Raw genomic sequence first — 279,702 nt, 5'->3', positions numbered from 1 at the left:
GGCTGTGTCAGTTCTGTGAGAAGCTTCTCCCTGTACATATGTGGGTTTTCACTGCCTTTGGTTTCTTTCCACTGTCCAAAGATATGCTTCTTAGGTTGATTGGTGACTTCAGAGTGAATGAGAGTGTGTCTGCTTCTGTGTGGGCGCAGGACTGGTGAACTTCCAGGGTGTACCCTGACGCTGCTAAGGCAGGCTACAGCAATCCCCCTAACCTGCATAGAACTAAGTCAGAGTAGAAGATGGATGGAAAGATGGATGGTGAATAAATATTAGAGAATTTATGGATTCAATTCCATTTTAATTCTGTTTAGCCCAATATTACAACATAGTTGTCGCAACAGGCTTCATTAATTGCACAAAACCTAAAATCAGTTCTAAAATACAACAGCTGACAGCTAAACTAAACAGACTAAACTAAACTGGCCATCCCTGACCCTCCGTCTCGGAGGATAAATGATGGATGGATGGATGGTGAAGTTTTGAACTATTTTATCGCCACACATTTGTATTTTCTTTTCCTGTTTTACCTACTTTGTTGCAACAAATTATTATCTTGTGTGGATGGATGGATATATGATGAATGGATGGATTGATAATGGATAGGTGCACCTCGTTTGCACCCCCAGACAAAGAGCCTTTACATATCACCCCTCCCTCTTTGGATCTGTGGATGACGTGGTTAGAGTTCATCAACACACCTGATTCCTGTGTGTCAGATTGTAGTCCAGCTCTCATTAAAAAAGCATGACCCCTCTGGTCCAGTGATGGAGGATGTGTCGCCATGGCTACCCCAGGGATCTGTTTAAAAGTGGCAACAGGAAAGAAAAAGAAATGATGGCAGAAAAATGGACGAGGGAAGAAAGGCTGCAATAAGAAAACTGATCTGAAGTCAAAGAAAAAGTGAAGATGCTCCCGGAGGAGAAGGTAACTAACTGCTGCTCTAGTTTCTTGTGAAGACCTAATTGATGGTGGCCAATTAAAGCAGTTTGAGATTTTACGAGGTTAGGAAGAGAAGTGCAGTGAGAAACCACAAGGGTACCTTTAGCTGAACACTAATAGTAGATGCGTGTCTGGGGATGGGGGGATAGCAGGGATTGTCACCTATAATGAAAGGGTTTTTGAAGGGTTACTTGAACGGTTACCCTATATCGATGGCAACAAATAAGCATTTTATTTAGATATTATGGGCCTCGTTTGTGGAACAGCCAGCCTGAGGATGTGAGGGCCTCATCCACTGTCAAGGATTTTAATAAGAAACTAAAAACACATCTTTTTATTTCAGCTTTCAAGTAGATCTTGTATGTGGAATCTATAATTTTACTCTATGTTTTATATTATATTTTATCACATAATTATTTATTTAATGCTTTTTAGTCAAGTTGTACTTTTTTATGTCTTAACTTATCTAATTTATATTCTAGGTGTTTTAGACTTTTTTATGCACTTTTTATGCATTCACTTATTTTAGTTTATTCATTCATCATCATTAATTCATTCATTCATCATTCATTTCATGAATGAATTATTATTTTAATTTATATTTTCATATATTGATAGTTTTTATATTTTAACTCTACTATTTATTACTTCTACATTTTCGACAGTTTACGAGTGTCTTTTCACCCTTGGCTGGGATGTTTGTGTTTGGGCTCCCAGAGTTTTGGCCCTGCTTGTCCTCTGGCATCTCTTGTTCTTGGTCCTCCGAGCTGCCTGGGCTGGTGTGCCCACGTCAGGGGCATTGGATCTGGGGGTTTGGGGGGACTGTGGGGCGGGAGGTGCTGGGGTTGAGCGGGTGTTGTGCTTCTGCTGCTTGGATGCTGACACTCTAGCCAACAGGTGGACAGGGCGGATGGTGCCTTCTGGGTTCTCTTCTTTAGTTTTTAAAATAATTTCTCTTTTATTTGTGCTTGGTTTTGAGTGTTTTAATATGACGGGCCTATTTTATTGCATGTGTGGGGAATGGTGTTTTTGTGTTCTTGTTTGTTTTTAATACAGCACCTTGAGCTGTTCTTTTTTCATGAAAGGGTTTATAGAAATAGAATTAATTTGAATATTTGTACGCTATAAATATTTTGTGGCCATTAAATTGATATTTTTGTTCAGATGCTTTCACTATTTCTTTGCTACGACGTACCGGTAGTAGTTTGTTTTTTTCAGCTTTTAACTATTTTACAAATCAATATTAAGTTTGCTTGTTTTACTGTTTTGTGCTAACAAATGAACATTTCTTTTTCATATTTTAAATGTTATGTGGCACAAAAGGAAATTTTTGTTTGCGTGTTTTCAGGTTTCCGTTGCTACAAATTAGTAGTTTGTTCGAAGGTTTCGACTATTTTGCAGGTATGAATTTTCTTCACACATTTTAACTGCGTCGTGGATACAATTTATTCATTTTTTGTGCCGTGTCATCAGACAGGTTTTGTAAGGAAGGACAGAGCAGCTGCTGGATTTTAGCACAACTCTAAACAGAGCGTCTTAGATTAGCTACAGCAACAGACTGGCGTAAACAAAGAAAAATCTGGGAATTCTAAACTTGTCTTCCCTTCTGAGTCATATTATCATATTAGGCAGTTAAAACTCTAATGTTTGCTGTTGTGACAGTCAATGAAGCAGCCGAAACTTGACGTCTTTTGTTTCTTGAATTGTCATTATAAAATTATTTTTGCTTTGCAGTGTGTGTTTAAAAGAAACTCTCTTGACACAACACTTTCTAACAGATCGCATCTGTTGTTTACCGGCTCCCATTTCTGAGCTGAACTCAGAGTTTTGTTGTTGATGAATGTTCACACTGTTACGCTGTGAATCTTCGCTCCCTTCCCACGCGCTGTCATCTCCTCTGAAAGGACGTCGTTTCTTTTATTCTTTGTGTCTGACTCAGACTCTGAACTCCGAAAAATCTGTTCTTGTTGGGGCTGAATTTAGCGGCGTCACGGACTGGAGCCAATGCAGACAGTTAAACTCATGATCTCTCCAGTCTTCAGACTCTGAACTATGAGATTTGTTCGGCTGTTTGGTCATCGGTCTGATATTTTTAGTCGGTGATCTCTTGACCTGACGAACAGCTCCCTTTTAAGAACCAAATGCCAATTTTACAAAGAGCTAAATGCTCCAGACTTATACTGTAGTCAAACTCAGGAGAAAAAAATAGTTTGGGATCGTCATGAGTCGACCAGCAGGTGACGTATAAATTTATCATTTAATCCCAGAAATTAGTTTAGAAAGTTGAGCTATTTGGGTGAAGAAATATTCCAACTTACCCCCTTCCTCATATAACCTCATATTAGGGTGAGGGGGTGGGGGGTCTAGCCTGCGATGCGCCTTGGGGGGGGGCTACTTGGGAGTGGCCCCCCTCCTATGGTTGCCGTATGGAGTGGGCCCCCCTCTTTCGGTTTTATTTGCACCTCAGACATGTAGGGCCCTCGGTAGGGGGGGTGCTTGGACATCACTGCCAGCAAGCAGCGGATGTCCTCCTGGCACCCTACCCGCCAATTTTAACCTCACCTTAGACATTTAGGGCCCCTTGGTGTGGAGGGTGAGGGGACATCACTGTGAGTAATCAGGAGATGTCCCCTTAGTGCCCTACTCGCCAATTTTAACTGCACCCCCCTTAGTACACACACCCCTCCCCCTTCAATATATACATTCAAACATAAACACACACACATGCACACAAACACCCTCTCAAACACCCATACACGCACACACATTTTACAAGGAAGGTGGGACCTGGGTCCATCTGTCCCCTACCCCTTCCCTGGTGGGGGGTGTGGGCCCCTTGGCGATGGCGGCCGTGTCCCTTGGGTGCCGGCTCCCTGGGCCCGGCGGTGCTCTCTCCGCACGGTGGGGGGGTTCATATTACACCTGAGCCGGGGGTGTTCGTGTCCCTTGGGGGTGGGTCCTGGTCCTTGCCCCTGGGAGCTGGGCCCCGCCAAACTTCCAACATGGCCGAGCCTGGTCGGGCCATATTTATAACACCCCTTGTGGGCCGCCCTTTTTTCCCCGGGGTTCCCCCCTCCTGGGCGGGGGCGGCGGGCCCCTGCCTTGCTCCTACCTGGACCAACCGTGGGCCGGGTGGGTGGCTACCTGGAGTGCGGAGCGGGTCTCCCTTGGGGGGTCCTGGCTCGTACCTGGGGTCGAGGCAGGGGGATGCCCGGAACTCCTGGGTGGTGGTGGGGTGCTCGTCTGGGGCTGTGGGCGTCCCTCTCCGGTGGGGCCCTGCGTTGGGCGCTCCCGGCGCGGCGGGGGGGCTGCTCTCCTGGTTGGGCTGGGGCGGCGCTCTCTTTCCCTCTGCGCCTCCCTGCTCTCTGGCTCTGGGGGCCTCGCGGCGGTCCTGCTGGCCCTGGCCTGGGTGGCGGTCTTGGTCGCCCGGGGGGCGGTTGTTCCCTGCCTGTTCCCGTGTGGCGTTGGGGGAATTCCGGCTGCCGCTGCTGCTGCGGCGGGGGTCTGGGTGTGGGAGTGGCTGGGCCCTCCTCCTCCTTCTTTTCACATTCCACCGTCCATTTTAGAAGAACATAAACACTCACTTGAGCACAGGTGTTAGCTGTTCTTGTTAAAATAAAATATGTCCAACACAAGAGGCCCTCAGCTCTCATCTGTTTGCCTAGCTGTTGGACAGGACAAGTTAAAAAAAAAAAAAAAAAAAAAAAAAAAATATTCCAATGTTTTATACTGAAATTAGACTGATATAAAAACACACAACTGATATTTTGAGAACACACAGATGCTTTCTTCTACAGCATTAGTCCAAACACCTTGTTACGGCTGTGGCCGTATTTTGTTTTGTTCTTTCTTTTTGTTCAGTGTTTTGTGTGTCTTGTTTGTATCAGATTGGGACTTTGTTGTGTTTGTGAATCTTTGTCTGTGTCTGTCTGATTATTTTCAGAGGGGGTGCTTGAAAGGGTGTGGCTCCCAGTGAACCCAAACTGATGGTAGGAGCCTTAAAAGCACCACTATTCTATCATTTAAGACAAAATAGAAGACATTTATATGTAGAAAATAAGGTTTACGAGCCTAACTTTAAACAATATTGTTAGATTTCTATTTCAAAAATCCCAATTGCTTGCTAAATAATAGCTCAAAATGGATAAAAATTATTTAGAGGAATGTAAAATGAATGGGTAATCATAAATGAAGAAATGTTTGGATTGACAAATTAAATGTAAAGATTTTGTGACCCATTTTTTTTTTCATTTGAAGTCAGTTTGACAACTTTCCCAATCAAAAAAGACATGCCTCCAATAAAAACCAAAATTGAATATAAAGATTGAGAAAAAGAAAATTACAAATAAATCAAAAACAAAGATTTTGAAGCAAAGTTTAAACAATTACAATACATCAAATTCCAATGTGATGTAATTTAATCTAACAAATCACTCATTCCCTTTTGGGGTCACAGGGATGCCGGAGCTTATCCCGGCCACTCGTAGGCGAAGGCAAGGGACATCCTGGACGGGTCTCCAGTCTGTCACAGGGCCACAATCACACACCCATGCACACTCACACGCACACCTAGGGTCAGTTTAGAGTAACCATTGAACCTATGAAACATGTTTATGGATGGTGGGAGGAGGCCGCAGTCCCAAGAGAAAATCCACGCATGCATGGGGAGAAGACTCCCCGTGCAGACTTCACACGGAAAGGTCCCCCACTGACCTGACCTGTTTCAGGTCCCCCAGTCGCAACTTGAACTGTGGGCCTTCTTGTTGTGAGGCAAGAGCGCTAACCACAAATCAATTTATTTCCTTTTTTTTCCTTTTCTTTTTAACAAATCATTCTTTTTTTTGTAATACAAATCATACTTTTTTGGTAATGATCATAAAACAAAATCTGACTTTTTAACATAGGAGTCAATGGGAAATTGCTCCCTTGTGTAACCTGCCTCTAGTGGTCTTTTGAGAGACTGCATGATTTCTGATTAGCTTTGAACCAGGAAAAAAAAAAGTGGGGGGGCTTGTTAGGAACACACCTGTGAAGATGGAGTGTATTGCAATAAAATAAAGAGTAATCGGTTTAAGTATAACAAGGTGATAAAACTTCCATCATCTGCATAGAATTATTTAAAATAAAGTCATAATAGAGTCTGACTTGTTTTTGGTACAATCCAACTAATGGCTGTTTTGTGAACTGATCCGGCTCCACTTAGTTTAGTTTTCAAACCAGCTTCAAAGAGTATGTGATAGTGATGTCCTTCAGGGGTCAACATTTCTTTATTCATGCAAAAAGTAACAATAAAAGCTTTCGAGTCATTGAGATTCACCTTATCCAGGTGAAGCATCTTCCAAATAACCTCCTGGAAGCCAAAGAAAATATTCTGTCATCAGGAGAAAGTTGCTGAAGGTGCCGGACAGTAATGAGATGACATTTTTGCTGATGTAGAGAAACTCTTCGGTCCAATTAATAATAAAACTTCTCCCCAAAGTCCACCTTCCTGTTTCTCTGAACTTCTGCTTAATTTATGCTCAGAGGGCGCCAAGTTCCCATGATAATGCTGCTCCAACAACCGCCCAATAAAAAGAAAATGGGGTCAGCGAGAGTTGAGAGGCCACCGCTTCCAGCTCGCTTTCTCTCACAGGTGATGGGGCGGCTGTGCTTGCGTGTCAGCTCAACTCCAAAGATCAAACCAGGACAAAAAGGAGCAAAGTCAGGTCAGCGGTTTCTGAAATAATGAGCGAGCTGGGATCTTTGGAAAGGACGGGGATGGATCCGACAGTTTTGGTTGGACAGCATTCATGTTCATGTGTATCTGCATGAAAGCAGAAGTGTGGAGAGGTTACAGATGGTTTGAATCCATACAGACTTGCAAAGACAACATTTTTATGACTTTAGAGCTCTGCAGCTGGAAAAAATATCTGAAATTGAAAACTATTTCACCAATCAAAGTAACTGATAAGGCAGGCTGATGTGCTTTGATACTGAAGCTGTAGATCATCTACTGATAGATCAATTTATTATTTCTCAATAAAAGTCAATGGGATTTTGGTTTCTTGAAGCCAGCGGGTACTTCCTATTTAGAATGTGAAGGGGGAGGGGTCACTCATTTTACTCGTCTTATACAGTCAATGTGTTCAACAGTTAAATAAAGTCAAAGTCCTTTTCTGCTTACAATATATGAGATTGTCTATATTCAGTTGGTAATGATCTCAAGTGTGAAGATGCATAATTTATGGTTCTTCTGTGGGGGGCCCTTTTGGAGCAGCTGCTGATCTGGTAGGGGTTCTTGAGGACAGATGTTGCCTCAGTACTGGGGTGCATGAGGCCTGGAGGGGAGGATTCAGTGGAATAAGGTGGATGACACTCTCGGAAGTACACCGTCAAAGACAGAAGATACTTGTGAGGCTCTGAGTGACGGACGACATTGCGGTTGGAGCCGACTGACCTCCGTCCTGCTCCTTGCTTGGGAAAAATGGCCTCCTGACAAACTGCTGAACAGAGTCAGGCGATGATGGATGGAGCGGCGGTGGAAGGTGGATGCCACCTGGGAGAGTGCGATTCAGGGGGAGTTATCGACGGGCTGAAAGGGACTGACAGGCAGGCTGGTTTCTGCAAAAGGTGGGGGCTGCACGCTGCCAGGACCGACCTGTAGATGCATGTAGAAGTTTTCAATGAATTGGCTGCTGTTTTCCCTTTATTTTTTATTTATTTTTGTTATTTGACTGAATCTGTAAATTATGGGACTTCAATGCAGTTACACCTCTGCATTCTGTCGGTTTCTCCAGTGTAACATATCTGTAAAGACATGAATGAATGAGCTTAATAAATGATCAGATTAAGTTGTTTGACATGGCGTGTGTGTTGTTACAGCTACACTCTTTAGGTGGATTTATATGAACTGTGAGGAGGCCTGCCATAATTTTTCATAATCTAAACAAAATGCTCTATGCAGATGATGGAGGTTTTTTCACCCTGACATGCCTTAATTGATGGTTTCCATCTTCCTCCTACATCAGACTGAGATAATTGCTTGTTTGGGTCTTTGATCAGAATCCTTGATATTTCTACAGCAAAGTTTTGTACAGTTTATAACTGTGATTAGTGGCAGGCAAGGCTGCAAATTACAAAACTTTGCTGGGCCAAACTGGGTTATCACAAAAAATAACTCTTTTAGACATAATTACGTAGAAGAAAAAGGAAGATTTAGGGTTTACTGAATGAAGATGTGTCCACAAACAATGGGTTGAAAACCACTTGCAGAGTAACGCCTAGGATTTTTAACAGCAGGTTACACTGTGATCATAATATGATGCTACCAGCAGATTTTATTATTGTTCTCAACAGTTGAAATGGGCTTAAGTCACGCAAAGCTGGGGTCAAATATTTGGAAATTATCTTGAAATAATTTAATGAAAACACATTACAGTTATGTTTTAACCAAATGACAGCTATCAACTACACTTGGGTGAAACTCTAAAGAAAATTCTGTCACCTTTTCAAATTTTTATATTTAACATTTTCACTTTTAAGATGATTCCCAACAACAATAAATGAGGCATGAAAGTTAAATTTTTTCAACATTCAAATGCCTTCAAATTTTCACAAATTCGCATGGAAATGCAAACCAATATATCTCTAATGTAAATAAACTTTACTCTTTTGTCTAAAAATTGTTTGTTCAAAGGTGTACTGAAGGCCTGCAGAACACCAATATTTGTCATAACAGCTGAAAACATAATAACTCACTGGATTCTGGTAGCTGAAGTGCCCAGGTATGTTTGTGTGCCGCTTTTATTTCAAGGATTCAAGAAAGAAGTACCTTCCTTATGTTCCATATCTTAGGATTCTATCCAAAGACATCCCTCTCATAATACTAGTTTTTAAAATTTTGAAAAGGTCAGATTTCTGTTTGTTGGTCTTATGAGTCGGTTTAATCACAAATTCAAGAAAAATTAGAAAGTTTAACAGATATGGTTTTATTTAATTTCTTTACAGTATAAGTGGAAAAGACTGGAATTGAGAAAGTTATGGGGTTTAAAATGGAAGTAGGTAAGGCTACTGAAGGTGAACAAGTGTATTATGTACGTTTAATCTTCATTTCCTTTACAAATTCTTTTCGCAGGTTTCTCATTTCCTATGCCTCATTTCCACTGAGCAGCATGGTCTGGTCTGGCCCACTCAGGTCCAATTTAGAATGGTTTAGGCAATTCAAGTGAGCGTTTCCCCTTAAAGTTGGATTGTCACAGCTCTTGTGAGGTGTAGACCGATATCGTAGCTTTGGGTCATAGTTGTGCGACTACAGAAAAGCTAAGCTATCAACAACAGCAATGGAGGTCATCCAGCAGCTCTCTTTTTTTTGTTTGTTTAGATTTTGGTACTTTGTATCTAAAAAGCATTTAATGTTGTTTGAGAGAAGATTGTGGGGGGCGATGAAGAATACAGCTGAAAATGTCGGTGCTGGTTTGCCGTTTTCTATCGTAACGACCTTCTGCCAATCCATTCCATTCCACCTCTCTATGGACCTACAACCAATGGGGGCCCTAAAGTGGTACGCTTCGGACCGGCTTAATGGGTCCTTAATGGTTTTTTAATGGAAACGCTCAAAATACTGTACCAGTCCGGATTGGACCGGACCGTGCAGCTCAGTGGAAACGAGGCTCTAGTCTCCATAAATCTCCTGCTGAGGGTAGGTCCCCTCTAGGAGTGTCTGGACTTGAGGCTCAGAGTTAGTGATTTTTTTTATATGTAAAGTACTCGGGTCATCCTGGTTGACAAAGATAAGAAAGAACTGATCCAGAAAAAAAACACAACACTGACGTGTTTTGCAGGCAGAAGGTTACCGTTCGTTGTGAAACATCAAAACGCTCTACATCACTGCCTCCTCCGTGACAAGAGACCGCTTTAGCCCCCGTTTCTCAAAGCAATCAGAGCAGCTCATGACCTTCATTCTGCACTCAGCGGGCCCAGTCTCTGTAAAATCCAACAAGCTGGGAGATGCTAGCACCATCCATCACACCTCACAGGAACCGAGGCGACGGCTGTCACGCAGGTCCACGCTCACACTTCATTTTATGTGTTTATCTATGAGCTGAACACCAAATTCAGCAAGGTCACCTCACATCATCCCCGTCTGCCAACAGTTCCTTCTGTCACGCTCAAAGCTACAGGTGGGAAATGCGCCAGGAGCAGTTTAACACCAGACTTCTCACCTTGTTGTAAGCAAGTAAAAACCCTGGGCTCTCCAGGAAGTAGCCAGGTGTTGCACTTTACCGCCTACTGGAACAGCAGGTTTTCTTCAATTTCTGTAAACTTTTCTGTTAGCATCCATGTAGATTTTTAGCACCAACCTTTAAAAGAACGAAAGTAGTCAGAGCTCAAGCACAAAGCTCAATGCTAGAAAGGCTAAGTAAAAGCTAATGATGCTAATGAGAAAAGCAGGTGAAAGAAATGTGGAAAATTAGCACAGCTCGGCTATAAATTATGCCAGGTGTGCTCAATTTTATGCTCAAGTAGCATCAGAACACGTAAAGAAACTACAAAAAATGCACCTGGGAAACCCAAACTTTGCGCCTTTAAAGACCCACTCACAACAAACCAATAATCCAGTCAAACTAGGACCAAGTATATAACTACAACACCTTTCTCTTGACCAAGGAACAGTACAGTTGTGCTGTTAGTGCAAAACTGTTCTAATGGTTCTATGAATAATGAAAATACAGACTTTGAGAACATTCACACATCAACAAATACCTTTAAGACATGATAACAAAAGGGCTCTGTTGGGTATGCAGGAGAATTCACACAAAAACTAATTGAAATAATCCAGAAAATGAGATTAAATCTTCAGATTTAAGATGATGGTAACAATAACAATTGAATCGGTTAGTTAAAAAGGGGCCCAAGTCCACAATTTTTCAAAATAGATATATTATATGTTCTATGGTCTTCAAGGGCATAGCTATCTGATTATGAGCAAAAAAAGTCCCAAGTTTCTTTGTAATGTATTGACTATGCTTGAAATTTAAAATGAATTAAGTGCAAAATTCCTGGACTTGGGCCTCTCTTGCATGTGTTTTGCTTTATTCCATAGATGGCAGTACTAGTTATCCAATATGGCAGCCCCCCTGTTTAATTCAAGAAGGGCCCAAGTCCAGAGACTTTAGTTTGCCAGTCCTCTGAAATGATAAAAGTGAGGTGCTTCATATTATAGCATTTGTAAGATATGAACTGGTGCTAAATCTGGGTAAAGTATTGATCATTTGGTGTAGCCTCCCTTTAAGCTATACAATTAAAATCATTTCCTGGTAGAAACAACCCTCTTGGACTTGGGCCCCTTTTTAACTAACCGATTCAATTGTTTACTGATGTTAAAGACACCATGAAGTGACAAAACGGCTTAGCTTTGCATAAGTGGAGCCAGGGATGTCAATCAACCCCCATCAGGAACAAATAGCCAGCTGTTAATAAACCTTAAAATGTTGCTGATGTTGACTTGTTTGTGTCCAACCTGGCAACATGTATGAAAAACTACAACAGCTTTCCAATAGATTCAGAATCTTCTGTGAATTATTTAGCCTTTAATTGTCGCTCCTACTCCAGAAATCTCCTTCCCTTGTCATCCCAGCACCTCCTGAGAGACCCGGCCTCCTGAGGAACCCGCTGTAATAATCTAAGCACACACGAGAAATACCACTTTTTAATAATCAAAAATAAGAGCAGAACCCTTCCAGGAGAGAAAGCTGTTTCACTCTTCTAGATCTGTCATTCTGTTCTGTAGCAGATATCAGTAAATACAGTTTTTATTGGCTTCAAAGACACTCAATTGTATTTTATAGCCACCAGAACACTGAGTCTGATGAATAAAATCACAAATATACTGATCTGGAAGACAGATACACCTTTAATGGTTTATTTTCCCAGACATTTAAAAGTTTGGGATTAAACCAAACTATTTGTTAAACCCTTAGACTCATTTACTGTGCCCAGTGCTGCCAAACCCAAGGCCGCTTGAATCCTATGGCACCATTTCAGCAAATTACAACTGTATTACAGAGACACAAAAAACTTCTAACGAGGAAAAATAATTGAAATTACAAAAAAAATTTCGAAAAAAGGACCATAAGCCCACACAACAAAAAACCTCATTCACACCTCAGGACAATTTAGAGTCACCAATTATCCTATGATGCATGTTTTTGAACTGCGGGAGGAAACCAGAGTGCCTGGAGAAAACCCACACATGCACGAGGAGAACAAGCAAACATAGAACACAGAAAGGATCCGGTTGGAATTCAAACCAGGACCTTCTCTCTGTGAGTTTAGAGTGCTAACCACTACCCCACCATGCAGCCATTTCAATAGAAAATAGACACATATTTGGTAAGATGTTTCGTTTTTTTAGAAATAAACCATCAAATGTGTTTTTTCAAACGTGTAAAACTTTTAATTCTAATGACTACAAAACCAGAGTTCTCCTGCTCAGGAACCCCCTTTCTTTAAAGAGAAGTGTCCTGGTTCCCGTGACAGCATCATCTCCTCATGAGAACGCCTTTTTTGGGGCATTAAGAGCCTGGATGGAGCCTTATCTGCTGACCTGCAGACAGGTTGACTTGAGCAAACTTTGCTCCGTAATAAGGTCGTATCTGACAGCAGCCGGTTTCCTCTCATTACCTTCGTCTGTCACCTGGTGTTTGTGTGTGTGTGTCTATGTGTGTGTGTGTGGCTCTGACATGTATCGACCAAGAATTAAAAGGGTTTCAGGACTCAGCCTCAGATCAATACACAAATACTTCAGCAGCTTGCGGATAATTCCCGCTCTGAAGCGTCTGGTCCTCCAGTGGTTTCAATCATTCCTGCCGGCACAGCCGAATGCGCCTCTAAATTACTTTTTTATTTGAGTTTTATTAGCAGTTATGTGATAATATGGCTGTGATTTATTTCTCCACTTGGCCTTTTTCTGTCTTTTTTTCTTTCTTTTTTTAAAGAGCGCGCTGTCAGTCAGTGGCAGGGCACCACGTTTGCATGTCAGAAGGTTTCGACTTTCTTTCAAGGACTTGATTTCCTTTTTTCTTGAATCCTCAAAGACAAAACTTTCCAAAAAGCTTGCTCATCATTTTCAGTTCGATTCACATTTTCTTTCGTTTGAGTTCTGCAGACTGTCAGAGTTTGAGGAACCCTCCATGAGCAGAAGATCGTCAGCAGGAGCTTCGAAAACACCAAAAACTGATCTAAAATTTATTTTAAAAAAATGAAAAATGACCTCCACAACTCAAACATTTTAAGTTTTTTATTTTTCTAATGACTTATTCATCAATTTGGTTTTTGTCTGTTTTTAATATGTTTAGCTTTAATATAAAGCATGTTGCTTCTATTTTAATTGTGTTAAAGTGCTTTATAATGAAGATGATGAAACAGAGAGAGACTCAGACGGCAGATCAGCTGTTGGGGAGTTTTTGATGACAAATTATCAATTTCATGTAAATATTATAAACATCAACGAAAATTTGCCAAATATTTTGGACTCCAGATACAGGAATTTTCACAAATCAATCTATGTGTCCAGTAGATGTTGCACAGATATTTTGGAAATGTTTGTAGCATTTTGGAGAAAAATAACAAATAGATCACTTTCCCTTTAAGAGTTTTTTTTTTTTTTTTTTTTTTTTTTTTTCTAACTTGTCCTGTCCAACAGCTAGGCAGACAGATGAGAGCTGAGGGCCTCTTGGGTTGGACATATTTTACTTTAACAAGAGGGGTTATTAATCTTCAGACAAACCAAAGGTATGTTTGAATAAACCCCTTTTGTAATTGAGGCCAAACTTTATTAATTTCAAACATGTCTGAAAATCTTTGGTGTTGGACCGGACGGAAAAGGAAAGAGGGGAAGAAGAGAGAGGGACGTTAGAGAGACGGGGGGTAGGGGGTGATAATAGGAGGGGAAGGGGGATAAGACCATGAAGCAGCATAAAGCAGCAAGTTTACTGGTTGTTAATCATTATGGTAAGGTTCAAATGTAAAAAAAAACAAAAAAAAAGGGCGGAGCCTGTCCACACACACACTCAAATGTTATAAACACACCTGTTAGTTGCAAAAATGTCCACCTGTCGACATGTACACAAAACAGATAGTGTTCACACGCATACTTATGCCTTAAAACCAACTAGTGTGAAATATTTCAGTCATTCAGTCTGTTGAGCTAACACCTGTGCTCAGGTGAGTGTTTATGTTCTTCTAAAATGGATGGTGGAACGTGAAAAGAAGGAGGGAGAGTGCCCAGCCATCCCCACCCCAAGACCCCCACCGCACCAGCAGCGGCAGCCGGAATCCCCCCAACGCCACACGGGAACCGGCAGGGAACAACCGCCGCCCGGGCGACCAAGCCCGCCACCCAGGCCAGGGCCAGCAGGGCCGCCGCAAGGCCCCCAGAGCCAGAGAGCAGGGAGGCACAGAGGGAAAGAGGGCGCCGCCCCAGCCCAACCAGGAGAGCAGCCCCCCCGCCGCGCCGGGAGAACCCAACGCAGGGCCCCACCGGAGAAGGACGCCCACAGCCCCAGACGAGCACCCCACCACCACCCAGGAGTTCCGGGCATCCCCCCGCCCCAACCCCAGGTACGAGCCAGGACCCCCCAAGGGAGACCCACTCCGCACTCCAGGCAGCCATCCGCCCGGCCCACGGTTGGTCCAGGGAGGAGCGAGGCAGGGGCCCGCCGCCCCCGCCCAGAAGGGGGGAACCCCGGGGAAAAAAGTGGGCCCACAAGGGGTGTTGTAAATATGGCCCGACCAGGCTCGGCCACAGTTGGAAATTTGGCGGGGCCCAGCACTCAGGAGCAAGGACCAGAACCCACCCCCCAGGGACACGAACACCCCTGGCTCAGATGTAATGTGAACCCCCCCACCGCGCGGAGAGAGCACCGCCGGGCCCAGGAAGCCGGCACCCCGGGGACACAGCCGCCATTGCAAAGGGGCCCGTACCCCCCACCAGGGAAGAGGCAGGGGACAGATGGTCCTAGGTCCCACCTTCCTTGCAAAATGTGTGTGCGTGTATGTGTGTTTGAGAGAGTGTGTGTGTGCATGTGTGTGTGTTTATGTTCGGATGTATATATTGAGGGGGGAGGGGTGTGTGTACTAAGGGGGGTGCGGTTAAAATTGGCGGGTAGGGCACTAAGGGGACGTCTCCTGATTACTCACAGTGACGTCCCCTCACCCTCCCCACCAAGGGGCCCTAAATGTCTAAGGTGCGGTTAAAATTGGCGGGTAGGGTGCTAGGAGGACATCCGCTGCTTGCTGGCAGTGATGTCCAAGCACCCCCCCTACCAAGGGCCCTACATGTCTAAGGTGCAAATAAAACCGAAAGAGGGGGGGCCCACTCCATACGGCAACCACAGGAGGGGGGTCACTGCCTAGTAAACCCCCCCCCCCAAGGCTCATCGCAGGCTAAGCCCCCCACCCCCTCACCCTATTATGAGGTTATATGAGGAAGGGGGTAAGTTTAAGTCCCTTTAAGAGTTTTTAAAGGACGCGTGAAAAGTCATCACATGGTGTTGCGTAAAAGGAGGCTTTCTGTAATGTGGATTGAAAGATTCTACGACATACTTCCATGCCATACTGCCACCTCCTATAGGATTTGCTTTGTACTTTATTTTTATTTTTTTATTTATCCTGGATGAAATGTAGCAAAGCGCTGCTCAGTAGCACAGTGGTTAACGCCCTCGCCATAAGTTATTTATGCTCCCTCAGAGCAGGAATTTTAAATGGCCACTATAACCGCAGAATAAATGCGTGTTTTGGAATTAAGCGTCTAAAACTCTGCGCACGTTTCTACCACAGTTTGCAGACTCTGTACAAAGCATGCGGTGGCTGAACACTAGTTAAACGTTAAAATAGGTCCAACTTTAACCAATTGGGGCCTTTAATTTGGTAGTGATGTATGGATGGCGTCCCTTTCAACTCACAGAAGGGCCAACCGTTTAAAAATTGATCAAGGAGGAGTAATTAACAATTGTCAGAATTATATGACACCAAGTCTTTCATATATGGGAACAGAGCTGTGAAGGGAAACCTGTAACAAGATTCATGAGATTCGCACCACTTCGACATTCTGCACCAAACCTCTTCCAACTGAGTACATGCGCTAGTATTGGGGAGCGACAGACCTGTGTGAACACTTGGCTAAATGCACATTCGAGAATGCACTACAGCTGCATTCACACCGGCCACACGTGGTTTCACGACTGCGCATTCAGCCGGTGGGGTTCGCACAGCCACATGAGACTTGATGCAAATCCCGCAAATCTTGCTCCAGGCTTTTACTTTCTCAGCTCCATTCCAATATGTGAACGACTTGGTTTCGTAGTAATCCGGCCAGGCAGAAAAAGCGGCATTATTCATTTCTATCTGTCATTTTTACAACGGTTAGCACGTCCCTCTTTCGGAAAGGACTCTACACACACACGTCACTACCAAATCTGAGTCCCTGATTGCTCAAGATTCAGCGTTGTCGCATTTTAGCAGCCAAGAAGTTCAACCAGAAGCGAGAAGGTTTTGGTTCAAATCCGAGCATGGAACTTTCTGTGTGGAGTTGCATGTTCTCCTGTCGCATACGCGGGTTTTCTCCGGGCTCTCTGGCTTCCTCCCACAGTACAAAACCATGCTTAATAGGCTCATTAATTATTCTAAAATAGTCCCTAGGTGTGCACGTTGAGTGTGTGGCCCAATAACAGATTGGTGACCTGTTCAGGCTGTACCCCGCCTCCAGCAACCCTGTGACCCTAAAAGGGATTCACCAGGTTCTAAAAATGAATGGATGGAAGAATCAGCTCCTAGATCATCGTATATTTCATGCAGTGCAAAACTGCATATTTATATATAAAAAGAATGGCTGCACGGTGGTGCAGTGGTTAGCGCTCTTGCTCAGAACCTTTCTGTGTGGAGTTTGCATGTTCTCTCTGTGCATGCATGAGTTCTCTCCGGGGTCTCCGGCTTCCTCCCACTGTCCAAAAGCATGCTTTGTAGTTCAATAGGCGACTAAATTGTCTGAGTGTGAATGGGTGTGTGATTGTGGCCCTGTGACAGACTGGTGACCTGTCCAGGGTGTACCCCGCCACAAGTGGTGATAAAACGGCAGAAGATGAAAATATATAAAAAGACGGCATGTTTTTCTATATACATTTAGGAAAAAAAATAACATTTACAAACCCTCTCTTGGTTTTCTCTCCTTTTTGTGTTTAAACAAATTGGCTTTCATTTACCTCATGTAGTCCAGTCTGTTTCCTCCCTGTAATGGCGTCCCCATGGCCAAGTACACGAACCATGCAGACCACGCATCGTCTGCCCTTTATACGTTTAGAAATAAAGTTATCCCGGCGAGTGAACCTCAAGAAGTAATTGATCAGTTTGACTCTCAACAGCTGGGATTTCTACATTTAGCACAACCTGCTGGTTTTAATGACTTTAGTTGAGTGTGTGAAAGGTCAAGGGGTGAAAAGAAAAAATGCTTTGTATCTGCAGCATTAATGTTTAACCTAAAGGTGATGGCCTTCAAAAAAGTGGAATCTGATTTCAGCAGTGGAATATTGTCTTGATCTGAGGAACACATGCAATCATTTTCTTCAAAGATTCAACAATACTTTTCATCATAACTTGATTCATCCATCTAAATTTACACAGTTGCTATGGCGATTTCAAGTGACTTGGGAGGGAGAAACCAAGTTTCCAGAGGTTTATGCCAATTTTGGGATAAATTAGGATAGATTTTCCTGATTTCGTTCTAGTGGATAGAGTTCTTTGAAATCGATTTTTGGCTCTGCGCCCCCTCCCCTCACTGGAATGTTCACTACAAAACACACAGATAGACGTGCGGGGATGTGGGAGCTGCTGCAGAGCCTTTGAGAGCTGAGCCTATTTACAGCACAAACCCATATGTGCTGCACACTCTGAACCTCACCCCCCACCCCAAAGCCTCCCCAGCTAATTTAAGCCACATAAGCACTCTGCAAAACAGCTCAATTGAAACAGCATTGCTGCAGCTCTTCTCTGCAAGTGCCTGTTCTACTGGCTGTTGCAGGACGGTGACACTTGTTCTACACAAAGCCGAGCATGTCGACTGCCACTTCTCGTGAAGAGAGAACGAGGAAGGCAAAGCGGGAGACCTCGTCAGCAGGATCCCGGCTGCTCAGCTGAAGTGTTTCTGTGGCGCCACCAGCAGGTGAGATCCCGCCGTAGACCCTCAGGCATTTTGGATGGAGCCGGATCGGATTCATCTCTACTGCTGCTGCTGAAAGGAAAGTCAGTGATTTTTCTTTACATCAAAAAAAAATAAAATAAAAAGCAGGGGTTTTTTTTTCCCCCTCTACAAAAACACACGTTAAATCTGACTAAAAATGTGTCCAGTTTCTATTTAAATCAACTCATTTGTCATAATAATAGCCACAGTAACTTACCATGTAACAATCTGGTGAAAAATTGGGACTTAATTCAAGAAATTATAACTTACTGCCATGGTGGGGGGGTTGAGGGAGTACCCAAATGCAGAGAGGAGGAGGCAGGAGGTTCCAGGTGAGACAGAGTCTTTAATAAACCAAAACTAGAATCACTCAAACTAAAATCCACTGCTGAGCAGGCTAGAGAAACCTGAAACCACTTGAATGGGGAAATAGCAAGCTATGGACCAGCACACGAGGAAGGGAAAGACAGGACTGAAATAGACACAGAACAGACGAGACACAGGTGGAAACAATCAGGACAGATGGGGACCAAAAGTAAAACTTGAAACCATGATACAACAACAGGAAGCCTTACAAAATAAAACAGGAAACAGAACTAAAATAGAACTAAAACCAAAAGCAAAGAACTCAATCCGTAACACTTACTGCATTTTCTGCACTATAAGGAGCACCTAAAAGAACATTTAAAAAAAGACAGAGCGCCTTACATTTGGATCCAATTCTTAGAACACGCCGGTCTGCCAAAATGTCAGGGGTTTTTTTTTACGAGTTCCTAACAAAGTTGGGTATAATTGTGAGTACACTAGCATGGCTAATGTGTTGTGGTTGTTGCGGTTTACTTACAAGGTTGGGAGTTAGCATGGTCACAGTAACGTCTACTTTAGTGGGATCAGTCTGTTTTTGTGTGTGTTAATAACATGGTTAAGGTTCACTAAGTCACAATAACATTTGTTTTAGCGATATCAGTTTGTTTTGACTCCACTCTGAGATTCTCGTTGATGCAATAATTAGTTCAGACACCAGGCGAAGCTTCTATCATCTAAACAGGCATTTTCTGATGTCCTGGCTAAAAATGCAGTTATCTAAAGAGTTCAAAAAGCACCACTTTGCAAAATAACATAAAAACAACAACTGGACTCATTTTATTTATCAAGTCAAAAATAAAGTTTATAAGAGTCCAAAGTGTGTGAAGTGGAGCATCTTCATTTGTACTCAATCTTTGTTGTGGTTGAGTTTTAATGTAAAACATTTTAATCATTTTTAAAAAGCTCAAAACCTCCCACAGTAAATCTTCACACAACTTTTATGCAGAAATATCAGTAAAAGTACAGACTTATGGTGTTATTGCAACACTCAAGCATTTACAAATACTAAATAAAACCAGCAGATTTAAAGTAATGTGGGTACATTTCCACCTGCTTATCAAGGCTCTGAGGATCTCCTGCTACATCTATTTGTGTAGCACACGTTCTATAGCATAAAATAAATCCTGGTCAGAGTTGAGAAGCGGAGCGGGCCCAGGCCAGTGCAGGCAGTCCCCCGCCACGAGGAACAGCGACCCAAACCGGATGCTGACTCCCTGTCGGCCGTGCTCGGAGCCGGCCTTGCGTCTTTCCTGTCTTTAACATCAGCTGCTCCAGTGGCGACATAGAGAACGTGAAGCCGACAGATGAGAGCGCCCCACAACAAGGTGAACAACGACAGCGTCTGAACTCCTAGTGAAAATCTTCTGCTGGAGGACACAAGCGGACCCTCCTAATGAATTGCTTTGAGTCTGTTTCAGAGCAAATTATCCATCCCTCTCTCCACCCCAATTTTGCAATTTGCTGTGTCATTTAGAGCTAATTGAGGGCCGCATTGGGCTGCATCACACTCACAAACAGGGCGAAGCAGTTTATTGAGGGTCTGCGTGATGCAGAGGGGCTGTAAAGCAAACATCAATTGGATGCCGCACAGGCGGCGGCCACTTCTCCTGGAGGCTGGGATCTCCGCAAACAACCTCTAATTATTTCTCAAAGGCGAACAGGGCTGGCGCTCATTTGAGGACCGATTTTCTCCTCTTTGCTCTGATGGAGTTAATGAATGAGGTGAGGATTCACTTTGTTCTGTTACAATGGCTGCATTTGCATGTCTAATGTGAGCAGAGCCTGATATCAGGGTGCCCTGGACAAAACGGCGGGACGGTGCTCCATGTTCAAACCTTGGTGGCGTAGGGCCCCAGGGGAAGGGCTGCAAAAAGTCCTGAGCCAAAATACAGCCATGGTCGGGTTTGCTGTAAAACATAGTAAGACTGTAGGATCTAATATATATTTATCTGTGTTCATATCCAAACTAAATCTCTACCACACACTTCTAAACCCCGTGTCACACAGCCACTACGTACATTTTACACATACATGGATGGAAATTGGTCACACAGGAACATACTTGGAAAAAGTGAGAAAAGTTAAATTTTCACAGACGTTTCTATGAGGCCAGACGATGTTAAAACGAATAAGTACGAATAAACTACGCAAAGAACACCTAATCAACATAAAGCCAAATCTGGCAGAAATTTGTGCGCCAATTACGTCATTTTAACATGATATGTGCGTAGAATGAATGATATAAAAGTTATACATCAGTGGTACGTGTGTGAAATGTCCATTAGACATACGTGGGATGGTCCTGGAAAGCCATAAATTTTCCAAAGAAAACCCCACACACAATTGTGTAAGATTTACATAATAATTTGGAATGTACTATGTAAAATAAGCGTAAACTGCTTAATTCTTAATCGACCAAAATCTTTGAAGAGTTCAAAACCAAATTTACGTAAAGACCCATCGGCCGAAACCCTCGACGGACATCTGCCCACATCGTCGGATGACGAATGCAAGAAACAGGCATGAACTATGTCTATCACGCATGTATCACGAAAGACAGAAATTTCATACATGGAAAATGTACAAAAAGTACATATTGGCTGAGTGACACAGTTTTTAGGGATAGCTTCTGGCAACACTGGTTAATGATGCCTGCAGAGATTTGGTTAACCAAGAACTGTGGTTAGAAAACCAAGAATCCAGCTTTCAGCTTCTGAAAATGAGTCTAAAGGCCCGTTCACACCGGGACGAATTTCGCTGGCGATTTTCGCCGACGTTTAACGCCTCGTGACTAAACAAAGGGCACCAATGAGAGTGTGCACACCGACGCGAAAAAACGCCACGCGTCAAAGCGTCAAAAAAAAAAACGCCTCGGGTTTTTTTTTTCGACGCATTGCGTCGAAATCTATTCAACCAATGAGAATGGCGCTTTTGCTCACGTGTCAGGAGCTTCTGAAGTTACAGTAAAACACAACTTGGGGGCGCTCAAACACAAAACTGCCTTGCTGAGCACACATACCAGCGAAGAAGATAGACGCCAAGTAGCGTCTACACTGCCGCGAAGAAATAATGACGGACATTCTAAAACATCCCCGAACCAAGCACCAGTTGGAGCTACTGATGCTTGAAATATTCATGTTTTCTTTGTATGATTCTGACAAGCGTGTAAATACTTGCTCTCTTTTTCTGAGTGAAAAGCGACTTTAAGAAGCGTAAAGTTGCGCAGCGCCACCTTGTGTACAGGAGTATTTCTGTTTACATTAAGCGCCATCTAATGTCAGGGAATGAAATTGCATGTTCGCTCGGCTCATCGTCAGCGAAAATCGCCTGGGTGTGAACACAAAAGACGTGGCGAAAAACGCTGGCGAATAACGCCTGGCGAATATTCGTCCCGGTGTGTACAGGCCTTAAGTTGTTCCAACACTCAAAGACGGCATTATTTTTACCAATAACCACACAGTAACATGACTTATTAACCACCTAACAGCAACAAACACCGGTCTATAGCAAAAACCGTTTGCTACAGTGATTCAAACATATTTATATATTTTTGTTTTTATTAAATTTAAAGCAATTCTAATGAGGATATAATGACATTGCCACTCAGTTAGCACTTTAAAACACTGACTAACATTCATAAAATAGCATAAATGCAAGCTAATACAATATAGACTACAATACAGACTGACTGTCCTTCTGCTAAGGTGGTCGAGTTAAAGTTGTGCATAAAACAGCAGGTTAGCAGAAATGCGCTCAATATAATATATATACATATAAACAGGCAATCATTTGATTTGGGGTAATGAAAGTATTTTTAGCTGATATTTTTACTATATTTTGTGTGCAAATCAGACAAAATATTTTTTGTGCACCATTTGTGCTGCACAAATGATTCCTCTCGGATGAAGCAGAAGAGTAACACACAAGCAACAACTTTGTGTTTGGTTGCACAACTCGTTGCAGTTTCTTAAAAAACCACTGGGGGCTGGTATCAGAGGAGTCAGATTTTCTATCAATCCTATGTTAAGGTTAAAGTTCCATAAGTTATCACACAACTGGGTGTACAAAATTTGTTTGGCACATTTGACTCATCCACTGGGGGAGCGTTGAGGTGCGACACAGCTCGGGAACCATTTAGGGATTGATCCCCCCAATTCAAACCCATTTGTAGAGTCTTTGAACTCACAACCTTCCAGTTACAAGGCACACTCTGTACCTCAAGACTACGGAGTTGGTGTTTATCTGTGCTGCAGGATAGGAGGAAAACTCACGATATGCAATATTAGTGATCAATATTGCGATGGCGATATAACTTGGGATAAATGAACAAAAAGCAAAAACAACAAAAACATTTGAAGCCGAGTCAAAGTACCTTAAATTATACTCCAAATGACCCTTGTCTAATTAGGAGGGCAACATCTAACATATAAGCTCATTCTGATTGGTCAAATGCATTAGGGGATTTATTTAATTCAGCCACTTTTGGCACATTGCTGTAAACTCCTGTCCCACTTCAGGTTTCATAGAAATCCTATGAGTTACGTCAGAGATCATCTGTCCATTATTTTCATGTCTACAGTACTAATACCCTTTCATCTCATTGGCCGACTTGTTTAACGACTCGCCCCTTTTGGACATTTGTACCAGCAGCAATATGGAAAATAAAAGGCCTTCAAACATTTGCAGCTTTTCTAGCTGCCGTCTGAGTAAAGTTTCAGCACAGAGAGGTCGTCTTTAGTCAGATGAAACTGGCAGAATGTAGTTGGCAACATCATGTGAAGCCTGTTGAAACAACTGTGTTGTGACATTGGGCTACATAAATAAAACTGAACTGAATCATGGTGTGACTGTTTATAACTGCTTTAACCTTTGATTTTTAGGAAAGTTTTTCAAAATCTGCTGCACATTTGTACTGAAGAAAATATGATTTTTTGCTACTATAAAGTCTTTCTTATTCAGGATTTGCTCTAGCAAAAGTGCCTTAGACCCAATGAGAAACACCTTGCAGAACTTTATATACATCATATCAAATGTAACCCAATAGAAAACCTTGATCTAAGTGGTTTAGAATAGCAAATAATCCCAGATATTTAAACATCCTGCAATGGTTTCACGTGTTGTGACCATCAGGAATGTCTGGTCGACTCCGTCTCTGTCCATTAAAACGCCATCAGGACCCTGCGGGACACCAGACGACCGCGGCTGCCTCGCCCTCAGTCCCGGCACTGGCAGGTGCTGCTGCACGTGGCACAGGTGGCGCTCTCTTTACGCGCCAGCAGCTCCGTCGGCTGCTGGCGCGTAAAGAAATCGATTAGCGGCGGGGTTTGACGGATTAGATTTACAGGAGGCCTCGACGCGCCAGAGAATGAATTTCCGGGCGAGCGTTCTTCGGCCGCCTTCATTCATCTTGGCAGGGGGGGGGGGGGGGGGGGGGGGGGGGGGACTTGGCAGCCTCTCGATGTCTGGGGGCTCAATTAAGCACCGACTCCAGCGGTTCTGGGGAGGAAACGCTTCAGCATCAGACGGACTTTAATGACAGCAGGCTGCACAAGATGGAGAGGATGGTGGTGGGTGGTGCAGCAACAGCACAAAAGAAAATGAGGCTCATTTATCAAAACTCTTACTTTACATAAATATTGAGGCAATGTACAAGATTTAGCATCAAAACTGCATCTGTGAGCTTAATAGACTTAGCCAGCTCCAAACTTTGGCCCAAATCCATTTTAGTTCTGGCTCTGCCCTGATGTTCATGATGTCATACACTGCATCGTGGGGTTCATTGTGATGCAATTCTTAGTTTAGACACTAGGTGGAGCTTCAAACATTTAAACAGGCATTTTCTATTGATTTAGTGATTGATCTGCATTCTTTGGCGTAACCCTTTAATACTGGAGTTGTCACCAGTGACAGCAATTAAAGCATTCTCTTTGAACTAACATACGTCTTCTAACTTTATAAAATGACACTCCAAAACACTAAAGCCAAGAAAACCGGCTTTGCACAAGCTGTTTCTTCATGTCAGAATTACTTGGTTTACATTACTTAAGTAAACACTTTGCCGCTTTTCTCAGCTTCAGAAGACGCTGGGATTACACTAATTGTGTTAACAGTCAAAGACTTATGGTCAAAGGCTGTCAATACATAAACTAAAGCTCTGACGTTGAAAGTTTAAAACTGCTTTAAGATGAAAATATATCTCTGCAACTGATTTCAGAGGTTTTTTGTAATCTTCAAAAATTTTAGCACTTTCCTCAAATGTTTTAACTTCTTGTGCGATTTCTTTTTTGGCTGGTTTGTCACCTAAAGTCAGAAGTACCGTATTTTCACGACTAAAAGTCTTACATTTATTCCAAACTGTAGGGGGCGCCCAATGAGACGGCGCGCCTAACGTGTAGTTGTGGGACTTCGGCAGAGGAGTTGTAGAAGACGGCATGAGAACCAACGCAGTTTTTCTCCCGCTGCTTTTTTCTACAGTGAGCGTGTATGTGTGTGTGCTGAAATGTGTGTGTGCTGAGTTGCCGCGTGTCGCGCTCCCCCGTTTGCAAAAGGAGGAGGCAGACACTCAGCCAAGTGAGTGTGTGAGCGCTCATTCAGTTTGTGTTTCTCAGGGAGAACAGTCATTTAAAAAAAGAGTTTTTCCTCCAAAAAACAGAGACTGGTTCTATTATTAACCCGTTCCAGAGGCTCTGAAGGTCCAAACGGGGAAGTGAACCCTGAAGGAAGTTCCGCTGTCGGCCCTGGAGAGGATCTCACCTGCGATCAGAAACGTAATTGCAGGAAAGGTTCAACACTAGCATGCATGTTTTGTATTCTGGGGCTGCACTGTGGCGCAGTGGTTTGCGCTCTTACCTCACTGCAAGAGGGCCCCTGGTTCAAGTCCCAACTTGGGGACCTGAAACAGAACACCATTGGGGGTCCTTTCTGTGTGGAGTTTGCATGTTCTCCCTGTGCATGCATGGGTTTTCTCCGGGGTCTTCAGCTTCCTCCCACCATCCAAAAACATGCTTCATAGGTTAATTGGCAACTCTAAATTGTAAATGGGTGTGTGATTGCAACTTGCAAAGACTGGCGACCTCCTCAGGGTGTCCTCTGCCTTCGCCTATAAGTAAGTAGTAGCCCAGTGAGCCCAAAAGGGAACAAACGGAGGAAGATGAATGAATGAGTATTCTAAATAAAACATTTTATGCTCAGAGGTCTCGACCAAGCTGGCATTTCTTAATTAGAAAGTGACAGGAACAAAGCCCCTTTTTCTGCTTTTCCTGTAGGTTTTAGTGTGTCAAAAACAGTACGTCTGGACAGAAAAGTATCCATACAATAAAGATCAGTGTCTATTGTTAAATCAAAAAGGCTCTTTCATCTTAAGATTACTTTTTCTTTGAATAAATGGATTATTTCTGGTTCAGGTTTGTAGATCGGAGCGCTTTTTCAACCCAAAATGTTAACTTTTATTTTCCTAGAAATGTCTACATAAGATGGTAAAATATCACTGTTGGCTTTCCATACAATCAGGTCATTTCAACAAAACCTGCGTTTTTGGTGTTTTTAACATGTTCTTGTGACATTTTTTTAATGATGATGTTCATTTTTTAGGGGGAAAAAAAGGGTTAATATTCTTAATTTTTTAATGCAAATAGTTGTGAATCGGAAGCAGACGAAAAAAAATGCAGATTGTACAGATTCTACATTAAACGGCGAAATGTTATTGTTGGCTTTCCATACAAGATCGTTTCATCAGTGAAACCTGAAATAATTTCTGACGTTGCTCCGTTACGTCAACCCCCACACGCCGCACACACACCCAAACACACACACACAGTACCTTGCAGACTTGATGCCTTTTTGCAAGCAACTCATGCAAAAAAAGACAATTTTTCAGCTGCTCATGGAAAAAAAAGTCAGACTCCTGCAGACAAAATCCACGCAAGTCGTCTCATGCGTCCAGCAGGTGTTCAGCCCCCGTTAACGAGGGGCTAAGCTGCATGCTCCACCGCCCGCAACATCTGCCCCTCTCTGTGCAATTATCCCTGAAGCAATTTGCACCGAGAGTAAAAATACTCCAGATAAATCCTTACAAAAAGTTAACCTCCATCTCAAATGGGGGGGGGGGGGGGGGGTCCCTCTAATCTGTGTCCAGGTTGCATCTAGCGCTTAAAAACCCAGGAGCAGCTAAAGGGCCCCTCTCACCCCCAAAATATGGACGCTTTAATGAGCTCTTGAGACCTAATAACCCTGATAGCCACGTGAAGCCCCTCCCTTAAAGAATCTGTACGCCAACAAGGTCTCCCGTCACGTGTCAGAGACGCAATATTGATCAAAGAATCAGGACAGGAGACAATATTCAGGTCAGAGGTTTAAAGTTGAAATGGAAGCATTTTCAGGGGAATGCTGCCACCTGGTGTTTGGTTTTTTAATAAACACCGGGAATACTAATGGAAGATGTACAATACTAATTTGTGGCCACAAACTACTAACTTATGCCCACAATTTGCTAATTTGTGGCAACCAAATGCTTAATTCTGTCCACAAAGAACTAATTTGTGTGGACACAATGCACAATTTTTTCAGCAAAAATGCTAACTTGTGCCCACAAATTGCTATTTTGTGGCAACGAAATATTAAATTGTGTCAATCACTTATTTGTGCCCATCCCCCCACTAGGTTACTCAGATCACAAGCTGGTTCACATTTTGCCTGTCTACAAACCTGTGGTCAAACAACAACCTCCAACTACAAGATCTGTGAGAAGACGGACAGAAGAAGCCAGTGAGGAGCTGAGGGACCGTTTTGAGACCACAGACTGGGAGGGGCTGTGTGGATCGCACGAGGACATCGACAGCCTGACACTGCATTACAGACAACATAAACTTTTGTGTGGAGAACGCTGTGCCCTCCAGGACGGTGCGGTGATTCCCCAAAAATAAACCATGGGTGACCCTAAAAAAACCCTAAAAAAAGAGGGCTTTTAGGTCAGGGGACAAAGAGGAACTGAGGAAGGTGCAGAAGGAACTTAAAGTAAAGATTAAGGAAGGCAAGGAGAGCTACAGAAGAAAGGTAGAGAATCAACTACAAGAAAAGAATGTGATAAAGGTCTGGAGAGGCCTGAAAACCATCTCTGGACATAACACAGACAAGAGGTGTAATCTGGGTGATCAAGAGTGGCAAAACAAGATTTGATCCAGGGCCCACTCCCCCCACAACTACCCAGACAACATCGGACCATTCCAAGTCCCCAACATGTTGGTCTCAGCTGCCACCCCCCCACTTACTTATCAACGTCCGTGCTATCATCTTCACACATCCCAATGACAACACTAAGACATCCCCACAAACCCCCTCTACAATCCCCTACATAACTGCCAGCACCCAAAACCCCCCACCCAGCCTCAACATAACAAAGGAGCAGGTGAGAAGAGAGCTTCGGAGGATCAAGACCAGGAAAGCCACAGGTCCAGATGGCAACTGCTCCAGACTGCGCAGACCAGCTCTGCCTGGTTGTAGCGTACATGTTCAACCTGAGCCTCAAAATGAGGGTCCCTGTGCTGTGGAAAACCTCCTCCGGGGTCCCAGTACCAAAGACCGCACAGGCAAGGGAGCCCAACAACTTCAGACCTGTGGCTTTAACGTCTCACCTAATGAAGACCTTAGAGAGGCTGATCCTGAATCACCTCCAGCCCCTGGTGAGCCCAGTGCTCGACCCTCTGCAGTTTGCGTGTCAACCGGGCATTGGAGCAGATGACGCTGTAATCTACTTGATGCACAGAACTCTGCTACACCTGGAGGAAGCTGGAGGTACTGTGAGAGTCACGTTCTTCGACTTCTCCAGTGCTTTCAACACCATCCAACTATCACTGCTCAGGGGAAAGCTGGAAGGAGCTGCGGTTGATAACCAGCTGACCGCATGGATCATTGACTACCTCACCAACACACCACAGTATGAGGCTCCAAGACTGCGTTTCTGCTCATGTGGTCTGCAGCACGGGGGCTGCAGACTACGGGGGCACCCCCAGTGCAAAAGGTACGATACCAGAGGTCCTTCGTCCCAACAGCAGTCAGGGTATACAACAACACGGTCTAAGACTGCTGAAACTGCTGCTGTTATTTCACTACTTAACTTGTTATTTTTGACGTTTACTTTCACTTCCACTTTCTATTATTACAATTTATTCTTACTCAATGCTACTTTGTTTTTTCTAACTGCGATATTTTCTTGTTTTGGCTGCCGTGACAACTTAATTTCCCTCCGGGGTTCAATAAAGTTCAATCTTATCTTATCTTAAAATGATAAATAAAAAAGCTAATTAGTGCTCACAAAATTCAAATGTGTAGTCACAAATCATTATTTTAAGGGAATCTTTTTTTTTTATGTCATGACCAGGGCTCCATATATGTGGGGTCGGAGAACAAAAAATTATAAATAAAACAAAGAAAATTAAGCAAAACAAAAAAAGGTCACATCCACACATCACTCGTATCAAAGCTGCAGTCAGAATGTTTTATGTTTGTGCAAATGAATGGTTCATGTACTTTAACCACTGATGCATTTATGGAAAACGTCAACAACGAGAAAAGAATAAAAAATAAGAATAAGAACATTTCAGAATGAAAAGCTTTGAACAGATCCACATTCAGAGCACTGAGAACACGTGAGACTTTGCTGTGGGGGGGTCCGTCCTTAAAAATGAAAGATGTGGTCTTCAATAAACCACGCGGATGCATACGGTCCGCATCACGGCGCTGTCCCGCACAGGTTGGTGAGGCGGTTCTGCCAGGAGGACAGACAAGGGTGAGGTGGATGTGGGGATGATGAAGAAGCTGGTGGGTGGGGGTGGGGGGTACCTGCAGCAGGCGGATGCTCCTCAGCGCCGTGTCGTCCAGCAGAGACAGATCCACCGAGTCCATCTGACTGGCGAGCAGCTGGATGCTCTGCAGAAGCAGCAGTTCAGGCATCAAACCTCATCTGGATTCCTTCTGGAAGGAGGGGGGAGGGTGGAAGCAGGGGGGCTTACCTCGCCGTTGCCGATGGGAACGTTAATGACGATGTCCTCGTTTCCAGCCGCGATGGGGGAGCCGTTAACGGAAATGCTGTAGACTCTCTCCTTGTGGCGAGGAACTCTAACTGCAGGAGTCTGGGGGAGTCTGAGAAAACAATGCATCATGGGATATGGAGTTTAACCCCAAAGATAGCTTCCTTAAATAGGCCGCCAAGTTTCTGTTAGTGTAATTCTGTTATTTTGTCTTCAAACTTGAAATGATAAATCACTGAAAAACAGATTATCTTTTCTTTTTGTGAGAGACAAAATGTAATTTGATTACAACAAACTCACCTTGGGTCAAAGCTGGGGGTGATGAGGGGCGTGGCTCCCATCAGGAGCGATGAGTCCAGCATGCTCCTAGCGGGAGTGACCAAAGGCTTCCTGCTGGACCTGAGCGATCCAAACAAAGGCCGTCAGCCTCCACAGAGAGGAGGAGGAGCTTCAGAGCAGGGATCTGGGACTCACCGCCGGATGGTGGTGCTCTGCTTGCTGACAGTCAGCGCCTTTGCCCTCTTTGACGTGGTCGGGGGCTTCTTCGCGGCTCTCCCCTAAATCACACAGGAGGAGTGTGAACTTCCCGTGTCGAGCAGCAGCGTTCTCTTGGCGTTAAAAGTGACAGCAGACTTTACCTTCCTGGTTGTGCTTGGCGTGTTTTCGTCCTCAAAGCTGGACTTGGCTCCGCCTTTCTTTCTCGTGGCTAGCGTGAACCAAACACAGACAAATCAGTGAGGAAGGTTTCGGTTTGGCTTTTGTTTTGAAAATGCTGCTCTCTACGTACTTTTCTTCACAGACTTCGGTAGATTGGCGTGGTCCTTGGCCACCACGCTCTCGACCACGGCGGCTTCCTCTTCTCTCTGCTGCGAAGGAGGCAGAGTTCCAGTGAGCGACAGAAAGGAGCTGATTGACAGCAGAAGGAGAAGAGACTCACCCTGACGCTGTCCACCTCTGGAGTCTTGGGTTTCTCCATTTCTGCAGAGACACAGTATAACAGGTGAGAAGATCTGAAACTCGCATCACTTTTCGCTTAGAGGTCAAAGGGCGTGGACCTACTGTAGAAGTCCATCCACTTCATCTGCCGCACGGCCATGGGCAGCTTGATCAGAGCCATGTTGTAGCTGTTGTCGATGTCCTTCAGAAGGTGGTTGATCTTTTCCTTCATCTGAACGACTCTGGTATTCACTGAGACAGAAACAACCAAGTTTATGTTTTCATTCTTGGCTTTTGATTCAAACTCCTGCAGGGTTTGATTCGCTGGGTTTAAGAGCTCAGGCGAGCTCCATCCTGCTAACCAATCAAATCAATTCAGCTGACAAAAGCAACCATTGTTTCTCGATGCCCGCCATTTCCAAATAAGGAAGTGCTCTGAGCAAGGTGGTGGCAGAGTCATGATATGGGCCTGAATCAATGAAGGAGCAGGAAAAAGGCCAAAGAAAAGCTAAAATCCATCTTTAAATTGTATATTAATTAATGTGTACTGTAATGCAAGCCTAATCTGTGATAATTATGAGAAATAAATGAAAAACTGTTTAATAAATGGACTAACATTGATAAGTTTAACATTTTAATGTTACGTGATACGAGTATATATTGATAGTTTTCATTTGCCTCAAGTGTTATATAAGTGGAATTTGTTGATGTTTTTGACAAATGAAATTTTACTAGAAAAAAAATTATATGTGGAAGATCCATTCTGATGAAAAGGGCGTATTTAACATGTTCATTTTTCTGATGATGGAGGACATAAGTAAAGAAATAAGGCTTAAATAGCATTTCTTCGTATTTAATTTTTTCAAGCTATTAAAAAATGCTAAGCTTTAAAAGATGCATATTTAATGAGTTTTGATATCAAAATTTAGATTGTTTTTTTATAGCACTTTTTCCATCCACTTCTTTATGATCCGGTTTATTGCATCATTTCGAAGGAGCAGAACTTCCTTTTTTACGTATAATTATCTTTTTAGCAACAAAACAAAAAACACAAACAGGAAATAAGCGATCAGTAAATTTACAAACAAATTCTAACTAGTTTTTGAGCACATTTTTTTATTAGTGCATGAAATTGCACATATAAGGAGAGGAACTCTTGTAGGGTCTTTCATGAAAAAAAACCTGCAATTTCCAAATGATAATAACAAATTATAACAGCTAAATGAAGTTATTTTTTGTTTTCTTTGGATTGTCTTGAAGACTCATTCATCCAGGTTGATTCCATCATAGTAGTAGGTTTAGGGGCTGTCATCTAGACTTAGTTTTTAAAGTTAGAAGATGTTTCACCCCTTATCCAAGAGGCTTTGTCAATTCTGAATTAGCTGGTAAGAGCTGGCATATATATATATATATATATATATATATATATATATATATATATATATATATATATATATATATATATATATATATATATATATCCCCAACCTGGTCAGCTCTTTCAGCTGTTACTGACAAAGGTTGAACAGGTTCGGTTTGTTGGGTTTCAGAACACTTTATTTCAGACAACAAACTGTAGGCCGAGCCTTTACTTAAGCCGAACTAGCATTGTCGTTTACCTTCGCTGTCGAAATCCTCCAAAAAAACTTCCAGTTTTTCAATTTTCTGGTTGTTCTTTCGCTGCTTCGTGGTCCTTTTCCTGGGCGCCATGTCCGCTCAGAACTTCACAAACAGGAGAAAACTGTGAAACGTTGTTTTCGAGATGGAAAAAAATAAGCCGCCGAGGACGTTAGCAGCTATGTTGTTAGCTTTGGAATCGGCAGGAGTTTATCCGGCAGATTAATTTACTCCCGTTTTCATTCTTTGGTCTCACTTATGATATAAATGTTTTTAGATTCAATTCGTCTGAGTTTGAAGCGGGTTTTCTTACAAAGGTAACAGTTGTGTGGGTTTCCCTCTGGCCTGCCTTCTTCGCGAAGTCGTTTTCAAATGTCCGCGCGAGGCGGAGCCAAGACACAAATCCAGCCAATCAGGACGTGGATTGAGCCCCGTCATCAGGGTTCGGCACTGCGAATGTTCAATGCTGCGTTCGAAGACAACTCGGGAAAAAATGAATCGTCCCCTGATGGAAAGCGTTTCAGTAAGAATCAAAAAAAGCATTTTTGTAAAACAGCTGAAGGGCAGGAAATACTAAAAATAGTCACCAAGTAAAAAGTTTTTTTAACTCACAATTACAATTTACCCAATTTAACCAAGATAAATAGCAACTTCCTACAGACATGCCTGTGATTATAAATATAAAAAAAAGTTCTCAAAAAGTCCAGAAGCATTAACAAAACCAGTGGGAAAATATATCAATAAAATGTATGTATGTGTGTATGTAGATTTAAAAAGGAGAGCACGAAAAAATACAATTTTCCGAAATCAAGTGCCTTTTTTGAGGAGCTACTGTATTTATGGGGCACCGTATCTCCAAGGATCAGTAAAGGCAGCATATGTCACTACTTGACACCGGAAGCGCTTTCTGGTTCTGCGCAGAAAAGTAGTGCAGAATTTTGCTGAGGCTTTCAGACTTGGTCAGAACTATATTTACAGTCCCATCCAAGCCAGAGCGGAGGCCGAGGGCATGTCTGACATCTCCCGACCGACGCTCAGCGCCCTCCACCAGGCGTTCAGGAACAGCTTCGCCGCGCTGGAGAGCAACCAGCGGCTGTGGGGGAGCGAGCTAGCGGAGTGCAGCCCTCTCCTGGGGTCTCTGGGGAACCTAGCGGAGCAGATGAGAGCTCTCTCTAACGTGCGGGTCTCCAGCACGCCGCTCGGAACCTTCCCGAAGCTGGAGGAGCGGCTGCGCTTCAAACTGCAGGAGGCCGCGGACACGGTGCTGGAGAAACTCAACGAGAAGATGTGAGACACGCGACAACTCCACACACACGCGCCTCTCGGATGACGTCATCACAGGGACTCCTGTGACGTTGAAAAGACTATTAGCTCTGTTTTTTGTGACAGCATAAAAAAAGTTTGTTTCAAAATAAGAGCTCCTGTAGTACAGATACTAGCACCAAACCATATATTACAATTTCCGTTTAAAGAAAATATTAAAGATAAAACCCCAAATCAAAATAAGCCACATAAGACCTTTACCAGAAACTAGAACCATCATTAAGCTACGTTCACACCGCCCTCAGCGATGCGCGTTCAAGAAACCACCAATAAAAAAAATGTAAATTTGCATTTTGGTTTAAACTCTTGAAGTTTCTACGATAATTTCTGAGCTCTGTATGTACAAAAAGTGCATCTATTAAATGTACCTTAAAAGTTAAACCAGGTCGAACTTTGACCAATTAGGGACTCAGATTTGGTAGTGACGCATGGATGGCACCCCTTTAAATTTACGGAAACACCAACCGTTTGAAAGTTGACCATGGAGGACAAATTAATGATTTTGATTTGATTCCAGTCGGAATATATGACACTAAATCTTTCATATATTGGACTAGAGATGCGAAAAGAAAAAGCCTGGAGTCAGATATACAAGAGATTTGCACCACTTTGACATTTCGCACCAAGACTCTGCCAACTGTAGGTGGAAGACAAGTCATGGTCAATTGTAGAAGAAGGAGAAGCCCCAACCCACTAGCACTGTGTGAACACTATGGGTTAACATGTTCTGGAACGCGTGTCTTTTTTTTTCTTTTTTTTTTTAAATGGTTTATTTCAACCAATCAAATAAGAACAATACACAACAACAATACAATCATCAGTTATACATTCATACAATGACGAATCAAACTTAGGATATTTAGACATATTAATAAATATTGCTTGAAAGGGAGTGGAAGGAAGCGAACGTATATAATCCCACCCCGTTATACCGTGTCATATGCCAGGTGTGTCCATAGCAGAGACAGTGCTGATGCATTCAGGGACATCATGGTTTTTTCTTCTGCTCCTCATTCACAGCAATTTGAATAAAGACATTTTCAGATTGCCAATTTTAAGCATACTTTTCTTTATGTATGTCCTCGATCATCAGAAAAAGGCCGCAAAAACTTGTCAAAACAGATAAAAACATGATTTTTATCAGTCTTCAAGGGCTTCCTTGTCCGAGGACTAAGACAGACTCCTTTCCTTCTCAGGTGTCGTCTGCAGTCTGCCAGAGACGCCATCAGTAACCAGGTGAGGTCCGTCATGCAGCTGTATGAGCAGAACGCCACCAGTTTGGACCTGCAGGCCGTCACAGAGCGCTCCGCCGTCACCCCGTCAGTCGCAGACATGCTGGAGTGGCTTCAGGACGCCGAGCGCCACTACAGGCAGCAGTATCCTTCCTGTCTGTGCTGTTGGTACGGTCCGCAGCATTCATGGACGGCAAGGACCGGATTGTTTTTGCAATTCTTTTTTTCTGAGAGCGAAACGGCAAATGCTAAAATATTTACCAAGATCTGCACAGACCCGGTACCCGCTGCATAGGAAGGCTTGACATAGTCCACCCCCTACACACACAAACAAACAAACTAACAAATAAAATAAAATAAACATTCCAGTGGGAGAAACCATCACAAAAATGAATGGGGCAAAGATCTCTAATGGGGTTCAAAAAATATATTTCAAATCCTTCAATCAAAGCCAAAACGGAGGATATCCATAGAAAACTTTAAAATTATGATTATGATCATGCCCTCCAGGGCAAAACAAAAGTTGGCGGCGAGGGCGGGGAATGGTAGAGCCAGCAGTCTGTTTTTTTGTTTCTGTCTTCTGCTCTCCTGAGCTCATGTTCAGATTCCTGCAGAGGAAAGTTCTGCTGCAAACGCTCAGACCCAACGACCTCGCTCTGCTGGAATCCCTTCCTGAGAGGTGGAAGTCCCTGGAGTCTCCTGACGGCGAGCAGCGAATCACAGGTAACATTAACTGTCCGAAGCTTGAAACGCGAGCTCCGCCAACTCTGAGATGTGGGACTCTTGTCTCCTGCAGAAACACTTTGCAGAGTGTCATTTTTCCTGGAGCTGGAGTGAAGACGGAGGAGCAGAACTGGAACCAGAACCTTCTGAGCAGGACAGAAGTCAATGATGCAGACACGGAGAGGAAGACGAGGGATTTGAAGACACTTCATCAAATCGTCTTTATTGTCTACTGAACACAGTCGGGTTCACTGCAGTTGCAACACCACACACGTCAGAGAGGACAACTGCAGCCAATCACAGCGCAGCGGCGCCCAAAGTCACACCTGGCGGGGATCCTCCTGCTACACGTACTCCCTCATGGGGAGGCTGCTGGAGGTGATGGGTTTGGGAGGATCGGGAGCGGAGGCGGGGGAGTTGGCAAAGCTCCGTCCCATGTAGCCCCTGCGGTACCGACCGCCCCGCTCCATAAGTGGGCAGGTGCTGCTCAGCACGGCGCCGCTGATTATCAGGATGACGGCGGCGGCCCAGCCCAGGTAGATGGCCTGGCCCAGCTCTCGCTTGTGCATGATGGGGACATTGGGGTTGTAGAAATCCCGCACCACCGTGTTGGCAGTCCAGGAAATGGGGATCAGAACGCAAAGGCCTGTGACGATGAAGAGGATGCCGCCCGCCAGCGCAATGCCTGCCTTGGCACGGCGGTCATCGCCGGCGCAGGTGGTGCACTTCATGCCGCAGCAGGACACTGTGCAAGACAGCCAGCCCATGAAGATGGCGAGGCACATGAGGGCCCGCGCCGCCTGGATGTCTGGCGGCAGCGCCAGCATGGAGTCGTATGTTTTGCATTGCATGTGACCCGTGGTCTGGTAGATGCAGTTCATCCAGATGCCCTCCCACTTGATCTCCGAGGTCAGGATGTTGTTGCCGATGAAGGCCGACACCTTCCACTGTGGCAGCGCTGTGACGGCGATCGCCATGATCCATCCGGTCACGGCGCAGGTGAAGCTGATCAGTTGCATGCCCGTGTTCACCATGGTGAGGGCGCCGCCTGGATCTTCTCCTTTGAAGTTCTCCTACCTGAAGCTTGTGGGTTTATCGCTGTATTTTTCTCGGCGCCGTTTGTGTCCTACAAACTCGTGGCGTTAGCGTTCATCTCGTCTTTTTCTTCTACTCGGCATCCGTCGCTCTGTCCACCGTTCAGCACTTTCAAAAGAACGTTAAAGGAACTTTCTCCTCGTGATGCATTATTGAGAGGCTGAGCAGCCGCTGCGGGGGTCTCATAGGAAGGCCCGTGGCTCTGATCTGGACCGCTGTGGCGCTGCTCGGCTCTGTCACTCTGCAGTTTTGGTGTTTTCTTTCTAGATCAGGCTGGCAGAACCTGATATAGAAGGCTGCCACCGTATCCCGTCACAGTCCAGCGTTTTGAGTAGCATCCAGTGGCGCCAATCCCAACCAAACCAATGAAGTGCCCCCCCCACCTCCCCTCACGGTAGCGAAGCCACCTCAGATGTTTGAAGAGGGTCGGTTCTGGTGGTGGAGTCGGCAGCGGGTCAGAGCCATGAGGTCGGAGCTGGGAACAGAGAGAATCTGCATCAATGCCGTCTGCAGCAGCCGCTGGTGAACCTGTGAAAACAAAGGATGGAGGGGGCAGTGTGCGTGTGCATTTATGTGTGTGTGTGTGTGTGTGTGTGTGTGTGTGAATGGATCAGCTAACACAAAGATGAGCCAGGAGGCCTCTTCACTGGGATTACACTCCAAAACACAAACCTGCGTTTTTAACGGAGCGCTCACAAGAAGTCAGCAGGCGCTTTTTTTTCGCAGCTGCAGTCAACAACACGGCCTCACAGCCAGGCGCCACGCAAACCTTTTTTATTTTATTATATTTATTTTTTTACTTCAAATGCTGAGGTCAGGCGGCACAAGGAGCGACGTTCTGCGAGCCCGCTCAATCCCTGGAACTACAATGAATTAAACATCGTGACCTCGAGATCCGAGGCTCGTGTTTCCCCGTCTTCTGTTGCCGCCCGTGTCCTTGGTAACGGTGGTCATGGCAACCGCTGCAGGACGCGGGAGTTCAGACAAAGGGTGGAAGGTGAAGGTGACTGTCACAGATCGCTTTGTGACTTCCTGGAGTAAACAATGCAGTTGAAATATGAGGAAAAAATCAGACACACAGTCTCAGACTAACAGAGCCAAAAATAATTCAAACTTGTATTAGTTTTTCCTTACAAGATAGTTTACAAGGACTGGACGTTCTGGGCATCTCAGCCCAACTTCATGCAAAAAAACTCCAAAGCTGCATCTCATACTCTAAAAGCCTCAGCAGGTCAGATGACCTAAGAGCAGAATCTGAAGAAAATCATGAAACAACCCAATTTATTTGAAAGAAACTAAGCTACTGTTGTATTAAACATAATTAAGCGTGTGTAGCTCTGAGCTTCATTTGTGTCAACAATCCAATGTGTCATAATGTTGGCCTATCGTGCAGCATTTTTAACTATTAACCCTTGTAGTAGGTTTAGGGGATGTCATCTGGACTTGGTTTTAAAGTTGGAAGACGTTTCACCTCTTATCCAAGAGGCCTTGTCAATTCTGAAATAGCTGGTCTAAGAGCTGGTATATATGCGCTCATGGGGGAGGAGTTAGACCTGAAACTGGAGGTGTTGTCCACTTAGCCTATGTGGTTTCGGGTCGTTAATAGTCCTTTGTCCTCAGCTGGGGGTTGGGGAGTCAGTGACTCCCTCTCCAAATTGGTCGTCTCTTTCAGCGGTTAACGACTCAGGTGGAACTGGTTTGGTTTGTTTAGGTTTCAAAACACTGCCGTAGATGGATGGAAGAATAAACCTGAGACCACCATTCTTATAAAGAGAAGGTTTATCCTTCTTGACAAAGATGGCTTCTTTCACTCCTCGCTCAAACCATCCTTTCTCTCTGGCTAGAATTCGGACTTCACTGTCCTTGAAAGAGTGGTTGTTTGGTTTCTCCTATATACTGTTCATTGCAGTTCTCTTTGCAGTGGATAGAGTACACAACATTACTCTGTTTGTAGCTGGGAATTTTGTCCTTTGGATGAACCAGTTTCTGTCTGAGGGTATTGACTGGTTTGAGATGAACTGGGATGTTATGTTGTTTGAAAGTCCTTTTAAGTTTTTCAGACAGGCCTGAGATATATGGAATTGAAATACCCCAACCCCCAGCTGAGGACAAAGGACTATTAACGACCCGAAACCACATAGGCTAAGTGGACAACACCTCCAGTTTCAGGTCTAACTCCTCCCCCATGAGCGCATATATACCAGCTCTTAGATCAGCTATTTCAGAATTGACAAAGCCTCTTGGATAAGAGGTGAAACGTCTTCCAACTTTAAAACCAAGTCCAGATGACATCCCCTAAACCTACTACAATGGAACCAACCTGGATGAATGAGAGTCTTCATAGACATATTAACCCTTGTGCTATCCTAGGCACTTTAACATTGGGAGTGGGGTCATCTAGACCCACTAGACAGTGCTCTGAACCTTTTTTCTTCAATGATTTGTGATCTTCACTGGTGTCCATGGATTACATGAAATCTTTCCACCTTTATCCACCTTTGTCATGGTAGGGAGAACACATCAGTGTGAGGGTGGGGTCATCTAAGATAGCACAAGGGTTACGCCTAATTGGTTGCCATACATTTGTTAGCCGACGGCCATGTTTTGCATTGTTTGCATTTTACACTTTTTTTTTTTAATCAGAGTTGATTAGTTTTTTTGCAAGCTGTTTCGTCTCATAGCCCATAAGCAAAGTTTCACCATAACTGAACAACTGTTGTTGCTGGTTTTGCAATTAAATGCCAAATTTTCGCTCTGCAACCAGCTTTTTTCCACTTTGTTGTATATGTAAAATACTGTAAAGTTTGTATAGAAACTTTGACTACTGAAATATTTGTGCTGTCATTTTTTTAAATAAAGCTCTTGAGGGGAAAAAGCATGTTGATTTTCTTTTTGCAATTTTGTCCATCAGAGGAAGTCAACATCACTTCTTGTGCTATGCTTTAAAGTTTTTCATATATTGGCCTTCTGTTAGCATATCCTCCATAATTCTTATTTTATTTAGCATTTTCAAAGTACTTGATGCATGTTTGGACATGCTTGATCTCAGAACCGGAGCAGGGTTGGGCTTGGCTAGTTCTTCATTGGATGGACGACGAGTTACTGCAGCCACATGGAGGCTCTGACTGTTTCCATTTCCCTGAAATCGGACACAACCCAGATTGGTAAATATAGACCACAATGCTTAGCGGGCCAAAAATCTATTTTTTTTTATAAACCATCTAGGTTTTTATTATCAGAACACTGTGGACTCATAAAGTCTTTGTACAATGCTTGTATGTAATAGATTTTAACTTGTGAAAATTGGTCTCGTCATATTTGCTATTTAATTCTAAAAAGTAAGCATGGCATCTGAATCGCTTTTAAAATCCAGGGCAATAGATTTCCCCACACTAAAGTTTTTTAGTGATGGAGTAGAGGGGGAATTCGGACATAGCGATGATCTTCAGAAAGTATTAACTTTATTAGATTATATATATTTTTAGCTTTTTTTTCCAACACTTATAGCTCTTTGACTAATTTTGAGCAACTGGATCAAGAATTGTTGAACTTTTTCTTTAACCATTTGAGCTAATGTTAAATGTAAATGCAGCATTTGACATTTGATTTAGCTCAAAATAAAGATCTAAACTTATTTTACAATGAATGTGAAGTTGTTAAATAATGTCAAAAACATGAGTTATGGGCATAGAATACCAGTTTATTACTTTGCACATTAACACAAGATTTCCCTGCAGGCTAAAAAAAAAAAAAAAAACATCTGAGCATGTCACATAATAACAGTGAATTAAAAGTCTGCTATCCCGAAGGACAAGCAGAAAACGCATCATATAGGAGCCATGGGAAGAAAAAGGGGGAGTGAAAAGAAAAAAGACCCCAAACAGGAACCCATGATGAAGAAAAATAATAAAATGCATACAATTACAAATTCATTGAGATACGACAAGATATCAAAGTGAAGGACTTCAAAATGATTGGTGCTCTCTTTTGAAACGGTACAGAAACAGTCTGGGAGCTTTTTTGTTTTTAAAAAAGGTTAAAAGCAGCTTGTTCCCCTACTTTAAAGGAGTCAGAGTTGCCATGGAAACAGGTGCGGCACACAGGAGAGGGGGTGGGGGCGCTCTTTGGCCAGTCCACATAAGAACAAAGTACCTCGTTTAGATTGAGAATAGCACAAAGAGCTACGCCTACCCCCCCAATGTGACAACCGCCTGCACCTCCCCCACCCAGAAATTCATGTTTGAGACCAAAAACGGGACGTTATTCCTGAACTACGACATTCCAACTAAATCCCCCCCCCCCTTGAAAAGTTTTAGATTTTTTTTTTTGATAATTATAAATATGACTCAAAAGGTTTTTATTTTTAAAACAGACAATACTCCGGCATGCAGGCGAGCAAAGTCTACACAGAAAGAAAAAGCTCTAAAGCCTAAAACTATTCCACCAAAATGCACGTTCCCACTGATTGATACGAGCAAATGAAAACAACCCAGATAAAAACAGAAAATATAAAAATACAGTCACATTGAAGAGTAATAACATCGACAACGAGGAGAATTATAGCTTCATTTGTCAGAAATCTTCAGCTGGGATAATATTGCTTCGTGACGTTACAAACAGGAAGTGACCATTTATCCGAGTGGCGACGACCTGTCGGCTCTGCTTCCTGCATGTGGCGTCAGCGCGCACGCCGTCGACAGGAAAGTGCTCAAACTCATTCATAGTAAACCTGCTGCTTTACGGGTGGTTTATTACAAAAGGGTTTTAACTGAGCTGCCCCTCCCCCGAGGAGGCGTGCACGCTGACCGTTTCCCCTCCCCGTTCCCGCAGCATCCAAGTCTGCGGGGGCCGCCACTGGTCGCCAAGCTTAAATCAGTTCAATCCAGTGTTAAAAAGGGCGTTAGAATACCAAAGAAGCGTCGTTTAAATACAGATGCATGATGGGTATACGTCAAATACGCACGCTGATTTTTAAAAAGTCTAAAAACCCAACAAACCGCTCCTGGCCTGATTGTCTCCATCCATCTGCGGCGAATGCTGCGTGTCTGCTACACAACCCCGCTGCGCTTACAATGCTACAAAATTAAAAAAGAAAAGTAAAAACACAACCCAGATGCTCCGCCCACTACACCTGCAGCTAAAGCCCAAGTCTGTTCCTGAACTCACAACTGTACAACCCTAACATCACAACAGTAACATGGACAACGACGACAACAGTAAAGTTCTACTTTTAAACGAGTCTTAAGATAAGCACAAAACGTCTTATATTAAACTTTTACAAATCTGCTTTGTTGAATGTATAAATGCATAAAGGTACGAGAGATCGACAGTGCCCTCTGTTGGTTGCCAAGCGTCCCCGGTCAGTGCAATGAGCAAAAAAATAAAAACGAAAACAAGATCGATAAGAAAACCGTGCAGCAGTGTCTTTCTCCGCTCAGGTCCTGCTTCGGGCTGGGCCCAGGGTTTGAAATGACCCGGGGTCTGAAATGACCCAAGTACCCAAAATGACCCGGGACCTGAGCGCGGTCCACACTGCTGCACGTCAGAACCTGGCTTTATCTGCTGCTTCATATGGATCCTCATCTTCAGACTCACTGAAGACATTCTTAACCAACGCACGAGTCAGGACCGCCAACATGTCTCCACCAGCCTGCAGGAGGCGCTGTCCCCTTCCCACACTGCTCCACAGGTGTACATATATGCTTTCTGTCCTGTATGTGTGAATATAAAACAATTCATCTGAGGCATTTACAGCAGTCAGCTCCTTGATTTCCCTTTACAGTTCAGTGGCCGGCCATAACACACACAGACATACACGTGCACGCACCCAGACACACACACACATACATACAAACAAACCGCCTCGCTGGGATAGGAGGAAAATAGCGATGGGCGTGGTCACCTCGCTTGTAAAAGACCAAAAAGGAGTTCAAACACTCGCTCATAGGAAGGAAAATATATATAATAATCATAATATATCATTCTGAAAAGGTCGCCTTCCCTCCCCACCACCCAACAAACCCAAGACCTTGTGACAGATTTGACCCCCGGGGGGAGGGGGGCTTTGAGGTAAAGTAGATAAGAGTCCTGCTTCGCCGGAAGAGCCTCGGAGCCGGCGCTCCGTAAATCCGATAAACGCGCGAGTGCAGACATTCAAGGAAGAAAAAACAAAAACAAACTCAAAACAATGGCTCAACTGTGTGTCTGTGGGGGGGTCGGAGGGAGGGAGGTGTTTGTTTTTGTTTTTTCATTTGTGCATTGGAGCCCCACCCCCACGGAGTGGGACTCGCAGTGCTAGATTGCTGGTTGAGAACAGGCGGCTGGATCGGGAACGCTGGTTGGAGATCGTTCCGTGACTCTTCCTCCCGCTCCTCTTCCTCGCGCGAGCCGCTTTGGTGAAGGATCCGAACCGAGAGCGAACAGAAAGACGACAGAGACAGACGAGGAAGAGACGAGTATCAGAGGACGGGTGGTCCTCAGGCGAAGTACATGGTGTGCTGTGTGTCGTAGTGGATCTGAACCGCCTTTGCCAAAGCCTGCGGGTCGCGGCCGTTGCTCTGACCCGACACGTGGCTCCCCTCGGCGCTGGAAGAAAAGAAGCCGACACACAGCGAGTCAGAACCGACTTCACGCTCAAGAGGCTCCTCTGCTTTCTGATCACATGCAACTGGACTCATCATGGTGCCTCCACATCTTCTAATAGCCCAGACTCGTGGTTCTTCTGGAACCTGATGTGCTCTCGCACAGAGCGATAGTCTCACCTGTCGTGGTCTTTGTCCACCAGGTGGTAGCGAGCGCGAAAAGCAACCAGCCTGGCGTAGTAGGCAGGCGCCGGGATGGAGACTGAGCGCGTGCAGCGCACATAGGTGTGGCACAGCTGGTAGGTGAGGAGCTGCAGCTCGTCGGCCGTGAAGCAATTATCATCCCACAGGACGTGGTAGTGGGAGGGGCGACTGGTTCCCTGAGGATGAGAAATTGTTTGATTTTATTTTTAAAAAAAAATCTGATTATTGTATATATCCAACACCTTAATTGTCCACTCAGATCTTCAACATACTTCAACCAGTTTCATTATTTTCAGTATCTTTCAAACAGATTCCTAAACATTTATGCAAGAAAAGCAATTTATCTTAGGATCAGTAGTCTAGCTTTTTAGCAACTTTTGGTGAGATGAGCATAAAGCTAGCTTTGTGGTGGTAGTAAGTTTAGTGCTAAGCTTTGTCATGATATTGTTGTCACTAGGCTAGCTTAATTAACTACTTCTGTTGTTATTAGCATGAAGTTAAGCTTCTTACAGTTATTTCTTTGTTTTTTAAGCTAATTTGACAGTGTTAAATGTTTTTTTTCCCAGTTTTTAAATAATGACAGCTTTTTCAGATAACAGTTAACCAATAACATCAACAAAGCAATCACAGTCATTTCAACAGGAATTACATTTAGCAAAGGCATCATTTAAACTCTCTTATCCACTCAAAAAAGCTTTTGTTAGCACCCTAACCCCCCACCTGAATTCCAGCATGGCTGCACAAGTAGAAGTCAAACTCAGACGGATGCGTGATGGTGCTGTCCACAGTGGTGCCGGCTGGAACATTTCCGCTCTTCCCCACCTGCAGAGCAAAACAAAAGCCCGTGAGACTAAACAGAAGTACAGTGTGTGCCGCGGCGGGGGCGGGTCCACCTACCCTCTCAGCTTTGTCGGAGCAGAACAGACGCGTGTGATGGCGCTTCTGCACCACGATGTAGGTGATGCCAGGCCTGTAGTCCTCTTCCAAACTGATGCACGCCTTCCTTATGGCGATCAGCTCCGGCCAGGCCACCTGAAACACGGCGGGAGCGTCAGTACGGCCAGACTCGGGACCCGTCCCGCTCTGGACGGCTTCAACTGTGCACTTCACCTGTTTCATCTGTCCCTCGGAAACGCCGCCGCGATAATAAATGATGCGTGTGGGCTTGAATCGTGTGGACTTGTAGAACTGGATGAGAAGCTCGCGCACCATGTTGGTCAGGTCCTGGATCACCTCCTGGCTGAAAAGCTGCTCCTGTAGAGACCATTTCAGTCATTCCCTGCCCAAAACTACAGCCCCTCTTCCACTCGCCCTGACACAAGTCATGCAGTCCAACAGGCACCTGGGACATGTCCTGCCGAGATGTCTGAACCCGCACCGTCGCACAGTACCGGCTGGGATGGCCGTCCATGCTGCCCACCACGGCTGCGATGGACGGCTTCTTGCCGTCCCCGGCAGGAGGATGAGTGACATCGGCACCGAGGAAGATGACCGGCTGCTGGAAGACTGACGGCCTAAATGGAGCGCAAGAGAGATAATGTTGGCAACTGCATTTGTAGAAGTGTCTATGCTGGGGCTACTTTTGTTACTTCAGATCTAAAAACAAACTGGCTTAATGTTCCAGGACATTAAGAACTTCAAGTCATCTCCTAACGTGTGCTAACGAGGATTTCTCTAAATGAATATTTCACCATGACACAGGTACTGAGCTCAATGATGAACCCAGTGGAATACAGCTAACTGAAATCTGAACAAGATGGACGACCCAACTACCTAAGCACATTCCTATAGACTTCTCCAGGCTGCAGATTAAGTCATTATTATTTTTTCCTGAGAAACGCAGTTGGTAGGAACTTCCTGTATCAGTAAACTGACCTCTGATGAGGCACCAGCACATTGTTGATGCCTCCCAGCTTGGCGTTGATCTTCAGGCAGAGGTTGGACAGAGTCTGAGGAGACGTCTTCACCACATTCTTCACTTGCACACACTGAGTCGCCATGCCAAGGAGGGTGTCCCCCACCCGCTTCACTTCGGCTGCAGATCCAAAGGACGCAGAGGTCAGCATCACTGGAAGGTAGAGGGACCCGAGCAGGGCGACTGACTCGTACCGTAGACAGGGGTTTTTCCCGGCAGGATGACCACGATCAGCTGGAGACCCACGTACGACATCTTGAGGTGTTTGAACATGGGCTCCACGCTGTCAGCTCCCTGGGCATATTTACAGAAACACGGCTGACCCTGGATGGGCATTCCAGCATCCTTTGAGATCTTCCTCAGCTGGTCCGTGAAGCTCCTGCAAGGAGAACATCAGTCTGATGAAACCTCTCCATACCTGGGCTTCTTCGTCACTTGAAGAGCTCAGAGGGACTACTCACTTGAGCAGGTCCTCCCGGCACTGCTTCTGCGGGGCAAAGCAGGCCACGGCCCACACCTTGATCTCAATTCCAGCATAGAACTGCTTCCCTCTCATGTCCCACACGCCTTGATTGGGCGTGGCCACGGTTTTATTCTGCGGAGAGAGTCCCTGCACTCTTAGTCAACCCCACAGCTGGAGGAGCCTTCAGCAATGTTAGTAAACTTCAATCAGAATAAAGAAAAGAATCATTCTGAGTTTATTCTGAGCACTGCTGACTTGTTTGGAGGAGGAAAGCTCGGTTTCGTGAATGAAATGAAAACTGCAGCTCAGAGTCTGAAAGAAGCGTAAACGTCAGAAGCTAAAACGGTTATTCTGAAATGGTTTGAACAATTTGAGTAGAAGAAAGCATAAAATTACAAAAGGAGTTTAGAAAATTATTTTAAGCAAAAATGTAAAAAAACAAACAAAAACACAGATGTGTTGATTCAGCGAGAAAAACTGCCGGTTAGTTAGAGCAACACTACTGAAGTGCAAATCACATTAACAAATCACTTAACGCAAAAACTGATAAAAGATGACAACGACAATTAAACTAGAAAAAGAAAACGACTTTTTAGATATCAATTCAAAACAAAATGCCAAAAAACAAAACATTCAACAACAAAATAAACCCTCAAAAAGCAACAGTCATTTCCAGAAATAAAAATGAAATGTTAAAAGTAAAAAAAAATAAACCGGAAAATGTTATGGAATATCGCAAATTAGAATTTTGAAGCTGAGGGAAAACTATGGAGTTAATTCAGTCTCAATAATCAGAAATGCACACAAAGTGTTTCACAAATACACACGCTCTGATTCACAAATATATATTTATGCAAACATGTAATATAAATTCAAAAATACACGCAAACCATTTCGCAAACATAATTTTGAGGTTCACTTGTAATATAAACTCACAGATCATACGAATTACAGCATTTATGAATCCCCTCTCATTTGTGAGAGAAATGGTGAATATTGAGAATCTTCTACCGTGCCAGCTCAACAAATGTCATCATTGGTTTTAGTTTGAAAAACGGATGAAAATTGCATTTAGAAAAAAACGGTTACGTAGAAAATACGCTGGGCGGGGCCACTAGCTCCCTACTCAGCTCCATTCTGATGGATCCACAGATCCATGAACGTCTTTGTTTTCCACGTCTGAGCTGGATCCTGGATCAAAACTGTACAGCTGGACAGCTATAATATTGCTCGCCATTTTTGATGCACCTGTAATGTTGTGAGTGTGAGGGGCTGTGAGGGAGCAAAAGAAATGGAGAGCTGGCGGGGGGCTGTTCTGCACGAAACGTCCTGTCCACAACTCGGAGTCAATTTTTTTTAAACGCCTGTCGCTCTGCAGGACCCATGTCCTAAAAAGATTTAACTGTTTTTTTTTTGGGGTTTTTAATTTAGGCTAAAAACAGCATAATCATAATTAAAAGACCCTGGGAACATTTAAAATAGATCAAAGATGATTAGAGTGGACTTAAGAAACTTCTATTGGTATCATTTTAAAATCAAAGGGGATCTTTAAGAGCAGAGAACAAGTCAAAGGGTTTAAAATCTGTTGAACTGCAAAAAAGTTTGATCCGTTAAAAAAGGACGAGCAGGAATCTCTTGCATGTTTGACACCAGATTGGTTAAAATTGCTGAAAATATGCTGAAGATTTCATGTTCCCCTAAAGAGCTCAAAGATCTCACCAATACTGCTAAACTGAGAGCTTCACTCTGCAAAACAAGTCACCACGGCTCAGGAAGGCTTCTTGAAGAAGCTTCACCCTCTTCTCCTCCACATCATCATCATCATCATCATCACAGGAAACAGACTGCAGTTTTTCTCGTTACTGAGCGTGCTCAAATGCAGCTGCACGGAGCTCCTCGCCCAAACAGGAAAAACGTTCAGTCCACATTTGAGGATATTTCAGAGGAAAACGATGAGACTCATCAACTCAGCAGGGAGGTGGACAAACCTCACAGAACTATTTATCTCTGGAGGTTCAAGAACCATTAGTCTTTAAGACTTTGTCTCATCCCAGCAGAATCACTGGTGCCATCTCTTGATGGGATGCAGGTTTCACCGGACTCCCGTTTGTTAAAAATGGAGCAGACTTGGACTAATGTCCCATCACTGCAGCGAGGCTCCGAGTCCCATCGTCTTCGGTTCAGAAACACATCCATTCCCCCTCTCCTTCCATGCTTCTGAATCCCAAATCAGCTTCTGAAGTCTGCAGACTGAGCAGCAGCAGATCAGAACTTCTGCTCCTGAACTTTCCCATAGAGTTTGGGTTTGGTTTTTTTTCCACAGTTTCCAACAGCTGACTTAGAATTCAGAGGGTGAATCTCAGCTTCTCCTGAACGGGACGCGTCTATAAATGGAGTCAGAGCCTTAAAAATAGTTTTGAAAATGTAAACACTTCAAATCTGAAGTGTAAAGAAATGACCAGCAGAGGGCAGCATTTATGCCTGTTAAAGCAAAGAGGCAGAGCCTCTGCCTGACAGACTGCTTCTGAACCCCAGAGCCCCCAACCTACTTATTTGACATGATGAGAGCCTCTAAACTGTAATTTAGGCAGAACCTGAGGACTGAATTAGAACATGTTGGACCAGGGGGTTCCATAAGCTCTGAGACCACCTGGAAGCTTCTCAACATTTCTGATTAGATTGATGTTCGGAATTCGGATGCCTCCCTACCCATGATTCATGCAGGTCTGAGTGCTGTTAGTGAACTGGACCAATCAGACGCCGTTTAACAAGCCCCCGGCCTCAAAGAACCAGGAAATTTTAGGTTGCAGTCACACTTGGGACGGTCCTTTCTGAACTCTTTGAATAGCTGGGAATACTGATAAGAGCAGAGCCCCTTTTTATCTGGCTTAGTTTGCTTTCACACGCTACTCTAAGGGAAGACTAAAGCATACCAAAGTCATGCAGCTCCATTAGTTGCTCACTTGAGGGCGATATTGTCCAAATCAAAGTACTCCTACAAGCTGAACTATGGCAGGTTTTCCTGCAGGCTCCTTCCAAACGCTGCAGCTAGAGTTTGAATCAGAACCAGAAACACTAGAACCTTTGGTCTGTCAATAGTCTGTTTGCACCCGAGTTGTAAACAGACTCTCATCCTAAACAGGATTAGAGTTCGAGTCCCACTAGCCCAAACCAAAAGGACCATGCGAGTGTGAACGCCCCCTTAAACTTGCTGCTTCCAGATCATTTTTTGGGCGTTGTTGTTATTGTACCCTCACTTGTTTTTCAACACAAATTGGGACATTGTTTAAAGATTGTTGTTGTTGATTTAAAGAAGATTCAGGATTACTGAGATGCACCCCATGATCATGAGCTGGGGGGCGGGGGTCCAGGTCTGAAATTGTTGGCCTCACTTCCAGAATCAAATCAGTTGCTTTTTATTTCTAGTTGGAATGTAAATCTTGGTGAGTAAAATCTTGGTGGACCTGGATCCCCCCCCCCACCATCGTCTCAACAGTCACTCTGTGTCCCCCCCACCCAGTGAAGCCCCAGCCCATTACTCACCCTGCCACAGTCCCTCCCTGTGTCTGTACTCACCCGGCCCCCATACTGCAGCATGGGCGCAGGGAGGACACGCCCCGTCACCTCCGTCATGTCATTGTGCACCACTATGCCGAACTCTTTCAGGTAGGGGTCCGGGCCCCCGACCATGCTGTTGCTCTTCACCTGAGGTGGAGGGAAGAGCGTGAGTACGAGGCTCCTCTCAGAGTTTGGGGTTCAGCAGCTCGAGTGCCTCACCAGCCGGCTGATCTCCTCCTGCCGGTCGGGGGCGGAGCGCGCCGTGGCTTTGATCATGGTGGACGTCTGGTTGTCTGTCAGCTTCTTGATGCAGCGCTGACCGGCCACAATGTTGCAGACCTTCAGAGCACAAACGGATGGGTTCAAACTTCACCGCGGGACACGTTACCTTTAGGGGGGGTTGGGAAGATAACGCTTCGACGATGTGTCGTGATATTTGTATCGATTCACAATGCGGTCAGGAAGATATTTGTTTAATTATTTATGAGCGTCTGACTCTTGTTTTACACTTAAACCTCTGACCGCTAGTTGGCAGCACCGCCCAGTGAGCCTCTTTGAGCAGTTCAACGCCACACAAAACAACTAAATCGCAGCAAGAAGCAGCTTGTTAAGAGACTTGCACTGCTTCGTTTCTACTTAGGATGAGCACTGAACCAAAACTCTGTTCCATGTTGCTGCCAGTATCCTATAAAAACACGGATCGCTGTACTTTTTAGCAGCTCAGACAAAAACGAGTGAAGCACAGCGGCTAATGCACGGAGAATCGGCCAAAATGCTGTCGGCAAAGCGGGCCAAAGACCTGCAGAACCTTACATCATATTTCAGCAACCTGATGGGTCAGAGTGATACGTACAACGCACTGAAAAAAGGCCAACGTCATGGCGATGACCGTTACTAGTTTACCTCCACGTGTGAGAAAGCAGAGCTGCAGCTGCAGTGCAGACTGTAAACAAAGCATCTTAGCCACATTAAAGCGCTCTCCTTCATCCTGTCAGGCTGCCTCTTCATCATACTTTTATGTTCCTGGAAAGAATTTGTTTTTTGTTTTTTTCCCTTAATTTTTGAAGCACCGTTCAGGCTCCTGAACCGTTTAAAAATACTGGAGAAGCTACAATAAGCAATGTTGAAAATAAACAGCAATCATACTTTTAAAACCTTATTGGTTAAGGCACATTCATTATTCTTATACTGAAATATATTTTGTTGTGGAAATCAGACAATGTTGGCTGTTCCCTTTAAGAACAAATGTATTTTAAGTTACCAAAATAAAAGCACTATGAATTTGTTGGGTAAAAGCAACTTATGTATTGGATACAGTTGCAGTGCTTAACATTGTGAACATTAATTAAACTGAATATTACAATTTTATTTCAATGAAAGACGTATTGATATTCAGGAAGAATTTTTTCTAAGTCATACTTTTAAAAAAAAGAAAAGAAAATGTGTTCCGGTACAATATCAGGATACGTATCGCATCACCAGACTCCTGCCAATACACACCCCTAGTTACCATAGACTCAAAGGCCGGTCTTTTCTCACCTCCAGGGGGAGATAGGTGTGCTTCTGCTCCTGCCCCACCTGCAGGCAGGGCAGGTGTGGATACTTGAGTTGGAGGTTGTATTTCTGCTTGAAGTACTGAGCCACCGTGCACTCCATGGCCTGCCCGTTCTCCAGCTGCAGAGGGAACCTGGATGGAAGCGCGTCAGCGTGAGGAACACCTCCCTACGAGCATAACTGAACAAGGCGTGGCGAGGGCGGCAGCACTCACGTTTGATGGCTGGCAGGCCGGCGTGTTACGTTGCAAACGCGGTACTTCCTCTTCATCTGACCACAGTGAGTGACCTCCACCTTCAAACCTGCTCACACACAGACGGTAGACCAACAACACTGCTGAGGGCGGGGCCTCCACCATATTTAGGTCGTCAGAACATCAAACATTTCTCCAGTAGTCGTAACATCTGACCTCCCCCTCTTTATTCATATTTCTGATCTTCCCGCCATACTGATAACAATTTCCACAAACTAAAATGTGGTGAAACTAAGGTTAACCTTTGAACGTGATTATAGGAATTTTATTATTTCTGACCGTGTTTGACTTATACGCCACATTCCTAATGAAGAATTTAAAAGATAATTTGTGAATTTTTTGTTTGTGTTTCTAAAAATATTTAGGATAAAAAATCATTAAAGATGTAACAAAATCCAAATTTCTATCCATAACTCTCAAACTGCCAAAAGGAAACCACTGCAGTTTTTCGCACATTTTAAATATTGAATAAAGATTTTTTTAAGGTACAGTAAACCCTCGTATTTCGCGGGGGTTACGTTCCAAACAACCTTTACTTTTTTTACAATTATTTTACAATTAAATACTCTATTGTACATTGAAAAGAAAGAACAAACCATTTTACAGGCTCTATATTTGTTTCACAAATAAAAGTACTTTAGAAACGTTTTTTTCAACAAATAACTTCTGTAATGTACTGTCAAATAATAATTTTAATCATCGATGTGAACAGAAGACTTCAAATCGCGGAGATTAGCCCCGCCCACCGCGACCCGAGTAATTGGATTAAACGGGAGAAAATTTTAAATGATTATGAAAAAAATACAAAGTACAGTGGGACAAATAGTGACTCAGATGTATTTCACTGCTCTTCAGACTGAGCCGCTGCATCCTGACTCCGCTCTGCAGTGTTTTCTTCTTTTGAAGCCTGCGGTGTAGGTGTGTTTGTTCGGGAGAAGAACGTAGTGATTGACAGTTGTTGTCGCTCTTTTTTCTGCTTTGCAAAAAGATCCTTATACACCGACATGCCACCAACGAGAGAATTTGCACGTACGTGATGTAAATTTGGCGAGCTGTTTTACGTACGTGTACATTTTAAACCGCAACGTTATTGACACACAGGTAGAGAAGAAGCGGACTGACTTTTTAGCCAATCAGAATGCAGAACACAATGCACAATGCAAATCCATGAAGTAGCTAAACCGTGAAAAGTAAACCGCGTTATAGCAAGGGATCACTGTAATCAGAAATACAAAGCAGGGGTCCCCTAACCCCTAACCCCAGCTTGGCACCGGGTCGCAGAAAAACTAAAAATCGATCTATGATTGATTTGTGAAGCGGGGCAAATCGTTCTTCTTGATCACGTCTTAAAATAATTCCATTACATCTTAAAACCGCCGCTGACTGCTAAATTGAAACCTTAAGGCTAGCAAAGTTAATAAAAACAAACAAACTTCTTTGGGAAAGTTTCTGGTTTAGCCAGGAAACCAATTTGAACCAAATGAACTTGCATTTTAGGACAAGAACCAGGAGTTTCTCCTCGAAATATGGATTTATGTGTTTGCACCCCCCAAACCTGCTTTAAATAATATGCGTCAAACCAAATCTTAGATGTTACAAGGACTTTGATACTAAAGTCTCAAACATGGTGGATTCATGCTTATTATCATTAGAAAATACTAATTTTTGTGGCTGTTTTATTGTTTTATTTTTTAGAATTTAGCTGTTATACCTTAAAAGTCAGATGGGGCTGAAGTTGGCATCTGGTGTTTAGCTTCCACCTTGATGGTTAAGGGTGAAGTTAAGGGAAAACTAACATTTAAATGCCTCAAACACTGAATCTAGTTTACAAAAAGTTTAAACCAAGTGCAGATATTTTACAGAGGATGAAGATAAACTTCCTTCAAAAATTAAGAGAAACCAGAAGCTAAAAAAAAAAAACCACGCATAAAAAAAAAAAAAAAAAAAAAAATCTGATGCCATCTTCAGGCATTGTACAGGCTAAGCTGTGAAAATATTTTCTGACGTTAAACCAATCAAGGTTGGAGACCTCTGTAAAATTATATTCCGGTAAATAAAAACTAACAGATCAGTGGGAGTTTGGGGATTTTTTTACTTTCTCAGACACCTCCATAGAACAGCTGCAGATGCATGTTTCTGCTTACCTCTAATCTCCTTGGTGAATTTGACCCTCTGGGAGTCGGTGAGCGGTTTGGTTTGCTCGTTGATGTTCTGGATGTCCAGCACCTCGCACATGAACTCGATGACGGGCTGAGCGCGGTAGAAAGCAGTCGCAGACACTGAGAAGAACAGACACTTCAGTCATGAGGAAAAGCACAGAAAACAACCCTCAAGTCCAGAGAAGACGCTTCAGAAACCTCTTTACTGTCCAATAGTTTGTACAAACTTTCCCTTTCACAGTTCTGAAGTGTTTCAATGAGAGTAAAGATATAATCTGCAGTAGATTACAGATCAACCATTGGTCATGAAAACAGAGGCTGAATGAAGACGCCTCACCGTCGATGTTCAGCATCATGTTCCACATGGCGGGACGGACAGACTGATGGAAGCCGAACCACACCTCCCGCCCCCCACCCAGAGGATGGTAGTAACCTTCAGGAGGGGAAAAGAAGGAGCGACCCACAGGAGTATACCTGGAGGGGGGTTAAAGCCATAAGCGCCATCAGAAGAGTCACTAAGCAAAATGCAATTTTTACTGAATACAGCAGAAGTTCAAAGCAGAAACTTAACGCAGTGGCCCACTTTTCCAAGCTGGCAACGCTAACGCCATTCACTGTCAAAAATGTGTTTTCAGTGGGAGCTAGGTGCAGACAAACTGCAAAAACATTATGATTGCTGCAGGCCATAGAAGACATGGCCGACTTATAAATATTAGAAATAATTCCCAGTTTTACCATTTGGGTAGATACATTGTTAGGGGGAGGAGCCACGCAGTTTTTCAAAATAAGAGCCGTTAGAACCCTCCTTAAAACAAAATACCTATACAAAATGAAGGTTTTAGGAGAAATTGCATAGATTTTTACTATTGGATGTCTGGGAATCAAGACTCTCAGTTTCTCGTTTTTCCTTTTTTGCTGTTGTTGCAGAGCTTTATAAGACGTAGCTGTGGTTTTTTATTTTCAAATTCTACATTTGCAAATGAATTCTGAGTAATGAGTGAAAGCCGGCAAGAGGACAGGAATACCTCATAGAGGGCAGGTGCCGTGTGATGACGTCCAGGGCCTGAACCGAGTCCTCAGGGACCTCGTTTAGGTGACCCGACAGCGCCTCCAGCAGCATCTGAAGGCTGACGACAGACACCCACTGCAGGGACACCTTAAAGGTCTGGTCCTTCCCCTCGCCTGGAAGAGTCACCTCCAGATCCACCTGGGGGGGATGCAGAAACACTCATTTAGGGTCAAAGATAAAAGCCAAAGTTCACAAACAAGTGAACAGAAGGTCTGAGGCATCGGATTGAGAAGCTCAGAAATGATCTTACAGATCACAGAAACTCCCTGATAGGCTTTTCTGACCACAGAGGAGCTGCTGATAGCTCAGTGCTGCAGTCAGTTTAAGTGTTTATTGATTAAGATCCAGAACTTCTACAGAACTCGCGTGTGTTCACCAGTGATGTGACGTTCCATATCAAGGCTTGGAAGTGTGTGGAGAGTAGACATAAAATCAATTAATTTTATGCCACAAATTCTCCAAATGTCTCTACATCTTGGCAGACTTTGGTAAAATCCAGTTAAAAGTAAAAGTTAGGGGCGTTTTACCGACCCGGTCTCTCCCGATGGGCAGTGGGTGGGCCGTGTACATGTTCCTCTTCCCGTCGTAACCCGGCTGCCGGTCTCCAAAGATCTGCATCTTGAAGTGCCGCACCATGGTGTCCACCACCTCCCTGACGGACAGACAGACGGACAGACAGACAGGACCAGCGTTTAAACTCTTTCTGGACTCTTCGAAAGAGTAAAATCAGGATCAGCCTAAAGTATTACAACACAGACAGTAAATTTGAAAAAAATTGTTTTCAATTTGAAGAAATACAGAGAACTTGAAAAAAAACTATTAAGTGGTCCCTTGCTATATTGCAGTTCACCTTTCACAGTCTCGCAGATGTTTTGCAGTGCAGTTTTGTACTGGTGTGAGTGCGCCTGCAGACATGGACGGCACTCGGGTTTTACCTGTTGACCCTTCGAGGCCGTTTCTCAGGCTTGATGTCGATGTCATAGTGATAGACGTCAATCTTGGGAATCTGCACCTGGAAGTGGTTGGCAAGGAGCCGGATGGGTTTCCCCACCGTGCCGAGGCCGGGACGCCTTGGAGGCTGAAACAGAGAGGTGGGAGCAGGCGGGCCTGGGGAGAGCAGAGGAGGAAGAGGGAGGCAGTCATCATCACGACAATCACAAAAGCTGGAGTAAAAAAGGTTCTGAACAGAAACAAAGGGGCGGGTGGGTGGAGCCGCGCAAACGTTGGTCTTAGGCCTGTGAGGGCCGCTCTGACCTCTGACCCAGGAGGTCAAGAAGAAGCTTGTCAAACAAGGACCTCCAATTACCCACCAACAATCCCCCACCCCACCCAAACACAAGGGTGGGCCCCTCCAGCTAAGACAAAGACGCTTCGCTCACAAACGGACTGCGGACGGGCCATATGGAGCGCCCTCCATGCTGCTGTGATTACCGTTACACACCATATGATTACACAAGCAGCCAACATATAGACAGTGAACAAGCTATGGGGGGTAGGGAGTGGGGGGGGGGGGCACTAGAATATGGCTGAGGATCTGTAGATGGATAATTTAACCCAAACTACCGATATCAAAAAATTAGAAGAGGTTGATCAAAAAATGAGCTACAGACCTCCCCCCCCCCCCACCACCACCAACTTCAATACACATGGGGAGGGGGTCCTGATGAAGCTGCTGAAAGCTTCTGTCCGTCCCCCCAACAGTGAAAGGACCGCAGGGGTCCCGCTGAACCCCGTGAACCGGCACGCTCCAGTTACCCACTGAAGCGCGAGATCATGGACAATCGGGACCCTCCCCATCGGTTTGTGAGAACCCGCCAGCCCCGTCTCACCGCCCCACCAATCAAACCCCCCAACCCCCCAGTCTGCGGAAAAACTTCTGATGAGACCGTTTGCTGCACGCCTGCTTCTGTCACGACTTCAGCCTAAATCCATCTCATGATTCATTTCATCCTACGAGCCTGGTAACCAACGGCAACGTTCTGCCCCAAGCCAAACACGCATCGCGCACACCTTCACCCACGTCCATTTATATGAAAACAATCTCAACAGTATTTTTCCCAGAATGATGTTGGCTTTGATTCTTCAAATGTTCACACCTGTGATGTTGGTTGAAACTAAACAGCTTGAACTCCCTCTTCAGAGGTCACGGTGGTGCACCTGCACACCGCTACATCAACACAGAAGGAGCAAACCAAAGTCCAGGTCTTCATTAGGACTTTTTCACCATCGACACACGTTGTTTAAGGGACATTTACAAACCAAATATTTGTTCACAAGCTATAAGTCACAGCTCCACCTTTCTTTGAACGCCCCAAGCTAAGCTGGCGGACATTAGGGTGGAACGTGTGTGCAATAGTATCTCAAGAGGATGGGACTTTATATTCATAAAGGCTACAACTGTATTCTGGTCACATGACACACAAATACAAGAGTGTTGAGCTCCATAGTTCAAGACTATTTACGTAGCTAACTATTACTTTGAGTCATTATCATCTTATGTGTTCAACCTTTGACTGTATATGAGAACCAGACCCAGCGAGTGTGACAATCAGGAGTGAGCTTGCTGGTAGTCCACATCACTAACACTTGAAAGCGAGCTCAAGAGAATCTGTCAAACGTTTTGAAGGTTTGATGTGAGAAATTAGGATTATCAAGAACATGCTAAAAAAAAAAAGGTAGCAGAGGAAGAATGGTTATTTTGACAAATGAGTAACAGCTGTTTATTTCTCAATAGAAGTCTAAGGTGTTTTGGCTTCTTGGAGGAGCGGGTACTTCCTGTTTGGAACCCCAGGAGGGAGGGGTCACTCAGTCTAGTTCTGATATACAGTAATTGGTTCAACATCAACAGCAGAACACGAGAGACCCATCTGCTTAAATGTGCTCACAAATGTTACATTTTTACTCTAAAAATACATCAACAGGAAATACTTCCGGCTAAAAGCCGTTTCTGAATTCTATATGGAAGCTTGAACTCACTTTCTCTAGCAAATAGGAGATAGAATGTTGTGAAGCTGCAGACAGCGAGTCAAACAGCTGCTGGTCTGTGTTGGCAGAATACAGGCGAGTTTGCTGGGAATGGTCAGAGTCAGTGAAGATGCAGAACAGGACAGGACAGGAAGGTAACACAAACAAAGGGGGGCATCTCCAGGAAAAGCAGCTCCTCTCTGAATTGCTCACCAGAGAAACCTGCTTGTTGGTTTTACAAGCATAAGAAACACTACATTTCCACTGCAGATGCACCGTTTCCACTTTCCCTTGTCAATGACAATAGAGATATTTTGGGTAAATATTACAGACTTCAGAGCTAAAAACCACTCCACCACCACCACAGCATGCACACATTTCAACTGTTTAAAAGAAAAACAAAGTTGTGATTTCCTAATAAAAGCTTTAAATGCTGATCAATACATGAAAATTAAGTGGTTTGAAATGAATTATGTTTTTTTGCTCACAGGAAAACCACTGTAGATAAAAAACACAAGTAAAAACACCAACTAGAAATTAATTTTAATCTTTTTTTTGCTATTCCTTTTGTTTCAAGGACACCAAGCAGTGAACACTTTATACTCACAAAGTATAAACTAGTCCAGTGATCCAGAGTTAACGTCAAAGTCACCAAAAGACTACAAAAAAGACCAACAACAGTCTTTAGACTGGGCCTAAAAAGCTGCTGAATGTTAAGCTAGCTGCAGGCACATAGCACTCACGTCTGTCACAGCGTCTCACGTACAATTTTATTCAACTTCATTCATCTTTTTGCAAAGAAAAAACTCTGGTGTCACACTTGAAAACAAAACGCCAGCCATCTTAAAGGCAAGTTCACATTACAGCGGTCCTTTACTATTATACATGGTTATTTTTTGGAGCAATTTTGCACATTTTTCACTTTTTCCCCATGGCAGTGTTCTGCGTCCTGATTGACTGAGGACCAACAGCATCCTTGCCATGTCTCCTGTTTAGCATTGGATATGTTCAGCTTGCCAAATTTATCGCTAGCGGATCTTTGTTTTCATTCTATAATGAAACTTATTTTACTGCATCGGTTTAAACTTTAACAGTTTAAACAAGAGAGAAATTTGTGAAAAAGTAAATGTCAGACAAAATGTAGAAAGTGTGTAATGAGGGGTTTTAGCATCAGCGACAGCTAAATAAAAAACACACTTTGAACTAGCGTAATTATTTGACCATTTATACAATTAACGCAATTCCAATGGATTCGTAAGCTTTCCTCCGCATCAGAATCAACTGGTTTATGCTTCATTATGTTGCATAACAGCGCACAGCTACTTTTCTTAGCTTCAGGATTTGCTGGATTTACGTTAATTACGTTAATGGCTGGAAAGTTACAGTAACTCAAAGGACATGGAGGTAAACTTTGGTGTTAAAGGGTAAAACAGTTTAAAACTGTAAAACCAAATACTTAGCTGATTTTGCATATTGCTGGTAATTTTTAAGAAGGCAACTCCCTCAATAAACAAAGGACCACTGTAGTTGGAGTTTTGCAGAGCCTATGGAAGCATCACAATTCATTAATTTTTTTTGACTCCACAAAAAAAAAAAAGCTTGGTGGCCTGGTGGGGGAGCGTCTGGCCTAAAACAGAAATCACAGGTTCACGTCCACAGGTGGTCCACACCAATAGCTTTTTAAAATATGAGGCCCAATGCCTACCTGCTTGACAATCATTATTAGGGTTGGATTTGGAGGGGGTCACTCCCCCAGGAGAGGGGTCAAATGTGGAGAACAAGTTTCAACAAAGCTTTGTTCTACAATAGGCAAACTTTTACTTTATTTCTTCTCTAAAACTCAAGTGAACGCCCTGATGTCCGGTAATGGACAGAACTAAAGCAGCGTACAAGTTAAAAGATTTTTTTTTAACTGGTTTGCTCTGTTTGCTCACCCTTTGAGAAGTCGAATTAGACTTTTTGGAGAACCCCACATGAAATTCCTTCCGTTCAGCAATGGAATCAACAGTTAATCAAACAAACCCACCGAAAGTTAAAGTTAACCGACATCCTGCAAGCAGCTGCAAAAACCAACATCTCGCGCACCTCAAAGGAGAGAACCAGGTCTCCTACTTATGACCTAGAAAAATTTCGGCTTCCTCAACCACCAATAACTGAGAGGCAGCTAATTTTAGCGTCTTCAGCTATCATTTCACGGTGCAGTCTTCTTTTGCTCGACCTATGGCCATCAGATCAGACACGATTCTGAATCCAGAAACAAAGCCAGAGATTATCAAATTAAAGCCATGGAGAATAAGGTCACAACGTATTACAAACAAAACATGCAAACAAATCTGCTGGGGGGAAAGATTTATCAGGTAAAAATGCCACAAATTTAATAGTATTTTTCTGTAAAACACCTGAGCTTTTTAACTTTGCTTATGAAAGAAAAGATGGAACTCTTTTCTACAGACATGTTTTAAAGTGAAGAATTAAAAACTAAAATATCGACACAACAAATGTCCTCACAACTACATCTTTTATGATTAAATAACGAGTGCATGAGCAGATCCAGATCAGTGAAAGGTTCTGCACAGAAGCTCCAAAGCACCTCAGATGTCGGGGCTCCAGCCTTTAGAAAAAAAAGGAAACTCACGGAGTAAAGACAAGATTTGGTGAGGATTTGTTTAGGCAAAAAAAAAAACATCAAAAGTAAACAATGCTTTATGTTTGCCAAGAGGTAACGATATTTTAGTATCCTCACATTCTCATGCTTCCATGCAGCCAACAGTCTGGACTGTCCATGTAGGATCAATAATTATTGATAATTTTGCCTCATGTTTATCAAACCTGCTCCATCTTGTCAAGCTTTAAACAGCTCAGGAAGCGTGAGAGATTTTCCTGAAGCAGGACAGTCCTGAGAGCACGCTTCCAACTGCAAAGATCCATCAACTCCACTGCAGCCTGACATGCGGCATCATCTCCCTCAGCCACTTACTGGCTGCAGAGCTGACTAACGCCATGCGTGTGTCCATGGCAACAGAGGGGTGATGGAGCGGAGAGACAGCTGGTCTTAAAGGTAACTAGGATAACGGCCCGACTCGATGAGTCAGAGCCTGGGAGAACTGACGCCCACACCTCCGAATCACCTGCATTCAGGTCTTTATCGCAGCTTCTGGTCTGCAAGAGTTAGACATGTTCCTCCACAGGGATGATGGAGGAGTAAACACCAGTGCTACAATCAATGTAAACATTTCAGAGAATTTCCAGCAGTTCACTCCACCACCAAAGGGGGCAGTGTGGCAGAACAGCCATAGTCATCTCAAACCTTTTCAACACAAATATCCTTCAGTGCTTCACCTGAAGGTATGCTCTTCATCTTGATAACAGCATCAACAGGTTACATCAAACTTTTATTAGGTTTTTTTAATCCACATCAACCTTTGATCCAAAAGGCCACTAATAGAAATAAACGAAATAAGCAAACAAGGCCCAATCCTCAACAAAACAAGGTATATGAACAAGTAGACTTTAGCAGAAGATCATCAGGAGGAAGCCACAGAAACAGGTTCACCCGCTTATACAATGGGCACTTACAAAACAAATAAATATTAACCAGATTTTAGTCCTTCATTCTTTTGGGGTTTTTTTCCGATTTGGATCGTTTTTTTTCACGAAAAGCGGATTATTTGTTACGTGGTGCGGCGCCTTGTCACATTATTCGGCGATATAAAGCGATATATATATATATATATATATATATATATGCTGATTGTCCCGAGGGGTTAAATAAAGCATCAGTTCAGAGAAAAAGTTCACCTCTTACCGGTTGTTTTTGTCCAGATGATGAAGCTAAAGGTTGTTTTAAAGAAGATCCATGTTGATAGATCGGTGACCGGAACTTCTTTTTGGGGCGTGCGGTTATCGCACACCCAGCAGCCAATCAGAATTAAGTATTCACCCGGACCATGGCATAACAGGAATGAATGGGCTTCACGAAAAGAACCGCCTGACAAGAAGCTGTCCATTCATTTCTGAATATAGACAACTCGTCGGGAATCAGCTCCTACAGTTACAGAAATTAAAACAGATGCAGGTCAGATTGATCTACACTGACCAAAATAAAAACAAATGTTTACCACAAACTTAAATCAATTGATGCACTTAAAAATCCCACTTCAATCATCTTTTAAGTTGTTTTAATAGACTTTCCAGTGATCTTTTAAAAATGATTTGGCCAAATAACTACTAACTCCAGCTAGCTGACAACCCCTCACGTCCCCCAAAGTAACTTTACCGATGTAACAAAAATATTGGAGCTATTCCGTCGTACAGTTTTGAGCCAGCTACCAGTTCGGACGAGGAAAACACAGACCTACATGGATTTATCTGTCCAAAAAGCATCAGAATGGACCGGAGCAGGGAACTTGTGCTTTGCCCAGCGTATTTTCTACGTCACAAATACAATCTTGTTCAAACTGATTTTTTTGGTCTGTTTCTGACTCACAACAATTTGAAAAAAGAAAAAGGGAAAACTACACAGAAATGCAATTTTGAGCTTAATTTACTTAATATATGTCTGTCATCAGAAAAATGCCACAAAAACACAATTTATATCCAAGTCGTCAAAAATTTTCCACAAATTCCTTTGTGGAAAATTAGAAGATTTCACAACTTCAGTGGGCAATATAAATCCACTCCATTTTTAAACCAGGATTGATCCGAAATTATAAAACAGCCTGCTGAGTTTACGTGAGTTCTAGATGTAATGAGAACCCTTCAATTGTGACTTATCTAACATAAAAGGTACAACTCAAACTGTGCAACAAATCAATACCAGGACTTCCTCTAAACATTATTAGGTTCTTCACTTGGAGAGTGGGAGAGATCATTGATCATCTGAAAGCAGCTCAGACACTGAACCTTCCCCTCAGCCCATCAATCCAACTGGACATGTCCAGAAGAAGGACACGTGTTAATCTGACAGTCCGGTGTTGCTGAATCAGAAACGCAAGCTGGACCCAAACCGCTCACATCCCCTCCAAAGCAGCATATAATCAAGCCCGCGCGTGGATCAACCCCCCCAAAAAAGCGCTTTTGAGGAACAAAAACATCTCACAGGTGGCGACGGTGAGCGCGCGCCACTGCACCCGCGTGCTCTCTGCGGGTCTTTGTTGTCATGCGGGAGCCGCATCCTCTGCGTTTCACCCAGCTGGGCTCGGTCGATCCTAGCGCACCGCTGAGACGGCTCAGGGCTCGCGTGAACCGATAACAGTGAAACCCACGAGACAGGAAAAAAAATGCGCGCGCGTGTGTGTGTGTTTTGCTGGCATTCATTTTGTTTTCGCAGCCTCCGCTGTCATCGAGTCGAGTGAGGGAGCCGCGGCCGACGGTGAAAAACGTGGGGTGTTTTAACCAAAGAAAAACACGATACTGTATTGCATTTCGACAGAGTTGTGAGTCTATCGTGAGCAAATTGTGTTGTTGTTGTGAAAGCAGACAGGCACAAGCGACAGGCGCCGACATAAACACCGCACGACGCGCAGCCAGGAGGAAGAAGGAAGCTGCCAGTTAAATCCCCCTCACACACAAAGCCTGCTCCAAATGACGCGGCTGCGGGCGCTCCGCCTGAACCCACGCGGACCTCTGGCGAAAACACCCACCGACCCCCGCTCGATCGGTCGGTGGAGCTCCACGGTCCGACTGCGACGGGCTGGGCCTCGGTTTGTTTCCCCCCGCAAGCTTGCTGAGGCCTCGCTCCGGCCTCGGCCCCCAGTGAGTCCGCGCGTCCGTGCTCACGCGCCCCAAACACGGCTAGCGCCTCCACTCCTCGCCGCTTCTGTTTTTCTGACATTTCTTACCGGGTCCGAGTGCTTCCATGGCCGAGGCCTCTCTCTCCGTCTCTGTCCCGGCCTGGCGGCTCCGTACCGACGCTGAAATTGGGGGCGGTATTGCGAAGCTTAAAGGGGCTAATCTAAAAAACGGAAATATAAATGGACGCGCGGCGGACTGTACTCTGACTGGAGCTGCCGCGACTGCTTGTGGGGATTTGTATCTGCGCCTGCGCTTCTCAGAAGACGTGGGACGCGCACTGCGCATGCGTAATTTGCTGTCGCGTACCTTCAATTTGAAATAGATGCAAGTCGGTCACAGTTTTGGTGCATTTCAATGTTTTTCTTAAATAAATTGGACTGGTTTAATTCTTTGAGATAAAAAATCTTAAAATATACATTAATGAAGGAGTTCTTATATTTCAAACACGAGAATGTAAGCTTACCTTGTAAAAAATCTCATATATGTACATATATATGGATGTGGCAGTATATGTATAGTATATGTGATGGGAACATCAGGAATAAGGAACATGAGAAACTGGAGAAATGCCAAGGACTCTGAGAAGAACTGGAGAAAGCATGGAAAGTGAAGGTGCCAGTGGTGTCCTTAGACAGCTCTTTGGTCTTGGTCTTAGTGGATTTGGAGTGTGACTGTTTGTGGTTGTGGACAGGTGTCTTTTGTACATATAACCAGTTCATACAGATGCCAATAATACAGAATGAGTGGAGGACAGAGGATCTTCTTACAGAAGAAGTTACAGGTCTGTGACAGACAGAAATCGTTTTTAGGTGACCAAATACTTACTTTCCACCATATTTTAAAAATAAATTCTTTAGAAATCAGACAGTGTGATTTTTCCTGATTTTCTTTTTCTCATTTAGTCTGTCATAGTTGAGGTAGACCTATGATGAAAATTACAGGCCTCTCTCGTCTTTTTAAGTGGAAGATTTTGCACAACTGGTGACTGAATAAATACTTTTTTGCCCCAATTCAATTCAATTTTATTGATATAGCCCAAATTCACAACAACAGTCGTCTCGATGGGCTTCGTATCGGTAATTGAAAAAGTGAAACATAAAGTCAAAAGGATCATGAATACATAGAATTCAATAGGAAAATACTAAAATGAACTAACAATCTGACTAAGCTAAACTGGCATCCCTGCCCTTAAACCCCCCTTCGACCCCCCACTGTCTGATTGTAGTAGGAGCTAGGTTTTTTGTGTTTTCACATTTTCAAAATAGTTTTATAATTAAGATTAAAATGTTTATGTCTTACGTTATACAAACATTGAAAGAGCAATGGGGTGTTCAAAAATCAAAGAAGGGTGTCAAGGCGTCAAGCAGTAAATTTGAAGGGGGTCAAAAGAGGGGCACCAGACGTGAAACTGATACTCAAACTGCATCCGGTGTGAATGCAATATTAGACAAAAGTTCACTACTCTGGTTAAAAACCAGAGAACATTAAACTGTAGTAACTTTCATCCATTTTCTTAACCCGCTAAATTCCTTCTAGGGTCATGGGGTTGTCCTGGCTACTGTCGGGCAAAGGTAGGGTACATCCCAGACAGGTCGCCAGTCTGTTGCAGGGCCACACAATCACTTCCAGAGACGCACTCACAACTAGGGACAATTTAAAGTAACCAATCAACATATGTTGAAGTGTGGGAGGAGGCCAGAGAGCCTGGAAAAAAAAACCACACATGACCAGGGAGGACTTGTAAACTCCATACAAGAAGCTCTCAGCTGGAATTTGAACCAGGGCCTTTTCGCTGTGAGGAGAGAGCACAAAGCACTGCACCGCCGTGTAGCCCACGGTTTAATTTATTTACGTTTTTTTAAAAACATTATATTGTGAGAAGAAAGCCAAGACTGATTGGAGTTTATGAAACACAATCAATAGTTATGAATAGAAGAATAGAATAGAATAAACTGGCTTTATTGTCATTGTGCATAGTACAATGAGATTTAAGCATCACCATCAGTGCAAGAACAGTAAGGAAGGGAAAAGTAGTAAAGATAACATTGTAATATAATAAAATCAAACAAGCATGTATGTATCCTATAGTATATCCTGGCTTTTTTGCATTGGATTATTTTGTCTTAATTCAACTAAACTTTTTAATTCTGTTTATGTTATTTCACTTGTAGAATTCAGATTAAATCTATTTGTTTAAACAGTTTTAAAATGTAGAACCTTATTTTGAGAGTCTCTCTTGTATTGGGGAAGCTTTAAGACGAAAGTGTTGTTTGTTTGTTAGTCGTGTCATTCTAGTAACCAAAGTACTTTGGTCAAATGAGGTTGTTTTCAAGCGTGCTGTATGAATATATATGTTTGCAGTGATACCGCAGACTGAATGTTTTATTTTTATTTTTTTCAATGTAAATTTAAAGCGTAAATTACAGGAAAAAGCGCCAAGCTCCGCCTTTGTACCCATACGCGGTGTATAAAACATACAAACTCTTGAATGATTACGTCATAGTGGTTGGATCCAACTGTCCCAAACCCACCAATCACAACACGAGAAAGGACAGATTGACACCTCGCGATAAAACCCAAGCGAACCAGCTGTCACGGCGCGCGAAAGCTCAAACCTTCGTGTTGGTTGTTGGAACAAGCGGGAGGAGAAGAACGGAGACACCGTCTGTGGTTGTGAATGTTCCCTGAAAGATTAAAATAGTGGTTGTTGCTCGGAACTGCTTTTATCCCGCGTCTGTAACGCGCGTAGCAGATCGAAGCAGCCGAGTCCGAGCAGGTTTTTTTCGGTGAGAGGAGGCAGAGACTCAGACACTGACTGACCGGAGACAAAGATGAGCCTGGTTCTGTCCCAACAACAAGTGAGGAAGTTAAAATCAACAAATCCTTGTGTTAGTTACCTGATTATTGACAGTAGTGGTGTTTATAGACTAACCATATAAACGTTACTAATAGATTAGTATGAATATTTTAAATTATTCGCTTCTTTTCTTAGCCTTAGCATCAAGCGCGCTAGTTGGCTTGGCTAGCTTAGCTGTCGGGTGGTTTGAGTACTGTTTCAGTTGATTAATTCAAAATAAATGATTATTTCAACCTGCTGGACAGTTGTAAGGATTTAAAGCAAACATTTTCAGGCTTTTGAGGTTTTAAATATTAGTATAAATCCTGTTTTAAGTTGTTAAAGTCTAGTTTGCAACAGTTCGCGGCCGTTTCATTGTTGTTTTGCTAGGGGCGCCATCTACTTTTTTTGTGAAGAATTCGTCTGTTCTCTGTCACACAAAACACTTGATTGTTTATGCTTGTAGTTTACGTTTTAAATATTCAATTTTGGTCAAAGAACATAAAAAAAAGATTAATGGGGGGGTTATTACATTTTGGGAACAGAGTGTAACCGACCGCTGCTCGGACCGTGAACGCACCATCCACAGGATGTAGTTAAGGTGCGTCAGGCACGTGCACGCTGTCACAGCTGCGGCTCTCGTCTCCTTTGCAGGCAGAGGAGCCAGCAGCAGCTGCTCCGGAGAGCGACTCGGACAGCGGGATGGGTTCTCCGGCAGATGAAGGGGAGGCAAAGACGGAAAGGAGGACGGACGACCCCCCAGGTACTGAAGCAGAACGAGGACATCACTTGCCTTCACTCTGTCTGTGCTGTTTGGTTATGTTGCTAACAAAAAAACAAAGGATTAGTTTTTTTCTAGAGGTCCTGTGTATCTTTAATCTTTAAACGCACCCTTATCATCTGTTCTAGCCTGGCCTCACATCTGCAGCGTAACTTCAGTTTTTCTTCTACAACATGGATGATCTGTTGTGAAACGTATAAAATAAGTCAGTGAATGCAACAGTAGCATTTATATTCATGCACATGTGAGGAAAACGTTCATCCCAGCTACGTGCATTAACCCACACTGGACAGGCAGGAAGGGGTTCTTCAACTACAGTTGGAAGAGGCTTGGTGCGAAATGTTGAAGTGGTGCAGATCTCATAAATCTGCCTTTTTTCCCCCCCACATCTCTATTCCGATATATGAAAGACTTGGTCTCATGTAATTCTGTCCGGAAACAAACCGCAATTAATCATTTATCCTCCACGACCCATTTTCAAATGGCGGGCACTAGGCCTGCACAATATACCGCAAATTTATCGTTATCGGGACATCAAGCTGTGCAATATGCATACAGCAAAAGACGGCGAAAATCACAATAAATGGTTACCTTAAATGTGCTAAAACAAACTCACGGCAGCTTGAAGTATTTAATGAGTCAAATAAATCCATTTATGCGTTTAACCAATCGGAAGGACCCGTTAACGTTGTTGATCAATCAGATGAGCCCTTTTATGTTTGATGTTTGCCTCCTATGTCGACAAGGGTCATTTGGAGTATGATTTTTAAACTGTTGCAGTGAAATGGAAATGATGTTTTTGGTTGTTTTGCTATTTGTTTATATACCGCAAATTATATCGTTATCGCAATATTAACCACCAATATCGCATATCGCGAGTTTTCCTCATATCGCGCAGCCCTAGCTGGCACTTAAATGAGAAGGGAGGCCATCCGTGTGTCACTACCAAATCAGAGCCCCCGATTGGTCAAGGTTTGACCTGGTTTTATATTTTAGAGCACGTTCAATGGATGTGAATTTCATATGTAGAGCCCGAAAACTTGTAATCTTGTGTAGCTACACGTGAACGCTAGAGATCCGAACCTAGAAGCCTGAACAGCATGTTTTTTGCGCGTTTCCATAGCCTTTTATCGGAAGTGGCCGCTTGAACGCGCGGTGTAAACGTAGCTTTAGAGATTATTCATAGCTCATCGGTTTGGCCATTCTTCAAACTACTGGAACTCATCAACCATTCACACAGTTAACATAAGTCCAACAGGTTCTGAGGCGGAGAAAAGCTACTTTGCGCTGATCTGTTAGCTTAACCAGGAAGGCTCCACCCCCCATGATTCTGTTTTAGAATATTCTTGGAAGATCTTGCAGACTGATAGTGAAAATTCTCATGGACCGGTCAGATTCCGTTTCTCTTATCTTCATCCTATGTAAAACATCAGCAACTGTTAAAACATTATTTGTTCTCTACATTTTGTGTAAACTGGCTGCATGTTCTCCCCGTGCATGCGTGGGTTTTCTCCGGCTTCCTCCCACCGTCCAAAAACATGCTTCACAGGTTATTGGTTACTCTAAATTGTCCATAGGTGTGAATGTGAGAGTGCATGGGTCTGAGATTTGTGGCCCTGCGACAGACTGGCGACCTGTTCAGGATGTCCCAAGCCTTCGTCCACGAGCGGTCGGGATAGGCTCCCGCAGCCCCGTGACCCCGAAAGGGAATAAACAGATTTAGAAGATGAATGAACCATTAAAATGTGAATTAGATTTTCCCTCAACTCAGAAATGTTAAAAAAAAACTTTGGTGCGACGGATAAAAAAAGAAGAAGAAAACACTCACTAAAACTGGCATTTTCTAAATAAAATAATAAACAAAAATCCACCTTGACATGCATATTTAAATAAAACTTCCCTCAGAATCAAATTCTATGTGTTTTTGTCTCTCTTTGTACTAACTGTCCCACGAACCAGTACCGGCCCGCATTCGCTGGGAACCACTGATCTAGAATGATCGGGATGTTGGAAAAACGTGCAGTGCTTCTCTGGGTCACTCTGATACGGGATGCCTAGAGAAACACGAGGAAACTCTAAAAAAAACAGTTTTTAGATAAAACATAAAAAAATGAATTTTACATGAAGCTTTGTCGCAAATTATTATTTATGTTAAAAAAGAAAAAAAGCTGCACTGTTTTACAAACCAGACTCATGACTGCTCCTCCACAACCTCCTCCTCCTCCTCCTCCTGTTGGAGGCAGATAAAGACAAAACAGGAAAGGGCCGAGAATAGAGCCCTGAGGTTCTGTGTCTAATGTGAACACCTTCTTCAGGATTAAGTCTTCATTCTCGGTTCATGTTTATTTTTTTTACAGATTCTCTTTTTTGTTGTTGTTTTTGCAGACTCTGATGATGACATCACGGCTCACAGAAAGCCTCGCCGTGTCGCCATCAGAGACAGTGACAGCGAGGAGGAGGAAGCGGCAGAAAACGGCTTCCCTGTGGCAGAAGCTCAGCAGCTATCCAGCGGCGAGGAGGAGCAGAGCAGCAGGAAAGGAGCGCAGAGGAGAGTTGCCCACCGGCTCACCGACAGCGAGGACGGCGAGTCGGATGGAAGGGAGGAGTCGCAGCAGGCAGAGGCGAAGAACAGAGAGAAGAGCCGGAGGCGGCGTGAGAAACAGGAGAGGCGAAGTAACGCGGTGGAGAAGCTGAAGAGGAGGAGGTTTGGCGATGAAAATGAGGTAAGTTCTGCTTGCTCAAACGGATCGGAACAGAGAGATGGTGAGGTAAAAACCCGTCTTGTCTCGTTAGGGTGGTGCTTTGCCGCGATCGCTGAACGACAGCGGGTGTCCGTTGGGCGACACGGACCTGTTCGACACAGGGCTAAACGACGAAGAAGAGGAGGAGGAGGAATCTTTGGACGCCATCCGAGCTGCAGTCAAGCAGAAGATGAAAAAGCAGGAGGTTAAGATAAATATCCGAGTCAGCCGTCTGCTGGGGCTCCACGATGAAGCCTTGCTCAAAGGTTCTGTTTCTTTAGGAACGCCTTCTAAGTGAGGGGGATGACGATGACGAGGCAGCGGAGAAGCCCCACCGCGCGGTAGGCGGAGCCAGAGTCTCCCCCCAAGCCAGGGAAGTGTCAGTCATGTGATCAACTTGTTGTTCTCCTGTCCACAGGAGAGGAAGGCGGCGAGGGCGAGCCGAGAGGCCATGAAGCAGCTGCACAGCGAGTCGCAGCGCCTGATCCGAGGTGAGCGCTCCTCCGCCCATCTGCGGCGCCCCCACCCGCTCCACCTGAGCTAACATCCCCTCCTGCCCCCACAGAGTCCTCTTTGGGTCTGCCATACCACATCCCAGAGCCCAAAAGCATCCACGACTTCTACAGGAGAAAAGCCCGCCCCCAGGGTCCCGCAATGGCACTGCTCAAGTAAGACCCTCCCCACGACAAACGTAGTTTGTTCTGTTTGGGAGTTTGACTCTGAGATATAGGCGTTTAAGTCGTTGAGCAGAAGAATTGCAGTGCAAAAAAGGCAGGAAGTTGGTTTGCTTTTTCAAAATAAAAGCCCCTTCATGTAAAGGCACTAGGAAGTCGCGCTGAGTTTCTCTCCAACCCTGGAGTTGAACCTGCGAACAAATCAAAGATCTTTGCTCTGAAAACAATATTTCATCTTTCTCCCATCAGATCTTCAAAATACTCTCAGATGATGTTGGAGACGCCGCCCGACGCTCCTCCCGTGAAGGAGTCCAGCCAACCAACTACAGAGCAGGAAACCCCTGCTTCCCTGGAGCCCTCAACCAATCAGATTGAGTCTTTGCCTGTGCCCTCAGCGACCTCGTCCCCGCAGCAAGAGAGAGAGAGAGCCCACGGAGAGAGTCTCTGTGGGCCAGACGGAGCTTCTGGAGGTTCTGATCCGGAGCTGGAATCGGGCCCGATGCTTTATCTGTCGGAGAGTCTGCAGGAGTCAGACGCAACGGAGAAACCTGTTTCTGACTGCGAGCGGGGAAGCCTGGCCCCGCCTCCAGAGGAAACCAGAACTGCTGCAGAGTCGGGCTCTGAGGTCCAGCAGCAAGAGGAGGCGGAGCCTCCTGCTCCTCTGCTCGTCAAAACCAGGAAGCTGAAAAGACTGAAGGAGCTGGGCCTGGACCCCCCGCCTGTGGCAAAGCTGTGCGCGGACGAGGGCGCTTTCGTTCAGCTGGAGCCCCCCCAACTCAACCCAGGTGAGTTTGATTCCGCTGCATCTTTGACCTGCCCCTCCGTTTTGCTCATGGCCGCCAACCCCCCACAGGCGTAGCGGCCCTGAAAGAACGCTACCTTCGTCACATTCAACCCCCGGCGCACCCCCCCGGAGAGCGCACGCTCCAGCTCAACATCGTGCGCAAAGACAGCGCCCCCTCAGGGCAGGAGGAACTGCGGTCCGAGACGCTCACGATCACTGTCAAAGATGGCGCCGAAGAGCCGGTCCCCGCCAAACCAGGTGAGGAAGAGCAGCAGGCGTGGGCGGAGCTACAGGGTAGTAGTGGGGGTGTGGTTAACTGGCGCGTCTCTGAAGGAGAGAAGCTGCTGAGTCTAAAGCAGCGCCTGCAGCTCGCCATGGCACAGCGGCGCAGGGAGGAGCGGGCCCGCAGGGCTGAGCTGCACCGCCTGGACAACGAAGACTGTGAGGAGGAGGAAGAGGAGGAGGACATGACAGATGAGTCGGAGGAAGAGGAGGTGAGAACTTTAAGGGTTTTATCTGAAAGATTTAAAAAAACAAAAACCACCAGACTCAGCGAAAGGAAAACCATTTAGGTTTCCCTGATGGATTTGAGCCTCAGTGCTTCCCCCTGCTGGTGTAATCCAGAAAAATCATAAATCATGGAAACCTTCAGAGGGTCTTCAGATGGTTCTTAAAAATTCCAAAACAATTGTGTTTCAGGGGTTGGATGACTTGTTGGGCGGCGCTGAAGAAGAAGGCGAGGTGGCGCCTGTGTCCGACCTTGTCCACGCCGACGGCACCCTCATGCTGTTTCCCGGCAGCTCGTGCTCTCGTACCGGGTTCGTTCCCCCGCAAAAAAACTGTTTAAAAAAAAAAACTTTTTAAGACTTTAACGCGTTACGTTCTTCTTCAGCGACGGCGTCAGGAGAGCGCCGCCACCTGGGCCCGACAGCAGCAACAAGACTGGTGAGTGCTTGCTGGTCTTGCCACTTCCTGTTGACGAGCATGTTGGGTTGAAAAGGGCGCCATCTGTCTGTGCCCCGCCCACAGAGGAGGAGGACTCCCTGTCCCTGGTGAAGGACATGAGCCACAACAGCAGCTTCGAGCTGGCAGGATCCATGCTCACCTCCTACCAGCCCGTCAACAACCAGCGCGCCACCGGGAGAGCGGCATTCGGCTCCGCCGCCTTCCGGTCGCCATCGCCATGCTTCTTCAGGCCCAACTTCCTTGGCTCGGCCTCGAAGGTAGACAACTTCAGAAAAGTTTATGAATTTTCATTTTTAAGTTATTTTAAGTGTTTTAATTTTGCGACAGAAGTCTGAGTAAATAAACTTAAATAAAGTCTTAGAAAAAGTTCTTAAATCATTTTTTTCTTTCCTGACAGAGTTCTGGAAAACTCTCGGAGCCGTCCCTCTGCCTCCCGGTGGAGGACTCTCAGGACCTGTATGCCCCCCCATCCCCCGGCGCAGACTCAGGCCAGCTGGCGGGGCCCTCCTCCAGTCGTGGAGTGGGCGGAGACTCGCAGGGGCGCTTCTCCCTGGAGGACGACGCCCAGTCCCAGCTTCTGGACGCAGACGGTTTCCTGAATGTGGGGCCGAGGCCCGGGGTGGCCCCCTCCCTCAAGAGGTCGCTGGTGCTGGACAATCTGGACGAGAACGCCATGGACGGGAACATGGGGGAGCTGCTGGGGCTGTGCTCAGGGGGGTTCGGCACGGGGGAGGAGAGCGCCTCAGGGCCGAGCGGCGGCCTCGGAGCCACGCAGGAGGACGAGCTGCTGGGGCTGTGCTCTGGGGCGTTCCCGCCAACACAGCAGGCGTCGGAGAACACCATGAGCGAGCTCCTGGGGCTCTGCTCAGGAAAATTCTCCAGTCCTGGTGAGTCTGCGATGGATCCAAACACCAGACCGGAGATCCGTCCAGCTGCTTTCACTCCAGAGGTGAAAGCATCAGAGGTGAAGATGCAGGAGGAAGAGCAGGAGGAAGAGGAGGACTGCGAGTTCCACCTTCTATCAGACATCGACAGCGCTCAGGTGAGTTCTCCTGCAGAACCAGAAATCCAGAAGCTGAAACGGGTCATGGAAAACCTCTATGTACAGGAGGAAGAGGACAGAGAAGAAGACAAGGAGGAAGAGGACGGAGACTCAAGCGACGCAGAGAACAACGAGGTGGAAGAGGAGGAGCTGCAGGGTTTGTTTGCTCCTCTGCGTGTCAAGAGGAGGAAGAAGAAGAAAATGTGAGTCTCTAGAAAACAGACAACTACTCTGTAGCGAGCGCCTCGGTAACTCCCGCCGCTCTTTCCAGGACTTTGATGGACTACGTGGAGTCGGAGGCGGAGCTTTCGGGGAGCGACGTTGGTAGCGAAGACGAGGACGACGAGCGAGGAAGCGAGTATGAGGAGGAGGAGTCCCTGGAGGAGCTGCCGTCTGACGAAGAGCTGCAGGACCAAGTCAACAAGATCCACATGTGAGTGATGGACACACGGCAACAGTCGCCCCACTCTGTTGCTTAGCAGCGATGCTTCAAAAGCTCTGAGTCTGCAGGTGGCCCTGCAGGTTCTGACCGGCTCTAAATCCTGTTGATGGTTACAGGAAGCAGGTTCTGGATGATGACAAGCGCCGCCTCAGGCTCTACCAGGAGCGGTACCTGGCTGATGGGGACCTGCACTCTGACGGGCCGGGTCGGGCCCGCCGGTTCCGCTGGAAGAACATGGGTGAGCCGCTGGGCAATGAAGGAAAGCTAAAGTTTAAATCTACGGGTCTTTAAAAATTTTTTCTTTTTGTTTTTTTCTTTTCTGGACCAGATGAAGGTTTTAACACAGAGAGGGGGGGACATGATGGCGAGGAAGGCGGTGAGGAAGATGACGTGGACCCCGCCGAAGTCCAGAGGAGGAAGGAGCGACTGGAAAGGGAGCAGTGGCTCAGGGAGCAGGTACAGAACTGCCTGCCCCTTTTCCCATCTGTCCCGACTCCAGCTTGACCTGTTTCCTCTCAGTCCGAACAGAAGAAAGGCGGTCTGGATGCCGACGACGAGAAGATGGGAGACGAGGACAGTCGATTCATGAAGCTGGCCCGGAAGCTGACGGTCAGGACGCTGCAGAACAAAGGTCGGCACCGTTTCCATGACAGCAGATGGCTCGTTCATTTTTCACACTGGCATCAGATGATGAGAGTTAAACTTGAGAAATAAAACAGTGTCAAATCCAGATAGTTTATAATCTTTTCTTAATATTAATTTTTGTTATTTACCTCTTACCAAAAAAATGCATTTATTTAAATATAAACGTGTTTAAAAAATCAAAGCTGGCACTAAAGCAACAAAACATTTAAATTTGTTTAGTTCTGGTTGAAGTTGCGTTCTCTGGACACTAGGGTGTGCTAAACTCCTAGTTGTAAAGGTCAGCTCTGCCGCTTTGGTTTCCCTTTTTCTGGACCTAAACGCCTGTTCTGCTTTTTGTTCAGCAGAACAGTCTGCGGCTCCTCTACCAGAGAAGAAGAGGAGCTCTGCTCTAAACCCGTTCCAAAACTCCCAGCAACCTCGGCAGGTGAGTGGTCTTTCCACAGCGAGCATCTGCTTCTCCTCTGCGACCGCCACTTTAAAGGTTTTGGGCACCCCCCTGTAGGTGAGGAGGGGCTCGCTGCTCAGCCAGCCACAGTCCGTCCTGCAGAAACTGGCCTCCATCTCGGAGACGAACCCCCTGGCTCCCAGAAACAGCCGCGGGTTCCTGTTTCAGACTCTGTCTCCCGAAAAGACCGCAGCAGCAGGCGACCCTCAGAAAAAGGTGAGTAATTTTCCTGCTCCTTTCCTCTTGCAAAAGTATTTTTAGAAGGTCCAGTAGATGTTCCGATCCTCCTCCTGCTCTGTAGTCATCAAAAAAAAGAGACACTGAAGCAGTTTTGTGCGCTGACCAGCAAGGGGCACCAAAGTCCACGCTGCCACTGCATCTGCGATCTCTCATGAACTGCATCTTTGGTCCTCAGATGGTGAAGAAGAGGAGCCAGGTGGAGGCCGTGAAGCCATCTGCGAAGAGGCCGCGCACAGATGAAAACGTCCTGAAAACAAAGAACTCTCAGAGGAGTATTTTCAGCTTTCTGGACCACTGAAGTAGAGCGTGTCGGTCACATGATCAGTCACATGATCTGACTGTTCAGCTCCTCTACATGAACTTAACCAATGCATTTCTAATCCTGTAAATAAACTAGATTTTATGATCCTGTATGATGCTTATGTTGTTTTACTGTGTAAATAAAAGTGTATTTTAACCCGTCATCAGCTGTGTCGGCTCCCATAATGCATTGCAGCAAGACAAGACATTAGTACATTGTGAGTGCTGAAAGCTGAGCAGCTTCTCGCTCCAGAATTTGCTCGGTTCCACCGTTTCCTCTTTCTGGTAATAAACATAATTGCAGTTTAGAAGCTAATGAGTCTATAAGTGGCTATTAATAGCCCAGCGTTAACGAGCCCCGTTCATGTTTCTTCATCTCATTAGAAGACACGGTGATTAAGGGAGGGCCCCTGTTGTGCGTCATTAGGGGCCAGACGCCGGCGGGAACCTGCCCCGCAGCGAGCTGCCATGTCCTTGGCATTCCAGCTCCTTCTTCCTGTATGACCGTAAAAAACTTTTAGTTAGATTTCAGCATCAAAGCTACAGCCATCTTGGGGCCATTATGGTGTAGATGATGGGTCCTGGGGGCGGTGGGGGCGGTCTCGGGGTCATAAGTCCGGATCTCATTAGAAATTAATGGGAATATTTCTCCACCAGCTATTTTGATGCAGCATCACAACTCTGTTTAGCCACCTCCCCCCCAAGAGAGAGATAATGAGGGGGGTCAACCCCCACCAGGTCTCCTGAGGACCAGAATGTGGAGGAGGGTTACACACTCTGGCTCATAAACATCCAGAGGACACGGACGGGTTCATTCAGACTGTCTCGTTGGATCCTTTTGTGAGCTGGAGGTCCGGCGAGCCCCGCCTTGGAGCTTGGATCTGACAGTGCGGCCGCACTGTCATATCCAGTGTTGCTGCCGCAGCAGACAGGGGTGCTGCGGAAGTGGGTCACGCTGCTGCGGGCTGGGTTCAGTCCAACAAGGCCTCATTATGCACAAGGTAAGTCATCCAGCCGGAGCAGCGGGGTTGTTGTAAAAATCTCTGCTCCCCCAGGAGGGAGCAGACCCCGGCCTCTGCCTCTCCATCCATATCCTTCTGTTTTGTAATTCCTCCCCTCCTTATTTTGTGTGTGGATGGGGCGGGGGGGGGGGGGGCAGAACTGACTGCAGTGTGGCGGAGCTGCCGGCTCTTACTGGTGTTTGATGTATTTTTTATGCACTCCGGCTACTGGTGGGAGAAAAGGGAGGAGGAGGAGCAGGAGAAAGGCCGCCTGCAGCTTGAATTGGAATGTGAAAGGAGTGTGTGTGTGTGGGAGGGGGGGATCCTGTGCCAGCAGCAACAACATGTCAGAGCTGCCATGAACCTAAGTTTGGTCTGACTGATGTCGCCCTGACACTCAGCTGCTGCACCTCTGCACAAACCCAGCGCAACCCGACAGGCAGTGATGCATTGTGGGTAGCGCACACTTGAGACCGCTCCTGCAGACGTGTGGGTGAGTGTCATTTAGAAAGGCATTCACTGAAAATCAGAGTTCTCCAGTACCAGGGTGAGGGGCTTGTTGCCAAGGAACAGCTGACAAGATGACATCACATGCAGAGTCAGCAAGAAAAGCAGAAGAGGTCTTTCTCTAGATGACATGGAGGAGACCTGCAGAGTGTAATTCATAATGTTAGGCCAAACCTCTTGTCAGGGAAGATGTCAGAGGTTTTGATCTTCTCAAAGTCCCACTCAGATCATCTTCTGATCTTCTGCAAAAGCCTTCCCAGTGTTTTTTTTTAACTATGATTATGGTGTTTTTGGACAAAAATCTAGGACATGGTTTCTGCAGAGCGGCAGTATTCATCAGAAGCTTTCCTTTGAACTGTGGGTGGGATTGTATGTGTGGAGCCACTACGCCCCCCTTCCTTTCGCCTGTTAAGCTACATACACACTGGACATGTGATGGGCATTTAAGATTGTACTAAACGAGTTTTTACATGGACTTTTTGTTGGAAGTGGTCGCTTGAACGCAGAGGCCAACAGGAAGGAATCAGCGCTCTCTGTTTCCCGGTAGCTTACAGCCCCTTACACCCCCAACCTAACATTAGGAGGGCAACAAAAATGGCGGCAATATTGGAGCTACAGTTTAGAGCCAGATGCCAGCTCGGACGAGGAAAACAAAGACGTACATGGATCTGTTTGTGTACTAGTGGACGTATCAGAATGGAGCAGAGCAGGGAACTTGTGGCTCCACCAAGTGTATTTTCCACATCACAAATACAATCTCCTTCCAACAGCACATTTTCGTCTGCTCCTGATTCACAACAACTTCAAAAAAGAAATAAAAAATGCAAGTTTAAGCTTCATTTTCAGAAAAATGCTACAAGAACATGTTAAAAACACCAAAGTGTGATTTTTATTGGAGTGTTTAAAGTCATTTTGAACTTACAGCCTTACAGCCTTGACAGACCATTTTAATCAGACGGGGATAAAATGTGCTGATGCTGATAATGTTGTTTTGAGTCCTCCTAATGAGCTTCTATTCAGTTTTGTTTTGCAGTATTTGCATCATTTCATTTGCAGATTTTCTATGGAGGCAAAAAAGTTCAAAGGCTTTACTTTTTCATGGCTTTGTTTCTGTCCATGATGTTTTGTCAAGACTTGAATCTATTCTTTCTTCTCTTCAATCTGTCTATCTTCAATAATCTGTCTATCTTCAATCAGAGTTTAGGTGAGATCAGGTTTGATCCTCTACATCCAGCAGAGACCCTGTGAAGGCACCGAGGAGAATCCGCTGGATGAGCGTGTATTCCTGTTGGATAACCAGTCAGTCACGTGGTACCAGAACCCATCAGCAATAAAAAAAAAAAAACTACAGAACATCTGAACAGAACAGAGCTTCAGTGTTCAACAGGAGCTGCTTGCACCAAATGCATGTTTTCAGAGGGATTTGGTTTTTTTGCGGCTGTTGGAGCGTGGAACCACGGAAAAGTGGACCGCCATAAAACTGCTGCAATGCTGTGAACCAGACGGCCCCAGAAGTAAAATCCTGTTTAAAAGGCAAACAAACAACAACAACACAAATCATTGTCAGGTCAAGAGACGGATTGAGTTTCTAAAAACTGTTCTCGAGTAAAAGTAACCCAATTTCTGAAGACTAAAAGGGTGTGAAACTGAATGTATTATTGTAGTAGGTTTAGGGGATGTCATCTGGACTTGGTGTTAAAGTTGGAAGACGTTTCACCTCTTATCTAAGAGGCTTTGTCAATTCTGAAATAGCTGGTCTAAGAGCTGGTATATATGCGCTCATGGGGGAGGAGTCAGACCTGAAACTGGAGGTGTTGTCCACTTAGCCTACGTGGTTTCGGGTCGTTAATAGTTGGATAAGAGGTGAAACGTCTTCCAACTTTAAAACCAAGTCCAGATGACATCCCCTAAACCTACTACAATGGAACCAACCTGGATGAATGAGAGTCTTTGTGTGATTTACAGTCACATGGAGAACATTTTGTTTTTCTTTCATTTTATGAGGTTTCATAGATTGGGATCTGATGAAGACAACAGTCCCTTTTCTTCATCATGTCCTAAACTGGGCTAAACATAACCTGAGTGGAGCAGTGAAATGTTTCACAGAGTTACTGAGTAAAAGTGCTCACAAATCACAACAACGGGCTTAAAAAACAAACCAATATTGAATAACCTTGCTTTAAATGCTGAATTAAGGGTAAAAAAAATACAAAAATATATGCTCAACTGAATAACAGAAAGTGGGGACTAATTAAAAAAAATGAATCGTTTTGTACATTTCTCATCTACTAGCAAAAGACATGTTCTAAAAGTTTTTGATAGGTAATAATAGCTTATTCAGACCAGTGCCAAGTTGTTTTGGTGGTGTGTGCAGCTCTGCTGCTTTAACCCAGCTGGGGAGGAAGTGCCACACAGTAAAGACTTTTCAATTGCATAAAAGCGAATGGTTTTGAGCCGTATAATATAAAGAATATAAAGATGTTGTTTGATTGAGCTCCTGATTTACAACAATTTGCATAAAGAAATACGCAGAAATGTAAAATTGATCTTAATATTCTTCATATCTGTCCTCCATCATCACAAAATGAAAATCATTTTTTTGTGTTTTTAAACAAGTAAGTTTGAAAGAGCTCTTCTTTGTGAAGCAGCAAGGGAAATAGGTGGGACAAAGTCTCTCTGCTCTGCTCCATTCTGATGCATCCACTTGCAGACAAATAGATACAATAACGTCTTAATTTTCCTCGTCTGAGCTGGAATCTGGCTGTAAACCGGACAGCTGGATAGCTCCAATATTGCTCCCCACTTTAGTTTCACTGCTAATGTTAGCTTGAAGTTTTAGGGCTGTAAGATAGCAGGAGACAGTGTAGACCTCAAACTAGGGGTTCCCAAACTATGGGTGGGCGGGCCCCTGAATAAAAATGGCCCAATATTTGCCCCAGTCAGAAAACTTGAATGTGACCCCCCCACCACCACCACATCAAAACGGAAAAATGAATGGTTTGGTAAGGGAAACATTGATCCAGAATGCAAGGTATTTAACCTAGGAAGTTAATCAGAGAAAACAAACAGTGGAGTCTACTAAGCCAGCCTCCTGGAACCTCAAAAACTGGATTATAAGGAAAGAACACAAAAACCTAAAGAGACTGCTCATACGAGTTATTGAAGAGATTCTTCACATTCTGCACATTTACCGAAGAACAACCCACAGAGATTTATTTGTTTATTATCGATTTTATATCTAAAATACTTTTACAATATATTTCCTGACTTTTTATGTGAAGAACCCAGAGAGGGTTATTTGCTTTTAATGATTTCATAAAGAATCTTTTATATATCTGCTGATTATTACTTTTTTTTTTTTTGTTGTGAAGAACCCAGAGAGGGTTTTTTTATATCAGATTGGGTTTTTAATATTTGGTTATGTGAAGCTTTCAGTTTACATTTAGGCACCCCTGCCACTGTCACACTTTTTCTGTTTTAAACTGACCCTGGCCCCCGATCAGAGAATGGAAACGTCATGTGGCCCTCCCTGGAAAAAGTTTGGGGACCCCTGGTGTAGACAAAGGGATGATAGGATATCAGTGGAGGCTTACTTCCGGGTCAACATTTCCACCCACAACTCAGACATGAATTACTAATAAACACCTGCTGCTGTGCAGATAATATGTCCTAGAAAACGACATTTTTTTTTTTTTTTATGTTTTTTTTGCCTAAAAACCACATATCAGTAACAAACAGTGACAGCTCTTCCTGACATTGTTTTCTCTTTTTGCGCTCAACCCAATTTCGGAAATTGCTCTGAGTCGCTGCTTGGCTTTTCCCAGAATCAGAAAGGGAGGAGGAGGAGGAGAAAGGAAGAGGAAGAACATCACAGAGGAGTGTCAGAGGAGGGACACTGGGAGGGCGCAGCGTCCAGCAGCGTCTGTGGAGGAGAGAAAAGCAGTCAGAAAAGGTAAGAATCGAGACTCTTTCGGCATACATGACTGCGTGTAGGTGCAGGAGCGGCGGGAGGCGCGCGGGCTGTAGATGAGAGGGGATTTTAGAGGCGCGCGCGGACATGGGGTGAGCGTTACGCAACGCGCCGGATGCTGCACTCATCTCACTGCATTCAGCGAAAATATGCTTCTATTGTCATTTTTGGACGCCTTTATTGATCTTCGCTGACAATGTGACGGCATCCATGGAGCCTCCGCGCGCTCCCTGCGCGCCCCCGCGTCTCCTGTCTCATTTACAGCTGGAACGGAACCGATACCGTTTCTCTCCGAAGAGTGATTTTATTGTCCGCGTGACCTGCAAGCATCCGCGCGTGCACTGTACCGCGCGCGCACTGGATAATGGGAGCTTTAATGCTGGAACGAGTGACCTGGATTAGGAGCTGCCATACGGCTGCATTTGCATCGTTCATGTTTGCGAACATTTATGGAGATTTTGTAAATGCGAAGAAAAATTGGTGCGTGCTTAAGACAATGTTCCTCACCAAAAATATGAAAAACATCAATAATTTAACGATCTGCATGATTTAAATTACCTCTGACCTTTGTGATCAGGAATATTCAGATGAAAATCTTTGGGAACTCATTGGATGGGATTACAGCTGCAGACTTTGGTCATGCAGGTCAGATCATTGACTGTATATGAAAACTGGACTGAGGGACGTCACCCATAGAAAATGGCTTATTTCTGGCTCCAACAAAATGAAGTCAGTTCATTCGGGATACAGTCGTCGACCAGTTTTATTCAGTGTTTCTATGGCAACCACTCTTGCCAATCGGGAGTGAGCTTGTTGGAAGGCCTCACCTTCCAACAAGCAAAGGTGCTGGTCCCCACCTACTTTTATAGCATCCGATTGGTCATTTTCTAACCTGAATAACTTGCGATGAAGAAAAAAAGTTATTAAAAAAAATTGTAAAGCTATCAAGATCATCTTGAGCGTTTCAGAGTAAACTATATCCATATATATGATAATGTATTACGCTCATTAAGGACTGAAATATGAGTTATTTTCACAGTTCATTTTCCTACTCGAAAGTAAGACGACTCGATCCCCGAGGCACCGCCTTTCGCTCCTTGATGGGCGGCACCCACCCATCCACCTACCTAGAGGCGGCCTTGGCAGCGTGTCTGGGTCTTGCCATGACAACAAACAACATCCGAACTTTTGTAAAGATAGATGTGCCTATTGTGCATAGAAAAGGCGACATGTTTGATTCACAGTGAGAATAAAGAAAAACTCTGAAACACATATTCAAGCTTAATTTTCTTCATATATGTCCTTCATTATGAGAAAGACAGCACAAGAACATGTTACAGAATTTTCATCAGAGTGGGTCTTTGAGGAGATCCCCTTCAATTCACAGCAGCATTTGTTTCTGTTGCTTGAGGCTACATGACTGCGATCACTGTTTGTCAGGTTCTCTGCTCAAAGTTGCCCATGAGCTCTCACACCACTGATGCAAGGTCCTGTTGTTCTCTGCACGCTGATGAAAGAGCTTTCCCGCTCCTGCGACATCTCCTACCGCCAGATAGTTTCACAAAAGATTCAGACGAGGAGCGCACTCAGATGTTCCTCTGAATTCCTTCTGTCTTTTCTGCTCTTCCCAGCATCTCCATCTTCTGTGTCTTTTCAGAGAGTCTCAGTCGAGGTCAGTGATGCTTCACCATCAGGACCTGAAATCCGCCTTTGAGGACGCAGACGATAGCTCCTCCCCCCTGATGCAGAACAGCAAGTTTGACAAGGACAGGAACTTCAACTTCCTGGCCGAAAAAGGGGATGACTGCCTCCCCGGAGACGAGAACCGGAACCAGATGCGCCCCCGCAACCTGGCGTTGGGGCGCGACCCTCCGAGTTCCTCCTCGCCTTCCTCGGGGTTCCAGCTGAACACGGGTCTCAAGTCGCCCCGTTCTCGCCTCCCCTGCTGGAGAACGCTGGAGCCCCTCCCCGAAATCGAGAGCGGCGATGACGGATATGGTCGCGTTCCCCCAGACGGGGCAGAGGAGGAGAGGATGGAGGAAGAGCAGGTGATGATGATGATGAATCTGAGTGGCAAGAGGAAGGAGCACCATGGGAAAAAAGGGGGCGGGAGGCAGGATGAGGACGAGGAGCTGGATGACGAATGGGGAGACAGCGATTCCGAGTCGGAGGTGAGGTGCCGGTCTGGCGGCAGTCAGTCATCTCTCAATATGGAGAGCGGCGGAGAGGCGCCTACTTTTGGAGGTTGGGACCGCATCGGGGTTGGGGAGCCCAAACTGGGTCAGACAGATGAGGCGAGCAACCTGGAGGGGGCGCTGTGCCTCCCAGGTGACCAGTCCTCTGACTCGGATGGCGAGCTGCCAGAACTGATGGACACGGTGTGGACACTGCGCGACCGCGAGCGCTTCAAGGTGCAGGAGATGGAGAAGCACCAGGCGCAGCTGACCATGTACCGCCGGCTGGCGCTGATCCGCTGGGTGCGCACGCTGCAGAGCCGCGTCCAGGAGCAGCAGAACCGCCTGCAGTCCAGCTTCGACGTCATCCTCACCCACAGGAAGGAGCTGCTGCGCATGGGAGCTGCCGCCGCTGTGGCAAGCCCCGCCCCCACAGCAGCTGTAGGCCAATCATAGCGAGAATTTGAGGACATAGAACTTTACGCCAACGACTGTCTCACAACTTCCTCTTTGTCCATTTGTCCAGCTGAGAGCTGGAGTGCAGACGTGTCAAACGCGCACTTGAGATGTATTTGTGTGTTTGTCCTGATGTGTGTAGAACCCCGATCCCAAAATCCTTTTCACCCTGAAATGTTTCATGATTGTAAATTAAAGAGGATTTCTAAACCTCATCTGTGTGTGTGTTTGAGTGAGATTGTGTTTGTTTTTTGTGTGTCTTAGTGTATTTGTTGTGTGCCTTTATTGTGTACGTATTTTGATTTTGTGTCTGTTTGTTTCTGCGTGTGCGATTTTGTTGGTGTGAGTGTGTGTGTATCTGTCTATAATTGTGTATGTTTGTGTATCTTTGCCCGTGCATTTGTTTGTGTGCATTCGTGTGTCTGTGTGTGTCTTAGTGTATTTGTGTGTCTTATATTGTGTTTGTGTGTGTTTGAGAGTATATGTGTGTATGTATGTGTGTCTGTAAATGTTTGTGGGTTTTTGTGCATTTGTGTGTGTATGCTTTGAAATGTGTTTGTGTGTGTGTGTGTTAAAATGTGTGTTGGTGTGTTTTTGCGCTCTATTTCTGCTCAGAAGCTTCATGATCTCAGTTTGCGGATCAGCTGATGTCCGGGTGGCGGATTGTGTTTCTGTTGCCTGCGGGGGACCGACCTTTGTGTGCACAATTGTGTCTTTGTCGACCAAACAATGTTGTTTGTCTTTGCAGCACACGTGTGTGCGTTTGCCTGAGGGTGTGTTCAGCAGTGCCGCCCCCTCAGTAGCTCCGAGGCAAGTGTGTGGATGTTCACAGAGATACTGGGCCCATTCTGTAATCTCCGCCCTGGGCGGGTCATGTCCCCGTCCCCGGGGACCCTGTCAGTCTCCACACGGAGCAGCAGGTCTGCATCCAAACTGGGTGGGTTCGCGATAATCCCCCTTTCGAAGCTCCAGTTCATTTGGGAGCTTACCTCCCAGCTTGCTTGGAGTTGGCGCCCAAACTAGATGTCCATGTTAATGCCCCGTTTGCTGCAGGATGTCTGTTTTGTTTTTTTTGTTTGGGGGACGTCAAAGAAGATTTTGCTCTCCAGACTCTCTGCCATCACTCCAGGTGTTTTTGGCTCCTTTGGATGAAAAAGTGAGATCCACTTTTGCTCCTTCTTGGCCAATTAACAGTGACTTCCTCCCAAGGGGTCCACCTTCCACAACCAAAATGGTGGCTGTAGTCCAGTGGTAGAGCGGTCGACCTCTGATTAGAAATTGCAGGTTCAATTCCTGCCTTGCAGGAAAAATGGCTAAGTGTCCTTGGGCAAGATACGGAACCCCATCTTACCTCTGGTGGCGCCAGTGTTCAGCAATGGAGCCTCCATCAGTGTGTGGATGGGTGAAAGAGGCTGTTAGTAAAACACGCTGGCCCTTTGAGGAAGGAGGAAAACGCTATGCAAGTATACGCCGTTTACGTTACCCAAGAAGAAAAACTAACAATCTTTGCTCAATAAAGACCCACAATTGTTTCTTCATCTGATCTGTCAACTCTTGATGCCTAAAGGTCATCTCAACTTTTGATTGGACTGACCTCACACTTGCGTGTGTTTAATGTCTGATTACATTAAGCACAGGCACACAGACACAAGAACTGACTATATATGAGGACTGGGCCGAGTCAGTGAGACGTCACTTATAGAAAATGATTTAATTCCTGTTCTAAGGAAATTAACAATTCAGTTGACATTTTTTCGCCAAATGGATGTTTGCATGTTCGAGCCAGACGACGTCAGTAAGCAGTGATTGTTCCAAAAAAATTAGGGAAAAAAGCACACATTTTGGGGGTTTATTTATTTTATTGCAGAAGCATTTACTGAAAAGGTATTTAATTTGTTTAATTGTCATACAACAAAAAAGCCTCACCTTAGGAAACCAAAAAAGAGCTTCAGGTTTTTGCACATTTTGTTCAAATTCAAAACTGCAGGCGGTTCTGTCCGGATCCTTCTGCTGAACGAGTGCAGAATTTATTTTTGGCCCTGGAACACTGTGCCTGCCACTAGGGGGCGACAAATCACCGTACCTTGGACTCCTCAGAAACTCTTCATCAGAACGGGCCTCTGAGGACCAAAAGACTTGCAGCTCTGGACTTAGATGGGACAAGAAACTAACAAGATAATCACAATAGGGACACATTAAGTTTTTCCATCACCTGACAGCAGGGGGCAGCAGTGTGCAAGAAGAATATAAGTACACTTCACTACATCATATATGAATAAAGAGATTAACAAAATAACTTCTTGGGAGGAGGGAGGTTGACCATAAACACTGATTTATTCAGATTTTAGCTTCTCTTGATCTGACTTATGAACTTTCATCATCTTTGTCCTCTTCATCATCTTCAACTTTAACTGCTAAAATCTACAAAAGTCTGGGTACTGAGGCTGAACATCTTTGCTCATATCTTGTGAAGCTCATTTGTTGATATAACTATTTTGTTTTGAAAGAAAAAATGTTTTATCTACATTTTTTTGCATCTACATATTTATTTAAAATCTTGAAATAATTTAGAGTCCTGTTGCCTCACAAACCTCAGTGTTTGATGGACTGCTCTGTAGATTCTGCCTTGAACTCCGATGCTGTTTGTGTTTCTGTTTTGCCCTAATTTTGGCTTCAATGTGACATGAATGAGCTAAAGTTCCGGCTGAATATGTTCCTCCAGGAGGTTCCTGGTTCAGGAGCTGCTGAACCTTCTGTTCATGCACACCTCCTCAACTCCTGGTCCGAGCTCTTGCACACTTTGGGATGTGAAAGTTTTGGTAACAACCACCACCACCACCACTGCCACTGCAGCAGAACACAGAAACAACACACACGCCCTCTCCTCCTCCTCCTCCCCCTCCTCTGCCTGATGTAGTGTGACAGTGTGTTCGCCCTTGGCGCTCTGCTGGCGTGGAAAAAATCAGCTCTGACAGAAAGGGGGTGGTGGGGGGGAGGAGGGGAGGCTGCAGCCCGAGGCCTGTGGATGATGAACCGAATGGAAAGACCTGTCGTCAGAGGACGGGGAGACGGATACTGATCAAAAAACATCTTTAGGTTCTAATAAAACTTTATTCTGACAAAAAATAATATTTATTGTAAGAAAAAAGCAACATGTGGCCAACATTTGTGAACCATCTCAGCCCTTCCACTGGGTTGAGTAGCAGCAGCCAAGCGCTCCTAATGACCTGTTTCTCATCTATCTTTACCAAATTAAAGTTGCATGTCTGCCTAAAACACAGGATCTTAATAAAATCAGCTGGTGCTTGACAGCCCAAAAAACTGTTTTATATGATCTGAAATCCATCAATGTGTACAGACAGTAAATTGTTTTCATGAAATGTGATCAGAAAATCTGCATCTCAGACTCTAGAAGCCTCAGTTAGCTTCACAAAGAACCCAACAAGGGTACTTAGACAAGATTTATCCTGTTTCTAGTGATCGTATAGCCTTTTAAGGCATATTTACACTATAAAAGTATCGTTTTTCTTAGCAAATTTACGCATTTTAAACTAATTTTAAATAATTTAAATAATTTTATAGCTGTTTTTCTGCTGTTTTTTTTTTTTAGCAATCTAACATCATTTTTAGACTTTACCAATTAAATAACTGAACTTTGTTTGCAGTATTGTTGTATTTATTGATAATATAGCATTTCTAGACACCTTAATGCAAAACCAAATGTTTTTTATTAATAAAAGACAAAACTATTGGGTTTAATTGTCTTACACAAAGTAAAAAATCTCAAATGGAATTTAAACCTCTAAACATCTGATGGGCGGAGCTACCGCTGTCTTCTAAAGCTGTTCTTTGATTATGGTCATGTTTTTGTCATAGTAAACACTGTTCAGTTTAAGAATTTTGTGGATTCTTTTAAAGTGCTTTAAAAAATGATCTAAATTTTTTTTTTTTCTAATCTAAAAAAAGAAGCTAACTTTAAAAAATGACAAACAAAAGCTGAATAAGGCCAGAGGCCCGTAATGTTAGTATTTAGCATACTAACATTACGGGCCTCTGGGAAAAAAAGCTGAATGTTGCTAAATAAATGGCAACAACCTTAAAATATCTGACAACGAACAATAAATGCGACATTTGATTAAAAAAAAATCAAAAAAATATTATAATTATTATTGAAAAGATGGTTTGTGACATGGAAACCGCAAAAATAAAAGCTGAATGTTAAATTAGATTTACATTTTTCCAAAAATTGTGATTAATAGCACATTTTTGTCAGAATGTTTTCTTTTTTGTTGTTGTTGAAGTCAACAGGAAAGTCTAAAAGAGCATTTCAGTTTATCCTAATGTGGAAATGATAAAAATAGAAAACAAAAGCCAAATTGCACATTTAGAATATAATCTTTTTTTTCTTTTAAATCTTTTGGTGAAAGTGTGTTAACAGAGTTAACAAATAAAAAATCTTTCAGAGGATTTCAAACTTGATCCAAAGGGTACAATTTTCAAAAAGTAAAGAAAAGAGTAGCAACCTGTTCACCGTTTGACCCGGGGGGCCCGCACCCACTTGAGCCTCTTGACTGGGTTGAAGACATCCGACCCGGCATGTGTGTGTGTGTTCGCACGTGTGTGTGTGTGCGCCTCAGCTGCTTCAGCCGCTTTAACCAGCTAATAAATATGAAAACAGCAGGTTAAACTGCGGCCTGAAAGGATTACCGTTGTCAATGGAGTCCCGTGAAACCCCCGCAGACCTCATAAAGGCCCATGTTGTCCCATAAAACTGAGCAGAACAAAGCAGGGGAGCGGGGGGCTTTTTCACGCATAAGGGGTTTTCTCAGGAGTTCATTGAGGGGCGCCGCGTCCGGGCCCCCGCCTACAGATTATCCGGCTGCCGGTGAAAGCCCAGCTGGGAGCGGCAGGTGTAGAGATATTGAGGGGTTGGGGGGGGACCGGGTGACCATGCCGATCTAAGCAGAGTGTTACTTCCTTTTAACTTGCTCTTTTTCAGTCCCCCCCCCCCCCCCCCCCATCCACACCACCACCACAACCACCTCTGAGATGGGGCTAAACGGTGACACCCATCCCCACAAAAGTGACAAGCAGCGCGGGTCGTCCCGCCTCTGTGGCGTGAAATCGAGGATTAAACCGATAAGCGTAAAGAATGACACAGATCCAACGTGTTTCTGGGTCTGGACCCCAAGCCGCTTCCAGACAGGTGATTGACATCTCCCACACTGCAGATCAAACAGAAGCTCTTCGATGTTGCAGCTTTCAGAGGTGAACTTGCGTGTTTCACCTCCTCATCAGAGGAGACTCAGATCTCCCAGATCTCCTGGAAGTGGCCTCCCAACCACCAAACCCCAGTCTGTAATCTCCACAGTCCAAACCGTGTTGCCTCTCCAAACGGTGGCCCGAGGCTACATGTGGCTCCTTCACATAATCCCCCCAAAAGTGCTGCAGAGCTGCATGTCAGAGCGACACAAAGCTCGCAGCGCTCCCACACCGTCCCCCAGCGAAAGAGGGATTAATGTCCTCCGCATTATGAAGGATGAGAATGAATAACAAACAGCCAACTGTTTATCCGCACTGTTAAAGAAAGCAAAGACCATCCTCCAGTTCTTTGTGGAGCAGATTGAGAAGGTCACGCACTGAATCAGATGAAATGCAGAGGTTCATCTTCTAGCAAAAGACTTTGGCCTATTTTGAATGAGCGACTCACCAGAGAAAGTCGTTTCAACATGTACGTCTTTTGAACAAAAAAGTAAAGAATATTTCAGTTTAAAAAATAAAACGGGAAGTTCTGTTTAAACATCTTCCACATTTGAAGAGACAACAGGGGACAGTCAAATCCACAGATAGGATCACTGGTGCCAACCTACCCTCCATCCAGGACTCGACTCCCCGAAAGTGAAGAAACAGGAAGGTGACATCTCAAGAGGAAACTGTCATCCAGGTTTTTAAAGTGCTGGACAACAAATCACTGTGCACCACAACTACACAATGCAAAAATTGTTATTTCTACCAGATAACTGTCCAAAAACACCAAATCTTCAGAGGTAAAGTACTTTGTGTGGAACAGACATGGTCAATCAAACCCCATTCAGATTCTTTACTAAATAAACGACCTATTTTAGCCCAAAACAAGAACACGTACAGCAAATCAACGTAGAACATGAATCGTGCGTGATTATTGGACTGTTTATATGCAATTATTTTAGTGATTTGTGCGTCAATTACATAATTTGAATGTGATATGTACGCCATATACGCGACATAAAAGTTATGCATCTGTGGTACTTGCGTTAAAAGTCCATTAAACATGCTTGGAACAGTCGTGGAAAGCCACAAATGTACATATCCATCTTCCAAAAAACACGCACAATTGCGTAAGATTTACGTAACAATTGTGTATAAACTGCGTAAAATACACGTAGACTGCATAATTCTCAACCGACCAAAACTTTTAAACAGCTCAAAATGGATTTCACGCAAAGACCCATCGGCCGAAACCCCTTGACAGACATCTGCGCACATCGACAAATGAAGAACGCAAGAAACACTTATGACTTAAATCTATCATGCATGTATCACAAAAAGACCAAATTTCATACATGGAAAATGTACAAAATCTACGTAATGGCTGTGTGACACTGCCTGAAGCTTTTTTTTTAACAAGCTTTTACTCATTTTCTGTGGTTGTTAATTTATTTCAGTCCGGTCCTTACATCTTGTTTCCTTATTATAATAAAAGATTGTTAGTGGTACAGTAATATGTGAATTTGTTTTTCTAAATAAGAAAAAGAGACACTTCACAAAAGATAAATGGGGCTTAAAAATGTATTAGTTTTGGTAAAAATTGGGGAACAGATGTCTGAAGCTCACAAAGAAAAGTAGAAAATGTACTGTTGCCGTTGTTGGATTGTGTGTTTCGACAATGTTTCCGTGCTGCAAATAAACACAAAATAAGATTTATCCTTGAATGAGCCGAAATAAAAACATTTTTTACACCAGCCAAAATGTTATGCACAAAAAAATATATAAACTGTTATAGGTGTGCTCATTTTGAAGGAAGGTTAGCAAGTAAAGGGGTTAAACGGTTCACTTGTTGTGTCATTTTGTTTAAAATCACAATACATTTTATTTTGAATTTGGTCTTTTTATGGTCAATATTTTCAAAGAAAACCCTTCTGTCAGTGATTTTAGGCACCACCCTGTGGTGGCTGCAGAAATGTTTAGACTTTTATTTTTATGCATCAAATCTGGGCTGTTCAATTGAGAAATCTATGGGAAATTTTGACATTTTAAAGGTTGAAGTGTTTAAACTGAGCGGGAGAGCTACAAAAAAAAAATCCTAAAGTAGACGTTAAATGACATTAACATTCATCATCACATCCTTCATGACTGCACATTATGGCTCCTCTTCCTGCAAGGATGCAAGGATGGAGGGAACTTCTCAGAGCGAGTGAACGGGAAAAGCAAGGATGAAAGAATGAGTGGCGATAAAGTGGTAGATAATCATCTTTTCATTAAACTTTCATCCCTGCTGACTTTAATATTCAAGAGCTCAATTACTGAGGGAGCGGAGGAGTCTCAGTGACCCTCCATGAAGAAAAAGACCAGGATAAATGACAGAAAGAGGAAGCACAGATACGAGTGAAAGGGTTGGAAACATGGAGGAATGATGGTGTGGATCATGGACTGAAATATTGTAGGAGTTTAAGGACAATGTGATGACAGAAAGATGTGTTGGGGTTGTTTTTGGGGTGAAACAAATGTTGAAAATGTTGGAGGGATGATGAAAATATGGCCAATGCCAGATGGAGGGATGGTAGAGAGATGGTGAAGAAATGCATCAGAGAGGATGGAATATGATCAATACATGATGGAGGGATGATGAAGAGATGATGAGCGATGGAGAGATGATAGGAAACTGGGCATGGTGAAGTGGAGATGTGCCATGATTCTCAGATGGTAAAGGCAAAAAAAAGTTATTTTCCATCATTGATTCTGTAAGCTGTTCCACTTAAAAAGATGAGTTTGGTCTGTACAGAATGTAAAAAATAAATCCAAGAAATAATCATTTTAAAATGAATTGATTTGAATAATTTAGCAGAAAATAAGTATTTAGCTCCTAAAATCAAGACCAGTTAGTTCCTCTTGAAATAGCTACTTCTATCCTCCACTTATCATCTGTCGTAATATCAGGTATTTGAACTGGCAATCTGTTTAGAAGACACCTGTCCACACCTTTGAACAGGTTACAACCTCTCCAACCATGACCAAAACCAGAGTTGTCAAAGGCCAAGGCTGTAATCTTGAGCAAGGCTTGAAAGAACCAACAGCTTGATGTGAAGAGATCAACTGTTGGAGCAGTTATTGCTAAATAGGATCCCATGAACACCAAACCCTCAGTGAACCACAGGGTCATGATTTGGGGCCACGTTTGACGCTGCGACACCTAAATGACACGCGCTCTTTGACATGCCGTAACTCTTAAGGCCCGTACACAAAAGGACGAATATTCGCCAGGCGTTATTCGCCAGCGTTTTTCGCCAGGTTTTTTATGTTCACACCCAGGCGATTTTCGCTGACGATGAGCCGAGCGAACATGCAATTTCATTCCCTGACATTAGATGGTGCTTAATGTAAACAGAAATACTCCTGTACACAAGGTGGCGCTGCGCAACGCTTCTTAAATTCGCTTTTCACTCAGAAGAAGAGAGCAGGTATTTACGCGCTTGTCAGAATCAAACAAAGAAAACATGAATATTTCAAGCACCAGTAGCTCCAACTGGTGCTTGGTAAGGGGATATTTTAGAATGTCCGTCATTATTTCTTCGCGGCTGTGTAGATGCAACTCGGCTTCTATCTTCTTCGCTGGTATGTGTGCTCAGCAAGGCAGTTTTGTGTTTGAGCGCCCCCAAGTGGTGTTTTACTGTAACTTCAGAGGCTCCAGACACGTGAGCAAAAGCGCCATTCTCATTGGTCGAGTAGATTTCGACGCGACGCGTCAAAAAAAAAAACGAACCCGAGGCGTTTTTGTTTTTTTTTACGCTTTGACGCGTGGCGTTTTTTCGCGTCGGTGTGCACACTCACATTGGTGCCCTTTGTTTAGTCACGAGGCGTTAAACGTCGGCGAAAATCGCACGCGAAATTTGTCCCGGTGTGTACGGGCCTTTAAGGCCCGTACACACCGGGACGAATATTCGCCAGGCGTTATTCGCCAGCGTTTTTCGCCACGTTTTTTGTGTTCACACCCAGGCGATTTTCGCTGACGATGAGTGGAGTGAACATGCAATTTCATTCCCTGACATTAGATGGCGCTTAATGTAAAACAGAAATACTCCTGTACACAAGGTGGCGCTGCGCAACTTTATGCTTCTTAAAGTCGCTTTTCACTCAGAAGAAGAGAGCAAGTATTTACACGCTTGTCAGAATCAAACAAAGAAAACATGAATATTTCAAGCACCAGTAGCTCCAACTGGTGCTTGGTTCGGGGATATTTTAGAATGTCCGTCATTATTGCTTCGCGGCAGTGTAGACGCTACTTGGCGTCTATCTTCTTCGCTGGTATGTGTGCTCAGCAAGGCAGTTTTGTGTTTGAGCGCCCCCAAGTTGTGTTTTACTGTAACTTCAGAAGCTCCAGACACGTGAGCAAAAGCGCCGTTCTCATTGGTCGAGTAGATTTCGACGCGACGCGTCGAAAAAAAAAAACGAACCCGAGGCGTTTTTTTTTTTTGACGCTTTAACGCCTGGCGTTTTTTCGCGTCGGTGTGCACACTCTCATTGGGGCCCTTTGTTTAGTCACGAGGCGTTAAACGTCGGCGAAAATCGCCGGCGAAATTCTCCCCGGTGTGAACAGGCCTTTACGCTGTTGACACCATCAATGTCAATCAGCTCATTCTGGTTTGATTTGATTTATTGGTTTATTACAAGCATTGCTTGTAAACAATACAACAACATTCCTCAAATATATCAAACTGATTGCAGAAATAATGAAACACATTGATAAAAAAAAACATCAACAAAGAAAAATAAACATGAATATAAAAGGAAAATAATTTTGTTTCATAATCATAAATAGAGATTTTGCAGTTATTCACACGAGACACACTTAGTTCACATTAGATTAAATAATATAGAAATTATTAACTAAAATCAAGTATAGTTTGATTTATTGCTTGAAAAGGAGTGGGAAGAAGCAAATGTATATAATCCCACCCCTACTTACACGAAGAAAAGCGGCTTTTTTATGTCAGCTGTGCACCGATATGCAACAGACTACTAATGTAGTCTGTTGCATATCGGTGCAAAGCAGCTCTTTTGCAAAAGAATCAGCTGGAATTACGTTAATCACGTCAGTTGAAGACTTACGAGAGTCAAAAGAATGTCAGCACTGTTCCTAAAGCTTCTGTGTTAAAGAGTTAACAATAACGGAGGTCAGGTTTGGGGGGATTTGGGGTTGAAATTTCCATCCATTAGTCAGAGCATTGAGGATGAAACATGCCTGTATCTTCCAGTATGACGACACATCGCCCGGGCAACAGAGGAAAGTCTACATAAAAGCATCAAAAGGTTCTGGAGCATCCGAGCCAGTCTCCGGAACCCAGTCCAATAGATAACCTGTGGAGGGAGGTGAAAATCTGAGTTATAGCCCCAAGAGATCACAGCTCTTGAGAGGATCTGTTTAGGGGAATGGACCAAAGTAGCAGGTAGAGTGCAAGCCTGGGGAGAATCTACAGGAAACCTTTGACCTTTGGCATCCGCAACCCTAATTACATTACAAATCATTGAGAGAAACTTTTGTTATTGACCAAATACTTATTTACGGCCCCGTTACACTGATTTCCCTGGATTCCTTTTGTACGTTCTGTCTCACAGTTAGAGTGAATCTATGATGAACATTACAGACCTCTCTCATCTCATCAACTTGCAGAACCTGTGATTGACAGATACCTTTTTGCCTCGCTGTATAACAGGGGGCTGTTTTAGGAATGACGGCGAGATGATTGAGGGATGTTGTTGGGATAATGGAGGGAAAGATGTGGAGACGCAAACTGACACACTCAGATGAGTATAGATTTTTTTTTTAAAGGGAGATAATGGAGAGATGTATGTGTGTGTGTGTCTGTGTGTGTGTGTGAGCGTGCACGGTTAAGTGTATTAGCAGTCGGAGCGCTGAAGCCCACAGGCGATTCCTGTGTGTGCCTGCGATAAAGGGGGAAAAGAGGGGAAGTATAATGGGGGTGGGGGTGGGGTGTATTTGGGGGGGGGGGGTTAGAAAAAGAGAGGAGCTTCCTGTGTGCCATCAGCCTCTGGATTGTGTCCCCGTTGGTCCTTCTCCTCTTTCACACACAAACTCTTCCTCCTCCTCCTCCTCCTCCTCCTCATGAAAGAGTGTCTTGGCAGGGTAATTAAGAATGGCCTCTAAACACAGGAGTGTGGCAGGAACGCTCCAGATGAAAGTAAATGATTAAAATAATTACAGGCTGAGAGCTGACGAACCCGAGTGCGGGCTGGCCGCCGGACATTTGTCAGTAATTAGATAATTAATCTGAATGCAAATGATGAGCCCTAACGAAGCAGTCAAGCTGAACCAGCGACAACTGCCGAGAGAGGAATGCAGGGGGTGCGAGGGGTGAGGACGGGCAGATTTGGTGGTGGTGGTGGTGGGGGGGGGGGGGGGGTAGAAATACATGAATATGAGAATAAATTAATAAAAAAAAAAACAGGAACACTGTGAGCCGTAAATTAACAGCAGCAGCTCCAAAAAATGTTCAGTGAACGTCTCGTTAAAAATACACAAAAGGCAGCCGCCTGTGCAGGAAAGAAACCGGGGCAGGTGTAGGGGGGGGGGGGGGGCATGAAATGGCACCTGAGGAGGTAAACACGGCCTGAAATGTGTGAACAAACTGTGGATTTACCGTCACTCAAACCGTCACCCCCTCCTTACCCAACCCAAGCGCGCGGAGGTAAACAGCTCCCACTGACGAAGAGCAGGTACAGACTGCGGGCTTTATTTACCGCAAGTTCCTAGCGCTGCTTGTTGTTATTATGGCGCTGACGCTCGCTCCTCATGTGCTCACAGCAGCTCCGGGGCTGTGATGTTAGACGCTCTGAAGGCGGGTAAACACCAGCACAAACCGGCAAGGTGCCACTCAAACCCGACAGGTGCAGACTGGGGTTTGGAGGCCCGGTTCTGGTTCACACTTGGCCTATAGACCTAATCCAGGAGATGGGTCATCTCTCAGAATGAAGTCCAGACATGGGACAGGAGTTTAGCTGACAACTGTTACTAGTTTCACATCAAATGTAAAGAAATCTAAATTGTTTCTATGGCTGGAAAACCCAAGAATTTTTCTTTTGGGCTTTTAAAGTTAATTTGGAATGTTTTCTCTTTTTGTGTGTTCATTTTGGGTCGCAGCAATTAGCAGCAGCAAAAACAAAAAACGGGGAAAAAGGGAAAAAAACAAAAAAATAAAATAAAATAAAAATATATTTTTTTAAACTGACCAAGTTTGGCCCAGAGGGTAATCCAGGCTAATCTGGAGCATTGTGGAAGAAGACTCATCTATTGTTAACATCTCCAGGAGATCAGCGGTCTGGACCTGCAGACATCCAACATCACCAGACAAAACTTATATAACTTTCCCTAACCTAAAAAAAGTATTTAAGAATTGAACCATTTTTTTAAAGATTAAAACAGGAAAAGTAATAATCTAGCTGCATTTCCATTACAGAATTTACAAAACTTTATTGAAATTCTAGAAATGTTTAAAAAAAGCAAAATTTTGCAATTACACTGTGATTAAATCAACTATGTGAGTAAACACAAACCAACTAACGAGATAAATCATTCAAAAACATGAAAACGGATGTGAACAATACTTTGATCTACAGCATTCTAATTTCTGCCACAGCACTAGCACTCATCATCATCATCATCCTCCTCATCCTCATCATCTATCAAAGGAGACATTGGTGTCTTATTTAGGCCGTGGAGCACCAAGCTCCTAACACCTGGGAGCGGCTACGAGAGGAGGGATTTTGGGAAATGTTGGTTGGTGATTTTACAGAGGAGCTGTGGATCCAACAATTCAACTTTTGGAGAGCAGTGTGATTCTGTGGGATCTCTGGTGGCGCCAACTGTGCAGAAGCAGATTGCCATCAATGTCTACAAACTGGCTACCTGTGGTCATGTGAATCTGAAAGAAGTGTTTCCATTGCAGTTTTGCAAAATATGTCCGTTTCGATACGCCTCAAATACCAATACGCCTCCAAGCTCAAAACCCTTTTTTTTTAAATGTGTGTCATGTATATATAGATTCATTAGCCAATGATGACATTTGTTGACCTGGCACGTTAGAAGAGTCTCAATATTCACCATTTCACACATTTCTCTCACATTCATAAATGCACATTCTGTAATTCGTATGATCTGTGAGTTTATATTACAAGTGTACCTCAAAATTATGTTTGTGAAATGGTTTGTGTGTATTCGTGAAACACTTCATTTGGATTTGTGAATTCATATTACATGTTTGCATAAATACGTATTTGTGAAACACTTTGTGTGCATTTCTGATTATTGAGACTGAATTATCTCCACAGTTTCACTTAGGCAAAATTACTATCCCAATTCCAGTTTGCGCAATCTCATAGGTAATGGAAACTCAATTACTGTTAGGGTCGCCAGTTAAAGTAAAGGTTTTTTTGAGCAATATGGAGTGACTTCCAGTTCCAGTTGAGAACTTCTCATTCTGGCCGTTGATGTTTGCAGCCAGCTCCTCTTAGTGGTTTGTGATTCAGTTTGTGATACGTCACCAAAGATGTTAAAGGTAAAGACTGTGTGAACATCTACACAAACAACTTGAGGTTGCTGTGACTGCAGCTGCTCAGATTATTCAGAAGGCTGGGGTCCACGGGGGTGAAGATAAACTCCACGAACAGGATTGCAAGAGGAAACTGAGGAAAAAAATCCGGACAAAAACCAGAAGGTTTAGAATGACCATCAAAGCCCTTACAGATTCATTCTAAGGTCAAAGTTCATCAGTGTTGAATCAGATCATTGGGAGTTGTTTGATCCAAAGTGGGGTTTGTGGAAATTACCAAAAAGAGCACAACTATTGGAAAAATAAATTACGGTATATTTTTCCACAATGCATATCTATAAGTCAGTATGTACCCAGGAGAATTTCTTTGGACAGGTGACACAAAACTGGAAACATCTTCTTGTTGTTCTGAAGACTGACTCTACTGTGAAACACGGAGGAGGCTCTATTATGGTCTGGGCATCTGCTCCTATCGATGCTTCACTTAGAGTGTCAAAGCTAAAAAATGATTGTAAAGTCAAGTTCGCAGGCGGGGAGTCAAATTCCTGTATATTTTTAATTGTTCCTGGAGACCTTGTCAAGATTGTTGTTGGGTTGAAGTTCGTGTCAAAGGTGACACTCTAGGTGAGACCTAGAGTTCGTGACCCGCAAACGGCATCATACTACATCAGAAACGCCGAAGCGAAGGCCGGACAAGTGCAACACGGCAAGGAAGAGCTGGCTTCAGCGATTGACATGTCGGCAACAGCTCGGTTTTGATGGATTTGACATCAATCCCGCTGCGAAGCTATTAACACGTCATTAAAAAGCAGGCATTTCACACCTTGACAGCTGATCCGAGGAGCTTCGGTTAGTGAGATGAGTCTTGTTAGTCTGGATGACACCCTGCTCTCCTCAGAGACCTAAGAGGGAGGAAAAAACTTCTGCACTCTCATTAAGTCAGCAGTTTGTCATCGCTGGAGAGAGCGGGGGCTAGTTAGAATGCTTTGTGAAGCCTGTACACACAAAAAGACACAAACTCATGGAACAGTGACACTCTGGTGTTTTGACCTGATTCAGTTTCCAGTCAACAGTTTTGTTCTCATTGATTCGACCGGCTGAGCCGTCCCAGCAGCACCTCTGCAACCACAGCGGTGTGGGAACTGGACGGTCTTCAAGTGTCTGAAAGTCACAAACAGCAGATGATAAAAGCCGGGAATTGATGAAAAGAGAAACGTTTGTTCAAAATATTTGATAGATCTGTCAATCACTTGTGATTTTTACTATATTTTGTCACTTCGTGTTTGTGACTTTCAGGGCTCAAAATTTTAAAAGCTGCCTGAAAAACCCCCAAAAACCATCAGTCTTTGCGTCACCTGAAAACTCCAATCCAGATTTTTTCTTTGTAAACAGGAGCAGATGAAAAAAAGCATTTTTTTCTGTGTGAGCATTTACGTGTTTATCTTAATTTTCTCTTAGTAAGATTTACATATTTCTTTATCATCTGATCATTTTGTGACTGTACATCTAAATTCATTTGATGCATTTGGTTTTATTTTTTCGCTTGAAATAAAAGTCCTGATTCTAGACTTTTGCTGCTATAAGCAAAACTGTATAATTTAGTTGGATATTATGCAAAAAAACGATTTTGATTGGTTATAGGGTTACAGTTGCTTTTGACCTTTCACCCTCAGTTTTTTTAATTGAAAGGATTCAAAGTTTTTTTTTTGTCATATGTACAGTTAGAAAACGGGTTTTCATGCTCGCTCTGATTGCCATAAGGTTAAATTAAACATAGAGTAGGATATTTACAGTACTGATCAATTTCAGAGCTTCACAAAAACAGTTTGAGACAGGATCTGATGAAAGGCCATTCAAGGCTTTTCAGTTGAATTCTTTAGCTATGTTATAGTTTATTTGTTCATATTTCCTGTGTCATCTCCTTCTGCAGCTAGTTGATATTTCACTGCAAAGTTCTAAAAAATTGTTGTTTAATATAATTTAAAACTCTTTAACTGTACAAATAAGGGTAAACAAAATAAAGTGTATGTTTAAAAAAAGATGTTTGCTTTTATTCAAATACACAGAACAGAAGAAATGTATTTAAAAGACACATATAAGATATAAACAACCTTAAATGGATTTCTCTTAAACTAGAAAGAAAAAACAAAATTAAAGAGGAAAAAGTGCTGGTTACAGATGCCATGTACTTTATTTTTCTCTAAAAACATTTGGGAAAGTTAAAAAAAAAAGAGAATCCAAACTGCAGAATAAAAGCGTCTCCAGTCAAAACCTTTAGGATAAATGTTTCTAAAGTCCAATCGTCAGAATAAAAGCTTTTTATCTTCAAACTTCAAAGTAAGAGCTGTTCAGCACCAATTTTACGACTCAAAGCTTTTTATCTCCAGACTTTTGCATAAAAGCTTTCAAGCTTCATTTCAGAATAAAAGCCTTTTAGCTCCAAACGTAATTCTTGGGGAAATGCTCCTCAGTAAACGGTTTTAGCACTTAAATTCTGCCAAAGGATAAAGTCCGGTTTAAATAAACCAAAAAAACTGAAGTTACAAACGACTAGCAAATGTGATACTGAAAATGTATTTAAAAACTATTTCACACCAAGTGAAGGAATAAAAATATCTGGACATTTTTAACATTTTCTTGAATTATTTTTATCACAGTCCTTGAGAAGCTTCCCCTGGGCTTGAGTAGAGCCAGTTTCTACTCCACCACCAGCTCAAACTCCTCCGCCTCCTGGAACTCCGCGTTCATCTGGGCGACCAGAACGTCCAGCTCCACGCCGTCGATCGGCGCCACCTTCTTCCGCCTCCTCTTCCTCTCCTTCACCACAGCCACTCCAGGGATGTTCGGGTCCGGTTCGGCCGCACCGCCGGCGTCGGTATCGAGCAGAGACGTGAAAGAGTTCAGGGCAGAAATGGAGGAAAGCTCCAGAGCGCTCCTGGACTGCCCTGCCGCCCGGTTCACCTCCGGTGTCTGCAGATGCTGGAAGCCGAACAAAGTATCGCGAGAGTCCGGGCTGTGGAGGGACTTGTCGCTCAGTCTGCTGTAGGAGCGGCGCACCTTTCGCGCCCATTCTGCGTCCTCCGGGGTCGCTGGCGGCTTTTCTGCGGGGTTTGAGGTCGGCGGGGAGGAAGGCAAGATCGGGGACGGCATCGAGGCCTGTTTCTTCTTCTTAGCCGAAGAGATGGCGGAGGCCCTGCGGTCTGGGACCAAGTCAGGAGTGGACACCTCTTTTTTCTGCCCTAGTCTGTTGCTCGTTCGCCGTGGTGTGTTCTCCTTGTCCTGCTCCGCGGAGGTAACGGTTTTTCTCGGAGCTATTTTCCTTAGAGTGATGGACCGTTTCACCGGGACGGCCTCCAGCGCGGCCATGTTTGTGTCAATCTTCCCCGGCGGTTGCAGGGTAGAACTTAGCCGCGGCGAACGCCTCCGCGGCGGGTCTATGTGTCGGTTGGACTCCACCATCACGCTGTGAGTCTCCCCTTCCTTCATGGTCAACACAGCTTGGCTGTAACCTCAAAATTCCCCCGATGACGGACGCCCTCCGCTCGGTGACACACAACAAAAACACTCCCGCGTTTCAAATCGCCCGCCCAAGTCGCGCGGTTTGACGTCACCAGTATGCGACAGGCAGCTAGCTGAACTTTTGCTGTGTAATATTCTGAGCAGACCCGGCTGTCCGCGGCTGCTTCCTCGAATTATTCTTACATTTTTTTGTTTATTCGCGTTTTTCACGATGGAATATTTAATCGGAATCCAGGGACCAGATTTTGTTCTCGTCGCCGCCGATAATGTGGCCGCCAGCAGCATAATCCAAATGAAACACGGTAAAGTAGCTCGTCGTTAGCTGTAGCATTAGCCGCTCCGCCGATTTTTATTTTAGATTTAGGGGGGTAAAGTTCAAAGCGTTTTGAGATTTTATCTGGTTAAATCAAGCTTTTATTTCCGAATTTACAGTTAATTTGTTGTTGGTTTCTTATACTTGGCCACACTATATCAAATAATCGAACCAATGAAACTAATCTGCGTTCGATTTAAATTATTTTTGCGGATATTTGCTTAAAAATCGGTGCAGTTTTGCTCCCGATTTGAGTTTTTGGTGTTTTTCTGTATAATTGGTTTTGTTCTAAAATTAGCAGATTATGCAGCCTCATGCAGGCTAACTGTGAAAGTGAAAGTTCTAAGGTGTTTTTTTTTTTGATCCACCAGATTATGATAAAATGTTCAAACTGAGCGAGAAGATCCTGCTGTTGTGCGTGGGAGAAGCAGGAGACACGGTGCAGTTTGCTGAGTACATCCAGAAGAATGTCCAGCTCTACAAAATGAGGAACGGTAGGATGGAAACTACACAGAGCAGCTGTCTGTGGTTCATCAGGGGATCAGAACAAGTCATTGATGAAACTTTTTCTCCCCTAAAGGTTACGAACTGAGTCCATCTGCAGCAGCAAACTTCACACGGAAGAACTTGGCAGACTACCTACGGAGCAGGGTAACCATGCATGAGAGCAAAATACACTTTTAGCATTTAAAGATAAACATTTCCTGAAACTGAACACTAGAGAAACATTTTGAATTTTGTACTCGTTTTCAGGGGTGTTGCTTGAATTAACTTTGTTAGGGAAACGTATTAGGGCCCCATGGACGGATGTCTTACCCAATAGCATCTCTAACACTCACAAAAAGATGTGTTCTTACTAAAATTAAAAAAAAAAAAAAATCAATTTGAAAGCATGTAATTCCAAAAATGATTGTAAAAATTAACAAAAAGAAACATGTAGGGGTTTTATTATGAGATCTAACAGAACAACAGGATACAATTTTGTCAGAAAAACACATATAGCTACTATATATATATATATATATATATATATATATATATATATATATATATATATATATAAAATAGGAAAACTACATTGATTGGTGGTGGTTAAAAGTGTGTCAAGATTGCAAGTGTTTGTGTCTTCTGTTGCAGCTTGTGAGGAATTCATCTATTCACATCTAATCTAAAACATAATTTGTGTAATCCTGCCTAAGTGACCCTTTCCTGCTCATGTGGACTGAACTGCACTGTCAAAAGGAACCCATTTGAACATCTGCCACACTTGTGGCGTTCTCCCCCGTCTTTGACCCTCACGTTAACGTCTGCAGCTTTTCCCCGTGTTCATCCAGGAAAAGCGACTGTGTGAACAGTTTAATTTCTCCTCTGAATAAATTACATCCATCCTCTAGGAACAGCAATCTCATATTGCTTCAGGAAAAGTGCCGATAAAAATCAGTAGCTAATTCCTGTCAAAGTCATCGAGCGTCTGAACTCATCCAGTTTCAAAGTTTCTTCAAAATATTGAAGTTCGGATAGATTTCAGACAGAAATCTACCAAAAAGAAGATTTTTATCCTGTAGATTAAAAAAAAAATTCACACACTGTGTCACATTTCCCAAGTCAGGTTCTAAAAAATACATTTTTAGGAGAACATCTACATCTGTGGCAAATGAAGATGAGCTACAGATGTATAAAAAGAATGTTTCCAGAATGTCTGAACGCACCTGGTAATTAAGATATACAGCAGAAAAATCAACCAAAGCATTAAACGCTAAATAATGGAGGTCCCTCCTGAAGTTTACAATAATGAATCACAGCTTTGAAGTCACATACGTTGCTTGTGAATCCAGAAATGTCTGCATCGCTAAAATCCACAGAAACTGATTTGCGCTGTGAAACATAAAAACCATCATGTGGTGTTCTGCACTCTTAATCACCAAAACCTCAGCGAGTCCGATTTAGTCTCTCATCCAGAAAAGGTTTTGTCAGATGAGCTTTGAACGTTTTTCCTCCTCGATTCTGTTTCCAGTGTAAGGAAACCCTCAGGTCTAGAAACCAATACCATTTTAGTTTAACAATTTGGACAAATCTTTATAGCTACTCAGTGCTGTCCTTGTGCCACTGGTTTCTAAAACCAGTGTAATTTATTCAGCTTCTTCACTATTTCCCCTTTTTATTTTTAAGAACTATGTTAACATTTTTAGTGCGTTTTTCATTGTTTAGGGAATTTTTTTCTTCATTTTAGTAAATAATTGTATGGGGAGGTTAGTATTTATATCTGCAAATCTGTTTTTTTTTATTGATTATGCAGCCTCTACGGGTATTTCTTTCTTATACATTTATGTTTTGAGCAGATATAGTTTTTATCTAAATCTGTATTTTTCCCTTTTTTTGTGCTGAATTGGTTTTTGTGGAATCTCAAAGGTGAAACTTAACCCAGAAAAAATGTGCCTAAGATGATGAAATAATGGACGTTGGTAGCAGTCTGCATATGTTTGACAGTAATTTTGGATGTCCGGAGGATGTTTTTCTACCAATTACAGCAGATCAACCTTCAGCTTTTTGCCTTAATTTGTTTCAATGATTTACTTTTCAGCTTTTTGTTTTGCTAATTTATTGCCAAAAGTACCTTTTAGTGAAGATATTGTGGATTTTTGCATCATTTCACAGGAAATTCTTTGTTTTTTTTATTTTAGCTAATTTTCTCAGATTTTAGAAGCGTCATCAATGAGCTGTTGATTTGTTGCGATGCGAGACGGAAGGAGCGTCCAGATCTTGATCCGTGTTCTCCTGTTGCCACTCGTATGTCGGATTGGCGGCTGCGATTCATTTGGAGCTGCGCAGCCGCCGCCTGTCACAATAACAAAGGGTGAAAATAATTACGAAAAACAATTAGTGTGGCAGAGGAGGGAATGTGGGACACACCGAGTGGAGGGGGTGGGGGGGCCTCCGGGGGTGGGGTGGCAGAACACAACAGCGCACAGACTGAAGTGTGAGTGGGAGTTGGCGTGCACACCGCAGGGACTTCAGGAGCAGGTTGGGTTTGTTCAGTCAAGGTTGAACAGACTGAGGAGGGGATCATTGATATTCAAACTCAGCCGTTATTTTTCCTGCCTCACGGTGATCGGCTCGGATTTCCGCGATATGGCGTCCTCAGGAGTGCCGGAGGAGACGCAGCCGTCCGCGCTCCTCATCCCACACTGTCCCGCAGCTATGCCCGCTCTCCACCAACCTCCGGAGCGCGGCTGCAATTCACTGCGGTGTACAAACAGCTTTTCATGAAAAACGCGTGGAATTTCAAACATGGAACATAGAAAAACAGCTTTCTAACATCAAAATGATGAGGTTTTTTAAACGTTTCCTTTTTATAGAAATTTCAATGCTTTTGTTTTATATTTTAAAAGACAACTGAAAAAGAGAAGTTCTCTGAAACTCTGATAAAAGTCAAGGTACTGCTGATGCTGGTTTGTGTGTTCAAGTGTGTGTGGTCGCCAATGTTGTCCCCCTGCGACTGCAGACCTCTGGGAGTTGTAGTTCTTTGCAGCCATGCCGTGCTCACATGCAAAACAACCCCACAAACCCCGGGAGTCCCGCGTACACTCACTCAGCTGCCTCAGCCAGAGGATGAGCTTATGTTCGTGTGGATTTTTCGCCGTGCATGTGGGTAAATGAGCGTGCACGTGAGGAGAAACCTAACAGCCTCTCTCTGCTGCACACTGAGGGTCTGGCAGGTATCTTCTGGCAGAGCCGCTCAACGCGCACAAATAATTAGTGAGGATTGCACACACGTACAATAATTAATACGCAGACTGGAGAAAAATGCCGGGAGACGGTGGAAGATTCAGAATTCGCATCCAGATCATGATTTGTGTCGCAGTTGAGATTCGGTGTCGTTGACTGGCTCCAGAACCCGTTCAGATCCAGACTAAAGCTGAGGAAACAGCTATTGACAAGTGATCTGTTCCAGCAGCAATGTTGCTACGAAACACAATGTTTGTGATTTTATTTACAGCTTAGGAGGAAACAAACAAATTATCTGTTTAAAAACTGAATATTAGAAAAATGCTTACTGTGAAATATATTAAAACACATTAACTGAATATAAAATTATATATATAAATGAAATATATAAATATTGAATTTATACACTTATAGATACGCAAGATGTGACACATAAAGCAATCCAGCCTTCACACAGGAATACACAACGTTAAATTGTTTTAAATTGATCGCACCCACCTTTATACCCCAAAACCTTTTAGACTTTTATTTTGAAACCGTTTAAGTGATGCTAAAATATCCTAGGCTTTAATGTCCTGGTTGGAAAGTCACTCCACAGATCGATTTATGAAGATGTCGGTGAACTTTCAATCAGCACATGAAAAACTCAACTCATTTAACGAAGGGGGGAAGTTCGATTTGCCATTTAACGGTTACTATGGTAATATCTTGCAGTGGGCGGAGTCCATTTGATGGTGAGATTTACTCTTCTTTGCTTTTATGTGCTACATTTAATGAGTTTAAGGACTTTAATGGCAAAAGAAAGTATTCTGACTGAAATGTTTTTATTGTGCGCTTGCACTGAGTGTTTGATGATCGCTGTCCAGCGCGACGTCTGCGATCTTGTGCTTAGACGAGTTTAGACGAGTCGGGATGAGGCTGGGTTTCTGAGAATTAGCTTAACTCCAGATCTGGCCTGATTGTTCACTGTGCTAACTCGCAATGTATTTCAAAGCCTTGACACTTGTCAACGTAAAGCAAACAGAAAACGATGTTAAGCTCTTTGGGACTTACTATTTTTTTTACATTTGTCTTCCACTTTTAGCTTTTTACTTTTTGAACACCAAATCTGTTGCCAGCAACTAAAGCACACAGTGAACCAGTGAACTACCGTAACTCTTCAACCGTTCACACAATTAATGTAATTCCAACAGATTTTGATGTATGCAACGCTTTTTGGTAAATTTTTGTACATGGGCGCAAATTAGAGTAGCGATTGCGAAAACACTTTACCCCTGTAAAGTGTTGCATATCATGGCAAAGCTGCTATTCCGAGCTTCAAATACGTTAAAGTGTGGGTGACATGGCCTATTTTAATAAGCCAAAATATAGTAAATAGTTTCTATTTCATGTTGCGATTGTTTTTAATATTTTTCGAAAAAGAATAAATAGCGAAAAACGCAATATAAACAACGAGGACGGCCGCCGGCTTCACGCATTCCGCCGAATTCGCGCCGCCCTGTTTGTGACGTAACGAAAGGAAGACAAGGCAGACAACATGGCTAGCACCGATAGCGAAGCACAGAGTGATGCTACCGTCTCTATTAGCGATTTATCATCAGATGAACAGAAAGATGAAGAGGAAAGTTGCGGAGATTATCATGATGATGAGTCACTTTTGCAACCGTATCGATTCGAAACCTTTTGCAAAAGTGAGGAGGATATAGCAGAAAGTAGTAGGTCTAGTGATCATGCCGATGACGATAGCCAGCATGAAGATTCGGCTAGACTCCAGTAAGTCTAAAAAATGTATAAAATTAAATTACTCCACTTACCCTAAAATATACTCAAAATGTCCCCTTTTGGCCTAATCTAAACAAAGGTAAACACTGGTTTTCAACCCAATTTACAAAATAAATGTCACAAAATAAAAGTTTCCCAGATGGTACTACTCTTTAGTTAACAAAGTCACTGTATATCATTAACAACTGTGGAACATTAACAGTTTTACCCGTTTGAACCCGTTTGAAACCTTTTCTCGTGCTCGCGCGCGCTCACACACACACACAGTTCAGTTTACTCACGGTACCGGCACCTCAAAAGCAAAAGAAAAAAAACGTTGCAGGCCTGTTGCTTCTCTTGCAAAACATTGAGTGCGTTGAAATACTCCAGTTGGATCCAAGGACAACAGAAAACACGACTACTTCGCCTCAATGTGATCCATCGTGATGCACACTAGCTTAGCAGCCTCAGCTCCCGACTCCAGCGCCGTCCTCTCCGACCCAGAAAACGGCTCGCTCGCTTCCAGCTCACCCGCCTTTCCTCGACTCAGAAGCCAAGATCCTCCTCCCAACTCTCCGTTCAAAATTCTTCGTTTGTGTCCCGGTTTTTGTCCCTTCGAAAACGCAGACTTCTCTCCTGCAGATCTGGAGGGAAAAATCCTTCGCCGTCCACCTTCTTGAACTTTCCCCTTTTCAGCAGCGTTTCTTGTTTTGGGAATTTTATACACAGATACACTTTCACTAGATGTATTGCTACATCCAGCTGCCACACAAAGACTTGGCATGTTGATGATTAACAGATTTAAACACGAGAGAAACGAAGACTACCTGTTTTGTTTACATGCTGTCCGAAGCGGAACTGCGAAAGTCAACGCCTTTCATGACGTCACAGGTCATATCGGGTTCACTTCCAGCCTGCGCTCTAGCGGCAGATCCAAATCTCTGATTCCTTCGAAAGATGTCTATTATTCATATGCTTCGGATTTTTTTCGACGCAAACTATTGGTATCAATAGAATCAGCGTTTAAAGGGCTTTTTTATTTGACAAAGTTGTTCAAAGCATGGCATCCACACTTTAAAGAATTACATTCATTGCACTAAAGATTGAAGAGTTACTTGCGATGTGCAATTTAGTGATCAAAACAACTAAAACATCGTTTCCGTTTCACTGCAACCGTTTTACTTAAATAAAACAAAACTGAAATTCTACTCCAAATGACCCACAATTCCATAGGAGTTGGGCATCTAATACAAAAGGGCGATTGGTCAGCGATATGAAGAGGCCCGTGCAATTGGTCAAACATGTAAAGATCTATTTGATTTGTTAAAAACTTCAGGCTGCCTTGAAACATAAATGTAAATGTATAATTTAAAGATTTAAGGGAACCATTTATGGCAGTTTAGGCCGTCTTCTGCAATGTACGTATCGCTCAGGTTGATACCGTGATTGTGATAGATTTTCGATTTGTCACGCGGTCCTAATGCCATTTGCCGTCCTCTCGGGCTCGTGTTTTCACTCTGTTTAACCACGCTGGCGCCTTAGAAGCCGTGACCTGAATGTTGCATTCAGTGTTCAGGGACGTTTCAGTTCTGTCGCATCCGCTCCTCAAAAGCAGCCGTTCATGGGGTTTGTGAGCGCAGGTGAGGCTTTTGTCAGCCCCGACCGTGAGCAGGAGCCACTGCTGTAGGCGGTGGGGGGTAGGAGGTGGGTGTGAGTGCAGGTGGCAGGTTAACAAGGTTCCTTCTGAGGTGACTCTCCGAGGTTATTTTCATGCCAGGTCCACGTTGTTGTTAGTGTAACCAGTGAGACAGCTGCCGGGGGTGGGGGCGGCTGGTGCCGCTGGGGTGTTTGCCGGCTCACAGAGGAGTTGGCGCTCGCATTAAGATATTCATCTGACACTCTCACAAACAGCCTGTTTCTCACGCGCGCCGAAACAAGCGCTCCGCAGGGAGCTGCGCCGCCGCGCACCTGTGAGCGGCGAGCAGTTGGTCGCTCCTCACAGCTCACCTGGTGTTACAGCTTTCAAACCCCGGCTTTTTTTACATTTTATTCCTGCGTCCTTACTCGAAGAAATTTAAGCCACAAAATGACGACGACTGCACAAAGGGAGGGAGAAGGAGGCTGCGAGTGTGAAAGATATAATTCAAAAGGGGGGGGGGGGTGGCGGGGGTTAAAGAGGGGCGACTTTAGAAGTTTTAATGAGCCCTGGCGTTTCTCCAGGGCAGAGAGAGGAGGAGGAGGAAGGGTTGAAGAGGGAGGGAGCGATGAAGGAGCGACAGGGGTGCTGACTCCCAGCAGATGTCACACTATCAGTGACACCCCTCCCTCCCTGTCTCACCCTCTCCTCTGTCCTAGACGCCCTTTTAAACCCCCCCTTCTCTGTTGCTGGTGTTGCGTTGAAGTTGCCTCGTTGTACGTCACTTGGCTAAGCTGAATATCAAAGCTGATAATGAGACGTTTGTGTACAACGAACGAACAGAGGAGGAAAGAGTTGCACTTTTCAAGTGGGGGGGGGTAGCTTCTGTGCCATAAAGCATCAAAGAAAAGTAAGAAAACAACAAAGAGCCCCGTCATCGGTCTCCGTATGACAGGCGTTGAATATTTCTTTTACTATTAACTCTTCCTCGTCTCTGTGACGAAGCCCCGCCCACATTGAACAGCTGTCTAAATATGAACCACATCGATATGAATTCAGCATCCTCTAAGCCGTCTGGATATTGTTTGAAAACAAATTTATGACATTTTCATTCTTACTAGGTGAAGCAATTTTTAGTTTAGTATTACATCAGAGGAATATCTTATAGTTTAAGCTATTTGAAAAAAAAAATACTTAAACATGCAAACCTAAATACCTAAATAATTTTTTTCCCTTTAACCTCTAAACTTATTATAATTTAACTGCATTTAGCATTTTCACAAGCACAGATGTTAAGTTTTGCTGAAGTTTTTATCAAATTTTTCTTTCTTTTCTCACTTTTTTTTAGAGCTTCAACCGTTAGTGAAAGGCAAACTTGCTTACTTGTGGTACGTGTTGTATGGCAAGTCGAGAGGATCAAAAATCGGAACTGCTACTGTCCGTTTCTAGGTTTACTTAAACAAAAGGAAGAATGCTCAAAAGCAAAAAGATGAAGGGGGGGTGGGGGGGGGGGGTAAAAAGGTGAGTGCCAAACTGGAACACATGCAGCAAAAACAATGAAATCAAAGGCTGCTGACATTTGTGTTGATACAAAACTCCCCTCTGTTAACATGTGGCAACATCTTTGACGGTAAATCTAAGGCACCAAAACAATTGAGCAAAAGGAAATCCTTTTTTTAAATTGTTTCCCACACGTCAATGTATAATAAAGGTAATGTGTTTTTCTGGAAGACTTGGAATTGGAGCGCATTAACATCTATTGTTAAAAACAAAGTTCTTTCATTTCAACTCATTTCACTAAAGGGAGACGCGCCTTCTCAAAATCAAACTGTTTGAGAAGTTTCAATAATTCCAAAAGGGCTAACTAAGAATTTTAATTTAAAAGCACAACATTTTTAGCTAAGGAAATAAATTGCAGTCAAGTATTTATAAAAGAAAATAGATCATTTTGAACAGGTGCAGCACTATTACTACTACATCTATGGAATGTCTGACCCTCAGGGTTACAGTATGCATTTGATGGTGATGTGTGTGATACTGACCCTTTGGGCTTGCCATATATTGCTTTTGCGCAGACGCCATACCATGTGAATCTGCTGCTGGCAGGCTACGATGACGCAGACGGACCCGGCCTCTTCTACATGGACTACCTGTCCTCTCTGGCCAAGGCGCCCTTCGCTGCCCACGGCTATGGAGCCTTCCTCACTCTGTCCATCCTGGACCGGGATTACAAACCAGGTCCTCCGCCTCTCCTGGTTCTTCCTTTCCTTCATCACTGTCACTTAAGTCGGTTACAGACGTGATTTTATTTTATTTTTATGCAGATTTGACCCGTGAAGAGGCCATGAACATTCTGAGAAAGTGCGTTGAGGAGGTGAGTCTTTCTCTTAGGAACCAGAGGGAGAAATGAGGACAGACATCAATGATCATAGGAGCCCAAAATACATCTACAGGGAGAATAATTTCAGCTTTTGTTGGGTTCCTGCTTTCACATTGAACAATGACATCCTCCTCCTCATCATCCTCTTCCTGCAGCTGAACAAACGCTTCATCCTGAACCTGCACTCCTTTAACGTCCGTTTGATTGACAAGGACGGCATCCATGACATGGAGAAGCTCACCGTGGGCGCCAAGTGACGGCGCTGCGACCACCACCCTCACATCAGTCTGTTTCTCTTGTCCTTTTTTTGTACCACTGATCCCCCATCCCTCAATAAAAAGTGACACAGATTTCCAGACTCTTCCTTCCCCTGTGGTGCTTCTTCTCCTTCAGTCACTCATCAGGTTGGATGAGCTGTGGAGCCTCGTCCTCACTGAGGGGGCGTGTCTACAGCACGCCGGTGTCTGCACGTCCACATTTAAACCCATCAGAAAGGTTTTGAGAAAATATTTTTCTAAAGAGAAAAAAACTGTTTTGATTTTTTTTTAATTCAATACAGATTCAGTAGAGTTTAGCTGAATAAATACAAAGTCAGCTAGAAAAAGACAATTTAGATTTTCCTGGAGGTTTTTAATTATCCAGCCAAAAACAATTTAAGAGAAAAACTTCAGAAACATTATAACTCAAATATTTCCTATCTGACCAAAGTCGATGGTTTGTCTCCGCAGACATGAGGACTTTGAAAATATATATAAAATGAAAAGATAAGGCTAAATCTGTATAAAAATTAGTTTGAGGAAACCCCTCCTCCTTGCGTTCCTAAGAGGAAGTTAACAATTGGCTCTAAGAAGCTATAAATGCTATTGACTTCTATGGAGAAATAAACGGCAATAACTCCGTTATTCTATTTGTCAGAATAACCATTCTTGCTCTGATATTTTTTATTTAACATTTTCTTGCAAATCCTGTTTTTGTCTCCACAACTTTGTTTTCTGTAGTGCAAGTTATTTAAGTTTCTGACCAATCAGAAGACTCTGTAAAAGTATGGGGTCTCACGTCAAGCATTTGACAGATTCTCCAGGGCTCACTTTCAAGTGGTAGAGGTTTGGACTTCCAACAAGCGCACTCCTGTTTGGTGAGAATGGTTGCCATAGAAGCAATGACCCAGACTGACTTAAATCGTTTTCTCTTTACTGCTGTCGTCTGGTTCCAACATGGCGCGGTCCATACCGTGTAGAAAATGGAGACAGAATTTACTTTATTTCATTGGCGCTGCAAGTAAGACCTTTTCTACTGAAACAGTAGAGGGTATAAAAAATTTTTTTTTTCCTAAATTAATATTAGTCATTCATAAAATCAAAATAGATTTGCTGATTTCTTTTTTTTTAATGGTTGAACTTGTGTTATTATTGTTATTAAATCATCCATCAGTTTTTTCTTAAAAGTTCATCTGATCCTAATATCTCCTGGAAGAATTCTGTAGACGTGTCAGAAGTCTGCTTCAATCTTATTATTGCTGTGACTCCGATCTAAACAAAATCAGCTTTAAGTAATGAGAAAAGACATCATAAAATATGAATATATATATATATATATATATATATATATATATATATATATATATATATATATATATATATATATATATATATATATATATACCCCCCCCGTCTTTTTAGCTAACCTGACATTAAATTCCTTTAAATTTCTTAAAACTATAAGTTTTTGTTTTAAGGCCTGAAATGACCTCCCAATAACTGAGAAATCCTCTATAAAACCAAGTTTAATTAATTTATTTTGTTGGTGTTAAAAAACGACAATTTGCGTCTTAAAAATAGTAAATTTACTTTACTTCTATAAAAAACATGTTTGTCTTTTACAAACTATTCAACACTGCCTTTAATTTGATTCATGGGAGACTTGAGACAAAGATTTCAGAAAACTTAAATTCAACTTTTAAAAAAAACAAAACTGATTTTTCTGCACGAAAGCATCAGACTGTAAATATGAACCCGGTTCTAAAGGTTCTGCTTTGCAGGTCCACATGGAGCTCGGGCCCCAGGAGCTGGCCGCCGGGGGAGAGTGATCCGGCCTGCAGACAAAGTGCTCGTCTCAGACAGATTATTAATAAACATTGAACGATCCTCCTCTGAAACACAGGAATCTGATGAGAAGAGCAGCATATGTTCGCCTGCGGGCGGAGAGAGGCTTGTTGAGTGTCAGGGAGGAGGATGAAGGGATGGGCGGATGTGTGTGTGTGGGGGGGGCACAGGAGGGTAATGAGACAGGAGGAGAGGGAAGGAGGTGCAGCAGGTAGGAAGCTGTGTGTGAGTATTCCCTGGAAAGCAGAGATTGTGCTGTTAAACACAGCAAGAATGGGATGGGGGTGGGGGTGACATTTACACGTGGCCTCGAGGAACACCCACAATATGTTCTGTGCTTCGGCGCACTCAACTCAAACATTTATTATCAGTCATCAGATTTGGTGAAACTTCTTAGTCTCTGATTTCTGCAGACTTTTAGTTCCCACTCTTTATTTGTACCCCCTAAGTTCATCTCTAAATATGAAGCAAAGCAGAAAATGCCAAACGTTGCAGTACCTCAAAAGACCACTAGAGGGTGGTTTGCAGAGCGACTTCATATCAAGTCACATGCTAAAGACATCAATATGCATGCATGCACATCATGTTCAGAATTATTTTATTGTGTACTACTTTTCCATTCATGACAGCTGTGGGATGATATGAATGTTTTTTGTTTAACCCTTTAACCAGCGACACCTACTAACACGCACTTTGACCTACCGCAACTCTTCGGCTGTTTACAAGCTAAATGTGAATCAGCTGATTCTGACACAAAGAAGCGGATTTTCATCAATATGGAACAAACTGCTAATGTATAATGCTGCATAACGGCTCGACGGCTTTTCTCCCCGTTTAAATCAGCATATTGCATAAACACATCACTACTGTAAAGTGTTGCATATCAGCGCAAAGCTGCTTTTCTGCGCTTCAGAATTAGCTGGAATTACGTTTGTTGCGTCAATGATTGAAGAGTTATGGTAGACTAAAGAATATCAACACTGGTGCTAAAAGCTTCGGTGTTAATCAGTCATTTTGGTTTTATTAGAGCTCATTGGTTGGTGGGTGGACCTAACTATATATATATGTGTTAGCTTACTTACATAAATGCAACTTCAGTCAAAAATTTTGTTTTTTAATAAAAAAACTTTTTGTTTTTTATTTATTTATTTCGTTCATCAAGTTATCCGCTCTTATCCTTACTTTGCCCAAACTTCCAGCTAGCTAACTACCTAGCCTCTGTTGTACCATATTGGACTTAAAATTATTTTAGATTTATACAAAATGTTCTAAATACACTAGTTGCAGTGATATTTGCAGCATAAAAAATAAATAAATCTTGTTATAAACGGCCTGTCAGAAGCCTAAGAACTAAAGTTGTAGATCAGAACTTGTTTGGTTTGTGGAATCAAAAGAATGAGCAAAAACAAAACAAATTCTTAATTCTTTAATAATATATTACATTTATTCAGTAATACAATAATAACAACGGTAATAATAAACAGTCACAGAAAGTACAAAATGATTTTTATAAGTTACCAACACTTTGAAATTAAAAGAAAAAAAATCTGCGTTAGCTGCCTCTCAGAAACTCAATTTCCCATCATCACCTGTTGCAGGGAACTTCAAACGGAGGGTTGCGTCCGTCACAGTAAAGTCTGGCAGAGGAGCACAGAGCGGCTGTCGGATATGGCTTCTGACCCTTCCCAGGAGAGTGTGAGTGCGCGTGTATGTTGGGATTGGAAAGTAAAATAAACAGGGTAAACCAATAAATAAATAAATAAGAGCCCCTCCCACCCCCAGCATTTTCAGAAGCCATGTCTGTCGGGGAGATGAAAAGGTCCGTGCGTCGACCTGAGTCCCTTATGGCAAGCCAGAAGGGACAAAAAGTGGTAGGAAATGCAGAATCTTGTCGCCCAAAACGCTGTAGTTCCCAGTGCTTCTTGTTTCTTTTGGCTTGCTATAAATCACCTCTTCAGAAACATCGCCGGCCTTGGGTCCTCAATAGAGCCGGTGGGCATAAAGTCTGTTACACAGTCTGCGCCCCCCCCCATGCATGCTTTGTAATTTCATTTGCGGTGCTTCATTTCCTTGTCATGGTGGCTCTTCCCTCCGCCCTCACCCTTGTCCAGCATTTTAATGGCCTCCATCAGGTAGCTCTGGAAGGCGGAGAGCGCAGCGCAGATGGCGGGGGTGCCGAAACCATGGGTCAGCAGGCTAAAGTGGGTGAGGCTTCCTTGGACGCCTGGTTCCAGGCAGGGGGTGGGACGACTTCCGCCGAGCGGGGAGCGGTCCTGGGACATCAGGTCCACAAATTCCTTACAGACCTCCCTGGGAGGCGAGACCAGACGTCAAAACACGAACATCACTGCTGTTTTTGAAGCTGAAAGTCAGTTTTTTTGGCTCTGGTTTCTTATGAAAACCACTTTTAATTCAGTTTTTCTGTTTGGATTTGACATTTTCTGCCCTTTGGAGCCAAAGAGATTGTTAAAAGGCTTCCTGATAACTGTCAAATCAGTCTAAACTTTTACCTATTCAAAAATCAAAATCTGCTTGTGTTTTGTAGCAATATGTGAGATTTCCAATTAACTTCCAACATATAATATCTACCACTGTTATATGTGCACCACTGAGTTTATGTCTGTAAAAGCTAAAACTTTTTATTTCTCATTTTACTCCAATTTGTATGACAATATCTGCAAAGTTTGACAATTTTCGTAAACAGATTTCCTTATGTCATGTTTTATTGTAGAGTAGTTTCTGAATGGAGACCATTTAAAGGTTTCGGATGCTTCTGTGGGAAGATGCCTGCTGGATTTCTGCTCTTCAGACGTGGACCTGCTGTTTGTATAGCGGAGCTGCGACTCACTTTGTGGCCAGCAGCATGCTACGTCGCGTCTGCAGCTGGTCCGGGTCGCTCTGTCTGCACAGGTACTCCGCCGTAGCTCTGGCTGGAAACTCTGTCTCACAAACGTAACCGAAGTCTCGCGCCAGATGGACGGCCTCCCCTGCAGCAGGGTGGAGGAAGAAAGTAACTGTCAAACATTTGAAAAAAAAATTTTTACATTTTTTTTTTGGCAGAACATGCAGTGATGCAAACATCATCAAATATTCACTTTTATTAAATGGAACTCTGTTCTGTTTTCTGGTGGTTTCTAATGTTGGAGAAACAACGTTTGGGTAAAAACTGTGTCCAGAGCAGAAGAAACAGCAAGAACGATTTTTGCAAGTAGAATTGAAAGAATTGTCTTTATTTAAAACATTGAAACCACATTTTCCAATTTATCTTGATATGTTAATAAATTTATTGAACTTAAAAGGACCTATATCAAGCAAAATCAACACTTTTGAGCTTTTAAGTGTGTTAAAATGTTCATTTCTTACTATAAAAAATCCCAAAGCGATATTTTTATATGTTCACGCATTTCTATGTATTCCTCTAAAAACCTGTGCTCTGAGCATCAGCCCCTCCCAATGCACAAAATTGGGCGGGTTCTCATGAGCTGACGTAGACCTTTGTTTTTTTTCGTGAGCAAAAACGCAGACTCTCTGCCCAGGCTGACTCTAGGTGACGTCATGAAATGGGCGGCACCCACAAGGAGCGAAAGACAGAGCCTCAGAGATTAACTCGTCCTACTTCCGGATAGGAAAAAGAGCTGTGAAAATAACTCGTATTTCATTAAAAAAAATCATTCTTTTGTGTGCAAAAGGTTATCACATACAGCATGGATATAGTTTACTTTGACAGGTTTAAGAAAAGCATGATATAAGCCCTTTAACAAAATACAAATGCAACCAAATAAAAAAACACTTCAAAGGACATAAGTGCTGCTCGCAGTGTGTGTTTGAGTGACAGCGCTTCACTTCATTCTCTTTTACTTTAAGTTTCATAAAGTTTTTTGCAAACGCTTTCTTCCTTAAGGAAATAAAGTCTGGATTTTTTCTCAGACAACATTAAAGCTTTGTGTTTACAGGATTTAACATTTTAGCATGGGTGGGACAGTGGTTAGCCCCCGGTTCAAGTCCCAGCTGGGGGGCCTGAACCAGATCATCAATGGGGGACCTTTCTGTGTGCAGTCTGCATGTTCTCCCTGTGTATGCGTGGGTTCTCTCCGGGGTCTCCGGTTTCCTCCCACCGTCCAAAAACATCCTTCATAGGTTAATTGGCAACTCTAAATTGTCCCTGGGTGTGATTGTGAGTCTGCATGAGTGTGTGATTGTGGCCCTGCGACAGACTGGCCAGGATGGTCCAGGATCCCCCACGAGTGGGATAGGCTCCAGCAGCGCCGTGAACCAGAAAAGGGACAAAACAATTTAGAAGATGAATGAATGAAGGTTTTAGCAAAACAGATAATGACTTGGAAAATCTTTTCTTATTTTATGTTTTCATCTGACCGTTTTTTTTATTTATTTTTTGTAGAATAAACAAATATTTATTTAAATCTAGAAAGCAATCCTAATAATTAATTTATTTTAACAAGAAGAACATTTAATAAGTATTTAATTTATTATATTTTACATACATTTGTATAAAAATTATTTAATTTTAATATTTAATGGGGTCAACCTTTAAAAAGAAATCAGTTGTCATCTGTGAACAGAATAATCGTTTGCTGTAGTTATGTTTTCTTAATATAAATAGATGTCTTGTTGTAGGTAAACTGTTAGGAATGCAGCATCAAACTTGAGGGTTAAAACATCTCTTTAGTTTTATTTTTTCTTGTAATTTGGAAAATGTTAATTTTACAAAATCAAACTTCATAAAGTTGATCAATTCTAATAAAAATATGGAATCATGTAGCGTTCAGCTTCTGTTAGAGAGAAGAGTCAGACCTCCACCATCTCCTTTTTCTTTAGTGTTTGTGTATGTGTGTGTGTTTGCATTTGAGTATGTGTGTTGGTGTGTGTGTGTGTGGGGTGTGTGTGTGTGTGTGTGTGTGTGTGTTTGCGTGTGTGTGTGTGTGTGTGTGCACCTACCCTCTACCAGAGATGTCAGCAGTGTGACGTTGGCGGCCTTGCGACGCCCGGCAGGCAGATTGAGGCCAATCTTCTCTAGACGCTCCCTCAGACAGCGGCCACCATTCTTCGACTTTGCCCTGAGGTTGGAGAGGGGTGGATGGTGGTGGGTCGGTGGGGGGGGGGGGGGGGGTAGCGAGATGGGAAGCGTTAAGAGATTGTGTGAGTTTTGTGTGTGAGTGTGTGTCATATATCAGCTGTTCTCTGTCAGCTCTGATAGAATCCAGCTTTTATCCATTTTCTTGTCATCTCAACACGTTTCAGAAGAATTCTTTACACTTTCCTGCAAAAAAAAAGCTTCTACAAAAGAAAAAATAAATAAAAGATTTTTACTAAAAGTTTAAATCTGATCCTAATGATAGATTTTGATGTCGTTCATGTCTCCCGTATACGATGGCAGGGACGTCCTCAGAGGAAGCTGCATCGTTTCCGAATTTCTCCTCTGAAAGTGAAACTTTCTCCGCTATCCTGAGGCTGCTGTTCATTAAACTACATCTCTTCTCTTGTGATTCAGTCTCATGACCCAGTTTAGGTCCTCAGCTCAGCCTGCAGTTAAATTACAAATGTATAAAAAGGCTCAAATGTTCTGATGTTTGAAGAGAGGAGGTAAAAAGAAAAGCTATGATGTCATTAAACTCTCTGGATTCAAATATTCAGAAATCAAATTGTTTAAAATTTAAAACAAAAACAGAAAAAGATCGATTTTAGTATTGTGGGGGGACATAGACTCCAGTTCCCATCAGCCATTGCAAACACTGGTGTATCTAAACCCTTGCTGTTTTTTCTAATATAAGAAAATGTTAAAACAAAAAATGTTTTAAATGGTTTATAATTAATTATACTTTAAGTGGGTTGGGGGGTTAAAATAATAACAAAAACACTTTTTTTGTTGTTCTTAGTTATTGTATTTTAGGTAAAATAAACATCAATAAATTAGTAAAATATGAGATTCAAAGAGAAATTTAGTTTTTGTCACAAGTTTCTTTTTTGCATTAAAGTAGTTAAAATTTAAATGTGAAACTTTCAGCTCTCAAGAGAAATCTTGGATTTAGCTTTATTTAATACTTTTAAGCTAAAATATTTAAGTTGGACTAAAAAAATTAAATTAGTATTCTAAAACGTTAGTCTTTTTATTTTTTTATGTCTGTTCTTTATGAAATTAGAATTGTATTAACTTTTTAATAAAATAAAGGTTTTACTGAAGATGAATGCATATTTTGGGATTTTAATTTACTGAACTGTGTAAATGGAATTTGTGGTGAAATGTTTAACTACAAAAAAAAGGAAAAAATATATATATTTTCCAAATAAAGTTCAACTACTTGCAATGTACCAAAAACAGATAAAAATGTTTAAATAATTTACAAATAAGAAAATGAAAAATAAATTAAATAAAATCGCTGAATGTTTTTTCAAAATTTCCAAATGTATATAAGTGTTGTTCTGAGTGTTTTTTCTTTTTCCCCAGATTCTTATGTCCTTATTGAGGACATATTTTGTATTGCACTCATATTTTTATTCATTCATTCATCTTCTTCCATTTGTCCGTTTCGGGGTCACGGGGCTGCTGGAGCCTATCCCAGCCACTTATGGGCGAAGGCTGGGGGACACCCTGGACAGGTCGCCAGTCTGTTGCAGGGTCACACATATCACACACACACATTCACACTCACACCTAGGGACAATTTAGAGTTGCTAATTAACCTATGAAGCATATTTTTGGATGGTGGGAGGAAGCCGGAGTCCTCAGAGAAAACCCACACATGCACGGAGAGAACATGCAGACTGCACACAGGATGTTCTGTTTCAAGTCCCCCAGCTGGGGCAAGAGCGTTAACCACTGCGCCACCGTGCAGCCCCTATATTTTCAGATAATTTTTAAAGATTTAAGATTGATTGTAAAGAAATAACTACTTTAACTTAATTAACTTCCTTTTTCCTTAAAATAGTTTTCAAACTCTGTAGACAAATGCCCCGCCCTTTGTCCCGCCCTCCTCTCACCTGCGCAGGACTCCGCCCAGCAGGGAGGCGTTGAGGCACTCAGGTGGAGAGAGGCGGCGCTGCACCTCCCCGACCGTCACCTTGTACTTGGAGTTGGAGCTGAGCAGCGACAGGCGGCCCGGCACAGAGCAGAAAACCTCGGCCGGGTTGGACACGGCGCCCATCCCTAGGCCCTCCTTCCCGATGGATAGTGCCGACAGCGAGGAGCCGTTGAGCTTGGATGGGAGGGGAACTGGAGGGAGAGGAGAAGATGAGGAAAAGGAAGAGGTTGAGGAATAGTAATCCACACTACCGCCACCAAAGCGAGCAGACATCTGTCTGCTTGTCAGATGCTCTCCTGCAGGAGCTCCCTGGATTCTGTTGACCTTCATTAAAGTCTCCTGACGCTGAAGGACCAGAGCTCCAACGTGACAGTTCCTTAAGAAGCTCATCAGGTGGAGCTCATCCAAACACCACCTGCAGCCAGATGTTGGCTTGTCCTGCAGATGCAGATCCAAAGCTACTTCTGCTTTAGGCATCCTTACAGACTTTCTTTTCAGTTCCTCAGTCCATTTGTCTGTCCAAAAGCTTTTGGACATAACCCAGATGTTTTGGATTTTCTTCTGCTGCCTCATGGATACATTTTCATCCAAAAGTCTTTTTTCGGCATGCAGTTGAATTGTGAACTCTGAAATCACATAAGTGGAGTGATGCCAGCACTTCTGTCAATCTTCTTTGTCTTTAATGACCTCCTGGAGGAGTCCTGGTTGTGTTCTTAAAGGTTCCATTTGTGAATGATGGATCTCACTGTGGTTCTCTGGAGACCCAAAGCTGCAGAAATGTTTCTGTGAACCTCCAGACTTAAACACGACAGAGACTTTAATTCTTCTGGATGGCCATCCAATCAGAGCCTTATAGCTGCTTCAGTCCCCCCCCCCCCCAAAAAAAAAGGTTTTTATGGGGATGTCCTGGTGGGCCAAATGGATCTGCTGAGCTCACGGTGGTTCTGGTTCTGAGGTTCTGGTCTGAAAGCCCCCCCACCCCCTCTTTAGGACACCAGTGTGTATGCTGGTGTGATGGGGGCGGGGGGGGGGGGGGGGGGGGGGCTTTCTGATATTAGACTTCAACTCCTCTTTTATCATCTACCCCCGACCTCGCGCACCCACACACACACACACACACCTTCTCTGCCCCACTTCTTTGTGCTAACGGCGCGGCTCCCTCTGACCATGAACGGTTCATTACGACCACGTGCCTTTGGGCTGCAGCTCAGTCTGGAGGACTTTGAGTTCAGATGAAAACCCCCAAAACAGAATTATTTATAGCGTGTGTGCGCATGCGCGTGCGTCACACTACCGCTGCTGCTGCAGCCACAAAGGAGAAAGCCATGTCGTATTATTGCTGGTGCGCGCGCCACACAAACAAAACCCTGTCCGCCCTATGGCCTCACGCGCGCGTACACGCCTCTTACCTTTTTTAATGACGGAATGGTCCAGGATGCCGAGAGCGGATCCCTCCTCCATGCCCTGCAGAGACACACACGCACGGTCACTTCTTTTTGCGCGCTCGCACGTATTTACACTTTAAAAAAAGAATTTTGTGTCACGCAAAACATTTTTATTGCTTATTTATTGTTAAAACAAAAAAAAAACCCTCAAATTTAGATTTCCTAATAAACAAAAAAAGAAAAGATTTTTATATCTAAAATTGATTTAATTTAGTGGTATTTTGTTTTTTTAGGAATGAATTCATTATTGAAATCGTCTGTATTTAAAAGAAAGCCGCGCGGAACTGATCCTCATCAATCATCAAAAGGAGCGTTAAACGCCACAAAAGGCCACGCGCGCATCGATTCGTCCCGGTGTTTTATTCTCTTGCAGCTGCTGCACGCGGGACTAAACTCCCCGCCGCGCGCTCCAACGGACCCACCTGGAAATGTTTTCTATAAATTTAATTATTTTATATTTAAACAACCTATTTACAAAAAGTACGTAAGTCGTAAATAATTTTCACATTTTTATTTCTGTCGATGAAGATTTTTATTTGTTTCATCATAATTTGTAAAATTTTGAATTAAATGGAAACAGAATGTGTCAGATTTTTTTTGTAATTACATTTGTATTTTGGGATAAACAACAAAGTAATTTATTTCAAAATAATATAAAAAATGTAAAAATTAAAATGTTATTCCTTGGATCAAAGTTAAAATGCCGTTCGTTCTTAAATTTTTGATTAAAGGTTAAAAATACATTAAACCGTACAATCTAAAAAATGTTAAGGAAATAATAAATTAGTTTCTTGTTTATCCAGCCTTTTTAATACTGTTTTTTCATGAAACTTGTTTAAAAGATTCAGGTTTAGGGAAGGGCCTCGGGCCTTGTGCGTCTGATCAGCTCGTTTTCCAGAATCAAACTGAAGCAGCGTTCGCACGCAGAGTGTCAGAGGTCAAACTTTAACAACAGGAAGAGGAATTTCTCACCTGCAGATCCTCCAAGCCGTGATGTCCCAGGTGCATCCCCAGAGGACCCTCCCCGAGGGCCGCAGCGCCCTCCCCGAGGCCGTGCAGGAGCCGCGGCACGGCCGAGTATTCCCGGCGGGGGTCCAGGCTCAGCGCGCGGTGAGACTGAGCCAGCAGCGCCCCGTCCTCGGAGCGCGACCTCTGCGAGTGCCATGCCGCCTGCTGGTGCTGATGCAGGGAGTTGATGGAGGAGTAGGGGTCCGGCAGGTGGGAGTAGGCCGAGTCCTGGCTCTGGGAGTACGGCAGCGAGGACTGCGGGTACGGAGGGGGAAAGTAGGGTGGCTGGAAGTCGGAGGCCGGCGTGTGGCAGAGTGGGGGGGCGGACGAGTACGCGGCCTGGTTCAGCGAGGACAGCTGGGAGAGGCGCCCCCCGGGAGAGGAGACGCTCAGTCCGTCCGTGCGCTCCTGCACCAAATTCAGAGCGCACGAGGTCAGCAGTGGCAGGGCAGCGTGAGCGCTTTTCTCAATATCGCGCGAGCTCCACCGGTGATATTTAAACATGAAAACTTCAATGCGTCTTTTCAAAGATGCGTGCGCACCACGTCAAAAACAATCAACAACACCTTTATCAACACAAACAACTTCTGGAAGGGGGTGGGGGTGTATCTGTAAACAATCAACAAACTTGAGCTGACCCCACCGCGGAAAAAAAAAAAAAAAAAAAAACAAGGCAGCAACACGATGCGCGCGCGCCACGACCGCATTCCACTTTCTGCTATGATGGATTTTAGAGCAGCTGGGTCAGTCCGATCAATGCGCCCATTATTGAGAGCCAAAGCAGGCCAGACCAGACCTGACCTGGTCGCACTGCGGTGTTCCGGCGCACAGGGACGCGTCACAGCGCACAGCTCACCTGCGGAAACACGCAGAGCGTCTCTGCGCCAGAAGGTCCCGCTGATCCAAAAGAGTTACAACAAAAACACAAACTCACACACAAACTCACTCAAGGGATTTGTTTTAGTCCAGTTTCAGTTTTACTCCATCTGTGCTGCTGAACTCCTGTGCGTCACGCGCAACACTCACCATGGTGGAGTAGGTGTGGATCAACATCTGGAAACCACAAAGTCTGAACTCTTGCAGGAGGCGCAGTTGACACGCGCGCGTGTGTTCCGGCGATAATTTCCGCGTCCTTATCGCTCCATCAAAACTCAGCTCAACTTGTTTTCGCGTGGAAAAATCACTGGCGCCTGACTAATGCACACGCGCGCACACGGACTCCGGCAGACGCTCCATGAGCGCACTACTTATAGGTTTTGCTCACAGGCGGTGGGTTTGGGGAGGGAGGGGTCGGCAGGCTCCGCTGCTCTTAAAGAGATATAATCCAAGTAGGGTTGGACTAACGCGCACGAGCGCGGCACTTTTGACTTAAATCTATAGAAAATATATTTCTCCTTTATTTTAAAATCATTTTTCGTCTTACTCCACCATAAACGCCCTCAAGCCAACTGTTTTACGCACGAATGGACTCTCCAGGTACCCGTAGTAAAAAAAAATTATATTTGAAAGTTCCACGGCTTCACTTCGGCCTGAACCACTCACGCCGCTGCGTTAGAAGAGCACCAAAAAGACGCGCAAGGCTATTTTGCGCGTGGGGTTTACCTGCGCCACATCGGTCTTGGTTCTGGACTTCCACAGCATGCCGGTGCTCAGCGTGATGCGGAGGATGAGGAGGAGCGGGAGGACGAAGAGGCTGAGCGGATGTCGCGGAGAGGAGTGAGTTTGTTTAAGACAGGAGGATGGAGTTTGTATGGATGAGCCAGAGGAGGAGGAGGAGGAGGAGGAGGGCGGGAGGTGAGAGGGAGGGGGGCAGGAGAAGGAGAAGAGGAGTCTTCCTCCGCTTTTGTTCAGCTGAAACTCCGCAGACGGGGATCTCAGAAAATCCTGAAACAGAACAGACGAAAAACAAATCAATCTCTTTTTTTTAACTAAAACTCTGTTGTTTAAAAAGTTTCGTCTGTTTGTTGCTTGGCAACGGGTTGATGCTATTGCATGCAAACAACTCAGGTGAGATTTCATTTTTCTTACCGTATTTTTGAGGAGGATGAAAACATGGACTTGATCTCCACATCTTCTGATTTTTCTAATCCAGCATTTGAACTTTTCCACAAATTCGTCTGTTCCGGATTAAAACCCGGAACCTTGGAGCTCCGCGCCTGAAGGAAGTTTGAGGAATACCTCCCTTTAAAACCCCTTTCATCCTCACCTGCATCGCACTCAGGTCTTTGCGCGCCCCCTTGTGGCGACTGACGGAAGTGCTTTGGTGGTGTGAGGATGCAAACAGGACAAATGAAAAAAACACAAGAAAAATGGGGAGCAAAAAGCCACTGGCTACGATTATCCTGATTCCAGCTACTCCGAGTAAATACAGCAGCCTAAAAAAGAAGAGAAAACCTTTGTTTGGAGTTTTTTTTTTAATTGTAACCCCCTCTCCCCAAAATCCCATATGTAATGATCAATTTATAAATGTTCTCATCCTCAGTTTAGTATATTGAAAATTCGTTCTATTTACAATTGTGGTCTTGTTCAGAGATGTTAAAGTCCAACCCTAATATTCTATTATAGAAGTGTTCCCGGTTCTTTTAATTATGACAATGATTAGTCAATATCTGTGTTGTTTTCCAGGACACAGTTTTTTTCAGAGCGGCAGGAGTTCATTAGAAGTTCGTCTTTAAGTTTTAGGTGGAGCAACCTGCCCCTCTAACCGTTAACCCATAACTGAGAGCCCTCTATTTACACTCAAGCTGCTCATGATTCACAACTTGTATAAAAAAATATATTTTTTTTAATAAATACAAATCTCCCCAATAATAGAAAAAAATTAAGCAGTTTTTTTCTGAAAACATATTTGTAAGCTAATAAAAAAAACACAAATGTAGTTACATTTATTTCCTTTAAAAATAAAAGCACAGAGGATGATTCAGATTTAGAAATTTGCATTGAGGACACATCATTAAAGATCAAGAAAGAAGAAAAATACCTTTTTTACTTTTTAATTTTCTGAAATTTTGTACGACATCTTCACTATCATGGCAGCTGCTGACTTAACTCCTCATCGCTGTTAGTTGCTAATCCGGAGCATATCATTTATTCCAGGACTCCACTTAATTTAGCATCTGAAAAAACATTCAGTCATGAAAGGATTAATGTCATTATTTGCTCCTCCTTCAGGATCCTCCTGCGGAAAAAAGAGGTGCAGACGAATCTGAAGGCGTTTGATGCAAAAATAGTTTTTATTCAACTTTTTTGTTTCAAGAATTTTACAAATAATGTTCTTGTTTTTTTACAACCATGATTAAAGTAAGGACTAAAAGGGCGGAGTCTCAGTTTGCTCCAACCAACATCTTCAGACTTCTCATTTCTCTCAGAGCTCCTCCATCGCTCTTCCTCATCGCCTCTGCGATCTCCTGCTTGCAAAGCGGGCACTGCTGGGCGGCGGCGCACAGCGCCTCCTGCAGGGCGTCCTGCGTATTCTGGTCGGGCAGTGCGCTGCTCTGGCTCAGGATGGCGAGCATGTAATGGAGCCAGCCTTCGTCGCGCAGCAGTGCCGGGATCCAGGCCTGTGCACGCGCGCAGCCACCCAGCGCCTGCAGGCTCAGCCTCCAAAGCTCCGCCACTTCGTCCCAGCTCGTCTCCCAGGAGGCGCTCACGTGGGCCGGGCCGGAACCAGGGTGAGTCTCCAGGGCGCCACGCAGGAACTGCAGGGCTGCCAGGAAGAAGCGCCTCTGACCCGCTTCCACCGAACCTGGAGAGAACAATCAAGTCAGAGCGAGAACCCGTCTTTACCACTCCAACCAAACACCAGAACCAAGCAGAACCAAATAACCCCAAACTCATATCTGAACCAGAACAGGTCTCACCTGAGGGAGGACACTTCAACCTGCCAATCATCAGCCCCAGAGTGCAGTAATTTGCTGCTAGGACCAGGAGGCGGGGCTTATTCACCAGAACAGGAAGTGCTTCACTCAGATGGGCCTCCAGGGTTCTGAAGCAGAGGTCCATCCTGCAGAACCAAACAGAAACATAACATCAGTTTTTGGAAACGGAGCGCTGTGACTTTAGGACCCGGCGGCTGACTCACCTGACCCTCTCCGGTTCGGTGACGGCAAAGTTGAGGAGGGTGGAGCATGCGGTCTCCAGGCTGGGATCTCTGATGCTCCGCCCCTTCAGGGATGTCCAGCTCTGTTTCAGGAAATCCACCAGCAGGCTGTGAGCCTCCAGGCCGAGGAGAACCTTCCTCGGAGCGTCTTCTGCCGACAGGTGGCACAGAGCTGGGAGGAGGTACCTTTGCGGTGGATGGGGGGGGGGTGTATACGGTCAGGTGATGCTCGTGTTTGATTCTTGCAGCTTCAGAACTTTCATCTCTACCTCAGAGCCTCTCCACCCGTCCACGCCCCTCCCTCCTCAGTGACGGACGCCTTAGCCATCCAGTCAGAAAGGCTCTGCTCGGCAGCGGCGCCCTGCAGGTGGTGCCGTGCGTACCCGACCAGGAACGGCAGCAGATCTATCACTTCCTGCTTCAAACAGGAAGTCTCCTCAGCCAGCCAGGAGCACAGGGAGCGGAAGGAGGCGAAAACAAATGGGTCGCCATAACGACTGGCATCCACCTGACAAAAACAATAAAAGAGAAGGAAGATGGAGTTAGAGATGATCCACAAAGCCCAGGGGGAGGAAGTGAAGTATTGGGGGGAGGGGCTTAGACGTCACCTGCTGCAGGTAGAACATGACGGCAGAGAAGGCCTCCTCGAGAACCTGCAGGACCTGCCGGCTCTGCTGCAGGCTGAGGGCGGGGAGGGCAGGGGCGGGGCTCGGAGCATCAACGGCGCTGCAGGCCTGCTCCATAGCCGCCTCCAAGATCCTGTAGCAGCCTGCGATAAAGGACACCGGGTCACATAGGAGACTTCATCTCTGAGGTTCTGAAGAGGAACATGATGAAGTAGCCCACAAAAAACATCATGAGCCTCAACAGAACCAGAACAAACCAAGAACACTTCATAGAGGTAGAGAACTGGTGGGGAAGGAGAGGGCGGAGCTAAAACTGATAAAGAGAAGCTAAAACAGAGAACCATTGGAGAAACGAGCATAAACCAAGACAGTTTTAGGACTTTTTTCCCCCAGATTAGAAAAGTTTTCTGAATTAATATAATTTATACATGATAGAACATAAACTTTAACTTAAATTTGAGATATTTTCCATCCCATCATTTGATCTTTAGAGGCTTTGGAAAACATCAAAATGCTGAAAAATTATGTTTATTGGTGATTTCTTATAGATTATAAAAATTGATTAAACGTTTTTGTCTCTGAAGCTCAGAATCCTCAGAAGTTTATAGTTTATACAATAAATATATATATTTTATATTAAAAGTCCCACTCCCACAGCATTTTTTCATCTGCTCCTGATTGACACAATTTAAATAAAGAAATAATCAGAAATGCCAATTTGTGCATAACTTTCTTTATAGATGTCCTCCAGCATCAGAAAAATGTTAAAAAGACTAAAAACATCATTTTTATCGGAGCGGGTCTTTAAAAGATGAAATCATTTCACACCCTGAGTAAGAAAAAAAAATATGTCACAATTTTTTTTTGTACTTTACCTGTTAGCGTGTTCTGCAGCTCCGGGCTCAGCTCGTTCCCCGGTGGTTCCTCCAAACCCATCCGAACCTCCACGCAAGCCCGGTTCACCAGCAGGCAGCAGAACTTAGGCGGTCCCGCCTGGTCCCAGCCGTACAAATCCAGCAGGCAAGCGCAGAGCACCAGGATGGGCCCGATCTGTCTGGGAGTTAGCCTGGACTGCAGCATGGGTCTCAACTGCTCCCACACTGAGCTCATGGCATCCCTGAGCTCCTTGCTCTCTATCGCCATCCCTGCTGGGGGCAGGAACTGCGCCAGCTGGGCACACGAGCTGAGCCGGTTTGGTTCTGAGGCCCGGCAGAAGTCAGTGGAAAGTCTGAGCAGCAAGGCGAGGAGCTCTGCTGGGTGTTTATTCCAAACCTTCTTCTTGGTTTTTGCAGAGAGGAGGTGGCCCAGCAGGGGTAGGCCCCGCTGTCGACTCAGGATCTGGTTCTGCTCTACAGCCTGGCACAGAGCGGGGACGGCCCCCCTGCTCAGGAGCAGCTCCGGACCCTGAGGTAAGGCGCAGACGGAGGTCAGCACCTGGTAGCAGTCTGCGGCCGTGGCCTCGTCCAGCTGGAATGTTTGCTGTGACGAGGAGGATCCACTACTCCCATCTTGACCTAAACCTCCATCTGACCCCTCATCCCCTTCTGGACTCAATCCTCCAGGCTTTTGCTGAGCACCCGGCTTTGATCCGTTAGCTAAGAGATTGAGTAGTAAGGGGACGGTGGCGAGGAGCTGCGGATGAGCAGCCATGTCTGGGTCTGTGCTCAGAGCTGCTAGCAGGGTGGCTCCCAGACTCAGGGGGTCAGAGGGGGCCATGCCTGCGGGGACATCCTCCCGGGTGGCTGTGACCAGGAGGCGTGCTGGGAGGTTTAGCCCAACCGCCTCAAAGATGCGCCGCAGGCTGCGTTTGTCCAGCTGACGCGCCGGACACACGCGGGTGATCTGTGGAGGCGCAGCAAGAACCACTCTCAGGGTTCAATTTCCAAACTTTTGGGCACCTTTTACAACAAATGAGATTTTTTTCCATAGCTCTGAAAACCCAGAGACACATTATGAGCTTTTGTTTGAATGAAATCCTCTTGTTTTGCCTATTTGTTCAACAAAGTTTTTTTTTTCAATTTCAGTAAAAATCACAATCCTTTTGTAAAACAAAAACCGTATTCAGATTGGAAACAGGCTTTCACACTTGAATTATCACAGGTAATTAAACTTATAAAAGCATTTTTTTGTAATTAGAAGCTGACTGGACTTGTTGCTAGGCAACGACCACTCTCCATCTTAACCAGTAAACTCATCGTGTAGCTTGATCACTTACCAGTAGTAGGGCGGCTAACGTGTGACTATCGTTCTTCGCTTGCTTGAGCGCGTGAAGACATCTGTCTAACATCTGTCCCTGTGTGTCAGTAAGACACCCTTCTTCTCCTCCTCTCCCCTGCTCCTTTTCAGTTTCAGGAGAAGTAGACTCGTCGCTGTCAGCCATGCAGACTCGTTACGACGGAACCAAAATTCTTAATTATCTTTGTTGGAACAGGCCAACTTAGTCAACGCACTGAAGAAATAGAATCTAAAGCTTCAGAAAATGAACAACCTTAGTGGTACTCCATAAGCACGCGGGAATACAGCTCATGGGGTCCAACCAGGAAGTAAGTAGTCAAAACAAAATCCGCAACCAATGAAAACAGAAATGCAGTCCCAGCGAGCCAATCACAGCGAGGTTTGCTGGAAGGCACCAACGCCATTTTTTACGTATTGGGCGTTGTGACGTTAGAGAAACAACGCAATTTTAATTTTGAGTATTATTTTTGGTAAAAACTCGACATAATATTTTTAAACGTTCATTGTTTACTAATTTATTTCAAAGTATCAATTATATCTTATTAAATTGTTTCTTTTTTTAACTGGCAGTATACTCTTTTTTCAAATAACTTTATTAGTGTTTAAGAAACATACAGAACAATTCGACTCTACACACCTGAACATAAATATAGATAGATAGATAGATAGATAGATAGATAGATAGATAGATAGATAGATAGATAGATAGATAGATAGATAGATAGATAGATAGATAGATAGATAGATAGATAGATAGATAGATAGATAGATAGATAGATAGATAGATAGATAGATAGATAGATAGATTTTCAAAAAATTATTACAAGAAAAAGAAGAAAAAGTCAGTAATTAAATAAATAGTGCGCAAGACTTTGTTTAATGTAAACAGGATTAAAGATTTACATAAGCTAACAGTATTTATAGGCTTTGTAATTGTTGTATGTATATATTTTTGAAATTAAGATTACCCTTAACTATATACTTAGTATACTTGACGTTTCCTTTTAAAATTCTGCCTGTACATGTTAAACTTAAAATGTTCCAATTTAGTCTGAAGAAGTATTTAGTTAATATACAAATTATACTAAACGTACATGATCTACTTACAGTATATTCATAATTACTTCATAAAGTAAACTTCAGGTGTACTTGCCTTTTGCTAAAGGTAGTAGAGATTGTTTTTCGATATTCGGCAAGTTTTCTATTAAGAGGAAAAGTTTGGCTTTGTTGTCAAAAACGTTGCTGTTATTTATATGGAATTTAGCTAAAACTAATATTATGATAAAATAGAAAAAAAGTAAGACTATGAAAACCAACAACTTATTTTAAACATCTTAGCTGCATTAGTTGAAACATGTTTATGCAGTGAAATTCAACCGGAAGAAGTGTCTGTGATTTTCTTTAACTTTAATATTCTTTTTAAAACACAAACAGTAAACTTACTCCTTAAGTCTTTAAAGATCAACCAGCAGAAAAAAGGCACAAATAAAAAAAACTGAGGTGCGATTCAAGATTTTTAAACATTGTTTCATTTGATTTTTTTAAAGAGATACAAAAATAATTAATTTTAAAGAACAAAATATGAGTCCACTTAAAAAACTGCATTTGTGTATGAAGTACTTATCTATCAATAAACAAAAAATTGAATTTTTACCTTGAACAAATACACCAAAATTTAAATACCTAAAAGTACATAATGAAAAACCAGCAAAACTAATGTTTCCAAAAGTGTGACAGTTCGTGTACTTCCTTATAAAGTCAATGTGGTTTAAATGTCATTCCTTTGACATCCACTAGATGGAGTATTGAGCTAAATTAAGGCCATGATGCGTAAAAGAGAAATGTCCATTCGAAGTTACAAAAGTGACACTGCAAATTTAGGTTTCGCTGTTAAGCACTGTAATATTTAACATTATCTCAAAACTTTTGTATATTGACAATCAAGCAAAATATAAAAACAAGGGACTTAAAACAAGGGGCTTATTCAAATTCAACTTTTTCCCTTCCTGTTGCACAACACCTGAAAGTACTATACATAAAACCAACAGAAAAAACATCTAAACAAAGACAACTGGGCACAATAGCAACATATGAAAGTGTGAAACATTATAAATCACAAATACATAGAATTCAATAGGAAAATACTAAATTGAACTAACAAACGGACTAAACTATACTGGCATCCCTGCCCTTAGACCCCCCTTCGTGGTAAGGAAAAACTCTTAAAAAAAAGTATTCCGGAAAAAACGAAGAAACCTCAGGGGTGCCCACATGAAAGAGGGATCCTCCCCCAGGATGGACAGGCGAATTACCAGAACTCATAGAGAAGAATTAACTTATCAAACGCTACATATTTAAAGTCCAGCAGACGAGCTTCATCCAGTTGGGGGGGACAGTCGGGGGCGCGAGTCGAGCCGGAGACAGGAACCACAGCCAGGTGTAGGAGGAGGAGCAGAAACGAGGTACACGGCCAGGTACAGAGCAGAGACGAGCCAGAGGCAGGATCCACAGCCAGGTGTAGGAGCAGTAGTAGAGGCGAGCCAGAAACGAGGTACACGGTCAGGTTCAGGAGCACGGATGAGCCAACTGGAATCTGGAAGCACTCCCACTCCCCAGGAGGGGAGAGGGAAAGAGGGACAGTACATGAATCGCACTGCACCAAACAGAGGCACGGAGAACTAAATGATGAATAATGATCAAGAATAGAGAAGAGAAGGAGGACGGAAGTAAACGAGAAAAGAGGACAGAACCCCAGTGCACCATAGTGTCCCCAGCTTCAACTTCTGGCAGCCTACTAACAGCTAATTGTTATTGTTATTAAGTTTAATTTAAACAAATTAACATTAAGTTAAATAATCTCTGAATACTAACTAGTCTGACAATAAGCCTGTCCAAAGAGGAATGTTTTCAGTCTAGCTTTGAATGTAGAAACTGAGTCGGCCTCTCTTACATGAGCTGGGAGTTTATTCCATAAGACAGGGGCTTGGTGGCTAAACGCTCTACCTCCAACCGTACTTTTACTAATTCTAGGAACCACAAGCAGTCCTGCATTTTGCGAGCGAAGTGTTCTTATTGGATGGTAAGGGACTATGAGGTCCTTAATATAGGACGGGGCCATTCCATGTAAGGCCTTATAGGTTAACAGGAGGATCTTGAACTTGATTCTGGAATCAACTGGGAGCCAATGGAGCGAAACTAACACAGGAGTGATGTGATCTCTTCTGTTAGTTCCTGTTAACAATCTAGCTGCTGCATTCTGAACAAGCTGGAGACTTCTTAAGGAACTCTTAGGACACGCTGCTAACAAGGAGTTAAAGTAATCCAGCCTCGACGTAACAAATGCATGGATGAGTTTTTCAGCATCACTCTTAGAAAGTATATTTCTGATCTTAGCAATATTCCGCAGGTGAAAAAAGGCAGTTCTACACGCCTGAGATATGTGAGCCTTAAATGATAAATCCTGGTCAAATAAAACCCCAAGGTTTCTAACTGTGGAATTGGGGGCTATACTTATGCCAACCAGGGAGACTATCTGAGCAGACAGAGTATCTCTCAGGTTTTTAGGACCTATTATAATGACTTCTGTTCTGGAACGAAAGGAAAATGCAGCACTTTAGATTCAGTATTTGATAAGTGTTCCTCTCACTGAAATGGTCACCCTGACACACACAGTCATTTTTTATTGATAAAATATGCAAACACCTAAAAAGTTCAGTAAATAACAAGTTTGCACTGTTTGGACCTATTGTACCATTGCACCCCCTTCTGCCTCTTTGCTTAATGACCTTTGCTCTACATCTGCACAACGAACCGTATCTATTGTTGACACGTTGGGATCGATAAAGTTTGATCTCATCTGGATTTTGTTTTCGTCAAATAAATATAATGTTTATTCTTGTTAAAGAGTCGCATTTCTTCTATTAAATTTTCTTGCACTGATGACACAGCAAAAATTTTCACAAAACACAAAATAAGACTCAATCCCTTTAGGAGTGACTACGAACATAGGAAAATAGATTTTAACTAAATAAAAACACAGGTACGAAGCCTTTAAAACACTTTAATATTTCTGGAAAAAAATGAGTTCACTCAGTTTCTTGTTTTTATAAATATAAATGACATGAAAACTAAAGAATTATTGATTTAAAAAATAGAATTGATGGATGTTAAAAGATTTATGGGGTGTAAACAAATTATTCTTGGGTGTGGGGATAATACATGAATGTTTATTGTTTATTATTTTTTAAAGAATTTAATTAATTTTACACAAAATCTACCTACAATTTTGGGATATGTGCAATTGGAGTCAGCTCTGTTTAGTTTTTTATGCTTTCATTTTTAATTTGAAAAACAAAACATATTTTTTTAAATTTGAATTCATATTTTGACAAATATTTCTTTAAAAAAACTAGATCTAATTTCTGAGTTTATTTTATTTTCTATAAAATATATTTCTATAACAGATTTTGGATGATAAAACAGACCATCTGATCCATATTTGCAGGTAGAGTGGAACCGGAAGTCGATAGATCCCCTGTTAACATATAATGGTTACACGTTAAAGCTCGATTTTTCGTAAAATCACCTGCAACAAGTTTGAAGTGGTGACTATGTAAATGTAAAAAGAAATGAAAAGAAAGTGGTGTTTTATTTTGAAAATCCAGGTAGCGGAAGTGATGTTGGGACTCATCAGCGTTGACACTCAGCGATCACAAACACTCATCAGCTGCTCAGCTGAGAGCGACGCTGACCCACTTTACCGTCCGCAGGAACCAAAGCGGGGACCAGGCCGGGACAGTTTGCCTGCCGCCGGGAATCCCACCTCCCTGCCCGGGCTGAGATATGGTCGATGCTCCGGACGACTTCCTGCGAGATGTCAGCATCTGTTAGCCACAAGGTGTCTTAACGCGGGTGATCCCGGATTACACAGGTGAGACACGCCGGGGGGGAGGAGGGTTTGAGAGGGTGATCAGCGGGTTTTTGTTTAAAATCAGTGGGAAAAAAACCGAACAGCCGCTGACTGCGACGAGGCGGTTCAGCCAGGGGGACGCCGCTGGCCGGATCCGGTGATAGTAAAGCGAACTGCGCAGGCGGCAACAGTCGGCCTTCTTCCAACCATTTGACAGCTGAAGACATCCTGAGAGCGGGATTCTTGTTCATTGGTCTGGTGAGCGCGAGCTCACTATTTGGTCCAAAAGGTACCGAATTAGCATTCAGGCACGCGCTTTTGTGCATCGACCAGGCAGGGGCTCACCTCCAAGGTGAACTGCTTCGTGATTAATCACAGAACCGGAGCCGGTCTCTCTGCAGGCCTGTTGGTGCCTCCTGGAACGACGATCTTCATCCACACGTCACAAATCATGGGAACATCCACCTGCCTGGAGCTTCACTGACATGCCTCGATTCAGTCCCCAGATCTGACCGTGTGTTCCCTTCCCATTGTTATCCAGTCAACCCAACTCTCGCTATTATTATTATTATTATTATTATTATTATTATTATTATTATTATTTACTGTATACATATAAATGTTAATGGGCAATCTTGCTATTTTTAAGTCATTTCGTTAGGAGTACCCCAAGGCTCAGTTCTGGGACCCCTTCTCTTTGGCAATAAATACTTAGTTGCGTTTTTAAATTAGAATTCTTTGTGTTTAGCCTTTTATTATTTAATTTAGTTTGGTTAAATTAATTGTCTTCGTTTCTATAGCCCCCATTATACTGAAGGAATTTTAAGACCCTAGAAAATAACCCTAGAAAATTCACATAATTTTTAAGGAGTACCCCAAGTTTAATGCTGGGGCCCCTTTTCTTTGGCAGTAAATAGTAAGTTAAATATATATTTTTCAATTCTATATTTTTAATGTTTTTTTCTTTATTTAATTCAGTTAAATTGAAGCACCTGTATTCTTATAGACAATCATAGAGCAATTTCAATAATGAGTCAACCCTGGAATAGTAATTCAGTTTCTTGAGAGGCACCCCAAGGCTGAATGCTGGAGTCCATTTTCTTTGGCAGACAAGTTGCATTTTAAATTGTTTTAAATGGATGGATGGATGTATTGATTGATTTTCTTTTAGCTCTGTTAAATTAGAGCATTTGAATTTGTACACCATCCATCATATAGGGGGAATCAAAAGCCAGGCTTTACTAAAATGTCTTTAGGGGTACACCAAGGCTTAATTGTGGGAATCTGATTCTTTAGTAGTAAATATCAAGTTGGTTTTCAAATTTGATTATTTTATTTATGTTTTAATATTTCTGTATAGTTTTTTTGGGAGTGATTTGTAAGTTGCATTTCAATTTTAATTTTTTTTTCCTTGTATTTTTTTCAGTTAAATCCATAGGAACCATTTATTTTGAATCGGCTTCAGACATCATGTATGACCTTTGACCCTTAAAAAGGTCAGAGGTTGCTAAAAGCCTTTTTTTGTCTTATTGAAGATCAAAGTACATTTTTGCTTGAACCTCTTAAGATTTTGAAAAATGTATAGTTGCCATGGAAGCAGTTTTTAAGAGATGGGGGGGGGGGGTCCCTATTGCATTCTAAACTTTTGTTTCGACTTGGCCTGCCTTCACCTGTTCTCTGCGCTTTGGAACAGAGCTGGCGCTATAGTCCATGCACGCTTTTGATTGGACTGAAGCTGCATTGATGCTTCTTCTGCCTGAAGCCACTGAAAGGTTTAGCCACATGTTGCTTCTCAGTCATTTCTTCCCAGCTGGGAGCAGAAACCAAAATCCTCACAATTCAGACGAGAAATGCAGGACTACGGAAACCAGGCAGGAAACCGGTTTAACCAATAAATCATTTGCAGGACTTTACATGATATTAAGGCAGGGCAGGAAGCCGTTCAATGGGACACAGTTGAAACTTTGAGAGGTGAAACAAAAGAAACTTCCAAGTTTGTGCAGAAGAAACTTAAAAAAAGCATACTGGAAACATTCAAACCTGTTGAGCTGTGGATGACTGACGAATCTGAAGCTGCTCTGAAGGAGTTTAAGGGAATCCCGGGTCACCTCAGAGGTGCACCAGTCATGCAGCTTTCAGACTGAATGAGCTGATGGCAAACACGTCATTCAGGAAGTATATTCGGAAGCTGTTTATGTCCAAGGTGACTTGCAGATGTCTTTTACAGTTCAGGGGAAAGTGGAGCAAAGTGACTGTCAAACCAATGAGTCAACCTCCATTCTGAGCCAATCAATCAAACGGATGAAGCTGCAGTTAATATATTTTTAGGCTGCACAATATGAAGAAAATGCAATATTAGTGATCAGTGTTGTGATGTCTAGATGACTTGGGATACATGGATAAATGTCAAATCAAAATTACTTCCATTTCACTGCAACAGGTTTTTTCGGTTTGTTTTTTAAATAAGTCAACATAAATTATACTCCATGTTATCTTAATAGGAGACGGGCAAGAACTTTTATGTTGGCGACACCCACCAAAGAACAATTATCTACCCTTCTGGTAGTACTGGCCAAAACGAATATGGACAACAATTAAGAACAATGTTGGTAAGGTAACCATTTATTGGGGTTTATGCCGTCTTTTGCGACGTGTGTATTGCACAAGCTGATATCAGATGTTGATAAATGGATGATTTGTTACACAGGCCTATGTATTGTCCAGGGATAAAAAACTTTAACACTTCGGCAATATTTTCTGTATTTATTACCAGATGTCTCTAGATTTATCTCACCTATCTCACCATTGGTAAATTCCGTTTTGTAAAAGTTCAAATGGCAGTAAAATAATGTCTCCGCATCGTCACAATTTGACCCAAAATACTGCTCTACTTGTGAGTGGAGCAGATTTTTTTCTTGTATCTCAATTTGATAGTTTCTGTGATTAATTTTATTGTTAATGAGATTTTATTTATATTTATCATTATTTGTACAAAACAACATAAAATAAAGCAAAAAAGGGGTCCAATTTTTTTTATTTTGACAATGCCATTGACGGAAATGTGGTACAGTTACAATGGTGACAATAAACCTTTACTTTCATTAGAAGACAAACATTGACCAGCTCCAAGAATTGTATTTTTTTATCATTAGTGTTTGTGTTTCACTGTAAGACCTCAGGATTTCTGTGTTTTTTGTATGTTTAGTTTTGACTGTTTCAGCTTTTTTTTTTTTAAATTTCAACTTCCATGTTCTGGCTACTTCTCTCTCCTTTGGTTCTCTCCTCATTTGGTTCGATTTCATCCTGAATTCTGAAAAGGTTGAGGCAGACTTACCTGGAAGGTTTTCATCCTCTCAGACGCTCATTAAAGACCCACACCGATGAAAATCGTGCTTTTAACATGTTCTTGTGTCATTTTTTTCTGATGATGGAGGACGTATATTAAGAAAATTGATTCAAATCGTTGCAAATCAGGAGTTGATGAAAAAATAACCTTTGAAAAAGATCCCTGCTCCGCTTCATTTTGTTGCATCCACTTGTAGACGACTAGATCCGTGTACGTCTTTGTTTTCCGCGTCTAAGCTGGCATCTGGCTTAAAACTGTACGGCTGGATAGCTTTAATATTGCTCGTCATTTTCGTTGTACCAGTAATGTTAGGTTGGGGGGGTATGAGGGGCAGTAAGCTAGCAAGAGAGAGTGTAAATTGAGAGCTCTCAGCAATGAAAAGGGGGTGGATCTAGAAAACTATAGTTTTTAAAAAAAAAATTGTCTAAAAACGGCACAAACACAATAAAAAGACCACTGGGAACGCTTTGAAAATGGATCAACAGATGATCGAAGTGGGTCTTCCTCTGAACTCTCCTACCCTTCGTCATCCTCACAGCTGAAGCTGATAGACATCTGTCTGAGTTGGACCTCCTGCTGCATTTGGTGACTCGTCTCTCGCCGGGTAGAGGAGTCGCTGAACTGCAGGATGTGGCCATGTGACTCTGAGAAATGGTTTTACTGCACACTGCAGTGAGATAAACATTATCGGGTGGATTGAAGCTCACAGTTCCGTGGAGAAACTTTTGTTTTTTTTTAGAACAGTTATGCAGAGGAAGAGGTTTCTAGAAAAAACCTCTTGGAGGAAGATTTCAGGCGGCCGCTGCAGCTCTGAAAGTTTGTCGACTGTTTTCTTTCCGCATTGTTTCTGCTGCACGGCGTGAAATCTTCTTCAGTTTTGGAGCTTCCGTCTAAGCTTCTCTTTCTCTTCTCCAGAAGTTTCTTCAGAGCTGCTGAGGCTCCTGCGGCGGCCATGCTGGACCTCTTCCTCAGAGTGTTGGTGTTGACTCGTCTTCACCCCTCACCTCACAGCTCCTCGCTGCCCACCTAACTCCCCTCTTCCTTTTCCCTCAAGCATCTCTTCTTCCACCACTTGGAGACAGGTGAGAAATAAACATTTTCAAAATATTTTCGAACAGTTTTACTTCCTTTTCCTGGAATTGTCTGTTAAAATAAGTTCGTTCTAATTGCTAGGCACAGAGGAGGTGGGCCTATGATATCATAGGGCTTATTTGAAAGCCAGTAACATGTTAAGTCCTCTGTGAGGCCCGGATCTCACAGCAGGAGGGTTTTTGTGCATTTTTTTCCCCAGCAGGTTCTGGGTCCTCGTGGAAAATGCCCTATGCAGATCCCAAACTGCTTACCTGGAGCTTACCTCACCTGCTGCAGCTGCTGTTGACCTACCTCTGGCTCTTGGCTCCACCCCCAGGTATAGCAAACGTCACCTGCAGAATCGCTCACCTTTGATTACTCTCAGGGTGTAACTGCAACCAATCTTGCTTGGTTGGGGAACTTGTTAAGTTTCAGTCTGTTTACTGTCGTCTGATCTGGGTAGGCGGAGTTATGTATGTGTGTGTGTGTGTGTCTGTGTGTGTGTGTGGATTCACAACAGTCTTGCTCACTGAGTTCCAGTGTGTCACGGGACAATGAGGCTCTGTGGGAACTCTGTGGGGACAAAGAGGAAGGTCGAAGGGTCGGATGACCACTCCGTCATGACTGGTCTCTGTGTTTCCCCACAGTTACAGGGCTGGTGTTTGTTTTTCCCTCCAGCAGGTGGCGCTGTGACCTGTCTGAGCTACAAATAAACTGATCTCTTTAATCCAAAAATTCCCCCATTTTTAAATCCAACCAGTCAAATCGTTTTTACAGACTTCCTCAAAGACTTCTGGAAAACTTTAACTGTAAAAATCCATCAAAGAGGATGTTTAAAGCGAGCGGTTGGGATCTCTCTGCCAACTGTTTGAAAATGTATCATGAAGGAGAAATGAATAATTGTGTTTTGTGCTGGATGGAATTATGACACCAAGTCTTTAATATATATCGGAATAGAGCTGTAAAAGAAAAGGCTGGAACAAAATTCATGAGATCTGCACCAATTTTAGGTGACAGAGATGCACTAGTAAACAGCAGAAAAAGAAGCCCCTACCTGCTTCTCCAGTGTGAACACCATGGACAAATGCTCGTCCAAGAACTGACGTCAAATGTCTGAGCTTAAATCTGAGCTCTAATATAACGTACACAGCAGATTTTTCATTTAGTTTTATAAAGAGCAAACTAATAAACATTGAAAAAAACTGACGCCAAGCTATTTTCAATTTTAGTGGAAATTTGTTTTCTTTTGTAACCTGCCTCCAGTGGTCTTTTGTGGAACTGCAAAATTTTGTACTTCCTGCCTTTGAGATCCGGTAACTGATGGTGGGTTTGGATGCCAACATTTGGACACAAAAACCCTTCCTTCTTTATGATGGAAGAGTGTTTTACTATAGACTTTTTTCCATGTGTCCATACAATGAACATGTGTCGATTTAGGTCAAATTGTTAAATTTTTTGTGTTTGCAGCTCTGTTGACAAACTGCCAAAACCATTTACCGACCACTCAAAGAATTAAAAAAAATCAAGAAAGTAAGCACTTTAGGCTAAATCATTGTTTGGAGACCCGTCATACCACCAATGAAAGAAGCTTAATGGCTCTTAAGAAATTTTGTTATATCTCAATTGTTCTGTCATCTCCCAGGACGATGCTACCAGAACCTTTTTTGGATAAAACCTGTAAATGAGAGAACACTTTGTTGGTGTCAGCTGACTATGCCCACTCAGCCCTGCTGATATTGCTGTGGTTTGTCCTGACTTCTGCAGGCTGTGCTTTGGGTTTAAACCTTGTTTTTTCAGGGAAAGATTAACTATTTCTGCTGTCTGCTCCTCTGACAGTTCATATTTCAAGCTCAGTTTAAAGAGTTTGGGAGCTTAAATCACTAATGGCATCTCTGTGGCTTAAGGTCCAATGGATCATCCTAAAAAAGAGAACTTTCCCTCATCTACCGTCATCTTCCTCTGCGTTTCATAGAAGCTTCTCCTGACTCGTCGAGGTTGGAGCATCACATGTGTTCTCCCCTTTCTCCAGGTGTGACAGCAGATCTGTGCCATGTCACTGGTGGCATGTTGGGGATCCACTGGAGTAGCACCGTCACTTTGGGCTGGTACCCTCGGGCGATCGGCTGGGGCGGGGCTACATGCTGGGAGCGGTGCTGCTTGGATCCGAGCTGCAGTGCGGTGTGGAGCCTTGGCGGCCGCTGTGTGCTCCTCAGCTGCTCCCGGAAGGACGGCTGTCCCGTTAGTTTTCTACCCCAGCCTCATGAAGAGTCTCTAGGCCTCCTGCAGCTGACCTCCAAGGTGATGCGCAAAAGACTGTACAAAAAAAGAAACTAATAACATTGTTTGGGCTGCATTTTAAGCCGCTGATTTTCCAGTAAATTTCAAGCAACAGTTGTTTCAGAACTCTTTTTTTTTTTTTTTGTTTATTTATAGATTTTAAAGTTGCTGTGAATTAGTCTGACAGCTTTTCTTTTACCTAAAGGTTGTCGTCACAAGAAAGCGCAGAAGTCTTCGGGCATCACACTCTGGACACCCCAGAAGATACACGGTAACCAGCCGTCTCCAGTGTGAAGCACTGTGATGGAGACATAATCAAAGATGTGAAAACAATAGAATTAAATAAGAAAAGTTTGTTTCCTTCCCTCTGTTCATAAAGTTAAACTCTGGGGGCGTAACGCTGAAATAACTAAAGAAAAATTAAGCCTTGCTTGAAAGAGGTTTGTCTTTCACCTCCACCCTACGCTGCCAAATGTTAAATTAGCAGCATAACAGCCAAATCTGTAAAGAAGCACCAGTAATACTGATCGCAATTATTGCAAAAATAAAAAAATAACAACCAATAAGTAACACTAAATTAGCTAAATGTTGTGAAAAATATCTGAAAATGTTAAGTTCTATTCAGCTCTAAACCTTGGTGGGCTTATATCATGCAAAATCAAATTTTTAAAACTTTTAAGTGTATAATATTGTTCATTCCTCACAAAAAGAAACCTAAAAATGGTGTTTTGAACCATTCAGGCAGTTCTGAGTATTTCTCTAAAAAAACCTGCGATCCGAGGACCAGCCCCTCCCAATCCACAAAAACGAGCGAGTTCTCACATAATGATGTCACAAAGTGAGGAACCGCCCCTTTCAGGAAGAGTCTGCACCGAAGGCACTGCCCTTAGGCTAACACAAACGCCCACGCTATCTCTGAATTCACACGCTAACTACTAAAAAACTACACAGGTCTATTTAGTGTCCTGAATTTTAAAAGCAATTCCGACACCACAATGACTACTTTTTTTTTTGACAGATTTTATTATTACGATTGGGGTTTATTGATCTTCAGACAAACGAGTGTATATTTGAATAAATTCATTTTGGATTTGAGACTTAGCTTTATTTATGATAATTATATTTGTTTGCGTTCCTTGTTGGACGGAGGGAAGGAAAGGAGAGAGAGAGTGGGATGTCAGATATGGGGGGGGGGATAAGGGGTTAGAGTTGGGGAGATCGAGTCGTCTTACTTCCGGGTAAAAAAACTGAACTATGAGTCTAAAATATAAAATTTTCTGAAGATATTTAGAGTTGACGGTGCTTTAAGTTAATAGAGGAGAAAGATTGCTAGCTTCTATGTTAGCCTATGTTAGTTTGAACATTAGTAGATTTCAACTGAAGAAAATGATGTCCAAAAACAAAATCAGAAATTGAAAGCATAAATATTAGTTTCCTAAAGTTTGAATTAATCTCTTTGGGCTACAGTTTGATAGTATTTGACTCGGTGAGCTCACAGTTGTTTGCCTTTTGTTTATGGTCTTTCGACAACCTTGATTGTGAACAGGCGCCTAAATAAACTGAATTGAATCATAACACTACACTTCTGATGATTGACCTCATTACTTGCTGTGTGGAAAGTTTATTTTATTTAATTGAATTTCAAAATGTAATTAAGTTTAATTTAATTTAAGAAATAGCAAAAAGAAAATGTTTTGAACCAAAAAATTTTCAGTTTATTGCTAAATAAACAAATATTTTTTCAATGCCGTTGTGTTCCCCTTTGTCACATGTTTTTAAAATTGGAACTGTTACTTCTCGCTTTGTATTGCAAAGTAACAAACACTTATGTTTGCTTGTGGAACATTTTTTTCGGGCAAAGATGGACTTTAATGAAACTGACAATTATGTAATTGTATTTGCAGAAAAGCCCCAAACTAGAAACGACACCTTCCCTTCCTCCACCTCCCAGCACCATCGCTCTTCTCCAGACAGCCCAGAAGAACCTCAGCCAGTCGGATGATGAGAGTTCAGCCACTTTAATAAAGCAGAACTCGACGGTGAACGGCACCAGCGATCTCGTTGCATCTTCCAATAGCAGTGACCCCACCGCAGACACCACCCCGCCTCCACGTCAAACCGGTGAGTTCAAGACATCTGTAGTTTCATTTTCTCTTTTTCATTTTATTCAGAGATGCTTCTTTTAAATGATGCTTTTGAATGAACAAGCATGCATCAGATGTGATCTGTCAAAACGTTTTGTAATTTATTTTGTAATTGGAAAATGGTTTGCTGCGGCGTGAGAAGATGTGGGGCGTTATCGTTGGTGAAGCAGCTGGATGGACATGCAGGAATGTGCTGAGACACACAAAGCTTTTGCAAACGAGAACTGGTGCAACCAGTTTTTCGTCCCTGAAGAAACGGCAGCAATAAACTCTGCAAAGCATTTTTTTTCCTGCTGCTCAGTGCAATAGAAACCTATGGTTTCAGGTTTATTGTTTTTATTTAAACCCTTTGCTGGACATGAATGGGATATTAAGGACAGGCGTGTTTACAAAACATAAGAAACTATAAGCATGCAAGATGGGCATAGGAAGAACAGACAGAAGAATGCAATAGAAGACCTGCACAAACACTCAAACATTTGCCTTCAGGCTAGTTTTCCGGAGAAGTAATCAAGCTTAGAGTCTCTCAGTTCAGCTGTTTCTGCTGCTTTATCAGCTTGTCGATCGATATAGGACTGAAGATGCTGCTGAGCAGGAAACATTCCAGTGTCAGAGCCTCATCACTTAAGTACCTAGTGGCAAAAACCCCACAGGTCAGAGAAGTCGAAGCAATTCAGCATCTACCGTTTTTTCGTTTTTAAGTGTTGTGCTTTTGACTTAAGGCTATGTCACACAACCACTACGTACATTTTGTGCATTTTCCAAGTATGAAATTTTTGTTTTTTTGTGATACATGTACACATGATAGACGTAATTCATAAAAGTTTCTTGTGTTCATCATTCGGCGATGTGCCCAGATGTCCCTTGAGCGTTTCGGCCGACGGGTCTCTACCTGAATCTGGTTTTGAGCTTTTCTAAATCTTTGGTTGGTTGAGAATTACGCAGTTTACGCTAATTTTATGTAGGTTATACGCAATTGTTGTGTAAATCTTACGCAATCGTTTAATAATTTTTGCAAGATGCATATGTAAATTTGTGGCTTTCCACGACCGTTCCACGAATGTCTAACAGACTTTTCACGCATGTACCCCCGATGTATAACTTTTTTATCACGTTCAAATGTTGTAATTATGTAAAGTATGTATGCGCACATTTTGGGCAAGATGTGACTTTTGCGTTGATTTACGTGTTCTTTGCGTGGCTTATTTGTACTTCTTCGATTGGTTTTAATGTGGTTCATTCGTGATACTTTTCTCTCTTTTTCCATGTACGGTATGTTCACGTATGACCAATTTTCATCAGGGAATTGGAAGCTCGGGTACAGACGGGCTACAGGGGTTAGAGGCCAATGTGGAGAAGCTATAAGCTAGTTTGCATTCGTTCTTTTGGTCAATATCTTATTCAAAGCTTTTCAGTCTGTTTACGTGACTCCCCTTTGTTTCCTTGCAGTGAAGGAACTGGTGGTGTCAGCAGGAGAGAGCGTTGAGGTCACTCTGCCCCGCAATGAGGTGGAGCTAAATGCCTTTGTGCTGCCAACACCTCCACCAGGTAAAACCACAATGCAATTTGATGGTTTTTTTTAGCAGGTTTTGAGGCTTTATTGTCTTGAGGTAAATTAACCAGACATCAGGGGGTGGAACCTTTTAGAACTGCGCAGAAAACAGTTTTTCACTTTTCCTCTTCAGGGACAAACTATGCATTTGACTGGAGACTGATTACTCATCCCAAAGACTACAGTGGAGAGATGGAAGGCAAGAAGAGCAAAACATTAAAGCTCAGCCAGGTTAGCAGGTTTCACTCATCAGTGACGGAGATTTTAATGTGGCTGCAGACCGTCTCACTTCCTGTTTGACTCCTCTTAATCAGTTGACTGTGGGACTGTATGAGTTTGGCGTGACGGTGGACGGGGAGGACGCCCACGGAGAGGGCTTTGTCAACGTCACTGTCAAACCAGGTACAGTAAACCCTTGTTTTTCGCGGGGGTTACGTTCCAAAAAGAACCCGTGATAGGCAAAATCCGTGAAGTAGAAACCTTTTTTTTTTAACTATGTTATACAATTAAATACTCTATTATACATTGAAAAGAAAGAACAAACCATTTTACAGGCTCATGCATTTGTTTCACAAATAAAGGTACTTTAGAAACGTTTTTTTCAACAAATATCTTCTGTACTGTACTGTCAAATAATAATTTTAATCATCGATGTGAACAGAAGACTTCAAATCGCGGAGATTAGCCCCGCCCGCCGCGACCCAAGTAAATGGATCAAACGGGAGAAAATGTAAAATGATTATGAACGGACGTGAAAGTGTCATTTGCATTAATGGCATACACACTCAGATTTACAGGAAGTTCAGACCTTTAAACAATGTTTACTGTAAATATACCATTGTAGTGAGATATGTTGCTCTAAAATACCAATGAACCTCTTTGAACATTTTGTACTCTTGGATCTCATGCCCCAAAAGAAACGCTGTGAACTGATCTACATTTGTTTAGTGCTGTTTTGCTCTGCTATAGCTGCCTAATGCCCCATTTTCCACCGGACAGAGCCGCGAGTAAACAAGCCCCCGGTTGCCGTGGTTTCCCCCAAGTTCCAAGAAATCTCCCTGCCGACCAGCTCCACAGTGATCGATGGCAGCCGTGAGTCTCGTTGGGACATGAGCACCCCTCTCACTGCACTGACAGCACGCAGCTTTGATTTGTTTTTATTTTGTACTATTTGCACTGTCTTTTCAGAGAGCACAGATGATGACAAGGTGGTGGCCTGGCACTGGGAGGAGGTCAAAGGCCCGCTAAGAGAGGAAAAGGTCTTAGCTGACACCAAGATCCTCACCCTGACCAACCTGGTACCTGGAAACTACACGTTCAGGTCAGCATTCGGTCTTACAGCTTTTGGAGACACGCAAAACAGGTTTTTGGCAGTTTCCAAATCAAAGGTCACTTTCACAGCTGTTCACTGGGTGGTCAAACCAATGAAGACATTTAGTCAAAGGTGACACAAAATCTGAAGAGTTTATGTTCAAATCATCGTTCGTGGAGCTTCTCATTTTACAGAAGTCTCAGGTCTTGGATTTTGTTTGGTTTGAATCTTCTAGTTTCCAAACTTGAGTTTGGTGGGTCCCATTGACTGTATAAGAGAACTGGACCAAGTCAGTGTGACATCACCCAAAGAAATTGACGTACTCCCAACCAAATGAAGTCAATTCAGTCGACAAATTTTCGCAATATGGACGCCAACATGTAGGAACCAGACAACAGTAAGCAGTGATCCCAGTCAGAGTCGGTCTGAGTCTACATTTCTATGGCAACCACTCTCACCAATAAGGAGTGAGGTTATTGGAGGGCCACACCCCTACCACTTGAAACTGGGCCACACACAATTTGTCAGTAAAACATTTGGAATAGGGCTGCACGATATGAGGAAAACTCGCGATATGCGATGTTGGTGATTAATATTGCGATAACGATATAATTCGCGGTATATAAAAAAATAGCAAAACAACCAAAAACATAATTTCCATTTCACTGCAACAGTTTAAAAATTATACTCCAAATGACTCTCGTCGACGTAGGAGTCAAACATCTAACATAAAAGGGCTCATCTGATTGATCAAGCTGCCATGAGATTGTTTTAGTACATTTAAGGTAACCATTTATTGCGATTTTCGCCGTCTTTTGCGGTATGCACATTGCACAGCTTGATGTCGCGATAACGATAAATTTGCGGTATATTGTGCAGGCCTAATTTGGAACATTCAGCGTTTGACCACATACTTTTATTGAGGTGTCTGATTGGTCAGTTTATAACTTGAATAACTTGAACTACAGCTAAATATAATGAAAAAAATCTGAATTAACAAGAACATGTTAAAAAAAAGGGGAGTGGTTGTTCTGACAAATGGAATGACAGAGTAATAGCTATTTATTTCTCTATAGAAGTTTTTTATGACTTCTTGGAACCAGCAGGTACTTCCTGTTTAGAATGCCATGGGAAGGGGTCACTTAGTCCACCTCTCATTTACCGTTACTGGTTGCCCCTTATAGCCTAGATGGGAGATGACATGGTTAAGGTATCCAATTATTTGTGTCTTCTGGTCCTCCTTCTCCAGTTTGACAGTGACAGACACTGATGGAGCCACAAACTCCACCCAGGCCACCCTCTCCGTCAACAAAGCCAAGGACTACCGACCCATATCCAACGCCGGCCCCAACCAGGTCAGCAGAGCGTCAGTTCCTGGAATTTTAACCCAATAACACCGTAGCTGTCGGGGGTGACGCCCTTCGATTGACTGTAAATCTTCGACTGTTTACTCGATCAACGTAGAGAAAAGCGGCTTTTCATATCGTTATGCAACACATTACTACTAGTGTTGTATCCCGGTACAAAGCAGCCTTTCTTCACCGCAGAATCTGCTGGTTTTAGGTTGAATTGCGCAAATGGTTGAAAAGTTACGGTAGTCGAAACGCCGCAGCTAAAGGTGTTTTAAAGGATTAAATGAAAGATGCGTTACTTACTTTCAGTCAACCAGACGGCTCTTTAACCGAAGTCATCTTCATTGTCTGAAAAATGAACAGATGCAGACTCCTCCTCTTCTCTAGATTTGTGAGAAAATGTTCCTCAAGCCAGGGACAAGGTTCTTCATTTTTACATAGATGAAGATCATGAAGCCGACAAAAATGTTACCATTATTTAGGCCATAAAACCGGGACACATTTACCTCATAGAAAAAAACTATCTTGGACGTGTCTTCCTAAAGGCTTTTTGCTGTAAATCCATGTTGGTTTTTAATAAATGGGCTAAACTGATCCAACTTGAGATTTCAAACATTTTGAGTATTTCTTGATACTTTGTCGGATCCTTCACATTGTTCAGAATCACGTTTACGTGTTTGTTGTTCGGCTAGAGTGTCATGTGCATCTGCTGTCGGATCCTTCCCGTCGCTGTAGGGAAAAGGTTAAAGTTCAAATTTACAGATCTCTTTAAAAAATTTTTTTTTTTTTTTCCCGTTTGCTTCTTAAATCTTCTTGTCTCCTCACCTTTGACGATCGATGTTTGGCAGGGAAAGAGCAGAGAATGGTAGACAGTAAATATGAATGGTGATATTGTTAAGATCAGGGGCGGAACTAGAACATTTGAGGGGCGGAAGGGGTAGAAGACTTTGGAAGGGTGCCAAAACACCAGAGTGGAAAGTCATTAAAAAATGAAATGAATAAAAATGGGTATTTCTAATAGTTTTATTATTATTACTTTTTTTATTTAAAAATGTTGCTTTTGTTACTTTTGCAAAGCTTAAAGAAGCTTGTATTGATGATTTCCTAATCTTTGTCAAGAATGATATTATTATTGACTCAGAAATTGGGACCGAAGCAGCTGCCCGCCTTGTTCCCCTGTAGCTCTGCCCCTGTTTAAGATCTTCTTCCCTGCTTCCGTTTTTGCGTCGTTTCTCGTGGTTCCTCACACTCACGCGCTTCTTCTGTCAGGTCATCCAGCTGCCGCGCAACTCCATCACTCTGTACGGCAACCAGAGCACCGACGACCACGACTCTCTGTCCTACGAGTGGTCGCTCAGCCCGGAGAGCAAGGACAAGGTGGTGGAGATGCAGGTGAGAGTCCGCAGAACCAAAGCTCGGCTGAGCTTTTTCTGGATTCAGACTCTGGATTCATCGTGTGTGTGTGTGTGTGTGTGTGTTACCCAGGGGGTCAGGACTCCAATCCTGCAGCTGTCGGCCATGCAGGAGGGGGACTACACCTTCCAGCTGACGGTGACGGACTCGTCGGGACAGCAGGATACTTCGCACGTCACCGTCATTGTGCAGCCAGGTGAAGAACTCTCTTACAACACATTTTTACAGTCATCCTGTTTGTCAAACAGGCGACATGTGAGTTTACCCGCGAGTTGAGGCTGATAAGCAGCTGGTCAAACACTCTGCTGGGGTGTTTGACCAGCGGCAGAACACATCTGAACCGAGGCTCCTCACACGAAAAAAGACTCAAACGCGTTGATAAAAAATAATCTACTTTTAGGATGAGGAATGAGATCACCCATTTTTTATGAGCAGATTTACCCTAAAGGTTCTTCAGAAAGCAAAGATGAACAAATGATCTGGAGAACCTCGCATGGTTCTCCATGAGGTTCTGCCATTCAACAGCAGCCGACAGGTCCTCTTGGACACAGTTTCCATTCAGATGTTGATCATAAAACTTTACAGAAGATACTTTGGGTTGTCTGTAAACTTTCCATCTTGACCATTATGTGCTAAAAAAAAAAAGCAGGACTGTGGTCAGACTATTGATGTCTGAACCACAGAAGCAGCTGGTCTGCTCTCAGAATCCAGCCCAAAGACCGGTTCTGCAACATCTACTGCCTTTTGGACTGAGTTTGATCCGTAGAATTGATGATGGGTGGGGAAAAGCCTTTTGGGTTGTGTTGAGATGAGGAAGACACGGGAGGGATCTTCTTTTGAAACCAATGAAAGTGTAGAATAGCTGACTGTGTGTGCCAACTGGGCTTATTCCTGCTCTTCCTCTCGCAGAGAACAACAAAGCCCCGGTGGCCAATGCCGGGCCGGAAAAGGAGTTGACGCTCCCTGTGGACAGAACCACACTAGACGGCAGCAAAAGCAGCGACGACCAGAGGATTGCCACCTACCGCTGGACGAAGACCAGGTCGGTCTCTTAATCAGACACTCCTTGCAACTTCTGACAAGCCAACAGCAAACTGAAAGTTCAAAAAATTCCTGATGCACACCCTTCTGCCGCCTCTGACTGCTCATTGTCCTCGTCCTCTATCCCCAGTGGCCCTGATGGTGTAAAGATCGAGAACGCAGACAGTGCCATTGCCACGGTAACGGGTCTGGAGGTCGGCACGTACACGTTCATGCTGACAGTGACGGATGACCGGAACCTGGAGAACAGCGACACAGTGACGGTCATTGTTAGAGAAGGTGAGCCAAAGTGTGTGGAGGGGTTCATACGCCATCTTAGATTTCTGACCTTTGCTAAGATACGTCGGCCGACCCCAACAATAGCTTTCTATATTAAAGATGATACACCAGTTTCTGATGTTTTGACGTTTATTCTTAATATTTGTAGTTAAGAAAATGCTTTTCCATGTATCCCTGTAAACATTCATGCAGATACATGCATCCATGTCTGCATGCAGATGGCTGCTTCCATACAGACATGCATGCAGGTATGCAGACAATATACATAGCTGCATGCATGCAACCACGTATGCATGTGTGCATGCTTACATGTATGCACGTCCATATGCATGCACGTATATCTGCATGTGGGGACAACTAGAAATAACTTAAAAATCAGAAACTTGGTGTTCGATCTTTAATAAAGAAAGCTATTGTGGAGGCCGGCCGACGAATCTTAGCAAAGGTCAGAAATCCAGGATATGTTCGTGCGTGCATACCTAGGCACGCTTTCCTGCATGTATGCATACGGGAGTGAGTGTATGCATATGTGTGTATATGAATGCTGAGGGAAGATCAAGCAATTCAATTCAATTTTATTTGTATAGCCCAAAATCACAACAACAGTCGTCTCGATGGGCTTCGAAGTAAAACATGAACTTAAAAGGATCATGAATACAAAGAGTTCAATAGGAAAATAGCAGCAGGAGTCTTATCATGAGATCCCTGGTTCCTGATGGTTAGATAGATGAAGCCTGAGCAGCTCCAGCTGTGAGCTTTCTCAACCTCACTATATCTTCATGCTCCCCTTCCAGAGAAGGACCAGCCACCCGTGGCCCGTGTCATTTCCAGTCCTCCAATCTCTCTTCCCGTCCGGACTGCCTCTCTGGACGGGTCGCATTCCACTGATGACGAAGGGGGCTTATCGTACCTGTGGACCCGAGACGACAGCAGCCCCGCGGCAGGGGTGAGGCCTTCTTTAGCTCTGACAGAACCAACACCCTCAGAGTTGAGTTCACTTCTGAAGTCTCTCTTGTCTCTTGTTGGTTTCAGGAGGTCCTGAACAACTCTGACCACCAGGCGGTGCTGTTCCTGGGAAACCTGGTGGAGGGGAAGTACAGGTTCAAGCTGACCGTGACTGACAGCAAAGGACAGAGCAGCTCTGACAGTGGAACCGTGGAGGTCAAAGCAGGTAAAGAGCCCACAAAGAAACCAGTTCCTATTAGAAATGAGGATAAACTCTCTCAAAACCATCTTGTTGATATTTTTCATCAAATATTTTTGTCTTCTCTCAAGAGTTTACATTTATCCATAAAAAAATAAAACATTAAAAAAAAAAATTCTATTTTTAGGGGGAAAAAGTTTGTTTGGTGTGAGATGTAACTGCCTCTAAACCTAAAACTTGATGGTTTCTCCTAAACAGCCCCCATTCCTTTTATTATACTTTTACGTTTTCCATCATTAACTTCTGCCTAAAAGGGGGTTTTCCTGCTAATCTGTCAATTCTGATTATCAGGATCAGGTGAGTCCAATTTCTGTTTGACCCGATGCAGATAATCTGTAGCAGGTAGCAGAGGGTGAGGGCAAAAGAGCTAGAGGAGCAGAGGTGGAGACCGCTGGCTAAAGGGTCATGAAGCCGTGAGATGTAATGCAGAATTTGACCAGAACTCTCCAGAACGCTAATGTTGGTCCATTCAGAAGTTCAATCGTGTTCGATTAAACTTTTCCACAGAAGATCAGGCTGTTGAATGACCTTAAATCTTGACCGCTAAAGTTTGTTGCAGTGGTTCTGTTGTTGTTGTGCAGCAGTGAATCTGGCACACACAGACTTTTGTGCATTTGTTCCTGTCAGACCCGTGGGAGAAGGATCTGGTGGAGCTGGTGCTGGAGGTTCCGGTGAGCCAGGTCTTCCAGCGCCAGCGTGACCTGCTGCTCAGGCAGGTGGAGGTTCTCCTGGGCGTGCTCGATGGCGACATCATCGTCCGAGAGATCACAGCCTTCAACGAGCACAGGTGAGAGTTCCCACCTGAGAAGTGCAGATGAATCTAAAAAGAACACGCTGACTGGCCAACTTCTCCTCCTCTTCATCTTCCTCAGCACCCGGCTGGTCTTCCTGGTTTCAGCAGGGCCGGGTCGCCCCCCTCTGTCTGGACGCAGCGTCGCACTCGGACTGCGTAACAAACTGCGCAAGCAGAAGAACGACTTCCTGATCTTCAAAGCGCGGCGCGTTGACACCATAGGTGAGTAAACAGGAAGTGACGGGGAAAAGCACCCAAATTCCTACCTTTAAGGGTCCATCCCTCACGCATATCTCTTTGATGCCATGCCATCAGCGCAACAGAAATGATCGGAAATCGCAGCATTCAGGGTTTTTGTCCAACTATACGAAAAGTACAGATGGTGAAGATCCTACTTTTTGATCTGGTTTTATTCGTTTCTGTCGTTCTTTTTGTTGTTTTTGCTGGTGCGTTCATTTAATGCTCCTGATGAAACAAAGGGCAACATTTCAGAGAGACGGGCATTACTGTTTGGAAAATGTTTCCGAATTATTGCAAATTTCATTAGCCTGTTGTCTTTTTCAAAGATTTCTGTCCTGACCGGACTAACTTTCGGTCTTCCTCTTCCTCAGTCTGCCAGCTGAACTGCTCCGGCCACGGCGAGTGCGACCCGTTCAGCCGGCGCTGCGTTTGTCACCCCTTCTGGATGGAGAACTTCTTCCGAGTTCAGCTGGAAGACGCTGAGAGCAACTGTGGTGGGCTTCTCCGTCACTTCGCTCTCGTCCTCCTTTAACTACTCTTTTCTTCCAGTGAACTTTATTACCAAAACAAACAGCACTAAAGTTCTGCAGGTCGTAAATGAGATGTAGTTTCCCCTCATTAAACAGCGAAAAGTGAAATTAGACGTGGCTTTCAGGACAAAAACAAGTTGTAACTACAAATATTCCGAGCAAAAGTGGTTTAAAAAAGGAGATTACTACGGATTATCCTGCATAAAATTAAAGAATGCAGAAAACATTTTTAGGTACGGGCATAAATATAAATTTAAATAAAAGCATGTCTTGTTTTATGTACCGTTTTTAGCCAAAAAAGAAAAAAACCTGTGTTTTCTTCTAGGACATAGTTTCTTCAGAGCGGTGGTTGTTCATTCAAAATTCACCCGAGTTGTGGTCGGGACTGTTGGCCCGGAGCAACCCTGCCTCCATTTCCCATCATCCATCTGTTTTTATTTTTCTTCTAAGTTAAAAAAAGAGAAACAAAATAGTTTTAATCCAGTCAGGAATAACGTTTAGTTAAGCCTAAAGCCTAAAATAATAGACAAACAAACAAAGTATAAAACAGTCGAGGTGTGAATTTCAAAGTAAAAGCTCTTCTAAATTCATCTTAAAAGATGAGATTTTTTAATGTGTTTGCACTTAGAAAGAAATAAATAAAAATCTTTTATTTGAGCTGATATGCAGACTAAAAAGAAGCTCCAATTAAAACCACTGTTTCTATAAGTTTGGAACACTTTAAAACACAGAATGTTCTAGTGCAACAGGTTGCGATCAAACTGGAAGCAGGAAACTCATCATGAAACTTAAGAAAATAAAGGACCAGTTGGCCAAAAAATTAGTTTCAAGGAAACATAATTGAGAAGATGACCTTAGCCATCTATAACATCCTGATCAGACCACAAATAGACCATTCTGTGTGATGTAAGGGTGTAAAATAAATGTTTTTTCAAACCGGAATGACTTAGTTTAAATAAACGTATTCTTTCTCCTCAGAGTGGAGCGTGCTCTATGTGACCATTGCATCCTTCATGATTGTGGTTGCCACGGCGACGCTGATCTGGGCCGTGTTTTGCTGCTGCCGCAGGTGGGTTTCGGGGCACTCCCCTCTGTTTCACGTTGTTTTTGAGTCTTGATCCGTGTTGCTTCTGGTTTTTTTTTCTCCAAAGGCGGAAGAGCAGAGTCCGACGAAGCAAAAGCCGATACAAGATCCTGGAAGCTGAGGAACGGGACAGCCTGGAACTGCAGCCACCCCGACCCGGTGAGGGCACGCCGCTGACCCTGACACGCCCCTTAAGTCTCCTTAAGTTTGCATGAATCTTCCACCGTTTTTGCATTTTATAGCCCGCCTGAAACCCGTCCCCGCTCCCACCTCTTCCGCCCTCATGCGCTCCGACTCAGACTTGGACAGCGAGGACGCGCAGGGCGGTGACCCGTGGACCGAGCAGGAGCGAGGGAAGCTGCTGCGGCCCCAGAACGGCTCCCTGAGGAACGGCCAGGGCCCCCCCAGACACAAGAAGCGGAGGGAAGAGCTGCTTTAGCACCTCATCTCTGGACCCGTCAAAGACGGCTTCTTCTGGCGGCAATTTTAAACTACAGCCACCTAGCATGCTCACAACCTGAAAGCAGCCAATCACTGCCACTGGCCATTCTGACGGGTTAGCCCGACCCTCGGGAGCAGACTGACACAAGATTGTGTGTGTCTTTGCGTTGTTGAGAGCTGCTGTGCTTTTATTCTGAAAGCCTGAGGAAAGAAGGAAGAGCTGCTTTGTCTGCAGCCTCCGCGGTTTGGCTGGACTCTGACAGTGTTTGGTTTGTCGGTTTAATGTTCTTCTGCATGACCAAAGTTCAACAGAGACCAACTTTTAATCTGAGTTTTGTTTTGTTTTTTAAATTTCAGTCGCTCCTTTGTTGTCATTTGTCGTTTCATTAAAGGAAAATTTAACTTTTATTTTGAAATTTAACATTCAAACAAAGGAAAACATTTGAAGATCTCTGATTTTAGTTCTTTTTTTTTTTTTCTTAAGCCGTTTTTCTTTAACCCGCAGAAGCTCAGAACCTTTCCTCACTTTCAGGGTTCCAGCATGTTTGTGCGTGGAGACCTGACGGCAGCGGCCCTGCTTCCTGTCGGAGGGAAAGCTGCTTCCTGTGCGCGTTTCCCAGCAGAAGCTTGTTTCTGTTGCCCACTCGCACGCAGAATGTGAAGCCAATCCGCTGATGAATGTTGTTAGTTCTTCCTGCTCACGTCTGATTTTATTTATTTCCGCTTCATGTGTGATTCCGAGCTGCAAACTTGGGAATGTAGGTGGGAGGAAAAAAATAATTTCACGTTTGTCTGTTTCACTGAAGTTCTGTAATGTTGGTTATGTTGCTGTTCGGGACGTGAACTGACTTCACTGTGAAGACGAGGACAAACTACTGAGTCCTGGATCAGTTTTTATTGAAGGACTGTTACCTGATCTGACCTGGAGCCACTTGATCATCTGTACATTCAAATAAAAGTGTTTTGGTTTTTGACCACCAGGCTTTTCTTTATATCGTCTCTAAAATCAGAAAAGAAAAAAGTTTAGTTGTTTCTAAATTAGTTTTAATTCCAAAGAAATCCTGAATATACTTAATTTTTTGCTGCATTGTGAATATTTGAAATTGTGAGATGAATAAGAATTGTCACCTATATATTTGAGCTAGCAAATATAAAATCTAATTCAACACAAGTAAGCTTTAAATCCACATTTATTGCTGCAGTTTAATTTTTTTTATTTAATTAGCCACTAGGTGGCGACATTTTCTCTTCAAAATATTCAGCCTTTATTGGGGGGGGGGGGTCTGATTTAAAGATGATGTATATTTGATTTCACTATTTTTTTTTCTTACGTTTTTTTTCATAAACTACTGATCCCCGTAAATATGATTACTTTAAGAAGGTTAAATTCCAAAATGTATTACTTCTTCCTAGCTTTAGAGAATTGAGTCACATTAAAAAGTTAAATGTTTTTCTAAAGCTTTTTTTTCCAAACTGTCAATTGTTTTTACAGAGAAGAGCTTATATTTGTATTTAAAATCTAGCTTTATACTAATCAACAACTTATCCAGGATCTAATTTTGTGCAGTTTATAAACAGTGTATTTACAAGAAAACATCCTGGGGAAAACAAAGCACCTTCTTAAAAAACATGGCTTTGATTTGGCTAAAAAGAAAAAGGTAGTCCAAATCCTTTTCATGGACCATTTCTTTCCAGATCTGAATCACTACACCAACAGGGGGAGATTCCCCCCCCCCCCTCTTTTTACTGTCGTTTTCCTGAGTTGGACTAAAAGTGTTGAAGAACAGAGGACAAAACACAGTTACAAATACCTGTTAGCGGGGACTGAAGTGGTTGTATGAAGAATTCTTCAAAAGCATAATTGTTTAAGGGGATGAAGAGGTTTGATCAAGCTCAAATCTTTGTTTAATAGCAGAAGCTATTGTTGCTTTACATAATGTTTATCTTCTAACAAAAATATTTTGAATTTGAATTGTTTTTCTGAGTTTTTTAAAGCCCGCTAATGAGTACATAAAGCTGCACGCGGCCCTCCGGGCACGCGCGCGGCGGCTTCTCTCTCGCTTCTTCTTCTTCTTCGCCGCTCCTTATATGGGAAAGTCGCGCGAACAAGGGCGGAAACGCGGCGCGGTGCCAGCTGGGTAAATTCACCCGACAGACACAGGAAGAAGCGGACCGGAACCCGGACTGCTCTTACACCCAAAACTCCGCTCCACACCCACGGACAGATCTCACGAACTTGGACCAGCCCAAGCCGGTGTGCAGGTAAACGGCTCCGCGAGGCCGTCTCACGGCGACGCGCGTGCTCATTACCGAAAACCCATTACGGTTGGAAGGCTCCACCACCGGTTACGGGGCTTCTGCCGCCGGCTGTCATAGCAGGCTACGGGGTTGGAGGTTCCAGCCTATTCAGAACAGAACCTAATTCCCGCAGTGCTAGCTAACAGGCGAGGTATAATCAGGAACAAAGCCTGGATTCATACATTACCCAGAACCGACATTGCGGCTCTGACCCGCCGGCTCGGTCACGCTATTGATGTTAGCCGAACAAATGCGACCCACATAAACGACTAATCGTAACCCGTTTGGACCCGCTGTTGCATTGCGGTGGTGTTTGTGACGGCTCGTGCATTCTCTCCTATGTGCTTCCTCAATCTAAAGCGGAAGACAATGTTATGGTTGGTGTTCATGGACCAAACATGCTCGTACACAGAAATGCGCCCAACACCCACCACCTCAGACCGAGTTATCACATCAGCCTACGAGGTGCTAGCCCACCTGAGCCAGGTGAGGCTGCGGGCCGGTGTGTCCTTCCGCGTGCGAAAGCGCCTAAACAAGTCAGGGGGGATATAAAAGGGCGCAGACGTGGACGCGCCCTGTTTTAAACCTCTGCTTTGCGGAAGCAGAAGCTAGAGCACCACCTGTATTTTTAAAAGGTCCAGGAAAAAATCAATTCAGGTGTTGCGGAGCCAGACTTTCCAGTTCTGTAGTCCAGACCCAGATTGGGAACTACTTCCTGCTCAGACTGAACTGGGTCAGTCATCTGTTTTCTTATTGCAAGCAGCTACAGGTCCTTTAGTGTTTCTGCTCCAGAGCTAAACGGGTTGGTTCTAAAAGGAGACAGTGGATGAGGACTGTCTGGAGCCCTGGACAGGACTTTCAAAATTAAAGCATTTGTTGCTTTAAATTAATAGCTTGCAGATGCAGATTTGTATTTTGTTATCTTAAATTAGGCTTTCGTGGCCACAATTTAGCATTTTGTGCTTTCAAGACACTAATGAAATGCCAATTTGTGACCACAAATGACTAAATTTGAGGAACCATTTATTTTGAATGTCGTGTCCAGTGTTACTTGGGACCGTTGTTATTACCTCAGTATTGAATGTAATGTATCACTTTTAGATGTAGCTATTTAGAGCTATAATGTAGACATCTGTGTTTGAAAGGTGGGGGATATGTTTGTTTTTTTTTAAGCTGAACTCCTGCAGGCTGAATGTTTGGAATCATTAACCCCGAAAAGTTAGTTCCTGTAGCTCTCTGCTGCCATATTTTGGCTGTTTTGAGCAATTGTCTCAACTTACTGATCATTTCTTTGGCTCAGGAGAGTCTAAGGCCGTCTAAGTCACTGTCCTGCGTAGTTTTGGTTCCACAGGATGAATGTTTGACCGTCCCAGGATGAATGTTTGACCGTCCCTCAGTTTGCAGGAGTATCTGTGCTCCACCTCACCTTTTGCTGCCCCTCCTGTTCTGCAGGTGACCTCTGGAATTTGCAGGTGCTCAGTGATTGGTTGGTCATCCTGATGGCATCATGTGAAGGGCGGGGGTTTCCAATACAACTTTACTCCTAAATCCAAAGTATTTTCTAGCAGGTTTCTTTTTCAGTAAAAACACATTTTATTCTTAATTTATAAATAAAATCTGCGAACGTTTGACGCGTTTCTTCAAAATTGTTCCTGGATGGAAGCTTGAACAGTAAATTTGTCTCATAAATCATAAATCAAATCTTGAACCAACTTTGGTTCTAAATGCTTGCAATGATTCCCTTATTGCACCAATGTGCTGCTGATAAGAGTTACAGGTGAAAGGTGATCTAATCCAGGAAGTAGCCCGCCCCGCCTTGTCTTTTAGTGTGTTGCAACACCTGATGCCCTCTGAGGGTTTTTTTTGTTGGTTTTTTCCTGCGTGTTTAGGAAACAAACAGACATTTGTTCTCCTGCAGCTCCAGCCAGCCAAAAGAGGGACATTTTAATAATATTTTAAGAACATTTTAGGGATTAAAAGCTGCAGATTCTGACCGCAGCCATGAAAAAACCTGGTTCTGAAAAAGCATAAAGCTGGGAGACATCTAGAAAAAAAGAGAGGTGGAAGGTTTGGTATCTGATTCCTTCATCTTTCCAGCTGTGGTTCTGGATCTGTTCAGTTTGCATTGTTGGTTGCCGAGCAACAGATTCTGCTTCTTTTTTTCTTCATGACTGGTTGTAGAACTTTAGTTCAGTGTGTGAACAGACAGTAACTAACTGAGGAGGTTTCATGATGATGAGGGCCATTGGCAGGAGGCTGAAGGTCTCAGGAAGATCCATATTTATTGATGCAGAACCAAACTAAATCTTTGAATTATTTCATGATTGATTTCAATAACTGGAACAGAAACAGATTTATCAAATCGAATTTTTCCTTTTTTTTTCCCTTTTGATTTTTTTCCTCAACTCTGAAAACAGTTCATCAAACAGAAACTTTAAATTTATAAGTAAAAACAGAAGTTTATTCAGTAAAGTCCTTTAAAATCAGTTGGATGAATTCTGATCACATTGATTCACGGTTAATTAGGTAAGTTTTTGAGTCTTTTTGAAATGGCAGGAAGTAAACTTTGGAGAATAATTTTGAAATGTTTTCCTGCTTCCATCCGAGCTGCAAGACGATCTCAGCCTTTAGCTCGCAGCACGTCGACCCTAAAGATGCTGACTCAGCTGATGTGGTTTTTTTTGTTTTTTAAAATGAGCAGGAGGCGTTTTAAGGCCTTTTTTTCCTGCTCTTGCAGCTGCACATAGTCTCTTCCTGTCTGTAACGGTTTGGAGGCGGAAAGCCCGACTTTCACACCCAAACAGGATTCAAATGAAGCTGACGACTCGACAAAAATTCAAATTACAGATGAAAAACTGTTGGGTCGGAAAACTGTCCAGAATAAAGAACCATCTGAGAATAGGAAGTCATTACGGAAGAGAGGAAACTATTTTTTTTTTTGCATTTTCTTTTTAGTTCAAAAAGTTTTAAAAAGTTTTTTGATTGAATTTTTGTTCTTTTTTATTTATTTTTAAACTGGTAAATGTTTGCAGCAGGTTTGTCTTGCTTGGGCATAAATCGCATTTTTTTCTGAACGGCTGTTAGCTGAACAGCAAACGTGTCGCTACACTTTTTCCCAAATACTTGACATTCTTCTGTTGTGAAACACAAACAGCCGACAACAAAGCAGACGGCGTGCAGAGGCCTGCTCACACGCCCACCACGCATCTGCACAGCCTGATGGGGTTATTTCTATTTTCAGCCTGTTCCAGCTTTAAAATTGCTGACTCAAAGTGTTTAGATTAATTTATCAAGTAAATGTAGTGAAACAAATGTTTGGCTAAAAATGTCATTTAAGTTTTGTCTGCTAATAAGAGTGTAAAAGAGCAGGAAGTAATAAAAAAAACAAGGCTTACCTTATGAAAAAAGATGCTAATTGAACAGGATGCAAAAAAAGTCAAATGGGACGCTAATTTAAATACTGTAGAAGGCCTCAGAGGAATGCTAACAATGCTAAATGAAGTTTGGCGCTAGCCAAAAATACTTTTAAAGAGAAAGAACACTAGTGATGCTTAATTGATCACTTTTATGCTGAAGCCACAAAAAGCAAAGTAGTGTTTAAAAAAATGCCAAAATCGAGTTTAAAATGCTAAATGAGTTCAATCATTAACACGTGTGCAAAGCCTAAAACTGCTCAAACTGCTGAACTTGCTTACAAAAATGTGTTTAGCTGAACAGAAATGCTAAATATTCTGTTAAGGCAAAATTAAAGTTACAAACGAAAGCTTGAATATTAATAGCATAGAACGCTAAGTTGTTAGGGTTAGGAACGCTGATAACTGTTTAGATGCCTATTTCTCAAGCTAATTTAGTCGAATTTTGATGTCGTTTGACCTTAAATAGGCGGTGATAAAAGCTGGGGATGTAGTTGGTTGCTATTTACTATCTAATATTTAAAACATATTTTTCAGTCACTACCCAAAAGGAATAATTTTACTAATGTCAGTGAAGGCACCATGCTACATTCAGGTGATGTTCAGGGGCAGCAAGCGTCACATTCAAATGATTTTATGCTGCTTGAACTTTAATTACATTCATGTGTTTTACATTTGACTCCGTTTTGTGTTTTAGTTTAAGAAAGAAGTCTGTAAAAAGTGTTGGCACAAGATAACATTTTTAAAATGTAATTATTACCAGATATTACTTAAAAAATGGCATCGGTCAGGAAACGATCAAATACTGTGAAGCCTAGCTTTATGCTAAAGGATCACTAATTAGAAAATTGCTTTTAAAAAATGCTAATTTAATGCTTTGGAAAAACTGAAAGATGATAAATGTGGTATCTTAAGTGAAGGTTATGAGCAGTAACATATTGTTATAAACGGTAGATGATTATTTAACAATGTTAAGTTTATCCTTTTTTTTTTAATTCCAAAGTTTAATTTAAGAAGAAAAAAAGGGGAAAAAACTAACGTTTTCCAGCTCTGGGATTTTTGTTTCAAAGTAAAAGCACTTTGAAGAACTTGATTTATGCAGGTCTGTGGAGCTGAAGTGGAGAAGAGATGGAACGTTAAGGTGGAATTTTAGGGCCTCCTTAAAACGTTCATTGAGATTTTAGGATGGCCGCTCGTCTTCAGTGTTTCTGCTGCTTCTCAGGCGGCTCTAAAAATACCCTTCTATTAAGTACTGCAGGACACACAGATGATTACCTGGGTGGGGGGGGCTGAGTGTATCTGCCTGGAACCCCCCCCCCCCCACACACACACACACACACAGACACACACACACACACACACACACACACACTCTGAGGTTGGCACGGTCTCTGCTTCCTGGAAGTTCGTGCTCTGCAGACGTCTGAGCCTGTAATGGGCTGCAGCTCGTTAAGGGCTCAGCTCGTTAACGAGGCCCGGCTGCTCCCACACGACCTGGATCAGAACCAGCGCCTAGAAGAGCAGAGCGCGTTTGTGTTGAACTCATTAGGGGTTTTCCACGACAATCAGGATGTGTGGGAGAAGCTGACGGATGAGAAAAGCTCCGGTCACTTCAAACCAAGAAGTCCTGGTGACTTCACAGTCAGTAGGGAAAAATGAATTCTGCTCCTCCCTCACAGGTATGGCAGAGTTGGCGAGTCTAGTGCAGCGGCTGGAGTTGGCTGTGGGGCGACTTGAGGCCATGTCGGGGCCGGGGGGCAGCAGCACAGGAGGTTCTGCGGGGGGAGGTAACCACGCCGCTAGCACAAGCTCCTCCCCTGTCTGGTGTGTCTGCAGCGACAGTCATGTGACTTCTTCCTCTTTCAGCCGTGTCTGCATACGTGGAGGCCTTCGACGGCATCGTCAGCGGCCCCTTGGCTCAGTACCTGTCACTCAGTCAGCAGATCGGCGGGGACGTCCAGAAACACGTAAGTGCCCCGCCCCCTAAAACCCACCTGGCAATTTCACTTCAATCAGAAATGCTGGAGCCGGTTCTGATGAGCAGTAAGCTGGACACAGCTTCCTAAAACATTTCAGCTCCCTGCTGTCAGAGATGGTTTATAAATGCACCGGATTTGTAGTTTTTCTTGCAGTTTTTTGTAGTATCTTGTATTTTGTATCTTGAACCTTTTAAAGACGCTATAATCAAATAATCTTCTGCAGTTTGAAACTCTTTCACATTTTCTCTGAAACTTTTTCCTCCTCTTCAGGCAGAGATGATGAAGCAGGCCTTCGCCAGTCAGAGGCAGCTCCTCATCACAGCCTCCAACTCCCAGAAGCCCTCTGATGTGAGCCACACCCACTTACTGCTTCCATTAAATTATATTAAATCACACCTTTTGTGTTTTTATGTAAAAAGTATTTTTAAAACTGAATGTTAATAAATAAATGGAATTTTCCATTTTAAAACTTTTTTCTACTTTAAAATGCACCTAAAATTCTTTTATTTTTAGATTTTTTTAAATAAATTTAAAAACATTAATAATCTATATTTGTTAATTTTCTGTTTAGAAGCTACCTTTTATGCATTTTGGATGTTTGTCATTTATAGTCTATATAATTATTAGCCTTAACATGGTTTATTTTTCAATGTAGAAGTCTTAAAGTCCTTCAAATATTTATCTTTTTGTTTTAAAAAAAGTAACATTCTTTTTTTTTTTTTTTTTTTTTTTTTTGCACATTTACATTCTCAAACATTTTTGCTCTTCACTTATTAGAAAATAAGTTTTTTTTCAAATAAACCTAAATGATTGAGAGCTTCCATCAGAGGTTCTTCACATCAGAACCTGGACTCGTGTTAAAAACCTTCTTCTCTGCAGAATGTCCTCGCCACCCTGATGCAGCCCGTGTCCAAAGCCATCCAGCAGGTCCAGGCGTTCCGTGAGCAGAACCGGACCTCGCCGCTCTTCAACCACCTGTCTGCGGTCAGCGAGAGCGTGCCAGCGCTGGGATGGGTTGCCATGGTGAGGCCATCCTTGTGGAGGCGGTAAAGTCTGTCAGAGCCCCTCCCTCCGAAGCGCTTACACGACTCCTCCCTGTGCAGGCGCCGAAGCCCGGTCCGTACGTTAAGGAGATGCAGGATGCTGCCATGTTCTACACCAACCGCGTGCTGAAGGACTACAAGGAGAAGTGAGTGATCTTCATGTTCACGGAGGTCTGTGTTTCTGAGTCCTGAACCTGCGTCTCGTCTGCAGAGATAAGATGCACGTGGACTGGGTCAAGGCCTACGTCTCCATCTGGACCGAGCTGCAGAACTACATCAAGGAGCATCACACCACCGGGCTGACCTGGAGCAAGACCGTAAGTGTCCGCCATGTTCTTCATAACATGTCTGAAGGTTTTTCCATGAAGCTCCATCCAGCAGCTTCTTGAAGTCCTGAGTCTGAAGCTACGTTCACATCGCCCTCGGCAACGCACGCTAAAGGGACCATTTTTAATGAAAAGTTTATGTAAATCCTTCAAAACCTCCTCCATTTACGCGTCGCTACGCACATTTTTCGGACCGTTCTCGGTACATAATGCACAGGCGTGAAATGCGTGTTGCAAGTTAAACCAGTTTGAGCTTTGACCAATAAGATACTTGGATTCAGTCGTGACGTTTCACACCAGGTCTCTAGTACTCTAGTACAGTGTTTTTCAACCTTTTTTGAGCCACGGCACACTTTAACCTTGACAAAAATCCCGCAGCACACCAGCATCCAAAAAAAAGAGAAACTCCTAGTCTGTATTTATCTACAGCCCCTCCGCAATCGCACATGCATTTTTGAGATAATTGTGTCAGAAAAAGCTGGAAGCTGCTGCTGTTTTTTCTAAAAGATATAATAAAAGTTAAGATAGAAGATTTAAAAACTGTTTGATGTGTGTTCGTTATGGTTTCAAGACGTTTAACAAGGACTACTCATTGTGCGCTGAGACACTGTCACTTTAACCCAATGCATCATGGGAGATGTAGTCGAAATAGCCGCCGAACGGAGACAGACTCGCGTCTCTGAGCTTCATTGTTTTGTTAACTTGTTCCACGGTCTGACACCGGATCCCGCGGAAAGCTACACAGCTAAAGACGAGCTTTAGCTGGTATTTTTGTTAGAACTGAGAGACTTTATGAGCAGAATCAGAACAAGGAAGTGAAGACCGACGGTACCGTCATTCTTATCAAAATGTCTTTAATAGAATCAAATAAACAGAAAAAAGTATTTAATGATCTTTCATATTCCTAACTACTCTGTGTTCTATCAGGGCCTGTTTGGATGAACACAGAACCGATATCCTGGAGATGGAAAATGTTTTTAGATAAGTGAAAATGGGTAATTTCCCACGGCAGACCTGACCATCTCCCACGGCACACTGGTTGAAAAACACTGCCCTAGTAAACAGTAGAAAAAGAAGAAGCCCGTCCCTGCTTGTCCAGTGTGAACACCTCGAGCTAAATGCGCGTTCAAGAACCACCGTGTAGAACGCGCGTCACATACTGGTGAGACTATAGCTTAAATGAAGAGTGAGCTCTCATCTTCACTATCCTCTTCAGGGTCCCGTGGCCTCATCCTCTGCAGCTCCACCCCCCGGTGGGTGTCCTGCCCCTCCTCCCCCTGGACCTCCTCCTCCTCCTCCCCCTGCAGACCTGAGCGGATCAAGCAGTGGCGGTGGAGGCGGAGCTGACACCCGGAACGCCCTGTTCGCCTCCATCAACAAGGGAGCTGACATAACTAAAGGTGAGGGGCGGGACTTTAGGTTTATAAAATCCAACATGGCTAAGCTTGGTTTTTGAATTTTTTAAATAAAATGTAATTATTTAGAAGGGAAAAGTTTTAAATCCCATAAATTACCTGTATAATATTTTCAATTTTTTATAGTATTAAATTGTTTTAAATGTGGCGTTCAAGGACCCCACATGGTCATTAGATCTTGGAACACTGAGCGGACAACCTTCGTGTCCTTCCATCCCCTCCCAGGTCTGAAACACGTCAGCGACAATGAGAAGACCCACAAGAACCCGGGTCTGAGGGGTAACACTGGCCCGGTCCGCTCGGGGCCCAAACCCTATGGCTCCACCAGCCAACCGGCTGCGTCTTCTGCCCCTGTCCGCAAGCTGCCCCCTGTGCTGGAGCTGGAGGGGAAAAAGTGGAAAGTGGTGAGTGGGTGGTCTGATGTTTGCCGCAGTGTTTTGGCCAAGTTTTCCTGCGTCTTCATCCTCCTCCTCTTCCTTCTCACTGTGTTTCCTGGAGTGTAGGAGAACCAGGAGGGAGCGCAGAATCTGGTGATCAGCGACACAGAGCTCAAGCAGGTGGTGTACGCCTTCAAGTGCAACAACAGCACCCTGCAGGTCAAAGGCAAGATCAACTCCATCACCATGGGTGAGAATCTCTGACCAATCAGAGCTCTGGGTGCAAATTTGAAAAAATACTTCAACTCCAGAATACAAACACAATGCGCCCCCTGCTGGCAGTTGCATAGAAAAGCAAGTTTCAAATGTCTGTGATCATGTGATCGCCTCCCTGGATGCTGGTCATGTGATAAACATGTAACCACCATTCAGATACATTTATTCAGAATTAAAAAAATTGAAAGCAATTCCATTAATATAAAACAAAACCCTATAAGAGAAGGCTCATAGAGGCTTTTATTTTGAAAAATAAAAACAGTAGGCGATTCTCTTTTGGGCTTTAATTTTGAAAAATGAAAAGATGTTATGCAGGCTATTTTTATTCTTGCTATTTTTTTAAATATATACTATTAAAAAAAATCCTGGAAAAGCTTCTCATGTTTTTTTTTTAAATAAAAATATGAGCCTTCTCATATGGCTTATTTTTCAAAATGAGCCTTCTCATTGTGGACCTGACTGGACATTCTTGTGTCCTGCAGATAACTGTAAGAAGATGGGTTTGGTCTTTGAGGATGCGGTCGGCATTGTGGAGGTCATCAACTGTAAGGACGTCAAAATCCAGGTGAGTTGAGCCCTCCTCCAGTGAACGTGATAGCAGCGGTGCGTTCATCTGGATGAGTTTCTTTTTTGCTTGTGCGCAGGTCACAGGGAAAGTCCCGACCATTTCCATCAACAAGACAGACGGCTGCCACGTTTACCTGAGCAAAGACTCGCTGAGCTGCGAGCTCGTCAGCGCCAAGAGCTCCGAGATGAATGTTCTGGTCCCCAACAAGGACGGCGAGTTTGTGAGTCTGCCACTAATCGCGGTTGTCGTTTTTGGTCCTGATGATGCGGCGTGACTCATCACTGCTGCGTGTGTTTGTGTGCAGACGGAGCTTCCAGTTCCCGAACAGTTCAAGACCGTCTGGGACGGCCAGAAGCTGGTGACCACAGCCACGGAGATCGCTGGGTAGATGTGACCCCGGCTCCGGGCTTTCCCCACCCTTAAGTCCCACCCCCTACCAGCTAACTATCACGCTGTAGACTGAGATTTAAGCCTCATGACCCACCCACCCTCCCCTTTATCGGCCAATCACAGCTGCAGCTGTATCCCACCTCCCCCCAAGAGCCAATCAGAGGGCTGCTTGCTCCCTGCAGCAGAGCCTCCAGCCAATCAGCAGCGAGCAGCCTCCCTGCATCGGCCAGCACTTTCACAGGCGTTCATGAGTTTGCCAACAGTTAAGATCCTCCAGCGTCACCTCGAAGCCGCTTCCATCAGCATTCCACGGTTTTCCTTCAACCATGCAGGAGCGTTCGGGGCGTAAAACATTCCACATCAGGAAACCTGAAAGCTGCACCTTTGATCCACCTGGACGTGTGTCCAGATGTGAGCATCTTTAGACCTTTTCATTTTCTTTGATTTTTCGGGGCCAGAATCAGAAATGTTCTCGTTAGTGCTGAGACGTCATTAAACTGTTGCAAAGGATCAGAGGTTGTCGTCTTTATTGATCAGATTCACAGCAGAGAAACATTTTCTTGTGTTAGAAGCCTTTGATCTGTTAAAGCAGCTGGAAGAGGAGCTCATGACGCGTGGAAGGGGCGGGACCGACAGCGTCTACCTCAGGTACGGCAGCAGGTTGGCGTCAAACCATTCCTTGGAGAACTGCAGGTGGTCTCCCTCTGTAGCCAGGAAGACCAGCTTTCCGGCTTTGTCCATGGCAGCGAGGCCCAACCGGTCCTGCAGGGAGGAGGGCAATAAAGGTGGGGGGGGATCAATCGTGATGCTGAAAATCATCTGGCCTAAACTCAAATCCAGATCTAAACAGCAGAATCAGCAGTGAAAATAGCCTCCTGCAGACCTCAAAGGTCTTCAACGACCAAAAGATGCTTTGAGGCCTGCAGTGACACCTCTTCACCACTAGGGGATGAGTAACATTCAAACCTTATTTTTATCCAAGTATAGCAACAACAAAAAAACTGTATAAAAGTGCAGAACTACAGTCCAAACTGGACTTACATAGAATTTAATATTTCACAACTTAAGTTTGAACAGATGTTTTTAAAGCTTTTTGGTTGATAACCATCAAAATCTCGTGACTTTTGGAAGGACGATTGAGAAAAACTGAGGTTAACACAAATGATAAAACATATTTTTTTATAAACCTGGTAGGATCGATAAATGTTTTTCAAAAGATGAATCTAAAATCCTTCATTTTAAATCCAATTCCTCATCTGAGCTTTAATTTAATGATTATCAGATAAATGTAATATGCATTTCATAATAAAAAGCCTAATAAAATTTCTGAACTTAAATTTTTTTTTTTTTTGCAGAATGGTGATTGCTCTGCTTTTATAAATGGACATTTAACCCAAAATGCATTTTAACCATAATCCAATACAGAACAAACATGTTGACAATGGATCAAACCATTATCTTCGTCTCTGAAGATCATCTTCGTCTCTGAAGATCATCTTCATCAATGACTGCTAAGTGTCCAGATCTGTTGACCTGTTCTGTCTTTGCTGGATCTAGGTATCGTTTTATTTTAAATTTTTATTTTTGGTTCCAACACAAACATTCAACCCTTCTTTTTCTTTTCTTTTTAAAATGAAAGTTTACACATTTTCTGAAGATTCCAAGAAAGAATTTTTTACAAAATGAAAATGTTCATCTCAAACAGGATTAGCATTCACTGACTCAAAAGGATAAGCGGCCGTACCTGTTTGTAGAGGTCGCTCTCCTGCAGAGTCTCCGTCACTTTGGCTTGGCCTGTTTTCAGGAAGCCGAACCACTGAGGGGGATCAGGAGGAGCTTTTAGTCCCACTTCCTCAAAATCTACAAATTAGGATCCATGAAAAGCTCACCTCCGTGTCAACAGGATCCACCACCGAGTCCTGCAGAAACTTCACCATCACAAACTTCTCCAACTGCTGGAGATTCTTCTTGTACGTCTCGTTTACGCTCTGCGGCGGGAAAAGGAGACAGTCAGTAAAATCTGAAACTGAAATGAATTATTATTTAACACTAAGCTGCTGATTGCTAAAAAGTACAAAACAAAGTTTGATTCGTACTTTTTAATGATGTACCGTAGTTATGTTTTACATCTAAAAAGAAAATGTTGGAAATGTTAAAAGTAGGACAAAAAATTTAAGAAAATGTGAAAGAAATACGAAAAAAAAATAACGGAAAAAATAAAAAGCTAAAAATGTTAGCCGCTGTAAGCGGATTCGGAAATGGAAAAAAAGTTTCTTTGCATTATTACACCTAACAGTAATGAAGTGTTTACATAATCACCGTAAATGTGAGAATGTTTTTGCATTCAATGATTCTATCACATATTGAATACTGTATTACATGTTGGTCCTTGACAGGTGTAAATACGAGCAAAACCATAGAATCACTTTATAAAAAATCACTTAAGGTCTTAGAAAACCAATGTCATTCTATGATTGTAATATCTTGAAAAAGTACAAGTTGTTAAGCTTTGAGATTTTTAAAAATTTTAAATTCGCTTGTTTGATGTACAAGGTGTTGCATGGACTTGTTCCGCCTCCCATGTCTGACTTTTTATAAAAAAAAAGGGCTCACAGCGCTCTCAGGACTAGGGCCTCGTCTTGAGGGGACTGTGAGGTTCCATACAGAAAAACAGCCTTTGGACAAAAAGCTCTTTCTGTAAAGGCCAGTAAACTCTGGAACAGTCTTCCACTGTACATAAGGGAGTGTCAAACATTACAGAGCTTCAAAACACAGCTCAAGCAGTGGCTGAAAGCAAACCAGTCCTGTAGCCACTGACTTAACTCTCATAATGTACCACCCTTTTGTGTTCTTATTGTATCAGTGTGACTCTGTCTTTTGTTTCGTCCTGTTTTGTGTTTCCTGTCTAGGGACTATGGATGCAAATTAGCATTGCAATAATCCAGCATGTTTACGCCCATCATTATTTGATAGATGTTCATTAATGTGCACTGTCCCTATTAAATAAAGCTTAAATAAAATAAAATCAGCTGGTGGAAGGGCGGCTTTGCGCCACTATGCAACACTTCACTTCAAAGTTTTGCATAGCGGCTGATATGCAAAACTTAACATGTGTGACGTTTGTCAAAGATCAAACGTAATCATACATAATTGTATAAAAAACAAATATTAAAACGGCACTGAATCACTCTATCATCAACCAATCACTGTGAAGTTTTGTTATCTACGCTCATTTATGTTCATGCTAATTAGCGTTACTCTTGGTCAGGGGCCCTTCCAGGTTTTTCCCTCATTTTGGTATCTTTATCATTAAAGACTGTGCATACTGACCCTCTCCTGGTTAATGTCTGCCAGGAACAGGCTGTGCTTCTTGTACAGGTCGTCGTTGAGCGGGTCGTGCCAGTACTGGGCCTGCACCAGGCTGACAACACAAACACACCGCCAGTTAGGGCATGCCGCGGCTCGGGGCCCACTGTGGCAGCGGCGCGCTAAACTCACTGCTTCTGCACCAGGTCACTGTACGCCCCCCTGTTCAGAGCCTCGCGGATCATGTCGCACAGGTGGGAGCTCTCGCCGGGACACCTGGGCAGCCCATACACACCTGGACGCAAAGACACACAATGTCACAGCCGGAGCTCCGGAGGCGTGGCCTCACCCTCCCTCCTGGGTTTCACTACATCACCTTGGTGCTGGCCCCCAACAGATATCAGCTTCTTCATTGGTGGGGAGGGACATCGCTGAGCCACAGCTCTCCTGACAAACACAAAGCGGGATAAATCAGGGAGTCGCCCCCCTGAACTGATAGAGGAACCAAAACCTGCTGCAGATACGTACAGGAACTGCGCCCCCTGTGAGAAGCCCATGGCGTTATACCCCCCTTGTAGGTTTGGGTCCTGAGCCAGCTGACTGCACACCATCGACACCTGGTGGTTCACATCCAGGAAAAACCCGTTCTCTGTGTCCTACAGGAGGAAAACAGGGACATCACTTTCAAATCAAAACCTTTCCTTGATTATAAACTGTTTTCGGAACATTTATGCACCTCCACCACATTTTTCCCGATCATCAGCGACAGAACATAGATGCCAGCGATCTCCTGCTCGATCATCTTCTTTATGGCGCCCATGCTGAGCGGGTTGCAGCAGCTGTCACCTGTGGACACGCGTGTTAGCATTAATGTCACCTGAACTAAACATGACTCCCTCACCTGCTTTCCCTCTCTGAGAAGACTGTTTGAATTGTCTAGTTTTTCCAAAACATTTCTCCAAGACCATGACCAACCAAATATGGTTTAAAAGTTCCCTGCTCATGAACTTGTATATAAATACGTGAATCATCTGCATATTGTGGCTCAGGTGGTTGAGCAGGTTGTCCAATGATCGAAGGGTCGGCGGTTCGAACCCGCTCCCTCCAGCCAACTGTCGTTGTGTCCTTGGGCAAGACTCCTTGCCTCCAGTGTGGCTCCACTGGCGTGTGCATGTGTATGGATGATCCCAATGATGGTCAGAGGGGCCGTAGGCGCAAACTGGCAGCCATGCCTCTGTCAGTCTGCCCCAGGGCAGCTGTGGCTACAACTTTAGCTTACGATCACCAAGTATGGATGAAGAGTGAATGAATAATGGACACACTGTAAGCGCTTTGAGCGTCTGGAAAAGCACAGATAAATCTATCCATTATTATTATTGTGGTAACTTAATGGGAGAATATAGATGTTTGAAACAAAAGGATCCCCAGAATGGAGCCTAGAGGAACTCCTTGAGGATCTGATTTAAACAAATCCGACGCTTATAGGTTGTATTTTTTTTAAAATCAAAAGATTTTCCTTTTTTTTCAAATAAATCAGAAAAAGAAAGACAATAATCATTCGAAGTTTTTTCTTTTGAAGTAAGTTGTATAACAAAGCTAGAGTATCCTAATGCTAAACGATTTTTTTTTTTACAACTCAACATCTTTTTCGCTTACTCTGTGATTTTATTATTTTTAATCACTGTGGAATGCAAAGTTTGGTTCACTTCTTAAGACCAGAAGTAATTCAACACGTTACAGTACAAACACTGGATGAAAATGATCAGTGGACAAGCAGCTTCTGCTGACAACCAATCACCTTTGCTCGTTTTACATTCACTACTGAGGTCCTCCTCCATTTATTTCTCAACATTTAAGCACTATATCTATTTACAGTTTATGAAGAGAGTGAGATGTGTATATATATATATATATATATATGAAATTAGAGTAATTTATCTAAAGTACTCTACAGTGTATATGCTATACTGTACTATACAGTACTATAATTTCAAAGTAAATTACTACCAAATATAAATACTAAGAAGTATTGAACCTCCTTTTCAAATTCTTTTTTGCATATAACATCTCTAGCATGCTTAACTATTGTTAGCTTAAGAAAAAAAGGTTATTTTATTGTTTAAATTGAAAACACAGTTTGTTCCTTTGAATCAAAATGGGTCTGATAAAAAACATTTATGAACTTAGTTTCATAAATTTAAAGTGGTAAACTAGTTTCACTTGTTTATCAACTCAATATGGTATTTATACACATTTTTGAAAAGGTTTTAGACCAATTTCAAAGTTTAAAGCGGATTCTAATGATGGAAATTTCCAGAGTTAAGAGCTGATGACATCATCACTGAGACAGTTAAGGAGAATTCCATATTCTGCCAGGCAAGAGAATATTTTATGATTCAAAAAAAAATTTTTTTTCAGCCTTTTGAGGAGTTATAAAGTTTTATTGAACTTATTAAGACAGTTTTTACTTATTTTACTTCTGCATTTTTTTGCATTTAGTGCATAACTTGTCCTGTCAGGTCTCCTTTCCCCTACTAAATCTAGCAAAAAATTGACACTTTTGGCTTCATTTAGTTAATTTTAGCTTTTCTATCGTCTTTACCAGGTTTAGCACAGTTTGATAACTTTTCAGAGCAACTTTTTAAGCATTTTGTTCCACATTTTAGATTCTTTGATTAACCATTTTACACTTCTTGTAGTCCAATGTTGTAATAGGTAACATTTCATTAGGACTTGTTTTTAAACAATACATCTTAGATTTAACTAATTTTTGGCTCGCTTAGTAAAACTTTACAACAGTGTGTGTATTTTTTACCCTTTAATCCGTTATTTTTTTAGGATTCACTTTGTAGAAAGCAGGATCATAAAAGCAGAAGTGAGAGACCACAAAGGTTTCTGCTTGACTTGATGTCTGTGGTTTAGAAGGACTTTCACATGACTGCGGTGTGGATCTCCTGGTTCTGGTTCTGCGTGGGGTTGTTTCTTGTAAATACCTGAACATGCTTTAAAAAAGGACTTAAACCAAAGTTCAGCACAGTTTCTGAGTCCCATGACACTAATCCTACACAAACTGGGTTTGTCTGGAGCAGGAGCTCACCCATTCCATGCCACAGTATCAGAGGCACCGTCTTGTTGGTGGAGCCAGGAACCGGTCCGGACACCACCAGGAGGACTGGCGCAGCCAGCAGGAGACTGGACAGGAGGAGGACAGCCATCCTGACTCACTTGCTTCTTGATTCAAGTCAGATCTGAACCGGTGGGACCTCTTTCAGTCCTCTTTTGTTCTTCTAAAGCTCCATAAACAAAAAAAACAAAAGACAATTTAAATTACTGAGTCTGATCTGGTTACAACTTGCTCCCTTTTTATTGCACCACATCTATGCTTTCATTTTCACTTTCAAATGTATGCTTTTGCAACATTAAAAAAACGGACAAATCAGTTTAAAACAGTAACAGGGGATTGTAATTAAAGACGATGGAGCTTTTAAACAACAGCAATTCTTTAAGCTATTTTTAAATATAAAATAAATACCAGCTCGTTTACTTAAAAAAATGCTCAATGACGACTCAGTTTGACTCAAATGAACAAATGTTTTTAATTATCAAACATAAGGTGGATTTTTTAGATAGAGAAGGCGGAAAAAGGTTATTAAACGCTTAAAAAACATTACTCACCGCTTCACTATCTTCCTGCTTGGCCGGTCAACTGCTTGTCACGTGATTTGGTGTTTGGAGCTGAGAGCCAATCAAATGAAAGGGGAGGGTTTTGAGTAGGGGGCGGGGCTGTAAATTCAAGCTAACCTGGTCAGTTAGCTAACACAAATTCATAGGGGGTCTTTGGTTTCTATTACCACTTAGTTCCGATTATGACATGAGGGCTGCTGTGCGGGCAGGTTCGGGCCCGACCCGTCGGGCGAGCTTGTAAACGGCATTTCTTTTTCTTTTTCTGGCTGTTTCCCGAAGTCGCTTGTCATGCTAGCAGGTCGTGAAACTGAACCTCAGCGTTTCTGTCGGGTCGATCAGATTCCGAACCGGTTCTAAGATCCCCAGGATGAATATCCAGTACGAGGACCCAGCTTTGTCCGGCAGCTACGGCGTGGTGGGCTCTTTCCCAAAGAGCTTTGGCTACGGGGGCGAGGAGCAGGATGATCTGGAGGAGAAATGCCCCCCCGCAGACAAACCGAGGATCCTGCTGATGGGGCTGAGGAGGAGCGGCAAGTCCTCCATCCAGAAGGTAGGGGGGGGGGGGGTTCTAGATTCTCTTGCTCGCTCCGAGATCCATCTCCAGCATATTCACTTCCACCAGGTTCAGATCAGGTGGTGGGAGGAGGTCACGTGACTGACGCTTCAGCCTCTGAAGGGTTCACAGAAGTCAGTGAAGTAGCGTTCATGATCAGGCCTGTCTGTATGCTGGCGTTGTCATGACAACGAATTGGCTCATATTCTGTTGTCACTTCTGTCCCCCATAAGAAGTGGATGATCATAAACAAACATCTGCTCCTTTTTGTTGATTAGATCAGTAGATGAACATGCAGCACATGTGATTGGATGGAAATCTAGATGTATTGATCGGATTTCATCCATCATCTGATAAAGGAGGCTCCACTAGAAGAACCCTTCCTTCCATCTTCATACATACTTCTGAGGGTTTCATGTTCAAAGACTTGATTCCTGTTTGAAAGAAGCTCTGAGATCCCATCTGATAGATCAGTATAGTCAATATTTTCCCTTCTTTTCTTTCTCCTCCCTTTTTCTTTTCCAGCCTTGTATTACAATGTGAATAGATTGATCTCATCAGACATGTCTGCCTTATTTATTGATTTCTCAATCCTGGTTTTGTTGCTCTTCCTCCTCAGCAGGTCTTTTTGAATCAAAACGTTGAGTCGGTTAATTGAAGACCCACTTCGATGGAAAATTGTGTTTAAAAAAAACATTTTTAACTTGTGTTCTTGTGGCATTTTTTCATGATTTATAAAGAAAATTAAGATTAAAATTGCATTTCTGCATATTTCTGTACTTGAGTCATTGTGAATCAGGAGCAATGTAAAAATGCAGTTTGAAAAGAGCTCATTTGTGACGTAGAAAGCAACTACGCCAAGCCACAGCTATTCAAAGTTCTAACTAGCTTCCAGCGCCACATGGAGGTGCCGTGAAGAAAGTGCTTTTCAGAAACCTGTCTCAAACATCTGATCGTTTGTGTTGTTCCCAAAAGCAGGAGAGTCAAATTCCCCTAGCAATAATGGGAAAAATCTGTAGATAATACAATGAAATTGAGTTAATTAAAAAAAAAGTTTTTAGCAGGTTCTACTGAACTTTACGCGCTGTGGTTTGGATAAAGATCAGACCGACATAACGAGTTCATGATGATTCGTCCGCATCTTCATCCAGGTCGTTTTCCACAAGATGTCCCCCAACGAGACTCTGTTCCTGGAGAGCACCAACAAAATCTACAAGGACGACATTTCCAGCAGCTCCTTCGTCAACTTCCAGATCTGGGACTTTCCCGGCCAGGTGGACTTCTTCGACCCCACCTTCGACAGCGAGATGATCTTCAAAGGAACGGGTGCCCTGATCTTCGTCATTGACGCTCAGGTGAGGCTGTTTTCTTTTTGTGTCCAACGTGGCGACGCCTAATGGGCCTTCTGTCAACAGGACGACTACATGGAGGCTCTGGGGCGTCTGCACCTGACAGTGTCCAGAGCCTACAAGGTGAACCCGGACATCAACTTTGAGGTCTTCATCCATAAAGTGGACGGACTGTCGGACGACCACAAGATTGAGACTCAGAGAGACATTCACCAGAGGGCCAACGATGACCTGGCCGACGCAAGCTTGGAGAAGCTTCACCTTAGGTGAGCCGGATGTTCAGGTGACACGAAGCCACGCCCAGCTGCTGTTCGGACAGCTGTTGTTGATGACTTTAAGGTTGTGTCCGAATTCCCTCCCTCCTCCCAAACCCCTAAAATACTATACAGTGCATCACTATAGAGCCCTGGATTTCAATGTAATTTGGACACATATCATTCAAACGCAATGCATTGTGGTCTATATTCACCAATCTAGTGAGCTTCGATGTACATTGGTTTTTTGCAGAGGCTTCTGGGAAATTTCCAGGGCACTGGGATTTGAAATTGTTGATTCGGAAACCTTGACAAAAAGGCGAATGCTCTATATAGGCTACTATGTAGTAAGGGAATCCAACCTTATTCTATACGTCACAGTTCTATGTTTTTCTGTTTTTGTCTTCTGGTTTTAGACAAAAATCAGCTTCTCGTCGCACGACTCTGATAGTCTCCGGTTCACTCCAACAATCTCAGTTAAAAGCTGCACTTCCTGCGGTAAAACATGCAAGCGAGTCACAGTAGCTTGTAGAAAACTCGAGCTGATAAAATGCGTTTGGTCTTTTAGTCTTCAGTAACCTCTGACCTAGGGCTGTGATGGTCTGGGTGTCGCGGTTAACCGCACCCCCGCTCCCGCCAAACACAAAATCCCCCGGCGGTCGCATCGGAAAGAAATACAATCACAACGCAGTATTCTTTATTAACAAATAACAATAACTACTACCTATCTAGCAAATGAACTAACTATATACGTGTTGTAGAATGACTGTGTATGTGTGTCTGCGTGTGTAGGAGGAAGGAGCGCACACAAGTTTAGTTTTGCAGATTCTTCTAAAAAAATTACATAGACCTGTTCGTCACCTCCAGGTGCGCAAAAAATAAATAAAATGGTTGCTATGGAGATACAACCAACAGAAAAGCTTCCATTTAAAAAATTAAAAAAGAAGAGGTGGAGAGTGAAGGACCTAGAAATGTAGCGCTTGCAGGTCGTGTAACGCCGCTTGCAGCTTAAGTTTTTGTTTATTTTTATTAGAGGAAATGAGGTAAGCAGCTCATCTCTGAGACACGAACCCTCAAAATAATCCGAAAGAGGCGCGTTTTAACCACAAACGTCCCATTTGTGGTTAAGTGCAGGCCGCTGCAGTTCTACTTGGCTGTAAATGAGCATCGCCATTTCTGCACTTGTGACAGGATCATGAAATGCCTGTTAATGTCAGGTTTTGGTTTCCGTGTACAGAAAAGCAACTTTGCCGTTACAACCAAGATGGGTCAAACAGTACATTCTGGGTAATTGCTGTTAGGTTTCCTGCTGTGCTGCTTTCAATGGTGCGTGGAAGTTTAAATTCAAAAGGTTTCCTGCTAGTCCTGTTTAGATGATTGTATCCTGGACCAGTCAGAGGTTCTTCTCACTATCTCTGGATCAATTTGGACCAACCATCTGCGTCTCTTCCTCAGCTTCTACCTGACAAGCATCTACGATCACTCCATATTTGAGGCCTTCAGCAAAGTCGTGCAGAAGCTCATTCCTCAGCTGCCGACGTTGGAGAACCTCTTGAACATCTTTATCTCGGTAGGTCTCATGGATGTGTCGATAGAAGGTCCTCGTCCGTGTTTCAACGTTCTTCTCGTCCTCTAGCACTCCGCCATCGAGAAGGCCTTCCTGTTCGACGTTGTTAGCAAGATCTACATCGCCACGGACAGCTCTCCCGTGGACATGCAGTCCTACGAGCTCTGCTGTGACATGATCGACGTGGTCATCGACGTTTCCTGCATTTACGGGTGAGAAGACCCTCTGCGAACACGCCCGAGAAGCTCTTCCGACTGAAAGTGTTCAGCGGCGACCTCCTCCCTTTCAGGCTGATGGAGGACGGCAGCGGCTGCGCCTATGACAAAGAGTCTCTGGCCATCATCAAGCTGAACAACACGACTGTGCTCTACCTGAAGGAGGTCACCAAGTTCCTGGCTCTGGTCTGCATCCTCCGAGAGGAGAGCTTCGAGAGAAAAGGTGAGTTCTCACCTGAGGCTCCACCAGATGCCAAACCCATCCGCCCGATTTGATTTTTGAACCAGAAACATGTCCAGAGATCTAAAGATGTTTTTTTTTGCATCTCTGACAGAAATGTATTAATGCCAATACTAAAAAACACATAGAGCTTAGGGCACTTTTTATTACGAGGCAAAAAGGGCAGGTGCTCAGGCAGACCTAGGGCCCCTAGAAGAGCATGTGCCTGGAAGCGGGCCAAAGGGAAAAAATATGTACAGGTTTTTTCCACCCTAGGGTGTGCTGGATTATTAAGGGTACCATCAATAAATAATCTATTTTGGAATTTATGTCATATGTCACAAAGAAACTTTAAACAGATATATTTTACAGAGGACGAAAACTTCAATCAAAGTAGCTGATTTTTGGAAGTTGCTTCTGATTTTTGAAAACATGTAAAGAAACATTTCAGAATTTCCTACAAAAATACTAGATTAAAAAATGTTAGCACAGAAAACACAAACTCAGTGTTAAAAGAGAAATCCATAATTTAAGAAAAACAAAATAAAAACTATGATAAATCACTTTGTGCTCTAGTTTCTTTACAGAACTTGGTCTAAAAAAATCTTTTATTGTCACTTTAATTTTTACAGATCAACAACTTTTTATTTTTTCATCTTCTGTAAAATATCTACATACATTTTCCAATTGTCTTTTTACACTTAATCTTTATTTAGGACATTGGATAGATTTCCCCTTATCCTTTCCCTTTAAGGTTGAGGAAAACTGCAAGTCCATTTAAATAAAATGAAACATGATAAACTTTGTTGCGCTGATGACACTGTTCTTTTTTTGGTCTAATCAAATCTGATTCTAGTGTGATGAAATCAGACTCACTGATAAGACCCCATCCACTCACAAGTAATCTAATTACATATCTCAAATTCCCACAAGAATGCTCTGATCACATCATCCAGAGCTAGAAAATAAAAAACTGGTAGCAAAATTTTCAGTTGCTAAATGTTTCTTTGGTGTTCTATCAAGTTAATTCAATCTTCTTCTTTTTTTAAAAGTTTTTAGGAGCAAACTTTTTTAATGAACTGTATTTTCTTTGTCTCTGCAGGTTTGATCGACTATAACTTTCACTGTTTCCGGAAAGCCATCCATGAGATTTTTGAGGTGGGGGGGTCGTTCGAAGGTGCCGCCTGGAGACCCGCCAGTTCCTGTAGCAACCAGATGGGCCTGAAGTACGCAGCGCTAAATGGAAGTGCTGTTTGACGCGGCGCAGATTTACACTTTCCACTTCTGATTGATCAGCTTCGGCACCAAACTCCACTGACAGTAGAAACGGAGCACTGACTTATGAAGTTTCTCACAGACGCTGGACAGATCTAACTGAAACTCTTCATCTGAGTTTGACTTTGCTTGAATGTCTGATCACCAGCTGATGACGTTGAGTTTTCTCACTTGCTGTGAAAATCTCACGTGTTTTTAATCAGTTACAGTTGATTACTGCTGCCTGTCTCCTCACCTGTGACCAGGTTAAGTTTGGGTCAAAAATCTTTTTTTTGTATGTTTAAAAATTTCTTTGAGTACTGCTGTGTTAATTAAAAAAATAGATTTATTGTTTGTAAAATCATACAGCTGCTTTAGAAACCACAAAAATACCATTTTATTGTGTGACTGATAGTGATTCTTTAATAAACAAGGTTTGATACTGAGCTGTGTTGTGTTTGATCAAGAATTAATGTGTTTTAGGAATATAAATGTGACCTAAATTACTACGTACGTACACAATCCAACATAACTGATTTGCTGTTGCCTCCAAAATGGCTTTCAACGTTACGTTGCCCCTCACCAAAATGGAAAATTAAATGTTGTTCTTCCTGGTAATGTATTTGCTTCACCGCTGGTTTATTGCTGGAAGAAAGTTTTTAAAAAGGCAGAAGGCTAGCTGTCAGAAAGCTAAAACAAGATAAATGTTGCATTACAGGCTAGTAGGTAGCAGAATAATAATTAAAAAAAAGAGATAAAAGATTTACTTTAAATTATTTTTTTGTTTTATTTTTTTCTGACGTAAAATATTCCACATTATATTCAGCACTGTAGAAACTGTAATTGTAATACATCTTTTAACCAGCAGAAGGTAGAACGTCATCATTTTTGTTTCCCAGGTTGCACTGCGAGCATATCACTCAAAGATGAAGCCACAAATTTGTTAAGACTGTAAAATGTAAGTAATTTAAAATTATGAATGTTGGGAGGATTTTTTGTTCAATCTTTGAAAGTTTAGATTTTTTGAATATATTCACTAAATAACTAAAAAGTTATTTGATTTCGCTGAATATGTTTATTTTTTGTTCTTCATTGACGTCTATAATGAACCATAATCCCCAGAGAAAGATTCTCCTAATGACTTTAATATTATCCTTTTGTTTAATTTAACTGGTGTGTCTCATCCAGAGCCTCCGGATCGGATGAACCTTCCCACAGAGGAGGAGGAGGAGCAGAGGGAGGAAGGGGCGGCATTTCGTGCCAGAGCCAGCTTTTACGCACGGAGAGCGCAGAGTCAGAGTGGCTGAATAGCGCAGCGGAGGATCAACGGAGGGGCAGCAGCGCGGCGGCGCGGCGAGACCTTCATCTGCACCGACTCCCAGAGCGAACAGACGGTGAGTCGATCAGAACTCCACTGTGGATGAAGCAGGTGGGCTCAGCAACGCATGCGTAGAAGATTCACCTGTGTCTTCACCTGCGCATTTAGAAAACAGCGCAGGACCCAAATTTAGGTTCGGAGAAAATCTCCCGAGGAAAGATGAGGAGATGATTGAGAGAAAAAGTTTAGAAGGGTGTATAAGAGTGTTAGAAGAGTGAAATTTGGTGGCACACCTCAGGAGTTGAAGAGACGCACAGATTGGTGATGGATCTCAGAGCTGAAGCAGCTTCTGAGGTCTAAAGCTGTTCAGAAGAAAGCACAGTCAAAGCAGTTTCAGGGAGTCAAAGTTAGCCTGAGAAGTTTAGAGAAGATCTGGAGCAGTTTGAGAGGAACTGAAGTCTGTGTAGGACCAAACCAACAGAAGAAGTCCAGGAAGAAACTCCTGTGTGGAGAGGACGGTGTGGAGGGTGGTGACAATGGAGGGTCAGAGGTGGTATAGACACGTCCAGATCACAGATGTGCGGAAGCTTTCCATAAGCTGGGGGAGATTTGGATGTTCACACTGGACAAACAGGGAGGGGCTTCTTCTTTTTCTATTTTTTTACCAGTTGCATGTCTGCCACCGACAGTTGAAACAGTCTTGGTACGAAATGTCAAAGCGGTGCAAATCTCACAAAAACAGACTTAAAAATATGCATAGCTATGCATGAACATGCAAGTTTTGAATGCGGAAGCCCAAATGCGTGTTTACGTACATTTACATTGACCTTCAGCTGGAAGGGGTCGCTTGATGGAATGTTTACACGTGTTACACGTTCAAGAACGTTCTTGAACACGGGTTCTTGAACGCACTTTTAGCATTTGGTGCTCACACTAGACTTTCAGTACCCAATTCCAGTGCCTAAACCCACCGTTGGGAGAGGCTTGGTGCGAAATTTCAAATTGGTGGAAGTCGTGCAAATTTTGCTCCAGGTTTTTTCTTTCACTGCTCAATTCCAATGTATGAAAGACTTGGTGACACAGAATTTCAGCTGAGCACAAATCGCAATTATTAATTTCCATGCGTCACTACCTAAACGAAGTCCCTGATTGGTCGGTCAAAGTTCAACCCGGTTTATCTTGCAATGCGCATTTAATGGCCGCACGTCTTTTACGTAGAGAACGAACAAAACAGTCTTAAAAATGTGCGTACCTACACGTGAACGCAAGAGCTTTGAACGTGGAAACCCCAAATCGCACATTTACTTAGGCTTTTCATTGGAAGTTGTCGCTTGAACGCGCGTTCCCGAGAGCGGCGTGAACGTAGCTTTAGACCCACCTTCTTGGAGCAAAATCGGAACACAGAAGGATGAGGATCGGGAGTTTGGAAACCATCAGAGGTCCTGCAGAACAAAGAGCTCATGTTCAAACAAAGGAAGGAAACAAGCTGTGAGATGTTTTTGCATGAACATCAAACACTTCTCCTGAGATTCACAGCAAACAAATACAAAAAAGGTTAAAAATGGAAAAATCCAAAATGCTAGAGAAGATCTATTTTTTGAGTTGAGGAGTCCAGGTTGGATGAGATGAATCCACGAATCACTGTGGTCAGTTTTTTGATTAAACGTATATTTTGTTCACGATTGCGCTTCAGAAGCAGCTTTCTTCATCAGATTACACAACAATTTATAAATCTGGAGATCATCAGCATCAGAATGCAGGACCCTTCTCCGAGGATCTGTAGATCTTTACAGTCCAGATTAGGAAGCCTCAAAGGAGAACTACACTTTCAGGTGACAAGAGTGAACTTTGAAGCGATGAAGCTTCCTGGCAGGAACCACAAACAGAACCTCCGCCGTGACGCTTTCGGGAGGAGAACGCCGGCGGAGGGAATCAGAGGCGTCAGCGGGAGAACAAACAAAAGCTAAATCACAGATGAACTCCCCCAACTCTTGTCAGCAAACACACAGACCTGCAATGGTCCCTTCGTCCTAAACACTGTGACAGATAGTTTGTTACGGAGCTGCAGGTCTGCGATTCCCATCATCCGAGAGTTCAAGCTCCAAATCATCGTTTAGTCTTCCCAAATGCAGGAAGATAGGATTAAGGATAAGTAATAAGAAATAAAAGAAATGGGGAGCCGGTTTAGCTCGTGCTGGTTTGCAGCGCCTCCCGTCCGTGAAACCAGGGTTCGACTCCGGGCTGCTCCCTGTTCCCTTCTCTACCTCTGTGCCGGTTCCAAGCCCGGTTTGAGAAGGTTGCGTCAGGAAGGGCATCCGGCGTAAAACATTGCCAAGTTTACCATGCGACTTGTTCGCTGTGGCGACCCCTGATGGGAGAAGCCGAAAGAGGAAGAAGAATAAGAAATAAAAGAAATACACCGACACAATCTTATATGATAAAAACATATGATGTCTTCTCCAGTCCCAGCATAAAAAAACAATTTTTTGGCTACAATGAAAAGAAAACTAGCAAACTAGAAAAAACAAAACACAAAAACGCGGTTTTTCAAAAGTACGCTAGGTAGTTTGCAAGTTTTGCCAAAAGTTTTTTTTTCCCAACCACCTCAAATGTCAAACGTTGATCCTGTTCTCACTAAACCTGTTTTAACCTTAACGTTATTTGAATTATCGTTACTTTACGACTTCTTTCACAATTAATGTAATTCGTACGGATTCTGAAGCGGGGAAAGGCAGCTTTGGATGAAAATGCAACCTTTTACAGTGGTGAAGTGTTTACCTATTTAACGTAAATCAGCCGATTCTGATGCAAAAAAACGCTTTTTGCACCAATCCATTGGGAAATCTTCGCGTCTAAAGACTTTTTTACCTGGATCAGAGGCTCGCTAAGCAGATTATCAGTAGTCTTGTGTATTCCATTTCCTAATAATTGTTGATTTCTTCCTACCAAGTTACTTACTTATCACAGATTCAGTCTTCCCAGCCTGGTGCAGGTCAACAATTTTGTTTCTGGTGTCCTTAGACAGCTCTTTGGTCTTGGCCATGTTGGAGTTTGGAGTGTGACTGTTAGAGGTTGTGGACAGGTGTCTTTTATACAGATAACCTGTTCAAACAGGTGCCATTAATACAGAATGAGTGGAGGACAGAGGTACTTCTTACAGAAGAAGTTACAGGTCTGTGAGCCAGAAATCTTGCTTGTTTGTTTATGATCAAATACTTATTTTCCACCACGGTTTACAAATAATTTCTTTAAAAATCAGACAGTCATTTCATTTTGTCTCTCATAGTTGAGGCTTAACTATGATGAAAATGACAGACCTCTCTCATCTTTTTAAATGGAAGAACTTGCACAACTGGTGACTGAAGAAATACTTTTTTGCCCCACGGTCAGTCTAAATAAATCCCTTTTAAAATACATTTAGTCTTTCAAAAATGAATTTTCACAGCATATTTTACATTTGAGCGGCATATTTGGATGATTGAACGGGTTTAAACATCCAGCGGAAATTGGGATCTTTTGAAGTTGGTTTTACGAGAAGAGGGAAGGGTCCCTGTGGGGTCTGAATCATCTCAGATGCAGATCCACACACAACATCCTCGTGCTGCCGTCTGTTTCAGCTTAAGTCAGTGATGTCACTTCGGTTCATAGTTTCCACGACCGCTCACCCCGTGGGGTTCTGATCCGTTCCCGCCTGGTCGCCCTCTCTCGCATGAGGAGGTGGAGAATTCCTGACGTTTGTCTTTTCTTAGAAAGCCACAGGAAGTGGAAAAAGTTGCTTTTTTTCCTGTTGAAACCACTTGATTTTTGCCACGTTTTAGCCACAGGCACATTCCTGAGACACTCTTCCAGTTGTCTGCTTCTGCAGACGGGCCTCACTATCACCAAAAAATAACAACAACAACAACAAAAAAAGACGTGGTTGGAAGAATTTAGAAATCAGACTGATGGTGTCTCATCTTGAGTCAATGCGTCTGGTCTCCGTGTCGGTTGGATCCTATGGCATCCTGGGAAACATTTAACTGTCCTAGTCGAGGGTGAGAGGATTTCTCCCAATCGGACATTTCGTGGAGCAGCAACAGAAGTTGGAGGTGTGAAGCCGTGGTGCTGAAAGGACAGACTACAGCTCCAGATGTTCAGCCACCATCAAAGTCTGCTGTCAGAGATCCCACCTGGACTGGAACTTACATTTTCTTGCATCTCACTGCGATCTATAGAGAAGACGGCCGTGTGAGTGTGAATAGCATCGTCAGAGCAGAAAGAAACGTGATATCCTAAAAACCTGTTAAAGCCTGAAATGACTAATCGAAAGCGAATCAGAGCTGCACGCGACGCTGAACGGACTCACCTGTGCAGCAGCTAATAGTCAAAACTGGTTTGGCCTCCAAATGACGAGAGGAGTTCTGGAAAGTTTCATCGAAAAACATACAGATTGAAATCCAGAGGCTCCATAAAGGTGGTGGTTCTCAGCAACCGTTACAATTCTTAAAGTCAGAGGCTGTGAAAGGTCAAATATTAAAATATTTCCATTGTCTTCCTATCAACCACTGGTTGCTTATGCCACTCCCACATTCCTAATATCATTCATGAAAGGAATCATGGATGTTCTCTCTTTTCCTAAGCTACGTTCTCTCCATCCTGGGAAACGCGGCTGCGAGCGACCAATTCCAATGAAAAGTCTATGCAAACGTTTCCGGCTTCCGCATTCAAAACTCAAAACGCATCGCTGCTCAAGTTTCTACGGGCAAAACATGCGACCATTGAATGTGAGTTGAAAGTTAAACCAGGTTGACCAGTCAAGGACACAGATCTGATGGTGTTGTTTGGATGGCGTTCTTTTTAATTCACTGAAGTGGCAACCATTTGAAAATTGATCATAGAGGAGAAATTAGTAAATTGATATTTGTAGTTGCCAGACTTAAACAATACATTTGAATTTGTTCAAATCGATTTATCGTCCAGCCCTAAACAAAAATGATAAAAATGAGTCTTTAGTGTGATTTTCTTTGTCTAAAGATGGCATCCTCTCCCTTTTTATGTACATCTCTAAATTGACTTTTTTTAATGATTAATAGCCAAACATGTAAAAAAAAATCCATAAATTGTATTAAATAATCCAAAAGTTGCTTTCTCAAATCCCTACCAGTTTCAGTAGTACTGTCCAGCAATACATTTTTTTGAATGATCAATTAATGGTGACCTGTATTATTTAATCTAATTAATCTGTTTTTAATCTAACCTAATAGTTGTTGTGAAAAGCCTAATTTTAATATATTTTCATTTAAATTTGTGACAAACCTTTAAAATGTGCTAAGTGAACTTTGACCCCCACCAAGGGGGATTTTTTTCTATTTTGAACAATTGAGGAAAAAGGGGTAAAAAATGGGATCAGCCCTCCGGGTACCCCATTAATGTATGAAAATCAACACCTCGCCAGGCTTTATCCGATGCATAAAAGATACAAAGTACTTAGATTATTTTCTATCAGACACTGGTTTGTTTTTTTGTGAATACCGAAACATGACATTTAATTATGTCGTTTAATCATAAAAGATACTAGTTGTGGCTTTTTTGGAGTTAGTTCTGTTAGGAACTACAAAGTCGCACATTGATGACATCACAGTAGCGAGGCAGCACACGCCGCGTACAGGGCTGGTACAGAGTCAAAGACGTGTACTAAGGCGATGCGAGACGTGTTTTCAGCTGAGTTCAAATAAAACGTTTATGCATGTCAACAGTTGGACCTTTGTTTTATTTCTGAGAACACGACAAAAGTGATAGATTAAAAATAATGCGCTAATTTTTCGGAAATTAATTAATTGCTAATAATGTGCTAATTTGACACCCCTAAATTTCAGTAAACCAGGAAAAGTCAAAACTATCAAACAGCATTGTGTTGGGTTGCCGATCTATACAACTATGATGTCATTACCATATTTTTTGTGCCATAAATTGCAGCTGCAGCTCTTCGTCTCAAACCTCAACAGTACGCTGATTTTTGGTGGTACGCAGCTCTTGAAAGATCTGTTAATATGTTTAAGTACGACTTTAGTAAACTATGAAGTCACACCGCTTAATGGATTATTGGACCTTGATGGCTATCGTAGTCAGGAGCCTGGCGCAGTGATACATACATACGGAGCAGAAATGCTGAGTGTTGTTTTGCACTTTATGTTACAACTGAACAGTGTTATTGTCAATAAAGTTAGACTAATCTTTCACGGGCACTCTCTACAAAGACGGATTATTGCAGTTAAAGAGGCACAAGTTAATAACGACACAGAACTTCCCATCAACCAATCTGACCAATCGCCTGCTCCTCCCTGGTCCCTCTAGGCCACAGGTGTCAAAATCCAGGCCTCGAGGGCCGGTGTCCTGCTAACCCACCATTGAAGCTCCTTTTTGGCAAGCACACCTAATCCACTTAATCAGCAGCAGACTAGGCAGGATCTCTTTAAAACTAACAGGATGTTGGCCCTCGAGGGTCTGACACCCTGCTCTAGGCATTCTGGGTTTCTGTTTTGTCTAATGTGCACCACATTCCGGAGTACCTTATGGTCCAAAAATATGATAATTAAAGAGACGCAATAGAATTTGAAAGTTACCTTACGACCAACATTTCCCAGAGTTCTTGTGACAAAAACGTAAAGCAGAATTTGATTCCAAGTGAGAATCGTCAATATGTGTTTTTGTTTGTTTGTTTTTAGTTCTGGTACCCACATGGCCCTTTTCGTGGTTTATCCCATTTTGACCTTGATGTTTCCAGTCCATTTTCTGCAGCATGATTCCAGACAATGGGTTGTGGTGCACCGTAAAAGCCAAGTTTGACCCAACCGTTTGAACAACGAGGGTCAACGAGGTCTCTGGTTCTTTATCCGAAAGTTCTTGTTCAGCATCTCTTTAGTTGAGTCTGCAAAAAATCCAAGTCCTTCAAAAATGCTATAAATTCTGCTGCTGTAAATTACTTCTAAATATCAATGAATTAAGATCTATTTTTTGCATGAATATATTCGTTTTTTGTTTTTTCTATGAAAGATTCTTGTTTTTTAACGTGACAGAAGCTGAGTTTGTAAAACCCCTCTGAGGCTCTTCACCACAAAACAAATAAATAGATACATAAAACTCCAGCAGTGAAAGGGCAACATGGAGCTCATCAGGCTCCACATAAACAAACTTCTTGTAATGGAGTAATTGTATTATCCCTCAGGAATTGGTTATGTGCTTTGATCCATGGAATAGACCCCTATGCCGGGTTTAACCCCCACTTCTGGCACCAATGTTGCAGCGGGTCACCGGAGGAAAAGGCATGAAAATGCGAGTTTAATCTGGATCACACAGGAAGCTAACAGGTGCTCATAGGTGAAAATCCTTTTGAGTGTGGGAATGGTCCATCTGAACTTTTTTTTTATTAACCTAAAATTTTATATAATAAAATTAGACAGAGACAATTCTGGATCTCCCCAAAAGTCCAAAACAAGGATCAGTGTATTTATCTGAAATGGGACTTGCATCGGTCGTCTTGGTAGCTGTTGATGAAAGATAAAAGGTTTGTCCCCCCTGTCTGCTGCATGTTGGTTTCTTCCAGGTTGTGTAACAGGAGTCATACAATAAAAGGACTGTTCAGAGCCTCACAGTAACAGATCTATGTCAGGAAAGAAAGGAGACGAGAGTTTTTTCTAAACAATTTTGTTAATTTAGATCCTGACTGTTTCAAATTTGTTTTTTAACAACAAAGCAAACAAAAACTTTATTTGAATTTAGGTTAATGATAAAAGATTATTACAGTTGAACAAATCTGAGTGAAGGAATGATCTGTCTCATCCCCGCTATCAGCATTTAACTGGACAATATTTTTCACCCTTTTGGACTCGCGGCAACTAAATGAAAAAATAGTTTGAGTCACCTGGGATGATCATCTCTGATCATCTTTTGATCTTTTTCAAAGTTTTCCCAGTGGTCTTTTAAGTATGAATATGCCTTTTTTATCCCCCCAAAAAAACCTATGTTGTTTCTTAGAACATAGTTTCTGCAGAGCGACAGTAGTTCATCAGAAATTCACCTCTGAGTTGTCGGCAGGACTGTTGGTGCAGAGCAACCCTTCCCCTCATTGCTGCTTAGAGTTCTCCGTTTACAAGCTCTCTGGCTTTGTGCCTTATATCACAAATCAGATCTTTTTCAAATTGCATTTTTTTGGTCATTCTTTGCTCTGAATTTTACGCCTAATTTACTTAATATTTATCCTCCTTCATCAGAAAAGGCCACAAGAACTTGATAAAGATCAAATAGTTTGGAGTAAATTCTAAGGTTTTAAAATGATCAAATCCTCTGTGGGTTAATTAGAAAAAAATGCTGCAATATGAACAAATATTTGTGTTTTAATGCCGGGCCAAAAAAAAATCGCCAAATCTCTGTAAAGTCTGACATCTATTCCCCTTTGAATTTTTCCAGCACTGATGCGATTGTTGGTTTCAAAACAGCTCAGACTGTGGGAGGACAGCAGCCATAAAAGGTCATGAAGCAGCAGCTTTGACGTTCACCTTCATGCATGTTCAGCTTTGTTAGGCGCAGCAGTGGTTCAGGGTGAACTTTTAAGCAGGAGTCCCGCGTCTGGACTGACGTATGGCAGAGCTCCCAGCTCCCTCGGGCCTGCTGGCTCCAAACCAGCGCGGAGTGACGCTGCAGAAAGGCGAGGGGCCAGAGACAGACCCCAAACCTCAAAGAGCTGCCAGTGTGTTTATTCTTCCAGGTGAAGCTGCAGAAGCTCAGTGTAATGCAGACTGGAAGGGTTTATTTTTGATATCAGAGCTTAAACAAACTTCTGATTTCCCTTATTACTCGGAAAACTTTCTTTGGGAATAAGGTTACTTCGTCCCAACCCCCAAAAACAGACTTTAGACTCAGTTAAGTTTAGAGATTTGGACAAAAAATGGATACATAGGAGAGTTCAAGGATAACAGCATCACTGAGCAAAACCAACGCAAAGAACAATCTGGACTAACCCTTGAACTTTTGGACGAGGAACATTCTGGAAGATTTTAATCCCATTTGGACTCAAACTAACAAACTTTCAGAGTGAGAGTCAGAAGAGTAAATGTCCTCTACTGGTTGATGGAAAAACACGAGTACTGCTGCAGAAAAAGGATCCAAACACATCAGAATGAATCAGCATGAAGGTCCTGAAGAGTTCTGGACAAGGTCTGGATCATATCTGACTGATTTGCACTGATCCTTCTCCCAGTCCAACCCTAGTTTGTTTATAATGATCTGAATACTGATGTTGGTTACACACTCCATACAGTAGAGGGCGGTACGCCTGTTCTACTGGTTTATTAACACATCAAAGAAGAAGCTAGATATTATTTTTTTCTGTTTTCGATTACCTTTTGTAGTTTTTTTGTACTAGGCCGTTTTGAGAACCATATGTGTCAACCGTTATAAAAGTCCTAGTTTAGGAGAACCGTTTAGGAGGATTTGCATTCTTCCCATCTGCAAGCTGGTTTTTAGCACAGGTCACTTCACTTGGTCTGGATCCATTGCAGCACATAAATCAAAGCCTGGGATCAAACATAGACTAATGTGAGCTGATGAACTGAAATATCATCCAGGAAAACCTGACAATGTGTCAGAATCACAACCATTGGATGCTGCCGAGGAGAAACGAGCAGATTTGAGTTGCGTCGGGAAGAACATCAATGTTTTTTCTAAAATCTGGTTCGCTGAAGGATTTTGTCATTTGAAATCATTGTAAAACATCATCAGCATAAACATATTTCTTGTTTTTCAAAATATGATGGAAACAAAAATGCAAACAAATCTGTTTTCTGTGAAACTTGAATAACTGTAAATTCTTGAACTTCTCAAACTTTGTGTCTGCGTTTATGAACTTGGATCCACCGGACTCCAATTTTCCTGCAGACGTCATCATGGAGATTGTGACCGCTTTGGACACAGGCAAATCCCCCGCCGGTACAGCTGCGTTATTGGACTCTGCTCCTCTTTGAATGCTGCAGTGGACACCAAAGGAGCCCACAGAGAGAGATGGCAGATGTGGTCGACCAGGAAGACAAAAAAAAAAAAAGAAAAAAATACCCAAACTACGAAGACCGTGTCCGGGAGGAACTCCATTGTTCTGTCGCAGCAGTCAAGACAAGAATAGAACTTCTGTGGGGGAAAGCTGAGATGGTTCATAAAATCACACAGACAAAAACAGAAACAGGAGAATACGTTTCCTGGTAACCTTTCCTGTGTTTTACTGACCCAAATGAATCCCCGCATTAGGAAAGAGTTCAGTCATCTGCATAGATGAGTTCTCCTCACGTTCATCAGACTTCGCTGTTTTACTGGTTTATTTGCGATCAAAATGTTGGACAAAGGAATGTTTGACAACAAATCCTAACAAATGTATGCGGTAGGAGGAACCAAAGATGTTCCCACACTGTAGCAGATTTGGTCCAAACCATTGACTGTGAATCAGAACTGGACTGAGTGAGAGTGACGTGACCCATAGAAAATGTCTTCCTTCCGGCTCCAACTACGGTAAATGAAGTTAATTCAGTCGCCTTTTTTTTTTTTGCAATATGGATGCTGCCATGTTGGAGCCAGTCAACGTCAGTAAGCAATGATTGGTCTGATTATGTCTATTTTACATTTCTATGGCAATCACTCCCACCACTTGAAACTGGGCTACGCGAAACCTGTCAATCAAACGTTTCGAACATTCAACGTGAGACCACATACTTTTATTGATACATCTGATTGGTCAGTTTATAACTTTATTCTTCAACGCCCCTTGCTGAGGGAAAATGGTTTTGACTCAAAATCTGACCATACATGGCTCCATTCATTCTTTCCTTTACATGGATCAGTCGACCTGGTCCCTTTTCTGCAAAACAGGCCCAAAGCCTGATGTTTCCTCCTCCATGCTTTTTCTCATTTTGTCTCTCATAGTTGAGGTATACCTATAATGAAAATTACACGCCTCTCTCATCTTTTTTAAGTGGGAGAACTTGCTCAATTGGTGGCTGAATAAATACTTTTTTGCCCCGCTGTATGGACTTCTGTTTACCACCCTACTGCAAATGGTTTAGTTGAAATATTTCAGAAGGTGTTCAACAGTAAGAGTAACATTTAGTCTGCCGTCTTGAAAGCAAGCCGTGGCTTCTGACTTTGTCGGATTTCCTGCAGGTTTATTGCTCCACACCTACTTGTACCACTGAGATCTCTACTTGTGAGACCTCACTCACAAGATCCATACTCCTGCTGGATCTCTTGTTATCACAAGTAGGGTAAAGCGACCCCAATGTTGACTGGAAGACTGTGACATAATCTTGGTAATATGCATTGAAAAAGTATTGGAAAACTACATTGTATTAAATACGAAGATGTTCGTTAAGTTTTAATCAAAGGTTACTATATTTTCCACACTATAAATTTCTCCAGAGTATAAGTCATAGCAGCAAAAGAAAAAAAAAAGACATAATGAAGAAAAAATCTATATAAAAGCCACACTGGAGAATAAGTCACAATTTGGGAGACATTTAATAAAACACGGGACCAAGAACGGACATTTCATCTTAAAGGACAAATCCTAATAACGAAAAAGATAACATAGACTGAATACTACCACCTATCAGATTGATGCATATTTAGTTTCTTAAAAAATTGGAGGAATCTAGAATATTAGCACAACAGACGAACAATTATTCAAACAACCATGGTTTAAAGCTAACACATGAACTAACCACTAAATCTATAGAATTCTTCATCCTTTGTGTCGCTTCGGAACAATATTGCCACACCCTGTGTAAGATTGAGCGGCGCTTCTTCTTCTGTGTTGCTGTTGGTAGCAAATACTGACACACTTAGGGTATGTTCGAAATTTTCATTTTGTAGTGCTGTCTGAATCTACAATTCCAAAATCGAGTGCCCTGGAAATTTCCTAGGAGTCTCTGCGAAAAACCAGTGTGCATCGATACTCACTAGATCGGCGAATATAGACCACAATGCATTGCGTTGGAACATTTTTTACCAAAAACATGTATTTAAATGTATTTTTTTTTTTATAAAACATCACCGTTTTTATATTCAGAAGACAGTGGACTCATAAACAATCGTCGCAAAACGCTTATTTTAATTAGATTTTAGCTTTGTTTATTTAAAAAAAAAAATGTAGTGAGCATGGTGTCCGAATTGCTTTTAAAATTCACGGCACTACATAGTGCCACTCTATATAGCTTTTTAGTAGTTAGGGGTTAGGGTGGTGGGTTACTGCTATTTATTTAAATAAAACGCAAAATGATAAAAACTTGATAAATATATACCGTATATATTTTTTTGCCTCTTCTTTCTGAAAGAAAGTGTCAAACTAACGCTGAGAAACCTTCATCTCTTTTCAGCAAGCATCATGAGTGAGCGCTTTGACTGCAGAAACTGTAAGGCGTCTTTGTACGGACAGCAATACATCAAGGTGGAGAATGAGCCCCACTGTATCAACTGCTATGACCAGCTGCACGCCAACACCTGCCAGGAGTGTACAGAAATCATTGGACACAATGACAAGGTGAAGTTACACCTGTTTGCTGATGAAAAGTCAAAAGTCCTATAGATACAGTGGGTGTTTTTTTATTTTCTTTTTTTGTTCATTTCTAGAGCAATACAATCATTTTTGCAAAATTGACTGTAAATTTGCAAAATTAATCACTGTTTAATCCAGCCAATCAGAATAGAGCACATGTGTCAAACTCAAGGCCCCGGGGCCAAATGTGGCCCTCCATGTCATTTATGTGGCCCGCGAGAGCATACAAGTTTTTATTTTCTTAAAATAAAATAAAAAAATTGGTTTGTATTTATTCATATCCAGGGGGAATCTGACTTCAAATAAGGGATTGGGCAACTATACTTTAGGACTTAAACACTGTCCAAATAACCTAACCCAGGGGTCGGCAACCCAAAATGTTGAAAGAGCCAAATTGGACGAAAAAAACAAAAAACAAATATGTCTGGAGCCACAAAATATTAAAAGCCCTATTTAAGCCTCATAATGAAGGCAACTCAAGCAATATGTATCTATATCTCTTGTGCTATCTTAGATGACCCCACCCTTACATTGACGTGTTCTCCCTACCAAGACAAAGGTGGATAAAGGTGGAAAGATTTCATGTAATCCATGGACACCAGTGAAGATCACAAATCATTGAAGAAAAAAGGTTCAGAGCACTGTCTAGTGGGTCTAGATGACCCAACTCCCAACGTTATGCCTAGGATAGCACAAGCATTACTAGCTATATTAGCCTACTATCAAAATGACTAAGTTGCTACAAACACATTATAAGCATTAACGATTAAATGTTTATTTGCCCTGCAGTGCATTCTGCGGAGAACGACGCGTCACGTGACTGCTCTGTTGTGCAAGTTTAACTTCATTATATTATCAATGAATTATGTTTCATTGCTTTGATAAAATTAAAGGAATGGAATAAAAAAATCCGATTTTTTGTCATTTTTATTTTGAGGATTTTAACAAAAAACAATAAAATGGAACGTGCGTGCCCCATGATAGTCAGCTTGCGCTCGAATGACAGAACAGCTTCAAGCATTTGCGGCGCCTGGAGACTTTCATTCAGCTCGTTTAGGTGGCTTGTCACAGTCATATCCACCAAAACGTGCAGCTTTTCGAGCCACTCAGTTGTATCTTCCAGTTGTGGATAGTTCAGGTCTTTGCTTTTCAGGAATGTTTTCACGTGTTCGAAACAGACGACAAAGTGACGCAAAATGTCACCCCAGGACAGCCATCGGACCTTGTTGTGTAGAAGGTTTAAAAATATTTCCTTTCAACTTCATCAAGCAATGCACGGAACTGACGGTGGTTCCATTTCCATCAGCCACCTGCCTAGCGGTCCGCTAAAAGCTTCCTCCTCTCTGAGACTGTTTGGAGTCGTGCGTTGTATGGGCCACGGACAGTTCTCCAGCGCTGCCAGTTGATTGACAGCTCAACTTTTTGACAGCGTGGCTCCCGTATTTCCCGCTGCAAGTGACGTACCTGCTGGGCGTTACAATATTTATTCTACACATTCTTACGACATTGGAAAACATTAAGAATTTTCGTATCTTGTTTTTCCTCCTACAGAAACCACATTAAAACAAAAAATATATTTCTCTCCCCCATCTTTTTACATTTTCAAACATTTTTGAAAATGCTATTTCTCTCCCCCATCTTTTTACATTTTCAAACATTTTTGAAAATGCTTCAGGGAGCCATTAGGACAGCGCTAAAGAGCCGCATGCGGCTCCTGAGCCGCGGGTTGCCGACCCCTGACCTAACCTGACAGAATCAAATTTAAAAGGATTTATGCTAGAGTAACAAATAAAAAATGTTTTTTATGCAACTGTAATTGTCACTTTTAAATTTATAATAAATAAATAAATGAGTTTTTTAACATTAAGGAGTAGTTACCTTTATTTTTCATTACATTTAGTCACATGTATAAGTTAAATCTGGCCCTCTGAGGACAGCCACTATGCTGATGTGGCCTTCAGTGAAAATGAGTTTGACACCCCTGGAATAGAGTATTCAACCGGACCATGGTATGAATATAGATATATTGCTGACAGGAAGGTAAAGAAACCAAATCTAAGCATCTTGTCAAGGGGCATTCCTGCTAAAAAATAGTTTGTCAATGATGGGAGCGACTCCCCCAAGGTCACTCATGTCCCTTGGACTACAGACTCCCCGTGGCGCCGGCCAGTGAATCAGAATCATGCTTTGACTTCCTCATGTGTGCATCCGTCTGTGTCGTGAAACCCTTCGGTTGCAGACAAAAAATGAAAACTATTTTAGCTACAAAATGATAAGAAGGGAAGCACAAACCAGCAGAAGTTAAAGTTCAGGTTTGGGTTTCAACTGAAGAGATTTTGCTGATTTCTATCAATGAATAGGTCTATTTTCTTTCTTGTAAAAATGGTTTAGTTATGATCAAATGGGCAGAGACGCAATATTTTGTTCTCAGACTGGCTGGAATGAAACTGCCACATGTTTGTGTTCATGTCAGGCAGGAGCGGTGACTTGTTTCTACAAGTACTGGAGCACAACCAGATCTGGTGCTTTTGTACCGTTTATGTCGTAAAGAAATCGGGGAGTGGCCTTCCAGTGTGTTTCTGCGGCGCTACAGGCACAGTTCAGTGTTTCTGACGGAATATTTTCACAGTACAAAACTGTGACTCATATGTGAGTTTTAACTGCGGGGTGATCTGCAGTGTGTAGTTTTTACAGCTCAGCAGTGCTTGTTAAACTGGTTTCTGTGGGTAAATTTACTTTATTGAAATGTGTCAGTCAAATTCCTAATCCAGTTTTGCCTAGAAAATATTTTAAAAGTCAGCTGCTGATTAAAGGAAAAATCTTCATTGTAAAGTCTAAGTTTAAATCAGCTGAAACTATTTAATAGAGAATGAAGATTAAATTAAATTAATTTTCTTATTCATGAAAATTGTTTCGGATTTATGTAAACTTGTAAAAGGGACATTTATGAATTTTCCTACAGCAAGGGTGACTTAGGCAGCCATCTGTTAAGACACATGAGCACAGAAAATGTTCCTCTGTGTTAAAAAAATAAACAGTTGATCAGGATTTATGTAAAAACTAAATCTTTTTGCCCTGATAGATGACCAGAGACGTGGTTGAGTTCTCAGTGTTATAATGGCATTCTATGAAAAAACTGTAATGTTGCTTTTATTGAGTTATTCACAAAGCAGAAACAACTTCTACTAATCAACAGCTTTGTTTCATTAAATCTTTGTCATCTGCAAAAGAAAAAAACTTTTTTTTCCCCAATTGTCCAAAGACAATGCATTGTGGTCTACATTTACCATCCTAGTGAGCATCGAAGCACACTGTTTTTTGCAGAGACTTCTGGGAAATTTCTAGGGTGCTCAATTTTGGAATTGTAGATTGTAGATTTGGACACTATGTAGTGGGTAGTTAAGGAATTCTGACACAATCCCTCAGTTGTGTATCAGTATTTATATGCTAAATAACTTACCAATGACAATATAAATAACTTATATTAGCAAAAAGTAGTTTGTTTAAGTGTACTCCGAATATACTTATTTTGTACTAAAAGTGAGGCAGTATACTCAAAGTTTTCTTCATTGTAAACGTAAAATTTTCCAATTAAGTTTGAAGAAGTATTTAGTCAGTATACTTTCTACCCTACACAAACATGGTCTCTACCACATACTTGCTAGACTTATACTGGAGTATACTTAATGAAATAAACTTCAAGCATGTTTTCCTTGGAGCCCATTGCATTAAATAGATTAGAAGCTAATTTAGCTAGCATCCTCGCTTAGGGTGAGAGAAGAAAAATGCTAGCTCCTAGCCTTTACATGATAATGTTTATTTCAGAAAATTTAGAATCAATGAGTTACTTTGCTAATAATTCAATGCTAATACGCAGCCAACTTTAATTTAGGTTTCTGGTAGATGCTAGCCAATAGCTTTTTAATGCTAAGATTGACGTTATATTTTTTTGTGTGACTTCAAATTGGACTTTTAGTCTCATTGAACGCTTTTCATTTTCTGCAGGAGCTCACCTTCAAGGACAGATATTACCATGAGCACTGCTTTCGCTGTTTCCGCTGCGATCGCTCCCTGTCCAACGCGTCTTTTACCAGCCATGAGGACGTGCTGCTTTGCAATGACTGCTACTGCAATGAGTTTTCCTCCAAGTGCGTGTCCTGCAACAAAATCGTCATGCCAGGTAGAGAATTCGTGAACCGCCTCATCGTCATTCTCAATCTATGCTTCCTTCAAGTCCTCGCAGGAATGAAAGGCTGGTGGTGTGAGGGCGTGAAAGCTCAGAGGGATGGTTGCTTTGCTCTACTGCAAAGAGTTTATGTATTTAGATTATTTTGAATACTATGGCTTGTGGGTTGCAGTTCCTGCTTAAAAATCTTTGGCCTTCTTTCTTAAAAAGCCAACAGCTGATAGATCTGGCGTTCCGTTTCATAAACAAGACGAAACACAGCTACAGCTACAGATAATGATCTGAAGGTTACAACAATGAAACAGATGAAACTCCGGTCATGTGTGCAGCTTCTGGCCCGGCTTTCTCTCAGCCTGTCACAGTGTTGGAATGTGAGATAAGCCAAATGAGCTAAACCACAGAAGAGTTCTCCCTGTCTGCTCTCACAGGATCCAAGATCCTGGAGTTTGATGGCTCCTCCTGGCACGAGGACTGTTTCGTGTGTCACAGCTGCGAGAAACCGATTGGAGGTGAATCCTTCGTCCCCAACGAGAATCAGTACTACTGTGTGCCGTGCTATGAGGGCAGGTTCACGCCACGGTGCAGCCACTGCAACAAGGTGAGGTCATCTTCTGTGTCACCCACTGCATGGCTACAACTAACTCCTGACACTTTTTTTCTAATCACTGGACGTTTAGAAGAGCCTACCACGCAGCCAGAAAGATCAAATGTTGCAGTTTCTCAAACGACCACTATAGGCCGCTTTCAAACGAAATAAAAAAAGTCTAACTTGACCCTCAAAACCAATTACAAAAGCTGTTCATTTTCAGGACTCAACAGAACTCGGCCCCTATTCGTCCACTTTCTGAACTTTAGTGAGAGTGGGTGGAGCAAACTGGCCGGCATGCCCCTCCCACTTAAGTCTTTATTTTTGTCCGGTGTGTGAACACCACCAGCTGAATGTGCGTTCATGAAACCGTGTAGAGTGTATTCTTGAACACGACACGCGGCCGGTGTGTAGGCACCTACCTAGAGATAAGAGTGCGTTTTATATTTCCTACTGTGGTCTTGTCATTCATTCATTAATATATTGATACACAAATCACTAAAGAATTGCTTATAAACAGCACAACAGTCATGCACATTTCATGTTCTACGTTTATTTACGTGTTCTTTGCATGGTTTATACGTACTTCTGTGGTTTTAACGTGGTTCATTCATGACACAAAATTTTAAAATGTCATGTAAAGAACCACAACCTTTCTTACTTTTTGCATGTATATTCATGTATGACCAATTTTCATCTGCACAATATGCGCAAAATGTACATATTGACTGTGTGACACGGGCTTCATTTAACGCATATGAAAGCACTGGATTATCCACCTCTGCAAATAAACCTCGGCACAGTTCACCCACTCCTGTGCCAGTGTGAATGGAATCGAGCGTGATCTGGTTTGCAGGCTCTGACCAAAGGCGGGGTGAGCTACCAGGGCGGGGTGTGGCACAGAGAGTGCTTCCTGTGCACGGGCTGCAGCGCTCCGCTGGCCGGCCAGCCCTTCACGTCGCAGGGCGAGACTCCGTACTGCGTTAAGTGCTTCAGCAACCTGTACGCCAAGAAGTGTGCCGGCTGCAACTCAGCCATCACAGGTGAGTCACTTCAGTTCTGACTTTTGATGGAAACCAGTTCAGGCGGTCTGAGAAGTCACGCCAGCCTCAAACTAAACACATCAGTGGTTGTCACAGGAAGTGATGAAGAGTTTCTGATGATTTCCTTAAAGCGGATGGAATTTATTGTTGAGAAACATTTTTACTGATTTTTGCTCCCACAACAAATAAAACTTCAATTACTAGTCTGATAAGTGAACTAAAAGTATACTAAAAGTGAGGCCATATGTTTACTTTTTAAATACTATCTATATATTGTAAACTTAAAATGTTTCATTTTGGATGAGTTGTGGTGGCTACAGCTTAAAGACAATCCTGTGTGGGCGTGGCTAAAGGCAGCAGTAGAACCTGGGTCAGTCCAATGATGCCCGCAAGTTAATTTTCTTTGTTTTTTTTTTTTTTACTTGTCCTGTCCAACAGCTAGGCAGGCAGATGAGAGCTGAGGGCCTCTTGTGTTGGACATATTTTACTTCAACAAGAGGGGTTATTAATCTTCAGACAAACCAAAGGTGTGACTGAACAAACCCCTTTTGTAATTGAGGACGCAAGTTTATTTTCAACCCCAAACATCTGATGGAACTTGTGATTTTCTCTGTTATGGTAACAGTTGGACAAATATTAAAGGTTAGATTTCTCTTAAAAACCTCTCTCCGGTGAAAATCAAGTCTTTTTTTGGGCGTTTTTCTGATGCTGGAGGACATACAGAAAGAAAATTAAGCTCAAAATTGCCTTTCTGAGTTTTTGTTTATTCAAATAGTTCTGATTTGGGAGCAGACATAAAAAATGTAGTTTGAAAAAGATCGTATTTGTGGCATAGAAAATACGCTGGGCGAGCCACAATCTCTTAGCTCTGAACTCTCAACAAGGAGAGGGGAAGTGGGGGCGGGGTTGCTCCACACCAATGATCCCGCCCACAACTCAGAGGTGAATTTTTGATGAACCTCTGCCACTTTGCAGAAACTACTTTGGAAGGCTGGGAAGACTTTGAGATTAGATCAGCAGATGATCGGAGGGGGATTTGGAGAGAACCTGATGGTTCAGAGGCAGTTTCAGACCTGGGTTCCACATGTGTCCCGCAGGTTTTGGAGACGGGAAGTACATTTCCTTTGAGGACCGGGAGTGGCACCAGCCGTGCTTCAAGTGCTCACGCTGTTCCGTGTCACTGGTCGGCTCTGGCTTCTTTCCGTACCGGGACCAGATTCTGTGCAGAGACTGCAACGACGATGACTGAGGGGCTCAAAGAGGGAGACCGGAAGCGTCCGAACCTCATGTGGACACAGAAATGGATCACTGCTCCACTTTTGTAAAACCTCCATAGCGCAACTTTCAATAATTTCTACCTTCAGACTCACTTAAATGTTCTTTATTTTCTTATTTTGCACTAAGAATTAAAAGAATAATGTGACTTCTCTCCATCTTATGTTTTCCGCCCAGTAACTTCCCTTTCTGCGTGGATATTTTCTAGAACAGCTAACAGATAATAATCCCTATAAAGGGAATTAATCTTTGTTCATCTATAAAATATGGAAAACTACTTTCTATACAACTTTTGTGGCACACACAAATCCTTAATTTAAAATAAAACATTTTTCCACAGTTTCAGCGCAGAGGGATTTAGCTGTAACCCTTGTGCTATCCTAGGCACTTTAACGTTGGGAGTTGGGTCATCTAGACCCACTAGACAGTGCTCTGAACCTTTTCTCTTCAATAATTTGTGAACCTCACTGGTGTCCATGGATTACATGAAATCTTTCCACCTTTATCCACCTTTGTCATGGTAGGAATAACACGTCAATGTAAGGGTGGGGTCATCTAAGATAGCACAAGGGTTAAGAAAGCATCAACACAAATGTTTGGGGTAAAATACTGTAACATGTGTACATAATATCACTGGATTACAGAAAAAAAATCTTGAAAAAAAGACTTGAAGAAGTTATAATAAGAAAGCAGCTTTTTGCCACATACATTTTTGGAAAATTTCATGAGAAATCTTGTTAAAAATGTTTCTTTTTGTATTCAATTGTACCCAAAAAAAAGTTGCATCATGAGACAATATAGTAAATGTATGGGTTAAACTTTTTAAAAATGCATTTTTTTTTAGCTTGTGTTATTTTTAAACACATTTCCTAGTTATAAAGAGAAAATAGGTTTTATGCATATCCTTTTTTTTATATATATATATTTTCTCTTTTGGAGGCTTTTTACTTCAATTAATTTAAAAAGAAATACAGATATCTTTCTAAATTGTAAAAACAAAGATAAACTTTAAAAAAGGGAAAGGAAAAGTTTCCCAAACAACTTTTCTGCCAGCTGATTTCTGCTGGTTTTTCCAGTCGACCCGGATGAAAATCTGCAGCTCAGAACCTCTGATCCCCTCTTACAGCTGAGATGATCAGATCAGTACCGGGCTCCCGGATCAGCTCTGTCTGCAGGTAATGTTCCAGATCCAGGAAGTCTGTCACAAAGAAAGTGACTTGGATAGTCATGAAAGATGAAGAGATAATGAAGATGAAGATATGATGGGAGGAAAAACACACACTTTGTGTCGGGCCGGTTCTGTAAAATCTAATCAAAGATCAACTTCAGCTGAGAAGAAGGGAGGTCGTGATTGTTTGGACCTTTCCCATGACTCCCCCTGAAATATGTTTGACCTCCCTGTTAAGGATGAGGTTTAGTTCCAGGAAGAGGAGGAGCCACGAAGATGAAGCAGCTGAGTGACTCTTCAAAGAGCTGACATGGTCACACTGATTCAGAAAGTTTTCCACGGCCCGGAGTACAACCAGCCGCTTCTGACGCAAATGTTGTTCCGAGGTAAACGTGGGAGCAGCTATTTTTTTGCCTCGAAACTTTTTATTTTAGCATAAAAATACTTAATAACTTACAAACATAACAGAAAGTGAAGAAATTGGCTTTTTTTGAGGATTTGTTCTTTTTAAAGCAAAGCTGTTGCCATAGAAACCTTTTTGTGGGTTGTTCTTGTCATACATTTGTCAAATTCTTGCCAAAGTGGTTTTATTGTCAGTTTTTTAGTCTTATATGTTTTCTAAATGAATGAGATAATTGGCTCCTCCAACTTGTTCTAGCCCCTCCCCCTCACACAAAATGTATCTTCCTTCTTCCTGACTCCTCCTCCTCATGTATGGCTCCACCCCCACTATATATTTTCTCCTCCCCCTGGCTTGGCTCTATTCATCATTAACCCTTGTGCTATCCTAGGCACTTTTAACATTGGGAGTTGGGTCATCTAGACCCCACTAGACAGTGGGCTGAACCTTTTTTTCTTCAATGATTTGTGATCTTCACTGGTGTCCATGGATTACATGAAATCTTTCCACCTTTATCCACCTTTGTCATGGTAGGGAGAACATGTCAATGTAAGGGTGGGGTCATAGGATAGCAAAAGGGAAATAGCGTGTTTGCCATTTTGTAGTGCTGTCCGAAACTACAATTCCAAAACTGACTGCCCTAGAAATCTCCCAGAAGCCTCAGTGTGCATTGATGAATAGAATGGTGAATATAGACCAGAGTGCATTGCGTTTGAACAATTTTTGTGAAAACAATTATTTTTTAATAATCAACCAACATTTTCATTATCAGAACACAGTGGATTCAGGAATGGTTGTAGTAAAACACGCATATCGATTAAATTTTCACGTTCTGAGCTTAAAAAAAGTGATGAGCATGTTGTCCAAAATGCTTTTAAAATCCAAGGCACTACATCGTCCCGCGCTAAATAGTTTTTAGTAGTTAGGGAAAAGGGAAGGAATTCGGATATAGTCTCGCTCCTTCCCCTCATACAAAACTCCTCCTACCCATACCTGGCTCCTCCCACCTACGCAGGTCCCCCTAACATATAAAGCGCCTCCCTCTCATGCAAAACCTCTTCAGCCATTCCTGGTTCCTCCCCCCATCCATGTCTGTTCCTTGTCATGCCTGGCTCCCCCACTTTTTTGTATTTTCTCCTTCCCTTACTTGGCCTCTCCCCTCATGCACCCCCCCACCCACCACCACCACCACCATTACATCTTGCTCTTCTTACTCATGCAAAATTTCTCCTTCCAGCAATTCCTGTCCCTCAGGTTTGCCTCTTACTCCTCATGCCTGGATTCCCCTCCTTGTATGTACTGTTGTCCTCCCTTTGCTTTGCTCCTCCCCCTTTAGAATGTCTCCCCATCATCTCTGGCTCCTCCCCCTTATATAAAACTCCTCTTCCCTATAACTGGTTTCTTCCCCTCATGCAAAAGATGCTTCTAAATGTCTTGCCCTCCTTGGCTCCTTCTCCTCATGCATGTCTCCTCATCTTCATGGATGGCTCCTCCCTCTTGTGTCTGGCTCCTCCCTTGATGTTGGTCAGACACTGGTGTGGAAAAAAACACCATGAACACAGAACTGTCGTTTCAATTATGGATGAAATATCAGCAGTGTAACCATGAACTGATTCATCCGACCAGATCAGTCTGAGGCAGAAGTAAATCAACTTAAACCGTTTTCAAATTGTCTCAAGATTAAATAAATTGATTATAATTTATATCAGAAAATACCATCTGGATTGAGACACGGTAAGTTTAATTTACCACGTAAAAACTACCAGGTTCCATCACAGCAACAACACATGATGCCAGCAAAAACGGATCAGTCCAATGTGTGGAAATGCTTTGAATTTAGCAAAGACATGTGACCAAACAGTGTGCTAGAATGTTCTAATAATGTTCCCTTTAGATTATTTGGATGTGGAAAAACAACAGTGGGCAGAACTTTTTGAAACTGAAATGTGATCTTATTTACCATTAATTATTCTTTACTTGTTTGTACACAGATTTAATTTACACTTGATTATCTTGCTTGAAATACAAGGAATCTGGAAAACTTCACCTGTACTGTTCAATACTCAGGTATTTATCTCTGAGGCACACTGGTAGAATTTTTGGCTAAAGATGTCCTCAAGATATTATTCTCGTGAATCGAATCGTTCCAAAATGAACCACTACGAATCATCTTGTCAACCGCAAATTGTGTCAAATTGTTAAAATGGGTTGTTAGCTCCAGGAAAAATGTATAAACAGTTTTTCCAAATTTGTAAAAATGTTGTTGGGGCAGTTATTAAAACATTTTCCCCATAAATTTGAATTTTTTTAACGCCACATATTCTATTTGAAATGTGACCCAAAGTTTCTGTTTGAATCAGTGGACTTCACAGCTACTTCGCCCTCTGGCGCCACCTGGAGGAACAATCGATGCGTGGATGTAAACCTTTTTCTGGTGAAAACAGAACTTTCCTGAGAAACCGTGGAGGAAAGACGCAGGTTGACGTTCCAGCCGGTTTATTGGTTTTTCTGTAAAACGAGCATTTTCATAAAAGCATGGTTCGGGGTGATGCTTGACAAAAACTTTCTTACAAAGACAAAAAAAATATCACAATAAATACAGTCTTAAACACTATACAAAATGGTGCGTCGCTGCAGGAGCGAGCGGTTCGACGCCGCCTGATCAGGAGCAGGACGGCGAAGCGTGGAGGGGGGAATGTTTCAACGATACACAGACGTTCTGGCTGAAACATGGCAAAGTTCATGGAGTTTGCAGGTCTTCAGGCTGAATAATCCTGCAGAATTGAGACCGGAGTCAGATTTCAAACGATTAAACATCGTTCCTGTTAATCTCATGGAGAGTTGGCGAACTTACGGCTCTCGGTTTCTTGTTGACCTTCATGTCGAACCTGCGATAAACAAAGAAGAGCTGAGTTAGAAACGGAAAAACGTTTGGGTGGACGATCCGCTACAGAAACACCACCTCATGACAAGAAACAGCTGCAGACACACCCGAGTCCGAGCAGAGGCGAGGACGGGAGCCAGGAGTTGTACTCAAGTGAAAGTAGCGTTTCTTTAATGTTACCCAAGAAGAAGTAAAAGTAGCTAGTGAAAATACCACCACTACAAAATAAAAGTACATTCTTGAACTTCTAAATATTACAAAACAGATCAATTTGAAAGCAAAAGGGAAAAAAAAAAGTCTTGTTTTTTGTTACCGTAACTCCCTGCTCCCTGAAGACTGAAGCAGAGCGGCAGCAGCGAGAAGAGGATTGAGTGCGTCTTGTTTAGTGTTGGAACGACGTCAAACTAACCAAATAAAACTTGGCCTAAATCAGTGTTTTTCAACCTTTTTTGAGCCACGGCACACTTTAACGTTGATAAAAGTCCCGCGGCACACCAGCATCAAAAAATTTAAAAAAAAAAGGAGAAACTCATAGTCTGTATTGATCTACAGCCCCTCTGCAATCTCACATGCAGTTTTGTGATAATTGTGTCAGAAAAAGCTGGAAGTTGCAGCTGTTTTTTCTAAAAGATGTAATAAAAGTTAAGTTAGAAGATTCAAAAACTGATGTGTGTTCGTTGTGGTTTCAAGACGTCATAGGAAGATTCATTGTGTGCTGAGACGCTGTCACTTTAACCCAATGCCTCATGGGAGATGTAGTGCATTTAGCCGCCGAACGCAGACAGACTTTCTTCTCTGAGCTTCATTGTTTTGTTAACTTGTTCCACGTCTGACACCGGATCCCGCGGAAAGCTACACCGCTAAAGACGAGCTTTAGCTGGTATTTTTGTTGGAACTGAGAGACTTTACGAGCAGAATCAGAACAAGGAAGTGAGGACTCTAACCACTTCTGATTGGTCAGACTGATGACATGTGATTAAACCTCCAAGAATGATTGGTGGAGACAGTTGAGGGGGGGGGACTTTTCCTAATACAGCTGTAGCTGCGGCTAAATCGCGGTACCGTCATTCTTATCAAAATGTCTTTAATAGAATCAAACTCAAAGAAAAAAGTATTTTACGATCTTTCATATTCCTAACTACTCATTGTTTTATCAGGGCCTGTTAGGATTAACAAAGAGCTGATATCCTGGAGATGGAAAATGTTTTTAGATCAGTGAAAATGGGTAATTTCCCGCGGCACACCTGACCATCTCCCACTGGTTGAAAAACACTGGCCTAAACGACATTAATGAATTTGGTGTTTTAATATTTTTACTGTACAAGAAAATTAACAATCGTTTGTATGATCGTTTCATTTGATTAAGCAAACTAAAATATGTACAAATGTGCTTTTATCGACTACTTGGAGGATCTGTAGTTTCAAAAGTTAAACTAATTCTTCCTAAATTGTGTCATGATCACATTAAATCCTGTTTGAAAGCAGTTCAACAAACAGGAACTGCTTCTGTGAAAACAGAAGTGAAGCGGATCGCCGGCACACTGATATCCAAAGAGGCGTCGTGTCTGCCCAGCTTCAGCTTTCGGTGGGGCGGGGCTTCGGTTGTGGTTGTTCGTCCCAACCATTTACTGTATAGGAAAACTGGACTGAGTGAGCGTGATGTCACCCACGGAAAATGAAGTCGATTCAGTCCCTTTTTTGGGATAAGTGCCATGTTGGAGCCAGACAACATCAATAAGCAGCGATTCGGTCTGAGTCAACGTTTCTTTGCCAACCACTCTTCCTGATCAGGAGTGAGCCTGTTTCAAGTCTACACCTCCACCACTTGATTCTCGGGAGAATCTGTCAAACGTTTTGAATGTGTAAACTTGAAATACAGAAAAAATGTTGTGAAAAACTAGGACTAGCAAGAAAATGCTAAAAATAAAAAGTTGCAGAGCGGGATGGTCTTTGGGATTTTGGCTTCTTGAAACCAGCAGGTACTTCCCATTTTAAACGGGAGGGGGAGGCGTCACTCAGTCCAGTTCTCATGTACAGTCAATGGTCAAAAATATACTTAAATAATAAAAGTTTGTACAGAAGGAAAGACTACTCTTATGAGTACACTTTACAAAAGATGCTTAAACTCCTGTGTGTTTATGTGTGTGTGCAGAGCTGTAATGAAGAGGGGTTGACAGGTAAGGAAACCAGTGAGCCGACAGACGAGGAGCTGACATGCTTTCAGCACCAACAGAGGCGTTCACATGCAGAGTAGAACACGCTGCTTCAGGTCACACAAGCAGGGGGCTGGGGGGGTGGAGGTCAGGTGGAGGGGGCGGGGGACAAAGGAGCAGGAAGTAAAATCTGGACTTACTCGAAGTCATAATCAAACATGGCAGAAGGGCTGAGGGAGCGGCGTTATGGGAAGGAAGAGAGCAGCAGCAGTTAGTTCAGACTCTACAGAACTACCGGAGGGAACTCTGCGGTTCTGACAGAACTTCAGAGTCCACCTTCAACGTTCCTGGAGCCGCCAGAGTGAGACCTCTCTGAAAAGAACTCGTTTACAATCAGCAACAAGCTCGACGGGACATTTGGGATCAGTGGAGGAGTCCCAGCTGATCTGTTTTTTTTTTTTTTTTTTAATGAGCAGAACTTCAAAAAAACACACACAAATCTGGAGATAAAAAGAACAGAGAAAAAGAAAAGTCAAGTCAAGGAAAATGAAGAAATGAAAAACAAAAGCTGAGAACCATCAAGAAGAGGAGAGGCTTCCTGCAAAGAAACAGTCTGAAGGTGATCAATTAAGAGTCCAGATTCAGAAGATCTTCATCTGATATCAAACATTTTATGATCTTCCTGCTTCTACTGAACACAACCACAGGATGAAGATGAAGATCCAACCCAGTCCATTCGTTCAAGTTATCTTTTTTTTTTTAAATCAAACGTTTCAGCCTCAAAAGATCCTCCGGTGCTTCATCATGATCATCATTAGGGCTGCAGCTATCGATTCTTTTTGTAATCGATTAATATAGCACTTAATCGATCGATTAATCGAGTAATCGGATAAAACGATTTGTGTGCGTTTTTGAACAACCAAAACAAATAATGCATAACAAAAATGATGTGGTTGTAAAATGAACAAGCATTTGATTTTAAAGATCCGCTCTGATGCAAATGTTAAGAAGCCTTGCGGTCCGCCGAAAGGCGAGCTACCGCCTGTCCCAGCCCCTGCCTATCGGCGCCCCCTCCACGGCCCGCCGCCCCTCGCTCGCTGCCGGCGGCACGCGCGGGTAAGGCGTCGGGGTTCCAGCGGTCGCGCAGATGTCTTCTGTTCAGATGCTGAATCATGGAAGATGTGCTGTTGTGGAATGCCAGCTCTATTTTGCAGTACAGACACTGCACCTTGTTCTCTTCTTTATTAAGTGTGTAATGATCCCACACTTAAGACAATTTCTGCCGTTTATTTATAGATCTATTCTCCGCCATCGCGCCAACTAAATTCAAAAGGTCCGTGTGACACAATCAAATCCCTGCGTATAGTGCGCGTCATAGGAATGTAACGAGGCTTCGAGGCAGAGTTTTTTCCTCGAGGAAATTTTGTAATCGAGTAAGTCGAGTAACTCGAGGAATCGTTTCAGCCCTAATCATCATCATCATCATCTGTAGCCAGCTTCAGCAATCACACGAGCATTTTTTTTAGGAAATGAACGTTTTCTACTTCAACTTTTTTAGTCAGAAGAAGACGGAAAAAAAAAAAAAAAAAAAAAAAATCACCATATTTTGTAAAAATGTTCAATTATTGTAATTTTTATTAAGTGTAATCTGTTCTCTTGATCTTAATAACACAAATATATTAGTTTGCCTTGTTAAAGCTGTAAATCTCCAAATTTAAACAGAAAAGTTCTGGTGAATCTGCTGCGGCTCAGCTTTAACCCCGCCCACACCTCACCTGTGTCTGTTCTTGTTCTTCCTCTTCTTGTAGCTCCCGTGATGGCTGCCTGAGGAAGAGGAGGCGGCTTTCTGAGGCTTCAGGTCGTGCAGCGTGGAGTCCACGTCCTCCGTGTCCTCCTGACTCGGCTCGTTCTCCTGGTTCTGAAGGTCTGGAGACGCATCGCTCTCTGTGCCGCTGCCGGCCTCACCTGGGGAATCCCCCGGGAGGCAACAAGTCAGAACCGGCATTCTGAGGAGGCCCAGGCACCAGGAAAGTAGGCAAATTTGACTCACGCTTCTCGTTCATGTGATCCGGGATCCCGCCGAGCGCACACACTGCCTGCCAATCACAAGAGACCACTGAGGAGCAACTTCACATGAGATGGCTGAACGCATCACGCGCAGGAAGTACTTACTGCGACGGACGTGACAGAGGACTTGCTGAACAAACGCTCCGCTTCCTTGAACTTGCGATTCCTCCGGTCAGTCTTACTATTGGAGTTCCTGATTGATCGCAGAAAAAGAAAAGGACCCGATCAGCAAACGCACAGAAGATCTAACCTCACCGGAGTCTGCCGCATTCACACTCACTTCTGGTTGGTCAGGTATCGGTCCCACCCTCGGATGATGTTCCCGTACATCTGAGTGTCCTCCAGGTAGCTGCCCTCAAAGGCGTAAATCTGCCGCTCCAGGTTCACCAGCGTCTCCTGTGTCGTTAAAACGGTTTTACTGCAGACGTTCTGATTGGTCAAGCTAAGATCAGTGCTTATCTTTTCACAAAGATAGCTTTTTTAAAATTTATTTCATTCATTTATTTTTACCATCAAAAACTTGAAAATCCTCTTGAGGTTCTGGTAAAGATTGTTTCATTATTTAGCCACTTGAGGTAAACTTTGAATTTTTCAGCTCCAGAATTGGTCTTTCTCTTCCTAGTTGATCAACCCAATCATCTAATTTTCCAATTTATGAACTAAATTCAATGTTTATAGAAATCCACAAGACTGCAGAGTCAGTATACAACTAGAAAAACATTTTCTATCTTTGAAGTGGTAGATGATGGATACATGCATTTATACATTCCAACTAAATTCAAGAAAAATTCCATTTTGAGACTTTTTAATTGAATTTGACGCTTGTTATTGTCAATAAAGGTCAATAAATTGACGGGAAACATCTTTCAAGTACAAGCAAAACATTATTTTAAATAATGTTAAGGAGGCAAAAGTTAAAGAGTAGTCGTCCAAACAATAACAACATGTTAAAAAACGAGTATGTAAACCAAACGAGTATGTAAACCAAAAAAACTACTACTACAGTACTGGGTAATTAAGCAAATTTGTTGTTAAACGTTTTATGTTAGACAAAAAAAGTAATTTTAAGTGACGCACTAGTACTTTACAATAAAGGTCATTTTCCATTACTTAGAGTATTACTAGAAGCACAACTAGAGATGAAAACAGTAAAAGTCGCAAAAAGATAAGAAAAATAACCTATGACAGAAATGTAACGCGATTGTAACTTGGTTTTTCACTACTAAATCTTAGTAGGTTCCACTCTGTAAACAACGGTGTTGAACAATAAAGAGTTTCAAAACGTAAGGTATCGCGAGAACACACTGTTCGTGCTTCAGGTCTGTAAACTAATTTGGATTTTGTTCGTCAAAAAACGTGAAAAAATAAAACATTCAAACATGAAACGCAGAAACACAAACTTTAAATGTTTTTTTCGATGTGAGGATAAAGTGTTTTTGTTCTTGGTCGATGCTTAGTTAGGACAATTCACAATAAAGGTTTTGCGGCCTGCTAGCTCAGCTAGCATAAGCTAATGCTCGGGTATCTCAGCTTGGCGCGCTAAACCCGGGTTCCGAAAAAAAACATTTAACCCGCTGAAACAGAACTGCGGACTCACGGCGAGCTCCTGTTTCCTCTTCACCAGCTCCGCCAGCTCCCGACGCGTGTCCGGGATTTGCGGCGGGGTCGCCTTCGCGTGCATCGACATGATGGCTCGTTCCGGAACCGACGGGAGGAGGCGCGCGCGCTCAGGAAAACTGGAGACGCGTTGGTGCCGACAAAGATAAGACCGCAAGGTGGCGCCCAAGCGTTGTGAAAGGACCCTCTTCCTACCTTGTTTTATACTTGAACTGAGTTCTGGAAAGGTAAATGGAAGAAAGAGACAGTACATAACAGTAATGCCCAGTGGCTGGTCTCTCTGACAAAAGAAAATAGCAACCTCCCTGAACAGAATCCAGTAACCATCACAGTGGCAGACATACAAGAAAGAGTCTCAGGTATGAAAAACTGCACAGCACCGGGCCCTGACATGTTACATGCCTACTGACTAAAGAAGCTCACCGCACTCCACGAGCGTCTGCCAGCACAAATGAACCAGCTGCTCATGGGACTCACCCGAATGGCTAACGGAAGGGCAAACGATCCTGATCTAGACGGATCCCTCAAAGGGTGCAGTCCCAACCAACTATTGCCCAATAACCTGTCTATCCACAACATGGAAGCTCATGTCTGGCATCATTGTAACCAAGATAAATAGGCACATGGATCAATACATGAGCAAACACACAGAAGGGCATTGGTAGAGTCTTCAGAGGAGCCAAACACCAACTCCTGGTTGACAGAACAGTCACTCAAGACTGCAGGTCACGACACACCAACCTGTGCACAGCCTGGATTGATTACAAGAAGGCCTATGACTCAATGCCACACACGTGGATCACTGAATGCTTGGAGCTGTACAACATCAAAAGGACTCTTCATAGGAAATGAAGCCAATGGGAAGCCACTTGCACAAGTGTCCATCAAATTTTGGATATACCATGGTGATGCTCTGTCCCCACAGCTGTTCTGCATAGGTCTGAACCCCCTCAGCCAAATAATCAACAAGACTGGCTATGGATACCGACTCAGAAATGGGGCCAACATCAGTCACCTCCTCTACATGGATGACATCAAGCTATATGCTAAGAGCGAGCGTGACATTGACTCCCTGATCCACACCACCAGGATCTACAGTACTGACATTGGGATGTCATTCGGGCTCGAGAAATGTAGCCGGATGGTGACAAAGAGAGGCAAAGTAGTCCACACAGAAGGGGTCCCACTCCCAGAAGGAACAATGGAAGACATTGAGGAAAGTTACAAGTACCTTGGAATTCCGCAGGCAAATGGCAACCTGGAGCAGGCAACAAGGAAAGCTGCAACAGCTAAATACCTCATACAAGTAAGGCAAGTCCTGAGAAGCCAGCTCAATGGCAAAAATAAGACTCGGGCAACAAACAGCTACGCACTGCCAGTAATCAGATACCCTGCAGGAATAATAAGATGGCCAAAGGAAGAGATACAGACCATGGATGCTAACACACGAAAGCTCCTCACCATGCATGGAGGGTTCCATCCCAAATCCAGCACCCTGAGACTGTATGCTAGCCGCAAGGAAGGAGGCCGAGGACTAGTGAGCGTAGAAGCCACTATCCAGGATGAAACATCCAACATGCATGAATACATCAAGCTCAAGGCCCCAACTGACAGTGTGCTCAGTGAATGTCTCAGGCAATGGAGAGCAAAGGAAGCAGTGGAGGACAGATCCTCATGGGAGGACTGCATGGGATGTACCTACGGAGCATAACTGAAGTGGCGGATGTCAAGAAGTCCTACCAATGGCTTGAAAGGGCTGGCCTACAGGACAGCACCGAAGCACTCATCCTGGCAGCTCAGGAACAAGCCCTGAGCACCAGAGCATAGAGGCTCAGATCTACCACACCAGACAAGACCCAAGGTGTAGGCTGTGCAGAGAGGCGCCTGAAACAATCCAGCACATAACTGCAGGGTGTAAGATGCTGGCAGGTAAAGCATACATGGAGCGCCACAATCAAGTGGCTGGAATAATATACAGGAACATGTGTGCAGAATATGGACTAGAAACCCCAAGGTCAAAATGGGGAAACACCTCCGAAGGTGGTAGAAAATGAGAGGGCAAAGATCCTGTGGGACTTCCAGATCCAGACTAATAGGATGGTAATGGCCAACCAACCAGACATTGTAGTGGTGGATAAAGAACAGAGGAAAGCCGTTGTGGTGGATGTGGCGGTGCCAAGCGATGGGAACATCAGGAAGAAGGAACTTGAGAAACTGGAGAAATACCAGGGACTCAGAGAAGAACTGGAGAAAACATGGAAAGTGAAGGTAACAGTGGTGCCTGTGGTAATTGGAGCACTCAGGGCAGTAACCCCCAAGCTGGAGGAGTGGCTACAACAGATACCTGGAAAGACCTCAGACCTCTCAGTCCAGAAAAGCGCATTGCTAGAAACAGCTAAGATACTGCGCAGGACCCTCGACGTCCCAGGCCTCTGGTAGAGGACCCGAGTTTGGGTGAGAAACCACCCGCGGACGGTGATAGGGGCGTTTTTTGATATGGAAAAGTTTTGTCAGTGAAATTATCATTTCTGATCAAATATTCAGCAGAATACTAAAAACGAATGTCTGTGAGTCTGAAACCTCATGCACAAAGGGTTACTTCTGTGTTCAGATCAGTATTTTTCTACAAGTTGGACAAAAGCTGTACATAAATCTGTGGTCCACCTGTCAGTGAGCTGCTTTAGCTTGCGGCATGGACACATTCTGATGCTCCACCCTGTTGGTTGGATGCTCTGAAGATGACACCAAACTGCAGCTGCCGGTCCAGAAGCAGCTGAGAGGACAGCTGCTGCAGAGGCGGACTATGGGGGGACCGTGGCCTCTTTCCAGACAGTCCACATGCCTCAGAGCGCTAGAAAAACCGTCCCAGGACACTCCCCAACTCAAAAACCTTTTTTAAAAGCCACATTTTTAAATTCATTTGATCATAGAAACATGTTATCTACAACATGGGAATCAAAAGACAAAGTTAATTTCTTGTTTAAATAATTTTGGAATTAGTATTTTGAGTTCTTGAGACACAAACCTGAATCCTAACTGATATAAGCTAAAGAAAAATCTACAAGTGTTTAAAATCTTACATTGACCTTTGTCTTGTAGTCCGATTTTTCAGGAAGATTGAAAATGTTTCCCCACATTTCTAAATTTCGGCAGCTTTTATTTTGAAGGGCGATGGAGCCTGTTTGGGTTTTTTTGGGACATTTTCGTTTTAGCAGTAGAAAGGATCCCATGTCTTCCTGCTCAGAGGAGTGAGGTGCTTTGGTTGAACTTCAAATATCTGGGTGGTTCCAGTCTACAGACGTCGTTCCTCCTCATGTTTAGCAGCTGTTTCTGTGCAAACGACCTCTAAACACGTCCGGGTGCTCAGCTGCTGCCATGGAAACCAAGGATGAGAGCTGAATTCAGGTGGAAAACCCCCACGATCCAAACCTTGCAGTAGCAGCTGCAGTTATTCCCAGATTCTGACCTCAGCTCTGCAAACATCCACGCTCGTCTTTTTTTTTTATGTAGATGGGGAAGGGAGGGCGGTTCAAAAAGAAGAGGAGCAGCAGAGTTTGGGGTTCAGTTATCTCCCTTTGGGATGGGTGCAGTAGCAGGCGTACCAAGCCTGCCCGGGGTGTGACAAAACACAGACGCATGGCCTCCGATGGCATGCTGGCTCTACATCCACAAAAACTGAAGATCAAATGTCAAATAAATGTGGATTTACATCAGCTAGCAGGTTTTTATACAACAAAAAGCTGATATTCATCGGAACGCGAAGAAACGTCCACTTTAAATCCTCCTCTAGTTCCTCTTTGCTCATTTCCACATAAAATCATTGTCTATTTTTACCGTTTTGGCATCAAACCTTCTGCTTTTTCACAATATTCCTTCATGTACTTTTATTATTCTCCCTTCTTTTAACCCTGTAAAGACCACTACATTAAATTATTGATAGAAATTTCAAAATTTTACAAGAATAAATATGTTTTTTAAAATGCTTTGATGAAATCCACAAAGAAAATTTGCAATATCCTTTTGTAATGCAATATTAATAGTACCAATTACAATAGGTTAAATGATTTTGTAAGTTTTTCCTCACAATTATGTTTGATTAAGATGCAAACATATTGACAAGAGGAATAAAAGCACATTTTTTATCCACTAAGTCAAATTTGAAACCCAGATTTCTGGACTATAAAGAATAAATTGTGAAAACGTTTTGCATTCTTTCAAGACAGCAAGTAGTCATTTAAAAAATGAATAACAACAGATGAGTTTTTCTCACCATAAAGTGAAATGTTTTCCCGCCAAAAGTGCTTTTGAGATTTGAGAAGTGGCCCTACCCGACAATTTTAACTACACCGTGGACATTTAGGGCCCCTTGGTGGGGAGGGTGTTTGGACATCAATGTGAGCAATCAGGAGATTAATGCCCTACCCGCCAATTCTAACTACACCGTGGACATTTAGGGCCCCTTGGTGGGGAGGGTGTTTGGACATCAATGTGAGCAATCAGGAGATTAATGCCCTACCCGCCAATTTTAACTGCACCCTTTAGTCCACACACCCTTCACCCCTTTAAAAAATATACACTTCAACACACACAACCATACACACCCACACAAACACACACACATTATACAAGGTAGGATGGACCTCTGATCATCTGTCCCCTACCCCATCCCTGGCAGGGGATGCTAGGTCCTTGGCAACGGCGGCCGTGTCCCATGAGTGCTGGCTTTCTGGGCCCGGCGGCACCTTCTCCATGCAGGGAGAGAGGGGTCCTTGAGTTCTCCGGCAAGACAATGAGCTGGGGATTGACTCACATCTGAGTCCGTATCCTTGTGGTGTGGGTTCTGGTCCTTGCCTTAGAGCGCCGGCCTTCTCCAAAATTCCAACTGTGGGTGAACCTGGTCGGGCCATGTTTACAACACTCATTGTGGACCCCAATTCTCTTGGGCGTCCTCCACCTGGGCAGGGGTGGCCGGCCCCTGCCTTGCTCTCTCCTGGACCAACCATGGGCTGGGTGGGTGGTTGCCTGGAGCGTGGGGCAGATCTCCCATGGGGGGCTTTGGCTCGTGCCTGGGTTTGGGATGAGGGGATGCTCAGAACTCCTGGGTGGTGATGAGCTGCTATTTAACAACTTCTTTAGTGTTCTAAATATGTAAACACACCGTCCACATAGGTCACACATCCTGTTGTTGTATCACCTTCACAAAGGGTTCCAGTGATCATCTTTTGACATTTCTTTGAGCCGTTTAAACGCTCCTTAAAGTATCTTTTTAAAAACTGTATCCAAGCCGACATCATCACAGGTGATAAATGGGTGTTTGTGCGGTGCAATAGTGTGGATAAAGTAAAGAATAAATGCACCAAAACATGCTTTGTAAAACTACAGAGAATTTAGTTGAACTGATCTGAGGCTGGATGCTTTCTCGTGTAGGCATTTGAAGTGAGGCTGCTGTTGCCATGGTGACCTTCGCCAGCTGAGTGTGGTCTTTGTGCATTTTTAACCTCAGTGCTCGCTTGGTTCATTTAAAATGGACAAAATAACAGATGATCTTAAAACTGCTTCACGCATCACATCCTGCAGGTTGATAAGAGACTGAGGTGAGTTTGTAGAGAAGAGTCGCTAACAAAATACATGGAAGCAAATAGTCAGAGCTTAAACACCCTCATTACTCTTTAAGACTGGGAACTGTGGTTTTGTATGAGGAAGTGACAGAGAAGTATGTTAGAGCCGTGCAGGACATGTATGAGGACTGACAGAGGAGTTCAAGGTGGAGGTGGGATTACATCAGGGATCAGCTCTGAGTCCCATCCTGTTTGCAATGGTGATAGACAGGCTGACAGATGAGGTTAGAAAGGAATCACCAAACTATGATGTTTGCAGACGATGTTGTGATTTGTAGCATCACCAGGGATCAGGTGGAGGAGAAATTAGAGAGGTGGAGCAGTGAAGGAAGACATAAGTAAAATAGCATTTCATTTTTTACAAGTTATTTCAGCATTAATTAGACTTCGTTTTTATTTTTTTAAAGTCAATTTAGGATTCATCAAATGATTTAGCCTCTTTAAACAGTTTAGTGTCTTATATTTTAACAGATCAGTAGAAATTATGGGATTTTTATGGAGGCCTTTTGGCCAAAGCTGCACTATTTAATTCAGATTTGCATGCCTAGGAAATTAGGACACATTTGTGACTTAAGGATTTTAAACTGCAGATGATGTGCTGATCTTGAAGGAGCAATTCTTCAGCACCTGCACTGTGTCTGCAGAGGCTGGGAGGTCATATTCAAAATAAATACCCGACATGTTTGCAGGCCTCAGGAAGTTCCTATTTTTAGACCGAGGAAGCCTCAGTGTGCCTTTTAAATGGTCTTGTTTGAAATGCGAATCCACAAATTTCTATTTGTTTACAACTATAAAATCTTCATTTCCATCCTCACATTTATTTTTGGATTTACACCAGAGGGGAAGAGCTAAACATGACCCCCTTAACTGTTTCAGAATTTCAGGGAGGGTCCACTTTAAAATCATGTCTTCTGGGCTGCTGGGAATCATCTGATGGAACAAATCATTTCTTCATTTCCATGGTTTGATTCATAAAGTTTAATTTACAGAACAGAATTTCTGTCTCTCCCTCACTTCTAATGTTCTGCAGCAGTTAGTTACATCCCCGCGTCCGGCATGCGGGTTTCAGCCTCGATCGATAACGTCAAAAGAGCAACAAGACGAAAAACTCAAACCGGAAACACAAAAGTTTTCTCTTCAAAGTAAAATGACACTAATGTTCTGTGTTCAACCAAAGCAACAAATCAAATCAAATCAAGTCAAGTCAATCGGAACGGATCAAATCAAAACAAAGCAATGCAACGACAAAACCAAATGAAACGAAACAAAAATTTAAAGCCTTAAAAAATATACTACCAAAGAACTTAGGGCTTATTTTTTTGAATAAATTGATTAATTGTGAAAAAATAATCAGTATAAAAAAAGAAACATCAACTTTTGTTGGTTTGCTTTGTTTAATCAGCACGTGTGACTAACTTTAATGTTTGCTTAAACCATAAGTTTTCAGGTAAAATACTTTAAATAGTTTTTTCCAGATCCCCCTGGAAAACCAGGAGATAAACCAATCAAGTGAATTTCTTTTCCGCTGATTAGTCCTATAATAAATCCGCTGTGGTGCAGTGGTTAACGCTCTTGCATCACACCAAGAAGGCCCTTGATTCAAGGACCGGCTGGGGGACCTGAAACAGAACACCAATGGGGGACCTTTCTGTGTGAAGTTTGCGTTTTCTCCTCGTCAGAAGAAAATGAATACTTAATTTGTGATGGTTTTCCTCTGATATGTAATGCACATTTGGAATCAGCATTTAGGTCAGTCTCTTTAGTCAATAGTGCTGCTGCTTTAACAGGTTGCAAAGTCAGCACTTTTTACTTTCGTTTACATTTTTTCTATATTTTTTGAGCATTGCTGCAGTAAAAAAGATCAAATACAAAATAAATAAAAACCTCAGTAGGATCGCTACAGTTGGCTACCACCTTAGCTCTGAGTTAGCGTTCATGGTTTAGTAATTTTCAATACATTTTCTTAATGGATGGCGGAGACGCTCACCCCCCCACCTGTCCTGGTTTTAGTTTAAGAAATGAAGCTCAGTACTTACTCAGTTAACTCAATGTTTTGATATGCCGGTGACCCCGTGACCTATCTTTGACTGTTGTTAACAGGGGAAATTTTTTTGAGACTTCTGGAGTTTACTTTTGAATTCAAAGCGAAGTAGTTAAGGAAGAGCAATTTTTTTTAACATTCGATATGTATTATTCCACAGCAAAGACTACTACAAGTAGTAACTAGTAACATAAATGTTTACAAATCCAGAAAATACAACAACAACAAAAACAACAGTAATAATAATAATAATGATAATACAGCAGTCTTATTTTGACAACCCCAACGGAAGTCCATCTGTTACTTCCGTTAGCTTCTCGGTTTTCCCCCCCTCCGCTAGCGTTCTTCATTCCCACTCTGAGGACTGAGCAGTAAACAGGTCCACGCCCGCTGGACCGAGCCGAACTCGTGGTTCCGAAAGCACTCCCGCTATATTATTTTGGACTCGTTAAAGCTGAAGTTTTGTTTTTTCCCCTCGTCTTCTTTTCGTCTTCGCCTGGTCTTAGTTGGGTCGCGTTCGGCTCTCCCGCGCAGTTTCTGGACGAGTTTCCCTCCATTCGGGGCGACTGTGTGAGGAATGTTCCCGGCTGCCGGCCGCCGGACCGGACACGATGGATTTTAAGGACCTGGACCGACACCTGGAGGAGAAACTGAGCCTGTCGGACAACGGTGAGTACACACAGGGATCTCCTCAGATGTTTCCGCCTCCGCCACATCCTCACGATGCAGGTGAAGGTGCGATGCTCCTGTTGCTCAAGAGCACGTCGGGCAGGGATGCTGCAGAACATCCTCCTGCTGTTGCTTTGACCCGACGGTGGGTTCAGGTGTCAGATTTCTCAGAGGACAGACATTGATGGGATGTTTGAGGTCTGCAGGGATCCAGGTGTTTCTGGATGAAGGTCAAACTGGTCACCTCCACGATCATGGACGGAGGAATGGAACCATGGATGGATGGATGGATGGACGGAGGAATGGAACCATGGATGGATGGATGGATGGATGGATGGATGGAGGAATGGAACCATAGATGGATGGATGGATTGATTGATGGATGGAACCATGGATGGATGGATTGATTGATGGATGGAACCATGGATGGATGGATGGATTGATTGATGGATGGACGGACAGAGGGATGTCCACTGCAGTTCTCCTGGCGTCTAGAACGTCATAGTCTCCCTCCATGAGGGTTGTGTGAGTCCAGCTGTGGTTCTGCTCTCTTGTTTTCACGGTTCTGGGTCCAAATCCTGTCTTCCGTATGGACTCAGACTTGTAACTGGTGGAGGTGCTTCACCCGATCACAGCTCAGGTGGTGCTGGCTTCCCCGTTGACTCATTTTTGCATTTTGGAGAATGTTAAAATCCCACTGGTGGGATTTCTGCTTTAGTATCTGCCTGCCTGCCCCTTTACATGTTCAGGTGCTACGTGTTTTCGGGTCATCTAGGCCTGTAAAAGGGTCATTGAGAGGAATGGCTACATCTTAAGGGGAGTGTAGGTGTGTCTTGGATTTCCCGTGTGCGTCATGCGGTCACCTTAAAGGATGTCATAAAAACCATTGTTGGTGAAGTGGCTGGGAATGAGGGTCAGTACCGCTAAATCTGAGACCATAGAAAGGAAGTTTGTCATCTCTCGGTGGGTGGAGTGTCCCTGCCCCATGTGGAGGAGTTTAAATATCTTGTTGACGAGTGAGGGAAGACCAGAGCAAGAGATTGACAGGCGGATCGGGGCAGCGTTGAGTTATGCGGTCGCTGTATCGGTCCATTGTGGTGAAGGGAGAGCTGAGCCAGAAAGAACCAGGTCCCAAATACAAGCTGCTGAAATGAGCTTCCTCCATATGGGTGGCTGGATGCTCCCTTAGATGGGGTGAGAAAATGGGTCATCCGTGGAGAGATCGGAGTAGAACTGCTTCTCCTCCACATCCAGAGGAGCCAGTTGAGGTGGCTCGGGCATCTTTGCTTAGACTGCTGCCCCCACAACCCGGTCCCAGATAAGTGGCGGAAGATGGATGGATGGATAAAAACCATTGTACCATTTGTCATGCTTGTGGTAAGTGTTTCATGAAGTATTTGGACGTATGACGTATAAGTTATGTGGTCGTACGGTGTTCTTATGCCACACCAGTCATAGTAAGGTGCTTTTTTTAGCAAATGCTGCACATAGGTGTAGAACAGAAACTACACCCTAATTCTAACAGTCAGATTTATCACGTCAACAGTGCGGGCTCTTTGCGATGTATGCATGAACCGTTTCACTCTATGGGGTCGCAGATCGCCCTACAACCTTGATATTTTGAGAGAGCAGCCCTTGTAAGGGCAGCTGAATGGGGTAAGGAATCTGTCAAAAAGAAACCCATTCATAAAGATAAAGTTGTGCACAAATTAATACTCATAAATCTGAACACAATTAGTTTTACGTTTAACACGTATGTTGTGAAGACAATTTGTCTTTGTTTTAAATAGGACTTTTCTTTGTCTTGAATACAAAATGTCCTCTGTTTACTCATTGACAAAAATACGTCACTGGGTTACAGGCATAAACATTAAGTCCAGATACATAACTAAACTAAAATAGAACTTTTTAGAATGTTTTTGATCCCATAACGGGAAACTTATCTTGTTGTTACTATAATAGCTCTGTTAAGAATTGAATAAAAAAGATAATTACACAGCGATCTACGGGCGCATTTTGCCGGTGCCTGATCGTGTAAACAGTGCAAGTTTGTCAAAACTGGTTGATATAAAGAGGACAAAGAACCAAAAACAGCTAAGCTAACTCTGAGCTAAATTAGGCTAACTAGCAGCCAACCATTGCTGTAGTAAAAAAGATCAAAAACAAAATAAACGAAAACCTCAGTAGGATCGCTACTGTCGGCTACCACTTCTGTTGTTAACAGGGGAAATTTTGTATTCAAGAAAAACAAGAGTCGTATTCCAAACACAGACAAATCATTTTCAAACAGATGTCAAACGTAAAACTAAATGTTGTATTCATATAGTTTTATTTTAAATTAATTTTGTATTCATGCATCCGTTTCTTAGTGACAGATATCGTAGCTCAGAAAGTTGTAACTAGGGGAAAAAGCCAACTCTGTCTTGAAGAACTGAAGAGTGTTTTTTGGCGTTTGATGGCCTCAGGAAGGTTTTAATTTCTCTGTGGTTTTGCCACAAGCGGCTCCCTGCCTTCTGGAAAACGTTCCTGAGGGTTACCTGCTGGATTCACACATCGTCCCTGCATGCCAGGACCTGCTGCAGGCTGGAAAATGTCTTTGAGAGGTCTGGGGGAATGTTGCACATGTTCATTACACACCTTTGGAAACAACCAGTCAGCTTTTCACAGTCTGAAGTTTGTTTTTTAATTAGTAAACTCTGCGTTTGAGAAAACACGAAGATTTGAGGGACTTTTTCTCATTTGGGATTTGCAGCAAATGAGTTGCAATTGAAGACAACGGTCTGCAGCTGGATCTTCAGAACTGACAGTAGAGATCACGAGTGTGTGTTTTCTTCAAGTGTCCTGCAGCGGGATCAGCTGAAAAACAGCCCGTCGACCCACATGTGACGCGTTCAGAAATGCTGCAGAGGCGATGGATAAACACAAGCATTCCTTTTTCTCAGAGTCCTCCTTGCAATCACACGCAGGAAGCTGTGATGCAGCTGCAGCTCGCCATGCCCTGATGGTTGCTTCCTGTGCTGTGGTTCAAACCCTCACCTGTCCAGGCGTCACCTGTCCGTACCTCCCCCAGCAGCATGCTGAAGCCTCAGACAGTTCGGCTTTTGTCTCTGCAGAAGTTCAGCTGGATGTTATGCCTGATAAAAGTGGCTCTGTGTTGATATGATCATGCTGAGGGCTTCAACCTGCTGCCCAGCCGACAGCGCTGCCGCTCCGGTTCAATGCTCCTCTGTGGAGGCGATCATGGGACAAGGGGTGTCTTCGTCCCCGCCAGCCTTCTCTCTGTGTTTGTGGAAGTGATCCTCCGACTGTAAACCCAGTAAAAAGGCAAACTTAGTCCTGTGTGCACAACTGGAGATAAATAACCAACTTGGAAAACCACACAAGAGGCCAAATTAACAAAAATAAACTCATCTTAGCGACTTCGGAACGAGCGACGATGAATAGACACAACAGACACTCGACAAGCAAAATACATGCAGGGTTAGCTGCTGCACGCCAACAAAACACCCGAGTTTCCACAGCGGCGTAAGGATGACCATCGAAAACCGCAGAAAAACAACTCGACTTCAGAAAGATCCTACAACGAACCCACTAAATTTTCTTTTTGACCAATGTTCAAGAAAACTCCAAACCATATAATGTGATTCCAAAAACGCTATGTTTACACGAGAATTAAAACAATAAAAACAACTGCTAGATATTACGAATTAGCTTAACTTTTGAGCATTTGAGCTTTAGCAATGTGAAGACTGACATATAGGAACATAGTCGCTTTTCTCCGCGTCAGAATGCGTTAAAATTGCGCTAATTTCGTGAGCTTTAGCTCCATTGTTGACATTCTTTCAACTATCGTAACCCTCAACCGTATACGCAATTAAATCCCAGTGGACCGTGAAGAGGAGAAAAACAGCCCATATGCAACACTTTACAGTAGCGAAGGTCTTACGCAGTTGACGTGAATGAGCTCATTCCAAATGTGCAAAGAGTTTGTGTCGTTCAGGTGTCGTTGGCGATATCTCGGGTGTTAAAGAGTTAACACTACGTTAGCTTAAAAAGTTTAACGGGTATGAAAAATGTGTTTAAAAGACCTGCCACAATAACTCATGGAACTTCCTGGATAAATAATTACCTGTATGAATAAAGTTTTATATATTTTTTTAGGTTAACGGAAAAAAGAATTATGTGAAAAAAAACAACTTGGACTAGGAAGACGGGGCAAAAAGGGCCTGAGGGGCAAACATCAGAGAAATGGCTATAGTGAGAGTAATATAGCTACAGATGGTCTGAAGAGGCTCATAAACCTCTAACAAAGGCCATAAATGATGCTGTTGCTGGGCAGAATTTTTGAAGCTGTATAATGACTTCCACTCTGAGCTCGTGAACATTCGGTGCATAGAAACCAAAGGTTGTATATAAGAACTGGACCGAGTCAGTGTGACGTCACGCATAGATAACTATTCACTTCCAGCTCCAACCAAACGGTCGATTCAGTCGCCATTTTTTTCACGATACGGACGAACTTCAGTAAGCACTGATTGGTCCTAGTTGTTCTGAGTCATTGTTTCTATGACTACCACTCTCACCAATCAGGAATGAGCTTGTTGGAAGTCCACACCCCTACCACTTGAAAGCGAGCTCGGGAGAATCTGTCAATCAAATGTTCTATGGGATTTTGGCTTCTGAGAACCAGTGGGAACTTCCTGTTTGGAATGCAGCGAGGGGGGAAGGAGTCAGTTTTCATATATAGTTAATAATAGAAACCCACTATAAGCCACAAATACACAGAATTTCCCTGTTATCACCATATGTTGTCGCATTTAACATGGGAGTCAACACAAAAATGCTTCCCCTTGTAACCAGCATCTAGTGGTCATTTAAGGAACTGCAGTTTTTTTATTTTATTTTTGCTTTATTTATTTACTTATTTTTGTTAAATTCTGGACTGTACGGTGGGGGCTTGTTCTAAGTTAGAAATTGTTACAAATATTTTTAAAAACTTTAATAGTAATTTTGTTCAAACCAAAAAAACGTTTCAAAAGAAAAATTAAAAACAAAGATATCTACAGTAAATTGTTAAAGTTGGTTTGAATTTTATTCCTTTAAAAATCTTAAATATAAACAAAAGCAAAAAAAAAGATCCTTTTTTGAGTAGCTGAAGTTTTTTTCGGTTAATACTGCAGAAAGAAAGCAGACGATCTAATTTATTGAAAAATATAGAGCAGAAGATCGATAATATTATTGTTTATTAAATAAGAAAAGTCAAATCTCAAATCGTTCTTCAGTATTTTCTCTGTTGAATTCTTCCAAATCCCGGTTTTCGCTTCTCTTTTTGGCTGCTCTGTAGAGGTTGCCACAGGAAATGTGCTTCCTCCTCGCTCACACCAACCACCCTCTTCATGAACCTCCTCATTGGTCTCCCTCCTTCCTGGTATCTCCAACCTCATTGTTTCTCCTCTGAACGCATTCTAACCCATATATCTCTGCAGAATGTCAGTTTCACCGTAGAAATCGATGCTGTACAATTTTTTTTGTTTTTTTTTGGTACTTTGATATTTTCGTGCAATCACAAACCTGGAAGCTGCCTGGCTCACAGACGGAGGCAGGCCTTCCTGTATGTGGGAGCGGTAATGCCTCATTCCGACCGGACGCACTCCCCGTGGGCGGGGTCGGTTGCAGAGGCCCAGGATCCTGTTCGTCTCCTTTCCTCCCCCTCCGTTGTTCCGCTCGGCACTGCGACCGCGCGCCGAGAAAGCCTCAGAAATTGGAACAGAGTGGAAACGCTTCTTCCTGCCGCCGCGGATGAAGGATGCCACTTCCTGAACGCTGACGCACAGATTAGTGTGTTTCCCTTCATGCAGGATTGGAGTGTATGAATGGCTCATTGATGTTAATAATCCTGCTGCAGCCTGATCCGGCTAGAGAACGGTGTAATGCGGAGTTTAAGCCTTATTTCACTAATAAAAGGAGACGCGTTTCACAAAAATAATCTACATGTGTTGCTAGGCAACATTAGATAATCAATTTCCTGTGTTTAAGAGCAGATCTTGTTGGTTTGTTTGGAGTTTTTATCTGCTATTTCTTTGATTACAGACATGTAATAAGTAGCCCTTGTGCTATCTTGTGGGGTCCCGATGGCCCCACTCCAAACGTTAACGTACCTCAGGCACATTAACGTTGGTAGTAGGGTCATCGGGACCCCACAAGACAGTGCGCTGAGCCTTTTTTCTTCAATGATTTGTGATCTTCACTGGTGTCCATGGATCACATGAAATCCTCTCCACCTATATCCACCTTTGTCATCCTAGGGATAGCACGTCAATGTAAGGGTGGGGTCATCTGGACCCCGCAAGATAGCACAAAGGTTATATGACTCTGCTCGGCCACAACAAATGACAGTGGTGTGTGACGAAGCCGTGTTTTTAAAGCTCTGTTGCTGCCAATCAAAAATGTTCGCTCCTAATTATGCAGAGCTGTCAGAAATAGGAAATAAAACGACAAAGATGGAAGTAGAAGTTTGTAAGTTAACCATTTAAAGACCCAGTCTGGTAAGAATAATGTTCTTGGTGTGTTTTTAACAAGTTCTTGTGGCATTTTTCTGATGGTGGAGGACATATATTAAGAAAATGAATCAAAAATGTTAATTTTCTTCAAAAGAAAACACAAGTAAAATCAACTACCAAAAAGCCAAATTAAGTAGAACAAGAAGACAGTTCTATTCCATATGAGCTAAATTTGATCCATGAAACCCCTTAAAAAGTTTTCTGCATTTCTTCAAAATTAATAAAGAAATAAAAAAAAGCTGATTGTTTTATTTTTTTTAGTATCGAAGCTGTGCAACAATCTGGTCCATTAAACCAGTTTGTTTTTAAAGATCAGACCTTTCTTCATAATGTTGATACATCAGTGTGAAGGAAAAACTTTAATTTGGAACCAAACTCCTCTAAGACTTGAAAGTGTTTGTGGAGAGGAAGCTGAGATCTCAGCGAGAAAACGATGATGAGGTCAGAGCTTCGTCGGGTTTTCTGCCGGTGTCAGCAGGTGAAGCTGCAGCGTTCAACCATCGCTTCATGTCTTCATTCCTCTGATGAAGCTGCAGCTTCAGCGGTTCACACTGACTCTCAAATACACTTCACAACATTGTGGTTCATCGATCACGCAAAGAACTTGTTGCATTACCCATACTGCTTTGCAAGAATGCCCATGAGGTTTCTGTGGCGCTCGGACCGTGTGAAGTGACAGATGCAGCTGCGGTCCCAGCAGATCTCTTCATCAGCAGACTCTCTTATTGCTTCGGCTTTCATGCTCCTCTGAGATCATCAGGAACTCCATCAAATGTTTATTTGCTCCGAGACTCCGTCTGTTTCACTCTGGATGGTGGGATTGAACCCACAACCTTCCAGACTCATGTCTGTAAAATAGGACAGTTGAAGGTTTAAAGTACCAAGTCTAGTTAGCAGAAATTCCAAAATAGTAAGAATGTCTTTGCTGGAGGACAGATATTATCTAGTTGTTAAAAACGGTTCTTTTATTCAAAAAGTATCCATTACTACAGAAGCCAGAAACGGCCTAGCCACCTATTTATATTGACTCTTGTGATGACCACATCTAATCCATTGTCGTTATCACGAGAAAACAAGGTTTTCTTTTTTTCTTTTTTTTTTTAACTTGTCCTGTCCAACATCTAGGCAGACAGATGAGAGCTGAGGGCCTCTTGTGTTGGACATATTTTACTTTAACAAGAGGGGTTATGAATCTTCAGACAAACCAAAGGTATGTCTGAATAAACCCCTTTTGTAATTGAGGCCAAACTTTATTAATTTCAATCATGTCTGAAAATCTTTGGTGTTGGACCGGACGGAAAAGGAAAGAGGGGAAGAAGAGAGAGGGACGTTAGAGAGAGGGGGGGGTAGGAGGGTGATAATAGGAGGGGAAGGGGGATAAGACCATGAAGCAGCATAGAGCAGACAGGTTTACTGGTTGTTAATCATTATGGTAAGGTTCAAATGTAGAAAAAAAAAAAAAAAAGGGGCGGAGCCTGTCCACACACACACTCAAATGTTATAAACACACCTGTTAGCTGCAAAAATGTCCACCTGTCGACATGTACACAAAACAGATAGTGTTCACACGCATACTTATGCCTGATAACCAACTAGTGTGAAATATTTCAGTCATTCAATCATGCAAACTGTTAGTGCAAAGGTGAGCTAACACCTGTGCTCAGGTGAGTGTTTATGTTCTTCTAAAATGGATGGTGGAACGTGAAAAGAAGGAGGGAGAGTGCCCAGCCATCCCCACCCCAAGACCCCCACCGCAGCAGCAGCAGCGGCAGCCGGAATCCCCCCAACGCCACACGGGACGAGAAAAACGAGAAAACAAGGTTTTCACCGGTTTTTGGCTTCTGCACATTTTGCTTTGAATCTGAATTAGCTAAATTAGCTAAAAATAGTCATCAGACAACTGCTAGTAACTTGAGTCTGTTAACCAGTGCTAAAAATGCCCAGAATAAATCCTAAAATTGATCAGTAACTGTGAAGATCTACATTTATTTAATAACATGTGAAAAAGTTAAAAAAATAAAGGTTAAATAATAACGGAAAATGTCCCAAAATGTAAACATGTTGTGTTGGGAGCAGCAAACGGCTGGACCCTGTGACACAACTGGTAGAAAAACATCTGCTTAACCATGACAAGCTCTAAATCAGTGTTTTTCAACCTTTTTTGAGCCACGGCACAAAAATTAAAAAAGGAGAAACTCATAGTCTGTATTGATGTACAGTCCCTCTGTAATCTCACGTTTTTGTGATAAATGTGGCAGAAAAAGCTGGAAGTTTTCTAAAAGTTGTAATAAAAGTTATTTTTCAGAAATAACTATCAACTAAATTATTTGACATTTAACCATGGTAGATGCTTTTTCCCTTCAGTTTATTAACATGTAACATGTAACCTCACAAAAAAACAAACATATTCTTCCTAAATTGTGATTCATTTTTTTAAATATTTCTTTCAATGTTAGTGCAAAGGCAACTGTAATTTTTGAACAATTATATGATCACAATATGTTTGATACATTTTACACAAAAAGACTAACATTATATTTATGTTGTCTGTAGCTACACAAAAAGTGAACATGTTGAAGTTTTATTAGTTTTTCTTTTGTCTTAATCAAAAACAAAAGAAAGTCTTTGAAAACTCAAACAAAAATGTTTTATTTCTTTTTAGATGATTAAATTGTTTCAATTTAGTTTAATTGTGTCTGTTGGCCACTTCACCTTATTTTATATGTTGAATTTAAGAAGAAGTAATAACAACATTTTAGAGACAGGATTCTCTAAAATGTTGTTATTACTTCTTCTTAAATTCAACATATAAAATAATCCAGATGTTATTAGAAAAGTGTTTCAGTTAGAAAGATGACTTGGACCAAACTCTTATCGGCTGTTAAAAAACACAAACCTTGAAGGAGAATTAAACTGTTAACTGATTTGTCTGATTTCATCAAGAAGATTTAAAAACTGTTTGATGTGTGTTCGTTGTGGTTTTAAGACGTTCAACAGGGAAGACTCGTTGTATGCTGAGACACTGTCACTTTAACCCAATGCATCATTGGAGATGTAGTGCGAAAACTGCCGCAGATGGCAGACAGAGTCGCGTCTCTGAGCTTCATGGTTTTGTTCACTTGTTCCACGTCTGTCACCGGATTCTGTGGAAAGCTACACCGCTAAAGACAAGCTTTAGCTGGTATTTTTGTAGGAACTGAGAGACTTTATGAGTAGAATCAGAACAAGGAAGTGAAGACTTTAACCACTTCTGATTGGTCAGACTGATGACGTATGATTAGGGGTTCAAGAATGATTGGTGGAGACAGTTAAAGGGGCGGGACTTTTCCCAATACAGCTGTAGCTGCGGCTAAATTGCGGTACCGTGATTCTTATCAAAATGTCTTTGATAGAATCAAATAAACACAAAGAAAAAAGTCCTTTATGATCTTTCATATTCTAACTACTCAGTGTTTTATCAGGGCCTGTTTAGATGAACAAAGAGCTGACATCCTGGAGATGGTAAATGTTTTTAGATCAGTTAATGAGGGCAATTTCCCACGGCACACCTGACCATCTCCCACTGGTTGTAAAACACTGCTCTAAACTAAAACTTTACGGTTAGCTTTCCTAAAACCAGCAATGTTAACGATAATTTACTGCTCAATGCAAATAAGGCTTACGCAAACAATTACAAAGTGCTGATGATGAATACAAAAACATCCTTTTCTTAAAAAAAATAAAAGCCATGTGTAATAGTATTCAAAAATAACTTTCAATAACTTTGACAAAGGTAAAAAGCTAACATGGCTAATTTAGCATGCTAACAATGCTATATATCTCATAATGAAAATACAAAATTACTCATTGTTTAACACTAAAAACAACAGTCAGCCAGAGATTTCTAAAAATTTAATGTAAACGTATCAAATGTTCAAAATAACATCAATAACATCTTTAAGAAATATTGTTAAAGAGAAACATTTTCAAGTTCAAGTTGGCCTGCTCAATAAATTGCGAATTTATCGTTATCGCGATATCGAGCTGTGTAATATGCATATCACAAAAGACGGCGAAAATTACAATAACTGGTTACTTAAAATGTGATTAAACAATATTATTTGCAGCTTTTAGTATTTAATCAAATCAAATCCCTTTTATTTGGAATCTAATTTAAGTTATGTTGACTCCTATTTAAATGAAAATGTTGCAGTGAAATGAAATGATGTGTTTGGTTGTTTTGCTTGTTAAGATATTGCAAGTTATATTGTCATCGCAATATTGATCATTAATATCGCTAATAGTGAGTTTTCCTTATATCGTGCAGCCCTATTACTAAGGTGTTTTTTTTTACCTAACAGTGTGTTTGCACACGGTTACAAATATTCTGCGCGACTGAACGCTGGTTAGGTCATCTTGTTCTGTAGGAATTGACAAACATGGAGACAATTGTATATCTTTTTCCGCTTGTGCTTTATTTCATTTTTTAATTTTTTGTTTTTGATGGATGTTCTGCAAAAAAAAAAAGTAAATTTGGGATCTTTCCAGACATTAACCCTTTGCTTTCTGGTATATCCTTCTCAGGCTTTGAGTGATTGGTTCAAAAGTACCAAGATGTTTTCCAGTTATGACCTAACAATTATATTTATAACAGTAAGCTTAATGCGTGTATTTCCTGTCACGTATCCTCATTTTAGAGCTTGTGGAAGCCCTTATTCTGGAGCTGGTGCTCATAGTAATATCTGGAGTTTAAAGTTGCCGTCAGCAGATTTTTTGGTTTGTAAACAAATCGCTGCTGCTGACCGGCCCAGGACCGGACGACGGGTCGCCGGCCCTGTCGGCTCAGCTCAGGTTATATTTAGCTTGTCCCCAGAGTGCGGCGGCGGTCAGCTGCGCAGAGGTATGCTCCACTTTAGAGGCCAAAACAAGCCTCAGCTGGGAAGTTTAGCCTGATGTTTTCAGCAGATGTTTGATCTTCCAGGCTGAGAAGAAACAGGTGTAAACAGAAATCAGTTTGAGAACAGGAGGTTTCAGGCTGCTGTCTTCCTGATAAAACCACTGAGGAGATGCCAAACGTCCTGACAATTTGCCATGAACCACACGTTTGGCATAAGCTGTGATGGGATGAGTGATGGTGCAGACAAAGGTCTAAAGCGTTGAAGGGCCCCCACCTCACTGGCCCACTTGACCCACCGTTTTATGTTTGAGTGACTTCACACCAACTTAAACTTTTCCTCATGTTGTTGTCATGAATGGTTTAAAGGTCTGCAGGAGGGTTGCACACTTAAAGCTGGGCCGGTTTTTACCTGCTTTTTAGTCGTGTTAAACATGACGCAAAAATAGCAAGTTTGACTAATCATCGCATGCGGATCCACTCCTGCCGAATGTTTCAACGTTCGACCACAAACACGCAGATGGCGTATCCATCAAAGGCAAAAGCAGTTTGCGCTTTTCATTTGTGGAAATTGCTTTGAGTAAAACATTTTTTTAATGGATTTTAAAGAAAAGTTGCCAACTCAGCAACTTTCTTGCTAAGTTTAAAAAAAAGTGCGGTGATGCGGTTATCGTCACACCCCTAGCTCCAGCCCACTTTTACGGCGTAGGATTTAAAAATAAAGCTGGACCAAAAGAGAAGTTGATGTTTATTGCATTTATATTTTATCGTTTATATTTTTCCCCCAAAAAAGCTCTTTGCAGATGATATGCTAATTAGGTAATGACATCATGTAGTGACATTTTGTCAGCCAAGACTGCTTTTCATTGTGAGGAGTTGGTAGAACTGTTTCAACGTTAAATCCTGATTGTGGATTTAACCCTTTAACCTTTTAACACTTTTCTACTACGGTAACTCTTCCACCGTTTACGTAATCAGCACAAATCAGCTGATTGTGTTGTGGAGAAAAGCGGCTTTGTGCTATTATGCAATACTTTACACTAGCAATGTGCTGCATGTTGGTGCAAAACTGATTTCTATATTTGATATATTCCATTTGCTCCCCGTCAGAATCACCGGATTCATGTTGACCGCTAAAACGGGTAAACAGTATAAGATTGTGCGTTATTTATTTGTTGTTGGAGACATCTCAGGTGTTAAATGCGGGTTGTGTGATCCCCAGGATTAGTTTGGGAAAAACCAATGGCGGGAAATAACTTGATTGGTTTTATGTCCATTTCAACTTGAGGTTACGCCTTCTACCGAAAGTCTGGAGGTCATGTCCACATTTCCATTTCCTGTTTCTGACATCGGCTTGACTGGATCCGTTTCTGGTCTGGGGTGGTGTCATGGCTGCATAGAAGTGAAACTGATTCATCTGGAGCCGAAGAAGCTGTTCCTGGGTGAACTTTGAACTCCAGAGCTGTGCTGGAGTAATCGTCCCTGTGAGTAACGTCTCCTTGGGGACTCATAGCAGGGGCGGAGTGATGCATCAAGATACCAGAGTGATGCACGGTTCATGTTTGATAGATGAAGCTCTCTGTGACTCAGTAACCTACTTTGTTTGAACTTGAAAGCATCTGTAGATCCCTGTGGGCTGCAGGGGAGGAGCGTCCTGCCTCCTGCCGCCTCCTCAAAGACACTGACCTCCTTTATTTAGACACATAAACACGCTCCCTCTGTGCACAGCGGAGAACGTCTGATCCAGAACCGCAGTTGTTGCAGAAACAAATGCGGGGGGAAAAAAGCGTGCCGGGGATTCCTGAGACCGGCCCAGCCCGGGTTCAACACGCAGACGCAGCTTTTAGCTTTTTGATTTTTTCCTCACAGATGACCTCTCTTGATCAGGTCACAGAACTTTTGTTGGTTCTGGTTGTTTCTTTTTTTCTATAAGAAGACACTTTTCTGCTAAGACTTTTCTTTTTAACAACTTTGTTTATTTTCATCATTCCTACTTGTTTTTCAGTTAAACTACTAGAATTCACGTTCTATTTTCAGCTTATAATTAGTATTCATTTATTTTTTTCAGTGTTCTTTCAAAGAAGGCTTTATTTGGTGTAGGTTTGTTTTTTTGGCTTTTAAGTTTACCCTTAGTGTTTTAAAGTTTCATCAGTGCGTTTGTAGCATTTCACCTTGTGTTTGAAGCTCATTTGTTGTCAGTTTTTCACATGTTTAATTGGATACTTATACTAAATGTAGGATTTAGCTTTACTCAAAGTCACAGCTGTCTTACAATTTCCAAATATTTAGTACTTTAGCAATTTTGACCTAAAATGGGCCTTTTTTTAGTGTTGTTTCATAGTTTAGAGCACAAAAGGTAGCATTTAGCACACAGTTAAACCTTTTATCTGCAGTTTGATCATAATTTAGCACTTTTACATTGTTTTGCTGCACTGAACAAAATTTTGGCTGTCTTTGTAGTAAAAATGATTCATCTTTCCTCTCCTGTATTTGTCTAGTCGTGTCACTTCCACAGGTGTAGTCAGAGGCTGCAGAAGCAACAGTTTGGACTTTAGAAGTTCTAATCGGATCATGCATGAGATCTGCAGATGCTGCTTCTATTCTACCGGGAAGCTCCTGTATATCCAGTTATCTGCTGATGCTTTTCAGCAATAAACAGAAGGCTGAAGCAGAGGAGGACCTCTGATAGTCAGAGCCGTCTGTCGGTGCTCGTGTGGTGCAGTCAGTCCCTTTTATGGCCCACATTCTCTTCTGGCTGCTGCGGCTATTAATACACGGCGGCTCGAGAGCCGGCGTGGCGGTCTGAGTGCAAAGTGGTGCTTGTGATGACTGGCACTTGTTGAGTGGGAGCGTTTCTTCTGCAGGCTGATGGCGATGGTTTCTCAGTTTCCTGCAGACTCTGGTTTATTTTTCTCTGATGTATTCATCAGGCGATGAAGTTCATCAAATATATGATGTGTTTCTCAAGATAAAATCCAAAGCTGGGTCTGTGGTCAGCAGATTACGTCTCTGTTTAGGGTTGAAATCCCTCCCCAAACACCACCAGCATCATGTGAGGTCAGCAGCCCCACCCTTGTTGCTGTCACAGTAATGGCAGATGCTTTAACTCCACCCGCAGTGCTCTCAGTTCTTCAACTTCGCCTTCAGATGATCGTAAATTTCAGCTGCTGACTCAGCGTCTGACTGCGCTTCAGCCTGGTCCCCTTCCAGCATCGGGTCTGAGTGGTTCTGGACTCTTGCTGGGATTTTACATCACCCTCCCGTCACGCCTGCTGGGTTTTGGCCGTGTAGAGGGAAGGGGGGGGTGGCTGGATCCGGGCCTGGTGCTAAACTGTGATTTACGTGGGTCAGTGAGTGTTTGGACAGCCCGAGGAGGCCGTCACGCTCCACCTGCCAGGTGTTGGTCGACCTCCAGCCCGTCTGCTCTTTTATACCGTCCTTTTCTTTCTCGTCTCCTTGTCGTCTGTTATGAAACAGACTGCAGCTCCTCCACTCCTCCGCCCTCCATCTCTCCTCTGCCTCCACGTCCTTGCAGAAGCACAAAGCATCCTTTCTCTCCTGTCTGGTCCTCGCAGCGTCCGGCGGCTCTCATTGGTCAGTCACCGGACAGAGCGTCTAGCCAAGTGTGATGACATTGATGCTCATCTCCACGACTCTGAAGGAAACAACAGCTACAGCCGCTGAAGTCTGCTTTGATTTTCTCTGCTTTGATGTCTGTTGCTGATGAGTATGTGCGCCCATGTTTGCGCTCTCCAACTGAAAAGATCTTTTTCAAGTTTTTGCTGCAGCCAGTGATCGGTTGCTACATTTCTCACATCGCCATGGCAACTGCAGGGAAACATTTCCTAAAAACGATTGCACCTCTTCAGAGATTTACGATTTTCCGGGTGGCCACGGATCCTAAAAAGTCTTAAAAGGTCTTAAATTTAATTTGACTAGAACAAAACCTTGAAAAGCATAAAATTGTTGTAAATTCTACTGAATAGGTGATATATTTTTACTTATCAACGCGATGTGACTTCCTGTCACTAAAAAACATTTCCAGAATGCGCTGGCTGGGTCATAAGGTTGTGAACTTATTGTAAATCGTTAACCCCCGGTAGCTATTTAGCTCATGGTCGTCGGCGCGGGAAAAGCCGAAATGCAAAATGGGTCTTACATTTTCCTTTTATTATCAACGTGATGTGACTTCTTTTTACTAAAAAAATATTTTCAGGATGTAATTTGTCACAAGGTCGTAAACTGGTTGCAAATCGTTTAATCTCAGCTAGCTATTTATTAGCTCATGCTCGTCGGTGGGGTAAATGCGAAAGTGCAAATTCATGGAGTAATAGCTTGAAAATGGATTACTAATAATATAATAAAACTAATAATATCAGGAAAAATAGGAAATCCTTATAATGCAAAATGTACAGTTTGTTGAAAAACATAAACCACACAGCAGTTTAGCTAAATCGAAGAGGCATCAATCCGCACAAAAACTAATTCCGACCTTCCAGGGGTCAGAAAACTGAAGGAAGTCATTTCTTTATGACCGTGAGCGTCACCTGCTGCTGACTTCATGCAGGCCCACAGGAAGCTAACGATAACGCTGTTTTTGTTTTTGTTTTCCGCAGCTCTGCCCTTGCAGTTGGACTCTCACCCCTTCCGGATCGGAGACAAGTCTTCAGGAAAAGACGTCCCGACGTCGGACGACTCCGCCGTCTCGGACCTCTCTCCCAAAACAGACTCCGCCCCCACAAAGACAGATGCCTCCTCCTCCAGGACAGAAGCCAGGCCGTCCACCCCTGGCTCCGGCAGCAGCCCCCAGCCCAAGAAAGGTAAGCTACCGCCACGTTGCTATCAAAATAAAAGCCCTACTGAGTTCAACTAGAATCAGGAGGTTGTTTCATTTGTTGTCTCATGTCACAGTGAAAGTCATTCTTTAAAGGTTCCAGAGCAATGGTTTTTGCCCAAGTATGACTGTAACCTTGGTAATCATGAAGCTAATTTAGACTATGTCAAATTGGTTTTGTGTGCATTATATTTTGTGTATGCAAGGTATTATTGTTTATTTCCTATGATCAGATAGTTAATGTTTACAAAGTTTCCATGGTAACAGCGTTTAATCAAAGGAAATGCCTTTAGAGCAGGGGTGCCCAAATCCAGGCCTGGAGGGCCTGGTGGTTTTCCAGAAACGCCGCCTTGTCTGCTGCTGATTACCTGGATCAGGTGTGTTTAGCCGATAAGGAGCTTCAATGGCAGGTTGGTTGGAAAGCATGCAGGACACCAGCCCTCCAGGCCTGGATTTGGCGACCCCTGCTTTAGAGGCTGGTGACTGTGGATTCACCTGAGACAATGAAGGGGCAGAGGTCCGTTAATCCTCCAGATCTCTGATCGCTCCTTTGACCCTCTGGATCTCCCCTCTCAGCAGAATTGCTCTCTCTCTCTGCCTCCACCTTTCGGACGTTCAGACGTAATCGTCACTCGCTGAAGACCGCAGATGGCGTGCGGGGAGCGGGGCAGGAACCTCCATACGTTTATCTCCTAGTGTCTACAAGCCCTCTGTGTGGGACGATCTCTGCCAGGCTGGGCGAGACGGTAAAAGCCGGTTGCCATAGAAACGAGGCAGAGGACCGTTGTGGGCCGCTCAGTGATCGATTCTGGGGGTTGAGGAGAAACACACAGTGGAGAAGAAGAGAAGATGATGGGAGGATGTTTGAAAATGAGGGTTCAGAGGAACCATTCAGCTCCTACCAACGTACAAATTAATTGCACTTCTGATGTTGATATTGTTCTGCGTACAAAATCCTACAAAATTCAGGACGAATGAATTTCACATTTTATAGGTAGACCGCCACTTTTGGCTCGTAACATGTCAGCGCTTTTTTTACTGCTCCATCTTGACAAAGGTTTTCCAAAAAAGAAAAAATTCAGCCAGGAATGAAGCTGTTCGTTCCATCATGTTTATATACAGATGTTTACCTTTGGAACTCCTGGAGGCATGAGCTGTTCACAGTCCAAGCCTCGACCAATCATGTGACTTTAATTCGTCATTGTTTCCAGACTCCATGAGCTCGGAGCAGCGACAGAAACTCACCAAGGAGCGGCGGGAAGAACGAGCCCGATATATCGGTAAGAAGAACGCTCACGCCAGACATTTGTTGCATGAATGACTTTGTGAGCGGATCCTGTCTTAGCCCCGCCCCCTTTGAACAGCTGTGCTGTGATTGAACCACTAATGTTCAGTCTTATTGTTTCTTTTCTCTGCACGGCTCTCAGAACAGCAAACTGAGCTGCAAGGTAAGGAGCTCCACTGGAGCCTCCATCAGCCTCCATCTGCTGTCATGTAGCTTTGCTTCGTTCTTCTGCTGTTCCTCCACCCGTGACCCCCCACCCCCCACCCCTTTATTTTTTATTTTTCATTCGCTCATTGTGAAACTTGTGAAACGTCTGCAGTTTCATCTTTGATTTCTGCCATCAGATTAGCATCTGTGTGTTAAGGCCGTGTCACACAGCCACTATACGTACATTTTGCGCATTTTCCTCGTCTTTCGTGATATTTGTAATTCTTAAGTGTTTTTTTTTTTCGTTTCGGCAGACGGGTCTTTATGTGAATTCCGCTTTGAGCTGTTCAAAATTTTTGGTCAGTTGAGAATTATGCAGTTTTATGAGTATTTAACGTAGTTTAAATGCAAATTTTACGGAAAACTTATGCAATTGTGCGTGATTTTTGTGAGATGCCTACACAAATTTGTGGCTTTCCACAACCGTCCCACGTATGTAACGGACTTTACCACATCTACGACCGATGTGTAACTTTTATGTGGCATGTTCGGTGCACATCTAATGTTAAAATTATGTAATTGACGCACGAATCACTAATGAATTACATAGAAACAGCACAATAATCACGCACGGTTCATGTTCTACGTTGATTTACGTGTTCTTTGCGTGGTTTATTTGTACTTTTTCAGTGGTTTTAACATTGTTCATTCATGATACACGTATGAAAATGTCATGTGTAAACCACTATGTTTCTCACTTTTTTCGTTTGACCAATTCTCATGTGTGCAAAATGTACATCTTGGCTGTGTGACACGGTCTTAGGGGAGCAGAGCTGCACTCATTCTTATTTTGTGTCGGTGGCAGAAGCAACAACCCAAAGTGGATCAAAATCAGTTCTGATTGACAACTTTTATCATTGTACAGATAATATAATCATAAATGGACAGATTCCTTTCTAAACTAATTTTTAATTTGTAAAAACCTTTAAAAAGAAGCTACAGTATTATCCCTAAAAGAAATGAAGTCTTTGATTACAACAACAAAAAACATTTTTTTACCTTTACATATCAAGCAGAAGTGCATTTGAACAATTCCCAGAATATAGTTAACCTATGAAAGTCAATAGGTATGTTTTAATGGCTGTTAGTTCATTCTAGAACAACCAGAGGTTGTTAAGAGCCGACAGCAGTCTGATGTGAGGCTTAGTTTCTCTTGTCGGTTAGAGGAGTTGTTTTGTTCTGCTGCTAACATTTAATGTGAAAAAGTTGACGTGATCTCTAGAAGAAATGAATACAAAACCCAGAACAATGAAAAAAACTATGGGATTTTCTGAATCCAGTTTGTTGCAGTTGGATTTGTGTGCTTCTGCCTGGAATGTTTTCAGTCAAACCGTACAGGTCTGGCAAAGAAGACAAATTTGTGTCTAGGTAGCTCCTGTCTCTGTATTACATGTTGATGTAGCATCAAGTCTTGGTGATAAACTCATTGTTACTATGAACTGGATCAGAGATACGTGTTTAAAATGATAATAAAACTTTTTTGGATCTTGAATTCTAAAAGGAGGACATGTCTCAGCTGCTGCAGATGCTCTGGCTAGAGCTGAATCTGGTCTGGTCAGTGAAGCTGAAGATTGGCCGTTCATACACTCTTTACCCATCTTGAATCCCACAGGGGGCGTAAATCTGTGTTTACTTGTTAAAAATTTGTGTAAAGGGAGAAAGTTGCATCAGGAAATGCCAAACCAAACCTTCAAGTGATCGCTGGACCGGTGTTGGTCAAAGAAGAGGAAGGAGGGTTGGTCAGGATTTTGGCTCCTCACCCCTTCTTGGTCCTCTTGGGTTCCCATCCGCCGTATATGCTCACCACTTGCCATGTTGTCAGTTTAAAGTATTTCATGTCATGTCCGTATCAGTTCCACGTCAAGTTTTTGGGGTTTTGACATCCATTAAGCCTCTGCTTCATCTCTTGGATTATTGACATCAGACCTGGATTGATTTCTGGATTAGTCTCTCAGACCTCCCTGTCACATATCCCCTCTCCCGCGATTCTCTCAGGAGCAGAAACAGTTATCACCATAGACACAATTTTGTTAAGCTACGTTCACGCCGCCCTCAGCAACGTGTGTCCAAGCAACGCCTTTTAATAAAAAAGTTTATGTAAATACGCGTTTCAGGCTTCTGCGTTCAAAACTCTCAACATCACAGATGTTTTAAAGGCTGTATTGGAGCTCCATATACTTAACACACGTCCATTGAACGTATGTTGAAAGTTAAATCAGGTTGAACTATGACCATTCGGGAACTCGCATTAGGTAGCAACGTATGGATGGCATCTATTTGAACTGGCCAGAATTCTATGACACCAAGTCTTTCGTATATCGGAATAGAACTGTGAAAGAAGCAGTCTGGAGCTAAATTCAGCAGATTTTCACCGCTTTGACATTTTACACCAAGGCTCTTCCTAGTAAACAGTAGAAGAAGAAGAAGAAGCCCCTCCCTGCTTGACCAGTGTGAAGACCATTGGCTAAAGAACGTGGGTTCTTGAACGTGCGTCACATGTCCATTGTGTTTGTCGCTTTAGAGAGTTCACTCTAAGATCAGCGTCATTCAAAACTTCCAGACTACAAATCCCTCCTCTCCTCTCCTCCTCTTAAAAGCTCCTCTCCTGCTGCCTCCTGGACGAGTAGGGAGGAAGATGTCCTATCAAGTTACAGAATTGCTTACCGTGACTCTAAATAACTAGAATCAATCCTCGTATTTGTTCTCTTGATCTGTTTACTCTTTACCTGAACTCCCTAATCTATGAGTCCTTACTCCTGCCGAGTCCTTAGAGGGTCTAAAGACCTTCTTAAACCAGCCGATCCATACCTAACCTGAATCCTCTGATCTGGGGTAAGAGTCCTTGTCGCTCCAGAGTCACTGGAGGACTTAAGCATCTTCTTAAACCAGATGATCTGTACTGATCTAAACTGAGTCCTTTTGACCCTAAAGGACATTTCTTTGGCTGCTGGGATTGAGCAGACACACTTGAGCAGTTGAATGAATGAGGATTGATTGGTGTTTGATTGTCGTCTGCTTGTGCGCCGAGACAAACAGACGCCAGTGGGAGGAAAAGCAGCTGGAAAACGCTGCTTATTTACTGCTCTCAGCTTCACTGTGGAACAAACACCAGTCCTCCATCTGTTTGGGTTCTGGAGGCACACGGAGAACAGGGAAGCAGTCATATGACTCCATCTGAACCCTGGAAGGAGAGATTAAACAACTGTGACGCTCTTGAGAATATTTAGCTTTTGTGACCGTAGTTCTCCAGATTTAGCCTCATTCTGTTTTTTGCACCAACAAAAATATATCTGAAGCCGCTATGCGTCTGTAATGACCACTTTCTACTGTTAAATAAACTAAAGATTTAATTTCTTGATGAAACATTTCCATTGGATCCCTACATGGCAGAAACGATGGAACCAATCAGACTGAGCACTGAATTTTTGTTGTTTTTTGCATCAGCTCGGGATTTTATTTTGTGAAGATACCAAGTTGTCAGATTAGTGGGGCTCCTGGCATCCTAGTGTAATCCACACAGGCTTCACAACCTTCTTTATAATAATGATTTATCCAAACAAGAGGTGACGTGCAGACTGAAAAAAGAAGGGGTGTCAGGACGGATCCCAGGGGAACGCCAGAAGACAGCAGGGAGGTTTATAAGATGACAGCACAATCAAAATTTGTCCTTTTAGATAGTCTGCAGTTTATACAAGAATGTCTAATTTAGGGGTGGGGTTTAAGTGGAAAAGGTAATGCACAGCAGTGAGAAAATACGGATAACAAAGAGGTCCTGTTTCTTTAACAGTCTCTGTTGTGATCCTGCAGCTGCTAAGAAGGCCCAGTGGCTGGAAAAGGAGGAGAAGGCCCGCCGGCTGAGGGAGAACCAGCTGGAGGAGCGCAGGAGGAAGCTGGAGGAGCAGCGGCTAAAGGCAGAGAAACGTCGGACTCTGCTGGAGGAGAAGCAAAGACAGAAACTCGAGAAGAACAAGGTGGGAAATAAAGAAAGTATGCACGCTTCGGGTGTAGTTAAAAAGGGATAGGTGAATGAATTAGATCTTTAAATTAAACCAGAAAACATCTGTAACAAGATGAAGGAGGGCCAGATGGAGGTTTTTCTACCTTCACCTCAGATCAATTATCAAACATGGAGGTGGAAGGTTAATGATCTGGGCTTGTTTTGCAGCCACAGAACATCTCCCATTTAACCCTGTCCTTGCAGTTTGTAGTTAGTGAAACACACCTGATCAAGGTACTCAGGAGCAGCTAGCTTAACACTTTAACACCAGAGCTTTAGCTCCAGTGTTGACATTCTTTTACAAAATTAACTCGCTTCCAGCGGATTCTGAATAAGAGAAAAGTGGCCTTGCGCTGATATGCAGCACTTCACTGTAGCAAAATGTTTCCGTACATCAGCTAATTCTGTCAAAAAGCAGCTTTGCCCCAAAATGCTAAACTTTACGTTAGAAATGTGTTGCGTGACGGTGCAAAGCCGATATGTAAAGCCACTTTTGTTCGTGTCACAATCAACTGATTTATGTTGACTGCGCAAACACATCAGTACTGTAAAGTGTTGCTCACGTAAAGGGACAAAAAGGTCCATTGTGTCAAAGAGCGTATGATACCTAGGTGTCACAAGCAGCATCTCCGAAGTTAACCCTTTAACACCACAGCTTTTGTGGAGCAAACCTTACATTAATAATGTGTTGTATAACGAAGCAAAGCCAATATGGAATGCCGCTTTTGTCTGCGTCAGAATCCATCGATTCCTGTTGATCCCATAAACAGCTAAAAGGTTACAGTAGGTCAAACAGCGGGTGTTATTTAGGTGTTGCAAACAACATCTCTCATTTTTAAAGGATTAATGAAAACTGAACCAGATGGACGCCATTGGGGGAATGAAGTTTACCATACCTGTCTAGGTTTTCCTTTATAAGGAGAATTTCACGGTCTAATGCTCCAATAAGAATGAATGGAGGCGGTAAGCTTCTGTGGTGAAAACCTTTAGGACTAAACATCACACACAAGTGTCCCGTATTCGTGTCACCTCTCATAGGAACGCTATGAGGCCGCCATCAAGAGATCCACTAAGAAAACATGGGCAGAGATCCGCCAGCAGAGGTGGTCCTGGGCCGGCGGACTCAACCAGACCTCGCGCAGAGAAAGTAAGTTTCACACAAACAGCGGCAAACTGTGCGATCCAGAGAGCAACCCGAGTCTTTAGTGTGAGTCATGGCCTCTGCTGATCCATTTCCAGGGAACCGTCCGTGACTTCTGATTCTAGGCCTCCTCTATGCGTTTAGACAACAACTGGTTATGAGTGCTGAAGCTGTTGGGAGGAATTGGCTGTGAGGTGTGAGAGGCTTCCCTTTCCAAACCAGCTTTGGCACAGAAGACGCATACATGCGTCATGTTCAATGCCACTTTTAGTGTTTCTAAAAACATCACTCCCTTCCCAAACTTTCATCAAAGTTCCTCCCGTTTCCCCCCCTCCGCCAAAAAGACTCGACTTCGTGTTCAGGGAGTCCAGAACGGGTCGGCCCAGCCTCCCCCCAGCCGCCTTGTGAACAGTTGTTCTGTGTTGCGTTCTCTCCGGTGCAGGCAGATGCTCGGCCTCCACGGTCAACTTGCCGAGACAGGTGGACCCTGTCATTAACAACAGGCTGTCCAAGTCCTCAGCCACGCTCTGGAACTCCCCCAACAGAAGTAAGGACGAGCCGACCTCGGTGTCCACCAGGCCTCCCCTCCCTCCCTTCCCCTCCCTCTCCATCCGTCCTGTCACTGTCATCTGGTTTTGTTTTGGTTAACTTGTATCTGGTGGCTTGCCTGCTTGCCTGTCACATTCTTGGTTTCATGCATTGTGGGTTTTATTTTCAGTTGGAGGTTTGTCTTTGATTTAAGTCTCCTGTGCATTTTGGATCAGTCTTTTTCCACATCACCAGGCCACTCTGTGTGCTGTGTCTATATATTTTTGGTATCTTGGTTTCCTGGGTTTATCAGTTAACATCCTGTCACCGCACATGCTTTTTGGTTGTCCCCTTTAAGTGTCATGTGGGTGGTGTGCTCTGGTGGTGGTGGTGGCGCTGGACTTCAGAGTGACTGCTGGAGTAGATTGACAAGTAGTTTTCTTTATTTTTATGTAACATTTGATTTAATGATATGCATCTTCTATTACTGTGTTTTTAATATAGACTACGGTCATTTCAATGGTCCATATACAGGTTTTTTTTAAATGACAATTCTCCTTATACAGGATTTTGACTATTGAATGAATTTATTTGGAAGTTTAACAACACTTTCATCGAGTAAAAAATAAACTTGATGATGAGCAGCTTGACTGTTTAAGCTAAATACTAACTTTAATATGCTAACAGGCTGGTAGTGATAGAGCTAACATGTTTATGGCCGAATCCGAATTCTCCCCCTACCGGATGTTACTACCACTCAATGATGTCATATATAGTCATCTGTCTAAGTCGCTACAGCTAAGCTACACCTTAGCTCCAAATGCCCCTACAATAGGAGCAATACATAAATGGCATTGTGGCGCCATGCTATTGTTATTGGCAAGTGGCTAATGGAAAAATACCAAAGAAAACATACAATGCCTACTAAAACACCACAAAAACAAAACATTTAACATAAACAGTTAAAACTTTTTTTTACAAAACTTACCTTTATACATAAAAAACAGCTTGCAGGAGTATTGTAGCAAGTTCAGTGACTGCAGTTAGCTTGTTTTACTACCATAGCATCATGGCGCCATGCTAATGCAATTAGCTGGTGGCTAATCCACAAATACCAAAGATAACATACAACATACTCTGAAACACAAAATAAAGAGAAAATGTTAGCATAAACTGTTAAAATTTAGTTAGAAGTTTATGGATAAAACTCAAGATTTTTTTTTGTTTAATTGTATTAAGGTATCAAACCAAAAAAAAGTTCTACAAAGCAGATGTGTTTCTTTTTAGAGATTTTCTTTAATTTTAAGTTGTTGATTAAAAAAATTGAGGAGCAAAGAAAAAAAATAACAAAAGGTGAAAAAATAAAGAGATGTAAATTTTTGATGTTTTTGAACATGTGACAAATGTAAGTTAGTTCTGTCAGATACTCATGAATTGTTACCATTTAGTAAGATTATTTTTTGTTTTTTTTTGGTATGGGAAGTCAGCCTGTCTTTCTTTGTGGTTGTCATTTACATATGGCTTTGTTTGGGTTTTCCCAGAAGTCCCTGCAGATATCTTCATGGTTTGTTCCAGTGAATTCTGCTTTTGATCTGACTCCAGAAAGCCACATCACTGTCAGGGTTCCTGCATGAGCGCAACTCCCTTGATAATCGGTTTCATTCAGATGTTCCTGTAATGCAGACGGTCCATTAGCAGAGCGGGAAGCAGAGCCTCTGGAGATGCTGTGTTGTGATTTAACTGAGGTGGAGGGTGAGGGGGGGGGCCCTCGTGACGCTTGTGGAAACACACATCACTCCACCTTCCTGTCTTGCCGCATTGTAGAAGGAGGGGGGACCACGTTGCCTAGCAACAGGAGGTAGTGAGGTTATCAGATAGTCATAGAACATGTTTGGAGGAGGATACATCTTCGTCACTTCAGCGCAAACCTCGAGCGATGGCATGGTTCTGGTCTTTGAAAAACACAATCAATCCGATCCTGGAGCATCACGGCTTTGTGGGTAAAAGGCTGGACGTGGGTGGAGCAGCCCGCAAGCAGCAGTCCGCAAATATGAGCAGCTGATGCTGTCCAAACAGAGATCTCTGTGTGGTTTTTACGGACTTAACAGGGAGGCAAAGCACTTGATCGATCAGCTGACCACGTGTCCGGACTCTGTTACACGCATAAAAACACTAACCGAACTAACCTAAAAAGGAAATAGAACAGTCTTTTGGAGGCAATCGGGATATTTATAAATGAGCTTTTTGTGCCAAAAATACGCTAAAAGGTTTCACTTTCCAAGAAATTTTGAAGGGTTTAAATCATTTCCTGTTAGTTGGAGGTGCATAAAAAAGTACATAAAATTGCTGAAAGTGTTGTTAAAACAGCTTTGAAATACTTTAAAACGCTACAACGGCCATACATGATCCTGTTGCTGGGCGGAATACTGAATTCTAAACTGTATGATATCATCAATTGAAGGATTCTAAACATTATGTGTGAAGTAATCCTGTAGATATCCAAAACAACAGATACTTTTACAATATACATAGAAATGAAAGAGGATTTGTTCACTTTTTTAAAAACTGTCATATTTAGCTGAAAATTTGCTTAACTTCTTGCCTCTTTAATGGTTCAAAATTCACAAAGGTTTAAACTTCTCATTCATTTCATCTCAATATTTCAAAAAAAGTGACTGAAACCAAAAATGTAAGCAGCTGAAAGACGAAAAACACACACAGGAACATGTTTGGTCCAGTAAAAACTTATTTTCTAAAGCAGCTAATTATTAAATCATATCCTAAGACTCCCTATAAAGAGTTAATTTTGTTTTAGTCTGAAAACTTTTTAAACGTTTTCCTGAATCTATCCCAATTCAATCACATCTGTGCAATTTAAAATAGGAGCTAGCTTTAGCTAACTCGTTGGGACATTTGAGCGTTTGACTTGCCTCATCAGCGCCCCCCAAAGGAGCCTCATATTTTCTTTGCCGTTTTTTTTCCGTGATCAATGAAAGTATTGTTGTAGTGCACATCGATGACGGTGCTGAATAGGAACCCCACAATTCTCTGTTTAGAACCGATCTGTACGCCATTGATCCAAATCGTGGGGAAAGTGAATCGTTGCATCGCTACTGCACGTCTACTTTTAAATTGTCAAACCTGTGTAATGCCTCATTTAAGGATTCATTATTTGTTCTTTTATTACATCACACCAGGCTTAGTTTGAGTAAACTGAAAGCTTTTCGTCATTGTTACTTGCTTATTAGCAAATTTGAAAGAAGATTTCCAAGTTCCAGGTTTCAACTTGTAACGTCTGCGCCTCAGCCCAGGATACTTCCCAAAAAAATCCTGAAAAGCTCAAAATCAGCAAGTTTTACTAAAAAATGCTCCGCATTATACTCACTACAAGATAATGTCCATGCGGGCCTTGTACAGATTGTCATGTTTTCCAGAGGTATTGTGTCTCCTCTGCATGTCACTGTTATGCTGTTAGTAAACAAAGCTGATTTTTTTGCTTCTAAGTCAATCACATCGGTGACATGAGGGTTTGCCTGACGTTTTGTTCTTATGTTCTGCAGACCCGGTATCAAAGGAAACACTCTCAGATCGGGCCCCAATTTAGTTTCAGGTTATGAAACTCACCCCTTTCTTTAAATGAAACTGAAAATCGAACTATATCAGCTGATCCTATCATGAACTCAGTCTCTGAGAGTCTTTTTTTTTATTGTACAAAGCTAGAAACTGAATCTGCTTCATACATTTTCTGTTGCCTTTCCACTGGTTTCCATGACGACCACAGGCCTGCTGTCTTAAAACTGTACAGTAGCATAGTTTCTTTTATCTTGCCAACAATGACTGTAAAAATAGAGAGTGTGGTTGCTGTTTGGTCTCCAGCTGCTCCACTGAGAACTCATGTTGCCAAATAAATAAACAAACCCTTAGTGTTTATTCTCAGATGGTTTTTGTGTGTGTGTGTGTGTGTTAGTGTGGTGGGTGGGTAACGCCCCCCCTCTCACACCATCCAACATCATCATCTTTGCTTTGTGGTTTACTGGGCAAAACGTGAACTGTGCATGTGCACTGGTTGGGCCTCCCGTGGAGGAACTTTCACTAACGGCGCCCTCATGTGTCAGCCCGCAGCCTTCGCCTGAGCCCATGGGAGAGCCGGATTGTGGAGCGGCTCATGACGCCAACTCTGTCCTTCCTCGCTCGCAGCCGCAGCGCCGCCACCCTCCTCAACAGCAGCGACGCCCGTGAGTGTAACATACGTGCACGTGCATGCGCGTCCATGGCTCTGAAGGAGCCAGCTTGAAATCTTTGTCCTATGTTTTTGCTATAATTTGTTCTGAATGTCTGAGTGATTCAAAACTGTCTGACATTTCTTCCTATTTATCCCGTGATCAGAGCTTTATTGTTTTTTATGGGGAATTGTGGAAAAAACAGCCTATGTGACTGTTGTTCCAAAAATGCAAAAACGATTATTCAAAGGAGAAATGAGAAAATAAATACATACAAAAAAAAGATTTGTTGGAAAATATAGAAATTATATGTAATTCCATTCTAAAGTCACATTTTTTATGGTGCATTTTACCTTTGCGACAAGAAATATTTACCTTGACATGTATGCAGAATTCAAGGTTTTATCCTCAGAGTATGTTTACCAGATGGCAGATTTTGTGTTTTTGGTCAACATGCCTGCTGCTGTGAGGGAGATAGCACATAGCAACCATGATTAATTCAGGTTATCTGGATCTAATGAACAAATGTGTGGATTTTTTCCTCTTTACAAGAAACTGCATTCGTCTGCTTTTCTTAGCAACCAGTGTTTATTTTTGACACGCCCATACCCTGGCTGCCACTGTGAGGATGTAGACACATAGCAACCATTATGTTTTTTGCTAGACTGAGTCTAATGAACAGATGTGTAGATTTTTATCCCGCTACAGCAAACTAATTTGGCTTACTTTCCATAGCAACCAGTGCTAAAACACGCCAAAAATGATGTTATGCTTGGTTTCCAACCAGCTTCTTTCCTGCTTGGTCTAACTTTGATCACATGAAGTTTTCATGAGGTAAACTGTCGTCATGGCACCAATCCCATGGAAACATAGTTTTATCCTAAATTTTTAGAAAAAGACTGACAGGCACATACATATATGTCATAAATGACATATTTCGACACAAAACTCAAAACACAAGGTAAAAATTTTATGCGCAAAAGAAAAGCAGCGCATCATGTTCAATTTGAGGCAAGATAAAGTTGTTAAGTGAGTTTTTGTGAAATTTAAGACATTAGTTAAGGAAAAACAAAACCAGATATTAGCCAACAAACATCATGTTTACAAATCTTTATTGGTAATCAGAAACCGAACATTTATAACTACTTCCATGATCTTCTTTTCCTCTGAGGTTCTTGTTCATCATTTGTTCTCTGCATCACCCAACTCAAATCAGAGGCCGCCCTACATCTCTCCTCTGCCTCGTTTCCATGGCAACACAATTTCCCTCCTTCTCAGCCTTGGAGAGAGAGAGAGGCTGGTTCATTTTTAGGGTTCCAAATTTGGAGCAAATCAAGAAACCAAAGCAGGAAGGATTGGGAAAGTAAAGACAAAATAACGACATGGACCTAAACCCTGAAAACGCCGGTGTGTGTCCCCTAAAGTGAATAGAACAAAAATGTTATTATTTTAAATCATTGATCCCTTCCTGTGATGTAAGGCTGAACTCGTTCCTCTGTCTCAGTGGAGCTGCTGTGTGGTTTTGTCGTTGCCCTGCATGGTGTGAGTGTGTGTCTTCCCTGTGTGTGTTGTCGCTCAGACTCTCACCAATGCTCCCGTTCAGCCTCGGCCAGCCCGCTCAGCGCCTGCTCGCATCAGCACCGCAACGCCGGCGAGCGCTGGAGAGCCTCCTCTGCCAGCACGCCGGACATCACACAGCGGCAGCGACGGCGCAACTCCACGCCGGTGAGTTCGCGGGAAGGCCGTTCGCCCCTGTGGAAACGTTCAGATCGGAAGAACTGTCACTGCCCCCTGCAGGTGGATAAAAAGAAGAAGGAGAAGAAGGACAAGGAGCGGGAGAACGAGAAGGAGAAAAACGCTCTTACGAAAGAAAGAGTGCAGAAAAAAAGACAGACGGCGTCCCCAACCGGCACCAACCACAGATCCAGACAAGAGAGCAGGTACTCACCCCCATCACTCATCCTTCAGGAACGCGTTCTGGAAAACTGTGTTCACGAGAAATCGTAACCAAGCAACAGAGCAATGGCAGCGGACTAAACCAACCAGACTTCGGGTTAAAAGTTGTGGGGAACACCACAGAATATGTGGGTGTTCCCCACAGCGTCTGGAGAGAGTTTGTGAGTTTCGGTTATGCTTGACATTTTTTTTTTGTTCCAAACATGTAAACCTTTTAAAAAGAAAACAAATAAGTAAAAACTTCCAGACATAGAAAGTACAAAGAGTTGGATCTGGTTAAATAAAAAAATGAAACTTTCAATTCCAATAATCAATTTTTTGTTGTTAAAGGATCTGATGAATTTTAAAAATTGTGATTCTATGACTGATTAAAAATAATATTTTCAAGCTGCAGCTTCAATTAAGGCCACGTGAAGACAAAACAAAACATCCTGATGGCGGGTTGAAGGTTTTCTGGATTAACTGGAGAAGGTGTTTCATTTTATAGTCTATCGCCCCCCTGGTGGAAAGTTGCTGCCACATTTGAACAAATTAGCTTTAAAAGTCTGTCAAGAATGGTATTTTGATTTTCAAATCGATATAGTTTCCCTGAGTATCACGGCAACCGCCAGCTGCAATCCAGAAGAGAAGAGTCAACAGCTGTAGCCACTTCCTGTTCAGCCCCAGAATAGCTCCGACCACCAAATTAGCATATTAGGGGGGAAAAAGAATGAATGAAGAAAATTCAGTCGTTAATTTAATTAGAAGTTTGTCTGTTTTGGTTATTTTTTTATTCATTCATTAGAATCACCGCTCTTAAAGTTGTCCAGGCTCTGCTCAGGAGAGACCCACACCATCAACCCTCCACCACCACACCTGACAGAAAACATTTGAAGTCTAGATGTTTGTTCAGTTTAGTGAGCATCAGATTGGTGTTTTTGCCTCCTCCATTATTTTTCCCTCTATTTGTTGTTGACGTTCTCATGTCTCTGCTCCCCAGCACCCCCAGGCCCAAGAACAGACCTCCCTCTCCCGCTCCTAAAAGCCGGCCCCTCTCTCCTCTGGTCCCAGCCGGCAGGAAGGCTCCTCCTGCATCTGGCACAAAGACTCGGCCAAAACGGGCTCAGACACCAGTCCGGGTGCAGCCTCCGGTGGTTGCTGCGGTTGCCGTGGAGACCGGACCGGCACCTCCAGCGGCGGACCAAGCAGAAGAGAGGAAGAGTAAGTGGCAATCCTTGTTTACTGAGAGTGGGATGGGGCTGCACGCAGGCACCCCTGACCGGGTCAGAGCATGGACCTCCTCAGGTTCTGAAGACCAAAGGTTCCTCAGAAGAGGTTCTGCTCCTCAGGAACCTTTTAACCCGACCTAGTTTTTATCATCTCCTCTAAACACTTTTCGGTCCACTGACAGCTGGCCGCAACGTTCCCGCCATTGTGGTGTCCTCCGTCGCCGCCACTCCACCTTCAATGAGCCCTCAGGTCCAGGCAGGACCTCCTCCATCGGTACCAAGCTCACAGCCGGCGCCTGCCCCGGTCGCACCCACCAGCAAACCGTCGGCAGGCACCAACGACCCTGAGGAGGCGGCCCGGACCCTGGCAGAGAAGAGACGACAAGCCCGGGAGCAGCGAGAGCGGGAGGAGCAGGAGCGCCTAGAGCAGGAGCGCCACAGCAGGTCAGAGTCCAAAAACCCCAGAGCATTCAAACAAATGAGGGCAGAACCAGGAATGACCAGAACCCAGCCACTTCATGATCTGGTTAGGAACATGTGACATCACAGCTCTGTGTCTTCTCCTCAGGCTCCTGCGGGAGGAGGCCATGGCTCGGGAGGCGGAGGAGAGGAAGCGCAGAGAGGAGGAGGCCCGCTTCATGGCAGAGCAGCAGCGGCTGAGAGATGAAGCCCAGCAAGCTCAGGAGGAGGAGGAGGCGCAGGCTAGAGCCAAGGCCGAGGAAGAGGAGAACGAGAGGCTGCAGAAGCAGGTGAGGGGAGCTTCAGGAGTCTGATCCATGCTGGCACCTCCTCCGAGGACCAACCAGAATGTTTCAAGCAGGAGCAGTTCCAGAGAATTTTTTCTCATTTTTTTTCTCCTAAAATTCAAAATTTAAAACACTTGGGAAACACCGGCGATGCTTTGTCAGACGTTTATTAAAGACATTTGAAGTATTGAAGAGCTTCTTTAAGCTTGTGGAACAGCGAGAGCTTTTCCTGCTGCATCGTTACTTTTTTGGGGCGTTTTGGTTGCTTGCTCAGAGCTGAAGGAGCTCGCCATTTTTTTAGGCCGCTCTGAAGTCAGCACAACGGCAACACCTATGCTGTACGGAGATTTGACTCCAACGAAAAAATCCGCAAGTTGTCAGAGATTTTGTGATGAAGCAGAGGAGTCACACGACTGAAAAACAATCCTGGAATACGTGAAACCACGAATATGAAACACCAATAGTGGGCCACAGAGAAAGAAAAACACCGTCTACAATGTTTCCAGTTCTGAAGGACGTTTTATTTTGGAAAACGACAATTCTCTCCACCACATCCGATTTATTCTTGATGCCGGTCAAGTGGCACAGTGATGCGTTGAAAATCCACCTGCTACTTTCTGCTAAATGAAAGCCACAAAGTTAGCAAAATTAGTCTTTGGAAAGTTTCTGTTTGCAGAAATGAGCCGGTGAGGAAACAGAAAAAGAGCCTTTGACTTCAAAATAATAGAAGTCTGCATTTCACAGAAAAACCAGGAGTTTTTACTCCAAATATGGATTTATTACTACAGTTGTTCCAACAGGCCAAAATAATAATGATATATACAGCAACCTAATGTTACAAGGATGCTGCTAATAAACAATGGGTTCACATTTATTATAATATTTAGTAAATTCCAGTTTTACTGATTGTTTTTTTTTTGTATTTATGCATCACACATTAAAAGTCAGATGAGGCTGAAGTTGGCGTCTGAGTTAGTAAAGTTATGGGTTCAGGAGGAATCTATATTACATATTATGGCTTCCCACATGAAATCTAGTAAACAAATAAAGTCTAAAGCAGCTGCAGAGATTAAACTTTCTGTTCAGAAGTTAAGGGAAACCACGCACGGTCCGGGCCGTGAAAACATTAAACCGCTCCGGTTTAAAAAAGGCCAGGATCATTTTAGCTCTTTTCAGGTTTTAAAGCAGAACTTTTTATAGCAGGATCTAGATTTTGTTCAAACCTGGAGGTTCTACTCCCTGGTGTCAGAGCGACAAACGCTGGCAGCAGAACAAGAGTCTGGACACCCTGATCTGATAATTCCTTGAGAGGTTTCCATGTAATCTGATGGAAATCAAACCATCATCCGTGAATTAAACCCCTGCTGGTTAGCTGTAAGTAATCTGTGAAAGCTCTGTGTTTGTGGGTTGAGCCGCCACCATCCACATCCAGCCAGCTCATTAAGCATCTGCGCAGCCCCCACATCGCAGGCTGGGGATTACTGGGAGTCTGTGGGATCGATGCTCAGTGTGGACCACGCCAGCTGGTGACCTCCATAGCAGTCAGGACTGCGGGGATCGGCCTGATGAGAAAGGGGGCACAGGATGTCCAATTGAGCATTTTCTTGTGGTCTTTATTTTCTCTGAAAGTGAACTATTTGGGTTTTTTCTTCTTTTTTTAAATTAAAATCTGGATTTATTTTTTCAAATAATATTTGGAGAATCTGCATAACAATTCTGCTGAAGGAAACGTCCAGATCAGTGGGTCTGACTGGCTCTAAAACTCCTCCTGCAACAGCTGATCCTGTATTTTCTAAGTCAGACTGAGGTCAGACTGCCCCCTGCAGGCAGGAGGTGACACTACACCCGAGGAGCCCTCGTGTCATCTGGAAAATCTCTCAAATCCCAACCTATTTACTTTTTGGTTTTATTTCAGAGGGAAGAGGCCGAAGCCAAAACCCGGGAGGAGTCTGAGCGCCAGCGCCTGGAGCGGGAGAAGCACTTCCAGAAGGAGGAACAGGAGCGACTGGAGAGAAAGAGGGTGAGGGCAGCTCCAGAGCTTCTTGCTTTGGAGTTCAAAGTTGTATCGCGGCTAACGTCTAATCTGAACTGATCTGCTCAGCGTCTGGAGGAGATCATGAAGAGGACTCGCAAGAGCGAAGCAGGAGAGAAGGTGGGCAGGCTCGTGTACCTCCTGAAAGGCGGCACTTCCTGCGGGGTTCATGAGTGACCATGTGACTTGTTTTTACCACAGAGAGACGCCAGAGGACCTCCCCAGGTCAACGGCTCAGAGCCCCAACAAGGTAAATGTCGCAACATCAGGAGGACGAACCTCATCTGTCAACTTTTTTACTTTCCTTTTTTACAAGATTGTAGAAAAAAATGAACATTTTGATTACGGGTGAACACTTCTGGAAACTTCCAGGAAATTTTGGAGGAACAATTTGGAAATAGAAATGTTGGGAAAATGTTCATGCTTTGTCTCCGAGCTTTGTTCAGAAAGAATGTCTAAGAACTGTGAAAAATGTTTTAAAAGAAGGGAATTTCCAAAAGTTGGAGCAGATTCTTTAAAAGGTTTTTTTCAAGGCTTCGTGGTTCTGAGTGAATAATTCTGGAACCATGGCAGACAAATGTAGTTTTTTTTTTTAAAACACAACAATAAATTTGAGATAAAAAGCTTTTAAATATTTTTTTGAAACTCAGATTTGTCCCAAAATAACCTGAAACACAGTTAAAAGTAGACAAATGCAAACAATTGAACAAAAACACTAAAAGGGGGAACAAAAAATTGAGAAAATGTCCTAAAAAGGGGAAATTATTGGGAGAAAAACGGACTCCTATGGACTGGTCGACTTCCTGTTGCAAGTTCGGTTCCCGCTCTCCCTGTCCATGTGTGAAGGGTGTTGGCTCTTTTTGCCTCCTTTTTTTCCAAAACCTTTTCTTAGTAATTAAACGAGTCAGTGGTCTTCTGGAAGTTTTCTGAATTCATTTCAAGAAAATTTTTCTAAACAAATAAAAAAAAACATTCTGAAAATATTCAGGAATTTCTTTTTAAGGTTATTAATGAAAATTTGCATTTTTGGAAATGTTCTAGAATAACCGGAAAGTTAAGGAGGGTAAACACTCTTTTTATGCATTTTTTTTTCTTGATTGGAGTCAATTCTGGTTAAAACCAGATTTCTGTTTTCAGTATTGATTTGTTTCTTTTTTTCCACTGCTTTTAAGATTCTTTGTCATTTACTGAAACTTAATATCTAAGTTCTGATAAAATCAACCTCAATGCAGATTCATCCTGCGTCCAGCAGGATTTTTTTCTTTGTTGTTTGTTGCACGTGATAAATTTCTGACTGTGCCTTGCTCTCCATGCAGCCCCTGGGAACCTGCAGGTCCCCGCTGCTGCGTCGCAAGCAGGCAACATGGTCGTTAACGGTGTTCAGCCCGCCACTCATCACAACGGCGTCTCCACAGACGCAAACCTGGGGATCCTCCAGCAGCAGCAGCCGAGTGGCCGCGTCGGAGAGCCGCGGCTGACCTTTGAGGGGGCGGAGCCCTTCATAATGAAGACGGCCCCGATGAAGCCGCAGCATGTTGCCGGTACAACTAAAGCTTTACCACACTGTCCACCGTTAGGTTGTCTTTGTCCACCTTCGACGAGGTGTGACGCTGTCTTGTTTGTCTCCACAGAGGTCCTGTGAGTCGTCACGGCAACAAGCATCTCTGCCGGAGCTGAGAGATAACACGCACACATACACATGTACACATGCGCACACGCATAGCAGCTTCCGGAAAAACTGAGTGCCAAACAAGCGGAATGACCCAGAGGAAGAGGAGCTGACCTTTGAACCCTCAAACTGAAGCACTTGGATATGGGTTTTTTTTCTTCTAGGTTTACTCAGACGTCACCTGCAGATCTGATGACGCACCTTAAAGATGGCTGACTGTATCAAAGTCTTGAACTGCGCTCTGCGACCCGGATCAGTGGTTGCTATTATTACCGTCTGTGATGTTGTCCTTGTAATCTTACGTTGAACTGTGCGTTTGCTGTTTTCTGTCTTGGATTTATTTAACGCTGCAGCGGCGGGTAGAAATGTAAAGAACGCCCCCCCAGCTGCAGGACGCCTGTGAAATAAAGCTTTATGACCGAGACTGCCGGCTCTGTGTACTCACTGCCATATGCCATTCACAACACAAATGTCATCATTTTTTATCCTGAGTCTGTTTTTTTAGGAGTTTTCCTTACAGAGGAGGCCCACTCTATTAATTAATTCTGTTTAGTTTAGTTTAGCAGTTACCCATCGAAGTCAATGACTGGTTTCATGTTCTTATGCAATTACCGGTATGAAGCCCATTGAGACGACTATTGTAATTTGGGGCTATATAAATAAATTTGAATTGAATTGAACTGCCGGGCAACATGCCAACACAAAGAGTGGATTTGGTACTTTTGTAGCTTCCAGGCTTCTAGGAGATGATTGACATTTCTGGAGGAATCGTCCTTTCATGATTGATGACCCAAAAGAAAGTCTACATGTCTCAGAGCGTCTTGAAGGACTTTTAAGGTTTAGGTAAGTGAGATCTTTGAGGGGTCTGTGGCGCACTTTGGACTGGATTAAAACTCACTAAAGTCACACATAAGCAGACTCAAAATTTCAGTTAAAAGGTTATTTACAAGGCACAAAGAGCTTTTACAGATCAAAGTTATGACTCTAAAGAAGAACTTGGGGTCATGTGACCTACATTACTTTTACAGAATTAGATTAGAAATCCTCATGCTCTTATTTCCCTACTACAATTTCAAGTTCCACTCTGATCATCTTTTGATCTATTTGTAAAGCATTCCCAGTTGTCTTTTAATTATGATTAGCCAAAATCAAAAAATCCTTTTCTAGGTCATAGTTTCTGCAGAGCGGCTGTATTTCTGCTCTGAATTGTGGCCGGAACCATTGCTGCAGAGTAAGCCCGCCCCCTTTCCATCGTCCCTGTGTTTTATACTCTCCATCTAGCCTACAGCCCCTCACACCCTCAACCTAACATTAGTGGTGTAAATAAAATGGAGCTACCCAGCTGCACAGTTTTGAAGCATATGCCAGCTCAGACGAGGAGAACGAAAACGTTAATGAATCTTATTGTCACAAATCCACTCTTTTTTTAAATGGTATTTTATCGTCTGGTCCTCATTCACGACTATTTAAATAAAGAAATATTCCGAAGGGCAATTATAAGTTTAACTTTCTTTCTTTATATATGTCCTCCATCATCAGAAAAATACCACGAGAACATGTAAATAAAAGACAGTTTTCATGGGAGTGGATCCTTTTTGGAGCAGATCAGCGGTAGAGACTAACACCATGAAACTCCCGCCTCAGTTTAGGTGCTGACATGGACAGCGGTTGAAATTCTGAGCTCCTCTGCCCTGGAGTCAGCCGAAATGCTGAGCAAAAATCAGTTTACACGGGTGAGTTAATGTTGGGACAGAAGTAATTCAAAAGTTTGTCGATGTGCATGGACCTCATGTTTCCAACTGCTGAAAACTTTGCAGCTGCTGCACCAAGTCAGCCCTTCCGCCTTTATGATCCCCTTAGACATGAAGCCCGAAGGACGGAAGGAAATCACACAACTGTTGATTAAAGGTTGTCAGAGAGAAGACGCTTCCTCCTTTGTGTTTTAAAATGTCTGCCCTATTGCTGTCCTAAAACCATCAGCTGGCTTGAACTTTGACCTCAAATCTTCTGTGAAGAAAAGAGGAACCCAGCTTTAAAAGCCCCTAAAATGAGGGCATATAAAAAGGAAGACTGATCAGGAAACTCTGAAAACAAACCTGACATGATTCTGCTGTTTTTTGTCTGTGCTGTCAGCCCCCGTCAGCCCCATCGGACTGACCCACTTTGCCCTAGTGAATCCGATGAGCTCACCAGATGAAGCCGGCCTCCAAAAACAGCTCACCGCACAGCGCAGCCTCTGGTTGCAGAGTGATCTGTCAGAGTTTATTAAAATCAGCGTGTGTCTGCGAGAGTGGGAGGTGTTTGATGTTAAAAGATGCAAACCTGACAGCTTTTCAGTTTGCAGCTGAAGCCACTTCTACCATAAAAACAAACTGAACAGACTTAAAGAAAAAAATATATTTCTGTATTGAAATAAAAAACTGTTTCCAGGTTAAAAATGGTTCTTAACTTAGTTCACTGACCTGTCTGGGGTCCCCATGGTCACCGAACTCCTTTAAATCCCAAAGTTGGATATTTATTTTAACTTCAAATTATTTTCATGTTTCATGCAATTATGTTAATTAAAGCAATACATTTGCTGGAAGAGTGTAGGCAAAAATACCAAAAAAAGACCAAAATGTAGATTGTACAAAACAACTAATAAACATTAAATGGATTGAAAACGTAAAAACAGTGATGCAAGGTATAGCTTTTGTAGATAATTCTGCATCTAATAATAATAGTAATAGGCATCGTTAGCAGAAAAATTGCACCAGATGAACATGTAACAAAGAAAATGTAAGGGCTAAATCTGAAAATGTCATGACAACGTTTGAAAAAAAAAAGACAATTTCCACTATCAACTACATTACATTTATCTAGATTATTATAAAAATATAGAGTTGTTCTGAATGTGTGTACAGATAAAACACTCAAATGGATATATGAATTAAAGAGGGAGTTTAAAATTATTTTGGAAAAAAAAAAATTCTAAATATTCAATCTTTAGAAATCTATCAGGGTGTGCCAAACACGCACAAATAAAAAAGAGAAAGTACAGAAAAAGAAAGAAAATCCTGAAATATTTCGAAGGATAATAACCACAAATGTTATTTAATAAACAATAAACGAAGAAAACATAACTTTATAAGCAGGATCATGACAGCTGAAAGGACTGGTGCGTCAAACCTTCACCTGTTCCCCTGGTTAATCCTCTGTGACAGAGCTCCTGCCAAAAAAAGCATTGGGGGGCTGCGGACAGAGACCCAGCTCCACCTGCCTGTTGGGGTTTGTTTCCCTCGTCTCCATGAGGAACCATGAGCTCCCTGAGCTGACAGGTGCAGCGTGACCCGCAGAGGACAGGGTCAGAGTGACACACATGCATATCCATCAATCCTCTGTCCCTTCATTGCCATTAACCATAAAAGGCTGTTTTATCAAACAAAATAAGAATAGAAATGTGCTTGATCATCTGTTCTGTATAACAAAAAAATAGGTTAGAGATTCATATTCATAATAAACACTATGTGGATGTTTTTTATTGATGTTTAAGTGTACAATACCAAAACTATTCATTGGTCGATGGCTGAAATCATTACTATTGTTATCATTATTATTATTATTATTATTAGTAGTAGTAGTAGTAGTAGTAGTAGTAGTAGCAGTAGTAGTAGTAGTAGCAGTAGTAGTAGTAGTAGTAGTAGTAGTAGTAGTAGTAGTAGTAGTAGTAGTAGTAGTAGTAGTGTTATTAAACATTTTTACTACATTTTTTATATTTATTTAGTTATGTTTTGTATTATATCATTGGTAAACATTTACCTATTAATTCTGGTGAAAAAAAATTTCTATCTGAATTTTAGACTTAAAAATAAGAAAAAGAAATTCTCGCAGATTCTCGCGAGGGTTGCACTGGCCGTACGCTAAGCAGGAACGCTCTAAGCAGGAACTCGCTGGTTAGCTGCCGCGTAGCGTGTCTGCTGTAAAATTAGAAACACTACTTTTACTGTCGTTACTGCAAAGGCGTATTCAGGTAAATAATTTTAACTCAAAGCCGCAGAGAAACGCTTGACTCTTCTGTAAGGCGAGCGGCGGATCCCTCCGTTTGCTAGCTTGCTAACATCTCGTATGCTAACACACATCCGCGGGTTTCGGGTCAGAGGAACCAGGAAGTTCTGCAGAACCAGCGGCGACCTTTTGAGGCTTTCGTCGCTCCTTTAGTAATCCATTAATCTATCTTAACGAAACCCGTCTATCAGAACAAAGACAGGTAAGACTATCTTTATCTTTTTTTCCCTTTCTTGCTAAAGGTTTGCTAAAGTTAGCAATAGCGAATGGGGGCGCGTGCTTGAAACTCATCGAAATCGACGAACAGGGTTAATCCACGCACGTTTAAAGCTGTTAAGTATCAATTACAGTATTTTTTGTCTTTAGATTTTGCATATTTACTTTAGTTATACAAGTAATGATGAAGACACTTTTGTTGTTTTCGAAGCTGCTCTGACTGAGTCTGTCTGGTGCTGGTTTTTTCAAAACCAACTTCACAGGATTTAAAATGGCACCGAATCACAACTTGGGTTGTCTCGACGCCTTTGTTTTAGGAAACATCACATCCAGGAATAGTACAATTATTAAACACTGGCGCCTAATTCATTTCCAGTAATCCAAGTTTGTTTTAGTTCAATCGAGGCTTTTTGACGCCCGTTGCGTAAGTAAAGACTAGTTAATAAACGATTAGGATTGTCAGGGATGAGAAAAAACAAACATATAATGTGAAATTCTTCCCAGAACTAATCAATGCAGTCAGGTCTATCATGAGGTAAGATAACTGTCAATAAGAAACATGCATAAATACAAAATTGTGCACAAATGAATACTTTGTGTACACCTTAAAATAAAAACATATGAATACAATATTTAGTTTTACGTTTGACATGCCTGCTTAGAATACGATTTGTCTACGATTTGAATACAACTCTTGTTTGTCTTGAATACGAAATTTCCCCTGTTAACACGGTCAATAATCCGCCATGGGGTCACAGACATTTTGGAACATTAATTCAACTGTTAAATGTATTATGACTATGCCTTTTTGTAAGCCCAAATTAAAACTAGGTGTCATTTTCTAGGACACAGTTTCTGCAGAGCGGCAGTAGTTCATTAGAAATCTGCCTCTGAATTGTGGCTGAGACATTAGTAGGCCCTTCCCCCACTTCCCATCATCCATTTTTTTTACATGCTGTCCTGCTAGCTTACAGCCCCTGCTTTTAACAGTCAGTAAAAGGAGTTAAACTGCAGAAATGTGGCATGTTTTATATAATCTGTGTAGATTTGCATTTCCTTAATAAAGGAGGAACAAATTCTAATTTACTGGTTCTTACCTACTCCTGAAGAAGCGTCATAGAAGTTTAAGAAAAGCCCAATGAACTAAAGTCATGAAGGATAATCTTGAAGTAACTAATGTCTAATCTTTTAATTTAGTCTCATTGTTTTTTGCTGCTGACAGACTGCATTTTTGGAAATCTGTGTGTTTCATGTCTTTGACCTTGGAATGCATTTACAGTGTGATACAGAGATGTTTGTGCAGCATCTACATCAAACTGAACATGTATTCCAGCTCTGAGCAACATCAGTTCTGCATTAATTCCTGCACACGGTGAAACCTGATCTCAGCCAAACCAAGAAAACCAGTTGTTGTCGTCTGTTTAAAGGAGAATCCAGTGGAGGCTTACAGATGCTGCATTTGTTCTCCTGTCCTGACATCTGTTTCTGTTTTGGAAAAAGACAGTGTTTACAGTGTTTACTTTCTAAGCGAAAGCAAGTTTCTTGTTACTCTGGTGGATCTGACAAGTAACGCTTTGGCTTCTTTCTTTCCGCTGATTTGAAACCAAAAGTAAGTTTAACCTTAACCATAACCTTGTCAATTAAATTACAAGTCCATGCAGTTTTTTTTTTTTTTTCTTTAAAAAAATCCAGAAAATATTTAGAAAAACATGATTTCATTTGCACTGTCTAAGAAATGATCAATTAGGAATTAATTTCTTTTAAATCTAGCTTTGGTTAATATTTTAAAGAAACGCTGTGGGTTTTTCTTTGCAGTTACACATATTGGTAAAATGTGCTCTAACATCAATGTGTGTTTTAAAGACCCACTTTGATGAAAATTGTGATTTAGTTGTTTTTTTTTACATGTTTTTGTGGCATTTTTCTGATGATGGAGGACATAAAGAAAGAAAATTAAGATTGTTCATTTAAATCGTTGTGAATCTGGAGCAAACAAAAAAATTCCTATTAGCTAGATTGTAAAATTGTAAAAATCTCAATGGTTCTTTTTTTCACTTCTTGTTTTGGCCTTTTAAATTGATCTGATCTGAAGCTGAAAAAGACATGAGGTTTGCTGAAAGAAGCCCTGAAGTTCTCCTCTGACGAGGTTGTGGGGGCGGGGCTAATGAATCAGCCGCTGTTGACCGGTTCATGGCAACAGTTGTCCTGCATCTGAAAAGGAATACAGAGCATGAGAAAAGGCCTCTTAACACCAGAGTTTAGCGTCAGTCTGTCTCCAGGTAACCGTGGTTACAGTCTTGCTTAAGTAGCCTGTAAAAGTAAAGATTATTATGTAAGATCATGCTTTTATTTTGAGGTGGTTCTCTGTAGTAAAATCAGATATTTCTCACAACTCATCCATGTAACGGCACAAAAAACACTTTTTCTCCATGTCAGAATCAGCTGATTAATGTTTAATCACATAAACACTTCACCAGTGTCAAAAAAGTGGCATATCAGCGCCAAGCTGCTTTTCTCCACTTCAGAATCCACCTGAAGTTGATTATGTAAACGGTTCAAGAGTTACTGAAGCTAAAGCTCAGATGTTAATGGGTTAATTCAGATACAGTGCAGTTGAATAAAATATTCAAAATTGTTTCCTGATTTTTATTCCAAAAGTAGTTTTCTTTGGTTATAAGAAGATGTTCTGCTTTATTAGTGGTTTAAGATGAAAAAAGGAGGATATTGTATTCACAAAATGACAATTCTGATATTAGATATGTTACTTCCTGATTGGGAGCGATTATTTTCCTGTTAAGTTAACTTATAAACACCTAAGTTACGTTTTATAGATTAAACAGTGCCTGGATTCGGAGCTTTTGCCTGAATTGCTTCTTTACCCTCTACTTAGTTCACCCTAAAGAGCGTTCACCATCTTTCAGGTTGTCCAAATCAACTATTCCAAACCCCAGCGCCCTGTATATTTCCTAGAAGTCTCTGCAAAAAACCGGAGTGCATTGATGCTCATTAAAAATAACAATCTGTTTTTTTTTTTTTTGAAAAGTATATAAATAAATGTTTTTTCTTCATATAAATCATTCAAGTCTTCATCATCAGAACACAATTCTTCGTAAAATGTTCGGTGAATGAGTCATATTTGTCGTTTTCAGGGAGTAGTGAGGGTTTTTGGATGTACTCTTAGTGTTTGTCTGTCACATGACCAGGATGTCTGGTATCCTGGTTTCCCTGCTGATTCATTCAGTAAACCGTTCAGGTTTTTCTAGAATTTCTGGTTTTCATTCCTGCTGGAGAGTGGATCTTCCTCCTCGCTGCTCTGGTGATGTTTTTGAATAAAAAGTTAAAAAACCTAAAAGGTAAACAGAGTTATTAAACAGGACACGTATTTTAACCATAAAAACAATCGGAATTTTGCTCAGGTTGAGTAAAAATATAGAATAAAGATATTTAGATAAGTTAATTCTTCTCTATGAGTTCTGGTAAATCGGACCAAGGATCCCTCCTTCATGTGGGCAACCCTGAGGTTTCTTCGTTTTTTCCGGAATCCATTTTTTTAAGGAGTTTTTCACTACCGCGAAGGGGGGTCTAAGGGCAGGTATGCCAGTTTGGCTTAGTCAGTTTGTTAGTTCAATTTAATATTTTCCTAATGAATTCTATGTATTCATGATCCTTTTGATTTTATGTTTAACTTTTTCAATTACCTATACGAAAGCCCATTGAGACGAACGTTGTTGTGAATTTGGACTATACAAATAAAATTGAATTGAATTGTTTTTCTGTTCAAAGGATCGACTCACATCCAAGGTCAAAGTTCACGTGTTGTAAAGAGAGACCCTGGTCTGTGCAGCAGCTTCACTTCTCTGTTAATCATTCGCTGAGGTTGGAGCTTTCTTCTGGGTCAAATGGAGACGGGCTCTTCTGAGCGCGCTCAGTCAGATTGAACATTTACAGAGACCTGGGGGGGAGTTTTATGTTAAAAACCCCTTTAATGTACCCATTCAGTTCAGTTTCACTCTTGTTTTTTTTAATTTTTTTTTTAACTTCCTCCTTTTTCAGGTCTGACTGAGCTTTCGGGTCAACTCATGGTTCTAACTCTGCACAGGAATGCTTGGTTCTGATGGATCCAACCAAAATTCTTAAAGTCTTAAAACTTCATATTGTTAGTTCTTGATTCTCTTAGCAGTTGTGTGTTTGCAGTTAAAATGCGTGTGCGCTGGTTTAGTTGTGAGTTTTGTTTGTCGTCCTGTGTTTGCCCGACCTTTGCTTCCATCTTTACTCGTGTTCCGGCCACCTCCAGAACCCGCTCCAGTATTCACTGAACTCTCTCTCCCGTTCCAAGGTGAGCCGCATAAACATGTCGAAGGCTCCGGATTCTCCGTCCAGACTCCGTTCCAGATCCCGGTCCAGGTCGTACACCAGATCCAGATCTAGAAGCCATTCCCGCTCTAGGTCCAGAAAGCGCCGCTACAGGTGAGTCCAGTTCTGTGTTTGGAGAGATTGGTTCTGACCAGACTTGTGGATCGGGTCAGGATCTTCTCATTGAGTTTTTGTGAACTTCAGGCAGGGCGTGTCTCTTAAGACAGAGTTTTAGGGCCATAGCAAGAAAAAAATTCTGGAGGATAATTTTTTTTTGTTCCTCGCTTACAGGAAAAAAAGTCTAAATAGGTTTAACTTGCTACAGCAAAGTTGTCTGTTTAACGGAGACTTGCTTTAAGATGAAAGATGTTGACCATTTTTTGAAGCTTTATTTCCGGATTGGTTTTAAAAAACAAATTCTGAACCTTTTGGCGACCCAAAATTTAATTATTGTTATTATTATTCAGATGTTTCCGTGTGTTTGCAGACACAGAAATATTCCTGTTTACCTGGTCAGCCACTGTTTTCCCCTCTTGTTTTTTTCACATTTCTGCACATTTTCTGTTAACAGAAGTGCTAATAATAGTTGTTAAAAAGACAAACTGCTTTGATCTTCACCTGGAAATGAAGAAACGACACAGTCATTGATGGATTTGATCAAACATTTCAACTTTGACACGGAAACCAACATCTTTTGTAGTAATTCATGCGCAGACATGAGGCTTTTATTCCAATGTTTACATCTTCCTGGAGGGTTTAGCAAAAGTTCTGAGTTCCAAAAGCTCGGGAAACCCTTTTCTTTATGAACTCGATCAGCTGTTGGTCATAAAGTTAAGATCTGTTTAAACCTGAAGCAGATAAAACGGTGACTCTTCCCAACAGCAGAGCAGCTTCCTCCGTTTCTCACCGGTCTCTGGACGATGGTGGACGTTCCCCTCAGTTTTGTAGGATCACTCGAGTTGGCAGGTTTAGAACAGCTCTGGGTTTTCTAGAGGACGTGTCTTTGTTTTGTTTCCATAAACTGCTGCCTGCCTGTGCCTCCGCCTCGCCTCACCTCCTCTTCATCTCTCAGTTCTAGGTCTCGCTCCCGCTCCCACTCTCCGTCCTACAGAAACTACCCCTCCCGGGACTATCAGAGCAACCGAGGAGGCTTCAGAGGCTACAACCGTGGCTACCGCCGGCCATTCCACTTCCGTGGCCGGAACCGGGGCTTCTACCCCCGCGGTCACTACCAAAACCGGGGAGGTGGCGGCTACGGCTACAAGTCTAACTGGCAGGGTGGTGGTGGCGGGGGCGGCGGTGGTGGAGGTGGTGGCGGGGGCGGCGGAGGCTGGCACGACCGCCGTCACGATCAGGAGCACCACAGTCCGAGGAGGGGGCGCTCCCGCTCCCGCACGCCCAAGAAGCGCTCGCCAAGCCGGAGCCGCTCCCGCTACTCGGACCGCTCCTCATCAGGACCGTCCCGCCACTCCAGGCGCTCCAGCTACTCCTCCAGATCCCACTCCTCGTCGCCACGGCACCGCAGCAGCAAAGGCCGCCGCAGTTCCAAGGATGTGAAGGACAAGCGGACCGAAGGCTCTGCTGAAAAACCGGGTCAGGTCGGAGAGGGCGGCAACATCGAGAAGGCGTCCGGCGGGAAATGGATCGACTTTGACGCCAGCCCCAAAAGGGGCAGCCCCGACAGAAAGAAAGAAGGCACTCCCTCCACCTCTGAGGGCAGAGGGGGCGGAGCCTCTATGTGGAAAAGTGTGGGCTCTCCTTCCCCGCCCCCAAAGAGCCCCGCCAAGTCCGGACAGAGCGCCACCTTCAGTGGTTTCGGCTTCTTCTCAAAGGATGACGCCAAACCTGCAGACAATTCTGCAATCTCCGCCGCCTTCAAGAAGTACGTCAGACCTTTCCTCCTCCTCCTCTTCATCTTTTATTCAATTCAATTTGGTTTTGTTTATATAGCCAAATATTACAACTCATTTGTCTTTACAGGCTTCACTGACTGTACAAAACATCAAATGAGATATAAAATACAAAAGTTGATGGCTAAACTAAACGGGGCATCCCTGCTCCTAGACCCTTCTTCACTTATCCTCAGAAAATGTTCTCCTCACACATCTCCTGCTGCTCACAGCACCTCCCTTCATCTTTCAGGTTCTTGGCTGAGAACAAAAGTAAGAAGCAGGCAGCAGAGAAGGAGAGCAGCAGAGAGAAGGAGGCGCTGGCTGCAGACCGCGAGCAGGAGAAGAGCTCCAAGTCTGCAGAGATCTTCAGCGTCTCCTCTTCTGCCTACGCCGACTCCAAGGACGACAAGTCTCTGCCGTTCTTCGACCCAGAAGAGGAGGAGTTCCTGAAGTCGCAGGGGCTGAAAGAGAGGGTCATCCCGGACGACGCGGACGCCCAGCGCACCCCCACAGCCCGGGACATTTTCGGGAAGTGGGGGGATGAGCCAAGCATCTCCACGTCTTACTCGTCCAAGGAGAAAGCTCGCCGAGAGGCAGCTGATCCCTCCGACGCCATGGAGGATGAGATGTACCAGGTTCGGAAGCTCTCCAAGAAAGAGGAGAAGTCCAAGAAGAAGGAAAAGAAGGAGAAGGAGAAGCAGAGGAGGAGCGCTTCCCCGCAGATGAAGGAGCGGCCGCTCTTCCCCGGCGCTTTTCCTCCCTCGGATCCGTCACCTGTACGGCCGCTCTCCGCCTCCAGGGAAGACTTCGAGCTCAAATTCAGCTCCTTAGAGGAGCTGCCGAGGTATGAGCACATCCTCTATATCACATGTGTCAAACTCAAGGCCCACGGCCCAAATGTGGCCCGCCATGTCATTTTGTGTGGTCCGCGAGAGCATAAATGTTTTTCATTCTTGAAATAAAAAATAAAAATCGATGTGTATTTACTCATATCTAGGGAGGATTGGACTTAAAATATCGGATTGGGCGACTATATATTAGAACTTAAACACTGTCCATATAACCTAACCTGACAGAATCAAACTTAAAAGGATTTATGCTAGAGTAACAAGCAAACATATGTTTTCTATGCAAAAGAAAGCGTTACCTAATAAATAAATAAATGAGTTATTTAACATTAGGGAGTAGTTACGTTTGTTTTTCATTACATTTAGTTACATGTATGAGTTATATCTGGCCCTTTGAGGACAGCTACTATACTGATGTGGCCCTCAGTGAAAATGAGTTTGACACCCCTGCTCTAAATGAGCGGTCCTCAATCTCCGGGCTGCGGACCAGTACCGGTCTATGGGGCGCTCGATTCCGGGCTGCAGACAAAGAAAGTACATACGGAACTTGAATTATTTCTATTTTCTGATTACTGAACTCTGTCCACCACTTTCGTCTTGACGTATGTTAAGTCGCTAGCTTCAGTCACAAGTCTTAAAAAGATCCACGACTGACTCTATTGTTATACATCTGCTGATAAGAAGGTTTCAAACATGGTAATTTCTATTTATTATTATCTTTAGAAAACAGTTTTGTCATTTTAATTTGTAGTAGTTTTTTATCACACCTTAATTTAGCCTTCACTTTGGCGTTTAAAGGGAAATTCTCCTCACATTTTGATTGTTTCCACACCAAGTTTAAGTTTAAACCAAAATACAAATTAAATTAAATAAAGTTTTGGTTTTGTGGAAACATTTGAAAAGGACCTTTAAGAATTTCACCACATCAAAGCTAAATAAGGCAGAAATCTGTTAAATACTCTTCTGTGTTACAGAGAAATACATGATGAATCAATATGTAAATAATTTCCAGATAGGATTAATCTTCTTGGCTTCATGGAGTTTTTACAAATCAGGGATGACTTCTACAGATCAACAAATTTGTTTCTTTTCAATCTTTACTATCTGTAAAACATCAACAGACAGTTTGCATTTTAATGGGAAACATAGATTTTTCAGAACCCAGAAGCTTAATCCATTTTTTCTTAAAAATAAAATTTATGGGTATTTTACCACAAACCAAGTGGACCACAGAATCCATTTCTGACGGTTTTCTGATGCCACCATGGCTTCTTTGGCTCGTTCGGACCAGCCTGGGAAAATATTGTCTGACATTTAACCGGTCTGTGGAAAGGTTAAGGGCCTCTGCATTATATCCATCACTTGTTAGCAACTTGACTCCTGCTGCTTTTCTCCTCGTTTCCAGAGTTAAGTTATCCTCCTGACCGCTGTCCCGTTTCCCTGCAGCTCCTCGCTCTCCAAGGACCGGCTCATTCCGCGCGACCTGCCGAACTCCTCCAAGAAGGATCCGGAGTTCCGCTCCATTTTCCAGCACGTCCAGTCGGCGCAGCTGCGGCGCAGCCCGTCGGAGCTGTTTGCGCAGCACATCGTCTCCATCGTGCATTACATCAAAGGTAGAGCGGCCCGGGCGCCGCTCGCCCATACAGTCGGGGCGCTCCGAACGTATCGTTGACTGTCGTTTTGTCTCCCCAGCACAACACTTCCCTTCCTCTGACATAAGTCTGAGTGAACGCTTTGCCATGTACCAAAGAAAAGCTGCAGAGGCAGAAATGATGAAACCAAGGAAGAGTCCAGAAATCCACAGGTAGCCCTCGCCGTCGCCGCCGCCAGCGTAACGCTGACACCTTCCCGACAGAAATGACCAAAAATACACAAAATCACCTCAGATTGATGGTTTTTTCCACGTTTGTGCTTCTGATCCCTCTCCACCTTTTTTCTCCGCCTTTTAGGAGAATCGATGTCTCCCCCAGTGCCTTTAAGAGGCACCCTCACCTCTTTGAGGATTTGGACGAGTCGAGCTACAAGGTGACGAGCGCTTTATAGACGTGTGACGTGTTTGGAGTCTTGACCAAAACTGAGCGGCCGTGTTCAGCTTTTGTGCTTTTCTTTCAAAGGATGCGTATTTCTAAATCAAAAGAGCCCAATTGTGTTTAATAAGTGCCAAGAAAGCCCCCCCAGCCTATGAGATATGGTTATTGATTGATATGTACGAACCCGAGCAAAAAGGCTTAAAGGAAGTGAATTAAGATCCAGAGTCCAAGCCTCTCAAGGGACGCTTTTCTGTGCCTTTGCCGCGTAAGTATTTTCTCCTGAGCAGAAAAACCCTGAACGTCAGTTAATGTTGATGCATGTTCGTACACACACACACACACACACACACCTGCTTCACATAGCTTGTGCTGACTCAGCAGCAGAGAACAACACCTTCATCTGTGCGTGGGCTCGTTTCACATGCGCCCCCCTCGCCTCCCCACTAACCCCACCTCCCTCCACCCCCACCCCCCGTCTCCGCAGGATCCAGGAAAAAAGTTTAAAGGAGACGTGATGGACCTCCGCCTGGATATTGAGAGACGTAAGAGGTTTGCCGGGAGGGAACGCGACTACAAGCGCGAGGGAGGCAGGAGCCCCGAGGGCTCCCGAGGACCCAGCAGGGAACAGTCCACTGAGAAATCCGGAAAACACCAAAAGAAGTCCAAGTACGTCCGAAGACCACTTTACAGCTCTGACACGGTTACGCCAGTCATGTATGAAATGCAACTTTTAAAGATTTGGAATAATGAATTTCAATTTTTTTCTTTGATATACAGTTAACTTACATTTTGACAGTATCTCACACAAATTCCTTTCAAAATAAAATACACCTTGTGTCCTAAGATCCTCATTTTGCAGCAAACCTTCTTAAATATAAAGACGAAATAAAGTCCAAAGTGGTTTTAAATTGATGATGTTGGCTTAGAATTCAAATGAAATAAAATCTGTACATATAAAATGTTGTTAAATACATTAAAGTCCCACTCTAATCATGTTTTGAACGATTTTAAAAGCGTCCACAGTGGTCTTTTGATTATGATTATGCCATAATTAGCCAAAAGCAAAAAAACTGTTGTTTTGGAGGACATATTTCTGCAAAGCGGCAGTAGTTCATCAGAAATTCACCTCTGAGTTATGGCAAGACTGTTGGCGTACAGCCGTACAGTTTTGAGTCAGATGCCAGCTCAGATGAAGAAAACATGAAAATGGATCCATTGTCTGCAAGTGGATGCAGAGAAAAGGGAGCTTGTGGGCCGCCCAGCGTAAAACAGATACAATCTTTTTCAAACTGCATTTCTATTCGTTTGCTCCTGATTCACGATTTGAATAAATACTAAAAAATGCTGTTTGAATCTTAATTTTCTTTATACATGTCCTCCATCATTAGAAAAATGTCACATGAATGTGTTAAAACATTTTATTGGAGTGGGTCTTTAGGAACTTTGCCTCTGCACAGCAGGTACACTGTTGTGCAGCAGAAGAAAAGAACATTTGCTTCAGTAAAGATACTCAGACAGTAGATTAGAGATTTTCACATCATTTTGCTCAGTTATCTGACATGAAACCAATCCAAACCTAAATAACAAAGATAAATGAACCAAAGCGACATGATTTAATAGGCTTTTTTTATCGTTGGCATTTTTCTGCAAAGCCAAAGAGCCACAATGTAGAGATAAGGAACAGACATCCCGTCATGTCTTTTAGACTTTTCTTTCTAAAAAAACTGAAGTAAAACAAGTTTATGAATTTAAACTGGTTTGTGAATTTGACCTGTTAATGTTTGTATGTAATTTTTCAGGATCTTCGAAAAAATTTGTTTAGTGGATGAGCTCAGAACGGCCATTGAAAGTGCAGCGGAGTGAATGGAGGCGATGACTGTTCCTTTACTTTTATATGAGTTTCTTCACGGTGTCTCAAAGTATTTCTGAAGATCAGTGCCGTCCTCCAGGACTCAATGGCTAAAGAGTGAATCCCTGAAGTATTCAGATGTTCTGTTTCATCTGTGATGATAAACTTTCAGCAACAAATCAAGTTCAAGTCTTTAATCTACAAGTCATGGTTCTGCCTCCCAGTTTCATGTCGCTGAGAGTCACAACAGGTGAAATGTTTGTACTGCCGGTTCCCTCCAGATGTTAACGGCTTCTTTGCTTCCTGACAGGAAGAGTAAGAAGAAGAGGGATCGCTCTCCATCTTCCTCCTCCTCCTCTTCCTCCCCGTCCCCTTATCCTCCTCCTTTCAGGGGCAAAGAGTATGTAGGGGAGGGGATGGAGCATCCAGAGGAGAACTACGGTCACCCGCGTTATCCGCCGAGGGACTATGGGGGCCCTGGAGAAAGAGGCCCCCGAGATTACGAGGGCCACATGGCAGAGAGAGGAAGAGGCCGAGGATTTGTGAGTTCTTCCTCATGGTGTTGGTGGTGGTGGTGTAAATGTCTGTCTGAGTATAGTGAAGGTAACGTATGTTTGAGCGGCTCACAAGAGATTCTGACGGGTTTGATTCCAACCCTTTTATTGTCTGAGCTGCAGAGAATCCCGGACAAACCCCCATTTTTCTGGTTTCAGTTCCCCAGGATCAGAGGAAGAGGCTGGAACCGAGGGAATTACCCTGGCAACAGCAATGGAAACCCTGCCAATATGAACCCTCCGGTTCGCCCCCCCGAGGAGGAGTGGGACCCAGAATACACCCCCAAGAGCAGGAAGTATTACCTGGTGAGTCCTGCTCCACCAGAAGGTCATGTCGGTTAAAGCTTTCTAGAGATCGTCTCAGCCTGATCCAGCAGGGGGCAGCAGAGCGCCAACATGAAGCTTTATCAGTTCTTATAAATCAACAGATGGAAATGAAGAACTCCTCTTCATCAACTACAGATGTTGCTCCTTCCTTTCAAATGTTGAATTTTTTAATCTTGGGGCGTTCCAGGTCAGTGTTTGTGATTGTAGCCTGTTTGGCTAATTCACAACAAATGTCCTTATATTTTGTTTTATTTTTAAATAAGTAAAAACTAATGAAAATGTGATAGATGAGCGCATGATATACACAGATAACAGCTTAGACTGGCCTTCGTTCTCTGGAAAGGATTTCCTTGTGACTTTTTGGAGACTAATGTCCCTTTTCCTGTTTTTTCCTGTTCGTTAAGCTACTTTTTTTTAAATTTATTTTTTCTTTTTTGATAAAAACAAACACATAGAATTTTTGATGATTGACCTAATTTATTTAGTCAAACAAAGACTAAGGACTCACTAAAATAATGGTTTTATCAACCAATTAAGGCCAAGAGTTCCTTTAATTGTGCTAAAAAGTATAGTACCCAGTATAGATCCCTGAGGCATCCCTTAATTTTGTTTTAACATTTTGATGCATTTTTTTTCTTTTCTTAGCACGATGATCGCGATGGAGAAAAGACCTGGATCGACAACCGTGGGCGGGGCCGTGGCTCCTTCCTGCCCCGTCGCGGGCGCTTCGTGTACCGGAAGGGGGGTAGCAGCCCCAAGTGGACCCACGACATGTTCCAGGGGGGCGAGGAGGGCGAGCTGGTGGACGATGGGGGCGAGGGCGAGCAAAAGGAGGGGAAGAGCGGGGCAGATGGCCTGAAGCCATAAACCCCCCACCCCCACCCCCTTCCTCGACGGTTGAAACGTGTTTGTGAGTGTAGACGAGACGCACCGTTACTGTGAGAGTTTTAGATTTCCCTCTTTTTAACCGTCAAAGCTTCATCTTCCTTCCTGCAAATAAAAAGCTCCGTGCCTTAGAGGAGGAGGGCGTTCGAAGGCTTTCATCTGTCGTTCACCCGGATCCACAGGACCAATCAGCCGCCTCCATCCGACAGGAGCGTCAGCCCTGTCCAGCAGCCTGAGCTCCGCGTGTGTGCACGTGTGCTTTTTCACGTAGCAGTACATCTTCTCTGGTTTGTTTTGGGTTTAGCGCCGTGTCTTTTTGGGTTCCGAAACGTGTCGTGTGAGTTTTTGTGAAGCTGCAGCTTTGAAACGTAAAGATTTGTCCGAGATGAGCCGAGCGGGAAAACTGCATGGATCCGAGACTCCAGTTTTTCATTTTTACTGTTCATGCTTTGAATTAACTGTAATTTTCAATAAATCTCTGTGATTCGGAGCCTTTTCTCTGATCCTTCATACTAAAAGGTGGAAAAAAATGTCACTGATGAAAACACCTAAATACAAAAGCATTTTTAGATGAAGGCAAGTTTTTTCCCCCCTGAAACGAGTTTTGTTTGCCCACAGCGCCACTATGGGGCGCTGTGAAGCACTGAAGTAGTTAAATATTGCTTTAAGGACTTTTATTTCCTGTGAGTGTAAAAAGATGAGATTACATGAAGTACATTAAGCAAACTTTAAGATGATCAACAAGAAATAGATGCAGTTTTAAGTACATTTCGATTGAAAATGATAGAATTTATGTTGTTAAACAATTGTTTTTAGTTTCCTAAACAATTATTCTGTTATCTGTTTGTCAAAAAAAGAGTACTTTGTAATGGTTTTCAGTTTGCTGCAGTTTAAACTTGGTTAATCATTTATTCAATTAATGTTAAATTGTTTTAAAACTATTTGACCTAGTTTTTTCATGTTCATCAAACAGACCTGATATGCCCTAAAATGCACAAATTCTCACTTTGAGAAAAGCTGAGTCAAACTCTGGTCCGAACAGCTTTTAAAAAAGAAACGATTAATCAGATGTTTTCTCTAAAGGATGATTAAAGGGCATTTGTCTTGGTGGAGTAAACAGGATGAGCTGCATCCAGACATTCTGCAGAAGCAGAATTCCTCAGACTGGCGGGAAAAGGCAGGAAGTCGTTGACCTCATGGGATGCTGCTGCGGGATGGGAACTTCTGCAGAGCGGTGGGGTCTGCGACCCCGGCTCAGAAACCAAACAAACAGGGGCTGTCACACATTAAGGGGTAGGTGGGCGAGAACAGGAAGTGAGGCGCTGATCCACATGAACTGGGAAAACTGGGAGTCTGTTATTCCCATCAATCAGCAGATTTCCGGCTGATTTAGACTCGAGATCGTTTTCTAACTAACATGAGTTTTTAGTCAAATCTATATTTTAGAACAGATTAGTTTTCATTATTGCTCAAAAATAATCACTAACATAAAAAACACACTAAAAACAAGTTTAAGAAAAGCCTTTTATTTTTCTGCAAATAAAACGTACAAAAAAGTAAATACATTTAATTTAATCCACAAAGTCATATATTTAAAAAACACATTACCTTTTCTTAGAAAAGTACATTTGCTTATTGTTTTTCTTTTTTACAGCATTTATTGTTTTACGTGAACATTTTTAAAACAATAACCACTTTTTCAAAAAAAGTTGTATAATCTTTTCTTTATTTTACTCTCAATCTTTAGAATGCTGACAGCTGAAAGTTTGAGCTACAAAACGATTAATAGTTCCACAAAAAAACACAAGAAGGATTTTTAGCGTTTTTTATTTTTTTATTGTTTTTAAAATTTCTGCCCAGCAACTGGATAATTTATGGCCTTTTATCCTCTTTTTTTTCCAATTTACATTCTTTGGTCTCTGTTTAATTTAAGATGTTTTTCTATTATGATTCTTTTTTCATAAACAGCTTCAAACAAAATATAGCAATTTTACCCAGGTCGTTTTAGCAAACGTTGCATTTTCTTTCTATTTCATTTAGTTTTAGTTTTCAATTTAGCACTTTCTTTAACTAGTTTAGCCGTTAGCGTTTATTTTAGCAGCTTTTGGAGTCGACATCAGAGTTTAACTTTAATTATCTTGCTTTAACATGAACTGTATTCCATTGCTTCAGCTAATTTAATATAAATAACATACATTTTGCAATATTTCCAACATTTAAAACTCATTTCACCAAGTGCCAAAGAAACGGAACGATGGAATGAAAAGTAAACAAAAAACCTGAAACTTCTTTTAATTTCTGATCAGAGTTTATGACATCATTGGGAATCCAAGGTGGCTGCCAAAACTAGAGAAATTGTGCACAAATTATTCTTTTTGAAGATGTTTTTTAGCTAAATTACATTTATTTGTGTTTTTGTTTTTTTCTAGCATAAAAGGGTTTTCCAGATATTTTCTGTGTGGATGGAACTAATAGTCTTAAACAAGCTGCATTTGAGGGCCTTTTTTTAATAACCTGAATCTTACCAGGTTTGATGAAAATGATTTATGGTCATTATGCAAATCACGTGACCAGGCATCTATTTTTACTTCTATGACGCGGCTGTAGATTAGCGCTCCCTGCTGAAAAGCTAAACACAACAACACACCGCAACTTACTGAAAAAAACAAAAATTTGCCGGCAGACCAAAATGTTTAAGAACACAACAAGGTCTTATCCAGCAGTACAACATTGAAAAAGGTGCAGGCATCACTTAAGGTCAAAGGTCATGATTCAAATGTCAGGAAATGAATTTTCGACCAAATGAAACCGTGAAAGTTGAAGGAGAAAAACTGCTGGCAAAAAAACAAAATACAAATATAAATCTGGATTATCGACAAATATCCGAACAAAATAATCTGACAAAACAAAAAGAGGAAATGTTGTGGAGGGCTTGACTCCCATCTGGACCAACATTAACAGACTTTTGAAAGAAGAGTCAAACATGTTGGAGGGAGTGTGATGGTTTGGAGCTCTGCAGCAGATCCACATTGGAATGGATTAACATTTTGTAGAGTTTTGTTCAAAGTTTGGATTAGATCTGATGCTGTTTCATGAACTTGAATACACAGTAATGATGGTAAACCCTTTAGAAAACATGAAGAACCTTCAGTAAAACTCATCAGAACTGTGGTTCACTTTTGAAGACTCAGCTTTTCATCCTCATTTTTAAACTGTGGGTAATATTTTTTAATATAATCTCAGATTATCTATAGGATTAACATCTGTGTGTAAATTATTGATGGAACAGGCACTACCCTGCAGACATCCTCACCTCGGTTCCCTCAGAACCAAAGTTCCTGCAGAAACACTGAAGAGGATCCTCTGTGGAAACAGCAGAGGTCACCAGCGAGCCGTCCTCTCCTTCCTGGTTCTGTCAGCAGTAATGGACCCGCCCCATGGTTCCGGTTCCCGTGACCAGGATGTCTGGCTGTCCGTTCCTCCATATCTCCCGGACGATCCGCTCTCGCTCCTCCAGACGTCGCGCCTTCTCCAGCTCCTCCGCAGAGGCAAACACGTTCACGCTCCTCAGCGTGCCGTTTGATTGGCTGCTGCGGTTGCTCAGGGCGCCCCCCGTCGTCTTGGGGTCTTCCTCCTCCTCTTCTTCCTCCTCCTCGTCCTCCTCTTCCTCGCTGGACTCCTTCAGCTGTCTCCTCTCAGGAGATGAAGAAGGTTTCCTGCGGTGTTGAGTCCTGCAGGCGATGCCTCCCACCAGGAGGCAGAGCGCCATGAAGAGGCCGAAGGAGACCCCCATCATGAAGTAGAGAGCAAAGCTCTCAGGGTTCGCTGCGGAACAAACAACGTTTATTCTGGAGCCGAAACAAAACGAGCAGAACCCAAAAAACATTGAAGACGTGTTTTATGCCAAAGCCAAACAGCTGAGGCTCCAAGTTTGACCTTCAGGAGGACCTGCGATCCTCCTGCAGGAGTCTGTTCTAGTCTGGAACTTCAAACTGATGTTTAGAGGGAACCTGAGTGAAAGCTATGTTCACACCGGCCTCTGCAACATTCATTCAAGCGACCACTTCCAATGAGAAGTCAATGTAAAAGCAGGTTTCTGCATCGCTGCACATGTTGTTACGATTGTGCAGAACACACAGGCACTGAACACACTTTGAAAGTTAAACCAGCTCAGTCAGGGACTCGGATTTGGTTGTGACGTCCTTTTCAATTCACTGAAGTACCAACTCTTTGAAAACTGATCATGGAGGAGAAATTAATAACTGGTTTGTGGCCGGCTGGAATTCTATGACGCCATGTGTTGCATTTATCGGAATAGAGCTGTGAAAGAAAAAGCCTGGAGCAAGATTCACCAGATTTACACCGCTTTGACATTTTGCACCAAGACTACTTAACTGTAGGTGGCGGACATGCGCTAGTAAACAGTAGCAAAATAAGAAGAAGCCCCTCCCTGCTTGTCCAGTGTGAACATTTAGCCCATGGTGTTTAGCACGTTCTTGAACACACGTCACAAATCCAAAAGCCTTGTTTCCACTGAGTGGGGAAATCCGGTCCAGTCCGGTCTGGTACTTTGAAGGTTTTTTTGATTATAAAATTGACCCATTAAGCTGGACCAAATCCATTTTGGGCCCCCGTTGGTTGTAGGTCCATAGAAAAATGTAACCTTAGAGCAGAGACACTGTTGAAACCCATTGATTGGCTGAAGGTCTTTGCAGCAAAAGAAAGCGCCAAAAAAGCGGCTGTATTCCTCTTCGCCGCCCGCAATCTTCCATCGAACAACATGAAATGGTTTGTATCTATGAGGGACCAAATGGGAAAAAATGAGCTGCTGCATGACCTCCATTGGTGTTAGCTTCACCCCACATGCATCGTGGCGGTCCAATTTTAAGTGGAAGCGCTCACCTGAATTGCCTGGACAATTCTAAACAGGACCGGACCCCACTGCTTAGTGGAAACAAGGCTAAAAAATTAAAAACAGAGTCTAAAGAACTGAGGTACACCTGCAGTGTAACATGAGCCAGGAGGTCAGGACTCTGACGGACTGCCTGCACTCTTCAATCTCTGCATTTGTGGCCTTTTCTGGCGTCCCTCCACCCCAAACAGCTAAAAAAAACACTTCAGGGACCCTTTTTTAAAATCTTTTCTTCCCACAGTTGAACAAACTGACCTTTGATATGGGCGTAGGTGGCCATGCTGTTACTGAGCAGCTCCATGTCCCTCTTCACGGGCTCCATGATGGTTTTACAGCTCCACCATCTCCTGCTGTGGAGCAGAGCAGAGGACAAAGTCACCTGAGAAGATCTTCACATTGGGGATTTTTCCCATCCCATTTTTACAACGGCATTTTTCCTTCTTCTCCTGATTCACAGCATTAGAAGTAAAGACATAGTCAGAAATGCAATTGTAAGCTCAAATGTCTTCGTTTATGTCCTCCACCATCAGATAAATGCCACAAGAACATGTCAAAAACACCAACAGCAGGATTTTCCCGGCGTGGGTCTTTAATCTGGCTCCTCAGGGACAATCTGCTCATGTCTGATTGCCCTTTGGACTAAAAGTGTTGAAGTTTCCCAGCTCCTCAAATTCACTTTCCTTCATCAACAATGTGCGTGGGAGCCTAATGTGTACTTTTGGCTCCCAGGGGATGATGATGTCATAACCCCCACTCACCCACCCACCTCCAGCTGTTACATAAAGGGGGCTCGAGTCCCTCTCCCACCCTGATCTTCATCCCTGTGGCAGAGCTGGATCGCTCTCCTTTATTTGTTTTATGGGCAATTACAGCTGGAGTTGCCATGGGGGTGGGAGGTGGGGGGTCGGTGGGAGTCCACAGACCTAAGTGACCCCCTCCTTCCCCAAGGAGATCCATGATGGGAACCAGAGGTCCTTGCCTAGAATGTATTTTAAGTGTACAAAAAAACAAACAACGTAGCTCTGCCTGCTGTTTGTGTTTTCCATTTTCAAGGCCCCCTAGACACAACAACGTCGGGGGTATGGGGGGGGGGGGGTTCTTTTGGTTCAGTTGCTAAACTTAGCCAACTTTTATTTTAAAAAAACTGCCTTTTATTGAGTTAAAACCTTTTGCCTGGAGGTCGCTGAAGGCCAGGGCCGTGCTAAACTGGGGGGCCTGGGGTGGGGGGGGCCCTTCTATGTGATTTTTTAAAATGATTTTTTTTATTCTTGTGCAAGGAGGAGGCACTCTGTTCAACCTGAATTGTCAAATTCTGTTAACACTTAAGTATTTGACACCCCCCCCCCCAGTGATTTATTTACTCCAGATTTGTTGGGGGTTCACAAACATATTAATTTGAATAAACACATATAGTAACTAAGTGTCTGACAGCTTCCCTGTTGTCATGGTAACTCTTCACCAATAATTATTGGAGCTCATAATCCAGAGAAGCTCAGATGAACGTTTCAAAAACACATTTTCATTTGAATGAGGTTTTGTGTGAAAAAATGCAAAGGAAAACATCCAGCTGAGGGTCACTTTAGAACTTTGACGTGGTCTCGACTTATCTCTGACCCACAGACGGTGGTTCTGCTGTCCTGCTCAGACCAGAGCCAGTGTCCCCACCTCACACCTCCAGACCAGACCAGCGAGCTCCGGGCCCGGCAGCTGGGGCTGTTTATGCCAACCCCATCAAATCCCCACACTTCCTGCTTACAAATCCCAGAGGAAACCCAGGGCGTCTGCTGACCGTCAGACTCGTTCACTAGCAGCTTTTCCCCAAATCCCCTTTTCTTCATTTCTTCTGTTTCCATGAAGCTGAGTTTTTAAGATCTTCAAGGAGGAAGAAGAGACACAGTTTTTTTCTCCTCACTCACCTGGTTCTAGAAGAAGTTGCACTTTTTTTTTAGTAAAGTCCACAGACGCTGAGCCTCAGGCTCCTCCACTGTCTTCCTCTCAGATGTTTGCTTTTCCAGGGCAAAAGTGGTACTCATGCATGCCCCTCTGCCTTCAAAATAAAAGCCTCAGTCTGGAGCTCCTCTGCAGGTTGGAGCCTCATCTCTGAGCAGATCCGAGACTCTGTTTGCTTTTAAGACCAGTGGGTGGAGCAGGAAACGGCAGGGCGGCTGCGGAGGGGTGCAAAGCAGTGGGAACTGCTGAATTAACTGAGCTCTTTGTGTTTTAATCAGAGCCCAGAGGCAAGCAGAAGTGCATCCTGTAGGAGCTGCGAACCGAAAAGCGCCGGTTCTGTTTCAGATCAGCTTCACAGCAGTTCGTGGGACTCATGTGCAGCTTTGTTTGTCCTGCTGATGTTTGCTGGCCTCCTTTCATTGCAAATTTCTGACTTTTTTGACAAAGTAAATTTGATGATGTGTCAGTAAAAATGGAGGAAACCACTTTCTAAACATTAGCTAGTGAACATGTATGAAAACTCGCCAAAGCTGAGGAATTTCAAACCAGTGAAACTTGGATCTGGATGTGAGATCATCCATCACCCCTGAAAAAAAAAGAGAAAGATAGTGATAGAAGAAAAAAAAAAGTTTTTCACCCACTTCCACCTCAAAATTCAGCCATCACTGTACAATGCAGGGATAAAAGTTCAGATATGAATTTGTATTTTTGATCAGAATAGATCAAGAAGAGCAACAATGATGTAATCTTGGAGGTAAACATGAAAAAAAAGAACCTCCTGTAACCTTTGTGCTATCCTAGGCACTTTAACATTGGGAGTTGGGTCATCTAGACCCACTACTAGACAGTGCGCTGAACCTTTTTTCTTCAATGATTTGTGATCTTTCCACCTTTATCCACCTTTGTCATGGTAGGGAGAACACGTCAATGTAAGGGTGGGGTCATAGGATAGCAAAAGGGTTCAATAATTAAGATTCAAGTAAAAACAAATCATTTTGAAATGTCCTACTTTACCATATTTGTTTTATGCATAGAAGTTTGGGGGATTCATTATAAGTTTACCTTTCAACAATTCTCTTCAAAACAAAAAAAACATAAAAAAGTCCAACTAGTTATTCTCAAACCTTAATCACACAAACAGCTTATTTATACAGTCAAAAAGAATTCAAACTTTGAGATTTGTGTTTGAGATTTTGTAAATATGTCCATATGCAAAACTTAAATAAACTAAATATTTATAATAATATTTATAAATTTGAATCGTGTGGGGATGCATTTGACATGACATCCTTCAAATGAATCATTTTTTATTTTAATATTAGTAGGCTGTAGATTTCATGATGGAAGGTGAGGGTGATGACAGGAGGGGCACTGCTTCACCTGCCTCCCCTGACCGCACGTCCTCGCTCAAAACATAAACAAGAAACTAAAATACATAGAACCGATCCCAAACCAGCCTAAATTATGTCCACACAGTGATGCGTTTGAATCCATCAGGTTCAGTTGGAGGAGATGGTTGAGGAGTATTTGTTTTTTCTCATTCAGCTGTGGGACCTTTAGAGAATCGGTGTACAACTCCAGACATTGAGGGACGACCCCCTACTGGTTTTTCGGAATTCCTGCTTTATCTGCTGCTGATTACCTGGATCAGGTGCGTTTCCAACAACCAAGATTTTGTTTTTGTGTTCAGCCAATTTCTCATTGTCTATCCCCATCAGTTAGGGAGTGGAAGGTGGGACAGGGCTGGGGGGTTGTGTGTAGGTCTGGGGAGGGGGTTCTATTTTAATTTTCAATCTTGTTTGTATAAAATATTATTTTATATTTTGTTTTGTCTTAATGTAAAGCCTGTTGTGTTATGTGTTAATAGGAAAAGTGCTATATAAATAAAGTTTGGTTTGATTTGATTTGATTTGATTTAGGGAATAAGGAGCTTCAATGACATTTTAGTTGGAAAACATGTTGACACCGGCCCTCAAGACCTGGATTTTGTCTCCACTACATATTGTCTTCACCTGAGCACTCTGACAAAGAAAAATATGTAATTCTACAGGATGACAGCTGTTTCGTGTTCCCGGCAGCTCCTGCCCTGCATGACAAAGGAGTTGTTTGTGTGGTTTCAATGTGTTATTCTGAGAGAGGCTGTGCCGATGTGGCATGGTCATCTTCTCAGCGCAGCGGCAAACTGCTCATTATGTGGCCTGCTGTCACCCCGTCTGCTTTCACAACATCCAGGAGAAAAACACGTCCCAGCGAGGCCGCACACTCTGGCCACGCCCGTCCATCTGCAGTCTCCTGTTATGTCAGGCTGTCCTCTCCCTGCTGCAGAATTCCTCAAATTCCCAAAAGTATTTGTGCCCGGCTGCACGCAGCCTTTCCAATCCAAACAGGCTCTTCCTTTCACGCGTGCGCCTGGTTCCCATTGGCCGCCGCCTGCGCCAATCTTAACAGCCCCATGATGCAGAGGTGACTGTTTATCTTCGGCAGACTGGCATCCTCCATGACTAATGTTTTCCTGCATGGGAGCAGCGATTAGCTGAATCCACACAGACGGCCTCTGTGATGCAGCAGAGCAGGTCAACACGGCGCCCCTGAGGGCGTGTTTGCACCCATGCTGCTCAGTTTGAGGAGTGAGCTTGAAATAAAAATGCCTGAAGAATTAAAAAAACATCTTTTATTGAGATTTGTTCTTACTGAAACCACAGAGGGGCGTTGTCTCAGCCTCATAAAAGTCTTTAACCCTTGTGCTATCCGAGGCACTTGAGTTGGGTCATCTAGACCCACTAGACAGTGCTCTGAACCTTTTTTCTTCAATGATTTGTGA

General features: G+C 42.8%; 19 protein-coding genes and 2 long non-coding RNA genes across 41 annotated transcripts; 10 read left to right on the top strand and 11 right to left on the bottom strand.

Annotated features, from left to right (window-relative positions):
* Nucleotides 1–410: 410 nt before the first annotated feature.
* LOC110015939 lies at nt 411–21,308 on the bottom strand. Its single transcript, XR_002291204.1, has 3 exons — nt 18,422–21,308; nt 18,078–18,202; nt 411–798 (listed from the first exon to the last, which is right to left on the bottom strand). It is a non-coding gene; the product is annotated as an uncharacterized LOC110015939 (long non-coding RNA).
* A 7,675-nt stretch (nt 21,309–28,983) lies between these two features.
* Nucleotides 28,984–32,522, bottom strand: cdca8 (cell division cycle associated 8). 5 transcript variants are annotated; one of them, XM_011481137.3, is made up of 11 exons: nt 32,408–32,522; nt 32,097–32,199; nt 30,601–30,729; nt 30,479–30,519; nt 30,329–30,404; nt 30,180–30,247; nt 30,016–30,098; nt 29,842–29,940; nt 29,524–29,653; nt 29,354–29,440; nt 28,984–29,279 (listed from the first exon to the last, which is right to left on the bottom strand). In XM_011481137.3, exons 2-11 carry the CDS (start codon nt 32,185–32,187, stop codon nt 29,244–29,246), a joined length of 840 nt encoding a protein of 279 aa, XP_011479439.1. In that variant the 5' UTR covers nt 32,188–32,199; nt 32,408–32,522; the 3' UTR covers nt 28,984–29,243. The 5 variants fall into 5 exon arrangements, with proteins under 5 accessions (XP_011479439.1, XP_011479437.1, XP_020562921.1 ...); XM_011481135.3 differs by having other exon boundaries at nt 30,329–30,407; nt 32,408–32,520; XM_020707262.2 differs by having other exon boundaries at nt 30,329–30,407; nt 32,097–32,218; nt 32,408–32,495.
* Nucleotides 32,523–32,684: 162 nt separating this feature from the next.
* c11h1orf109 (chromosome 11 C1orf109 homolog) lies at nt 32,685–35,919 on the top strand. The gene is made up of 4 exons (XM_004074324.4): nt 32,685–33,381; nt 34,614–34,793; nt 35,254–35,372; nt 35,446–35,919. The coding sequence occupies exons 1-4, from the start codon at nt 33,104–33,106 to the stop codon at nt 35,484–35,486; spliced, it is 618 nt and encodes a 205-aa protein (XP_004074372.1). The 5' UTR covers nt 32,685–33,103; the 3' UTR covers nt 35,487–35,919.
* Nucleotides 35,717–37,018, bottom strand: LOC101167718 (claudin-4-like). The gene has a single exon (XM_004074149.3). The coding sequence runs from the start codon at nt 36,404–36,406 to the stop codon at nt 35,717–35,719; it is 690 nt and encodes a 229-aa protein (XP_004074197.1). The 5' UTR covers nt 36,407–37,018.
* Nucleotides 37,019–40,146: 3,128 nt separating this feature from the next.
* LOC101167465 (protein argonaute-4) lies at nt 40,147–63,218 on the bottom strand. 2 transcript variants are annotated; one of them, XM_011481138.3, is made up of 19 exons: nt 63,028–63,218; nt 55,159–55,330; nt 54,755–54,875; nt 54,180–54,361; nt 53,492–53,628; nt 53,140–53,274; nt 50,957–51,044; nt 50,728–50,875; nt 49,408–49,527; nt 49,174–49,335; nt 45,629–45,762; nt 45,362–45,546; nt 45,128–45,287; nt 44,595–44,766; nt 44,363–44,506; nt 44,150–44,284; nt 43,973–44,074; nt 43,229–43,428; nt 40,147–43,052 (listed from the first exon to the last, which is right to left on the bottom strand). In XM_011481138.3, the coding sequence occupies exons 1-19, from the start codon at nt 63,044–63,046 to the stop codon at nt 42,944–42,946; spliced, it is 2,625 nt and encodes an 874-aa protein (XP_011479440.1). In that variant the 5' UTR covers nt 63,047–63,218; the 3' UTR covers nt 40,147–42,943. The 2 variants fall into 2 exon arrangements, with proteins under 2 accessions (XP_011479440.1, XP_004074196.1); XM_004074148.4 differs by having other exon boundaries at nt 49,207–49,335.
* Nucleotides 63,219–65,541: 2,323 nt separating this feature from the next.
* clspn (claspin) lies at nt 65,542–75,040 on the top strand. 2 transcript variants are annotated; one of them, XM_011481132.3, is made up of 22 exons: nt 65,542–65,838; nt 66,471–66,579; nt 68,983–69,320; nt 69,391–69,543; nt 69,620–69,679; nt 69,757–69,829; nt 69,904–70,006; nt 70,262–70,797; nt 70,866–71,054; nt 71,130–71,290; nt 71,496–71,614; nt 71,689–71,741; nt 71,826–72,019; nt 72,160–72,804; nt 72,871–73,007; nt 73,076–73,237; nt 73,363–73,484; nt 73,575–73,702; nt 73,766–73,877; nt 74,233–74,315; nt 74,394–74,552; nt 74,752–75,040. In XM_011481132.3, the coding sequence occupies exons 1-22, from the start codon at nt 65,812–65,814 to the stop codon at nt 74,872–74,874; spliced, it is 3,786 nt and encodes a 1,261-aa protein (XP_011479434.1). In that variant the 5' UTR covers nt 65,542–65,811; the 3' UTR covers nt 74,875–75,040. The 2 variants fall into 2 exon arrangements, with proteins under 2 accessions (XP_011479434.1, XP_011479435.1); XM_011481133.3 differs by having other exon boundaries at nt 65,544–65,838; nt 74,236–74,315.
* Nucleotides 75,041–80,342: 5,302 nt separating this feature from the next.
* Nucleotides 80,343–83,199, top strand: c11h1orf216 (chromosome 11 C1orf216 homolog). The gene is made up of 2 exons (XM_004074322.3): nt 80,343–80,446; nt 82,012–83,199. The coding sequence occupies exons 1-2, from the start codon at nt 80,442–80,444 to the stop codon at nt 82,982–82,984; spliced, it is 978 nt and encodes a 325-aa protein (XP_004074370.1). The 5' UTR covers nt 80,343–80,441; the 3' UTR covers nt 82,985–83,199.
* Nucleotides 83,200–98,832: 15,633 nt separating this feature from the next.
* Nucleotides 98,833–100,412, bottom strand: cdca5 (cell division cycle associated 5). The gene has a single exon (XM_004074147.4). The coding sequence runs from the start codon at nt 100,291–100,293 to the stop codon at nt 99,505–99,507; it is 789 nt and encodes a 262-aa protein (XP_004074195.1). The 5' UTR covers nt 100,294–100,412; the 3' UTR covers nt 98,833–99,504.
* psmb2 (proteasome subunit beta 2) lies at nt 99,847–110,500 on the top strand. Of its 2 annotated transcripts, none has more exons than XM_011481130.2 (6): nt 99,847–100,099; nt 101,011–101,133; nt 101,220–101,290; nt 109,838–110,000; nt 110,087–110,136; nt 110,298–110,498. In XM_011481130.2, exons 2-6 carry the CDS (start codon nt 101,022–101,024, stop codon nt 110,397–110,399), a joined length of 498 nt encoding a protein of 165 aa, XP_011479432.1. In that variant the 5' UTR covers nt 99,847–100,099; nt 101,011–101,021; the 3' UTR covers nt 110,400–110,498. The 2 variants fall into 2 exon arrangements, with proteins under 2 accessions (XP_011479432.1, XP_004074194.1); XM_004074146.4 differs by lacking the exon at nt 99,847–100,099 and adding an exon at nt 100,418–100,628 and having other exon boundaries at nt 110,298–110,500.
* Nucleotides 110,501–113,655: 3,155 nt separating this feature from the next.
* Nucleotides 113,656–123,648, bottom strand: tfap2e (transcription factor AP-2 epsilon). 2 transcript variants are annotated; one of them, XM_023960186.1, is made up of 7 exons: nt 123,337–123,648; nt 121,699–122,142; nt 120,691–120,745; nt 119,241–119,472; nt 117,201–117,319; nt 115,093–115,231; nt 113,656–114,554 (listed from the first exon to the last, which is right to left on the bottom strand). In XM_023960186.1, exons 1-7 carry the CDS (start codon nt 123,373–123,375, stop codon nt 114,293–114,295), a joined length of 1,290 nt encoding a protein of 429 aa, XP_023815954.1. In that variant the 5' UTR covers nt 123,376–123,648; the 3' UTR covers nt 113,656–114,292. The 2 variants fall into 2 exon arrangements, with proteins under 2 accessions (XP_023815954.1, XP_023815955.1); XM_023960187.1 differs by lacking the exon at nt 123,337–123,648 and adding an exon at nt 122,761–122,993.
* A 1,306-nt stretch (nt 123,649–124,954) lies between these two features.
* ncdn (neurochondrin) lies at nt 124,955–129,015 on the bottom strand. 2 transcript variants are annotated; one of them, XM_004074320.4, is made up of 7 exons: nt 128,675–129,015; nt 127,335–128,301; nt 126,442–126,602; nt 126,103–126,341; nt 125,816–126,019; nt 125,595–125,737; nt 124,955–125,479 (listed from the first exon to the last, which is right to left on the bottom strand). In XM_004074320.4, exons 1-7 carry the CDS (start codon nt 128,837–128,839, stop codon nt 125,058–125,060), a joined length of 2,301 nt encoding a protein of 766 aa, XP_004074368.1. In that variant the 5' UTR covers nt 128,840–129,015; the 3' UTR covers nt 124,955–125,057. The 2 variants fall into 2 exon arrangements, with proteins under 2 accessions (XP_004074368.1, XP_020562917.1); XM_020707258.1 differs by having other exon boundaries at nt 127,335–128,390; nt 128,675–128,792.
* Nucleotides 129,016–133,366: 4,351 nt separating this feature from the next.
* On the top strand, nt 133,367–154,657 carry kiaa0319l (KIAA0319 like). 2 transcript variants are annotated; one of them, XM_004074319.4, is made up of 24 exons: nt 133,367–133,624; nt 137,865–138,031; nt 138,244–138,357; nt 140,050–140,318; nt 140,503–140,568; nt 142,202–142,418; nt 143,891–143,989; nt 144,127–144,224; nt 144,308–144,395; nt 144,993–145,085; nt 145,182–145,314; nt 146,555–146,660; nt 147,927–148,049; nt 148,143–148,266; nt 148,980–149,112; nt 149,242–149,390; nt 150,185–150,336; nt 150,423–150,561; nt 151,222–151,381; nt 151,467–151,609; nt 151,999–152,121; nt 153,136–153,226; nt 153,309–153,400; nt 153,484–154,657. In XM_004074319.4, the coding sequence occupies exons 3-24, from the start codon at nt 138,264–138,266 to the stop codon at nt 153,678–153,680; spliced, it is 2,889 nt and encodes a 962-aa protein (XP_004074367.1). In that variant the 5' UTR covers nt 133,367–133,624; nt 137,865–138,031; nt 138,244–138,263; the 3' UTR covers nt 153,681–154,657. The 2 variants fall into 2 exon arrangements, with proteins under 2 accessions (XP_004074367.1, XP_011479431.1); XM_011481129.3 differs by having other exon boundaries at nt 138,241–138,357.
* A 1,099-nt stretch (nt 154,658–155,756) lies between these two features.
* On the top strand, nt 155,757–166,277 carry cap1 (cyclase associated actin cytoskeleton regulatory protein 1). Its single transcript, XM_004074142.2, has 13 exons — nt 155,757–155,944; nt 161,073–161,180; nt 161,260–161,360; nt 161,643–161,720; nt 162,252–162,395; nt 162,476–162,561; nt 162,627–162,732; nt 163,958–164,141; nt 164,382–164,560; nt 164,660–164,783; nt 165,292–165,374; nt 165,454–165,597; nt 165,682–166,277. Exons 2-13 carry the CDS (start codon nt 161,075–161,077, stop codon nt 165,763–165,765), a joined length of 1,419 nt encoding a protein of 472 aa, XP_004074190.1. The 5' UTR covers nt 155,757–155,944; nt 161,073–161,074; the 3' UTR covers nt 165,766–166,277.
* Nucleotides 166,278–172,895, bottom strand: ppt1 (palmitoyl-protein thioesterase 1). 3 transcript variants are annotated; one of them, XM_011481128.2, is made up of 10 exons: nt 172,749–172,895; nt 172,171–172,366; nt 169,810–169,919; nt 169,602–169,729; nt 169,450–169,520; nt 169,266–169,368; nt 169,098–169,188; nt 167,657–167,755; nt 167,512–167,583; nt 166,278–166,529 (listed from the first exon to the last, which is right to left on the bottom strand). In XM_011481128.2, the coding sequence occupies exons 2-10, from the start codon at nt 172,286–172,288 to the stop codon at nt 166,407–166,409; spliced, it is 915 nt and encodes a 304-aa protein (XP_011479430.1). In that variant the 5' UTR covers nt 172,289–172,366; nt 172,749–172,895; the 3' UTR covers nt 166,278–166,406. The 3 variants fall into 3 exon arrangements, with proteins under 3 accessions (XP_011479430.1, XP_004074193.1, XP_020562916.1); XM_004074145.3 differs by having other exon boundaries at nt 172,171–172,360; XM_020707257.1 differs by lacking the exon at nt 172,171–172,366.
* A 142-nt stretch (nt 172,896–173,037) lies between these two features.
* On the top strand, nt 173,038–178,615 carry LOC101166316 (ras-related GTP-binding protein C-like). The gene is made up of 7 exons (XM_023960035.1): nt 173,038–173,307; nt 174,462–174,665; nt 174,726–174,925; nt 176,369–176,483; nt 176,550–176,692; nt 176,770–176,918; nt 178,018–178,615. Exons 1-7 carry the CDS (start codon nt 173,125–173,127, stop codon nt 178,170–178,172), a joined length of 1,149 nt encoding a protein of 382 aa, XP_023815803.1. The 5' UTR covers nt 173,038–173,124; the 3' UTR covers nt 178,173–178,615.
* A 757-nt stretch (nt 178,616–179,372) lies between these two features.
* LOC101165822 (four and a half LIM domains protein 3) lies at nt 179,373–199,302 on the top strand. Its single transcript, XM_004074141.4, has 6 exons — nt 179,373–179,563; nt 191,880–192,043; nt 196,064–196,238; nt 196,673–196,842; nt 197,687–197,873; nt 198,971–199,302. Exons 2-6 carry the CDS (start codon nt 191,888–191,890, stop codon nt 199,120–199,122), a joined length of 840 nt encoding a protein of 279 aa, XP_004074189.1. The 5' UTR covers nt 179,373–179,563; nt 191,880–191,887; the 3' UTR covers nt 199,123–199,302.
* Nucleotides 199,303–203,195: 3,893 nt separating this feature from the next.
* Nucleotides 203,196–209,651, bottom strand: meaf6 (MYST/Esa1 associated factor 6). 2 transcript variants are annotated; one of them, XM_023960032.1, is made up of 8 exons: nt 209,418–209,651; nt 208,101–208,216; nt 207,926–208,013; nt 207,804–207,849; nt 207,529–207,718; nt 205,954–205,983; nt 203,571–203,604; nt 203,196–203,490 (listed from the first exon to the last, which is right to left on the bottom strand). In XM_023960032.1, the coding sequence occupies exons 1-8, from the start codon at nt 209,505–209,507 to the stop codon at nt 203,476–203,478; spliced, it is 609 nt and encodes a 202-aa protein (XP_023815800.1). In that variant the 5' UTR covers nt 209,508–209,651; the 3' UTR covers nt 203,196–203,475. The 2 variants fall into 2 exon arrangements, with proteins under 2 accessions (XP_023815800.1, XP_023815801.1); XM_023960033.1 differs by lacking the exon at nt 205,954–205,983.
* A 7,777-nt stretch (nt 209,652–217,428) lies between these two features.
* LOC101165325 (MAP7 domain-containing protein 1) lies at nt 217,429–253,445 on the top strand. 6 transcript variants are annotated; one of them, XM_011481122.3, is made up of 18 exons: nt 217,429–217,765; nt 233,815–234,018; nt 235,244–235,312; nt 235,460–235,480; nt 239,332–239,495; nt 240,560–240,668; nt 241,105–241,209; nt 245,306–245,425; nt 247,014–247,135; nt 247,208–247,350; nt 248,346–248,566; nt 248,757–249,018; nt 249,143–249,323; nt 251,236–251,340; nt 251,422–251,472; nt 251,554–251,602; nt 252,669–252,893; nt 252,984–253,445. In XM_011481122.3, exons 1-18 carry the CDS (start codon nt 217,708–217,710, stop codon nt 252,992–252,994), a joined length of 2,220 nt encoding a protein of 739 aa, XP_011479424.1. In that variant the 5' UTR covers nt 217,429–217,707; the 3' UTR covers nt 252,995–253,445. The 6 variants fall into 6 exon arrangements, with proteins under 6 accessions (XP_011479424.1, XP_011479422.1, XP_011479423.1 ...); XM_011481120.3 differs by having other exon boundaries at nt 246,990–247,135; XM_020707254.2 differs by lacking the exon at nt 217,429–217,765 and adding an exon at nt 231,374–233,115 and having other exon boundaries at nt 246,990–247,135.
* LOC111948205 lies at nt 220,424–223,915 on the bottom strand. Its single transcript, XR_002874164.1, has 2 exons — nt 223,337–223,915; nt 220,424–221,070 (listed from the first exon to the last, which is right to left on the bottom strand). It is a non-coding gene; the product is annotated as an uncharacterized LOC111948205 (long non-coding RNA).
* Nucleotides 253,446–256,889: 3,444 nt separating the features above from the next.
* Nucleotides 256,890–270,509, top strand: thrap3 (thyroid hormone receptor associated protein 3). 2 transcript variants are annotated; one of them, XM_011481119.3, is made up of 12 exons: nt 256,903–257,030; nt 257,146–257,267; nt 261,618–261,748; nt 262,707–263,516; nt 263,777–264,370; nt 265,821–265,987; nt 266,067–266,178; nt 266,324–266,399; nt 266,889–267,070; nt 268,564–268,795; nt 268,967–269,113; nt 269,780–270,509. In XM_011481119.3, the coding sequence occupies exons 3-12, from the start codon at nt 261,633–261,635 to the stop codon at nt 269,999–270,001; spliced, it is 2,658 nt and encodes an 885-aa protein (XP_011479421.1). In that variant the 5' UTR covers nt 256,903–257,030; nt 257,146–257,267; nt 261,618–261,632; the 3' UTR covers nt 270,002–270,509. The 2 variants fall into 2 exon arrangements, with proteins under 2 accessions (XP_011479419.1, XP_011479421.1); XM_011481117.3 differs by having other exon boundaries at nt 256,890–257,267.
* Nucleotides 270,510–271,909: 1,400 nt separating this feature from the next.
* On the bottom strand, nt 271,910–277,053 carry LOC101164822 (protein eva-1 homolog B). 2 transcript variants are annotated; one of them, XM_011481116.3, is made up of 3 exons: nt 276,848–277,053; nt 275,187–275,278; nt 271,910–273,844 (listed from the first exon to the last, which is right to left on the bottom strand). In XM_011481116.3, exons 2-3 carry the CDS (start codon nt 275,251–275,253, stop codon nt 273,435–273,437), a joined length of 477 nt encoding a protein of 158 aa, XP_011479418.1. In that variant the 5' UTR covers nt 275,254–275,278; nt 276,848–277,053; the 3' UTR covers nt 271,910–273,434. The 2 variants fall into 2 exon arrangements, with proteins under 2 accessions (XP_011479418.1, XP_004074185.1); XM_004074137.4 differs by having other exon boundaries at nt 275,187–275,281; nt 276,848–277,050.
* Nucleotides 277,054–279,702: the final 2,649 nt, after the last annotated feature.

Source organism: Oryzias latipes, chromosome 11, assembly GCF_002234675.1.
Source record: "Oryzias latipes chromosome 11, ASM223467v1".
Taxonomy (NCBI): Eukaryota; Metazoa; Chordata; class Actinopteri; order Beloniformes; family Adrianichthyidae; genus Oryzias; species Oryzias latipes.
The sequence above is the reverse complement of the archived record's forward strand: the minus strand, read 5'-3'. Positions and strand labels throughout refer to the sequence as shown.

What these genes read in the sequence shown, in the direction of transcription:
- clspn (XM_011481132.3), top strand. Translation starts at nt 65,812, where the DNA reads ATGAGCCTGGTTCTGTCCCAACAACAA. An exon ending in AGAAGATGAAAAAGCAGGAG is followed by an intron (nt 69,544 to 69,619) that starts GTTAAGATAAAT and finishes CTGTTTCTTTAG; the next exon opens with GAACGCCTTCTAAGTGAGGG. An exon ending in GTCGCAGCGCCTGATCCGAG is followed by an intron (nt 69,830 to 69,903) that starts GTGAGCGCTCCT and finishes CTGCCCCCACAG; the next exon opens with AGTCCTCTTTGGGTCTGCCA.
- LOC101167718 (XM_004074149.3), bottom strand. Translation starts at nt 36,406, where the DNA reads ATGGTGAACACGGGCATGCAACTGATCAGCTTCACCTGCGCCGTGACC.
- kiaa0319l (XM_004074319.4), top strand. Translation starts at nt 138,264, where the DNA reads ATGCCCTATGCAGATCCCAAACTGCTTACCTGGAGCTTACCTCACCTG. An exon ending in CCCGCCTCCACGTCAAACCG is followed by an intron (nt 142,419 to 143,890) that starts GTGAGTTCAAGA and finishes GTTTCCTTGCAG; the next exon opens with TGAAGGAACTGGTGGTGTCA. An exon ending in ACAGCAGCCCCGCGGCAGGG is followed by an intron (nt 150,337 to 150,422) that starts GTGAGGCCTTCT and finishes TGTTGGTTTCAG; the next exon opens with GAGGTCCTGAACAACTCTGA.
- cap1 (XM_004074142.2), top strand. Translation starts at nt 161,075, where the DNA reads ATGGCAGAGTTGGCGAGTCTAGTGCAGCGGCTGGAGTTGGCTGTGGGG. An exon ending in GCGGGGACGTCCAGAAACAC is followed by an intron (nt 161,361 to 161,642) that starts GTAAGTGCCCCG and finishes CCTCCTCTTCAG; the next exon opens with GCAGAGATGATGAAGCAGGC. An exon ending in GGGAGCTGACATAACTAAAG is followed by an intron (nt 164,142 to 164,381) that starts GTGAGGGGCGGG and finishes ATCCCCTCCCAG; the next exon opens with GTCTGAAACACGTCAGCGAC.
- ncdn (XM_004074320.4), bottom strand. Translation starts at nt 128,839, where the DNA reads ATGGCTGACAGCGACGAGTCTACTTCTCCTGAAACTGAAAAGGAGCAG. An exon ending in TCATGTTCTACCTGCAGCAG is followed by an intron (nt 126,342 to 126,441) that starts GTGACGTCTAAG and finishes TGTTTTTGTCAG; the next exon opens with GTGGATGCCAGTCGTTATGG. An exon ending in ACCGAACCGGAGAGGGTCAG is followed by an intron (nt 125,738 to 125,815) that starts GTGAGTCAGCCG and finishes TTGGTTCTGCAG; the next exon opens with GATGGACCTCTGCTTCAGAA.
- cdca8 (XM_011481135.3), bottom strand. Translation starts at nt 32,187, where the DNA reads ATGGCGCCCAGGAAAAGGACCACGAAGCAGCGAAAGAACAACCAGAAA. An exon ending in CAGAGGTGGACAGCGTCAGG is followed by an intron (nt 30,408 to 30,478) that starts GTGAGTCTCTTC and finishes CCTCCTTCGCAG; the next exon opens with CAGAGAGAAGAGGAAGCCGC. An exon ending in TTCCCATCGGCAACGGCGAG is followed by an intron (nt 29,441 to 29,523) that starts GTAAGCCCCCCT and finishes CTGCTTCTGCAG; the next exon opens with AGCATCCAGCTGCTCGCCAG.
- meaf6 (XM_023960032.1), bottom strand. Translation starts at nt 209,507, where the DNA reads ATGTCGATGCACGCGAAGGCGACCCCGCCGCAAATCCCGGACACGCGT. An exon ending in CCTCTGTCACGTCCGTCGCA is followed by an intron (nt 207,850 to 207,925) that starts GTAAGTACTTCC and finishes TGTGATTGGCAG; the next exon opens with GCAGTGTGTGCGCTCGGCGG. An exon ending in ATGTTTGATTATGACTTCGA is followed by an intron (nt 203,605 to 205,953) that starts GTAAGTCCAGAT and finishes TGTTTATCGCAG; the next exon opens with GTTCGACATGAAGGTCAACA.
- ppt1 (XM_011481128.2), bottom strand. Translation starts at nt 172,288, where the DNA reads ATGGCTGTCCTCCTCCTGTCCAGTCTCCTGCTGGCTGCGCCAGTCCTC. An exon ending in GATACTGTGGCATGGAATGG is followed by an intron (nt 169,920 to 172,170) that starts GTGAGCTCCTGC and finishes GCGTGTCCACAG; the next exon opens with GTGACAGCTGCTGCAACCCG. An exon ending in TGTTGGGGGCCAGCACCAAG is followed by an intron (nt 169,369 to 169,449) that starts GTGATGTAGTGA and finishes CTTTGCGTCCAG; the next exon opens with GTGTGTATGGGCTGCCCAGG.
- LOC101165325 (XM_011481120.3), top strand. Translation starts at nt 217,708, where the DNA reads ATGGATTTTAAGGACCTGGACCGACACCTGGAGGAGAAACTGAGCCTG. An exon ending in CAGCCCCCAGCCCAAGAAAG is followed by an intron (nt 234,019 to 235,243) that starts GTAAGCTACCGC and finishes CATTGTTTCCAG; the next exon opens with ACTCCATGAGCTCGGAGCAG. An exon ending in AGATCCAGACAAGAGAGCAG is followed by an intron (nt 247,351 to 248,345) that starts GTACTCACCCCC and finishes TCTGCTCCCCAG; the next exon opens with CACCCCCAGGCCCAAGAACA.
- LOC101165822 (XM_004074141.4), top strand. Translation starts at nt 191,888, where the DNA reads ATGAGTGAGCGCTTTGACTGCAGAAACTGTAAGGCGTCTTTGTACGGA. An exon ending in TCATTGGACACAATGACAAG is followed by an intron (nt 192,044 to 196,063) that starts GTGAAGTTACAC and finishes CATTTTCTGCAG; the next exon opens with GAGCTCACCTTCAAGGACAG. An exon ending in CTGCAACTCAGCCATCACAG is followed by an intron (nt 197,874 to 198,970) that starts GTGAGTCACTTC and finishes TGTGTCCCGCAG; the next exon opens with GTTTTGGAGACGGGAAGTAC.
- psmb2 (XM_004074146.4), top strand. Translation starts at nt 100,538, where the DNA reads ATGGAATATTTAATCGGAATCCAGGGACCAGATTTTGTTCTCGTCGCC. An exon ending in CATAATCCAAATGAAACACG is followed by an intron (nt 100,629 to 101,010) that starts GTAAAGTAGCTC and finishes TTGATCCACCAG; the next exon opens with ATTATGATAAAATGTTCAAA. An exon ending in CAGACTACCTACGGAGCAGG is followed by an intron (nt 101,291 to 109,837) that starts GTAACCATGCAT and finishes GCTTTTGCGCAG; the next exon opens with ACGCCATACCATGTGAATCT.
- LOC101166316 (XM_023960035.1), top strand. Translation starts at nt 173,125, where the DNA reads ATGAATATCCAGTACGAGGACCCAGCTTTGTCCGGCAGCTACGGCGTG. An exon ending in TCTTCGTCATTGACGCTCAG is followed by an intron (nt 174,666 to 174,725) that starts GTGAGGCTGTTT and finishes TTCTGTCAACAG; the next exon opens with GACGACTACATGGAGGCTCT. An exon ending in GGAGAGCTTCGAGAGAAAAG is followed by an intron (nt 176,919 to 178,017) that starts GTGAGTTCTCAC and finishes TTGTCTCTGCAG; the next exon opens with GTTTGATCGACTATAACTTT.
- tfap2e (XM_023960186.1), bottom strand. Translation starts at nt 123,375, where the DNA reads ATGCTGTGGAAGTCCAGAACCAAGACCGATGTGGCGCAG. An exon ending in CCAAGACCGATGTGGCGCAG is followed by an intron (nt 122,143 to 123,336) that starts GTAAACCCCACG and finishes AATTTGGTGCAG; the next exon opens with GAGCGCACGGACGGACTGAG. An exon ending in CCATTCCGTCATTAAAAAAG is followed by an intron (nt 119,473 to 120,690) that starts GTAAGAGGCGTG and finishes CTCTCCCTCCAG; the next exon opens with TTCCCCTCCCATCCAAGCTC.
- c11h1orf109 (XM_004074324.4), top strand. Translation starts at nt 33,104, where the DNA reads ATGTCTGACATCTCCCGACCGACGCTCAGCGCCCTCCACCAGGCGTTC. An exon ending in GAGAAACTCAACGAGAAGAT is followed by an intron (nt 33,382 to 34,613) that starts GTGAGACACGCG and finishes TTTCCTTCTCAG; the next exon opens with GTGTCGTCTGCAGTCTGCCA. An exon ending in CGGCGAGCAGCGAATCACAG is followed by an intron (nt 35,373 to 35,445) that starts GTAACATTAACT and finishes TGTCTCCTGCAG; the next exon opens with AAACACTTTGCAGAGTGTCA.
- thrap3 (XM_011481117.3), top strand. Translation starts at nt 261,633, where the DNA reads ATGTCGAAGGCTCCGGATTCTCCGTCCAGACTCCGTTCCAGATCCCGG. An exon ending in CATCGTGCATTACATCAAAG is followed by an intron (nt 265,988 to 266,066) that starts GTAGAGCGGCCC and finishes TTGTCTCCCCAG; the next exon opens with CACAACACTTCCCTTCCTCT. An exon ending in TGGACGAGTCGAGCTACAAG is followed by an intron (nt 266,400 to 266,888) that starts GTGACGAGCGCT and finishes CCGTCTCCGCAG; the next exon opens with GATCCAGGAAAAAAGTTTAA.
- LOC101164822 (XM_011481116.3), bottom strand. Translation starts at nt 275,253, where the DNA reads ATGGAGCCCGTGAAGAGGGACATGGAGCTGCTCAGTAACAGCATGGCC. An exon ending in CACCTACGCCCATATCAAAG is followed by an intron (nt 273,845 to 275,186) that starts GTCAGTTTGTTC and finishes TTTGTTCCGCAG; the next exon opens with CGAACCCTGAGAGCTTTGCT.
- LOC101167465 (XM_011481138.3), bottom strand. An exon ending in CGGCCTCGAAGGGTCAACAG is followed by an intron (nt 54,876 to 55,158) that starts GTAAAACCCGAG and finishes TCTGTCCGTCAG; the next exon opens with GGAGGTGGTGGACACCATGG. An exon ending in GCAGCCATGCTGGAATTCAG is followed by an intron (nt 43,429 to 43,972) that starts GTGGGGGGTTAG and finishes TCTCATCCTCAG; the next exon opens with GGAACCAGTCGCCCCTCCCA.
- cdca5 (XM_004074147.4), bottom strand. Translation starts at nt 100,293, where the DNA reads ATGAAGGAAGGGGAGACTCACAGCGTGATGGTGGAGTCCAACCGACAC.